Source organism: Sturnus vulgaris, chromosome 20, assembly GCF_052056855.1.
Source record: "Sturnus vulgaris isolate bStuVul1 chromosome 20, bStuVul1.hap1, whole genome shotgun sequence".
In the NCBI taxonomy this organism is placed as follows: Eukaryota; Metazoa; Chordata; class Aves; order Passeriformes; family Sturnidae; genus Sturnus; species Sturnus vulgaris.
The window spans coordinates 825,323-1,090,000 of record NC_142262.1 but is presented as its reverse complement, the minus strand read 5'-3'; the positions used below and the strand labels follow the sequence as shown (position 1 = coordinate 1,090,000).

Here is a 264,678-nt window from a genome sequence, read left to right as displayed (position 1 = left end):
GTCCATCCCTCCCTGTATCCATCTGTCCATCGCTCCCCGTGCCCATCCATCTGTCCAGCCACCCTTTGCCAACCTGTCCAGTGTCCCTCCAGCCATGTCCCTGTCTGTCTGTCCTTCCCAGCCCGCACCTCTCTGACCCTCCACGTTCCCATCCATCCTTCTGTTCTGCTGAGCATATGTCCATCTGTCCATCCCTTCCTGTCCTCCGAATACTCCCTCAGTGTCTCTCTGTCCCCTTGGTGTCCCTCTGTCCCCATGTCCCTCTGTCCCCCCGTGTTCCTGTGTCACCTCGGTGTCGGCCGCTCTATCGCGACGCGGCCGCCAGAGGGCAGCACGGTCCCGCGCGCGGACTCGGCCCCCGCCCACAGCGCCCCCTGGCGGCCGGGGGTGGGGTCTGACGGCGCGCGCCGGGGCCGAGAACAAAAGCGCGCCCCGACAGCCAATGGGAGCGCGGCTGCGGGCTCGGCCCCCGCTGATTGGCGGAGGCTCGGCCAATGGCGAGGGAGCGCTGCCCGTCCGTCTGAGCCCACGTGGGGAGGGGGGAACAGGCCCTGAGTGATCCAAGCCTGATCCACTGTGATAAATCCCTGATCCAACCCTGATCTACCCCCGATCCACCTCTGATAAATCCCTGATCCAACCCCGATCCATCCCGATCCACCCCAATCCATTCCTGATAAATCCCTGATCCAACCCCGATCCACCCCAATCCATCCCTGATCCACCCCAATCCACCCCTGTATCCCTGATCCATCCCGATCCACCCCTCTATTCCCTGATCCATTCCCCATCCATAACTGGCGGTTCCAGGGCACGAGGGAAACTGAGGCAGAGCCGAGAGCGGAGCCGGCGCCAGCAACGGTTCATATATTTATTCATAAGCCAAGTTATCCATAAAAAAGTTCCATAGTAAAAGGCCTTTACAGGAATGGCGGCTCATAAAACCTTTGTTTAACCCTTTGCTCCTTTTTTTTTTATTTTTTTTTTTTTTTGTCCTTTCGGGTTATTTTTTTTTTTAATCCTGTTTTGTGGGATTTTTTTTGTTTTTTGTTTTTTTTTTTTTTTTAGTGTTTACACTGGAAAAGCCCCTGTACATATTTTCCAGGCAGCGGCGGCGGGACGGGCCAGCGTCCGCCGGCCCCGCGGGGTCCCCGTGGTCCCCCCGGGGTGTCCCCCCCCGCGGTCACACCCCACTATTGCACTGGGGACGGCGGCGCTGGGCCCCCCGCCCGGGGCCGAGCCCCCCGCCCTGGCCCCCTCTGTACAGCGCTCCCCGCTGTCCCCGTCCCCCCAGGCTGGGGGACACAGTGCACTGAAACGACCCCCCCCCACCCCCTTCCCCGAGGATTATTATTATTTTTTTGTGATTTTTTTTTCCATCATTTTTTGTCTTTTTTTTGTTGTTGTTGTTATTTTTCTTTTTCTCGCTTTTCCATAAAACTTCCCGGAAGAAATACAATATTTACAGGCAAAATAAATAGAACAACACACCTGATTTCTGCTTCACCTGCTGGCAAACAGTCAGAGGTACTAGGGAAAGTTATGGCTTGTAGGGGAGCCCTCCCCCCACGTTCCCCCCCGATGTGCCCCCCCAATGTCCCCCCACGTCACGAGTGGGGTCAGCACAGGGGTGGGCACCCCGGGGGTCAGCAGGGGCCGGGCACCCCGGGGGTCAGCACAGGATGGGCACCCCGTCGGCGGTCACCAGGCGCCCCGTGGTGGGGTCGTAGGTGCCCGCCAGGTAATAGAGGTCCTGGCGGTCCTGGCAGCGGCGGCCGCGCGTCAGCTGCTCGTAGTGCTCCCGCCCCACCACCTGGCACTTGTGCGAGATGGTCTGCACGTCGTTCTCGTCCTCGTGGCACGACTGGTACAGCGCGTTCTGCGGGGACAAGGCGCCGTCACTGCCGCTGCCCGGGCTAGCATGTGGCTACCTGGCTGGGGACATGGCTGTCTGGTGTGGGATATGGCCACCTGGCTAGGGACATGGCTACCTGGTGTGGGATATGGCTACTTGCTCTGGGATATGGCTACTTGCTCTGGGACACGGGCACTTGGCCAGTGACAGGGCCACCAGGCCTGGGACACAGCCATGTGGCATGGTGCACAGCTACCTGATGTAGGTATGTGGCTGCTAGACACCGTACATGGCTACCTGATGTGCACAGCCATGCGTGGCTATGTGACGTGGGACATGGCTACCTGGCATGGTATGTGGCTACCTGACACCACAATTTGTACCAGACATGGTCTATGGCTACTTGCCCTGGTATGTGGCTACCTCATGGGGTACATGGCTCCTTGGCATGATACACGGCTTGACACGATGTGTGGCTACCTGACATGATGGATGACCACACGACACGGCACATGGCTACGTGAGCTGGCACATGGCTCCCTACCCCCAGAGCCAGCCTTGCCCTCACCTTGCCGTCGCTCTGGCGCTTGCCCAGCTTGGTCTCCTCGGGGTGGTAGAACCACTTGACCTTGACCACCATGTTGCTGGCCCAGGACTCCCACATGCTCTCGATGCGGCCGATGTAGGGCAGGTTGGGCCGCCCGGCCGACAGGAACACGGCGCAGTCGCCCACGCGCAGCGTCTCCTTGCCCCGCACGATGGCCTTGTAGAACAACTTCCGTGCCTTGCCCTTCATGCCGCGCCGCTGGGGGGGAGGGACACGGGCTCAGGGCTGGCACGGGGCCCCCCAAACCCGCCCTGCTGGCGTGGGGACACCGCGGCGGGATGTGGAGAGCGGTGCCAGGCTCACAGAACGAGGGGCACAGCTGCTGCCACCAGCACTGCCAGCTCAAGGGACACAGCTGGTGCCATCACCACCCTGTGCTGGCATTCACAGTTGGTGTCATCAGCTCCCTGCCCTGGCTGCCCATGTGCCACCAGCACCAGCTCCCACATGTCACAGCCAGTGTCCCCAGCACCCTGAGCATCCAGAGCTCTGCCTTGAGCACCTGGCACAGCCCTGGGCACCTGCACCTTGTCCCTTGCACACAAACACCCACCTGTGCCCCCTGCCCCGAGCTGTGCCTGCTCCTTCCCTCCCAATCCGTGCCAAGAGCTGTGTGCCAGCTGTGCCACGGCAGCTGCCCGTGGCGTTCCTTACCTGCGTGGGGTTCCCCGACCACCTCCAGAGCTGGCGTGCGGGCAGGAAGGCGGAGATCTTTGGCCGGTTTTCCACCGAGGGCAGGCGCTGCCGCCGGGAGAACTCTTTGGCTTTGGCGAAGCTGAGGGGATCCTTGCGCTTGAGCTTGGCCTTGGGGCCGGCGGCGGCCGCCTTGGACAGGAAGCAGCGCTGGGGCGCGGCGCCCTTGGGCCGCAGCGCGTCCGGCTGCGCCAGCAGCGCCGGCACCGGGTGCGACAGGCAGGTCTGCAGCAGCAGCGCCGAGTCCTCGTCCTCCGAGCTGTAGGAGGAATCCTCATTGTCCGAGGAGCACAGGCTGGACGTGGAGATGGAGCCGGAGCTGGACGAGGTGGAGGAGCCCGAGGAAGAGGAGGACACGGAGAGGCGCGTCATGAAGCGCGAGGGGACGTCGGCGCCGAGCCCGCCCGCGTCCTCGTCCTCGTCCATGTCCGAGTAGGAACTGTGGCAGTCGCTGTCGCAGTTCAGGGCGAAGTCCCCGTGCCCCGAGTACTTGCGCAGCGCCAGCCCCACGGGCAGCGGGTGTGTGGCCGTGCGGCCCCTGCGCTCCCGGCTGCCCAGGCCGCTGTGTCCGTAGCCGTGGCTGCCCAGCGGCCGCTCCAGCCTGGCCCCAAAGTCCTTCTCGGCCAACAGCAGCGCCTTGCACGTCTTGTTCTTGGGGGACGTCACCCCTTCGTGGTCCAGCTTGACCAGGAACTCGCTGCCCGCCGCCTTCCTGCGCCCGCTCCTGCCCACCTCGGCCTCCAGCCGCTCGGCTTTCTTGGAGCGCAGGAGCTTCTGGGCCGCCGGCAGCACCAGCCCGGTGCCGGCGCCGAAGGAGCCGTAGGAGCTGGCGATGCGGCCGAAGGAGTCGGCGCCGAAGGCGTTGCCGAAGACGGGGGCGGCGAGGTGGTGGTGGTGATGGTGCAGGGGGAACAGGGTCTCCTTGGCCCGCAGCTTCTTGGTGCTGCCGTTGACCTGGAAGAGGTTCTGGAGCACGGCCGAGCCTTTGTTCGCCGCCTTCCGCTTGGTCTGTGCCACGGCGGCCCAGCTGAGCAGGGACCCCCCGCGCCGCCCGGCCGTGGTGTCACCGAGCGCTGGCCCCCGGCCCCCCGACAGCCCCTCCACGGCTTTGCCTGCGGAACACAGGGGTCAGGGATGACGGGAGCAGGAAGAGAGGGATGCTCTGGGGCTGATATCCATCCCCATGGTACCACCCCTTTCTCCAACCTCGGCTCCTCACCTTTCTCTGCATTCCAATATTCCCCCCTTATCCCCATCTTTGCATCCCAGCACCCTTCCATACACTCCTGCATCCTTCCATGGATCTGTTCCCCTGCCTACATCCCAGCACATTTCCCTGCATCCAAACAGCCTTTCCCACACCCCAGCACACTTCTCTGCATTCCAGTATCCTCCCCCCATCCCAAAAAACTCTTTCTTGCATCCCAGTGCCTTTCCTCCATCCCAACTCCATCCCCCTTATCCCATCCCGGCAGGAGATCCTGCTCCTTCCCCTCCATACCACTTTTCTCCTTGCCGGCCGCCTTCCTGCCGGAATTCCGGGTGGGCTGGGGGCCGTGGTCGGGGCAGAGGGTGGGGGGCAGCGCCCCAGGGGTGCCCACGTCGCCACACGCCCGCTTTGCCCGGCGACAGGAGCTGGACACCAGCAGTGCCGGGGAGGGCTCGGTGCCTGCGGGGTGCGGGCAGTCAGGGTGGCCCCACACTCCCCCCACAACCCCGCAAATCCCGTGATCCCACCCTCAGCCCCTCACATTGGATCTTGAAGTCGGGGGGCAGCAGGCGGATGTTGGACACAGCGATGTGTCCCGTGTCCCCGTCGTCGAACTCCACCAGCACAGCATCGGCGTCCTCCTCCTCCTCATCGCTGGAGGAGCCTGCGGCACAGAGGGGCTGTTGGGATGGGCACGGGATCCCGGACACCGCCCACGCCACCGGCCGACCCCACCCAGCCTCACCTCGCACCACATTCCCCGGGTACAGGCACCGCGATTTCTGGCTCCAGTAGGCGCAGACGCGGGTGCCGGGTGGAAGGCTCCGGCGTGACTGCGGCCGAATGTCAAGGACCTGTGGGAAGCAGCGTGTCAGGGTTTGTGGGGTCCGGGCCCCCCTCCCTGACTCTTCACCCTGATCCCCACCCCACTCACCGCCTCCTGCAGCAGCTGCTCCTGCGAGTAGATGTGCTGCCGGTTCCCCCGCTCACCCTCGATGATGATGCTGTAGCTGAGGAGGGGGCACAGAAGGGGTTCAGCACCCACTTTGGTGCCCCCCTCCCCCCAAATATCTGGGGACCCCCCCAGAGCCTCCACTCACATGTCGGGGGGCTGGATGGTGCGCACGCTGCCGGCGTAGAGCAGGCTGTCCTCCTTGGGGATCAGGATGTGCAGCCCATCCCGCAGATCCTCCTTCTGGATGGCGCAGGCGTGGGGCACCCCCCCGCGTGTCCCCCCTGCCAGGCAGCCTCCCAGCTCCTCCTCCTCCTCCGAGAAGCTGCTGTTGTCGTCGAAGTCGAAGTCGTCCTCCACGGTGAAGCTCTCCAGGAGTTTGCTGACGGCCCGGCCCTTGCACTGCAGGAGGAGGCTTGGGGTGGGTGGGGGGCAAAGGGGGCCGTGCCAAGGTGAGGGGCACCCCCACGGGTCTCACCTGTTTGGTGGCCACTTTGCTCTTGACCTTGGCCAGTTTCTTGCCCTTGCTCAGGATGGTCTTGGCGCTCCGGGGGGAGAGGGCCAGCGAGAGTGCCCCGTTCTTGCGCTGTATGGGGAGGTCAGGGCTGGCCAATGACCCCTCTGTGTCCCCCCAGGGCTCACCAGTCCCTGCACTGGTGCCCCCTCAGCTCCACCAGCATCCACACCCTACGCAAAACCTGTCCCCATCCCTCTACACCCCATGGTTCCATCAGTGCCCCACAACCACCCCCAAAAACCTGCACCCACATCTCACTGGAACCCCCCCAAAACCCCAGCACCTTCATGCCCTGCTCCCATCGGTGGCCCCAGCCCACGCAGATGCCACATCTCCCTGTCCCCGAGCCCAGGGGTGCCCCCACCCCAGCCCCACTCACCCTGAGGGCTGCCTGCAGCCCTTTGCTCTTGCGGGTGCCCTTTTTGCCCCTCTCTCCCAGCCGAGCCCCCTCGTCCCGTGGCCCCAACAGCCGGGGGTCGGTGCCCCCAAAGAGGCTGCTGGGGGGTCCTGGGGGGCTGGGGCCACCGGGGGCTGGGGTCCTCAGGCTCTCCTTGGCCTTGGCCTTCAGCTTCTTCTTGCTGCCCTCGGGGCAGCCCCCCGCCTTCCGCCGGCCCGGAACCTTCTCCAGCTTCCCGGCTCCCCCCGGCTTCACCGGCCGCCGCTTGATCTTCACCTCCCCCTCGGGGCTGCCCAGGCGGCAGGGACCTGGGGGAGAGAGGGGTCAGGGCTCCCCATGGGGTGACAGGGCTCTGGGGACCCCATGGAGGTCCAGGCTTGGAGCATCTCAGAGTTGCCCACCCAGTCCCAGCACATGCCCCCCAGGGTCCATTCCCTGCCCTGTGCCCGTTGGCATTCCCTGGGTGAATCCCATTACCTAGGAGCCCCTGCCTTTCCTTTTTCTTCTTGGCCTTCTCGTTGGCCTCCATCTTCACCACGGAGGATGGGGACGGCCCCAGAACAGCCACTGGCCCTGTGGGCAGTGACAGCCCCGGCTCCTCGTCCCCCTCCTCGCTGTCCGTGTCACCCTCAGGCTCGTCTGCAAGGGGACAGGACAGCAGTGAGGGACTCCTGCACACAGAGGTGGCCCCTGCACCCCCAGTGAAGAATGGGGTGAGTTCAGGCCATGTGTGACCCCCTGGCAGGAGCCCCCCCAGACCCATGGCTGGGCCCTGCACCCCAGCTTGGACCCTGAACCCCCAGTCCCGTGGCCAGACCCCAGAACCCCAACCCGACCTCACATCCCTGTCCCCACGCCACATCTCACATCCCCATCCCCTGTATCCCCATCCCACCCCACCTCACAACCAGATCCCCATCCCACCCCTGTATCCCGTTCTGAATCTCACCCCATCCCAATCCCACACCCCGTCCCTGTGCCCGCCTTGCCTCTGAAGTGGGGAGGCTGTCGGGGTCCGGGGTCCTGCCCCTGGTACTTGGAGCCCTTGGAACCCTTGGGCCGGTTCAGCTTCTTCTGGATGCGGGCACTGGGGTTGGGGTCCCTCCGGCGGAAGGGGCTGAGCCCAGGGGGCAGCCCCTTGCCCTTCACCTTCTGCTTCAGCTGTGACACCCCATGAGTCACCACACAGGGCAGAGGACCCCACACTGGGGGGACTCAGGGGGTCTTGGGGGTAGCACACACCCCCCCCAGACCCTATGGGACTCACCGGGGAGCCCTGGAGGCTGCTGAAGGTGCCCCCTGCCAGTTTGCTCCTCTTCTTCTGGGGCTCGGGGTCCCCCCGCAGCTCGGCACACAGCAGGGACAGACTGGTCTTCACTGCCCTGGGGGGGTACGGTGTCCGTGGGGCACCCAGGGGGACCCTGCACCCCTTGGGGGGATCCTGCATCCCCCAGGAGGATCCAGACCAGACCCTGGCTGGCTCCTGCACGCCCCAGCTGCCGTCTCCCTCCACCCCCTCCCTCTCTCACTAACGTTTTGTGACATAAAACCTGCAGATTAATTTTTTCCCCTGGGCCGAGGGGGGACACGAGGCACCAGTCACTCACTTGACCTTGCGGCTCTCAGCCCTGCCCAGGGCACTGGAGTGTTTCCTCTTTCTCGGCCGCCCCGGCCCGCGCCGTGCGGGGCTGCGGGAGCTCTCGTCACGCCTGCAGAACGGGGAGCAGCGTCAGCAGAGCCCCCGGGGCCACCGGGCCAGGGCCAGCACCGGCCTCATCGCACAGATGACTGTCATTGCTGCCCCTATTCCCGGGGACAGGGATGGGGACAGGGACAGGGACGTACTCGTGGTCGTGGCGCCGCTGCAGCCTCACCAGCTCCCGCTGCTTCTCCTTGTAGCGGCGCTGGAGCTCGGCCAGGCGCATCCGCACCTCCACCTCCTGCGTGTTCAGCTGCTCCATGGCCGCCTTCAGCGGGCACACCTGGGGGGGCCGGCGGGGCGGTTTGGGCACAGCTGGCAGCGCCAGCAGCCTCAAAGCCAGGGTTGAGACTGGGCACAGCTCATCTCCCTTCCCACCCCCTCCAGGAGACACTCACGGCCTTGGTTTTGGGGGTCCAGGTGTACTTGCGCCGGGGGACGCGGGCACGGGGCGGGGGGGACACGGGCAGGGGGCTCAGTGCGGGGGGGCTGCCCTCCCGCCCTGCTGCCTCCACCAGTGACCAGGCGGCCGCCACCGTGGCCAGGTTCTGCAGGTTGAAGGCCAGCAGCTCCTCATCCTCACCTGTGGGGGCGGCAGGGGGTCAGCTAAGATGGACATCCCGGAGCCCTGCACTGTTTCCTGGGGGGCTGGGGGGGCACAGGAGCAGATCCCCGGCTGCGAGGGCCATGCTGATGTGCCCCATCTAACCCTGTGCCCATCCCACCACCCCATCCGTGGAGAGTGGGAACCCACAGCCACCCCCTCGTCCCACGGTGTCCCCACCTGAACCCAGTATGGGTGTCCCCCCCGCCACGCTCCCTCCCTCCCTCTCGCAGGGCTGGGGATGTGCCAGGATGTGTGGCCATTCCCGCTGGGGCCTCAGGGATTCCCTGGGGAAGCCCAGCTGGGAGGGAATCCCAGAGCCTGCCTGGAGCCAGCGCTGGAGCTGAGCCCTGGCTGCGAGCGAGGCACGGCATGGCACGGCATGCAGCCCCCCAGCCTCACAGGACAAAGGGCACTGGAGGGTACTGGAATCACCAGGGGTGCTGGGAGCCATCAGAGCACGCTGGGGACGCTTGGGGACACTGGGTGTCACCCACCTTCCCTGGCCAGGTCACAGCGCCGCCGGCGCAGCTCCAGGTCGGCGAGTTCGCTGAGCAGGGCGATGCCGGGGATCCCTGAGGGGTGGGGGGCAGGCGAAGGGGGGGCCGGGGGGGGCTCCTCGGGTTCCTCCAGCGCCGGCAGCTCTCCCAGGTCGATGCCAGCAGCGATCAGCGCCTCCAGCCCACCCGAGCAGCCCTGGTGCCCAACGGGGACGTCACCATCATCCTCCTCCTCGTCCTCCTCATCGCAGCTGCCCTCTGGCTCCGAGCCATCGCTGTCGCCTTCCTCCTCCTCCTCTTCCTCTTCCTCCTCTGCAGCGGGGGGCAGCGGGGAGCCCCCTTCTTCGGGCACGGGGTGCTGCTGCTCCGGCTGCTCCGGCGCTCCCTGAGCCACCTCCCGGCGCCCCCCGAAGGGCTCCTCGGTGCCGCCCGCGGCCGGCGCTGTCCCCCTCTCCCCGCAGAGCGGCCCCGGGGGCAGCAGCAGATGGTGGCGGTGCAGCAGCGCCCCGGGACCCTCGGCCGGGGGGTCCCGCGGGGGGCCCGGCTCCCGCAGCGCCTCGGCCGTGGGGCTGAAGGTCCGGGACTGCTCGGGCTCTGCGGGCGGGGAGCCGGCGTGAACGGGGTCGGGGTCCGCCGGCTCGGCCGAGTGCGCCGCGGGGTAGCCCATGGCGGCGGCGGGGTAGCCATACCCGGGGGGCAGGTCTGTGGGGAGCGGGAGATGATCAGCGGGGCTGCCCCAGTTTTTCCCGGTCGCTCTCCTCCTGTTTCCCGTCCCCGCGGTCCTACCTGGCTCCAGGGGTTTGGGGTAGCGGCGTGGGGGCTGCCCCTCGCCCCGCGCGTCCTCGCCGTCGCCGCCCTTGCTGGGGGCGGGCAGGGGGCTGGCGGCCGGCGAGCGGGGAGCCACGGCGGGGCTGGCGGCCGGGCAGGCGGGTAAAGTGCAGGGGGCCGTGGGCAGCGTCACCGGGCACTTGGCCGGGTGCCGCAGGGCCGGCGAGTGGCAGCACGGGGACAGCTTGGGGGGCGCGGGGGCCGCCGAGGTCAGGCCCTTGGCCGGGGGGTTTAAGGCAACTGCTTTGTGGGAGGGTTTGAGGGGCTTCTCGGGACCCCTCTCCTCCAGCTCCAGGGGCTGCTCCTCCGGCTTCCGCTGCGGAGTACAAGGAGGCGACACGTGTCAGATCCTGCTCCACATCTCAGCCTTGCATCCCACATCCCCATCCAGCCCCATGGTCCAGTCCCTGCCCCAATGGCTATCCCCACATCTCCCATCCCATCCCCTGGCACCTGGCCGTGCACCTGGCGCTGGATCTCGAGGGCCTGGGCCGCCCGTTGCTGCTGCTGCTGTTGTTGTTGTTGTTGCTGTTGCTGCTGCAGGGCATAGAGCTCCTGCTGCCGCAGGAATTGTGACCGTGGGTACACGGGGAGCTGCCCTGTGTGCTGCAGGTGGGCACCAGGACCCCGGCCCGGGTACATGGGGGGCCACAGCGACGCCTGGTCCATCACGTCAGCTGTCAGCAGAGAGGGGGGCAATTGGAGACCCTTGTCAGGGTCACCCCACAGACCACAGCAGTGCCCAACCCCAGTCATGCGACCCTGGCAGCAACCCCATCTCCCACCCCCGAACCCCAAAAGCACCCCATACCCCTCCCCTGCACCCCCAGAAGTACTCACAATGACTCCCCCATCTCCGACCCTGCACCCCCAAGGACCCCCTCTCCTCTCTCTCAATCCCCCCTAGCCTCCAGGACGCCCCTCCCCAGTACAAGGCGGGGGTCTCAGGCTCACCCAGCGTGTGGGGGGTGCCGTGGGTGGGGGGCTCCGTGGGGAGGATGACGAGCTGGGCAGGGGGGTCCTGGGCGAGAGGGAACACGGGCTGCATGGCGCTGGGCATGGAGGCAGGGAAGGCAGGGGGCAGGTTCTGGTGCAGGGCGGGGTGCCCGATGCCTGTGGGGACGGGAGGGGTCTGTCAGCACCCCACTGCTGGGGTTCAGCACCCACCCAACTTCCCCCAAACCCGGCACCGACCGTAGGAGTGTCCCCCCATCCAGATGGAGGGGCTGCGGGTGCGGGGCAGCCAGTGCGTGTGCGCAGGGTGGGCGTGGGCGGCCGGGTCCCCCCCGAGCTGCCCTGCCGGCAGTGACGAGCCCCCCGTCATCATCAGGTGGGGGGTGAGCTCCCCGGGACACCCCCCCCGATGGGTGCATCCGGGCAAACTCCACCAGGTCCTTGTTGTCCCTGCGGGAAAAGGGGATACACAGAGTGTGGGGGCAGCACTGGCACCACCCTCCCCATACCTCCAGCAGCACCTCCAGGGATCCCCATCTTCCACCCCTGCGCCCCAAAAAGCACACACAGCACATTTTCCAGCCTTCACACGCAGGGTTCCCCATGTCCCCCAGCAGCACCCCTGGTTCCCCATCACTCACTGGAGCAGGATGTCCCTCCCGGGCAGCCCCAGGCGCTCCTCGCACAGCCGGCCCCGCTCCTCCTCGGCCTCCAGCTCCATCAGGTGCACGGGGCGCGCCGTGCCTGCTGCTACGGGGACACCACGGTGGCATCAGCGTGGCACTGTCAGCCCCCCGCCGCCCCGGCCCACTCCCCAGCCCTTACCTTTAACTCCAGCAGCCGCCCGCTGCCTCCCGGTGCCGCCGGCACCGCCGGTGCCGTAGGGCTCGTGGCGACTCAGCGTGTCCTTCTGTCGTGCCACGGCCACCGCGATGCCCACGGGCGGCTGCCGCACCTCGCCCTCGGTGCCGCCGGGACCCAACGCCTCGTGCTCCCGGCCGCGGGCACAGTCCGGCCGCTCCAGCTCTGGCTGACCCTTTCCCGATGGGAATTTGGCATCCTGGTGGGCGCAGCTGCCCTTGGCGCTGCCCAGCCCCACGAAGGGGGGGCCCTTCTGCCCCCCCAGCAGTGCCCCGTTGCTGTACTTGAGCAGGTTCTTCATGGCCGACACCTCGTCGGGGGCATTGGGCACCTCCTGAGCCCGCACCAGCCCCGTGCCGAAGGGGTCCAGGTAGGGCCCCCCCTTCCTCTCCTCCGCCACAGCCAGGGGGGGCCCCTGGCCCTGCACCCCCCAAGGGGGCAAGGGGTGCCCGCCGTACCCCAGGCCACCCAACTCCAGGGGCTTGCGCTTGCCCTCGGCCGCCTCCGCCTCGGGGTGCTGCTGGTGCCGGATCCGAGCAACCTTCTGGGCCGGGGGGTCCTTGGGGGGGGCCCTTCTCTAAAGTGCAGCAGGAGGGGCCGACACGGACGCCCAGAGGGTCGGGCCGGGGGGCGCGGGAGCAGTCAGGGGCTGGTGGCACCTCGAAGTAGCCCTTCTCCAAACTCGCCTTGGGCGCCGGGCACCGGCCGGAGAACGGGGGTCCTTCGGCTGCGCCCCCCCCCAGGTACTCCAGCCCCTTCAGCCGGGTGCCCGGAGCCCCCCACTCCAGCCGCCGCTCCGCCGGACCCTCGGCCTTCAGCGGGTGGTGGAAGGGGGCACCGTAGGGCTCAGTGCCCGCCTCGGCGTGCCGCTCCTTGCCGTCCCCGCGCTCCATCCCGCCGGATTCCGCCTGGAAGGAGCGGCTCTTGTCCGTCGGGGGCCCCACCGAGGGCACCAAGGTAGCCCCGCTGAGCTTCAGCTCACGGGCGGAGGGCTCGGGCAGCGGGCACAGCACCTCGGGGCCGGCGTGCAGCGGGAGGCAGGGGAAGGAGCCGGCGGCGGGCACGGCGTAGGACACGGCGTGGTGCAGCATCTGCCGCCGCTCCACCGCCTCGCCGTAGGGCTGGGGGGGCCTCGGGGACCCCCGGCTCCCGCTCCTTGGGGGCGCAGCGGGCGGCGCGGGGCAGGGCGCTCCCGGCACAGCTGGGCAGCGCGGCGCGGGCACCGTCCCCGTCCAGCCCCTTGGCCCCCAGCAGGCACGAGGCCAGGGGTTTGGGGCGTCCGTCGCCGGACCCTCGCGGCGGCACCCCCTCCTTGCAGTGCCCCTCGGGCGGCACCGGCAGCACCGCCTTGTGCCGCTCCTTGGGGTCCTCCTCGGGCAGCCGCTCCTTGGGGTCCCCCTTGCCACCTTTCTCCTTGCCCGTCAGGAAGCGCTCGTAGTCCTTGGGGGTTTTGGGGAGGGGGCCGGCGTCCCGCTCCCGGCTGCAGGAGCCGGCGGGGGGCCCGGGGGCGGCGCGGGCGATGCCGGGGAAGCTGTGGCTGGCGGGGAGCAAGGGGGGCTGCGCCGGAAGGTTCCGCAGGTAGAAGTTATCTGGAGGGGAGGGCGATGGGTGAGACCCCAGCACACCCCCCTCAACAGGCGGACGTGCTAATGAGGGGAGGAGAGGGATGAAGGGTCGGGCTCCAACCAAACAACGCCCCCACCGTTATTAGCACCCGCCACAACCCCGTGAAAAGCAGGAGCAGGGCTGGAACTGGCACCCAACACACCACCCGCTGCCCCAGCACCACCTGCTCCGGCACCGAGCCCCCCACCCCTGCCCGGCTGGGGACACGCACCCCCGTGGGGGTCCCTGCTGGCCCCGGTACCTGCCTTTCTGGCTCTCGTAGAAACGGTGCTGGCCATAGAGCACGTTGCCATTGCCGTGGTGGTCAAGGTGGCCCATGGGCAGGAAAGTGGAGGCCAAGCTCCCGGAGAAGCGGGGGTACCCTGGGGCTGGGGACATCGTGTCAGCGAGGCTGGGGTGGCACCTGTCCCCAGCATCCCCACCTGCACCGCTCCAGCTGGGAACTTTCCGCAGAGCCCACGATCCCCTCCAAGCTGGGACCCCCTCCCACCCTCTGGGAGCCGCGGGGGGAGCTCAGATCCCCCAGCCTCGTGTCAGCAGTGGCCGTACTTGGCTCGGCTCGGCACGGCTCGGGCGGGCTGTCCGTCAGCCGCGTGCGCTGCCCGTCCCCGTCCCCCCGTGCCCCCCCGGAACGCCGGGAGCCAGCTGGCAGCCGGTCAAACTACCAGCCGGGCCGGCTGCCAGGGCCCCGCGCCAGCACCGCCGCCCCGCTCCCGCTCCTCCGGCGGGACGGAGACGCCAGCGCACGGCGGGGGGGCACAGGGACTCGGTTTAACCAAGGCTGGCCCAGGGGACCCCACACTGTCACCTGCACGGGTGTCCCTGTCCGGGTTCATCATCACCAGTGACACGAGGTGGCCCAGCCTCAGCTGGAGCTCTGCAGCCCAGCATGAGCCTCTCTTGAGCCACCTTGAACCCCAACTGTGGGGTCTAAGCCTGGTCCCTGTGGATTCCCTGGGGGGCGTTTTGGGGCACGATGGTTGCCAAACCCACCCTCATCACGCAGAAGCTGCTGACCCAGGGGGTCTGGATCCCATACACGTGGGCACTTGCTACGACGTGACCACTGGCAGTGGGCAGAGCCATGAATGTCTCCGGCCACCCCGGACCCACAGCCCAGCCCCGCCCCGGTGCCCGCTCACCTTCGTGGGAGTGGGAGAACCAGATCTGGGAGGTGCCGGAGTGGGGCCCGCAGAAGGCCGGTTCTGGGGGAGAGGCGGTGGGGCCGGCGGGGTGGCTGGGCCCCCCTGAGCCCAGACTGCCACTCAGGAAGCCCCCCATGAAGGAGGAGGGGGGGCCACTCCCCATCAGGCTGCTGCCGGCTGCAGGGAGAGGGCACAGTCAGGGGTGCTGAGAACAGTGTGGAGGGGCTGAGGACAGTCGGGGGGAGCTGTGCAGACCCCACTCGTATGACCCAACACACCACAACACACGTGTGTGTGTGTGCATGGCTGCCACACACTGCACTGGTGCATCCCCTGGGCACACACAGCCCTTGGGCACACGCTGCCCTCGTGCCACTTGTGTCCTCCGTGTGACTGTGTCCCTTGTGCACACACGTTACCATGTCACTCACATCACCCTGTCCCTCGTGCACACGCTGCCTGTGCACATCCCCCGTGTCACACCCCTCATGCACTCACGCCCCTCACACCCCCAGCCCCACGGGGCTCACATGTGCCCCAAAGCCGTGCAAGGGCCACCAGAGCCCTGCCCTGTGCGTGCCCTAAGCACACACACAGATGTGCCAGCACACGGGAGGCTCTGCACATGCATGTGCTGCTGCTCCCAGTGCCAGGACAATCCCAAGATCCAGGGACATGGGCTGTGCCGGCCCGTGTGGGTGCACGTGTGTGGTGTGTGTGTGTGTGTGTGCGCACATGTGTGTGAGTGCAAGGAGGGGGGACAGCCCTGGCCCTGACCCTGCTGCCTCCCCCGCAGCCCGGGGGGGCCCCCAGCACCCTTGGGGAGGCCCATGGCCGGCGCTCCCCATCCCGCCCCCATCCTGCTCCCATCCCGGCCAAGCCGTGAGATCATGGTGGAAACTTCGGAGCTGGTGGCCAGCGGCCGGGCGGGGGGGAGCCGGGATGGGGGGAGCCAGGATGGGGGGAGCCCGGATGGGGGAGCAGCTGCCCCTCACAGTGTGGCCCCGCTCCCCATGTCCGTGTGTGCCGGAGTGGCCGTGGCACGGCTCGGCACGGCTCAGCACGGCTCGGCACGCGTGGCGTGGCGCGGAGCGCGGGCTGGCTGCCCGCCCAGCCGGGGCAGGAAGCGATGCTTTGCTCTCTAAGCCGGCCCACGCTCCCCGGCTAATCCCACCGGGATGCCTCTGGGATGAGTGTCGGGATGTGGTTTCAGGCAGCTTCGCTCCTTCCTCCGTGGCGAGGCCGAGCCGGGCAGGGCCGCGTGGGCCGGGGGCACGGCCGCATCCCACCCGCGGCCCTGGGAACCGGACACGCACCGGGATGGGTGGACACATCCCGCTGTGCCAAGGCGTCCCGGGGGATCCCTGCCCGGTGCTGCCCACACCAAACCCACCCCGTGCACCACAGCCCCAGCTGTGCAGGGGGACCCCGAGCGGGCGGGGAGCCGGCAGCGTGCCGGGCGGGAAGCCGAGGTTTCCAGAATGAGACTTTTCTGGAAGCTGTGAAAAGGGCTGGAAAAAAAATAACCCCTCACCCCACCCCGATGGCGGCGGGGCTGGGGTGTCCCAGGGGGGCTGTGGGGCCGCCGCTCCCCACCGCCCACCCGCTGACTCACGGGTCCCCCGGCGCACGCTGGCCCCGTGGCCAGCACTGCCGATCCCACATTCCCACTCGCCATGGCCCCTTGCACACTCGTGCTTTGCCACGCTCAGCACTGAGCAGGGGCAGGGAGCAGCCCCCTGTTTCTGCCCCTCCAGCCACGGTGATGGCGAGGACAGCACAGGGATGGGCCACTGAGGACGTGCACAACTCGTGTCACTGATAAGCCACCGGTGTTGGAGCAGCCTCTGCTGCCAGTCCCCGAGACCGGGCACAACTCGTGTCACCGATGAGCCAGCAGTGCTGGTGGCTCCCCTCGCCAGGACAGGCACAGCACCGTGGGGCTGGCTGCCAGCAGGGGACAGATGGGCTGCGGGGTCCCAGCCTGGCCCCCCCTGCCACCCCCTGTCAGCGTCACCCTGGGAACTCCCTGGCTGGGCTCCCCGAGGCCGGTGCCGTGACTCAGCCCCGCCGGCATCGCTCCCAGCTCCGGCATGAAATTTCCCTTGGCCCTGAATCCGCAGAGAGTCACACGTGTGGCAAGTGTGCCAGGTCTCAGCACAGCCACACTGACAGCGCTGAGAGGGGCAGGGGGGCAATGGGGAGACTCAGGAGGGGGCAACAAGAGGTGCTCCCTTCCCTCCAGCTGTTCCTCGCCCCCACTCCAAGTGCAGCACAGATGGGAATGTGTTGGGAAGACTGAAAGTTTCAGGGCCAGCGTGTGGAGGGGGGGCCGTGGTCCCTGGGGGGGGTTCAGCCCACGGCTGCTCTGGGATCCCCAAGGCGGTGACAGACCCAGGACTGTGGTGGTGGCGGGGGGGACGTGCGCAGGGTTGGGTTTCTCCCTCGGCTATTTTGGGGCTGGAACATTCCTAATGGAATGGCTGGGGCCGCGGGTGGAAGGCTGGGAGCTGGCAGGGACCCTGGCAGGGGCAACCCGGGCCCCCCCAACCGGGCAGGGGGTGGTGGGCAGCCCCCCATGTGCTTCACAACCCACACGGCCCCTTTAAAAATTTGGCACACAGGGAATAAACAGGCTCCGGTTCCCTCGGTGCTGTAATTCCAACTGAATCCATATTGTTACGGCACTAAATGAACGCTGCAATGGTGAAATGCTGCCGGAACGTGCCCGACAGGGCCAGGAGGGTGATCCTAGAGCTGTGCCATGGGTTATCCCCTCTAGAATGCTGTGCTGGCCACAGCCACTGCGCACTCAGCACTTGTGCACTCACTGGGGCCGCGTGTGCACAGGGCTCACAAGGGTGGGGGACACTCCTGGCACAGCTGGAAAAAGCTGCTGGCATGGCTGGCACACACCTCTGGCACAGCTGGCACACGTGTGTGCTCAGTGCATGCTCCCTGCACGCATGACTTTCACACCCAGAGCACGACTTGCACTCCCAGAGCATAACTCGACACACACATGCCTTGGAAGATCATTTCTGGAGCACAGGGAAGCCAAGGAGTATCCAGTCCCGGGAGTCCTGATGTCCCACCCCACTTTTCATGTCACATGGATGCCATGCACATGGACCCTTCCCAGGAACCCAAAATGTTGGCCCATGGGCACCCCGTGCAGTTCCAGTGAATGTCACACACATGGGTCCTGGTGGGGGGAGGATTCCTCTACCCCCGTTCCCCTCTGGGGTCCCCCCTGGGACCCCAGCATGAGGCAAGGCAGGGTCAGAGCCTGCCCTGGGGTGATGCTGTGGGGCAGTCAGGGCCCAGGCAGGGCTGGGGGTCCCGAGGATCCGGGGGTGCTCAGATTGGCCCCAAAATTCTCCATAGAGCCCATCCACCCGCATTGTTCCCTGGGCAGTGCCAGGAGCTGGTGGCAGCTGCCCGTCCCCCAGGGCCTGGCACGCGGCAACATCTCTGCCTGGATCCAGCTCATGACTAAGGAACAGTGGAACCACTCGGGGATGACTCTGTGAGAGCCGGGTAATTCCGTGGGATCTGGGGTTCTGCACATCCCACGGCTCCCACCGGCCCCGGCGCCTCGTGGCTACCAAGGAGCAACCCAGTTAATCTCCAGATCTGTTTTAACTTTGACACTTACTTTGACAATGCGCCGCACAGGGGCTGGGGGGAGCGGGGAGCCCCCTGTGCTGGAGCTGCACCGTGGCCTCCAGCCCCTCGTCAGATCCCGGCTCCAGGGAGGCAGCGATGCAGAACGGCTGCAGCGCTGGCACCTGGCCCTGTGTCACCACCCAGCCAGGGGCACCGTCCCCACCTGCCTCCCACCATCACCACCCACATCCCCCCTCAAAGCCACGCCAGGAACTGCACAGTACCCAGCCCGCGGCGCAGTCCAGGGAGGGGACAGGTGTGGGAGCACATCCAGCACTCACTGTCGCTGGGATGCACCCCGGGATGCACCGGGACCTGCACTGTCATGGCCAGGCTGCGTGCCAGCAGCAGGACGCACACCAGCACTGCTACTGCCAGGCTGCGGGTCAGCACTGGGATGCACGCCGGGATCCACACCGGGATGCACGCCGGGATCCACACCGGGATCCACACCGGGATGCACGCCGGGATCCACACCGGGATGCACGCCGGGATCCACACCGGGATGCACACCGGGATCCACACCGGGACTCACACCGGGATGCACACCGGGATTCACACCGGGATCCACACTGGGATGCACACTGGCACTGGGATGCACACCAGGATCCACAGTGGCACTGGGATGCACACCAGGATCCACAGTGGCACTGGGATGCACACCCACACCCCCAGGGTCAAGCCACACACCGGCACCTGGCTGAGGGCTCGGCCACGGTGACACAGTCCGGCACAGTCACAGCTCTCCACTAGTCCACAAAAACATCCGAAGGACAAAAATTGCAGCCAGGCCTCAGCGTGGGCCTCTGTCAGAGTTTCCCAGCCCTGCTTGTGGCGGAGTCACTGGGACCCCCGGCCCTGCTCAGCACGGGGTGCGCTGTGCCAGTGGGCCCCACTACAATTGGGGTGCAGCCCGCCTGGGTGGGTTCTGGCAGCTCCGGGGGTCTCCATCCCCCCATTCCCGGGCAGCACCGGCACCCCAGCCCCGGTGCCATCACCTCCCCCCGGTGCCGGTGCCAAACCCGACGCCAACCGGAGCGTTCGGTTCCAAGAACGCGCGGCCCTGAGTTACGGCTTTAATAAAACCAAGGAAAACAGTTTTATCTCCCGTTCCCAGGGCGGCCGCCGGGCCCGGCAAAGGCTCCTGGGAGGTGTAGTTCGGCCCCAGGCCGGGAGCCATTTGGGGGAGCGCGGCCGGAGCCCCCCCAGCCCCGCCGTGCCCCCCGGGTTCCGTACCGGCATCGCCCCGCCACGGCCAACCGCGGGCTGGCTCCGTGCGCTGGGTGGGGTAATTATCAATCATCGGCGTTAATTACCGCGCCACGCTACCACGGCTGCCGGCACCGCGGCCGGGCCGTGCCGGGGGTACGCAGGGTGCTGGGGATGGGGACCCCCCTCCCGCCGGCACCGTGCCGGCCACTAAATTATCCGGTTTGTCCGCCCCGGCAGCGTTCCGGCCGCGCGGAGCCTCAGAGCGCAGCTCGCTGGGAAGCGCTCCGGCTGCGCCGGCCCTGCCAAAGCCGGAATATTTTTAGCTCGTTCTGTTGTTGGGTTTGGCTTCTCTGTTTTTTTGTTGGTTTTTTTTTTTTTTTTTTTTCTTCTGGTGGTGTTTTTTTTTTTTAATTTTTTTTTTTCGGCGCGTTTCTGCCGGGGTATTTTTAGCCGGATCCATGTTATTTTAACAACCTCCGGTGCGTTCGGGCTCCCATGTGTCGCCCAGGCCCCGGCGGGTGTGAGGGTCCTGCACGGGGACGCCGCCGCGGCGGGAAGCCGGAGGGAAGCCAGCAGCACCCCGGTGCTGGCATCCCTCCGGGATCCCCCGAGCCGGAGAGCAGCCGAACCCCCACCCCTATCCCCCCCATCCCGGGGCCAGGCTCCAAGCCCTCATCCGCACTCCTCACCCAACAAAGCTGGGGGAAGCCAGGGTGGCCCCCCGAGCCCGGCGGTGGTCCCGGCAGCGGGGCCGCCGGCACAAAGCGAAACCGCCCCGGCCGCGGGCCCGATCCGGCGCCGCCTCCCCGGCACCCCCCGGTGCCCCCCGCTTTCCACCTCCTTCCAAGAACCCCCCACGGCTGCCACCCCCCCGCGCCGGCCCGGCCGTGCCCCCCGCCCTAATCCACGCACTAATTGTAATCCCATTAAAGCAGATATAATTTTATTAGTATTCACAGCTCATCAAGGCGGCGACAATAACCGGCGCTGCCGCCGTGCCGCGGCCAGACAACCGCCCGCGCCGGCGGGAAGCGGGGGGCCCCGGCGCTGCTCCGCGCCGAGCCAGCACACGGCTCCCGCTCCGGCCCTGCTCCCGCTCCGGCTCCATCCCGGAGCTCGGCAGCGAACCCCGGTTTAGGTGCTGTGCACTCCGGTTCAGCCCTGCCCGGCCGCAGCCGAGCACATGCCGCAGACAAAGCCGCGCGGGCAGCTCGCCGCGGCCGGCGGATCCGGTGACCCCGCGGCGGGGCTGCCCGGCCGTGCCGAGCTCGGCCGTGTGCCGCGCTTTGTCCGGCTCCGGCAGCTGCCGCGGCGAACACGCGCCGCGAACCCCTTCGCACCCTGACACTTCGGCGCCGAATATCGAGCCCGGGCTCGGTGACCTTCCAGCACCGCCGCCCTACGGCCCCGCGCATAACGGCCTCCTTGTTCGCCCCGAACGCGCCTCCTCGTCCCGGCACCGGGATGTGGCCGGCGCAGCCCGGGGGTCACGCTCCTCCCGAGCCGGCGGAGCGGCTGGGTGCGGGGGATGTCCCCAGTGTGTGAGAGTGATCACTCCAAAAGCACCGGGCGCGGTGACAGCGAGGTCGGCACAAAGGGAGGCCGAGCTCCCGGGGCCGTGCCGAACTCCCGGGGGCCGTGCCGAGCCTCCCAACCCTTCCCGGCCCCCCACACCGCGGGCGCCCCGACCCCTCTGACCTGTGTGCGTGGCCATGGAGATGGGCGCCGGGAAATACTTGGTGGGCTGGAAGTGTCCGGGGGGCTGCACGGCCCCGTGTGCCGACCCCGCCACGCGCCCCGTGCCGTGCCGGTGGCCCAGGCTGCCCCGCTCCGACAGCAGCCGCGGCGGGGGCGCGAAGTCACGGCCGTCCATGCCGGGGGCACCCACCCGCGGGGGGCTCGGCGGGACCCCGACACGGCTCGTGGGCGATGCTCAGCGCCGCGCCGGGCCGCCTCGGCGGGCGTCGTGCCGCGCTCCGCGCCGGGGCTGTCGGCTCATCCTCCGCTCCTGGCACGGGGAGAGAAAGGAGAGAGTGAGAGCACAGCCCGGGGTGGGGGTACGGCCATCACTGCACCCCAGAGCCCCCGCGCCCCAGCACCCCGCTCCCCGTTTTCCCGGTACGTAGCCCCGCGTTCTCTGCGGCTCGCAGGGCCCCGCGTTCCCTGGTACCACCGGCGCACGGTCCCCGCTCTCTGCCATCTCCGGAGCACGGCCCCCCCTTTCCCCAGTGCTCCCAGTTCATGAGCCCCAGTTTCCTCAGCGCACAGCCCCCCGACTCCATGTTCCCGGTGCTCCCGGAGCGAAGCTCCCCCTCTCTCCAGTGCTCTCGGTCCCCAACCCCGGTTGCCCGGAGCCCGGGCCCGGCTCCTGGTGCTCCGACCCTTTCTAGCCGCTGCTCGGGTTCCGGTTTCCCGGCGCTCGGTTCTTTTATCTCTCCCGGTTCACCGACCGAATCTCCCTGGGGCTCGGCCCCGCTCGCCCTCGGCTTCCCCGCTTCCCGTTGTCTCCCGGGTGCTCGGCGCCTCCCTCGCCGCGGTTCCCCGGTTTCCTCCCTTCCCCAGCCCCAGTTCCTCGGTGTTTCCCTCCAGCCCGGTTCCTCCGGCCCCTCTTCCCCGATATTACCCCGCTGTCCTGACCCTCCTCTCCCCGGTTCCCCGCTCCGTCCCCGGCGCCCTGCCCCGCTTTCCCGGTAATTCCCCGGTCTCCCGGCCGCGGTTCGCGGTCTCTGCCGGTGCCCGGCCGCGGCTCCCGCCCGCCGGGTCATTGTTCTGGCAGCGCCGGGGCCGGGGGGCCCGATCCGGCGGGGGGAGCCGGGCACGGGCCGGGCGGCGGCGAACAAAGGGGAGCGGGGCGGCGAGCGCGGCCGGGGGGCGCGGGGGGCCCGGCCGGGGCCGCGGGGAACGGGGGGAGCGCCGGGGCCAGCCCCGGGGGGAGAAACACGGGCCGGGAACAAAACATGTGTATTTCCTTAAATACAACCGAGGAAAATACGTGGAAAAAAAAGATTGTTTTGCTTGCCTTTTTTTTTTTTTTTTTTTTTTTTTAATTGAGGTTAAAAACAAAAACAAATGTAAAGCGAAAAAATTAATGGGAAATAATTGAAAGGGAAAAATATTTAAAGCAAAAAATTGAAGGCAAAAAGGGCTCGATGCAAAAATGTTTGAAGGCGCAAACGGTTTAGTGAAGCAGCGTTTGATGAGCAAATGATTTAATGAACAAATGTTTTCACGCACAAAATTTTAATGAACAAAATTTTAAGACGAAGCATTTTGAAGCGACGTGTTTTAAGGGGAAAATGTTTTAATATAAAGAGATGAAAGGGAAAATATGTTTTAATGGGAAAAGATTAAGGGGAAAATATTTTGGTGGAAAGAGATAGAGGGAAAAATATTTTAGGGGAAAAAAGATGAAGAGAAAAAATATTTTGTAGGAAAAAGATGAACGTAGAAAATATTTTGATGCCGGAAAGATGCAAATAAATATTTAGGTGCAAACAAATAAAGCGAAAAAATAAATAATAACGCAAAAAATGGAAAAATAATAAAAAAGGAAATTTGCAAAAAATAAATTGAAAAAAAATTGCAAAATGATTAGCGCCCAAAAATTTAAAACGTAATAAATCCAAGTAGGCAAAGAAAAAAAAAAACATAATGCCCAAAACACAAATAAAAATAAATGCCCGAAACGCAATTAAAAAAAAAAAATTAACGCCCAAATACCCAAAATAAATAACGCCAAAAAAAAATTGTTAAGGCGTAAAAAAAAAAAAAAAACAAAACCAAAAAACAACAAAACAACAAAAAAAAAACAACAATAACCCCGGAGCGCCCGAAATTAAAATAACCCCCAAACAACAACAACAACAACAACAGCAACAAAAAAAAAAAAACCCACCCGCGGATCGCAGTTACTTACCGGAGGGGCGTTCCGCGCGCGGGGCGAGTGCGGTCCCGTGGCGGGGGTGCGCAGCGTGCTCCTGCCGGTGCCCGTGCACTGCCCATGCACCGGCTGCTCCTGCAGCAAAGGGAACCGGGGGTGTGTGGTTGGGGGGGGGGGGTGAGGGGGGGGGAGGGAAAGGGGGGGGGTGGGAAAAGGCGGGGGGGGGGGGGTGGGGGGGACCCCGCCGCGCCTCCCGCTCACGCCGCGCGTTCTCCGCCGGGGCGGGCGCGCCCCGCATGCTAATGAGCGCGTGCCCCGCGCGCGCGCGCGCCCCCTCGCTGATTGGCCGCCGCGCGGCGCTCGCGCCCCGCCGGCCATTGATCCTCCCCGCCGCGCGCCCCCCGCCCCCCCCGCCTCCCCCCCCCCGGCTCCATTCTTCCTCCGGCGCGCGCGCCGCGCGTCAAGCGAGCGCCGCTCCCCATTGGCCGCCGGTCTCCTGCCAATCAGCGCGTCGGCGAGCGGCGCGGGACGGCGGCGCCTAATTCAAGCCCGGCGGATGAATGGGGAGGAGGGAGCAGCGCGCAGGCGCGGTGCGCGCTCGGGGCGGAGGGGTGTGCGGTGGTGGGGGGGGAGGCTGGAATTGCATTGCTGCGCACCCCCCGCCGCAGCGCGCGGGCCCCCCCCCCGCGCTGCTATTGGCTGGCGCTGCGCCAGCGCGCTGTCAATCACGCAGTGTAAACAAGGCGCTGATTGGCCGGAGCCGCGGGCGGTTTCAAGGCGCCCCCCCCGGGGAGGGGAAGGGGGGTGGGGGGGGGACACACGCGCGGCGGGGGCGGTTTCGAGGCCCCCCCGCGCACAGCCCGGAGCGCCCCGGGCCGGAGCGAGCGCGATCAAAGAGCGGCGAGAGGGGAACGGGCCGCGGGCAGCGCCCGCCGCAGGTCCGGGACGGGCCGCGGGGGCGGCCGGGGAGGGGCGGCCGCAGTGCCTGGGGGCCCTGCGAGGCGGGGAGTGAAGTGTTGGGGGGCGTACGGTAGACGGGAGTATGCAGTAAAGGGGTTGATTGGGGGTGTGCAGTGGGAAGGGGTTTAATAATGGGGGGCCACGCGGAGCTAGGTGGTTTGTACAGTGTTGGAGGAGTTGTGATGTTGGGGGGCTGTGCAATGTGAGAGGGTGCAATAATGGGGGGTCATGCAGAGCTAGAGGTGCTGTGCAATGTTGGGGGGCTGTGCAGTGTGAAGGGAGTGCAATAATGGGGGGCCATGCAGAGCAGAAGGGGGGCTGTGCAGTGTTGGGGTGCTGTGCAATATTGGGGAGCTGTGCAATGTCGGGGGATCATGCAGAGCAGGGTGCGGAGTGTGCAGTGGTGGGGGGCTACAATGGAGAGGTTTTGGAATGGTTGGGGGGCTCTGCGAAGTGGGAGTGTCAGTGTTGGGGGATGTGCTGTGAAATGTTGGTGTCTGTTCGTGGTCGGGGGGCTGTGCAATGTTGGGGGGGCCATGCAGAGCAATGTGCGGGGCTGTGTGTTGTTGGGGGGCTGTGTGCAATGCGGGGAGGGTACAGAGCCAGCTGAGGGGCTGTGTGATGTGTGGGGGCTGCACAGGGCGAGCGAAGCCTGCACGGTACCAGGGACCACACAGTGGGAACAGCAGCGGGAGCAGCACCGGGGGGTACCGGGAGCCGAGGCCTGGCAGCGGCTGCCACCGGGGTTCCTGTCAGGGCGCCGCGGGGTTTTGGATTTTCTTTTTTTTTTTTTTCCCTTTTTTGCAATAAAAGGATGTAATTGATTGAAAACGCTGAAATAAATCCCAATCGCTCGTAACCACGATTAGATTACGGCGGGCGATTCATTACGCGGGACGGCAATCGAGTTAAGAGGGAGCGGCCCCGGGGCCGCGGGGACCCTGCGGCACCGCATGGACAGAGCACGGACGCACGGACACGGCACGGGGACAGACGGACAAGGACAGCCGGGAACAGGCGGCCGCACCGCGGGGCACAGCCCGGCACAGGCGCTGCTGCAGCGGGACGTGCGGCTGCGGCACGGAGCCATGCTTGGGGACACGCCGAGGGGACACAGGGAAGGACACGGGATGGCACCGCACACCTCCAGCCTCCGCATCCTCCTCCACGGCTGCCGTGCGAGGGCCTGTGGGATCCCTGTCCACGTGGGAAAGGCCGGGAAAGGGCCGTTATGGATTATCCCAGCGTGTGGAATTGGTGCCGAACGGGAGCGCGGGGCAGATCCCCGTGTGCGGGTACACGGTGTGCGGCCACCGGTGGTCTGGGAGTGCTGGGAAAGAGTTTCCTGACTGAAAAAAAAGAACCAAAAAAACCTCACAAAAAGCGGCTCTTGGGCTCTTCCTTCCTGCCGTGACGCCAGGAGTGGGAAGGGGCCGGGGGAAGCCCTGATGCAGGTGGGAAGGGATTGAGTCCAGGGGTTGTGGAGCACCAGGACTGTGTCCCCTGGGCACAGTGGGCAGATCCCCAGTGGGTAAACATCAAACCTGGGCAAGCCTCTGCTGTGGGCAACGCCCCTCCCTGGGCAGACTGCCCCTCATGAGTTGGCATCCCCGTGGGTAGAACCCCCTCCCCATGGGCAGACCCCCTCCCTGGGTACATTCCCTCTAGGCAGCCCCTCGTGGGTAGACAGACCCCCGCTGTGGGTGTCTAAACCCTGTGGGCAGCCCCCCTGCCCCGTGGGGATAACTCTGCTGTGTGAGGTTGGTCAATGAAGTGAGGCTAAATGAGCACAATTAAAGTCAATTTAATGAGGATCCCCCCGCATCCACCCCCTAGCCCTGCAGCTGCCTTTGTCCACTGCTGCTGCAGCTCTCACGGTGCCTGTCCCCCCCTCAGCTGGGGCTGGGCCACCACAGAGCCCCTGAGCAAGAGCGGACCCCGAGGATGGGGTGTGGTGGCAGAGGGCACGGCCTGTCCCTGCACAGGGGACATGTTTGGGGCTGCAGTGAAGGGGCTGCAGGCCCGGCAGTTTCCCCCTTGGAAGGGAAATAAGGCTGGAGAGTCCCTGCCACTCCTGGGGCAGGAGCTGGGAGCAACCCCTGGCTCTCCCTGGATCCCCAGCACCGCTGTGGTGAGGACCCTCAGGTTGGTGTGTCCCCTCTGCTGTCCTTCACGGCTCATCCCAGGGCTCCCCACGGCTCAGAACGGCACGGAACGGAACAGCAGAGCACGGCTCCGGGGACAGGCGGGTTTCCAGCTGGCCACGGCGTTCCCGGCGCGTCTCAAGGCCGTCTGTGTCCTGTCCAAGGGTCGTGTTTGCCGGCGCGGAGGGACAGGGTGGCTCCGCAGCGCTGTCCCCTCCGCTCCCAGCTCAGGGACCTCGCCCCCTGCCCCGCGCCCCCCGCGGGTGGGGACAGTGGGGGGCACGAAGCCGCAGCCGCTCGGGGGTCCGAGGAAAAAGGCAGGAACTTAACTCCCATTAGCCATCCCATTGTACCGGCCGTGGGAATAATCGGGTTTGCTAATGCAATTGCTGCCGCGATGCGAAAATCCGACTGGAAAATGTATTAGAGCAATTATCCGCCTCCCTCCGCAGCCGGCGGAGCATTAATATTCAATTTTGATGTGGAAGCCCTATTATGTTAATGACTTTGGTGACAAAAGTCGTTAATGTAAGTCGGTTCCTTTATGGCGCGGCATTAGCCGGGGCGAGCGCGGCCGCGGCCGCGGGGCGGGATGGAACGGGGGCCACGGTGCGAGGATCCGGGTTGGGGCTGCTTGGGGAGCCGGGATGAGCCCCCTCCCCACCCCGCACAGCCTTCACGCCTCGGGCCGAGCGGCCGCTCCCCGCAGCCCGAGCTGCCGGTGCTCCGGAGGCTGTGCCGGGGCGGATTATCCGCGCTGCAGCGCATCCGGCAGTGCCGCTCCCTGCGCTGCAGCTGCCCTCCTTTGTTCTCTCCTCGGGCCCCGGGAGATGCTCCGGTGTTTCCCTCCCTGCCTGCCGGAGAGCGCGGCGGGGCCGGCCCGGGCTGGCCGCTGTCCCGGCCATCAGGTGACACCGGGGCTGTGCCCCTGCGCCGGTGCTCGGTGCTGCTGCCGTGGTTTGGCAGCGCCGTAGGCAGGCCTGGCTGGATGGGGGGATGGAGCCAGAGCTGGTGATGGGAGATACGGGGAGGGGGATGAGGGCCAAACCAGCAGCGGAGTCAGCACTCCCTGGCCTGGCCATCAGCAGCCACCACCACGGCTCGCAGTCGGGAATGTCAATGCCATGGCTAGTGTGACATTGAGCTGTGCTGTGCTGGTGTCCTGGAGCACCATGGAGCTGGGAGCTGCCTGTGACAGAGAAAGCAACCGTGACCTTCACCTTTCCAGCAAAGAGCTCGTCCTCCTGCCGCTGGGCTGGGAGTGCCATGGGTTTGCCACGAGAGTGGGCATGAGGCTGGACTGGCACTGGGGCTGGTTGGGAACCAGGATATTTCCCACAGCCAAGGAGGGGACAGCAGATCCTAAACACAACCCTGGCACAGGATGGGATTTCCCGCTGGTCCTTTCCGGGATCCCTTGGGAAGCTCCAGTCCCCTCCATGTAGTCAGTGCTGGGCACAGCCCTGTCCCAGTGCACAGATCTGCCCGTGGCTCTGTCCCAGCCCTGGGGTTCCCTGTGTGGAAATGGGGGCTGCAGCAGTCGAGATTTGCTGCCCAGAGCCCCCAGCACGATGCCCCCCATCCCAGTCCCGGCAATAACGGGCGAGTGGGGCCACAGGCAGCCGAGTACAAAATAACCCTGCTGCCACCTCTGGCTGTCAGGGCCAGCCCCGACCCACAACACACCCCGGACAGCGCCCGAGGTTTGCAGAGGGGCTGGGGCCGCTCCGCCGTGGTCCCTTCGGGGTCTACGGGAGCAGGAAGGGGCCGAGCCGTCGGTGACACCGGGACCCGGCAGTGACAGCGTATGGACAGGCACGTGTCCTTGGCACTGCTGGGGACACATGCCGGTGGCACGGAGCCCAGCACGGCCGCGCCGGGGTCCCCCGGACTCCTCGCTGTCCCCGGTCCCCGCGGAGGCGGCTCCGCGCGCACGTGGCCGGGCCGGGCCGTGCCCCGCACTCCGCCCCGCGCCTCCATTGGCCCAGCGTCCCCGATCCCGCGTTCCCATTGGCCCAGAGCCCCCGATCCCGCGTTCCCATTGGCCTAGCGCTCCCCATCCCGCGCTCCCATTGGCCCCGGAGCCCTCCACAAACAAAGGCCGGAGCCCGGCGGGGGGCCAGGCGCGCTGTTCTGATTGGCGGAGCCAGGGGGCGGGGCGGCCCCATCAGACCCCGCCCCCAAGCAGCGCCGGGTGCCCTAATATGGAGTTGGGCGGGGCGCGCTCATTCATGCGCGCGGGGAGGGGCGGGGCCAGCGCGGGGCTGCGCTTCCCGCCCGCGGCGCGCGCGGGTGAATGAACGGGCGCGCGCGGGGCCAGCGCTGCGGACCCGTGCGGCTCGGTAAGGTCCGGTAAGGCACCGTGGGGCTCGGAACGGCTCGGTACAGCTCGGTGCCTGTGCTAGGCGTGGGGACGTGCGGGTGGGGAGCGTGTCGGTGTGTGACGGTGCCGGCGTGGGGCGGGCGCGATCGTGTCCTGAGTGCCCGTGGCCGCGCGTGGATCCCCCGTGGTTGTATCCCCGGTGCTGTGTCCACCTGCAGGCCCCTCTGTGCCCTGCACACCCACGCGTGCTTTGTTCTGGGGGGAGAAGGGGTCTTCCCCCACGGCCTTGGCTCTGCATCGCTCCTGCCCAGCCCCTTGGGCAGCATCAGCCTCCCGAACGTTTGGGGTCCCCCATCCCAAAATCCATCCCATGGTGAGTACCCACTGTGGGGCCCCACTCCTGACACCGCGGAGGGGACAGCACGGCCTCACACCTCCCTCCAGCACAGGCTGTGCTCTTTGTCCCATTCTGCTTTAACCCTCCCCCCAGATGAGTTTGGCCCCTTGCCTCCATCCTCCTCATCTCGCCCATAAATTCATTCTCAATCCCATTCCCAACCTGCCAGGCCCTCGCGGGACATGCGGCGGCTCCCAGCTCGTGCTGGAGATACGAACTGAACTTTGGTCCCTGAGCAATTAAGGTGCCTGAAACTGCACTTCATTAATGGTTGTTCCGCAATAAAACCCATCAAACTGCCCTTATTTGCAATATAAAACTGCAATTTGTTTTAATTTATGTTTTTCAATCCCTGCCGGGTGGTTCCCAGAATCTGCCAGGCATCTGTTACTGGGACCAGCTGTCGGGAGCAGGGTGGCCCTGGGTGCTGGTCCCTGGGTGAAGGGGGGACATGGGGTAGGGTGTGGGTGGGCTTGGCCCAGGTCTGGAGAGGGGGTTCCCTTTCCTTCACATTCCCTGTGGACCCTGCGCTGTGTCGCCCAAGAAAGAAGGGCAGGGATGCTCTGATGGTTCCAGGGAGGAGCATCCCCGTGCCATGGGAGGTTCATGGGAGCCCCCGGCATGGAGCTGCCCTGAGGTGAACTCCCGAACAAGAGTGGGATGAGTGGGAGCAGAGATGGACCCAGCTGTTTTCCTGGGACAGCATCACCCGTGGGAGCTGGGAATCTGGCTCAGCTCAGCTCAACGTGTGCCAGCACACGTGTGCACATCCCTGCGGAGCAGCATCGGACACAGCAGCGGCCCCTGGACATCCCGAGCGATTTGTGCTTCCATAAAGCAGCGCAGGATCCCTGTGGGATCAGCCAGCCCTGAGCCCCCATTTCTAATTACAGTAATTGTGGCTCTGGCATCCTCTGGGGCTGCTTGTTCTCCGTGGCTCCAAATCCGGCAGGAGGAATCTGGGCCATGGGGCAAGACTGGGAAGGGCTCTGAGCCACCTGGGATTCCCAGTGGATCCTGTGGTGGGATCCTGCTGCTGGCTCCCGAACCCAGCAGGGCCCTTTGCCGGCTCCAGTGTCCCCTGCCGGCAGAACAGGGTCGGGGTCCCTCGTGCTGCTGCCCGGCCCTTCGGAGTGCTTGGGGCTTTCGAGAGAATTCTCCTTGCTCTCAGCAGGTTTGTGATGGGAAGCTGCCCTGGCTCTGCTGGGACAGAGCCCGGCTCCTGCTGGAGGCAGAATTTGGGATGTTCTGACGGTACCTGAGGGGCTGCAGCAAACCCCAGTCCCTGGGGATGGTCACGGACGAGCCCCGCAGCTGCGGCACAGGAGGGTGGCAGAGCGGGGGCGGCTTCCCTGGTGTCCCTGTCCCGTGTCACGGGGACTCCTGGCTGGCTCTGCACATTTCCCAAGCCCCCAGCTCCCACTCGGACATGGAAAAGCCACCGGAGCCCTTTTGCTGACCATGGACGACATTCCCGAGGGGATCCCTCGTCCCACCCCGAGGACACACACGGACACAGGAGCCACCGTTCCAGCACAGGAGCCAGGAAAACACAGCCGGAGCTACCGATCCCGCGCCGCACCTGGAGGGAATTAGGCCGCCTGTTCACCTCCCTGCAAACCTTTTGTAGAGCGAATTCCTGCGGTTTCCCATCGCAATTGCTGCAAATTATACGAGCGCCGCGTTTCGTTCCCGTCCCGACGGGAACGTGCCCTTGGCGTGTGCCACTCCGAGCTGCCGCCACGCTTGGCCTCGGGGGACCCTTCCAGAGCCCTCCCCACATTTTTCCTTGTTTTTCCCTTATCCTGCGGGATGGGGGGGGGGTACGTCTGGGGGTGGCTCCGGTTGGGATGGGGAGCAGATGTGTGTGCACAGCTGGATGCGTGCCCAGATGTGCAGGCGGAAGAGGATGCCGGGGGTGATGGGCTGTCCTCGAGGGGCTTTTCTGAGGCCGCCATCACACCGGGGACCCCCGCTGGGGTGCCAGCGCTACCGCAAGATGTGTGGTCATGTATGTGTGTGCACACACGCATGTAAAGGCACGGGCACGCCCATCTCCGTGCCTTTCCACGCATGGATCTGCATGGATGTGTGTTCTCGTGCATTCCCGCACCGCCCTGGCCGTGCGCAGCTCTCCGGGGGTGCCCTCAACCATGGGGATCCCCCCTTTATTCTCCACCACCAGCGAGTCCAGACCTCCAAGGAGGCAGGAGCGTCCCCGCTCCGCCGCGCGGACACTTCCTGCGGGGCAGCGGAAGTCGGAAGTGCCGCTGTGGCCGGTGCCGGGTCGGGGCGGGCCCGGTGGGGCCATGGCGGGCACGGCCGGCTGAGTGGGACCGGCGGCACCGGGCGCTCCGAGCCGGCGGTGGGGCTCGGGGAGCGGCCACAAACCGGGTCCCCCGCCGCGGGGATCCTCCGCCGCGGGCCATGGCGGCGGCGGCGGGTTCCAACTGGGGCCTGATCATGAACGTGGTGAACAGCATCGTGGGGGTGAGCGTGCTCACCGTGCCCTTCTGCTTCCGACAGGTGAGGGACCGCCCGCCAGGGCGCTGTGTCCGAGCGGGGTCCTGCCGGTGTTCCCCGGGCTGGGGCGGGGATGTCGGTCCGTGCCCTTGGCAGCCTAATGCCCCTGCGAGCTCCTCCACGCCCGGGGGAGGCGGGCAGAGGCCACCTGTGCCTTTCTGCTCCGAATCTGGGGGGTGGTTCTCTGGTTGGAAAGGAAAGTCAACAAAGGAAACGCTTCAGACCCAGATCGGACGTCTCTTGTTCCGAACACTGGAAGTTTTGGAATTGGTTTTTCTTAGTCATGAAGTATCCAACTCAAAACTTCTGCACCAAACTGAGTGTTTCCCTGTCCTGTGGTCCCCAACTGTTCCTTTCTGTCTGTCTTTTAAAGAGAAGGGAAGAATTAAATCAAAGGATTTACCCATATGATAAACGGGACTTAACTTGGAGGCTTTTCCAAACTCTCGCTGTGCCCCCACAGCCCTCCCTGGGATCTGGGTCGGTTCCAAAGCACCTGCCTGGTGCCCTGTGGTTCCCAGCCTTGGGAACAGGGAGGGCAGTGAGGCAGTGAGCTGGGTGAGGAGTTTGTGAAGCCAGATGGCTGTTGATAAATAAGTTTGCAGCAGAGATGGCACCTCGGGGTCTATCTGTGCTCCCTGAACCTTTGGGGAGCTGTGGAGGGATGAGCCAGGGTGGGAATTCTACTCCACAAACTGCTCCCAGTTCACTCCTGGGTGCTTGGACTGGTGCAGCTGTGGTGTGTTCCACATGTCCTTGTGCCATGGAGAGAGCGATATGGAGCTGTTAGGAAGGGGACGGAACTTCCCGAAAGAGGGAAAAATGTGTCTGGAGCACGTGGGGGGAGCTGGGGATGCTGAGGGAGGGTGGCTGGGCTGTGGGGGGGGCCTGACCCCCCATCTCCTGCTGGTCTCTTGCCATTGCAGTGTGGGATCCTCCTGGGAGCCGTGCTGCTGATCTTCTGCTCATGGATGACTCACCAGTCCTGCATGTTCCTGGTGAAGTCAGCCAACCTCAGCAAGCGCAGGACCTACCCCGGCCTCGGTGAGATCCCAGCTCTGGGGCTGCTTCCCAGCCCTCCTGCTCTTCTGACAGCACTGTGACCTTGGCCTCCCAACTTGCATTTCCTCAGTGGTGCTGTTGGAACAACAAATGTTTTCTTGCTGCAGTTCCCAGTTCCCCGTGTTCTGCCTCAGCCTCTCCCCCGGGGCAGTGCTGGGGTTGGATCCTGCTCCCCACAGCCCTGTTAGTGGGTGTTGAGTTGTTTTGACTCTGCGGGGCAGGGGAGGAGATGATCCAAACCCCAGCTCCTGGGAGCCATCTGGGATGAATTGTGGGTCTGGGATGAATTAATTATGGGTCTGGGCACGAGTTCCCCACCCAGCGCTGCCGGGACAGCGGGTCCTGCCAGCCTGGCACAGAGCTGGGCTGCCTGGATCCGAGCTGGGAGCTCCTTTATGGCTCAGCAGAGAGGAAACAGAGCGAGGTTCCAAAGGGCTGAGAAAATAAAAACATCTGGAAGATTCCTGGGTGGGTTTTGGCAGAGCTTGGCCGCCCTCAGAGCTCAGTGCTGGCGCCGGGATTGGTCTCTGCTCGTGGCTTCTCATGGGATTCTGAATGACTTGGGGAGCAGGAGGAGGTGTTTGGGTTCCAGTCCTTGTCCTTGGCATATGAAGCAGCAGGAAAAGTTGCCTTTACCTTGTTCTGCCTTACTTCTCTGAGGGAGGAGGAGCTGGTTGTCACTGCCCTGGCACAAGGGCTCGCACCAGCTGCTGACAGATGGGTTTGCTCCTCCCTCAGAGTGCCCGAGGTGCTGCTCCCAGGAAGCACATCCCAGCTTCTGCCGACTTGTATCTGCTAGAAACGGAAAAGATGGAGAAGCTCCTTGGTCTGGGAGGTTGTTTTGGTGCCAGAGGGAAGGGGGAGCCTCCGGAGCGCCCGGCCCAGCTGCCGGTGCCGCCGCTCCCTGCCCCTCACAAGACGCCTTTGTGTGCCGCTTCCCAGAGGACACAGAGTCCCCCGCACCTTGGAGCGTGTCCCAGGAAGAAGGGATCCTCTGCACACCCCAGAGCCAAGGGGCTGCAATACAGAGAGGGCCAGTAATGCTTCCCAGCTTCCTCCTGGCAGCAGCGGCTGTGCCCGCTCCCGGTGCCCTGGGAGAGGTGCCACGGGCCGGGAGCGCTCCCACGCCGCATCCCAATGCTCCGAGGTCGGGCAGCTCCACACAGACCCCCTTTGTCCCCACAGGCTGGGCACGGGGACATCTGGGGGTACTCCTGGGAGGCTTTGGCAGCGCTGAGCCGTGCAGGAAAGTTGTGCACATTCCCTGCAGGCAGGCAGTGCCTTCCGGAGGAACACCGGCAGCCACGGCCCCGGCACAAAGGGTGTCCCAGGCTGGGGCTGGCGCTGGCTCGTCACCGCTGTGGGAAGGGGAAGGGGCTGCAGGGAGATGTGTGGGTGAGGAGGGAAGCGGGAGGCAGTTCCCAGATGGGTTTTAACCAGGAGATGAGTGAATCCCACTCCTTCCAGCAGCACTGGGGATGTGCTGGGGCTGTTCTGGGCAGCTCAGCCCTGCAGGGTAAGGGGCTGAAGCTCTGTCCCAGGAACCACGCTGGGTTTAAAAGTTTCTCTAGGTACTGAGCAAGCTCTGCCCAGTTTGGGGGCATTTTAAGATCCCATTCCAAGGATTTGACTGTACCATTTATTTTACAATCGTTACCTCCTGGAGAAGATAAAGAATCCCATTTTTCCATTGTCCCCAGGTGGGGACACCTGCCCACAGTGTTTGGAGGCTTGTTCTCATTGAACATCAATTCCAAACAGCCGGGGAGATGGGCAAGTTCCAGCACCAACCAGGGCTGTGTCCCTGTCCAGGCTGGAATGTACTCTGCAAGGATCAGCAGCTCAGCCTGCTACTGACCCATCCCCAGGAGGGATATTTTCCTCTTGCTGGCTCCTCTTTCTCCTCCCAGACCCTTCGTCTGTGGGCCTGACCCCCCCCAGGGCCGTTGCCTTTTCCCTCATGGTTGTGAATTCCCAGAGGAGGCCGGAGCAGAGTGGCCACTCCCCGTGCCCGGGCACGGTGCCCGGTGGCGGCTGTCCCGCTGCCCTGTCACTGATCCAGCAGCTATTTTGGGTGCTCCTCCACATCCCTGCTCCAGGCTGTGGGTCCCTGCCGTGCCTTTTGCTCATTCTGTGGGAGAACATCTCGTTTCCTGAATTTTTTGCTCGAGTAGAGTCCAAGGAAATCAAGAGTTGAAGCTAATATTTAAAATAGCAGAAGAAGGTTCCAGAAGGGATTTGGGTTTGTTTTCTGGCGGGCACTGGGAATGTTGGGCTGTGCCTTGAGGGAAGGCAGAGGGGACTCCAGGGTGGTGGGTTCATGCTGGACCTCACTGGCAGATTTGGGCACTGTGGTCTGGGTTTGGCACCAGAGCTCCCCATTCCCGTTCTGCCCAGTAAGAGCTAAAAATAGAAGTAAAGTTTTCTTGGCATTGTCTTTTTGAGAGAAAACCCAGTGATTTGAGGACTACTGAGCGTTTTCTGCTCCAACCCAAGGATGGGAGGGGGGGGAAAGCAAAGCCTTGGCAGCCGCCCTTTGGTGTGGGTTGGGAGCACTGGGTATTCTGGGAATGGGATTGAACGTTCTGGGCACCAGCTCAGCTCTCCCAGCCAGTGATGTCGGGCCCAGTTCGAGGGGGAAGATAAAAATAAAAAGGGGACTTGGACTGGAATTCTGCACCACTTTAACTTTCGCCACACACAATCTTGTACAGGAATATTTTCTCTCCCATTGCCTTTAATGGCTGCCATGTGTGGCTGCTGCTTCACACCACTTCTGGTTTTAAATAGAAAAAAAAAGAACCTGCTTGTTGGCTTTCCCTCATCCCTGTTCCTGTCTTATGTGGTTTTCAGTTTCCAAAGAGAAAGGCTGAAAAAGAAAGTGGGAGGGTGGGGGAAACAGCCCCAAAATACCAGTGGTGGGTTCCTGCTGCACTGCCCTGTGTCACTTTCAGTGTCTAATTGTGAACTGACATCTTGCCCTGTTCTGGACCTTTCTTTGACTAACTTCCACTCTTTTTTCCCTTTTATGCCAGCATTTCATGCCTATGGAAAAGCAGGAAAGATGTTGGTGGAAACAAGGTAAATCTGCTGCTGATTCAAAGTGTGAACAGTTTGGGTGTCTTTGGTGAAAACTCTTCTGAGCCTTGCTGTGCTCTGCTTCCTTCCTTCCTTCCTTCCCCTGCTGCCTCCTGGAATTCCTTGGGAGGCTGAGTGAGGTGCCCTGAGCACAGCTCACAGGTGGCACCTCCATCCTGCTGCCCAGGCTCTGGGAGCACAGAAGGTGCTCAGGGATGAGCTCCTCTCCAGCTCTGCTGTGAAATCACAGCCCTGTCACTCGTGGCAGCTTTCCAGAGGTGACATCCCTGCTGCTGAGTTAGTGGGAGGGAGTGTTTGGATCCCGGGATCTGCTCTGCTCCTGCTCTCTCTGCTCCCTTCCCTGCGAGATGCCTTGAGGGGGAATCCTGCCTCCATCTCTGCTTCCTCCCATGACCCAGTGCAGATGTCAGGTGATGGCACAATCCTCAGAGCCCTGCTTTTTCCTGCAGGGGTTCTTTTCCAGGCATGCTGAGCCCGGGGCTGGCAGTGGTGCCGGGTCCTTCACTCTTCCCAGCTACAAACTTCTGCACAGCACTAAAAATACACAGAATATTCCTCAGATGTTTCTTGTCCATGCAAGCAGAGGCTGTAATTGCCACAGGGATGTTCTATAATTAGAATTGGGAAGGAAAGTGGTCCAGGAGTGGGAGGAGAAGCAGTTCATGGACAATCTTTTCATTAAAGTGTGGTCCATTGTGTGGGGAGACATTGGAGAGCCCACTGAATATTGAGACTTTCATGGCAGGGTCCTGCTGTGGGTGTGGGGCTCTGAGAGCCTCGTGCTGATTCTTTTGAATTTTTCCAGGAGTTCAAGGAGATCTTTTCATCTCCATGATTAATTTTCCTTGTTTTTTTTTTTCCCATGGCTCCCAACAGGAGTTACACCCTTGCATGGGTTGTGGGCAGTGCTGCCTGTCCGAGTGTTTGGTGTGGAGGGAGGTTCCCTGGTGGCTGTTTTATGGGGTTGGAGTGCAGAAGGGTTGTCCTGCTCTTCCCAGCTCTGAGGATGGAAGCCTGGCCCTCCTAACCCATCCCTGTTTGTGTTTGCAGCATGATTGGGCTGATGCTGGGCACTTGCATCGCTTTCTACGTCGTCATCGGCGATTTGGGCTCCAACTTCTTTGCCCAGATGCTCGGATTCCAGGTGAATAAATCATTCCTGCAGTGCTCCCAGACCTTGCACTGAGCCCTGTGATCCCTGGGTGCAGCAGAGCTCCTGCCTTGGAGTGTGCTCCAAGGGGGCTTTGTGGGGTCCCCTCCCGGGGGGATCCTCATGCACAGAGCCTGAAGCTCTGGGAAGTCTGGGAAGCTCAGACATATGGCAAACAATCAGCTGTGTAAAACTCCAATAAGGCATTTCCATCAAAGGAATTCTTTTTAACTTGGTCCCTTATTAATTCTGGAGCAGATTCCTGGGGGAGATAATGCTTCCTGCCTTAATTCCTGCCCCAGTGGGTAGTGACAGGCAGTTCCTCTGCCTGAGCTCTCCTCCCTGTAGCTCAGGAGGGATTTTTGTCCTGTCCTTGGCTGTTTTTGTGGCCAAAGTCTCTGTGTTCCTGCCTCCTCAGCCGTGTGATGAGCCTGCTGCTGGCTCAGGATGCTCAGAGGCAAGAGGTGTTCCTCAGAGCCGGCACGAGGGCCGTGCAGGGAAGCAAAAGGATTTTTGGTAGAGTGTTATCTGTGCTGCCTGATGCTCCTAAGCTCAGATTAAGGGACTGTGAAGTTAAAAAAGATGCGTCGAGGCTGCAGCCAAATTAGGTATTAAATATTTCCAAGCATTCCAGAGTGTTCTGCTATAATAAATACCAGTGTGAGGCTTTGATTAATTTTCTGGATTGGAGTTTTCAACACTTTCAATTTCTCGTCTCCCCAAGTAAATTTAAGTTTTATTTAATTGCATGAAAATACCTAAATAGCTTGTGCTGGATTAACATTTAACCCCCCCAGCCACCCCTCAAATTCTTCCATCTCGGACCTGTCACACACTGCAGAGCAACAGTGGCACCCAGTGACTGGCTCGGCTCAGCACAGACAGAGCACCGAGCTTGCAGCATCTTCAAACACCTCCGGACACAGAACTTCACTGTTTTAAAGTTGCTTTTCACTCTGGGAAGATGACCCGTGGTGGGGTTTGCTGGTTGGGAGGGTGTGTTGAGTGTCCTCCGTGCTGCAGGTGTTGATGCAGGTGTGTTGTGCAGGTGTCGGGCGCCTTCCGCATCGTGCTGCTCATCGCTGTGTCCCTGTGCATTGTCCTTCCCCTGAGCCTCCAGAGGAACATGATGGCCTCCATCCAGTCCTTCAGTGCCATGGCTCTCATCTTCTACAGCGTGTTCATGTTCGTGGTGGGTACGGACACCAGGGATCCCATTTTCCTGCTTTCTGTTCATTTGTGGTGACCGGTTTTACCCCCCAGATGCTCCTGTGATTCTCTCATGGAGTCCCAGCTCTGTCTCACCCAAATTTCAGGGCTGGAAGGAAAGGGAGGTGTGGGAATTCTTTCCGTGTAACTTTTCTAGTAGGCTGTGCAGGGTCACACCTCAGAGCTGGTGTGGAGCCTCCCAGGAGCTGCGCCTTTAAGAAACCACAACACTCACAAGAGCTGGCTGCACTGAAACGTCTCTGGGGATTAGAAACCCCATCCAAGGATATTATAAACAGACATTCAGACATATTTACCTTCTGCTTCCTGTGCAACCCAACTCCTGCCAGTTCTTGTGTCCGTGGCAGGGGAGCTCCCCGGCCTCAGCTCCACCCCCTTTCCATAAAGTTTTTCCTGTGTTGTTAAATGGCCCTGGAGCAGCAGGTGGGATCCTGGTTTAGGACCCTTTGTCTCTCTCTGCTGAACAGGATTCTGTAAGGCCAACGGTGCTTCCTGTTTGGATTTAAAAACACATTTTAAAAAACACATTTAAAAAGTGCGAAAAAGGTTGCTTTGAGCAATAATTTTCACAGTTAATGTGTCAGTTGAAATTGTCCCACGCTGGTGTGTGCTGTGATGTCTGATGGCATCAAACAAGGTAGGGGGGAATGTCAGAGATCCCTTGAAATACTCCCTGGGGTCCTGTGTGTTTGGGAATGGAGCTGGGGGATTGGGATGGGGCTGTGGTGGCAGCTCAGGCTGCTCCCAGCAGAGCTGTCACACGCTGCCTCTTATCCCAGCCTGGCACTGCTGCTGCTGTGGAGCTGTTTGGGGCTGGCTCCTCACCCCTGCTCTGTGTCCTGGCTGCAGGTTGTGGTGTCCTCCTTCAATCACGGGCTCTTCAGCGGGCAGTGGCTGCAGCGAGTGAGTTACATGCGCTGGGAGGGCATTTTCCGATGCATCCCCATCTTTGGAATGTCTTTTGCCTGCCAGTCGTAAGTACCTGCCATTCCCAGCCCTGAGTTTGTGTGAGGGCACGGGGTCAGGAGGATCTGCAAGGGATAGATACCATCTGCTTTGGTGGTTTGTTTTCATCAGAGTATTTTACAGCTCACTGAAGTTCAGCCTCTCATTCAGTCGTGACCCTTTTGTTACTCAGACCCTTTTGTTATTCCATTTCACCTGGGAATTCTTGTAATGGAGCAATGTGAGATCACTGGAGCCAAATAGCTCCTCAGGAGCTTCTGGTGCAGCTGCAGGAGGGATGAAATTCCCCTGGTTCTTGAAGGGAGTGCTGGAGCACCAGGAAAGGCTTTGTCACCCCACTGTGTGACCTCCACATGGCCTCCCCTGATAAGTGAATTCTAGGGGCTGCTCTGCTCCCCCACATTTCTTGGAGAACACTCCGAAGATCACACAGTTGGCTTTGGAGGGTTGTTCCTGCATTTCCAGTTCCCTGAGTTTAGTGGCACATGGGAGGAGGTGAGAGCAGACCAGGCTGTTTCCACCTCTCCAGTTCCCTGTTTTCGTGAGGGTTTCTGCTGCCAAGTGGAAGGAGGTGAGGGCAGGCCAGGCTGTTCCAGGTTTCCACCTTTCCAGTTCCGTGTTTTTGTGAGGGTTTCTGCTGCCAAGTGGAAGGAGGTGAGGGCAGGCCAGGCTGTTCCAGGTTTCCAGCAGCATTCCCTGCTGCACCAGGACAGCACATGAGTGCTACGTGCCTGGCCAGGGCTGTGACAGCTCTAATCAGTGTAAATCCAGCCCTGGACAGGGAAGGACCATCCTCCTCTGGAAGCCTGGCAGAGCTGGGCTTCCCCCCGTGTAGCTCCAGCAAACAGGTCTCGTGCCAGCAGTAAATGAATGTGACAGATAAAATTTGCTCAGACTGCTGTGTTTACACCCACTCCAAGATCCAAATCATCATTTCCCACTTACTGGCTCTCTTGGCAGCTCAGATCCTACCCCGGCACACTCCAGGCTTGCTGTTTAATGTCTCCATTACAACTGGCAAAGAGAATTGTGTTCTCTTGCAGCTTTACCTTGTTAACAAATCCCTTTTATTTTTTTTTTTCCTTATGGAAGCCACACAGTACCCAGCACAGTTTTCCTGGGAGTTGGAAATGCAGGGAAATGGTTTGGTCTGGACCTGTGTGTGTGCCTAAACATGGCAGCACTTTTGTGGCAAACCCAATCTAAAGCTAAACATCAGGAAAATACACTGTTCCCAGCCCAGGCAGTATTTATATATATATTTTATTTCTTTCCATCTGTGTGTTCTCTCTCTCTCTTTACCTGCCCTCTATATATTCTGTTCCTCTCTGTATATGTAATTTATCTGTATAGTTTCACCGGGGTAGATTCAATTTTGCTAACTTCTGAATCACCTTTTTCACCATCCCACACACTGCAGAGCCTCCCTGTTTCCCTCTTTTTTCCTTCCCAAGCCTGAATGTTTGGCTGGACCCTTCTCTTGGAGGCTGAAGGCCAGAGTGTAGCTGGAGGTGACTCTGGAGAGGACAGGGAAGAATCCCAAATGGAGAGACTTTGGGAAGCCAGTCTCCTCATTCCCAGGGAGGAATCCTAAATGGAAGGACTTTATGAAACCAGTTTCCTTTCTCTCAGGGAGGAATCCTAAATGCAGAGATTCCCAGTGAAGCCAGTCCTTTCTCTCAGGGAGGAATCCTAAATGGAGAGACTTTGGGAACCCAGTTTCCATTCTCCCAAGGGGAAATCCCAAATGGAGACTCCCAGGGAAGCCTGGTACTTCCAGCCCCAGCACGTGTCCCGACATGCTCAGCTTCCTGATGTCCAGGGATGAAGGGTTAAGGATCTCTGTGCTTGGCCTCAGCCTGACACACTTCCTGGGAATGGCTTGGTGCCCACTGGAGCTGGGGATACCCCTTCCCATCTCGCTGCCTTCTCCCGAGAGTTCCAGGATGTAACCGCTAGAATTAACGTAACAAGAGGTTAATGAGTTGCTAAAATATGCACCTGCTGTCAAAAAGAACATTCCCCACGCTTTCCAAGGCTGTAAATACCCCAAATCCCAGGGAATTGGCTCTCCCGGCTTTCTCTGAAGCGAGCTGAAGTAGGACAGGCGCTGTGCTGGGGTTTGTTTGTTTAACTTTTCCTTCAGACAGTGGGATGCTCCAACCTTCTTCCCGCTTTTCCTCTGTAAACACTGTGTTGCTTTAATTATCAGCACGGAGAGCTCCAAGAACAATAATCTCTGGCGCTGGGGCTGGCCCAGAGCCACCCACGGCCCCGGGAACAAGCGGTCATTCATTTTGCAACCCTTTCTGAACCCAAATGTTTACATCACACGTTTCGCTCCACGTGGTGGGGTGGGGAGAGCAGGAATATTTTTGCAACACTTAAAAGTTATGAGTGTTCTGAAATCTCTTGGCATTAGCAGTATAAATTGTGGAATAGCAGCAGGTGTTTATGCTCCAGAGGGGGAAGGCGTCAGGGATTCGTTGCTGCTGGGCTGAGGCAGAGAACGGGTTGGGATTGGGGGTTTTCTCCCATTTTCTGCAGGTTTCCTTAAATCCTTTACCCTTTTTACAGGCAGGTCTTGCCTACTTACGACAGTTTGGATGAGCCTTCTGTCAAAATCATGAGCTCCATATTTGCTTCTTCCCTAAACGTGGTCACCACCTTTTACATCATGGTAAGAACTTCCCCTTCTCTTCCCTTGCCAGAAATCTGGAGGGGCCACAGGGATGAGGATTTATCTACAGCTGGGAGTGGTTTCTGCTTATCTGTATTTATTCTAACAGATAAGTTGTCATGCTGAAAGCAGAGTGAGGTGGGAGGTGATGAACCCAAGAGCACGGGGGGCACTGGGAGAATCCAGGTTTTCAGAGTAGCACGTTTCCTTGGATGGAGGCAGAGTGGAGGCCCAGCTCTTCCAGGGCCCAGCCTGGAGCAGGGGCTGCCCAGAGTTTGGGAGAGCTTTTTCCAGCCTGTTGTGAAGGAAGTTATGCCTCATAAGGCAGCAGTTAATAAAACTGGGTTAATAATTCCTGAGGAGAGCCGTGGCCCATGAGCCAGGCTGCTGCAGGGAGCTGTGACATCCCCTCTGTTAGAGAGGGACAATCCATGGGCCTGGCAGTAAGCAAAGGAAAACCCTTGGATTTGATGAGAAACTTGCTTTCAGGCAGTTCCCACTCTTGATTAACAACCTGTCCCAGGTTTTGGGGTGCTGGGGCTGCTGGCAGGTTGCCCGTGGAAGTGACCTCACCCTCCCCCTTGGCTGCTCCAACTGGAGGTCACTGTCCTGCCCCCTCTGTGAGGAGCAGGTGTGAAGTGTTGGGAGTCCAACCCCACTCCCCTTTCCAGGTGGGCTTCTTTGGCTACGTGAGTTACACTGAGGCCATTGCTGGGAACGTCCTGATGAACTTCCCTTCCAATGTGGTGACGGAGATGATCCGAGTGGGATTCATGATGTCGGTGGCAGTGGGGTTTCCCATGATGATCCTGCCGTGCAGACAGGCACTGAACACCCTGCTCTTTGAGCAGCAGGTAAGATTCCAGGGCTGCCTCGGTGTGAAACTTGATTTTTTGAAGGGTTTTTGCGTCTCTTTGGTCTCTGACTGGGCCCTAAACCTGCCTTGGCTCTGTGAGACTCTGGTGATAATGGCATGTGGCAGGCAATCACTGTCCAGACGGACAAAGCTTCAACTCCCATAAAATCCTCAGTGCAGCAGGGCCCTGTGGCCATCTCTAAATCCTGCTCTGCTCAATGGTTAATCCCTGGCATTTGGATGTTGGTGTCCTCTCTGCAGAGGAATTCCATGGGCTGAAGGGCTGCAGTTCCCAGTGTAAAGCCCATGTCCCGTGGCTGCTGCTCCCTGCTCTGCTGGGGATTCCAGCTCTGGCACAGACACGTTACACAGCTCAGAGCCAAGGTGGTTCTTCCTCTCAGAAAGAGGGAGAAATGGGCTTTGGAAGCAGCGGAGCCTCCTCATTTCCTGCTGCTCCAGCTGCTCTCCTTTTGCTGGCCAACTCATTGAGCTCCTGTTCCCGGCCTCAGAGCCCAGCCCAGCTCCATTTCTTCTTGCTTCCGTGTATGCCTGCTCATTCCTGCTCCATTATTCTCACCCAGCACCTTTGTCAGCAGCCCTGGAGCAGCCCTTTCCCCTCTGGGTTCTGATGTCCCCTTCCTCCAGCTCCTCCCGGGCAGTGGGATATGGGATCCAGCCCCCTCCCACACGTTCCACCTTTCCCAGGGCCAGCTCCTCAGCCAGCCTTTGTGACTGAAGCTGGTCTGTGTGCTGCAGACTGTGAGTCCCTTGTGGCAGTGGCGTGTTCTCCTCTGTGCATTGTGCGCACGGAGCGCGCCGATGGGATTCAGCAAATAACAGTGAGAGATTGTGGGAATGTTCTGAGGCCTTTGTGTATCTGCATAAATAGAAACCTCTTAGGCAGGAAATAAAACTTGAGCAATTTATAGCTTTAAATCCTGCCACTTCTGCCTGTGAGAAGCCCCTGGCTCTTTTCTCACGTTGGGAAGGCCTGAGGATGGGGGCAGACGGTCGGTGAGAGCCAGCGGGTGCAGAGGAGGAAGCTCTGGAAACACTCGGGAGCACTTTGGATCTCGCTCAGCCCATGCCTGCTTGGGCTCTGAAGGGCTCGCTTTGCCTTCCTCTCCCATCTGTGCAGCAGCAGAGCAGGGACCTGCTGGGTCTGCAGGGCACACTGGGGCCTCTGCCTTCCACACCTCCCACCCAGGATGGGATGGGATGGGAAGCAGAGGGCCTCTGGAATTCCTCCAGCAGCTGCCCAGCAGCACCCATCCTCCCCTGGGCTGTCTCCCGGTTGGAGGAGCTGCTCCTGTGGTGTTGCACAGTGGGAATGGCTCTGCTGCAGAGCTGTTGGGGAACACCTCTCACTAGCACAGCCAGAGCTCTTCCCTTGTGACTTCTCCCTCCTGCTGCACCCCTGAGCTCCTTCCTGCTGCCCTTGGCCTTGTGCTGCTCTCTGAGTCCCTGCACAGGGACTGGGGCACAGCTGGGATGGGCTGGAACTGCGGGGAGCATTGCTGAGGGAGTTGCTGGGGGGCTGAGGGGATTGCTGAGGGTCTGGGGACTGCGCTAGCAGAGCTAAACTCTCCCCTCCACCCTTGCCCTCCCAGCAGAAGGACGGCACCTTCGCTGCCGGGGGCTACATGCCCCCGCTCCGGTTCAAAGCCCTGACGTTGGCTGTTGTGTTTGGAACCATGGTCGGAGGCATCATGATCCCAAATGGTGAGTGAGGAGCTGGGAACAAGGGCTGGCTGCTTTCTCTGGTCTCTGTTATTTGTTTTCCTGGCTGGGGTAACCAGACTCACACCCCATCCTGCCCGGGGGCTCTGGCAGCCATCCCGTGCTGCTGCTCTGGCACTCCTGGAAAAAAAACCTTTGCTGACTTTTCCTCTTCTTCCCCAGTGGAAACAGTCCTGGGCCTGACAGGTGCGACCATGGGAAGCCTCATTTGTTTCATCTGCCCAGCTCTTATTTACAAGAAGATCCACAAGAATGCGCTTTGTTCACAGGTCAGTGCTGATGCTGTTTGACATCCCCCTAAGCCCTCTGCAGAGCCTGGGAACGTGCTTCATTTGGCTGCAGCACAGAAACTGCTCAGCACCTCCTCCAGCCTCCCCCTCCAGTCTGCCCAGTACAGGTGGGGGCTGTTCTGGGTGGGTGTCCACCACTTAGGGATGCACAGGCAGTGGCAGAGGTGCTGGCCCAAGCTGGAACACCAGCTCTTTTTGTCCCTCCAGCAGCAAGTGAAACAGTCATTCTGTGCATAAAATGCTGGTTCCAGTCCTCCTCCTGGTGGGATTCAGGTTTTGGATCCTCAGAACAGGAAATCCAGGCAGCCTGTAAAACCTTAAAGCCTCACATCCCGACCTGCCCGGGCTGGGTAAAACAAACAGGGCTCCACGATGTGGTTTGTGCTGCCGACCCTCAGCTTTCTGCTTTCAACCAAAATAATAGTAAAAAGGAACACACACATAGAGGTGTTGCTTCAGGAATTGATTTTCTGAGGGATTGGGGTCGTTCAGAGGCTGTTAGAAGTTTAACTTTTCCTTTTGCTCCAGTTTGAATTGGCCTCCTCAGGGACTGAAACAAAGTGGCTCTTTGCTGGGCTTGATCTCTCTGCTCCTGCAAATACCGTGGGCTGAAATTAACAGGTTCTGGGTTTTTTTCCTAACAATAATTTAATCCACTGCCTTTTTCACAGGCCTCTGTCCCAACATTCCCATTCAGGACAGTCAGTGGGCTGGGAATAAGGTTTTGGGCACAGTGTGGAGTCAGCAGGGGAAACTAGAACGTTTTTGTGGGGCCCACAGAACTGATGGCTTGTTCTGTGCTTAATGACTTGTGGCTTTGCAAACCTACGTGAATTTTTTAAGCAGGGTGTGTTTTTTTTCTTCCCTGTGCTTTCCCTGACACAAGGAAATAGTCCAACTTTCCAGCTTTCACTCTGCATTCTGACACTTAGCTCCGAACTTCTTTGAGTGAAACCCCGAGCAGGAGTCTGAATGCCAGCCTGGGTTTTTCAGGGAAACAAAGAGCACTTTCAAGAATTGCTTTCTATTCCGGCTGAGCCAGAGTGTTTCCCTGCAGTGCCTCGAGGCTGCACTCAGGACAGGCTGAGCTCTCAGCCTGGCTGCTCGGGGTGGGACACTGGGGCCCTCACAATGCCTGACCCCAAACCCGGTCACGAGGCTGAGGGAGATGTTTGTCCTGCAGAAATCCCCACAAAGGAGGAAGGGCTTATCTAAAGCATCAGGCCCCGGGTTACCTCTTGAGGGGCTGGCAGCAAGCTGTCCAGCCTTTCCCTGAGTGATCCATTGCCTGTCAGGTTTGCATTCCTGCTTGCAGCGAGGACACACCTGCCTGCCCTGCTCAGCACCTCCCCACCTCCATCTCGGAGCCCATCCTCTCCTCCTCCCTCCAGGTCTTTGCAAAGGCTCATTTATTCTTTCCCTGGAGCTCTGTCTTTGGTCTCCTCCTTCATTCCTGCTCTCCTTTGATCAGGTGCTCCACTCCATCAAAGTCAGCTCCTGAGGAAGGTGGCGGGCGGGGGGAGAGGAGCCAGCTCTGGGCTCAGCTGTCCTTCCCTTCCTGTCCCTGTCCATGAACGTTCTCCCTCCTTCCCTGCGTCAGCTTTAGCCTCCTTCAGAGCAGCAAACCTCAGTGCCAGCTTTTACACTTCTCTGGGTTATCTTGGCTCTTGTGCTGCTGAGAACTGGCTGCTTTTATCAGGCCACTTCTAGCACCAGGTTTTACAGGAGATGGTGCAAACTGAGGCTAAGAAACGGGGGTTTTGCACTAAAAGTAGTGAAGAGGATTTCAGGTGGTGGAGGAGGGAAATGGGCAGATGTTTGCTGGCCAGCAAAGAGCTTCTGCTGAGGAACTGGGAAGGATTTGAACTGGAAGGGTTAGGTTGGAAAGGCAGGTCCCAGAGCAGTTAAAAAGCCCGGAGTCAGGCACACAGTGCTGTGAGTGCAGCAGGGAGAGTGTTCCCTTTCTTGTGGTTAAGCATCTGTTCCTGTCAAGGTCCGCGTCCCGCTGCTCCCCAGGAGCCCCGGGTTTGGCAGAGCTGCTGCAGGGCGTGTGGGGGTCTGTGAACAGAGCGTGCAGCTGCCAACAGGAAGGTGTTGCCTTCCCAGTGTTGACACAAGCTTGTCCGAGAGGCCCCTCCTAGGGAGGCCGGAGTTGCTGTTGTCCCAGTTGGGGAAGAGGAGCTGCCGGAGGTCAGGAAGTGACCCCTGGGCTCGCTCCTGTGCGGGTGGAAAAGAGATTCCCTGTGCCCTTCCCTGGCAGCACAGGGGCCAGCACACCTTCCCCCCAGCACATCCAGGGGTACAGCCCCCCAACCAAACACAGCATCTCTGAGGAGGGGCCCAGCAGTGACCCGGGCTGTGCATTCCTTCTCCATGACTCCGTCCCTCGGAACGCGCGGTGTCCAGGAGGACGGGGATGGCGTCACGCCACACCAATGCAGCGTGTTTGCTTCCCGTGGCTGCAGGAGGAGGGCTGAGCTAATGGCTCTGCTCTGCAGGGTTGGAGTCATCATCTTCTGGGAGGAAGGAGGGCAGAGAGAGCACGACCGACTGAGGAAACAGCCCCGTAAACTTCCTCTCCTGAATTCCTGTCCGTGCTCGGAGCGTGGCTCCCAGGAGACCATGGCTCCTGGCCATGCTGACCTGCCCCAGGGCTTTCCAAGCCTCTCACCGTGTCCATGCTGAGAGGGGCTTCTGCAGAAAGGTCTCTGCTCTCAGTGAGATCACTGGGTCTGGAGGAGATCATTCCCATGGGAATGACCTTGGGTCAGAAGTGCCTTGCAGTGCTGAGCCTCCCCTTGTTCCAGGATTTCTGGATGCTGTGGAGATTGGTGGCTCCTCTGCCTGGATTGGCACCCGAGTCCTTGCAGCCCTCACTCCCGTTCCTTCGATCACCTTGGTGGTCCCCTGAGCACAAACTGCCTGCTTTTCCATCTCCACGGAATTAAGCCAAATCATGGCCTTCTTATTCTGGCCTTGAGTTGGGGCAGGGGTAGGTGAGGAGGGGGGAGCTGGGCGAGGGCAGCTCAGGGACAGCCCAGCCTGTCTCCAACTGCCACGTGTGCCCGTACCCGCTGCTCCGGGAGCTCGCAGCTGAACTCCAAATGTGCAACAATCAAAGGGGTTTCAATCCGAAGCATTTGAGCCCCTGGTTCCCCACTAAGATAAGAAACAACAAAAATCCTTTTAAAGCATTTAATGTTTTCAGCCGTTTCCTACAGTTCCCTCCTCTCCCACGTTGCTCCTGGTTCCTGTGGCACCAGAATAGATCCTCTTTGTGGAAACGCTCTTCCTCTGCGCTGTTGTTTCTGGAAGGTGCCAGAACAGCCTCCCAGGCACAAAATGCATTTGTGCCGGGGCTGTGGATTGTGGGAGGGGAGGAAGTGGAGCAACTCGAGCCCAGGGCAGCAGTGCAGGACCTGCTGACTCGGCGTTTGCCCCGGGGGGATGCATGGCAGGATATCTGCTCTTTGTGCACCCCGGCAAGGCGGGCAGCACATTCTGCTCCTGTTTCCTCTGCAGCAGCTCTAAGCTCTGCCCTCTGCTCCCTGGCCACGCTGCCCCTGATCCAGAGCTGCTCCATGTCCCGCCAGCCTTTTCCTTCCGAAGGCGTCGGGCTGTCTGGGGGTGTGCTGGGAACGGGCCCTCGGGCTCTCCTGGGCCCGGCTCTGACCACACTGCTCCGTCTTTCTGGGTGACCTCCCTCAGCACGAGGCTGGTGTGGAAAGCATCAACCCCTCCTCCCCCTCTGGAAGTGCCAATGTTTTAATTCCTCCTTCCAATTTCACCTCTCCCCTTGATTTGAAGTTTTCTGGCAGCTTCCAGTGATAGAAGTGCTCCCTGTGGCCGTTCCTGGTTTTCCCCACACTGAGAAGCATCTTTTTTGTTGTGCTTTTTGTGAACTGGGATGTAAATCTGCACAGTGAGGATTGGGAGTCGTGGAATCATGGGATGGTTTGGGCTGGGAGGGACCTTCAAGCCCATCCAGTTCCACCTCGTGCCATGGGCAGGGACACCTTCCACTGTCCAAGTGCCATCCAACACTTCCTATGACTCACGTGGAATCAGATCCTTTTAGATCAATTTGTCATCACATAACAAGCTGTAAAAATTCTTTTGCTGCTCATCACTTTCTCCTTTTTGAGGTTGAGGAATTCCAAGAGCCCTTCCCTCCACAGGATCCAGATTCCATCCTTCTATTTTTATCGTGTTTGATCCTAGCTTTCTGGGAAACAGGGAGTCATTTCTCAGCAGCTTCTTGAGCCCTGGGACCAGGCCCTGTGTGTGGACATGTTACCCTTGCTTTCAAAACCAAGGATTTTTAAGCAGCTCCCTGGAATGGTTGGGAGCTGTAACCAGGCCAAGCTCCTCTGTGCTCAGCCAGACCCAATTTCATGGAGTTCTCATGCTGGGAATACCAGGGAATGAGTCTTTGCAGCAGGACTTGTGTCTGCCACACGCATTTTCCTATCTCTGTGTCCTTTCCACTCACTCTGCTCATTTTGAGCCCTTCCAAAGCCTTTCCAACAGCTTCCAGCCTCTGAAATTCCCATTCCCATGGCTCTGCGTCCAAATACAAACTTCAGCCAGGAGCAACTGGTTTTCCTGTTTCTCTCTGACATTTCTCTTCCTAACACTGTGCTGAGCTTGAAATTATGTGGGAATGCCATGGGGAGCAGTCCCCGTGGATTTCCTGTGCTCACTGTGCCTCTGGCACTCTGTGCAGATTATCCTGTGGATTGGGCTGGGAATGCTGGTGATCAGCACCTACACCACCCTGTCTGCCACCGAGGACACCCCTGTGAGGACAGAAGCAGTGGGCTTGGAGCACCTGGACAGAGAGGAGAACAGAATTGACCAGGATTCAGTTAAACTTCCAGGTATGTGCTTGCTGGAGTTGGGTTTCCCAGCCTTGTTCCCAGCTTCACCTCTTAAAAAGAAGGGGATTTTTTGGTTTTTTTTTTTTAGTGTGGCTGAAACAGGGTAATTTCCAGGCAGCTCTGTGCATCTTCCCAGCTTCCTGGGGACTTTTCCCAAGAAAAGCTTCACTTTTGTCTGCTGGAAAAGCTGCTATGATCTCCCTTGGTACTTTGTGGGAGTTGTTCTTTTGAGGAGGGAAAGGTGTGGTGCAGGCCTGGGATCCCCTGGAGGGACAGAGCAGGGATCCCTATTTGAGATGAGCACAGTGTCCACCTGGCCCAGCAGGACTGTTCTCCCCTCTGCCATCCCAAGCCATCCATCACCCTCAAAGGTAGAGAAATTTATGGGAGCCGCCTCTTTTTTTTTTTTTTTTTTTTTTTTTTTTTTTTTTTTTTTTTTGGTGCCGAGGGTATAAATTTGGAGACTCGGCTTTCTCTGTGACAAAGCCTGTGATTATGCCTCGGCTTTGTTTACTGGTTCTTGTTATTTATTATTTGTTTGCTGGGGCTGCTGATGGAATTACGGCCGCTCCTCCCTTTCCCAGCTGCTCCGGAGCGAGGCCGTGGCGCGCAGGTGCCGCCTGACCCCGCGCTGCCCCTCGGCCTGTTCCTTCACTTCGGTTTTGTTTCCTTCTGCTCCTGCGGGGTTTTTTTTTTTTTTTTCCTCTTTTTTTTTTTTTTTTTTTTTTTTTTAATTTTGTTCTTTGGAGGCCTTGAAATATCCTCGCAGAGATTGAGAGCGGAAGGGAGAAAGGGGCTGGCTCTTGTGGAGATTATCCTCCCTCCTGGTTCTTGGCTGGGTTCCTGCCCGGCAGCTTGGAGCGTCTCCCACACCGGTGCTGCTGCCGATAACATTCACTCTGGGCTTGCTCTGTGGTGGAGTTTACTTGTGCTTTACTCGTGGTTTACTCAAGGCTGTGTGTGACTTCCTGGGCATGCAGATGCCGGTGAACTCCGAGCAAAAAATGCTCCCAATCCTTTAATGGAGCCCTCAGCAGGGCCTGGAGGAGGGATGCGATTGAATTCTTCCGTCTTGGTTAATTTTGGAGCAGTAATGGCCAAAGAACAGCTGCTCCTTTCAGGAGGAATCGCTAATGACACGTGTTCTGACTGGGAAAATAAAAAAATCCCATAAAACACGGTGTGTCCGCCAGAGTTTGCTGAATCTTCTCCCCCTTCTCGGCGTGAGCCCGGGCGCTGGAGCGGGATGCCAGGCTCTGATCATCCGAGCGATCCCAGAGCCCGCCGGCAGCAGCTCTGAGTGCTGCTGGATTAAATAATCCCACCCGGGAAGCAGGAAGGCGGGTTTAGTGCTCCCGGGTCATAAACTTCCCAGGGAGGAGCCGTGCATTTCCAAGGGAAAGCTCAGCTGTCCCCTGAGGTCCCTTTGCCGGCGGGGGCTCCGTCCCCGGAGAGGAGGAAGAGGAGGAGGGAGATGGAGCCGAGCAGAGAAGGGGGACAAGGACCTGCAGGGTGGATGTGGGGACTGCCCCGGGAGAGCTGCAATTCCTTGGATCTGTGCCTCCCTGTGCCTCCGCAGGATGTCGGCTTGACTAGCAATGAGAGGCGTTAAATGGTGCCCTTCATCCCCCGCCGCGGCTCCCCCTCGTCCTCACCCGCCTTGTTTTGCAGAGCAGGAGCTGCCGCCTGGAACGCGCTGCAGCAGCTGCATCCTGTCCTTGCAGGGGCTCAGGATGCGGGCTGGGCCACCCCCGGCACCTGGGTGCCCTCCGGATGGGCCGAATTCCGCCCTCGGGGCTGCAGCCGGATCCCACGGCTTCTCCCTGGGCTTCTCCCTGGGCTTCTCCCTGGCCGGGTGCTCAGCCCCTTCCCCAGGGCACAGAGTGCCTTGTGCCCCTTCCCTGGCTGCAGGGTGCTGCTCCAGGCTCCTTTCCTGGCTGGAGGATGCTGCTCCCAGCCCTTTTCCTGCATGGAGGGTTCTTCCAGACCCCTTCTTCCAGGCACAAGGTGCCTCTGGGTCAGAGGGTGCTCAGCCCCTTCCCTGGGCACAGCTTTGCTCCGTGCCCTTTCCCATCCAAGGCAAACCACGGGGCCTTTCCCCAGCGCTGCCTTCCCCGCCTGCCTCCCGCCTGTCAGCGTGTGAGAGGAGTTTTATTGGCCTCTTTGATGTTGTGGAGCCCAGAACTGGAGAGACTTTCATTAAAGCCCTGCCCCGTGGGCCCGGGGATTATGAATATTAGAACATTGGCCTTTTATGTGAACACGTATTGACCAGCGGCCTCGCAATCGCGTTTTTCCTAACGACACCCAAGTGCCCATTACAGCCCCAGCCTGTGGTGCTGGAGGTTTTACTGTCAGCAGCTCTTCGGGAAAGGGATAAAACCCCTTCCAGCCCCGTCCTGCCGCGGCTGCGCCTCTGTTAAAAGGTTGCTAAGCTGCCTCTGAAAGCTCAGGAAGGCAATTATCCATTTAAAAAAAAAAAAAAAAAAGAAGGCAAAAAAAAAGCTAATTAGGCAATTTCTCTCCGTATTTAAAGCACCCTCGAGGGTCTCAGGGGGGATTAAGATTTTGTAATATTTTTCAGCTCCTTACTTGATCGTTGCTGCTTCATCTTCTCCCTGGCATTGTGCAATGTTGGGTAACAAAGCCCTGATTCAGGCTCCTTGTGCAAGAGCCCTTTTCCCGGTGTGCCAGGCACTGTGCTCCGGCCATCCCGGTGTCCTGGGGGATGGGGTGGGCTGTGTTACGTGGACCGGGACAAAATTTGGGGTTGTTTTTGGTGCGTGGCATCCCTGCATCCTCCATCCCTGCATCCATGTGCTTTGCCCCCCGAAAGCAACCTGGCCGAGGCAGGCTGGGTCCCTGCCGGCATTCCCAGCCGGAGCAGCCCCGGAGATGTGTGGAACGTGGCTCCTGCATCCTGCTTAGCTGCAGGAACAGCTTGGCTCCGCCGCGGCTCTCCCTGGTGCTTTGTGCGAGCGAGCTTTTAATAGTGCCTGTGACACAGAAAAGGAACCAGCAGCCTCTGGTAATTTGGGTTGGTTTTTACTGCTGGTGCGTCAGGAGACAACTGTGAACTAATTTCAGGGATGCCATTCCATAACCTTGTGAAATCTGGACCCGTTTCTGGGGGAGGGAGGGCTCCTGGAGGCGCAGCTGGGCTGGGGGCTCCCCGGGGAGGGCCTGGCCCTGCCCTGCTCCGGGCATGTCCGAGGGCAGCGTTTGCCCCCAGCCCTCTGCCCTGCTTGTTCAGCTCCGTTTTCCTTGGCACCAGCTCCTGGATCTCGCTCTGTATCATGCGATGAAGGAATTTCAGCCGATCTGGAGCTGCACTGGCACAAGCAGGTCCTGAGCCCCGTGTCCCTGGTCAGCCCTGGGGTGATGCCCTGGAGGGGTTGGATTGTCCCAGAGCTCCCTGTGCTGTCCCTAAGGCTCCCCCTGGATTGGGGGTGAGCACAGCAGGGTCCATCCTGCTGCCTCTGCCCAGGGCAGGGGCTGTGGAGGCACATTTCAGCACATTTCAGCTCCGAGAGGCTGCAAAAGCGTGTGAGGAGGGATTTAGTGCCTGCCTGGGACCATTGCAACGATCCGAACCAGGAGCGGGGGGAGAAGGGAAGCTTTTAGGTTGCTAATCATGAAATTTTATGGCAGCCTGGAGAGGCTGTTGCCAAACCACAACACACCCAGGCACGCACACACACAAATCAGCTGCAGGACGCCCCGGCTTCCCCTCGTGTGAGCAGGGCTGCCGGGGAGCCGGGGGGTCAGAGCGAACCCTCCCGGTGCTGCCTCACACCCCGGCCTCTCCTTGGGAGCCAAAAAGCTTTTACAGCCTCTCAGGCCTTGCCTGTAAAGTCCAAGGCCGCTCATAAAACATGACGAGGAGCAGCGTTACTGGAAGATGCTCCAAAGGGACCTGGAGGGCAAGAAGACAGGCAGAGCCCCGGCAAAACTCTTCCCTGCGAAGCACCCGGAGCCCCGGATGGATTTCCAGGCAGCCTGAGAGGTTGTTAATTCACGCCCTGATGATGAACTTAATTTTGTCTCCCGCTGAGCAAATGATGGCTTAGAGGCAGCTTGGCCTTATTGCGGCGTGGAGACTTTTGGGTTTGTGTTTTGTTTGTGTTTTGGGCTTTTCCTGCATTGTTTGCAGAGCTGGGGAACGTGCCTCTGCCTGATTTATGATGGAAGCTGCCAGGGACACTCCCGGAGCAGAGTGGGGCCTCCCCGAGCCCCTCGGGCTGCCCTGAGCCCTCGGGGGGTTCACCTGCTGCTCTGGGCAGGGGAACTGCTGGGTTTAACTCCTCCAGTTCCAGCTGGCAAAGGAAAGCTTCCCCCCATCTTCCTTCTTATTTCCTCCTCCCTTCCTTTTTATTTCCCCCTCCCTCCTTTTTATTTCCCCTTGAACATCATCTCGCTGCCTCAGCTCATCGTTCCCATCTGCTGTGGGAACAGCCCTGCCTGTGCTGGGGTTCTCTGGATCCTCTGGTCCTCTCTGACCAGAGCCATCTCCCGCCTCCACGAACCAATTAACGAGAAACTTTCCTCCAATAGAGTAAATAATTTCTTGCATGGAGGCCAGGATTGAGCTGGGAACATCCGCAGCCTCCCCGGCCTCGGCCTCCTGCTTCCCAGGGCCCCTGGCCAGGGCTGGGCACTGGTTCCTGCAGCCCAGCTTTTCCTGAAAAGGAGGAGTGTCCTGCCCTGACTTGCTGAACTCTGGGAAGTCCCTCAATGGAGAGGGGGGACCCTTGGGTACTAGACTCGAATTTCTCAGAAAATCCGAGTCCTTTTCCCCTCCCACCATCATTCCCAAAGCGAAGGAACGTGGAATGCCGGCCAGCCCCACGCACGTCCCTCCTCTGGGTGTGGAGCTCCGGGCTCGAGTCCGGGTTTCTGGAGAAGCTCAAGGTCCTGCTGGCACAGATCCCTCTGGGCCAGGAGTTTGTACTTATTTTTTTGTGAATTTTTGTTGTTTCCCCCCCCCCTCCCCAGCTCAGGCAAGGCCCACGCTGAAGTTGTGGCAATCCCTTCTTTCCCATGAGTTCATCTCGTAATAAATCGCACCAGCCCTGCAGAGGGGGAGGAGAAAATGGAAAGATGTTTATAGAATTAATTCCCCAAAGGAAATCACACGGGGGAGGGCGAAGGGGGGAAGAGTTGGGAATTTTTTTTTTGTTACAGAAGATAGATTTTTTTTTTTAAGAGTTTGTTGGATGGAAAAAAATCTGCAGAACAACTTCACTGCTGGGAAACAATTCGATTTCCTCCTCTACTGCTCTCCAAAGGAAGAGTTCACTCCCTGTGTGGGTTTTCTGCCACACTGGGGGTGGAAGGGACCCTTCCCATCCCATGGAATGTGCAAAAGATTCCATGTGGAACACTCTGGTCGTACCAGTGCTGAACACAGTGACTGGTTTGACTGGGATGTGTCTTCCAAAAACATTCCATCTCTTTGAGATCAAGGTAGGGAGAAACTCCCCCGTCTCCCTCAGGAGTTTTTCCCTAATTAATGCCTGTTTAATCCCTCTCCTCAAAACTTCTGCGGGAAAAGGAAACCTCCCCACTCCTCCTCCGAGAGGCATCTGAAGAGCTGTGGGAACACTCGGGCATTGAAAGGGGGGAAAAATCAAAATAAAGGAGGTTTTAAAACGTTTCACAGCAAACAGCAGCGGGGGGACGAGAGCTGGACTGGAGCCCAGCTCAGGTTCTGGTGCTGAGGGGGTTCGGGGCTGGATCCCAGCTCTGTCTCTTCCAGTGCCGAGGAATCCGGGTCTGGATTCGGGTCTGGATTCCAGCTCGGTCTCTCCCGGAGCCGGGGGTCTGGGACAGGGAGCCGGGGGGATGCTACCATCTGGTGGCACTGGCTCGCAGCAGCAGCTCCCTGCTCCATCTCTGCTCCATCCCTGCTCCATCCCTGCTCCATCCCGGCTCCATCCCTGCTCCCTTCTGGCTTCATCCCTGCTCCATCCCTGATCCATCCCTGCTCCATCCCTGCACACTTCCCCGCCAGCAGCTCCATAAAAACCCATGACAGGGAAAACACCCAGGTGACCCTGGAACAAAAGCTCCCCCAGCCCCACTGTGCTAAGGCTGGAGGGAAATCAGTGGCTGGGCTGGGTGCAATTCCCAGATCCCACACCTCATCCCTGTCCCCATCCTGTGTCTGCAGAGCAGAACCCAGTGGTGGAGGAGCCCGAGGATGACCGTGATAAACCCAAAGTGCCCGAGGAGAAGGAGGAGATGGAGCAGCCACAGATCAAGGTGCCCGTGCAGGTGCCCAAGAGAGAGGAGGAGAGAGGAAAGGTGGAAGAGAAAGTGCAGCTGGACCGTCCTGATCAAGGTAAAGGTGATCCTGGGAAAAGGAGCTGGACTGGGAGCTGGGGGTGGGTGTTGTGGGACTCTGAGATAAAGATCCTGAACTCTGCTCACTACCCTCCCCTCAGTCCACCTCCTGGTGGTATTGGTGGTTGAAGGTGATTTAGTGTTTGATGCTCTGGAGGCTTGTTGGGAACGTGGCCTCCAGATGAGGAAGAGAAGGCAGGGCCGGGCAAGGGCAGCATGGAGCTGGGTGTAGTGGGTGAACTGGGTGTACTGGGTGAACTGGGTGAACTGGGAACCTGCTGCCTCTGACCCTGCCTGTCCCCCCAGGGATTGCCGTGCCCGTGGGGGAAGCTCATCGCCACGAGCCCCCGGTCCCACACGATGAGGTGGTCGTGGACATGGGGCGGGAGCAGGAGGAATCTGAGGAGAACAAAGTGGCTCCTGGAGGAGCCAACGACCGTCTGCTGGAGGAGCCAGCCAGGCTGAAGCCCCAGAAGGAGGCACTGGACCCAAAACAAGGGCAGGAAGTGGTTGCTGAGAACCAGCAGCGGGAAGAGACTGTCCCAAATCTGGAGAAGGCCCCGGAGGCAGCGGTGCAGCAGGGTGGAAGGCCACCCTACAAGGAGCTGGAGCCAGGGGAAGCCAAGCTGGAAGCCAAGGCACAGGTGGCCGTGCTGGATGGTGACACTGCTGAGGCTGCTGAGCGGGACAAGCCACAGCTCCAGCTCCCTGGGAAAGCAGAGGAGGCTGTAAAGCCCATGGAGAAGGAAGCAGAGCCTGGTAAGCTCCTTTCACAGCAGCTCATCTGAGCAAGCTCTTCTGGGCCTGTAATGCCTCTGGGAATGGGGCAATTTGGTCATTCCCATCTCCATCCTGGTGCTTCCTTTTAACTCCACGAGTGGAGCACGTGAGTGTGCACAGCCCCTCCGGCAGCTGCTGCGGGAAGGGAGGAATCTGGTGGCTTTGACAGCTACTGCAAGAACTGTCAAACAGTTGTTCCCTACCCGCCAAAATGTCAGGTGCCATGCTGTTCCTGCACGGCTCCCAAATCACCGGGGACACGGAGCCGGGAGATCTTGACAGGGAACACATTGCCAAGTGCCCGTCTAAAAGCCAGTTAGAGCTGTTCTTGCATGTTAATTGGCCGAGGTACTTAGTGCTGGCTCGCTGCCACCAGGCATGGGATTGTTAAATATTGGGTTTATTACTTCCCTTGCAGCCGTCGGGTTGGCTACAAACAGTGCTGGGATGGCATTGGAGGCGTTTTAGGGAACATCTGCACTGACAGCAGAGCTCTGTGGTCCTTTGCAGGTGAAAAGCAGGAGCTGCCCCTCCCGGAGAGAGCAGAACTGCTGGAGAACCAGAACACTGAGGACAAACAGGAGAAGGCAGGGGGTGAGTGTGTCCCCGGGGTGTGCGGGGCTGGGGCCAGAGCTCCCCGGATCCCTCTCTGTGGGAGGATGGTGTCTTGAGGCCACTGCCCCTGCATAGCATCAGATGTGCCTGTCCCATCTCTGGCACACCTGGCAGGGCCACTCGGGGACCTGAGTCAAGCTGGCACCTGGGCCCAGCTGCTCCCCTGTGTCAGAGCCCTGGGAAGAGGGAGACAGGAGTGAAACTGCTCTGGCAGCATGGGCAGGGGCACACGGGGACACCTGAACACATCACAGGGAAAGCTCCTTCCCCTCAAGGCCCTGGCTGCTCTGTCCCTGGGGCATCAGAGCCGGAGCTGCAAAGCCCTTCCTCAGGCTGAGCTCTTCCCTCCAACTTCTGCCTGGCAAGGAGGAGTTGGAGTCTGAGCTTGGACTTGTGTGCAGGTCCCTCACTCTCATCCCATCCTCTTCCAGCTTCCTTCTCTTTCTCTTGGCAGGGTTTGTGGAGTTGGATCTTCCTGCCAAGGAGAGCCCTTGCAGCCCATCCAGAGCTGATGAGGGCTTTGATTTCTCAGGGCTTTGGGTCACAGGGGTTTTATTTCCTCTTTTTCCCCTTTTCCAGAAGCAGGACCAGCAAAACTTCTGGACCACAACATGCTGCTGCAGGTGATCAAGGAGCAGCAGGTGCAGCACAAGCAGCTCCTGGACCAGCAGGCTAAGCTGCTGGCAGTGATCGAGGAGCAGCACAAGGAGATCCACCAGCAGCGGCAGGAGGAGGGGGCAGAGGAGAAGCCAAAGCCAGGTAAGGACATGGCCAGGGAGCAGGACCTCTCCACAGGCTGCTCACGGCTCAGAACAGCTCTAAAATCAAGCTGGGAGAGATGTGAGTTCCTCTGGCACATGGCAAAGTGCCCACAGCCATTTCTGTAGGGATAAGCCACAGCTCTGCTCATCCTCCTGTGTGGCCTCATCTGGTGTCTCACAGAATGTGGTGGCAGGAGAAGGGAATGTTCTGAGAAAAGCCTTTTCCGTGTGGTTTTGTCCTGCAGCAGAAGCACAGCCGGAGCCTGCCGTGCCCCTCTCCAGGAGCAGGGAGGACGAGGGCCTGGGAGCCAAGGGGGACATGGCTGGGAAGCCACTGAGCAAGGAGCAGCTGGAGCAGCGCCCGGGCCAGCAGCCCCCCGATTCCAAAGAGCAGCACAGGGACATCGTGGGGAAGCTGGAAGAGGCTGAGCACAGGCGCGACATTCCTGTGGCTCCTCCCAAGGAGCGGAAGGTGCCGCTGCAAGAGAATGACAGAGCTGTTAAGAATCCTGTGGAGAACCGGGATCCCCTCCATGGGGATGCCCAGCGTGTTCCAGCAGCCAGAAACCACCTGGAGAAAAAGCCCTTGGCGGAGGATTTGGGAGGAGAACGTGAAGCCAAAGCTGGAAGAGATGTCCACCAGAAGAAGAATTTCCTGAAAGCCGTGGAAGCAGCTACAGCTCCCATCCAAAGAGAACAGCCGGGGGCTGCCAAAGTTCAGGGAGTAGCAGGAAGGAGTTTGGAAAGAGACTCAGGAACAGACCTTAAAGCCAAAACTCTGAGTCAGGTGGAGCCCAAGGACCTGGCAGTGCTGCCGGACTCTTCCAGTAACAGGAATGTGGCAGTGAGGGAGCAGCACCCCCGGGAGGGGGCGGGTGGGCGGCAGCGCGACCCGGCTGGCCACGGGCACAGGAAGGAGGAGGATCCCCGGGAGGAGCCGCGGGGCCGGCAGGGCCATGGGGGTGGGGGTGGAGGTGGAGGTCCCTCCAATGGCGCCGAGAGGAAACCCAGCCCTCAGGATGCTCCAGCACCGAAGTCCGAGAACGGAGCGGCCGCCCCCAGGGATCCGCAGCAGCAGCCGGACCTCAAACCCAACCGGGACCTGAAGCTGCAGGGGGGCCTGGACCTGCGGCGCAGGAGACGGGACCTGCTGCCTCCCGACCAGGAGGAGGATGGGGACGAGGATGGGGAGGAGGAGGCGGCTGCAGCAGGAGCTGGGGGGGTCCTGATCGGCCTGAACCCCCTTCCCGACGTGAAGCTGAACGACCTGCGGAGCGCGCTGGAGACGCGGCTGAGCCAGGTGGCCGAGGGCGCGCAGCACCTGGGGCACAGCCGCCACATCCAGCAGGTGACACAGGACAGGAGCCCGTGACCTGGCTGTGGCTGTGCTCCATTGGGCTCACCCGTGCTGCTCAGGTATGGAGAGATCTAAGCCAGCAGCTCTTTGCTGGATGCAGCGCTCGGATCCACGGGATCTCCTTGGATCCCTGAGCACCGCCCCGAGGGCTTCCACAGCAGCATCCCCAGTGTGTGCCTGCGGGCAGCCGAGGAGATGGTGGCATTGGAAGTGACATTCCTGCTGTCCCCTGCCTTCCAGAGCTGCCATCCACCTCGGCTCCCTGCCAGGCCGCTGCTCCAAGGACCTTTTCCAGCATCTCATTCATATCAAATTGCCTTCTCCAACCATCTCCCAAATCCTCTCAGAAGCAGGAAGGGGCTCCGCTGTCCCAGCTGTGCCGAGGGGACCTGGGATGCACACCTTGGGAAGGGCTTTACCCCAGAGAAGCTGTGAGCTGAGGACCAGGAGATGCTCCAGTGCTGGATAGGGAGCAGAGCCTCATTTGTTTGGGACACAGTGGTGGTTTAGGAGCCTCATTTAGTAGAAACGCTGCCTTAACCGGGCACAACAACTGTTGTGCTGCCTCTCTCCCAGGGATGGGATTCCTTGGCCACACACTGGGGTCACACAGAGCTCTGCCCCCGCTACCCTCCCTGGGTGCTCCTCTCTACGTTCCCCAGCTCTACTTCCCCTCTCAAAAGTGCATTAAGAAACTGAACTTCCATCCAGCCCTTCCCAACCGAGCTTGATTTTTCTGCCAGAGGTGAGTAGTTTGGGAAAAAACATGGCAGAGCCAGGTGGATCCAAGGGCTCCACCTGCCTCTTCCTGTGTTCCGGGTGCTCTTCCCAGCCTCCCCCCGCCCTGTTCTGCATCCAGACAGGTCTTTGCTCCACCTCTGGAAATTTGTTTGTTGAGTGAGGAAGGGAAGAGCTTCCCCAAGAACTCTGTGTTGTTTCAGGCTTCATCCCTTGGGGGTTTTTTGGGTTTTGTGTTTTTACTTCCTGACCTGCGAATGTACGGAATTCAATCCCAAAGCTCTCCCTAGACTGGCTGAGAATTCCCAGCCTGGAGCCCTCAGACCTCATCACTGTGGTGGGTTTTATATCCCCAAATGTCTTTGGTGACCTCGAGTCTGTGTCCAGTGGGACCCTGCAGAGCTGGGACGGGGTGGGACTGTCCCTGCCTGGTGCTCCCAGGGTGTCACAACCCCGAGTGACAGGGAAACGACCTCGGGAGTCCTTTGGGAAGATCACCCGGAACACTGTGGCCTTAAACCCCCTGAACCTAACGAGCTTCTCCATTAATTAACGCTGTCGTCAAGCACAAGCACCACGGCCGAGAGCCCCGGAGCCGCTCCGAGAGGCAGGGATGGGCTCTGGAGCACGGCTCCAGCCCTGCTGGATCCTGGGGAGATGGATCCGGGCTGTGGCACCAACCAGCCTTGCTGAAGTGAGAGGGAGCCGGATCGGCTCCTTCATTCCCTGTGCTGCGGGCTCAGACCCGCCTGTCTGTTGTTCTCTGTGTGAACAGAAGGGACCAAAGACGCTCCTGACATTCCTGCTCCTGGGAATGGCGTGGGCACCCCGAGCTGGGCTGGAAGCTGGCGGGAGCTGCCTTGTCCCGCCGGGAACGGCTCCCCCGGGGTGGGTGGAACGCTGAGAGGGAGAGCCCGGAGCGCGGGCTGAACCCATCAATAAAATAAGCTGAAGCATTCTGATCTGAATTCTTTTATTTTTTTAATAAATAAAAATAGGTCTGTGACCCTCACCCAGCCCGAGGCTGCACCTACTCCGGACCGGGGAGCGGGTGGGCAGCTCCGGGACCGGGGAGGTTCCGTCATTTGAGGACAAACCGGTGGATTTGAGGGTTTTATTACCCCCGAGCGTCTCCAGACGGGGACGGCTCCGGGGTCACTTCGGTGTCGCCTTTGCCTGCAAAGAGCGGCGGTCAGGACGGGCCGAGGCCGCCTCCCTCCGCCAGCACCGGGATCGGTTCTGGGACGGGGACTGGGACAGAGACGTACCGCCCGGGCGAAGCATTCCCGCAGCGCCTGGAACTCCTCCAGACACGCGTCCCGCCGCAGCTCCGCCGGTCCCGCCGCCGCCGCCGCCACGCACCGCCCGTAGGCCGCGGCCTGCGGGAATCACACGGGACGGGAGCGGGGGCTACCGGGACCCGCCCACCCCGGAGCCGTCCCCCTGTGCCCCCCGGCCCCACCTGGTCCCCGCAGGCCGCCAGCGCCGCCGGGAAGCGCCGCAGCCGCGCCCGCGCCCGCAGCCACACTCCGCGCCCCGACATCGCCTCAGCGCACGGGCGCCGCCATTCCCGGGCGGCCGCCATTGGCTGCCCGCCCCGCTCGTCACACACCGCGCTCTGCTATTGGGTGCTAACACCCCGAACCGCGCCCCTTCTGATTGGTTATTCGGCGCGGGCGGCTGTGATTGGCGGGAGTGCCGGTTGTTTACTTCCCGCCTCCTTCAGGCGTCAACTTCATGGGGCTCTTCCGCCTGGAGCCCCTCCCTCTCTCACCGCTGACTGGTTTAGCGGCAGAGCTTCGGATCCTCATTGGTGTAAATCAACTTCCGGGGGGCGGTTCCCTGACGCCGCCGGGGGACCGGGCAGGGCCGGTGCCGGCAGTGTCATGGCGGTGCCGCTGCGGGATCGGCTGAGTTTCCTGAGCCGGGTACGGACGGGGGCTTTAGGGGGGTGCGGGGGGGGTCCGCCGGGGCGTGACGTCGCTGCTCACTCTCGACGTCATCGCTGCACCCCCCCTCTCGCTGTGGCCGGCCTCACACAGCCCTGACCGGGCCGGGCCTGTCCCGGGGCCTCGGTCCAGTCCCCGCCACCGGGGTCCGGGGTGGGTTCGCCCCCTCTCACGCCGCCCTCTGCTCCTCCAGCTGCCGGTATTGCTGCGGGGCACGGCCGACGACGACACCCCCTGCCCTGGGTACCTGTTCGAGGAGATCGCCAGTATCCTTCAGGAAGGGAGGGAACAGGGCAGGGGGTTGCCCGGGACAGGGAGGGGATCCCGGGACAAGGGGAGCCCCCCCGGGCTGCTCCAGGCCGTGGTGGGCTCTGGAGGCCTGTGGGGCTGGTTGGGGGCAGCCATGGGACTGTGGGTCCTGGCTGGGACCCTGTGGAGAGGCTGAATTCCTGGCACTTGGGAGGCTGCTGGTGCCCTCTGATCCCGGCTGGATCCCTAACTCGTCCCTAGAGATCTCCCACGAGTCCCCCGGGAGCAGCCAGTGCCTGCTGGAGCATCTCCTCACACGGCTGCAGAGCAGCTCCTGCCACGTCAAGTTGAAGGTGAGTCTGTGCTGGAAGCACTGGGAGGGCGATGGGATGGAACCGCCCCGCTCCAGGGAGGGCAGCTGTGACCTGACCTTCTCCCCCGAGCCAGGTGCTGAAGATCTTGCTGCACACCTGCTCCCAGGGCTCCCCTCAGTTCGTCCTGCAGCTGAAGAGGAACGCTAACTTCATCCGGGAGGCTGCAGGTAACGAGCTGGGGGCACTTGGCAGAGCAGCAACAGCCCTGTGGGGGGGCTGGAGACCTCAGAAGGGCTCCTGCTTCAGGGGTGCTACCCCACCTGGGAGCATCCCCCACCCTCCTCTCTCTGTGTCTGCAGTGTTCTCCGGGCCCCCAGACCCCCTCCACGGCAACAGCTTGAACCAGAAGGTGCGGGCGGCTGCACAGGTGGGTGCTGGTGGGAGCCCCCTCCTCTGAGGACTCTGGGGTTCCCAGCGCTGCCCACGCTCCTCTCTCTCCCTCTCTCAATGCCACAGGACCTGGCCAGCATTCTGTTCTCGGATGCGCCGCTGCCGCAGCCCCTGGCGCTGCCCGCCCGGCCCGCGGCCCCCGCCGGTGAGTGCAGCCCCCCCGGGACAGGCCCTCGGTCACAGGGGTGGGGAAACATCAGGAAAAGGGAACCCTGAGTGCCTGTGCTCCCTCTGACATTCCCTGTGCCTCCCCAGGGATGGGCTCCAGCCCCAGCCCCTGTGGCTCCCTGCAGGGATTCGGCTTCAGCAGCGACAAAAGCGGCTCTGGTGAGTCCTGGCTGGGCCCTCACTGGGACCTTTCCCGCTGGGAGCTGGGGCAGGGCCATGGGGGTCACTTTGTGCCTCGTCTTCTGAGCTCCCAGAGTTCCCTCACCCCCTTTTCCCAGGCTGGAACTCAGTGTTGGGGTGATCCCATGGGGCTGGGCTCCCAGGATTCTCCCAACATCCCAGCCTCTCGCAGCTTCCACAGGAGAGGCTCTGCTGAGCAGCCTCCAGCGAGCGGCCGAGGCTGTGGCCCAGGCTGTGCTCCCGGCACCGGGGGAGCCCCGGCGGCTCCGTGGGGACCTCCCTGAGGACACCTACGAGCCTGTCCGAGCTCCATCCCCCGCCAGCAGCCCGGCCGTGCCACCCCCGACCCCTCCCGCGCCGCGTGGGTCCCGAGGTGGGTCCTGCCAGAGCAGCCGGGGGAGTTTGGGGGGTCCCCACCCCAATGCTGGGGGGTTTGGGGACCCCAGCTCAGCAGCACTGTCCCTGCAGTGAGCCACCAGCCCGGGCTGGCCGGGGGCGGCTGGGAGGAGGCGGACAGCGGGCACAGCTCCCGGGAATCCTCGCAGGGCAACGAGCGGAGCCGCACCTCGGACTCGGGCAGCAAATCCGGCAGCGACAGCCGCTCCGGGGCCAGCCGGGAGCTGAGCCACGGGGCTGAGAGGTGAGAGGGGCCCGGGGGGCTCCCCTGGCCTGGGACTGTCCCAGGTGCATTCCCGGGAGCCCTGCCCTCGTTTTCCACACCGTTGATCCAGAGTGCCCCCAGCGCTGCTGGCTGTGTTCTGCCTGGGATGTTTGTTCTGCCAGCCATGGCAGAGCTGCTCAGGGGTGGGGGTCCCTGTCTGTCAGGGGGTGTGCAGGGACCCCAGGAGGAATAAGCAGGTGGCCCCTGTCCCCACGAGGTGTGTCCACAGCAGGGTAGATGCTGACAGCCCGGGTGACTGCCGGAGGGAGCTGAGCCTGGTGTCGGGACTGACACGTGGGGCCAGGGTCTTCCTCACCAGGGAGGAAGCTCAGCACTTCCTCAAGGAGTAAGTGTTAGAGGGCAGTGCTCCCTGGGGCTGTGGGGCTTCTGGGGTAACCTGACCCCATCCCTGGCTGCCCAGACCTGGACTCTGGGGATGGGAAAGCACTGCAGGTGACTGTGACCCCCCACCCCTGTGCAGGTGTGGGCTCCTGAACTGTGAGGTGGTGCTGGAGCTGCTGGGCCGGGCACTGGAGGATCCCAGTGACAGCGTCCGCATGGTGAGCACAGGGGGCTCCCCTGGGAGGGCTGGGGGGCGTGTGGGGACCTGCGTGGCTCAGCCATGCTGCCCTTTTCCACAGAGGTCCATGTGTGCCATCTCTGCCCTCGGCTGCTCTGACCTGCTCTCCCCAGAGCAGATCTTTGCTGTGACCCAGCAGCGCCTGCAGCACCTCAGCCAAGGCAGCCCTGGGCCTGTGGCCAACCGAGCAACAAAGGTGACTCTGGGGACATCCCTGTGCCAAATCCCCAGGGTGGGGGCTCCTGGCACAGGTCTGACTGCCTTTGGGGACACACAGTTCTTGGGAATGGCTCCCAGAGGGGTGGCTTTGGCTGCCTTTTCCAGGAGCAGGGAACCTGGGTGGAGTGATGCTCCCTCTGAACTCTGGGAGGGGACGCTGGGGACAGTCCCTCTGCCTGGGAAAAGGTGCCAGGGCCAAGCCCCTTTGCTGATGCTGCTCTCACTCTGCCCATCCTGTCCCAGATGCTGCGGCAGTTCGAGGCACTGTGCCGGGCCCAGCCCTCCCCGAGGGCTCCACGCCCACCCTCAGCCCCCTCGGTGGGCTCGGCTGGGGACCTGCTCATGGACATCCCAGCCCTGGCCAGCGAGAGCTTCCTGACCCCTCTGAGCCCGGCCCCGACCCCTGCAGCCCCCACGGCCCCCAGTGAGGAGCCAGGGGTGGCATCAGAGCCCCCTGGGCAACCCGGGGCCGCAGTGCCAGCCTGTCCCTGCGAGCAGGACGGGGGCAGCAGGCTGGCAGGGGACACGGCAGCCCCCAGCCTGTCCCTGTTTGCTGGCATGGAGCTGGTGGCCCCTCCTGGCACAGTGCTCCGGCCACACTCGCCGACAGTGGAGCCACAGACGCCATCCCAGCCCCAAGATGGGGGCACGGACACGGAGGGCACCCTGCAGCCATCGGCCTTCGCCTTCCTCAACATGTAGCTGCTGTGAGGCCCCGGGGGCTGCGGGGGCTCTGCCCCCATCCCTGCGGGGCCTGCACTGTCCTGGTGCCTCAGGGGGGACACGGTCTGAAATGGCCACAAGGGCCAGGGCTTCCGTCAGGTGACAATGTCCCTCTCACTGTCTGCGGTGTTCCAGGGCAGGCAGAGAAGCACGACCCCTTGCTTCTCTGTGCTGGACAGGGGTGTGGGACTTGCTGGGACTGAACTGGGGGTGCTTTAGGAACCCCAGCACGGCCATGGGTGTTCTTGGGTGGCCTCTAGCTGCTGCCTGGGCTCTGTGAGGGTGGGGTGGGTGAAGGCGCCATCCCCATGGGGCTGGGACCCACCAAATAAACCCCCACTCGGGTCTGGGAACGTGTGACTTCTTCCTGCGCCTTTGACAGAGCCTGGCCCATGGCTCCTCCTCCTACATTTTCCTATAGCCCCATGGCCCCTCAACAGGCTCACAGCTTCCCACTGTTCTCCCTCACGCTACAACCCCCCTTGTAGCCTCATGGTTCCCCCCTCTTCCTCACAGCTCACTTCCTACCCCAGAACCCCCTAATAGCTCCACTTTTTTTTATGGCCCCCAAGAATACCATGAGCCCCCCTGCCCCATAGTTCCGTCTCGCCAACCTGCCTCGTCCAATAGCCCTATGACTCCCTCATCTTCCTGACAGCTCCCCCCACTCATAGCTCCCCAGTAGCCCCAGTCCCCAAAATCTCATTTTCCCCCGAAAATACCCCATGGCGCCCCGCCCACGTGGGCTGAGCCCCGCCCCTTTCTCGCCCCGCAGAGCCACGCCCATCCCATACTCTCCTCTCATTGGTTTGCTTCCGATAAGCACCGCCCCCACAGCAGTCCACGCCTCCCTCTCCATCCCTCCTTACTCCCGCCCCCTCCCTCCGCCTCAGCCAATCGCGTCTCTCCCCCCGCCCTTTCCTCCCTTCCCATTGGCCGCTCGCCGCCAGCCCCGCCCAATGGCTGTGGCCGGAGCGCGGCCGTAGGTGAGGGGATGGGGGCGTTTAATGGCGGCTGAGGGGGGTCCAGGGGAGCCAAGGGAGTTCCAGGGGCAGCGGGGACAGGGTCAGGGCCTCGCTTTCGGCATCTCACCCGCGTGTGGGTGCGTGGGGCTCATTACCGTGGGCGTGAGAGGTTGGGGTCTGAAGGCTTGAGGAGGCTTGGAGGGTTTGGGGTCTGGGCTGGAGGTCTGCGGGGATTGGGAGTTGGGGGGTCCTGGAAGTGTCTGGGTCATGAGGGGCTCTGGGCCTGGGGATATGGGCTGGAGTCATGGGAGGCTTGGGGCTGGGTTTTCTGGGGGTCCTGGGGAGGGGTCTGGGCCATGGGAGCTTGGAGTTGGGTACCTTGTGGCTCTTGGTGGGGGTCTGGGACTTGAGGGGCTTGAGACCCGGGGATGGAGGTCCTGGGGCCAGCTGGGAACTGGGAGCTTGGGCTTGGACCTGTGGCTGGGGTCCTGAGCCTTGGGAGTGGGGGAATTTGGGGGGATCTGGATTTTGGGGGCTTAGAGGCATAGGTGTGGCAGCTGGATCATCCTGAGGGGCTCCGGGATTTGGGAGCTTCAGGCCGGGGCTTATCTCTGTGTCATAAGGGGGCTTGGGGCCATGAGGGGCCTGGGGCTTCAAAGCTAGGGAGTCTGAGCTTCAGGGATTTGGGAGGCTGGGGCTCAAGGTGCCGTGCTGGGCCTGGGCTCCTGAGCCTGTGTTCCTGCCGGGCGGTTTCCATGAGAGCCGTTTGTTTCCCCAGGCTGTGGAGCCAGAGGCATTGCCAAGGGCTGTGGTGGAGCCCTGAGAGGGGAAGCCAGGTCTGCTAGGGGAGGGAGTTTAGGGACAGTGTGGGTAATAAAGAAATAAAGTGATCTGGTGTTTTCGTGGATCAGCACTGGGGCTGGCAGAATGCAGAGGGGAAGAGGTGGGAATGTGCTGCCCCAAGCTGGGAGGGGTCCCAGCTTTTCCTGTGCCTCCCGAGAGGGCATGGACACTTCTGAACAAACTCTTGGCAGGGACTGGGAGCTTGGCAGGAGAGGATCCTTTGGGAGCTGCTCAGGTGGTTCTTCGGCATCTCAGCCTTATGTGGGTTGTGGAGTGAGCTGAACCTCCAGCCTGTACAGATGGGGCCGTTCTGGGCCCGTGTGATCCTCTGGCAGCCATGGGCTGTGTGGAGTGAAGGAACCTGGGATGGGGAGCAGGGCTTTTCCCTCCCTTTAGTCTTCTGCTGGAATCCCATAAATGTGACAGCAGCTCATGGGGGAGTTCACCTGGGCTGTGTGTGGGTTATTTGCCACGTGGCAATTTGGAGGAAGGTGTTTTGTCCATTTGGGCAGCAGTTCCAGCTCTGTGTGCCGGTGCTCACCTGGTTCTGAGGCTCGATGCTCCATGCCTTCCCCTCTCTGTGCTGTGCTTCCAGGGCTCCTTCCTCCTGCTCCATCATGAAGAGCACCCGGAGCTGCTGCTCCGTCCAGAGCTCTGATGTCGCAGACCTGATCCTGACGGGGCTCCCGGCGCCGGTGTCGCGGCGCCCCGGCAGTGCCTCTCCTGCCAAGCTCATGGCACGCTCCGTGTCCGTGGCTGCCGACAGCAAAGCCAAGAGGAACGCCCCGGTGAGCCCTGTCCTTCCCTTTCCTGTGCCAGGGCAGGGAGCTCATGCCTGGCATATGGGATGGCTCCAGGCACGCCCATGTCCCTCTCGATGTGGTTCCCCCAGCACCAGCTCGGCTTTGTTCTAGCACTGCTGGTGACTCTCTGCTCGGTGCAGAAGTAGGGAGCATCAGGATTCCATCTTTTCCCATCTTGCCCTTCACCTCCCTGCACTAATTTCCACCTGGCAAGTCCCGATTTCCCTGCTGGGATGTCAGGCCCAGCCTGCTCCTGTTCCTGCTGCACTGGGGGCTCCTGAGTGGGGGTTCCACAGAGGGAATGAGCCCCAGGTGCTTGCTGGGTTCTGTCAGGATCCAGCAGACAGTCTGTGCTCCATGCTGAGTAATCCTTTGGCAGCATTCCCACGCCCTTGTTCCCTGGAGCTTGTGCTAAGGAACGTGTTCCTGCTGGCTCAGCAGTGCCCGACTGAGGTGTCATTGCTTGCTGCCTCAAGGAGAGCTTGGCAGCCCTGGGGTGGTGGAAACTCCGTGTCCCACTGGGTGAGAGGGTGGGGGGAGCCTGCCTGTGCTCTTCCTGAACGTGGCTGCTGAATTTATCCCTGCTCTCCACAGGAAGATGCGGGATCCCGGGCCATGAACAACCTGCGCAGGTCCAACAGCACCACCCAGGTGAACCAGCGGGTGAACAGCTCACACAGGTACAGCTCCAGCCACAGACTGTGTCCATCTGTCCTGTGGGTGGCACTGGGGGACACCCCACCCATGTGTCCAACCTCTCTGTGTGGGAACAGGAGCCTTTCCAAAATACCCTGAGCTCTGTCATGCACATCAGGAGTTAAAACCTGGCCACGGAAAACCAAGGTCTGGCGCTTTGGTTATTTTTTTGAGGAGGAAATGTTTAGGGTTTCATAGGATCACAGAACAGCCTGACTTCTCTGTCAGGGTAGTGCCCAGCTTCTGTGAGCAACTTGTGCCAAGGCCTCACTACCATCACAGGGAAGAATTTCTATTTGGGGAAAGGGAGTGTATTTCTGTGGCTGTGACAAAAAACATTCCATTTGATTCCAACAGCCCTCATGGACCCTCCAGGCCATAACTGGGCTGTGTGAGGAGACAAAAGTTCTCTGTTCCCAGTGCCTTCTGAGTTGGGATTTTCCATTCTCCTGTTGGTCTGTGCCCATCCCTATCACTACACACCACCACAGTTTTACCATCTGTGTAAAAACGAGTCATTTGTGGATTTTGTGGCCATGTAACGATTCTCCAGCCCCTTTCTCCTCTGTGTCACACTGGAGTATCTAAATGCCCTGCATAGCCAGAGTGTGTCCGTGGCTGGAGTTATCCCAGAACCCCTGTTCTCTCCTCTCTGCCTTCCCTGGGTCTGGATAAAGCTCGGAGCAGACAGCAGACTTCCTGGCCTTCTTTGAGGGCGATCCAGGAGGAAGGAAGAAACTGGCAACTCTGAGCAAAACCTCCCCGGAAAAGAAAACCACATGGAATATCTTGGTGAGGACAGCAGGCTCTGGGAGTGGGTGGGCCAGGTCGGCTCTGTGCTTCTGCTGGTGTTTGCCCAGGTGGGTTTAGTACCCTTATCCCTGCTGTCTCCATGGCAGGATGACCAGCCCCGGGCATTCCCAGGCCTCTCTGGCTCCCACAGCCTCGAGCTGCCTGCGGGCATGAGGAGGAAGGAAGCCACCGTGCTCCTGGCTGCCAACTTCACTGCCAACAACAGGTGGGACAAAGGGTCCTGAGGAGGGGAGTGGGCAGAACTGCAGGGAGAAAACACCCAGAGGGGGGATGGTGCTGTTCCTGACGCTCCTGTTCTCTCCACACAAGGAGCAACAAGGGCGCAATGGGCAACTGTGTCACCACCATGGTGCACAACAACTACTCCACTGCTGAGAAGGGCCCTGCTCCCAAGAGCTCCAACCAGGCTCCCAGTTCCCTCAAGTGAGTGTGGGGGATGTCCTGGCTCTGCAGCTGGGCTGGCCCCAGGGTTGTGTGTGGCACAGAACAGGGCTGAGTGGCTTCGTCTTGTGTCCCAGCAATGTCGTCAAAGCGACCTCGAACGAGGACGGGGAAGGCAGCAGCAGCTTCGTGAAGTCTCAGAAGAATTTCTCCAGCAACAACATCATGACCCGCAACAACAACAGCAGCAGTAGCAGCAGCAGCAGCAGCAGCGTTCCCCGGAGGAGGGAGGTGACCGAGGAGGAGGCCGAGAGGTGAGGGAAGGGGCAGGAGGGCAGTGCCAGGAGGTGTGAGGAGCTCCAGGGCAGATCGTTCTTGTCCTGTGGGATTTCACGCTGGGGAAAGGCCACTCTTAGTGCACTCTCCTGGTGCTGTGGGGAAGCCACAGTGTGAGCTGTGCTGACCCTCCCTCGCTGTGCCCACAGGTTCATCCAGCAGGTGAACCTGGCTGCTGTCACCATCCAGCGCTGGTACCGGCGCCACTCACAGCGGCACAGGACGGCGGCTGCGGCTCTGGGGCGCCTGATGGCTGCCAAGAGGGAGGTTGGTCCTGTCCCCTGCTCTGTAGCCCAGGCCACCCAACACCCGTGTCCCACTGGCCACGCAATTGGAGTCCCTTTAGTCCCCAGACCTGGGCTGTGAGAGTTGAGGGGGCTCTGACTTTGCGTTCAGCAGCCTCCCATGGTCCAGAGAGCTGGGGAGGGTCCTGTTCCCTCAGAGCTGTGCTGGCTGTGTCCAGGGATTAGCCTGGGTTGAGTTCCAGCAGCAGCTGAGACCCAAAGGTTCAGCACCACACAGCTCCAGTTCCCCCAGCCCCCTGACTGGGAGCAATCAGACACTGGCAGTAGCAGCACAGGTCTCCCTGAATTGCCATTGTCAGGGCCACACTGGTGGCCAGAGAAGGGATGCCCCATCTCAGCTTATCTAACGAATCCCTAATGAGGTGGCTTGTTAGAGTGACGAGGTTTCGCAGCTATTTGTGTTTCTTTGTGTTCAATTATTTATCCCAGTAATGAAAAGCTCCGTTGCTCTTGCGTGTGAGTCTATTTTTAAGCCTTGTCTCCTCGATGGTTGCAGACCCAGATGATGATATAATAATAATAATAATTGCATTGAGGATCTGAAGAAAATGAGCTGCTCCAAGGTGGAGCTGTGCCAAGGGCTCTTCACCTGCACAGAGGGGAGGATGGAAAGCCTGCATTTGGGGTGACCCAGGTGTGGGTGCCCCTCACACTTCTCAGTGCTGGGTGCTGGAGAACTCTCAGTAACATTTTTGACCCTCCTCTCTGAAAGGAAAGGCAGCAGCGGATGGAGGAGGGGAATATCCTGGATTTGCAGGAGAGGAAGGACGAGGAACGCCGGAAGATCCGAGAGGAGAAGGCACGGCTGGCCCGGCACGCTGCCATCCAGGTAGGGCCAGGGCCAGGCCTGTGTGACACCATTTGTTGGCATCATCCAGCGAGGCAGCAGAGGCCTCTCTGCATCTCCAGAGCCTTGGCACAGGGCAGGATCAGAGCCAGCCTTGGAAATGGAGTGCTCCCTCCGGAGATGGAGGTGCCACGGAGCAGTTTCCTGCTGTGCTCCTGCCAAGCCTTGGCAGCTCCTTCTGAGCTTGTGAAGACACTGCTGGTTTCTGTGTAGTTCTCAGGAAAATGGTGACCATGTTGAGACAGGGAGACTCCAAGCTCTGTGGAATGGCCAAAGATGTGTATGGGAATGGGATCCTTCTCAGGAGCAGGGCCCTCCAGAGAGGGCCGAGTACTGCTCCATGTCCCTTGGCAGGAAGCAGCACGTCCATTGTCACCCTGCTCTTGCAGCTGGTGGTGCAGATGGGGTTGGCACAGGCTGCAGGAGTTGGCAGTAAAGCTGGGAATGTTTTAAACCCCAAATTTTCTTTGCCCTAATTGGAATCATGTTCCATCTGGGAGGGGTTGGGGGAGACACATCAGTGAGCAGCTGGAGGATGCAAAAACGCTGCCACAGCCTTGCAAACACAGGCTTGTGCCATCCCAAAACTTCAGGACATCGATGGCTCCTCTGTCCCCACAGGAGTTGCAGCAGAAAAGGGCCCAAAAGGCCTCGGAGACAAAACACTCACCAGAAGAGCTGGTGCTGGTGAAGGAGAGCAGGAGGGTGCCCAAGAAGAAGCCTGGTGCCAAACCTGCCTCAGCCAGGAATGTCAGCCCGGCTGGCAGCCTCACCAAAGCCAACAACGCCGGTGAGTCCCTCTGGCGTGTCCCCAAAGCTTTGGGAGTGAGAGGAAGGAGGGCTCAAGGAGCTGTTTGCTCTGAGGAGCTGCTTCCCAGGGGCTGGCTGTGGTGAGTGCCTGAGAACAGTCTGGTTCCTGCAGAGGCCAATTCCCCCCTGGCAGCCGGGGAGCCTGAAGGAAACAGCCTGGGAGCTCTTGGCTCTGTGCCCTCACAGGACCTCGGCTCAGAGGACAAACTGCAGGTGGGTCTGGCTGTGCCTCCTGGGGGCCCTGCTCTGCCAGCACAACATCAGAGCCTTTGCTGGCTTCTGGGGAGACCCAGAAAACTCATTCTCTCATTTTCTCCCTTAGGATGTGAGCACCAGGGAGACAGGTAATGAGGACCTGGAGACAGCAGTGACTGCTGGCAGCAGGGCTCCATCCAAGGTCACGCTCAACGAGCTGCTGGACACACTCCGGCTGCTGGAAGAGGAGCCAGAGCTGCTGCCCCCACCCAAGCTCCTCAAGAAAGACAAATATGCCTGGATGGACAGGGTGAGCTGGGGATGAGACTGCTGTGTCCATCCTTGGACAGTGATGGCTGCCTGGTGAGAAACAGCTGGGCACTGCTAGGGAAGGTGGTGGAGGAGCTTGGAGTGGGTGATGGAGGAATTTGGAGGAGGAGGTGGAGGAGTTTGGAGGTGGTAGAGGAATTGTTTGGTGCACTGAGGGCTTGGACATTTGCAAGGAACAGTAACCCGTGCAACAGCTGGTGGTGGGAGAGGGTTTATCCCGAGGATCAGGCTGGTTACTGGGGTGCAGTGATGGAGAAAAGCCAGCACCTCTCCTCCCGAGCCTTCCTCCCCTCATTCACCACGGTGATTTCCCAGCAGGAGCCCAGCTCCAACTCCCTGACTGCTGATAACTTGGAGAAGTTTGGGAAGCTGAACCACCCACCAGGGGTCCCTGAGGATGGGGCTCTGCTCTCAGAGGCCAAGCTCCAAAGCATCATCAGTTTCCTGGATGAGATGGAGAAGTCAGAGCAGGAGAGGCCCAGGTCTGCTGCCTCAGCCACGCAGCGCGAGGTGAGTCCCTCTGGCGTGTGGGAATCCATTCCTGGTGGGAATCATCCCCTGTCTCCCTGTCCTCATTCCAGGTGGTTCCACCACCTTTTCATCACGTTTTTTCTGCTGTGGCAGGGCTTCCTTTTGGAAGAGGAGCTGGCTCACGTGGAGCAGGTGTCAGCTGTTGCCACGGAGGTGACAAACTCCATGATGAAGCTGAAGCTGGAAGTGGAGGAGAAGAAGAGAGCCATCAGCCTGCTGCAGACTGCTCTGGTGTGTCAGCTTCACATGTGGTTCTTGGGGCTATGAAGCTCATGATCAGGACTATCTCTTGGTTTTACAGAATCATGGAATTGTTTGGGTTGGAGGGGACCTTAAAGATCATCATTTGACCCCTGCTCCCCACAGACTCAGCAGCGGGAACTGACTGACCGACACATCAAACAGACCGAGAAGGAGCTCGGCCACCAGCTCAGGCTGCAGAGGGAGCAGTATGAGGCAGCTATCCAGAGGCACCTGGCCTTCATTGACCAGGTAATCCCTCATCCCAACTCCTGAAGGCAGAGGCTGAGCTGGCTGCTCCTGCCTGATGCTGGCTCCTCGCCTTGCCCAGCTCCTCGATGACAAGAAGGTGCTGAGTGAGAAGTGCGAGGCCGTGGTGGCAGAGCTGAAACAAGTGGACCAGAAGTATGGCCAGAAGATCGCCCAGATGCAGGAGCAGCATGAGCTGGTGAGGGGACAGGGAACATAGGGGGACACGTGTGCTGGTTTTGCTCAAATGGGGCCTCTGCCCGGGGCAGTACAGTCTCTGTCACCTCGGTGGGACCTGGTCACTCCAAGGAGATCTTCCCTGTGCACGTAAAATCTCTGTCACCACAGAGCTTTATCCTGGCTCCCCAGAAGGCTCTTGTCTTCTGCTGCCCAGGGCCAGGAGCATGGCACTGACCAAGGGACAGTGTAAGCTCCCAGGCTCTTCTTGGAGAGACCCTTCACACATACCTGGCACAGGTTCCCCAGAGAAGTTGTGGCTACCCCATCCCTGGAAGTGTCCAAGGCCAGGTTGGACAGGACTTGGAGCAGCCTGGGGTAGTGGAAGCTGTCCCTGTCCATGGCAGGATTTGGAACTGAGTGAGCTTTAAGGTCCCTTTCAACCCAAACCATTCTGTGATTCCATGATCTCCCTGAAGGCAGAGCTCACCCTGGTCTCTGGGGGTGACCAGGGTGTGGTGCTGGCACAAACCCAATGCCATGGAGGAATTTTGCTTCTCCTGCCCTGTTCCAGGCCTGGCAGGAAGGCAGCACCACTGGGCTCATCCCAGCTCTGCCATCCCAGTCCCTGCTTGTCCTTGACCTTGGAGCTGAGCTCATGCCTGGCCTGACCATGGGAGTCCCTTGGTTCTGGAGCAGGCTCCAATCACACAGGCTCCCGGCCAGTCCTTCAGCTTGTCCCTGTCCTTGTCCCTTGTACTATCTCCCCTCTTCCCCATGGACTCTGCCCAGCTCTGTCCTGCCCGTGGCTCCCACAGACACGGCTCTGTGGATTTGCCTCTCTCCCACCATCCCCCTTCTCTCTCCATCCCCTCCTTTCTTTCTCCCCAGGTCTGGCGCACTTTGGGCCCCTTTTGTGAGGTAAATGTGGTCTTTGCTCTCTTTTGTGCCTTGCCCTCTGCTCTCGTGCCCTGACGTGCTCTAGCCCTGCTCCAGCCCCTGCCAGAGGGTTTTCCATGGCAGGGAGAGGGAAGGCTGGAGAGGAAAGCACCATCACACAGGGACAGATGGGCTGCCCTGCATGCAGGGACCTTCCCAGTTCCCCTTCCCTGTCCATCGGTGCTCTGGTGTCTTGGCAGTGAGCACTTTCCCAAGGGGATAGAGGAGAAGGCACTGGGAGAGTGTGTGGCCACTTCTCTGGGCTGGAGGAACACACCTGGCCAGGGCTGTGCATGTATCCATGTGCAGCTCCACAGCTTCCTTCTCAACAGCCCGGCTCCCAGGCCTTTTCTCTCCCTGCTTCTCTGAGGTTTTCCCGTTTGCTTCCAAACAGGAGATTAAGAAACTGAAGGAACTCATGAGTGCAACAGAGAAAATCCGGCGGGAGAAGTGGATTGAGGAGAAAACCAAAAAGATCAAAGAAATCACGGTAAAAGGTACGAGCAGGTTCCCTCAGCCAGGGACAGTGCCAGGGTGGTCCAGGAGAGATTGGGAAGAGCTCCTTGGTGTGGGCAGCGCTTGCTCTGTGTTTCTGGTGGAGCAGATGCCAGAGGACAAGAAAACCCTTCTGTGCTCATCCCCCCTCCTTACGAGCCCCTTTGAGCCGGGTGAGGGCATTGGGGTGGGATCCAAGCTGAGCCATTCCCGTCCTTCCCGCTGTCCCAGGGCTGGAGCCGGAGATCCAGAAGCTCTTGGCCAAGCACCGTGAGGACATCAGGCAGCTGAAGCTGCTGCACGAGGCCGAGCTGCTGCAGTCGGACGAGCGGGCGGCGCAGCGCTACGGGCGGCAGGCGCAGGAGCTGCGGGGGCTGCTGGAGAGGGAGAAGGAGGAGCAGAGCCAGCGAGAGCGGGAGCGGGCCCGGCAGAGGTGTGTCACTGCAGGCTCAGTGCCAGTCTGGGGCTCACAGGTCTGGGGTGCTGCCCAGCACTGCTGGCGGGATCTTAATATTTGCAGCTCCACGGGGAGGAGCCCCTTTTCTCTCCACCGGCCTCAGGTGGGCGATGCTGTTGAGCTGGGAACATTGTCTGGCATCGTGAAGGGCAAGGTGGAAGAGGCTGAGTGCTCAAAGGCACATCCCTGGAGTGTCTGTGTCCCACAGGTGTGAGCAGCAGCTGGAGCAGGAGGAGCAGGCACTGGAGCTGCAGCGGCGCCGGCTCTATGCTGAGGTGGCCGAGGAGAAGGAGAGGCTGAGCCAGCAAGCAGCCAGGTGAGCAGGCTGGGGGCCTGGGGCTGGGGGCAGCCATGGGGCTGTGGGGCCAGACTCCTGTGGGAAAAGGGGCTGGCATGGATGCTGGGAGCTGTGTCTGTGCAGGCAGCAAGCAGAGGCAGAGGAGCTGCGGCGGCAGCTGGAGGCCAACAGCTCAGCCCTCACCCGGGCACTGCGGGACAAGCACGCCAAGGAGAAGGAGGAGCAGGAGAGGCAGCACCAGGTCTGGTTTCCCCTCAACTCCAGCCCTTTGGGTGCTGGTACCACCACGCCTCAGACCCCTTCCAGCCAGCACAGGGGCTCAGGGCTGAGCTGATGATTTCCCTTCTCACAGGCAGAACTGAAGGTGCTGAAGGACCAGCTGGAGCTGGAGAAGCAGGCCTGGGAGGCCAACTATGTGAAGAAGGAGGTAATGGCCAGAGCTGTCCTCCAAAGGTGCCACCCATAGGCTCTGAGAGGAATTTGAGGCCTCGTTTGCTGTCTCCATTCCAGGAAGCCTGGCTGCTGTCTCGGGAGCGGGAGCTGCGGGAGGAGATGAGGAAGGAGAGGGACAAAGAGATTGAGCTGGTGATCCAGCGCCTGGAGGCTGACACATCCTTGGCCAAGGAGGAGTGCGAGAGGGCAGCAGAGAACAGGTGAGGGGGAAAGGGAGGAGGCAGTCCCAGGTCCTCCAGGGGCTGGTCCCCTTTCCTGTCCCCTGGGCATCTCTCCAGTGAGCTCTGGAGCAGTGTTAGTGCAGGCAGGAGTAGTTCACAGGGACAAAGTTTACATCTCACCTGAGGAAACAGCCCTGGATCTCTTGTGGGGCCGTGCTGCTGTGCCCTGATCCCTCCTGATCCCTGATCCTGGGGCTGGGATGAGCCAAGCTGCCTGTCCTTCCTGCCCTTAGGATCAAGAGGATCCGAGACAAGTACGAGGTGGAGCTGCAGGAGCTGGAGCGGTCGGAGCGGAAGCTGCAGGAGCGCTGCAATGAGCTCAAGGGGCGGCTGGCCGAGCTGGAGGGGGAGAGCATCCGGCTGCAGGGCCTGCTGAAGCACAAGGAGCAGGAGGTGGAGGAGATCCGGAAGGTGAGCGAGGAGCAGAGCCAGGGCCCTGCCTGGCCCGTGCCCAGCTGTGCCAGGGGCACAGAGGCCTGACCGAGGTGATCTGGCAGGAATTTGCAGACAGGCTGGTGGGCACGGAGGAGGAGAACGCGCGGCTGAAGGCAGAGATGGCAGAGCTGAGGGCACGGCAGCACCTGGAGCTGGACAGGCTGGTGCAGGAGAAGGACCGGGAGCTGGAGGAGGTGCACAGGAGGTGAGGGAGCCCAGGTGTGGTACAGGAGCTCAGTGCTGCATCCTTGGGAATGGCTTCCAGCCCTGTCCAGGTAAACCAGGCAGAGGAGTCTTGCCCAAGCTGGCTGCTGCTCAGCCACCCTGAATCCTGTTTCTTGTCACTGCTGGCCTGCTCTGTGCCATCCTCTCCCCTGACTCAGGGCTGACCTGAGTGGCAGTGGAGCACAGCTCTGTGTGCTTTCCTCCCTGGCTGTACTCTGGCCATGATCACTGTCACCTCCTGGGGGCTCTCTGTGGCTCACACATGATACCTGTGACTGCAGCCACATGATCTTCTCCAGAGGGTCAGGCCCCAGGGTCAGGGCACAGAGGCTGAGAGCAGCTGGGACAAAATGATAATTAAGCCTTAGGAAGCTAATGTCCCTTTGTTCCTGTAGATGAGTCAGTCCACACTACACAGCACCCACCCATAGAATAAAGGTGCTGCCAGTGTATGATGCCACCTGGAACCCAACTTTGGCTGGGGGAGAGGGGCTGAGCTCCTGGGGCTGAACCTGCCCGGGGGCAAGGCCCAGCCCCGTGTTTGGCACAGCCCCCATGTCCTTGTCAGGGTGAAGGCAGCAGTGCTGAGGAAGGAGGAGAGCATGAGCAGCCTGCGGAAGCAGTACGAGGTGAGTGAGGGCTCCCTGCCCTGGCTGTGGCTGTGGCTGTGGCTGGGCACTGTGAGCTCTCTCTCCCCTGTGCTCCGTGGCAGGCAGCTGTGCAGAGAGCCAACCTCCTGGAATCCCTGCTGGAGCAGCAGCGGCAGCTGGCCATGGAGTGACCGTCCTGCTGGGGCTGGCCTCAGGCTCTCCCCTCCCTCTTGTCTTGTTCTCCACAGCCTGGTCCCAATGCCATGGCCGTGTTGTGACACTTGGTGGCCTTCAGATGTTTGGCAGTTTTGTTCTGATAATAAATCTCTGCTGGTTTCTAACAGCTGTTTCTATACTTGTGCACATCAGTGCCAGGGCACGAGTGGCTCCTTCTCGAGGTCTGTGCCCCACTCCCACCTTCCCAACCCCATTCTTGTGTCCCAAAGACCCTTTCTTTGCTCTTAGGGTGCCCAGCACCCCAATCTAGGCCTTGCTTCCTGTTCTAAACTGAAATATCCAGTAGGATCCAGGGCAGGATGTGATCCCACAGCCTCTGCTACCTGCACATTCCTCAACCCCCCCCCCGACAGGGCCGGGAAATGCCTGGGCTGGGCCGGTGGCATCTGTTTCCTCTCTGTTTGCACTCTCCGGGAGTGTGCAGCCGCTCTGGTCCCTCCCCCGGGCCGGCAGATGTTTTCTCAGCAGAGTCCCTGGTCTTTCCCATCCGTCCTGCTCGTCCCTGTGCTCGGCTGGAGCCTCCCCCTGCCCCATGGCAGCACTGCCAGAGCCCCCGCGGTCACATGGAGCCGCAGAGGGACCCTTTGTCACCGCAGGAAGCTGCGCAAGGGCTCGACCACTTCCCGACGCTGGCGTTTGTCCCAGCGTGGGCTCCTGGCTGCAGCTCCCGGGGGCGGTGTGAGCCCGTGGATGGCCCAGATCCCTGCCCGTGCTTTGGCACTGCATTTGGGTGTTGTGGGGCACGACCCGCTCCTGCAGCTCCAGAGTGGCTGGGTCCTGCACAGCGGAGCAGTGGCCGTGCCGGTCTCTGTTCCCTTCTCCCCTCTGTGCCAGGCTGGGGAGCTCATCCTGGTGAGCTGGGAAAGGTCGGGCATTGCGCTTGTTCGGCTCTTGCTGTTTTTCCAAGGAATTTCCTGAGCGCCGCTTCCGACCCTGCACAGCCTCCACGTGGGCCACCCCAGCGGCTCCTGCCCCCGGCTCTGGAAGATCTGGCGTGGGAGAAAGGGGCTCAGTCCCCGGCCAGGGGATCAACTGTAGGACCCCGAGCCCCGTGCGGCATCGCCACTGTGGGGTGAACACCCACCCGCGGTCCCCGGGGTGTGCCCGGCCCGGTTCCCGCCGCTCCCCGAGGCTCCGGCATCTTCCCGGCCCCTCCCCGGCATCGCCCGGGCTAATTTCTAGGCCAGTGCCCGGTTCAGGCATGAATACATCAGCGCCGTTGCATAACGGGGATGCGGATTTTCACCGGCTGGCTGCCCGTGCCTGCGCCCCCCGCCCGCATCCCGGGGGTCCCACGGGACTGCGTGGCAGGAGCATGTCCGTGTCCTGTCCCTGTCCTGTCCCTGAGCACCGCGGGAGCTCAGCCGGGCTGGCGGCTTCTGTGCGGCCGCTGCGGGCTCTGCCAAAGATCCCCAATGAAGGAGCGAGCCCCTCTCCCCCCGGCTGCCCCGGGATTAGGGGGATGAGCGGAGCCCGCTGCCTGCCGCGGTGCCGGGAAGGAGGTCAGGAGGAGCACCGGGGGCTTTTGGCAGCCGCCGCACGGGAATCGCGGCTCAATCTGGTGTCTGCCCGGGAGGGGATTAGCTACAGCCCCAGACAAATCAGCCGAGAAGCCGGAGCGAGTGGCAGGATCCGAGCAGGGTAATCTCCCCTTGGGAAGGATCTGTAATCTCCCCTGCTAATTGGGGCGGCGGCAGCGGCACTGCCCCGGCCGGGAGGGGATGTCAGGGGACCGGTGCCACCCTGTGCCGGGGTTGGACCAGCGCTTCCACAGCCCCGACCTCAGGGCTGCACCTGAGAGGCTCCCTGGGGCCTTGGGCTTCGATTCTCCTTTGGGATTTTTCCTTTTTACAGCTGCGTTGGAAATGTGGTGGGAAGCAGGACAAGTGGCAGGGTGCACAGGGCAGGTGCTGGGTTTGGGTGACCGTGACAGATCCTCCTCCTGGATGCTCTGAGGCCCATGGAGGAGCTCAGTGTGTCCCATATGTCGATCATGGCCATTTGCACATCCAGAAAGGACCAGGGACCAAGTGGAGCAGAGCACAATGGGAGCAATGGGGTGCCCATAAGCTGCATCCCAGCTGGGGGTCTCCAAAATGAGTGATGGGGCACCAGCAGTCACCTGCTCCTCCTGGCAGAGGGACTGGGGGGTCCTGTGGGACAGAGCTGCTCCAGAGAGAAACGCGGAGGCAAGGGAGAAGGGAGAAACTGGCTCCAACGTGTTTATTCTCCCAGCAGCCGGTAATTTTTCCAGGCCTGTATCTATTTGTGGCGACGTGACATGTGCAGCGTGGTGCTGTTCTGTGCAGGCTTGAAGGCTTGTAAAAAATTAATCGTGTACGCAAAATTTGGCTTTAAATATTCAAACTGGCAGTGGGGATGTGCGAGCCCCGTGCTCAGAGCTGGGGTGGGACAAAGGGGTTCCCTGGAATGGGATGGGACAGGACGGGACAGGATGGGACAGGACGGTCCTGCCGTGACCCTGAAGGAAAGTCCAGCCTGGTTCCCAGGTGGGCTCGGTGACAATGGCACCCACAGCTTTGCCAGGGTCTGGCTGGGAGCTGCTGGGGGGGTGTGGGATGTTCCCTGCCAAGGAATTTGGACTGTTGGGTTTTGGAGCATCCCGTGTTTGGAGGGCACACTCCCATGTGCCAGGGCTGTGGCATCGAGCAGGCAAGGCCAAGCCATGGCCCCACATGGGGCAGCCCCCCAGCCCAAGGGGGACCCCACAACTTGGGCCTGGCTGGGGCTGCTGGGGGCTCTGCTCCCCCTCAGGATGGGACTGGGGGGCTGCAGGGTGAGGCTGTGCTGGGCCACAGGGGCAGAGATGGGGTGCAGGGTGTGTGTGTGAGGGGGGGCTGGTGGCAGGTTGAGGCTGTGGGCAGAGCTGCCCATCCTGTCTCTGTTTCCCATCCCCGGCCCCATCCCTGCTCGCGGTGCCCGGGATGGGTCAAAGCCGGAGCAGTTCCTTACTTAGGAGATCCCAGCCCTGCTCCCGGGGGATCCCGTCCCCACTCTCGGGGGTGGCTGCCCCTCGGGGGTCCCGTCCCGGTCCGGGGGGCCCCTATGGACCCCATCCATCCCGGCGGGACCGCGCGGGGGCGGCGGCGGCGCATCCCGGCGGGGAGGACGCGGGTCCCGGTGCGGTCCCGGGGCTGCGGCTCCGCCACCTGCCGCCCCCGCCCGCCCGGTCCCGCTGCTCGGCGGCGGCGCGGCCCCTCCCCGGGGCACGGGGCGCGGGGCCGCGGGGCCGCCATGGAGGAGGAGCCGCCGCCGCCGCCGCCGCCGCCGCCGTGCCCAGCGCGGGGCCAGCGGCAGCCGGCGGCCGTGGGGCTCCCGCCGCCGCCGCGCCATGGGCCGCTTCCCCGCCGCCGCCGCTGCCATGGCGGCCGCCTTCCTCAGCCCCAGCCTCGCCTTCAGCTCCCACTTCGACCCCGGTAAGTGCCGCAGCCCCGGGGCTGGCGGACCCGCACCCCCCCAGCGCGCACCGAGCCTCCCCCGGTGCTCCGCCGTGTGCTCGGCTCAGCCCCGCACCGGCTGCCCGCGCTCCCCTCCCGGTGCACCGGGAACGAGCATCCCCGCATCGCGCTGCACCGCGAACAGAGCATCCATCCCCTCGCCCTCATCGCCGGGAATGTCACTGAGCGGGCTCCCGGCTCTGACAGCCGGACGCGAGCCGGTGTGGCGGTGTGACACCCCTGTGTGGTGCTGGGACACACCGATGTGGCCGTGGGACATCCCGGGGTGGCCGTGGGACATCCCGGGGTGGCGGCGCGGTGGGATCGCTGCCGCAGCCGGGCGGCATTTTGTTCCGCGGGCTGGAGCGCGGAGGAATCCCGGGGCTGCGCTGCCTCTGAAGGCATCTCCGCGACTGAAACGGAATAATAACAACAAGGGAGGATGGTGATGGTGAGAGGGAGGAAGACGGAGCCGGGGCTGAGCCCCCACCGCCTGAGACACGCGGCGGCCGCGGAGCCGGGGGGCTGAGGGTGCCCCGTGGGGCTGGGGGAGCCGGCGGGGCTCGCTGGGGTGCGGGGGCACGGCAGCGGCGTTTTGGGGCGCAGGCGTTATGTAAGCGCCGTGTTCCGGCCGCGGCGCAGCTGCAGGAAGATGCTGCAGCCGCGGAGCAGCGCGGGGCTGGCGACTGCGCTGCGTTTTTGGGGCTGCGGCCACCGCAGCCGCCCCTCACCGCCGCCCCTCGTGTCCCTCCCGGTGCGGGGCTGGCACCGCGCGGGCACCGGGACCCCTCGTGGGAGCGTCCGGCGGGCGCTCGGCTCCGGCCCTTTGTTTACCAGCCCGGGATAACGCGTGTCGGCTCCCGCCGCTCCCGGCGCCTCCTCCGGCACCGCGAAGGCGGCGGAACGGTGCCCGTGCCCGGCACGGTGGTGCCGAAGGCTCCGGCTCTCGGTACCGGGTTCCCGCATCCCTCCCCGCCTCCTTTCCCCGGTCTCTCCTTCCCTCGCTGCTCCCGCTCCCCCGGCTGCGCACGGTCGGAATCCGTGGGGGGATTTGGAAATGAGCCGCACCAGGACTCACCGAACGGGGACTTTGTCCCCAGCTGCTCGTAATTTGCTTCTAAAATCTCGTTATTTACATCCAAAATGCGGCAGTGCCGGGACGGAGCCGTTTGCCCGGCTCAGCCCTTGAGGAGATTTTGCTTTGGTTTTTGGTGTGGCCCCGCTCCAGGCGAATCCTGCCAGCCTGGGGGCTCTCAAGGCAGGTTTGGTTTCAGAACCCTTCAGCCCTGTTCCCATCCCTGCCTGTCGCTGTGCTGCCAGGCCCAGGGCTCGGCGCTGCCGTGCAGCTGCCACCCACCAGCACCGGGAGAGGAATTCAGGGGGGGAACAAACCAGATTCTGGATTTCACGGCTTTGTGGATTCGGTCCATGTGGCAGCAGCTCCTGCCTGTGTGGCATCGTGGCTGCCTGTGCCAGCCTGGCTCCCTGGGGTTGGCTTGTGCCAGTGAGGAACTGGGGAAGCAGTTTGTAGGGCACGATGGCACCACAGCTGGGACAGCACAGAAGAGGCTCAGGCGCCCTGGTGCTGCTGAGGGAGCATCTCCTCCTGGCCCTGCATTCCCTGGAAATGCACAGTTGGAAGCAGCTGCTGTTGAAGCTGGGCCATAGGTGGCCTGGTGGCATGGAACAGTGACAGCAGTGTCACCTGGGGCGGAGGTGCCACAGGGATGTGCCAGTGCAGCTGCCCGTGTTCCGGCCTCGCCTGCTGGTTTTGGCTTGTCCCAACATCTGCCTCAGGCTGTGCCAGCTCTGCCAGGGATTCATTCCCTCCCAGGTGCTGGGGGCTCGGGGGGAGGGTCCCAGCTCTGCAGCCTCCTGGTTCCCATCTCGCTTCACCCATTCCCGTTGCCAGGCCTGGAGAGGCTCCTGCACAGAGGACTGGACCCAACGTGCACCCCACATCTCCTGAGCTTCCTGTGGGAATCGGGTGCCCACTCCCACCCTGGGGAGTCAAGGAAAAGGGAGGGCAGGGGGTCCCCCCAGCCCGGTGTTTTTGGGTCCACCTGGCACCTGCTGCCATCCCTTTCCCCAGGCTCTCGGTGACAGCAGCGTGGCGAGTGCTGGTGCTCCCTGTCTGGCGCCTCTGGCTGCTCCTGGCACAAGGATGGGAAAGGACTTGGGGGACCGTGGTGACAAAGGGACCATGGCAGGCAGAAGGGGGAAGGTGACGGTGGGACTGGACACACAGAGGGGATTTGGGACAGGGCAGCAGGAGCTCCTCTGCTGGGAGGTGACAGTGGTGGCAGCACTGTGCCCGATGTCCTGTCTTGCCACATGTTTCCCGCTGGGGGATGGCACTCTGGGCTGGAGGACAGAGCAGCTGAGCACAGAGGCAGGAGGTGACTCCTGGTGCCCTCAAGGATGTCAGGGGCAGGCAGCGTGGGGTGACATCTGGCAAGCCCCCCTGTCCTGGCACAGGGGATGACATTGGCACAGCACATCAGGGCAGCCAGGCTCCACCTGGCTCAGTGAGGGGACAGAGCCAGGATCCTATTCCCTGAGGGTGTCACTTTGCTCCCTCCCTCCTGCCCCAAGCACACGGGTGGGTGTGTTCTGGAACGTTGACACCGATCCCTGTCAAAGCCAATTAGGAGAAATTAATATGCCGGGGTTGAAAGGGCCCCGCGCTGCCGGGGGGAGCGGGACTGTGACTCACGGGCTCCCTGCCCGGCACTCCCGGCCCTGCCTGGCACACCCTGTGCCAGGGCAGCCCGTGGCTCTGCCCTCCCAGCCAGAGCAGGGCTCCAGTGCCCCCCTTGCTGTGCAGCCCGAGCCAAACCTTGGCACCCTGGTGACAGCAGGGCGTGTGGGGCAGCACTGGCACTGCCAGCACGGTGCCAGGTGTGGGTTAAGCCAAGGGGTGCACATCCAGCAGGGCTCTGTGTTTATTGTTCAGTGCCTGTAGTCAGGCAGCATCCCAGGTTTTTCCTTGGTGTGACGTCACCTCCTCACCATCCCACTGCTGGGCTGGAAAATCCCAGGATTTGGGTCAAATGGGCAGTTGGGCTGCTCTGGTGCCATGGCTGAGCCTGTTCCCACCCTGTGCTGCACTGATCTGGCAAGTGAAGGGGCGCTGGGGCCACTGCCTGGGAGGGTGGGAGGGTGGGAGGGTGGGATGCAGGGATAATGGTCCTGGCCGTGCACTGCTGCCACTCCAGGGCTGGGCTTGGCTCCAGACACTCTCCTCCTGCCCCAGCAAGTGCCCCTCACATCCCCAGTGGGAATTTGCTCCCGGAGTGGGCTGAGCCAGAGGGACCCCACGGGGCCGTGTCTCGGGGCTGGAGGATGACAGGGCTGGCCCGGAGAGGAGCTGCTGTGTGCTGACTCAGCGTGCCCACTGACAGGAAAATGAATCTCCTGTGGGCATTAATCCCCCTGACAGCCCGGGAAACACCATCAGAGCATGGCACAGCCGTCTCAGGGCTGCCACTGCCATCACTGCCATCGGCCAAGCTCCGAGAGCCACCCCAGGCCCTGATGATCGGGGATGCTGGGGGCGACAGGGAACATCCTGGGGGGACATGGAACATCCTGGGGGGACATGGAACATCCTGGGATGCTCCAGAGCTGGTGCTGGGCTCGTGGTGGAGCTCAGAACCGGCCAAGGGACAGTGAGCGTTTGGTGATTGTGGGTTTGGGGAGGCACTGGAGGAATGGGAACAGGATTTCCCACAGAGCCACTGTCCCGCAGCCCAGACTGTTGAGGGGATCCCAATTCCCACCCCTTCCCCTCTGCCAGCCACGTCCACGTCCTCCCTGCAGCCTGGTGCCAGCAGCGGGGTTAACGCCGTTTGTTTAATTACTGGAGCGAAGGAAAATTCCAGTGTGGGCAAACGCAGGAAGAGGAGCAGCAGTGCCCGCCTGGCTGGGCAGGGCATCCACGAGCGCCCAGGCTCCCGTCCCAGCTGTGCCAGGGTGTCCTGCTGCCAGGCCAGCGTGGCCCTTCACCTTTCCAAAATACCTCAGCGGTTTTGTGCTGCTCACGGGTGCCCTGTGCCCACCCTCAGCCGCCGCCATGGCAAAGGAGCGATTTTCCATTCGCCCTGGTCTGTGTGCTCCTGTGACAGGTGATTTGGGCACCACGGACTGACCCAAGGGTGGACGTGTGGCAGGGAGGTGCCAACCACATGCCCAGAGCATCCTTGATACCAAGCCCTGCTCCCTGCGGTGCCAGGGCAGTGGGGTCTGGGCTGTGCTGGGGGGCAGAGCCAGACCCCAAACCCGGGTTCTTTCCTGTGCCAGGGCACCCCGTGCCCGCTCACCCCTCGGCCCCCTCCTGCTCGGGCCCCGCTCTGGAGCCGGAGCTCCAGGTTTCATAACGCCGAGGAGCATTTTGGATATAAATAGGCCGCCCCGCTCGCGCCGCCGCTCCCGCTGTTACGTAAACGCTGCTGGGCACTGCCAGAGCCTCGGCGGGGCCGGTGCCACGTGCTGGCCACTGTCCCCGGTGTGGCACTGTCCCCGGTGTGGCACTGCCCCCGGTGTGGCACTGCCCCCGGTGTGGCACTGTCCCCGGTGTGGCACTGTCCCCGGCACTGCCCTGGCATGGCACGGCCCCACTCAACGCTCACTTAAAACACCAAGCACGAGAGTTCTGTTTAAATCATCAATTTGGTCTTGCTCTGCGTGCCTTTTATAATATTCTTTTATTTATTATTACAATATATTATTATAATCCTAATAATTCTATAATCCAGATAGACTATATAATTATATATAAAAATACAATATATGTAATTCAATGTATAATTCTATATATAATTCTGTACACAGTTCCAATATGCTATATATAATAATAGTATATTATTACTATATATTACTACAGTATAGAATATTATTAGAATTACATTATAATAATTATATTATCATAATAATATTAGTATTATTTTCCGTGGAAACAGAGGGAATTATTGGCTCTTGGCTCTGCATCAGGGCGGGCTTTGATGGAGGAACTTGATTTTTTTGTCCCTAATCAGGCTGACACGCGTGGTGTGTGCTCAGCCCGGCCTGTCCCTAGCACAGTCCTTGTTTTTATTTCGTTGCTTCAGAAAATGATGGATGATTTTCTGTTATTTTCCACCTATTTATTTTTTTTTTGCTGCTATTTCAGCCCTAGATGGTAAAACCAGAATTAAAGGGCAGAATCAATCCTGTTGGTGAAATACGCCACGTTAAAAGATACAGAAGGAGAAGGGATTAGCCAGGCGTGCCTGGAATTCACAATTAACTGATCTATTAATCACCAGAGAGGCTGCCCGAACGGCTCTGGCTCTTCCTGGTGGGAAAAGGTCTCCAGCAAAGGGGACAAAGGGTGCTGCTCCCTGCTCCCGGATCCTACAGCAGCCCGGTGGAGGAGGCTCTGGGTACCACTGCGAGGGATGCAGGATCCTGAGGCACCCCAGGGCAGGATGCTGTGGGTACCAGCTCCGTGCCAGGCTCCTGGCTGGCACCGTGGCTACCACCAGCCCCGTCCCTGCTGCACGGCTGCTTCCATGGCTTCCAGGCTCAGGGACACAGCTCAGAGGGGCCGTCCCTGTTCCTGGTGGTGCCTCAGTTTCCAGCAGAGCTGCACAGTCCCCGGGCTGTGCTCACACCCCAAATGGCAGCGGGGGTTTTGTGCCGCCTGGGTGCGTGTGGGCGAGCAGAGCGCGCGTCCTGCGGGCTGTGAAATTGCTTCCCTGGAAGCTGCCCATGGCCTCAGGGATTAACGAGATGCCAGGGCTGTGCCTGCCTCGGGAGAGTGGATGGGGCTGAGGGACATGAGTGTTTGATCCTGCCCAAATCCCATCCCAATCCTGCCCTAGTCCTGCCCCAATCCTGCCCCATTTTCTGCCCCAATCCTGCCCTGCTCCCTGCCCAAATCCTACCTTGCTTCTGTCCAAATCTCTCCCGAATCCTGCCCCAATATTGCGTTGTTCCCTGCCCATATCCTGCCCTTCTCCCTGCCCAAATCCAACCTTTCCCAGCAGGATCTGGCATGTTTCCAGGCTGGAATCCGCGGTGTGCGGCGAGAGGGCAGGGGGGATGTACGGACCACGCTCCCAAGGCGCCAGAGCATCCATCCGCTCCTGGATGACCCCAGCTGGGAATCACCACTGGGGAAACTGAGGCACGGGCTGTGCAGGGAGGGGCGCGGTGGGAGCGGGGCTCGGGGTGCGCCGTGCCCCGGTGCCTGTGCCCGTGGCCTCGCCCGGTTCGGGAGCCCCGGGCTGCCTCCAGCTCTGCGGGAGCCCCGGCTCGGCCCTTCCGCACACGTCAGCCGCTGCTGGCCGGGCGGGCTCCGCCGGCACCGCCGGGATCGCCGGGATCGCCGGGATCGCCGGGCGGCCGCAGCATCGCCCCGCCGGCGGCCGGAGGCAGCGGGGCCATGGCCGGCCCGGCGGCCGCGGCAGCCCCGGCGCCGTGAGTCAGCACGGGAGAGGGACGGCCACGCTCCGGGTGAGCGGCACCGGCACCGGGACACTCCGGCCTCTGCCCGACCCCGCTCGGAGCCCGCGCTGCGGCCGCGACCTGCGCTGGGTGGGCGACGCAACAGGCGGGGGGGGCAACACGGGCGGGGCTGTGCCGGCTGCGGGTGCGCGGTGGCTTGTGTGGGGTGGGAGGGAGGCTGCTGCACCCCACTGCACCCCACTGCATCCCATTGCACCCCACTGCATCCCGCTGCATCCCGCTGCATCCCATTGCATCCCGTTACACCCCACAGCATCGGGCATCCCCTCTCGTCCTCCGTTGCCCTTCTGCTCCCGTGTGCCAGGGCTGGGTGTGAGGCTGGGGCGAGTGTCCCTGGCGCTGTGGCCACCATCCCATCGCCACCAGCCCCCCAGCAGTCTCCTCCCGCCGGGTGAGAGTGGGACACGCTGGGTGCTGGGCGCTGGGTGGTGCTGGGTAGAGGGGCTGCAGGTGATGCCGCAGTTTTGGGGGATGCACCGAGCTGGCCGTTCTTAGCCTGACTCCCGTGGTGAGGAGGGCACGGCTTCGGTGCCAGGGGACCTCGCTCCTGCTGGGAGAGTGGGAGGCAGAGCCTGGGAATGGAGAGCAGGATGTGCTGGGGACCCCGGTTTTTCTTGAGAGTCCTGGGGTACTTCAGGCTGCACTCAGCCAGCCCTGTGCCTCGGTGTCCCTTGTGTTCTGTCCCTCTTGTGTCCTGGTGTTCCCTGCACTCCAGTGCTCCAGCAGCTGCTGCTGCAGGTGCATCTGACCTGGTTTGGGGATAATTTGGCATCTGAGATGAAGCCACACTTCCCATCACCGTTGCTGTGGGTACAGGGAGGGAAGATGCCACTGAGTCATGGCACTGGTGGTGCCCCTGCCCAGTCTGGGCTGGTCACGCCTCCCAGGTTGTGCAGGTGGGGAAACCGAGGCAGGAGCAGCCGGATCGCACTGGTCTGTTCTTCCTTGGGAACCTCCAGTTCCGAGCTGAGGGGCAGCTCAGCTGACGGTCCCCTCGGACGGGCTCCCGTCCCCGTGCTCTGCTCCCCGTTCCGTTCAAAGGCTCCTTTCAGTGAGTCATTTTCTCTTTTGCTGTCCCACTATCCAGGGAAAATGGTGACGTTGGCGGTACAAAGTGTGTTCACCATGGAAACCAGCTGGAAGGGGGGGCACGCCGCCCCCCGCTCCTCCCAGGTTCGGCTTTGCATCCCGAGCCTCAGAAGATGGCTCTGGAGCTCCTTCCCTGCTCCCTGGCATGGCTGGGCTGTGCCAAGGCCCGTGGGGCCACTCACTGCCATGCTGGGAGCCAGGGTGCCCTGTGCCCACCCCGCGTGGTGCCGGGCAGTGCCGGTGCCCACCAGGGCAGCAGAACCTTCCCCAGCCCCCGGTGCCCTTCAGGTGCTGGTCTCAAGGACACGCAGGAGCCCGTGGTGGAGCTCTGGAGCAGGGCAGCGTGGCCAGGGCACAGGGACAGGGATGCTCCGTGCTCCACGTGCTGCAGCCGCGTGTGTGCCATGAGCATCCCCGAGGGGCTCGGCACCGGCTTGGTGACCCAGGCAGGGACCACGGCACCGCTGGGGGTCTGTGCCAGGCTCATGGTTGAGCACAGGGCACCTGTCCCGGCCGGGCACCGCGGGGCTCTGGGGGGTCTCTGGTGACCGGCTCCGCTGGCAGTGCCACGACTTTCCGGCTGCTGCCACCACAACGGCGCCGGTTGTTTGGGCAGGCTCTGGGTAGAATAGTAATGTGGCAGCTGCAGCTGGCAGCGGGGCCTGCTGGGGATGGGCAGCTGTGACGTGGCCACCTCCGCTGCCACCGTGGCCACCGTGTGCCCTGCCACCCCACGGGACACTGCACAGCTGGAGTGGGGTGGCAGGTGCCGGGATTTGGGGTGTGCTGGTGCCCAGTGGATGCAGTGCCCAGCCAGTCCAGCCATGTCCCTTCCCCATCACCAGTGGCCTGGCAGCTCATGGGACCAAATTCCTGTCCTTGCAGCTCCCACAGCCTTGGGATGCCACCATGCTGTGGCCAAACCCACCGGGGGACAAATCCAAGGGCTGGGGCTCAGCTGGGTGGGGGTGCCTGGGACCCTTGAGCTGGTTCAGCCCCTGTCCACGGGGTGTCATTGTCCCCCTGCATCCACGGGGACAAGGCACTCCCCATGCAGGTCCTGCCTGGGCTTTAGGGAGTCCCTCCTGGGCTCCCCACTGAAGGGGGCACACAGACACTGGGACCCTGCTCCCGCTGACTGCCCCCCTGTGCCCCCACATCCCATGACCCCATTGGCACAGCCTGACCCCTCCCTGGTGCCCCCAGCCTGACCACCTCGTGTCCCCACAGACGGCACCCCCCTTAGTGAGCTCTCCTGGTCCTCCTCGCTGGCTGTGGTGGCCGTTTCCTTCTCGGGGCTCTTCACCTTCATCTTCCTCATGTTGGCCTGTCTGTGCTGCAAGAAGGGGGACATTGGCTTCAAGGTGAGCTGAGGGCCCGGGTGGGGGTGTTCCCCAGGCCAGGGTGGGGGGTTCCCAGGGACCCAGAGAGGCACGGAGGTGTCTGGAGGTTCCTGGTGCAGAATTCTCAGCCCCAGCGCCAGGGCTGGATGTGTGCTGGCTCAGGATAGCCGTGGGTCCAGCCCCTCACTGCCTGCCGGGGCTGCGGGGCTCACTGGGGGTTGTATCCTGGATCCCAGCTCCACAGAGCCTGGATCTGTGGGATTCAGGATCCTTGGGGTCGTATCCTGACCCATCCGTGCTCCCGGCTCCATGGCGAAGGGCCCGGTCCCACCCGCACGCCCCCGAGGGTGGGAGGCACCCTGACCTCACAGGCACAGAATGTGCCGAGAAAACGCTTTTTCCCTAATTGCTGAGATTTTTGTGGAGGCTTTTGGCGCCCGCGGCGGGAGGGGGTCAGGCTGGGGGGGACACGCCGGGTGTTGTGAAACGTCCCACACCGCCGGAGCACCTCGCCGTGCCCGGGGGGGGGGGACAGTGACCCCCCGGTGCCCCCGCACTGCGTATTTAGGGGTGCGCAGCCGGGCCGGTGTCCGGCAGGACGCGGCGCATGGCCCGCGGTGGCACATGGCACACGGTGTGGTGCTGGCAGCGCCATGAGGCACAGCCTGGCACGGAGAGATGTTCACCGTCGCCTACCTGCTCGCCCGGGCGGCTTTTGGGAGCCGGGGGCTGCCGGGGTGGCACAGACAGGTAATGGCATGGACGGTGGGGAAGGTGTGCTCTCCCCGTGTGCGGGCAGGGTGGGATTTCTGGGCCCCCTTGAGCCTGGCGGGGCTGAGGGGTGTGCAGAGCACTGCCAGCAGTGGGGAACTCACGGGGTCAGTTGTCTCTGCTCCATGTGTCACCCTCCTGCACCCTGCACCAGGAGTTTGAGAACGCCGAGGGGGACGACTACGTGACCGAGCTGTCGGCCCAGGGCTCGCCTGCCCCCCAGCATGGCCCCGAGGTTTATGTCCTGCCCCTCACCAAGGTGTCCCTGCCCATGGCCAAGCAGCCGGGACGTTCAGGTAAGCCAGGGCGGGGCCAGGACTCCCGAATGCCACGTTTGGGGGTCTCTGATCACTGGGCACGGGGTGATGTGGGGATGTTGAGTCTTCCCTGCTGTGGAGGGACAGCCCTGGCAGGGGACAGGCAGCTGGGGGGTGCTGCAGGGTCCCCCTGTGCGAGGGTCCCTTGTCCCTGTCTCCAGGCACTCGCGTGTCCCAGCCCAGGGGAGCAGCACCGGGGTGGGACAGGACACGGCCACCCTGAACGGTGACATCCACGAGTCCTGGTCCCATGTAAACAAGCCCATGAGTGGGAGAGGAATGTGGGGGGCGCCTGGTTGTGCCCCCTCCTGCCCTGTGTCACTCCCTGCCCAAAGAATGGCCACAGTGGGGGGGGCAGAGAGGACCAACAATGGCCCCATTGCTGCCTGCCCTTGGCACGGGCTCCCGAGGGGCTGGACTGTGCCGGGGGGGCCGGGCAGGGGCTAAATGCCAGCGCTGTGCTGGGCTCAGCTCTGCACACCCTGCGGAGGAGAAGGGGCAGGGAGCCAGCTCTGCTGCCATCCCGTTTGGGGACACTGATACCCCACGTCCCCTGATCGTGGGAGGATGCCTGGAGAAGAGGATGCCTGGGATGCAGGATTCCTGGGCATGGATGCTCCGGAGCATCCTGGGGGGGCAGAGAGCCTGGCAGCGGGTGGCACGGTGAGGACAGCAGGGACTGGCTGGGACTGGTGGGGAGCACAGGCAGGTGGGCAGGGGGATGTGTGGGCAGGGGGACAGGGGGACACACGGGCAGCTGGATGGGCTCTGTTACAGTGCAGCTCCTCAAGTCGGCGGACCTGGGGCGGCAGAGCCTGCTGTACCTGAAGGAGATCGGGCATGGCTGGTTCGGCAAGGTGAGCCCAGGGGCCAGGGACCCCCGGACACCCCACCCCGGTGGGACACGGGGCCCTGGCTGTGCCAGGGGTGTTTGGGGTGTGGATGGAGGGACAAGCCTGTCCCTTGCCCCAGGTGTTCCTGGGCGAGGTGAACTCGGGCATCAGCAGCACCCAGGTGGTGGTGAAGGAGCTGAAGGCGAGTGCCAGCGTGCAGGACCAGATGCAGTTCCTGGAAGAAGCGCAGCCCTACAGGTACCTCTGGGGTCACTCCACAGTGCTGGGAGCGGGGAGGCTGTGGCATGGGGGCAGATCCACTCCGTGCCACCGAACCATGGCTGCCCCTTGCAGGTGCCGGCCGAGCTCTGGGGCAGTTCTGTCCCTACATCGTGGCAGGACCAGGGCTTTGCGGAGCCACTGGCCGTGGCATGGGGCAGCTCTGAGGTCATGGGCAGAGCTGGGCCAGGGGGGGTCATGAGGCTGCTCCTACTCCAGCACAGCTGAACAAATGTCCCTTTGTGACACATCCCGGGCGCTGGGACGTGCTGGTACCCGCTCCCGTCAGCCCCTGTGGCAGCCCCAGTGCAGGCAGGACGATGGCTCCTGGGAGACTGGTGACATCCCCATGGCACAGGAAGGGCAATGGTGCCCGGGGGGCTGCCACCAACCCTCCCACCCCAGTGCCAGCACAGGCAGGGCGGTGATGCACAAACCCCCATTGCTGTGCCCCACGCAGAGCCCTCCAGCACACCAACCTGCTGCAGTGCCTGGCCCAGTGCGCCGAGGTCACCCCGTACCTGCTGGTGATGGAGTTCTGCCCGCTGGTGAGTCCCTGTGCCCTCTCCCCGCGGTGCCCCCGTGGGTGCTGGGCACGGGGGGTGACAGTGGCACTGCCCGCAGGGTGACCTGAAGGGGTACCTGCGGAGCTGCCGGGGGGCCGAGGCCATGACCCCGGACCTGCTGACCCTGCAGAGGATGGCGTGCGAGGTGGCCTGCGGCGTCCTGCACCTGCACAGGAACAACTACATCCACAGGTAGGCTGGCCTGGCATCCCGGGGGGGGCAATGCAGGGTCTGGATGGGGGGGTTCCCAACGTGCCAGGGCTCCTGCCCCACCACTGCTCCTCCTGCCCAACAATATCCTGGTGCTGAGTGAGTTGCAGACGGAGACTCCAGCATCAGTGATTTTGTTGAGGAGGGGGCGCGCTGCCATCGGGGGCCGCCGGAGTGTCCCCACCTCAGCCTGGCTCTGCAGGTGGGTCCCCACGAGGGTGCTCAAGCTGTGGGAGGGGGAAATGGGACCCCGAGCTGTGCTGGAGAGGGACTCCCTTAGGGCAGCCTGTGCTCCGGGCTGCATGACCCGCCCAGTGCCCGAGCAGCCGCCCGGCAGCCCGGCCGCATGCCAGGGCTCACGTTGCCCGGGAACACACCCGCCTTCTGCTTGGCTCGGCGTGTGACGGATGGACGGACGGACAGCGGCGCAGCTGGGGCCGCTCAGGCATTCCTGCTGTGCACTGAGAGCCGCGTTATCGGCACGCCCGGAGCCGGGAGGGGAACGGCCCCGGAGCCGGGCGGGGAACGGCCCCGGAGCCGAGTGGGGAACAGCCCCGGAGCCGGGAGGGGAACGGTCCCTCCGCTGCCCCAGCCGGGTCTCCGGTGGGTGCTCGCCGAGCTCTCGGTGCCGGTGACAGCTCCGGGTTTGCTTGGCAGCGACCTGGCCCTGCGGAACTGCCTCCTCACCGCCGACCTCACCGTGAAGATCGGGGACTACGGGCTCTCGCACTGCAAGTACAAAGTAAGGCTGGTTTGGAGGGAGGAGGGGGCTGTGGGCGGCGCTGGGGTCCCGCGGTACCCCCACGTACACCCACCCTGGCACAGACCCGGCTGAGCCTTCCCCCATTCTCAGGCACACATCTCCCTCCCCAGCGGTGTCGGGGCACCCCTGCGTTTGCTGGTGTGCCGGGGGGTTCACACCACCCTGTGAGGGACCCTTAGTGCCACCCGCTGTGCCCCCCTGAGCATGAAAGAGGGTCCCCCCGCCCCTCCGAGCGCCCTGGCACCCACCCAGTGGGGTGACTCTGCCTGGGCTGGTCCAGACGTGCCCCTCTGCCAAGCACAGGTCCCTGCAGGCAGCTGCCAGCACAGCCTGGGGTTGCCCACGCATCCATTTGTCTCTGTGTCCTGCTCCAGTTTGCCCAGGGCTCCTGCAGAGCTGGGATTGCCGAACTGGGGGTCTGGAGGGGCTCGGGTGGGGGAGCAGAGGAGGGAAGGAGGGGAGGCAACAAGGGACAGCAGGTGCCAGGAGCAGAGCAGGACAGGCTGGGGGCAGATCTGGGGGCAGTGCTGGAGGGTGGGGAGGCGGGGGGTGGCGGTGCCGCGGTGTGGCCGGTCCCTGACGCCATGGATTGACGTTCTCTTCTCGTACTGACCCTGCACACTTGGCAGGACGACTACTTCGTGACGGCCGACCAGCTGTGGGTGCCGCTGCGCTGGATCGCGCCCGAGCTCATCGATGAGGTGCACGGCAACCTGCTCGTGGTGGACCAGACCAAGGCCAGCAACGTCTGGTGAGCGGCTCGGGGGGGCACGGGGGGCTGCAGCCTTACGGGACGCATCGGGGTGGTTTTGGGGCCGGTGGTCGGGGGTGGGACGGGGGTCTCCCTGCACCCCCAGCATGGCACCGTGCCCGCAGGTCGCTGGGCGTCACCATCTGGGAGCTGTTTGAGCTGGGCAGCCAGCCCTACGACCACTACTCTGACCGCCAAGTGCTGGCCTACGCAATCAAGGAGCAGCAGCTGAAGCTGCCTAAGCCCCAGCTGAAGCTGTCGCTGTCGGAGCGCTGGTGAGGAGCCCGAGCCGCCCCCTCCCCTGCCCCGCGGCACGGGCGGGGGCCGGGCTGACGCCGCCTGCTCCCCACGGCAGGTACGAGGTGATGCAGTTCTGCTGGCTGCAGCCCGAGCAGCGCCCCACGGCCGAGGAGGTGCACCTGCTGCTGTCCTACCTGTGCGCCAAGGGGGCCACGGAGGCGGAGGAGGACTTCGAGAAGCGCTGGAATTCCATGAAACCTAACGGCAGCGCCAGTGGCAGCCACCACGGCCCCGAGCTCTCGTCCTTCCCGCTGCTGGAGCAGTTCTCTGCCGACGGGTTCCCCTCCGACGGAGACGACATCCTCACCGTCATGGAGACCAGCCACGGCCTCAACTTCGAGTACAAGTGGGAGCACACCAAGACCGAGCACTTCCAGGCTCCCCTGGGGTCCCTGAGCCCCAGCAGCGCCGCCCGCTACCACGACCTCTATTACCCGGCCACGACAGCGGGGCTCAGCCTGGGGGTGTCCCCGTCCTGCTACGAGTGCAAGGCGTCCGGCTGTCCCGGCGTGCCAGCGCCCGGCGTGGTGCCCATCCTGGGCGCCCACAGCCCCTCGCTGGGCAGCGAGTACTACATCCGCATCGAGGGTCCCGGCGAGGGCAGCGCCGAGCTGGACTACGCCATGTGCACCTACAGCCCGGCGGGCGAGCAGGGGGCTCTGAGACCCCCGGGCTGCTGGAGAGCGCAGGGCGGCCACAGCGGGGGCACCTACGATTCGGATGGCAGCCCCACCGTGTCCCTGAGCATGGAGCCGCTGCTGGGCCACGCACCCGCGGCCGAGGGCTCCTGGGAGTGCGCCGAGTACTACCCCTACCCCTGCCCCGGGCAGGAGCCGAGGGGCTACGAGCCGTCCCCCAGCCACGGGGCCGAGGGGTACCTGCTGGAGGAGGAGCCCCCCCAGCCGGGCAGCCAGGACTGGCCCGTCCCCGCCTTCCAGCCCGGTGTCTTTGCCGACCCTCTGGGCGTGTCGCCGTCGGGGAACTGCGCCTACAGCCCCGCGGGGTACGGGGGCACAGCGGGGCCGGGCGGGGGGGCCCCGCCGGACTGCGTGGCGGTGGAGCTGGGTGAGGACAGCCCCCCCTTGGACCCCCAGCCTGCCGGTGCCAGCCCCCAGGCTCAGCGCCACCCCTGGGCCTCCAACAGCTCCTCCAACAACAACATCGGCGGCGGCAGCCCCCGCGAGCCCGCGGCCGGCGACAGCTGGTGCTACCGCCGCATGATCACCTTCCGCGGGCTCATGGCCAAGCCGCTGGGCACGGTGCCTCGCGGGCAGCCCCAGCTCGGGGGGTCCCCACCGGGACACGACTTCCTCCGCCCGCGGCAGGATCAGCCCCTCGCCATGGCCGGCGGCTCCTCCTCCCCGTGCCGCTCGCCCTCCCCGCGGCGGCAGGCCTGGCACGGCCGTGACTCATCACCCTGCGGCCCCGCGCAGCCCGGCACGCTGGCGGAGAGCCCCGCCGCTCCCCGGGGCCCCGCCGCGGCCCCGCCACCTGCGCCGGGGGCCCCGCGCGATGCCCAGCCCGAGGAGAGTGCGGCCGCCGCAGGGGGAAGCCCTGCCCGCAGCCCGCTGGCCCCCGCGGGGCCGGGGGAGGCCGCTCCCCCCATGGCTGGCACGGCCGCTCCGAGCCCCGGCCCCCCCGGCGAGCCCGGCGCAGACGGAGCCCAGCCCGCACCGGAGCCCGCCGAGACACCCGCGGAGGCCGTGCCCGAGAGCGGCTCCGGTGCCGCCGGTGACGCCGAGCGGACACCGGACAAGACCTTCTCCAGCAGCAGCTTCCCCAGCGTGGATGAGGGCAGCGACGAGGACACGGCCGAGCTGACCTCCGGCGTCTTCACCGACTTCTCCGGGGAGTACACGGAGCGGGCGGAGGCGGCGCCGGCGCTCAGGTCCCTGCAGAAGCAGGTGGGCACGCCGGACTCGCTGGAGTCGCTGGACATCCCCTCCACCGCCAGCTCCTGCGAGGTGCTCAGCCCCGGAGCCTTCGCGCCCGCCGGCCAAGCCCGGGCCCTGGACAGCGGCTACGACACCGAGAACAACGAGTCCCCCGAGTTCGTCCTTAAGGAGCCCCACGAGCCCCGAGAGCCCGAGGCCTTCAGCCAGCTGGGAAAGCCGCCCCCGGGGCTGCCGGGGGGCGAGGGCGAGGCTGCGGCCCCTGAAACGCGGCTGCCCAGTGCAGAACTGCCCGGCCTGGCCGAGAAGAGCCCCTATCGCGACTCTGCCTATTTCTCCGACTGCGACGCCGAGGCCGAGCGCGGGCACAAGGACGAGGGGGACAGCGATGGGTCCCGCACCCCGGAGGCGGAGGAGGGTCCCCGCTCCCCTGCGCAGGACATGGGGCGAGGAGAGGACCCGCTGCACCCGCCGGGGGCACCCGGCAGCCCCCCGGCAGCGCCTGGCGTGGCGGTGGCGGTGCCCGCGCCAGCGGCGGTGGCTTTGGAGGGGGACTGGGTGGGGACAGAGGCCGAGAGCTCACCGGAGCAGGCACCTGGCACCGAGCAGAGCCCCGCTGGCACGGGGCTGGTGCCGGGCAGCCCCCCGCGCCCTGACACAGACACCTGTCCCCCGGGCTCTGTGACCCCCAAGACTTTCCTCTTGACCCCGGTGCCAGTGAGCCCTGGGGAGCCATCAGCTGCTGGAGGGACCTGCGTGCCCGAGGGCGTCCCTGGACACGGGGGAGCCACAGGGGGGGACAAACAGACTGTGACCCCCGCGCTCGGGGAGCTGGGGCTGCCCCTGGAGGGGACTGGGGCGGGCGATGCGCCGGGGGGTCCCAGCACGCTGCTCCCTGGGGGAGAGTCACCCCCGGGGCTCTCCCCACCCCCGGCTGCCCCCGAGCGCCGCGAGGAGCCGGAGGAGGAGGAGGAGGACACGGAAGACAGCGACGAGTCGGATGAGGAGCTGCGCTGCTACAACATCCAGGAGCAGAGCGAGGAGAGCGAGGAGGAGCCGGCGGCCGTGCCCATCGTGGTGGCCGAGAGCCAGAGCGGCCGGAACCTGCGCAGCCTCCTCAAGATGCCCAGCCTGCTGTCCGAGTCCTTCTGCGAGGACCTGGAGCGCAAGAAAAAGGCCGTGTCCTTCTACGACGACGTGACCATCTACCTCTTCGACCAGGTGGGTGCCCTGGGGGACACCAGAGCTGGGTGCTGGGCACGGTTTCACTGCCTTTTGGTGGTGGGAGCCATCTCCAGCCGTGCCCCCAGTGAGGTTCCTTCCTGCTGTTTTCTCATCCCCAGGAAAGCCCCACGCGGGAGCTGGCTGAGCAGAGCTTCCCGGAGCCCACCCTGCCTTCGGGGCAGCCCCCCTCGCCTTCGGGGCAGCCCCCCGCCAGTGGCAGCCCCCCCAGCCCCACCGACAGGCTCGGAGCCTCTGACGACTCCTCGGACGGCAACGCCTCGGAGGAGAGTAAGAGAGCAGGAGTTTAATGGGACCCGTCACTGTGGGGTGGTGGGAGGGCAGCGCTTATGGGGAGGCAGTTATGGGGTGATGGGGTCAGAGGTTATGGGGTCATGGGTCAGAGGTTATGGGGTGATGGGGTCAGAGGTTATGGTGGAACCCTCACCGAGGGCTCAGCCCCCTCACTTTGTATCCCAGGCGGTGGCTTCGAGTGGGACGATGACTTCCCACTGATGCCAGTGAAGCCGTCCCTGGTGGCCTCGCTGCCAGGGACACCAGCAGAGCCCCCCGCGGCCGTGCCCGCCCTGGTGCCAGCGCAGAAACAGGTGCTGCCCATCCAGTTCTCCCGGTTCACGGTGTCACCTGCCCCGGTGTCCCGGTTCTCCATCACCCACGTCTCCGACTCGGACATGGACTCCATAGGAGGTGAGTCCCCCCCGGGGCCTGCTCTGTGGGTGCCCCTGCCGTGTCCCGGTGCCACCCGCACTGTGAGCCATGGGGACGGTCGCTGGTGTCCCATGAGGGACCAGGACCCTCTGATGTCTCTCTGGGCTCCTTGCAGGCAGCAGCGAGGACGGTGACCGGGAGTGAGCCCGCCGGGACACAGCCGGCATTGCCCCGGCACCGGGGCGGCGCAGGACGGCGCGGGGGCCGCCCGTGGGCTCCCACACCCCGCTGGGCAGATTTTTTTTAGGCAGATTTTTATCGGAAGGAACTCGTTTGCTGCTTGGAGTGGGAGCGGGGCCGGCGCGGCCCCCGCGGGGCCAGGCGGTGGGTGACGGTGACACCGTGTGCGTGTGGCTGTGAGCGTGCGTGTAAAATAGACACTTATATATATATATATATACATATATATATATAAATTATAGCGTTTCGAGGGTAGTGCCCTGACCTTGCTAACATTTGCCGAGTGTCCTCCCCAGTGAAGTTCCCCCTTGGCTTCTTGCCCACGTGTGCTCCCCGAGGCGGTTTTTCCCCACACCCCTTCTCCCCCTCCCGGGCTGTCCCCTCCCCTGTGCTGTGTGCTCAGTCTTGCACCTTGTGGCAGCTTGGCTGTCCCACAGCGGCCCCACGGCTGCCCCAGAGGCACTCCACGACATTCCTGACCGAGGGGCCACTGGCTGCTGCCACTCTGGATGTCACTCCCCGTGCCAGGGGTGTCACCGGCTGCCCAGAGTGGTCCCCATGGCTTTGGAGCTCCCCTCCCTTGGTTTGCAGGGATCAGTCCCAGCTGGGGACCCTGAGGACTGCTGGCACCCTTGCCCATTGTAGCGGGGAGCAGCACGTGGGGGGCTGGTTGTGGGGGGCATATCCCTCACCGGGACCTGCCAACCTATTTTTGTATTTAAACAAAATTATTAAAAACCCCAACCCCAAACCCACCCCAAAACCAAAACTTGCTGTTGACTGAACCCACATTGATGCGATTTTAAGTTATTGCTGCCAAAGAGACGTATTGGGGAGGGGGGGGAGGGGGGCGCGCTCGTGGTTCTTTGTTCTGTTTTTTTTTCTTTTTTTTTTCTTTTTTTTTTGTCTGTTTCTTTGTTCTTTTGGTTTTTTTTTTAAATTCATTCGAGGCTTAGGATAATTGTGCAATTCCAGCTTCCGGAAGGAAATAGAAGTAAGCGGAGCTGAGCGAAACCTTGAATTCAGGGCTGGTTCCTTTTGGGGTCTATAGACCAAACCCTGAGGTGAGAAATGTCCCCCCTGAGCCCCCCCGCCCCTGTCCTGGCTCCTGTGCAGGGGGATGAGGGCACACGGGTGTCCCCGTGCAGGGACACTGCACAGACAGCAGGGATGGGGCTGCTGCCAGGGGTTCTGCTCCATGCCACAGGGTGATCCCACCTGGGCTGGACACAGCTCTGGCACCAGGACCCATGGGATGTGCCCGTCCCCAGCCCAGCCTGGCACTGCCATGGGTCCCAGCCTGGCAGAGGTGTCCCCATACTCACCACCCTTCTCCTAGCTCTCCCAGCCCAGCCTGGAGCTGTGTCCCAGTGCTCAGGAGGCTCTTGTGGGGACCAGGGACTGTTCTCCAGTCCAGGTCACAGCCAGGGCCTTGGGGGATCCCAACTTCAGCCCCCCCATACCCCCACTGCTGGTTCCTCCCCCTACTGAGCAATTAGTGCTTATTTAAGTGTTTTATTTAAGCCCTCACCTGGCCTGTAACCCCCCCACCCCAATTTTCCCGAGCTTTTTCCTTTTCCTTCACAACAGAGGAGCCACCCCCTGCACTGACCGGGGGTGCAGCACCCAGGGGTGCTGCCCATGCAGGACTGGGATGCTCCTGGGATTCCTTTCCCGCAGCACCCACCCTCCTACCCCCTGATCCCCCCTTCCCTGCAGCCCCCAACACCACGGGGGGTTTTCTCAGCCCTCACACCCAGGGGTGCTGGCTCAGCCCCCACCCCACACCCCAGGTTTGGTCTATGGCGCCGCAGGTCCCGGCTCCGGAGGGTGGATGAGGACAGAGCTGTGGCTTGGGTAACTTTTTTTAATAGAAAGGCTCTTCTTACATGGTCTATTTTCTCAATACGGGTCATAATTGCTGTATTTTTTATCAGTGCTGATTTCCATACAGCTCCCAGCATGTGTGTCAAATCTCATCGGGCCAATAATAAAGTTTTTAAAATATCTTAAGCCGTTTCCTGCCCCGATCATTGCCCAGCACCCAGGATGGAGCCAGCTCGGGAGGGCAAACCCCTCTCCAGGGCCAGGCAGGAGCCTCTGGCCAGGGACAGCCCTGCAGGAGGGAGGGCTGGGGGAGGTTGAATTGCTCATAAATTACGTTTTCTCACACAAAATTATTTCAGGTTACGTCTTCCAGGTGCCACCGAGCCAGGAGGTGCAGCGAAGCCCCCGGGGGCTGGCTGGAGCCAGGGTGGCAGCCTGGGGGGCCCAGGGGACAGCCCCTGGCACGGGGGTGGAAGAGGACACCGCAGTGGCCGAGGGGACCCCAGGCCTGTCCCCACCCCGGGCTGTGGCCACCAGCCCTGTCCCACCCAGTGCCCCAGCACAGCCCTTTCCCTCCCCCCTGCCCTGTCTGGCCCCCCACCCATCTGCTGCAGCCCTGGGAGAGGAAGAGGAGGCACATCATGGAGCTGGGAGCCCTGGTGCAGAGCTGGAGCCTGGGTGGTCACAGGAGAAGCTGTTTTCCTGCAGTGGAGCTGGAAAACCCATCCGAGGGGACACAGGAGAGATGAGCCACCACATCTGACTGGGACTGAGCCCCCTGGGCTGGGGACACTCTGTGCCCAGCCAAGCACCCACTGCCCGGGCTGTGGGAACCAGGACATGCTGCACCAGTGATCAGAAAGTGCAAAAAAGGAGAAATACAACGGAAAAAGCAAAAACTCTGCTCGGGTTCAACCCCTCAGCCGTGGGAGACACAGTTCCTGCCTGGAAACTTTCTTCTCCCTGTTTTTGGAGCAAGGATGTGACCCTGGTCACTCAGAAGCTGCGGGAAGGGCTGTGGGAGCCACCTGGCTCGTGGGCACCCCCAGCAATAAGCTTAGCAAGTGTGTGTATATATATTTATATATATTTTATCTCTATCTATCTCTCTCTCTCATGCAGCCCTAGGAATAGAGGAAGAGCAAACAGCCAAGCAAGAGGTCCGGATGGGAGCTCCTGTCTGCAGGGAGCAGGGGCACCCCAAGGCTCACTCACACACTGCCCTGGCCTCCACAAGTGTTTTTTTTTCCTAGCTTATATTTTACAGCAGTACCGTAATTCCCTGCAATATCCTGGTGCAGCAGGAGCTCTGGGACTGGAGCTGACCCCGTCCCAGTGGGGGCTGCACCCACTGCCCTGTCCCAGCCCGGAGCACGGGGTGGCCACCCGGGCTCTGGTGGGAGCTGCCTGTGGCTGCCACCATCCCTTGGGATGTCCCAGTGTCCTGCCTGGCCTGGTCTGGGCAGGGAGAGCAGGGGGACAGTGACCTCTCTGCCACTGCTGGAGCACTGTGAGCCCATGGAGAGTTGTTCTCCAGCTGAGCCCGTTTCTCCACCCACAGCAGCTGCTGCTGGGCCTGGGAGCCACCCCAGCTCTGGGACATGCTGCCCTGACTTTGGGAAGTGCCACCACGCTCGTTAGCACAGGCCAAGGACAGGTGACATTGGCAGCACCGTGACCCTCTGCCACCGAGGGAGTCTAGAGAAGAGAGAACTAGGGCACTAGCTTGAGCCTTTGGCTTTCAAAGCAGCAGGATTAATAAATTCCGCCTAAAAATGGAGTCCTGGGAAGCTGGACATGCAGCGGCGAGGATGAGGAGGAGGAGGAGGTGGCGAGTGCCAGGCGGGCGCCAGCGCTCCCGGATCAGCTGATGAGCGGGGCCGAGCGGTCGTTTGTCACCGTTGGCTTCAGCTGGACGTTGGCAAAGGGGTTCCTGTGGAGGAAGAGGAAGAGGAAGAGGAAGGAAGAGTTAACAGGGGGTGGAGGCCCGGAGAGGACGGGCACCGGCACAGCGAGCGGCGACGGGCGACACCACGGGACCAGCAGCGTTTGGGAAGGGGTTAAACTGGAAAAGCTCAGCTTTGTGAGCCCCAGGCCGAGCTGCCCCCGCTGCCTGAGCTGCCCCCGGTTCTCATCTCCTGTCCCAGCTAAGCCATGGTGGGTCAGGGATGAGCTGAGTGCAGGGGGATGTTCTGTTCTCCTCCCTGGCTCTCCTTCAGCCTAAAGCTGGGGATGCCACCGGGGACCAGTGAAGCTGCTCCAGCCTCCTCCAAGGCTGGACTCAAACAGCTCCCACAGCCAGGAGCACTGCAGGATCAGCCAGCCCTGGAGCACGGGGTTATGGCTTCACCTCCTGGCCAAGGGCAGAGCTGGCAGCTCCTGCAGAGCCCTTGTGCTGCCTCTGCAGAAGTTCATATCCAAGAGGAAGAGTGTGGGAGACTGAGGACACCTGCGTGAGCTTGTCACAGTCCAGAGCCCAGACAGACTGACCTTGGGGTTCCACCTACCTGGGGTGTCCCCAGCACCCTCCTGCTGCCCTTGTCACTTGGCCAGGACAGGGGACAAGGACTGCCTTGGCACAGGGAGCATCCTTACCCCTTCTCCAGGAGGTGCCCTCTGTCCTCTCCCAGCAGGAGTTAATTCCTGGGGGGTGTGGGCAGCTCTGGGGGTCCCTCTGCCTGCCTGGAGAGCCACCAAGCACTCCCTGTCCTCCCTGCAGCCCCTCTGTCTCATCTGCCCACTGCCCCAGCCCTCCCCAGGGGTCCACACAAAATCCTGTCCCCAGTGGAAGCAGGTCAGGTCCCACAGGCTGGTCGCCCACCGTGGGGGCACAGCCCTGCTCCCCTGACGTGGGTTCAGGTAAAGTGCTGTGATTACCGTGTGCACCTGGACCGAGCAGCTTTGAGGCGTCCTCAGAAGCTTTGGGATGTCCCCAAAAGTTTAGGGGTGTCCCCAGAAGCTTTGGGATGTCCCCAGCCATCTCCCAGAGCAGAAAGGAAGATGCTGGGACATCCACCCCCCTGGGACAGGCACTCATTGTCAGCCCCAGGCCCCCTCTCTGCCATCCCTCACCTCTCCACGTTCGCCTTTTCTTTCCTTAAAAGATAAATTACTTTTGCTTAAAAATAGGGTAATTAATTTCACACCCAATTAATGCAGATGCTTAGATCATTTTCCCTCCCAGGATGCCAAAATAGATTCTCAGGACTGGAGGGAGAGGAAAAGTTGCTTTGATGAGTCACCCGGGGCTCATTTAACTATTTCTGTACTGGCAGAGAAGAGGAGCCACTGGGCTGGAGCCTGCAGCTCCAGGGAAAGCAGCTCATGGATCAAAGAGAAACGGGGAAGGGGCTCTCCAGGCTCTGCAGTGCCAGCGAGGAGGGTCTCGACTCCTGGGGAGGCTCCTGCATCCCGTCCCTGGGGCCAGGACCAGGAGGCTCCTGGGACGAGTCTACAACAAAAAAAAAAGCTGCTCAAAAAACTTGCGGTTAGTGCGGACGTGCCCGGCCCCGCTGGAGAGGGCCGGGGACAGCGGCGACACCGGACAGGACACCTGCGACCAAAAAGGGCGGCGGGGGAAGCGCAGGAGCAGCTCAGCATCCCGGCAAGCGCGGCCGCGGCAGCGGGGCGAGCAGCAGAGGCAGCCGGCGAGCCCCGGGGCTGCCGGCACAGGGTCGGGGACAAGCGGTGACGGAGGGAGGGGACACGCTGGGGTTGGTGCAGCGGGAAGCAGAGCGGTGGCACCGTCCCCGCGCAGCCCCGCGGCGTCACCCGCTGCCCAGCGCACCCGCGACAATGTCACTTACTAACTACGGGCAGGGGGCACCTCAAAACCTGGCCACTTCAACATCGGGGCTGCAAGGGAAACAGAAGGCAGGTTGGAGGACACCGGGACGCTTGATGGGAACAGAAGGTCGTGGTTAAGGAGAGACTTAAGGCCACGAGCCGGTGGCCACCCGGCCCCAGAGCCCCGCTGGCCACCCCGCACGCAGCGCCGGCGGGGGGCAGAGGAAACAGGAGGAAGAAAAGAAGAAAAAGGAGGAAAAGTGATGTTTATTGAGTCGCTGGTGCTGTGAGGACGGGAAGGAAGGGCACGGCCAGCCGGGAGCTGTGGGACGGCAGCGGCCGGGCACGGCGGGGGCTGCGGAAGGGAGGGGGCGGCTTCCTTCCCCCCCGTGCCGCTTTCCCAGCGCCGGGAAAGCGCAGCCGGAGCCTTGGCATGCGGGAGCAGGAGCGGCATCAGCCCCTCGGATGCTCGGGGTGACGGGACCCGGCCCTAAAGCAGCTGTCGCTGCTCCCGCTCAGCGAAGCTGTTTAGTGCCGGCGGGACGAGCACGTCCCCAGGGATGGAGCAGGGAACAAAAACACGGCCTGGGAATGCGCGGGGGGCGATGCAGGCGGTGAGGGCAGCACGCAGGCACGGCAGCCGAAAAAGACACCGAGGCCCAGCTCAATGCAATAAATAAAACTTTTATTCAAACAATAACTCAGTACAGGGCACAATTCTCTCTGGCTTTTAAAAAAAGGTTTCTCAGCACTTTACAATCTCCACACAGGCTTTGCTAGGCTGGGTTTGTGGTTCGGTTTTTGTTTTTTTTTTTTTGTTTTGTTTTTCCCTCTACATTCAGTCATTCATCATGAAATATCCTGGGTTAAAAATCCTTAGCAAAATTCGGACATCGATGCAGGAGGGGCTCAGAACAGTGTGCCCGTAGGCGAGGAGATAACCCAAAAACTGGTCAGGGTGGGGAGGTGGGGGGGTCTATTGCCAGCAATGTCCCAGTAAACAGGCAACGTCAGAGGTCTTAAAAATCACATCAGAAAAAAGCGTGAACAGCTTTGCAGTGGAGACGGCCACGGGCACTGGGAGGGCTGCGGCCGGGCTAGTGCGGGAGGGGGACCCCCAGAGAGGGGTGGGGACCCCCCGGGCACTGCCGAGCCCCCCACGGGGGCTGCCTCGCCCAAGCCTGGTTTGGGGATGCGAGCAATCCTCGGAACCCCAGCCCTAACGTGAGGTAACAATACCTTGCTACAAAAAATATATATATATATATATTTATAAAACAACCAGGAGTAACCCTTCCGGGGGGGTTCCCGCGGGTGCCGGGACCCCAGCCCAGAAGCAGCCCTTTCCCCGGGGCGGGAGCTCTGTGCCATCCGCTTCTCCCAAAGCCACCACAGTGGGATGGAAGCGGATCGGGCCGAGGGGGAGGCGCGGGGACGCTGCCCCTCCCTCCGGGAATGGCATCCCGGGCGCGGGCATCCCGGATGCTCAGTAACAGTACGGACACCAGAGGCCATGCATATGTGATCCAGTCTGGGAGTTTGGTCCAGGCTCGTGCGGGGCGGCCGGCGCGGCCCCTGGGGGGGGGACAGGGCATCGCTAACATCACACGGGAGGACAAACACCGGGTCCCACTAAGTGACAACTGCACACCTGGGCTGCGAGCACAGACCTGGCAGCAGTTTCTGCTCCAAAAAGGCTTCAGAAACAAGGGCACTGTGAACACCAGGGAGGGGTGAGAAGCACCATGGTTTCCTTGAAGATCACAAGAGTTTCAAATCCAAAAAGAAGTAGAGAAAGAGAAACGAAAGGGAAGGAGAAAAAAAAAAAGGGAGGGGAAAGAAGCAGAAAGCTCTTCCAAGCAGCAAGGGGCCGCTGCGAGCCCAGGTGTCCTCACACCGTGGATACCAAACTGCCACTGCCGCTGCGGAACAAAGCACAGAGATGCCAGAGTGGCCGCGGGGCAGCACCGAGCCGAGCCCACACCCCTCCCGGACCCAGCACGGACGGACGGCGAGCTCTACCCAGCCACACTTAGCCAAGGAGCGAGACGGGGCAGCTCCGAGGCAGAGGGGATGGAGAAGGCGCCGGGGAAAGACCCCGGAGCTCTCCGTGGCTTCCCCGTGCAGGTGTGAGCCCGGGAGACGCGACTCTCTGGAGGAGCACGAGGGTGGGGACACCAGGCTGGCCCTGGGACCTGCCCTCCCGGGTCCCCCCACTGTCACAGGTGAGACCTGGCCCCACCCCAGGCACTGCCAGTCCCATGCAGGGACCCCTGTGGGGACACAGCCCCACGGCTTCGCCCACAGCCAACGCCAACAGCTCGCAGGGAACGAATGTGACAGGAAGGTGACATCTTACCTGCTGACAGACCTCGTCCCGTAGTCATCCAGGCCCTGTGGAGAGGAGGGGAGGAAGCACAGTGAGGGATGTGTGGGCTGTGCCTGCTCAGGTGCCACCAGAGGGTCACATGAACGAACCAAAGTGCATCAGGACCCAGGGCCAAGAGCTGATGCATTTGGAGAGGAAAGGGAGAGATGGAGGTGATTGGAGTGGGATTCACGCAGCAGGGAGTGAAGTCGCACCACTCTCTGTAGAATTTATCTGGCCAGACATGGAAAAGCAACTGCTGGAAGAGCCCTGCTCTGCTCTGCTCTGCTCTGCCCAGCCCCTCCAAGGAACAGAGCTCTGGCTGCTGCTGAGATGCTGAGACTGTTGCAAAGGGGCTGCACGACTGAGAGACACCAGTGAAATGCTCTGTGGAAAGAGGGGTTGCCTGTATTCACTCCCACCAGAAACCCACAGGGTTTTGGACCATTTTCTCCTTTAGCCGGTGCTGAGCAGGCTCTGCAGGGAGGGACCGAGGGGCAGACGGGGACCAGGCCTGGAGAACATCCCTCAAGGACCTCCCTCCTTGAGCAAGGGCCTGCCCTGGGATACGGCTGGAGCAGCTCTGCTCCCCATGGCAGCGCTCCAGGAAAGAGGGGGAGCCTCTGGCCTTTGAGCTGGAGCCCCACAGCCACCAGAGACACAATTCCCACCTTCCCAGGAATGCTCCCAGTCACAAAATACCAACCCCAGCAGCAAATCCTGCTGGAACACCCCAGCAAAACAGCAAGAAGTGGGACTGTGCTTCCACCCCAGTCCCTGCAGAGAGGACCAGATCCCAACTGAGGTGCCCTGTCGAAGGTCAGTGCTGTCTCCCTCCTCATCCTCTCCCCATCTGCCAGCCCGTGATGCCAGCGTGGCTCATCCCACTGTGCTTGTCCTGGTGGGAGAGCTCCACTGCACCTGTAGCTCCTGGGTTAGGCTGATCCCATCTGCTCGTGCATCCTCCCTGGCTTGGTATCCAAGAAGCCCTGGGCTTGCTTTGGACACTCTGGAATCCTGTCCAGGATCTGCCCCAGTGTCCCCACGGGATTGTCACCGGCTTCAATTGGCACATGCCAGAGAAAACACTTCCAGCTGCCTGTGAGCTGCCTGTTTCTGGTGGGAGACTCCCATGGAGTCAGCAAGTGTTGTCCTTTGGGGGTTTACGGGGCCGTTTTGTGCCACTGCCCCCCGTGCCTTGCCCGTTCCTCCCCATCCATGGGCTCCCTGCACCCCTTCACCCCAGGAGAGGTGCTCAGCAGGAGCAGGGGCCAGGCAAGGCACGTGGATCACCAGGCACACAAAACAGCCAAATTTCCATAAATCCCAAGGGAAACATTGCAAGCGTCGGACTTACAGCTGTCGACCTAGTGTAAGGCTTGTAGTGAGCGGAGGGTGCTTGGCAGAGGCCACTGGAATAGTCTTTAATTGCACACCCATAGGGCATTAGGTAGTCCTAAAACAACAACAGAGGTTGGAGAGCCACCCTCGGCACCCCCACACATCCACAGCACGCCGGGATCGGGAACGCTCCCACTCATCCCATCCCAGGACAGGGGCTGCTCCAGCATCCCCCACTCCTCAAACATCCCCCCAGAGTGGGAGAAGCCACGGGAGAAGCTCACCTGGGAGAAGGCAGGCACGGCCACGCTGTAGGGCCGCTGCTTGAAGGTGTTGGTGCCCTGTGCTGGGAAGGCCTGGGAGGCCATGCCATAGTCTGGTGGCGGGATGGAGATGTCATCCTTGTCCAGGAGGTTGCCAGTGCTGCTGCTCTTCCCTTGCTGCAGGCTGGGGGGCCCAGAGCAGAGGTGTTAGCTCCATGTATGCTGGGAGCTGCTCATCCCAGCAGTGACAGCCCAGCCAAGGACAACTTGCCGAGGACAGCGGTGACACCGGCCTGGGCTCGTCCCTCCGGCTTTGCTCAGAAGGGCAGGAGAGCTTCCAGCACAGAGATACTTACTCCTACAAAAGGTGCCAGCTCCGGGGGGACAGGGAGAGGTTTGGCACCCAGGGATGGGGTCAGAGACTCCCAGGCCACCCATCCACTCATGGCAAAAGCCACCCAGAACCAGCACCTCCCCCCTGTGCTGTTATTCCTAACAAGGAATTCCTAATTCCTGTCCCAAGGACACAGACTCGCTGTCACCCCACCCATGCTCCTACCTGGTGTGGACGCGCTCGCTGCCATCATTGTCAAGGACCCGTGTGTAGGAGAAAGGAAACCAGCCCCTCCTGAAAGGCAAAGGCAGGGATGAAGTTCGGTGTTGAGGTTTGATGACAAACCAAACCCAGGCTTGTGCACGGAGGATCCAGATGAGCACACCCAGCACACTCACATTTTGGTTTTCTCGCTCTCTCCGTAGTGCCAGCCGTCCCTGGCCTCGGGCACCAGCAGTGTGATGAGATCTCCCTCCTTGAAGCTCAGGAGGGTGCTGTTATCCCCGGCAGCGTGTGAGAAAATCGCCTGCACCCTCGTCCGGCCGTTCCTCTCGAGCCCGGCTGCCATGGAGCTGGAGCGTGGCAGTGTCTTGTTTTCAGCTGGGGGAACAGAGACTGCTGGGTGCCCCGAATCCTTCACCCCAAGGCCATCCCCAGGCACAGGACAGGCCCCCCACCTCCCCTTCTTTCAGCCCAGGTTGCACTAAAACCTTCAGTGTGACTCACACCTTCCCCCTCAAACAGCAGGACCAGACTCTCGGCATCACCCACCAGCCACGGCAAAGGGAGCAGCTCCCTGTGCCAGACTCCACAAGGTTTTCCTCCTGGAAATCCTGTGAAACCCCAGGGCAGAGCCCAGCTCCAGCATTTCCTGACACCAAGAGGCACGAGCAGCACTGGACACCGAGGGGATGCTGTTGGTCACTGTCCCCCCACAGCAGCACCCCAATCACCATCCCCACCCTGTCCCCCAGACCCCTCCTGTGTCAGACCCAGCTCCAGGCTCCCCAGAGCGGGGCTGGGGCCTCACCTGAGGCGTAGCTGTTTTTCGGTGTCACGTTTTTGCGAACTGGGAGTGTATTGGAGTAAGAGTCACTCAGCTGCTTCTGAGGCTGGGGAGGAGATAAAGATTTGGGCTGTGCTGGCTTCATCTCAGACCAGTGGTTGTACCCGTCGCTGTCAGAGCCTGACACTCCGTTCATCACTGGCATGGCCTCCTGTGCTGACATGCGCTGCGAGAGAGGAGGGGAGGGGGACAGGGGGTGGCTTCATTAGGGCTTCATCCCCCTGCAGCTCCAGGGACACCCCCTGCAGCTCCCCAGTGGGACACAGCTCCAGGGAGAGGCAAATCAGAGCTTTGTCCTTTAAGGTTTAGCTCCCACCCACACCAAACCGCTCTGGGGGGAGCAGTGGGGTCACCTCTGTGGTGTTTTACTGCTCTGAGCTGTCAATTCCCTGCTGAGCTCCACTGCTCAGCTCGTGCCCCCACATCAGGGGGACACCCTCTTCTGAAGGGTCCTTCATCCCACGGGTCACTCCAGGCCTTTCTCCCGCAGTTACTGGGGTACCTGGGCTCAGTCCCACAGCTCAGGGACCAGCCTGGACAGGTTGGTCCAGTTTGTGGGTTCCCCAAAGAGCCCCTGGGAGCCCCAGGGCTCAGTGACTCCAGCAGGCTGAGTTGGGACAGATGCCCGTCCCCACATGCCAGGATGGCACAGCACGGAGCTGCCATCCCTGCCAGCAGTGACAGCCCAGCCAAGGACAACTTGCCGAGGACAGCGGTGACACCGGCCTGGGCTCGTCCCTCCGGCTTTGCTCAGAAGGGCAGGAGAGCTTCCAGCACAGAGATACTTACTCCTACAAAAGGTGCCAGCTCCGGGGGGACAGGGAGAGGTTTGGCACCAGGGATGGGGTCAGAGATGATGAGGTTGGACTTGGATGTGGACAGAGGGCTGGGCATTATGGTGCCATTGCTGCTGGCAGCCATCTGCTGCATCAGCTGGATGGCGCGCTCCGGGATCTTGTTGGGATCCGAGCAGGATTGCTGCCACAGCGGCAGCTTCTGTGTCAGCATCTCCTTCCCCTGCAGGAGGAAAATGAGGTGTGAGGGCACAGGGGTGCAGGTGGTCTGCCCCCCCCAGCCCGGGCAGCACCACACGGATCCAGGGCTGAGCTGGCCTGGGGTTGATCGGTGGCATGGCACAGATAACACACAGGGACATCCTGCTTCCCACAGAGCCAGGGAGGTGTCATGAAAAATGGGAATGAGGGAAGGAAAAGGTAATCCATCTCCTCAGTTTATTCCAAGATATCCCGTGTGCAGCATCTCCAGGGAGCTGGGCCCCACGTGGAGAAGAGAAATAAAACCAGCCCGAAAGCTTGGGCTTGCTCCAGGCTGTCCCCACATCCCAAGGGATGAGCTGCTTCCTTTGGGTGCTCCGGGCCCTAGAGCTGCATCCAAGCCCCCCCTGCTCCCTGCCTGCAGGACTGGCAGCCACCTGCTACCATGCTCCAAGGGGGAAACATGGATGGAGCCAAACTTGTCCTTATTCACCCAGAATGCACGAGCATCCCGTTGTGTGACTCAGGGGGGAAGATGTCCCAGTCCCCTTGAGGTCACTCCCCAGTACAGCCAAGGGTGACCTGATGTCTCTGCTCTGCCTCATCTGGACACAAAATGTGGTTCTGTACATCAAAATCCCTCTAAATCCAATTTCAAACCCCCTTGCATATTTTCCCCAACAGCAGCCAGTGGCTCCAGCCTCATGATCCTGTGGGGCATCCTGCAGGAGCCACGGGGTGCAGCAGGATGGAGTTTTTAGCAGGACACCCACCTGCAAAGTTCCTCCTGCAAAATCACCCTCTGGGTGCTGCAGCAGCGAGGTTTTGCTTTGTTCCTGCTGACCCCCAGCCCTGCAGGGTATTTTTCCCCCTCCTGCACTACGCTCACCAAGCCAAGCGTGGATCCATCCTGAGGATGTGCCAGGACAGAGCTGACTAATCCCCACTCCCTCTCCTGCTCCAGTGCCAAGCGTGGCGGTGACAGATGGCTGCTGTGAGCCACGGAGGGCGGTGGTGGGGAACAACCAGAGCGGGAGCACGAGGCTGTGGAGCAGCACCAGCACTGCCAGCCCTGTCTGCATGGATCCTGCTCCAGCCCCAGGCAGGTGCTGCTGCTTCCCAGGCGGGCAGGGGGCAGCTCCAGCCCTGCTGCAGGAGATGGGGGCAGCCACGGGCAGGGGCAATGTGGAGTTGCCATGGGCAAGAGGGAATTGGAGTTGCCATGGGCAAGAGGGATTTGGAGCAGCTGCTCCTGCTGGGGCATCTTCCCTGGAGTCACCTGCTGGTCCATCACCCCCTCAGTCCCCTGAGCTGCAGGGGCTGCACCAGCTGTGCCTTTTGGGATATCAGCTGTCCTATGGGATGCAGCTTGAGCTGGGAGCATCCACCCAGCGATGGGGCAGCCAGGAGCAGCTCTGGTGAGCCCAACTCACCTTGGCATGGTAGGTGATGGCACTCTTGGCCACTGCACACTGCTTCTCTACCAGGAAGCAGAACCGTCTCCTCTCTTCCGTCAGAGCTGTCTTGTACCCATCGGAGACGTAATTCTCCAGCTCCCCTTGCTTGTTGCTGATGGCTTCGATGTACTGGAACAGGGAGAGGAGCAGGGAGGGGGCTGCAGGCGGGGACCCCGGCACGGGACACACACGTGTGCCTGCACAGCCCCCCCAGCCCGCCCTTACTCACGGGAGCCCCCACGCAGAGGCTCTGACTCAGCCCATCACCCGTGGGCTGCACGGGACGAGCTGTACCCAGCGCCCGCCCGCTCACCACCCGGGTTTGGGGGTGCTGTGGGGGGCTGGGGGCTGCCCCGATGCCCTGGGACTGCCAGCAGCCCCCCCAGCCCCCGGCTCACAAACCAGCAGCTCCCAGTGCACTCCAGCATCTCCCCCGCCGCCCCTGGTGTGCTGGATCCTGCTCAGGGACCCTGCCACACACTGCGCCTCTAAAACTCCCCTTCAGTCCCTATTTCCCACGGGGGACACAGAGATGGTGCCGGGGCAGTGCCACACACTGGCACAGGATGTCCCGGCTGTTCCCTGGTGCCACACCCTGTCAGTGCCAGCAGCCAAATGCTCCTCTGCTGGCTCCTGCTCTCCCAGTCTGACGGGTGCCAGCATGGCTGTGCCATTCTGGGCTCTGCCAGCAGCACACACTGGCACAGGATGCCCTGGCTGTTCCCTGGTGCCACACCCTGGCTCCTTCTCTCCCAGTCTGACGGGTGCCAGCACGGCTGTGCCACTCTGGGCTCTGCCAGCAGCACACCTGGCACAGCAGCAGCACACGGGCTGGGCTGGGGGATCCCGGCACAGGGCAGCACCAGCCTCCCCGAGCACACCCGGTGCCCCCAGCTCCCTGACCCTGGCACCTTCTCCTCCCTTCATCCCCTTGGATGCTCCCAGCTTCCACCTGTGATGTGGCACCAGGGGCTCTGAGAGCAGCACCCCTCGCCCATCGCTGTCCCACACTGTGACACCTCCTTGCCACCATCTCTTCCCTAGGACAGGGGCACCACCACACTGGAAAGCCACAACACCCCCAGCCCAGGCAGGGCTGGACCTGCTTCAGGCAGCCCAGGCTTCTCTGAGACGGGAATTAAACTGGAAATTCAGCGCCCAAAGCAGCTTTGCTGCTTCTTCACGGTTATCAGTTATTTTTAGCATGCTACAATATTTATTAGCAGACACATAAAATGGAGCAAACCAACAAAAGCAGCAAGATTCAGTGACATCCCAGACTTCAAAGGGGGATTATTTTGGGGCTGCTCCTGGCTCCCACCCTGCTCCAAGCACCCCCTGAGAGCACAACCCTGTGCAGGGCTCATGCCAGAGCCAGCAGGTTTTGGGTCTCCCCACATTGCACCAACCTGGGTGAGGGAAAGAGGGTCAGTGAGAAACGGATTAAAAACCCTGTTTGCAAGCAACAACCCTATTTCAAAGAGAATTTTTTCCTCCAACATGAGAAGATCTAGTGCAAACGCCCGTGGCCATGAGGAGAAATAAGCGAAGGGAACTGAACTGATGCCACTGGGCACACAAGTGGAAGTGATGGAGGTTTTGGCATCACCCCGAAGCAAAGATACAGGGCATGGCACTGGGACAGCCCGGGTGTGCCGGCACAGAGAGGTGGCAGCAGCTCCGGGCACACAAAGCCCCCGAGGGAGGAGAAGGAGGAGGAAGATGAGGAGGAGGAGGATGAGCAGGAGGAGGATGTGCTCGGGAAGGCTCGGGACAGCAGCACTCCGCCTCCTCCCGGGTATTATTAGCCTGGGAACAGCGCAGGGACAGAGCCCAGAGGCAGCAGCCTGGCAGTGGTGATGGGAGCTGGGGAATGGGTGCCCCAGTGCCAGCCTGGAGAGCTCCCGGCCCCTCCAGCACAGCCCTGGCACACCCAGGATGGGCCGAGCCCTGCTGCCCACAGCCGTCCCAGGGAAAGGGGCAGGACAGTTCTGGAAGGAAAGCACAACCCTGACTGCACCTGAAATAGCAGAGCACGCACGGACCCCGATCCCCAAAACTCATCCTGATCATTTCCTAACTGGGCCACCAACAACGAGAAGGTGAGGAGTGAGAAGAGCTCGGCTCCAGCTGATTTGACCCAGTGATTCCCTGCAGGATGCCCATGCCGGGGTCAGGCAGTGCCAGGGCGGGCGGGCACGGCTCCAGCCCAGACACACCACAACACAGGGAGAAAAACCCGGGCTTAGCAGCGTGAGAGCTGCAGCTCTCAGCACGATTGAAATCCGCAGGTACAAGCCTTGTTCACAGCCCTGCTCTCAGGCTGGTTTTGCAAGGCTCCTGCTAATTCCTGTGCTGAGGAAAGGCTTGTCTCAGCCAGTCGGAACACGCCGCTCCGCGAGCGCTGAGCCCACGCTCTAAACTTAGTACTCAGAGCTTTATATACTTTATGTAAATATGCTCCGTGTGCCATTGATTTACCCAGAGCCTTGATTTTACACGTTATTCCATCACAAAATGGCGAGCGACACTCCTTGTTCACGAGGTGGTTTTCAGTTTGGGTTTGCTCAGAATGACAGTGGGCTTTCAGATAACGCCCAGAAAGGCAAATTTAAATAAAAAAGCCTGTTAAATATGCCAGATGCACGGAGGGGTGGGAAAGTAACACACAAAGCACAGTGTAAGATCTGGGGACTGCACTCCAAGGAGAAGCTCTGCCTTACCCAGGAGTGAGGCTTCACCTGCAGCCTGGTGCCCACCAGGACCTCGGGGCTGCTGCTCTCGTCTCCATTCCCTAGAACTGGGGGAAGGTCCCACCCTCTGAACCTCAGCCAGACTCCTTTCTCAGCCTGGCATGACCCCATCCCCTGTAAGGGCTGGGGCAAGGTGCTTCCCCAAGACCCCACTGACAAGCAGGAACCACTCAAGCACTGCTTTGTAAACTGAGACCTTGGATTGATTGAGGTTGTCAGCTTCAAATTCACACGTTAAGAATCGTCTAAATAAAATTCCCAGTTGGAAGGAGGTAAAAAACCCCATTTGTGATCCGAGCAGGCAGGGCGGTGGTCACACCCAAAGCCAGAGCACACACCAGAGCCACCCAACAGCTCCAGAAAATCTTTTCTGGGTTTCTAGGTTGGAGAGGCCTCAAATAACTCCCCCGTGCCGCCCCCCCTGCTTCCCACATCCACTTCCAATTCACTGGGAGCCGCTGACCTAATTAGCAGTGTCAGCACGTGGCGGCGCCGGGCAGAGGCTGTGGCACAGGATGCTGTGCCAGGGCTGGCACTGCCAGGGCTGGCACTGCCAGGGCTCCTGCCCTCTCCTGGGGCACCCCAGGCCGTGGGGACCCCCCACACGAGTGGTGCTGGAGCCCCGGCGGGCAGTGCCTGCTCCAGAGCCAACCCCAGTGACCCCCCGGGTCAGGCAGGATTAGGAACACGAGCAGATGAAAAGGGAAGGAGCTGCTGCCAAGTCCCAGCTGGAGCAGCCGCTGTTGTCCTGCACAGACAGCCAGGGCACACAGCCCTGCCACCTCCCCAAGGCCACGGCTCGGGGAGGGATGGAGATCACAGAGCAGCTGAGAAATGTCAAGCCCCGAGCTGTGCGGAGCTGTCAGCGCAGGTGGAGCAGCACTGAGCTCCCTTTGATAAGCACAGCCTCGCTGGGAAATGAGTTCAGACCTCCCAGCCCCACCAGGAACACAAACACAGAGAACAGGAGCCAAGGGCAGCGCTGAGCACAGAAATCATCACCCAGATCCTTCTGAGCGTGTTTGTGTGACCAGGCTGAGCCAGGGACAAGAGGGGACCCCCAGCAGGAGCTGCCTTGGGGTCACCAGCACAGCCTGGAGTTTTGGGAGCAGAAAGCCAAGGGGCAGGAATGCTTCTATCCAGCACCGGGAGGGATGCAGGGCAGGGAGGGGCTGTGCCAACCCCAGCTCTGAGCCCAAGGAGGGATCGGTCAGAACAGCAGCACAGAGCAGTGGGAAAAGAGAAAGGAAAGGTCAGGGAAGAGATAGGACTGTGCTGGATCGATGCAGCAGCTGAAATATCTGGAAGGAGTAAACATGGAGAGAAGGGAGGATTTGTTTAGGCAACCACGAGGGAGAATGGCTGGAAATGGGATAAGATAAAAAAGAAGTGAGGTTGATTAGCAGGAGAAGAGCATCTGAGGCAGGGAACAGACTGGAGGCAAACCTGCTGAAACCCCAGCACAGCACTGAGGCAAAGGGAGCAGAACAAGAGCCAGGGATCCTCAGCCCCGACAGCTTTTCCTCATTCCCAGGAACTGCTCCTTGTGAGGCAGCCCCGGGGGAGGCACTGTCCCCTCCTGCAGCCCCCACACACCCAGTGACCCCAGGGTGTCCCTGTCACCGAGGGTGGCTGCTGTGTCCAGCCAGGCACAGAAACGCTGGATCCAAGCCCAGGGATATCCCAGCTCTTCCATAGCCAGGAAAAGAGAGAAGAGCTCGGGATGAGCCCTGGCCCACCCTCTCCTGTAATATGGCAAATAAAACAGCAAGGAATGGCCACCACTGGTCACCATGGGAGCCCAAACACATTTCCCAGCCTTTTGTGGGGACACTGCCCCTGCCAAGCCACACAGGCACAGCAGAGCCCAGGGAGGGGACAACCAACCTCCCCCTGCCCTGCACAGCACCAGCACCCCCAGCCAGGAGAAGGGCAAGCCCTGGCCCCTGCTGTGCTGCCCACCAGCCCCCCCAGCTCTGGCTGCAGCCAAAGCTCCGTGGGGACGCTGGGACACGGCTGCTGATGTTATCCAAGGTGATGGGAAAGGCAGAGCAGAACCTGGGGAGCTCCAGGGATGCCAGGCTGGCTCCCTCCCCTGGGAAGGGCTGTCTCCCCTCGTTATGGTCACATCTGCCTGGCCCCAGCCCTGTCCTGCTGCTGCCCAGCCCCAGCCACGCACACGTGTGGTGTTACATAAAATTCAGAGACAAAGCAGCAGGGAAATTCTGGCTCCAGTGCTGGCTTCACCTTCTCCTGCCCAAAACGTTCCCTCAACACAGGAGCACCCCAGAGCAGCAGCTCCGTGTGACATTTGGTACCCAAATGTTCACAGCACAGCCCTGAGATGCACAGGCACCTCCAGGAACATTTCCAGGGATGGAGCAGCCACAGCTTCTCTCATTTCCCTCAAAGGAAAGAATCTCTCCCCAATATCCCATCTAACCCTGCCCTCTGGCAGTGGGAAGCCATTCCCCCTGTCCTGTCACTCCAGGCTTTGTCCAGAGTCCCTCTCCAGCTCTCTTGGAGCCTCTTTAGATACTGGAAGGGGCTCCTCCTCTCTTGCTGGGTTTGGGCACGTCCTCCCTCAGCCTAAATCCCAGTCAAACCTGGAGGGAGTCACCCGGAGCTTTGAGTCCTTCCCTGTTTGACTTTCACATAAACCTCGTAACCCGGTTTGTGCAAGCTCTGTGTCATTTGGAGCTTCCTGACCTACACCTAAAATTATTTCTCCTGATGGGAATATCCAAAATGAGGTTTCAATGACAAAAGTTTAAAAAACCCCACAGGTTATTTGGCAGAGTGGTATTAAAACATTTCCATGGGAGCAGGGGTGGGTGAAGGCAGAGGCTGAGCTCGGCCCTCACTGCCCACCCAGGGTCAGCCACTGTCACCTGGGTCAGGCACAGCCTTCCAGGACAAACACCCAGCCCCAGCACTGCTATTTAGGCTGAATTACATCCAGTTTTGTCTCAGCTCAATGCAGAAATCCAATTGCTCCCAGTGCTAATATGATTTGATAAATACTTTGAACCAACATAACTTCATTGCTGAGCTGCTGATTCAATCCAGGTCCCAAACCCATCGTGACCTTGATTTCATGGCCTGATCACAACCAGCCTTTAATGAAATTACAGCACTTGAGCTTCCTTGGTGATTGTTTAATCTTAATATTGTTTTCATTCCTCTTCATCAGAGATGTGAAGTGAATGGAATTGGTTTGCTCTCCTGGTTTTCAACACAGGTCAAGCCCCATCTCAGCCACTCCAGGAGGAAGAGGAGCCATGTGAGGCTCTCAGCCCTCACTCCTTGTGTGGAGCAGCAGCTCAGGACTGATTCCTGAGGGATAAAAGCCTGGCTTAACGTGACACTCAGCAGCAACAACCCCCAAGCACAGCATTGCTCCTGACCATGGCAGACAGGGCTTGGGAGCAGGGACATCACCCCTGCAGCCCCTGGGAGCAGGGACATCACCCCTGCAGCCTCTGGGAGCTGGGACATCACCCCTGCAGCCCCTGAGAGCTGGGACATCACCCCTGCATCCTCTGGGAGCTGGGACATCACCCCTGCATCCTCTGGCACCTGGAGCTGGTTCAGAGCTGTGTGAGCTGCCCAGGCTGCAAACCTGAGGTGCTTTAACTCCTCAGCCACTTAATGCTGCAAGACTCATCCTCGTCTGGAAAACTCCACAAAACCAGCACGAGCCAGTGGCCAGTGACTGCAGACAGGCCCGGACCAGCTCTGTCCATGCAATGAAGGGCTGATGCAGCTCGGGAGAAGCCTCCTGCAGGAGTCTGTGAGCATCACAGCCCCTCAGCCCCCTGCTCCAAAGCCACTGCTGGGTGCAGTCCCTGCTGAACTCCAGCATTTATTTCTGCTTTATAAAGGAGAACAGCTGAATTGAGCAGCTGAGGTGTTTGGGCTGTTGCTGAGCTCTGGGATTGATTTAGCAGTGTGGGACACAGCCACGCTGCTGCCCCTGCCCAGACCAGGGCTGTCCTGTGCCAAAACCAGGGCCTGGGTGGCCCCGAACCCGCTCTCACTCTGGGAAATGTTACATAAACCCAGAGGTCCCTGCAGGACAGTCCTGCTGCTGCCACCACATGTCTCCGTGGCAGGTGATGACAAGATGTGGTCACTCCACAAGTGGTGCAGAGGCAGAAAGGAGCAGTTCTGCTTCCCAGAACATTAAATATGAAGGAAGATGATGACAGAGCATCAGACTCCTGGCTGGCAGCTGCCCCAGCAGCTTCACAGGGATGAGCCTCCAGAAGAGCAAGATGTTATTGCTGCCTCCAAGGAGGTGACACTTCAGCAGCAGCAGCAGCTTCTCCCACGAGGAGACAAGGGAGCAGCCACAGCCCAGCAGGGGACTCCAGGCAGCCCTGGCTGATGGGTCTGTGGTCCCCAGGCACCAGCCTGGTGCAGTTGTCAGCATCCCAAAACCATCCCCAGGTACTTGAGCAGACCACCACAGGTTTGGCAAGTGGCCACAGGGGTGGCTTTGGGCCAGTTCCACAAACCAGGCTGAGGAAAGCAAAGCCCCACAGAGCTCTGTGCGTGCTCCTGATCCACTCAAACCTGGTTTCACCTCCTCAAAGCCCAGTTTCAGCTCCCCAAAACCCAGTTTCACCTCCTCAAAGCCCAGTTCCCGCTCATCAAAGCCCAAAACAAGGCTTTGTCCTCAGCACCAACACTCACACAGTTCCAGGCTGGACTCCCTCTCTCTCCAATGCCCAGACAGAAGTAAAACAGTGCCCAGGGTGGCCCCAAACACTTTTTTTTTCTGCTGAGGAAACACCAGCCTGCAGTCAGCAGAGAAGAGAGGGGAAGTGCCCTCTTGGCTGCATTCAGCAATTTTAACTTTGTGTTCAGATCTAAGGCAAAGCAAACCCCTGCCGAGCACAGCAGAATCACAGAATATTCTGAGCTGCAAGGGTCTCATAGCTCTGTAAGCTCAAAAGCCATCAGAAGGCTTTTTTGGAGATAAGCACTTCCTAAACACTTAGTGCTGGAAGATTAAAGGGAATGAGTGTCTGATCCTGTTTCCCTGCCCGGGGAGCTGTGCTAGCAGGGCTGTCCCATCCCTGCCACATCCCAGCAGGAGCCTCAGCCCTCCCTCCATCCCTCCATCCCTCCGAGATGGGGATCCCTGCCCCAGCCTTGGCAGGACAGGGCTGTCCCTGGCAGCAGCTCTCGTGGGGGTCACAGAGGTTTGATCCCCGTGTCCCCCCATGCTGGGCTCGGGGCTTTTCTGGCTCAGCAGGAATTTTAAAGCTGGGACTTGTGGAAATGCCAGGCTCAGAAGTGGTTTCAGCTGCTCAGCTCTGGAGAGCACGGCAGAGCCCCCAGCACAGCAGGATGGGCACGGAGGAGCATGCTGGCAGCTCCCAGTCCTGCTCCAGCACCCCCAGTCCTGCTCCAGCACCTCCCAGTCCTGCTCCAGCACCCCCAGTCCTGCTCCATCAGTGCCCTGAGTGGGATCCGTGGCTGCCCCGAGTGCCACAGCCCCGTGGCACTGCCAGGACACGCCCTGGGTGCTCCTCAGTGGGACCCAAGGCTGCCTCCAGCTTTGTGGGGAGCTCCGAGTCCCCCCGTGCCCACCCCTGAGCGCAGCCCCCGGGAGGGACCACACACAGCATCACACATCACACCCATCACACCGCTCTGATTCACTGCAGCCACCCCCAGCACCGCCCCCACGGCTGGGGGAAGGGGCACAGGCACAGAAATCACACACCAGAACACCTCCCAGAACACCCTCCTGGGGACAGAACACCCTCCTGAGAGGGAGAAAACCCTCCTGGGAAGGCTGGATCAGGAATTCAGGATCCCTTGGAGCCATTCCTGAAGGCAAAGGGTAAAAGCAGCTCCAGCCCCTCTCTGCCCATGGGAACAGCCCGTTCCCAGCGCTGGCTGCCACCCCCTCCCACCCACAGCTCCCCATCCCACCGGCACCCCCAGAACTGCTGAGCCCCTTCCTCTAAGGAGAGCAGCAAATCCTTGCCCAGGGGTTTGCCAAGCACCCCCTCGTGTCCCCAGTCCTACCTGCAGCTCCTTGTCCGAGTATTTCTGTGGGTTCTTGCTGCCCTGGCTCTTCTTGCGAAGTTTCTTCAGCTCTGCCTGGCACTTGTCCAGGGAGTCCCCCTTGCTCCTCTGCTCTGTCTGGTATTTCTTCAGCGCAGCCTGGATGAGACAGGAGAAAGTTCTGAGCCTTGGCTGCAGCTCCTGCTGCCACGGGGTGACAGGAACCAGCAGAGCCCCTGGCAAAGGGGGATTCCCCGAGAGCAAACAGGGGACAAGGCTGTCCTGTGCGTGGTGACACCAGGGACCTGTCTGTAACTGGGGCAGGAGCTGTGACATGGCATGGCATCCCCCAGGAGGGAGCAGGGGACACCCAGGGACACCCAGGAGGGAGCAGGGGACACCCAGGGACCCCCGGGGCCAGGGCTGTGCCAGACTCACACACACAGAACTCACACTCAGGTACCGGGAGTCCAGCTCCACCTTCTGCTCCAGCTGCGTCAGGAGCTCGTTGTGGAAGGACTTGAGCTGCAGGGAGAAATAAAACACACAGTGCTTGGGGAGGAAGGGCAGAGCCTGCCTGGGGAGCTGCAGATGGCACAGGGAGGGCACCAGGGCAGGGCTGAGAGCAGAGAGGGACGGGCTCAGAGAGGGCCCAGCAGGGCTGAAGAGGAGCCCAAGCTCCTTTGGAGCTTAGCAAATCCACGGCAGAGGGGCTGGTGTCATCTGGACAAGGCACAGAAAAGCATTTTCCACCACCAGGGACCCTGGCACGCCAGGCTGGGCACTCACCATCTCCTCCAGCTGGTTCTGGATCTGCCTGTGCACCTCTGCCATCTGGAAGAGCACATCCCCTGCAGAGACAGGACAGGGAGGGTTTGAGGGGACACCAGGGGACACCCCAGGGCTGGGGCAGGCAGCACCCTGCTGGCAAGGAGGGGTCCCCAGCCAGAGCCAGGGGGATCCTGTGGTATCCCCCGTGCCCACCCCGGGGAGCTGCAGTGAGCCAGCGCTCACCTGAGCACACAGGTAAACCTTGTGAGGCAGGAAGCAGCAGCAGGACCCCAGCACCAAGGCAGCCCCTGCTCCCCAGGGCCAGCACAGGGACAGACACAGCCCTGGCACTCAGAGCAGGACACAGGACAAGCCCTGGGGTCCCCACTGCAGCCAGGGAATCCCAGCCCTGCTCTGCCTCTTCCTTTCATTTTTCTTTTCCAATGCAGGACTGCAGCCCCAGCGCTGCTCCTGGAGGAAGGGCTGTGTCCTGGCTCAGCAGGAGCCCCAGACACACACAGGAGCATCTTTAGGAACAGAGCCAGCACTAAGAGCCCCGTGTCTGGATCAGAGCGAGCCCTGGGGACAGCCCAGCTCTGTCAGCTCTTTGCAGGGCTGAGTTTGGAAGCTTTTCCTTCCAGCATGGCAGATTTTAGCTTCCCAAGAGGCTCCCAACCTCTCTGGAGCTGTTTGCAAATGAAAGCCAGCATCTCGCTGGGCAAGGGAACGAGTGGGAGCCTCTGCCAGCACAGCTGGTGCATCTGGGTCAGCCCCAGCCTGTCCCCCCACATCCCTGGGCACATGTACCATGTCCCAGCCGAGTGTCAACACCCCCAGCTGACCAGGAACCACCTGCCTCAGCACTGCTTTGCCCTCCTGGCTGGAGCAATCCGTACTTTGCACCATACAAACCTTTCTGCAAACATTAAAATCCGAGCCCTTGGCAGGACCAGCCCCTGTGCTGGGGTGCCAGACCCGGCTGTGGCACGGGCTGGTGGCAGGGCCAGTGTCCCTCTGTGCCCCCCGAGAGAGCAGCAGTGCCCAGGGTGTCCCACCAAGCGAGAGGTGAGCAGAGCTCTGCCGTGCCCCAGGAGGACACAGCGTGCCCAAATCCCCACCGAGCCGGCCACGGCTTTTCCAGGCTGTTGTGCAGGTGCTGAGCCCTCACCCCCAGGCCAGCACACGCGTCCTGCGGTGTCACACGTGAGCAGGGACATCAAGGCAAGGGGTCACCAGCACAGCAGAGCCAGGAAATCGCTCCTGCTTGGGCTGCCACAGCTCAATGGTGGGAAGTGCCTGAATTCCCAGTGCAAGGAGGCCCCGGGTGGGTCACAGCGAGGTGCCTTTGTCAGGGTATCAATGCAAGGGTGGATCTCTCTTTATTCCCAAAGCTCACACCACCCCCTGTCCCTCTCCTTCCCGTTTGGCTGGAGTGGAAATCCTGGGAATGCTGGCTGGAGACTCTGGCCACTGTCACAGAGCAGGAACTGGGACACCCAGAAATGACAGCCCCGTCCCCAAATGCAGCCCTGGGTACCCGTGTGTGGGACAAGAGGGCTCTGCCTGTTCCTCTCCCAGGGACTTGGCCCGTTCCCAGCACCAGGGTGGCTCGTGGTGCACTCTCAGCACTGATATCCATCTTTTGGGTTCAGCTTTCTCCTGCTGCCACCCCCTCGGCTCCTCCAGCCCCACATCAAAGCCAGCAGGGCACGGAGCCTTTCCCACAGCACAGCCTGGCCGTGTCCCAGCCCGGCCAGGGGACTCTGCTGTCCCCCCCAGCCCAGCACCACGGGGTGGCAGGAAGGCAGCTGGATGTCTGCCCAGAGCCTCCCCAGCTTCCTGCAGAGCCTCTCCCCAGCTCCAGGCTCCCCACCACCACTGGAAGCCTCACTGGGCAGCAGGATTTGAGTTAAATCCCCTAAAAGCAGCGGCAGCAGCAGCAGGGTGTGAATTCCCACAGGGCACCCTGCACACAAAACCCTACAGCCCATGTGGGACTAACAGACATCACCCCAAACCCAGCCCAGGGATGAAATTCAACTCTAAGGGATACCAAGGTAGCTGGAAAGCCTAAATAATCCAAAATTCGACTTGGATGGCACAGTGCCAGGGGTTCCACCGTGAAATTCCTGGGTGGCAGGGCTGGGAGCGGGCACAGGGCACACGCCCTGGCAGCAGCACAGCCACCCACGCCAGGGGCGTTGTGCATCAGCTGCCAGAGGAATTTGTAAATAAAACACCTGAACTCGCAGTGTGCAGCAGGACAGCAGCTCAGGGCACCGCGTGAGCCAAAACACACATCCTGCAGGTGAAGGAGCCCCGGGTGCAGCATCTCAGCTACACCCAGAGGTACAAACAGAGCAGGGGCAGGAGGCTGAGCTGGGATTTGTCCCCTCCCCGCAGGCTGCCGAGCACTGGAGGAGCTGGGCTGACTCACAGTATCGCTCTGGGAGAAGAACTCCAGCAGCTATTGCGGGCCCTTCCCTTCCACACCCAGCCCACAACGGGCAAACAGGTTGTTCCACATCCCTCCCCTCCCTGCTGGAGCCAGCTGCCCCTCCAGAAGGTGAAGCAGTGGGAACCCAGCTCTCAAGGGTTGGCTTTGGAGTTGTCAGAGACTCAAGGTTATTTTTTTTTTTTTTTACTCCCTCTCTCTAAAACAGGATGTGGGCCATTTCTAATAAAAATACCAACTATGCACAAAGCAGGATTGCTCAGAGGCTGTGCAGGGCTGCAGCAGCCCAGGCCGGCCTGAAGGGCAGCAGGAGGTGGTGGCCAGTGGCCAGGGGACCATCTCCCTGCCCCAGCTCCTGGGGTCAGGACTTGGGCACATCCCCTAAAAACCAGCCCCAGCAATAATTCTGCTCACACAACACCTCAGTGCTGAGGCAGCCAAATTTAAGGCAAAACCAAGCGAAAGGAGAGGTGGCACTTGGGGGGCACAGTTTAATGGGGGGCTCTGTGGGCTCATTGATCCTGAGTGATCCCGACCTGCCCCAAGGCTCACAGAGCAGCTCCCCAGTGCCAGGGAGCCCTCCCAGCCCAGCCACCATTGCCTGTGACAGCTGGCAAGATCCGTGTGCAGTGGGAAGGAGACGAGTGTGGGGAAACAATCATCTCCTCCACGCTGACTCATCCCTTTCCTCTCTCTCTCTCTCTCTCCACAAGGGTTTCACTTCTGCCAGCCCCAGAGGACTGGGCGATGTGCTGATAATTCATCAGCCCCGCCTGGCACAGCTCGAGGCGTTTCTCATTTGCTTTTTAAGAGACTGGGTAAAGGGAAAAGCAGAAGCTTCACAAGGCGCCCCAGCTTGGGTTCCCATTTCCCGGCTCCCTCAGTCCTTTCACCGGGGAAACCTCAGAGCCTGGGATGTTCTGTGCCCCCCGAGCCCCCCCGGATGGGGCCGGTCCTGGATCTGTCCCAGGATGCACAGCCCGGTGAGTCCCCAGTGCTGTGGCAGGAGCTGTACTGGTGGCACTGGTTAATTAAACACCCTCACACTGCCCAGCCTGGCCCCACATGATCCCATCCCTGCAGCAGCTCCAGAGGGGAAGCAAACACCTCCAGGACCTGGAGCTGGGCACACACCCAGCCAAAACCCCTCCTCAACCCTGCCAAACTCCTTAAAACCCCTCCTCAAATCTGCCAAACTCCTTAAAACCCCTCCTCAACCCTGCCAAACTCCCCAAAACTCCTCCTCAACCCTGCCAAACCCCCCAAAACCCCTCCTCAACCCTGCCAAACTCCCCAAACCTCTCCTCAGCCCTGCCAAGCTGCCCCCAGTGCTGCTGGCTGGCAGAAAGCAGCCCATGGACACTCACATCCCCCTCCATCCCCCCCAAAAAAAGGAGGGAACATCCCTGCAGGATCCTTGCCAGGCTCAGGTGGGGATCCTGGAAGTTGTCACCATCACCAGGGAAGGTGAAACCCAGACGTGTCACACATCTGCCACACGTTGGGAGCCCCAGCCAGGCCACATGGTCCTCACAGATGCTCATTTCCAACCCTCCAGCACCCACAGGTTGGTGGGAATGAGCCTTGGCAGGGGGGAGGCAGCAGAAAGGCCCCGTCCTAGAGGGGCTCGTCTTGTGTTCCTGCACCCTCAGCAAACCCATTCCTGCAGCACAAAGCTGTCACCCACAAGGTGTTAAGTGCATCGTTAAGCCCAAATTTAAAGGATCACCAAAAAGATCTCGGCTCCCAGCCAGGAGCTCACCTCCACAGCAGGGACACTGCCACAAATCACAGGGAAATATTTTTTTCCTGGAGTTCTGTGCCAGCCTGGGCACTGCTCTGCCTGGTTCCCAGTGGGCACCAGCAGCTCTGCTGGTCCCAAATCACTCAGAGCCAGCAGAGCTCCAGCAGTCCCCGATCCCCCAGGGGCTCCAGGGTGACCTCTGGCACTGTGGGATCTATATCTGCACCTCCAGGAAGCATCTACCCAAAACAACCACAAATCCAATTAACAGATTAATCCCAGAGGATGTGCTGCAGCACAAAACCTCTGAAGCAGCAGGACAGATCCTGGAGGTGCAGGGGAGATCCTGGATCCCTGGAAATGTCCCAGACCAGGGCTTGGAGCAAGCTGGGATAGTGGAAAGTGTCCCTGCCCATGGCAGGGGTGGAGCTGGATGAGCTGTAAAATCTCATCCGAGCCATGAAGGTGCCATTTCCCGATTTCATTGTGGAAATAAAAAGCCATTATGTGCCAGGGGCTCCTTTCAGCTCAACAATGGCTGAGTAATGACTGCTGTGTCACCCGGAGCAGGGTGACACTCAGCCAAGGGACCTGCCAGGAACAAAATCCACCTGCAGCCCTGGAGGTGCTTCCTGCAGGTGCTGCTCAGCCCCAGCATCCCGGGGGGGAAATCTCCTCCATCTCTGCTCAGCAGGAGCAGAAAACCCCTTTCCATGACTTTGCCATGGCCTAGTTTTCCAGAAGGACAAAAGAATTCGACATCTTGAGCAGCATCCAAGGGACCCAGGCAGGAGCTGGGCTGGGGCCAAAGTCACCTGAGGACTCTTGCAGGAGGCTGGAGCTGCTTGGGAGGGGCTGCAAAACCTTCCCTGGTCACACACAGGCTCCTCACGGCAGCTGATCCTCCCCAAAAACACCACAACCACCGAGGGGGTGAAGAACAGCCCGGGGAGCCTCTCAGGGGCACCCACCTTTGGGTGGGCACAGCCCTGATCCCAAATACCAGGGAATTGCACAGAACCAACCCTGCTGCTGCTCAGAGCACCCCTGGGTGGGGAACACCCCAAACTCCAGCTCTGGGGTCCAGACAGGACCTCCCAGACACCTGGAGCTGAAAACTCAGCCCCCAGAGCCGATTAGAGCTCGAGTGCATTATTGTTGTTATTATGGCCACTTCTCCATTCCCACACGGGATTATCCTGTCTGCACACAGTTCCCAAAATCTGATGGGGAATTCAGAAAAAATGCACAGTGCTAAGCAGCCCCAGGGGCTGAGGGCAGAGCAGGGCTGCTCTGTGTGCCAGCACACAAACCTGCAGCACTGCTGGCACCAGGGGCTGGGGTCAGGACACGTCGTGTGCCACACGGGACACCAGGAAAGCTCCCAGCTCAGGGGAGGGGGTCTGCAGGGACAACAATTCTCTCAGATTTTCGTCCATGGAGGCTGGGAGTGGGAGCTGCAATCCTGACCAAAGCACCCCCTGGTCTTGGCTGACATCTTGCAGCAGTTTTTCCCCATAAACTCATGGAAGAAAATCCATGGGGGGCACAGCATTAATGGAAGCAGCATTAAAAGAATTCCTGTTTACTGTTCTAGAATGAATTGCCCATGCCTGGGAGTGTTGGATGGGGCTTGCAGCACCCTGGGATGGTGGGAGGGGTCCCTGCCCTGGCAGGGGGGCACTGGATGGGCTTTAAGGTCCCTTCCAGCCCAAACCAGGCTGGGATGCTCGGAAATAAAATAACCCAGAGCTCCTTTCTGGCACGATCAGCATTCCCAGCGATAAGGCAAAGGTGTTCCCAGGAAAAGCTGCAGCTCTGGCGAGCACAGCCCCGACCCAGAGCACTCCCAGCCCCTGTTTACACATCTGTGGGAGGGGGCTGTGTCCCAGCTGTTATCAGCTCCACTGAGCTGCAGCCAGAAATTTTATCTCAACTTTCTCCTGCCCGGAGCAGCTGCCACAGCAAATATCAGCAGAGCACGAGGCTGAGCTGCCAGGAGCCTCCCTGGGATGTGTCCACACCAGGAGCAGTGATTTGGAAACATTTGGAACCCCAGAACACTCGAGCCACACACGGGGGAGACAGCACCAGGGACATCAAACCCTTTGCCTTCAGTGAGGAACCAGGGCCAGAAGTCCCCAAATCCAGGTTGAAAGTGTGAACAACTGAAGATCCAGCAGGGTGAGGAGGGTCCCCAAGCTCCTGCCCCCGAAATTCCCTTGCAGGAGGGCAGAGCTGGGTGTCCCTCAGCCCCAGAGAGGCTGAGGCAGCTCCTCGCAGGCTCTGCAGCACACAGGGCTCTTTGTTTTATTTATTAAACAGAAGCAGATTGCTCCAGGCAGCTTTAATCCACGACTCGGTTTCCATAGACACTTTACTGCTTTCCCAGCACAATTCTGAGCAGCAGCAGGGCTGGGGGGGAGCGGGGTCTGACACCAAATCCAGAGCCCAGGGGCTGCTCCCCGGCTCCTTCAGCCTTTGGAGTCGTTTCAGCTCAAGCTCTCTGTTAATTGCCTGCCCCGGAGAGACGCTTTAATGAGCACTTTGCCATCGCTGCTGAGCCAGAGCTGCGGGAGGGATGGAGGAGGAGGAGGAGGAGGAAGGGTTCACCTGGGACTGCACAGACACGAGACCAAGCCCCATCTCACTCCATGAGAGCCTTAACAGGGTGCAGCATCCCAGGGGGAGAACTGGGAGAGACCCCTGGAACCGTGGGGGGAGCTCAGGGGGAGGGCACAGGAGGGTGTTTGGGCAATAGGAACACTGGAAAAGCAGCTCCCAGAGGATTTAGTGGGGAAATAAGTGTGAGAAAGGGGAAGGAGGCAGCGTCACAGCTCGTGATGTTTGCCATGGATTGGGCAAACACCAGTCCCTGGCTGTGGGCACAGGGAGGCTCCAGCAGGGCACAGGGTGACCCTCACCAGCACAGCCCCTGCCCCTTCCCACACCCCTCCCTCTCCAGCTCAGCCCCAGCTCACAGCCAAAATCTGCTCCTCTGAGCAGAATCCAGCACGAAGCTGCTCTCCAAAAACACACTGAGAGCACCCGGGGCTTTTCCAAACTGCATTAACAGCAAATACAGAGACCCTGGGACAAGGCAGGAACAGCTCCACACTGAGCTCGTCCTCCCCAGCAGCACCAAAGCTCTGCCCCATTCCTGGGCTGGGAATCTGCAATTCCCCCGAGCAGCAAACCGGGGACTTACCCAATTCCTTCGACCCTTGGCTTTCACTGGCCAACTCTCCCATCTTCACCAGAGCATCAAAGTACCCTTTGGCTGCGTATGTCATGCCTAAAAAGCACCAAAAAACGGAGGTGATGTTCTCCTCTGAGGCTGTTAGAAGTTCTGGGGCACTGAGGAGATGCTGGGCACTGAAAGAGGCATCACCTCAAAGGGCTAAACCCCACGGGGAGGGAGCACACAACAAACAGAGGAAAGGCGAGCACAGAAGGCTGGAGCAGGGAGATTACAGGGTAATTTAGGATTAAAAAAGGTACGTGCAGGACTGTGGTGATTTTCATTGCAGTGCAAGCATCAGGCTGCTAATGCTGCTCAGAGAAATCACTGTGGAATAATTGAATATCACAGACTTTCATTATAGTTCAGCCCTGTTTGTTGACATTCCAGCTACACACTTGACTCTAATCAGATAAGCAGGGGGTTTCCTCTAATCACAGAACACGCTGTACAGCCCCAGCTCCAGCCTTCCAACTCTCTGCTCTGCCTCCTGGGCTCTGCCCTTCCTCCAGCTGCCCCCCAGCTCGGGGATCCCAGGGGAAGGACGAGCCAAGTTCAAAATTACAGGAAGATCCTTGGCTCTGCAGCGTTTTCACAGCAGGGATGTGGGAAAAGCACAAGCCCAGGGATCACACTGCCTGTCCCCAGTGCACACATCCAGCTCCCAGGTAATCACAGCTGAGCTAGCAGGACAATAGCTCAGAAGAATAAACGAAAAACGCAGTCCCAAGGGTAAAAGCACCCCCAAACCGTGACCCCCACTGTGCTGGCACCCTCAGGAATTTCTGGGCTTGTTGAGGCTGCCCTGTGCCCCTTCCCTGGGGATCAGAGTCCACAGTCCTGAGCACTGGACCGGGCTGGGGTCACAGCTGGGTGAGCCATTAAATCCCAGTTCAAACCAGCACTGTGTCCAGGGCACCTGGGAACAGGGGGTGGGATTAAAAATCCTCATGGAAACAACCCCTGGCTTGTGGGAAAGAAAATGTGCTGCAGGCAGGGAGCAGGAGCAGAGATCCTTCCCAAAGGTCGGGTCCCAAACCCCAGCACTGCAGGGCAGGAGACACCAAAAGGGTTTTCCCTGCTGGCTGAAGATGATGACAGACTCTCCCCCACGGGCATTTGCACTGGGATTATTCCAAAATAAAATCCAGGAGACACGTGCAGCTCTGGAGGGAGCAGAGCCCTCCCTGGGAAAACACAGCTCGGGGTTGAGCAAAGCTTAAACCTCCTTAAAACGCAGCTGAGGAGGGCCCAGGCAGTGCACAAAGCCAGTTTAAGTCAAAAGAGTCAATTTTGGGGTTTAATCAATTCCGAGCTTCCTTTTGATCACTTAAACCTACACCTCCCTAATGGCTCCCAATAGGATCCTGCATTCCCAATCAAGAGCTGCCATCAACACTCTCAGGCTTTTCCCTTCTCTTCATTCTTCTGGGCAATTTAAACATTTCATAAACACCTCTTTAAACAAAGCTTCAAACCTCAATTCTCAATATTTTAAACAAACATTTAAAGATGAACTGTTTGGAGATGTGTTTTGTTATCCCGCTGCCTCCCAACGTTTTCTCCCTGGAATCCCTCCCCCATCCATGGCCTTGCACATCCTCCCATGGGCACAAGGAACTTTTCAGCAAAACCCCAACGATTTTCCACAAAAAACAAAAGTTTTCCAGCTTTCCCCCCCGTCCCTGGCAGCCCCAGGGTCACTTACTTGCTAAGGCTTTTTCATAGGTCTTCCCCATAGAAATGAAATTCCTGAGGCTGGGGTTGAACTGCTCCATGATTGTCTAAAGGGAAGAGAACATTGCTGGGATTAGCAGGGGTGGTGGGAAGTGAACAGCTCCATGCTCAACTCTGTCCTGACAAACACAAAAAAAAAAAAAAAGCCAAAAAATCGTCCCAGCTCCCTGGAAGATGCCCCAGGATCCTCCCTCATCCATCCCTGAGGAAAACCAAGCTGGGTTTGAGGGGCTCTGCAGTGCCCCAGCAGAGGAAAGTGAATGCCCCAACCAGAAAATCACCAGATCTGGCAAAAATCCCCATAATAACAACTGTGAGTGTCTGTGTGGGGCAGCAGCAGCCCTCGGAGCAGGCAGGGAGGTGACTCAGGAGCTGGGGGATGGTGGCAGTGATGTCCCACCCCTGGCACGGCCACGGAGAGCAGCACCAGCCCAGCCCATCACGGACAGACAGGAAGGGCTGGAGAGCAGAATTCCAGATGTGCAGCCAGCTGTGAGCCCGAGCAGAGCCCCCAGCACCCCCTGAGCCGTGCCAGGAACCACACCTGGGTGCCCCAGCCCCTGGGGGCACTGCCCACCTGCCCAAAGGGCACCCACAGGAGGGGCTGAGCACGGGCAGCAACGCCTGAGCTGCTCCCAGCCCTCGGCGGAGGTGGGGGAAGCAATAATCGGATCAGGGGCAAGGAGAAGGGCTCTTTGTGCGCTGGCCCTGCAGCCACAGCCCTCCCTGGCAGTGCCCGCAGCGATCCCAGCCTCCATTCCCTCCTGGGGATCCTCGGGATGCTCCAGCCCCCGCGCTGATCCCAAACCCTGCTGCCCCACCTTGGGGACACCTCCCTGCCAAGGTGCCACCAGAAAATGGAGCTCAGAGCCTGGATGTCCCCGAGGAGGGACGCACAGAGGGGATTCCTGCTGGGAACGGGGGCTCCGCACTCCCAGGCTGCTGGCAGAGCCCCACCCCGGGCAGGGAGGGAAGACAGGCAGACACTTACAGGGAATAAGCTGATTAAGCATCTGTCACCTCATCGGAGGCTGCCCCTACACTATAAAGCTCATTTTCTGCCTGAGGCATTTTTATCCCAGTTCCTGCTGCCCAGCCCCTCGAGTCTGACAGCTGAATTTTCTCCACACGAGCGCAGGGCTCAGGCAGAGCCCTCCCGGTTCCACACAGCTCCTTTTGGGTTCCTCTGGGTGGGGCACCCAGCAGAGGGGTGGCATCAGCCCAGTGCTGGCATTTCAGCAGGAATCCTGGTAATCCTTCCAGGCTGGGGGGTGGCTGCAGGGTCCCCAGCAGCCCCCCAGGTCCTCACAGCACCAGCCACAACTGCAAAGGGCAGGAGATGATGATTGACGAGGCTAATGAGGAGCTGCCCCGCTAATTAAGGCTGCAGGCCAGCACGGCAGGGCTCCTGGAAGCAGTTTTGGGGCAGCTCCGAGCAGTTTGGTGGATGTGAAAGGAGAAAAATGAACCTGTAGCAACAAGCCAGGTGTTCTCCAGCGTGTAGGAGACAATTGCACAGGAGTTAATTAGCAGTGGTGGGGATTGCTCCATCCTGCCCACATCACATCGAACTCCAGTCCAAAATCTGCCCAGAGAGCAGCTGGAGGTTGGGATCAGTGCCCACAGCAGGGACAGGGGCACGGACACGACCCCAACAACAGCCTCCAGCTCAGCCTGAGCACTCCGAGGCTGAACAGCATTTCAGCAGCAGAAATGTTGGCAGAATTTCTGCAGGGAGGAGATTTTTCGGCGGTTTGCAGGTTCAGAGCAGTGTTTGTGTACGTGGATGTGCACAGGGATATGTAAATAGTGTGATTTTCTCAGCAGTGCCCGTGTAAACACATCGTCCTGAGCATGAAACCGAGGGAATTAATGATGGAACAGGATCCCCAGACAAAGCATCATCCAAAATTCTGCACATCTTGCCCAAACCACAGGGAACCAAAGCACAGCCCAGCCCTGGCACTGCTCAGGGCAGGTCCTGCTCCCCACTGATCCACAAGAGATGTTTTAAAGCAACAAATAAAGAGATAAAAGCCCCCAAAGGGTCTCACGGAGCAGCTGAAGGAGTGGGAAGGTGACTCTGTGCTGGCCAAATAAAATTCACCAACCCCCAGGAGGAAGTTTGCTGAAAGTGAATGTTTTTAAAACATTGTCTGGAGCCTCCAACAAAAACAGCCTGGCAGGATGAGAGCAGTGAAAAGGGCTCCTCACCCCAGAGATAAAAATAGCCTTTTCCAAGCCTTCCTCTCACTGCCAGGGTGGGAAGGGAAGGTGACTCCAGAGCCTTCACACCCCCCTCCAGGTGAGAGCCAAGGAGAAACTGTGGGAAATGAACAGATCTGAGCCATGGAATGGCTCAACAGCATCACCCCCCAAACCAGGGATGTGCTGGAGCTGCTCCCCTGGCAGCACAGGGCTCAGGGATGAGGGGCTCTGGCAGGGCTGTGCCCCACAGGAGAGGTGAATCCAGCTTTGCAGGACACCAACAGCAAAGCAAATGTTCAGTAGCACCGTGGCAGTGAAAGCAAATCTCATTCTCCCCAGATTTTGCCCCCTCAGCAGCACCCACAAGTTGTTTGCCTTCCATGGGCTGCCTGGGCAGAGTTCAGAAAAACACAGACACAAAACCTGGCAGCCAAGGGTTGAAAGAGCTTTGCTTTGTTCCACTGTGCTGAATTCCCTGGGTAATACCACTCAGCTCCCCGGGATTGGCACGGCTTTATTCAGCTGCCAAAAATGAACCTAATGCAAAGCACAAGGTCTCCAGGACTCGGCCCTGCTCCCTTTGCTGGGGGAAGAGGCAGCAGGAACAAGGTCCCTGTTCTCTGTCCCCTCTGGGCACACTCCAGCCACAGCCAGGATGCCCCAGCCCATAAGGAAAAGTTTAGAATGATGGAAAAGAATAAAATATCCCAAGCTGGAAGGAACCTGCAAGGATCATGGAAGTCCAGCTCCTAAATCCTAAATTTAAGTCCTGCTCAAGCTGGAAGTGGATGCAGCTCAGGCAAGTCCTGCTCAACACCTGAAGGGCAACATTCCCAACACATCCCTGGAAGGGCTCAGAAACCACACGGATGTGACACCTGGGGACGTGGTTTAGTGGCCTTGCTTGGTCTCTGAGGGCTTTCCCAACCTTCTCAAGGATTCTGTGGCTCCCTGCAGGACTGACACTGCACAGGGACCTGGGCCCTGCCACGCTGCAGAAGCTGCTCAGCTCCGAGGAAGTTTTGTGTCTAAATGGGTCAGCCCTGCTCCAGGAGCACCTTCATCATTTTGCTATCAATATTTAATGCCCAGCAAAGCCCAGAGCTGCCTCCTCCATCACAGCTTGTCCTGCCCAGCACCATCAGGGGTTTCAAGAGCCAAGAAAGAGCCCAGCTGGTAAAATCAGGGGGAAAAACCAGTTTCCACCTGAAGGCATTTGGCTTCTCCTGGCTGTCATGGCAGAGGATGAGGGGACCCAAGTGCCAGGACAAGAGCTCTGAACATCTTTGAATGGGGGTTTGGGTTTGAGGAGAACTGGATGAGGATGCACAGAGCACCCCAGCACTCTGTCAGTGGCCACCAGTGGCCACCCCTGCAAGGCAGGGCCATCCTCAAGTGCCCAGGGCTGGGATCTCCACTGAGGAGCCAGAAGGGTCCCCCAGCCCCCTCCCCACAGCCAGGGGACACCGAGGGGCTCAGCCCAGAGGAGCTGGGAGCTCTGCCTGCCCCGTGCCCTGCCCTGCCACCCGAGCAGCAGCCCTGAAACCAGGAGCAGGCTCAGCACTGAGGGCAGAGCTCTGGGGAGCAGCACCCAACCCAGGCAGGAGCTGCTTCCTAACACCTCAGGAGCCACGTGCCTGCAGGTTCCCATCTCCTGGGAGGCCAGGAATGCTCTCCCAGCAGCATTCCCAGCTCTGAGCCCACCATGGAGCCCTGGTGGCACAGATGGGAGCAGTGGCACCCATCCCTGGCAGGCTCAGAGCCCCCGGGGTGCAGCTGGCAGGGCTGGGCTGCAGGAAGCCTCAAGGCAGGGAGCACACAGGGCGTGGAATTTGGGGTGCCACGGGCTGGCTCCTTCCTCCTCTGCCACACACGTCACCCCTCCACTGCCAGACACAGCAAAGCAGCCTCAGTTTCCCTCCTGAACCACATGAGGAAGAATTGCTCCCATCCCTCTGGACCTGGATGGAAGGAGGAGAGGCTGTGGTGTCACAGTAACGTGGATTACAGCTGATGGGGAGCAGAGGATCCTCGGGAATTCTGTCCAGATTTCTGCACCACAATTCAGCTTCGAGCTCGGGGTGTTGTTAGGCAAACAGCTCTTGAAACACAGAGCTACTCACACACCACTGCAAACCCATCTTCCGCATGAAAAAACGGCTTTAAAATGAAATGGAGGTTGGGCTGCAAACGGCAATAATCTCATCTGGCAGGAGGAGACAGAGCTGTCTTCGGGGGAAGGAAGAATTGCCAGTCCCTGCTTTCTGCAAAAAGACAATCCTGAGCAAGGGATGAGCGGGGAGGGGGCAGAGGGAGCTGCCCCTGCTCAGAGCCGGGTCCGGGGCTCCGGGCAGAGCCCAGCCCGGCAGCGGTGCCGGGTCCTGGAGTGAATCAGCACCGGCAAAGGTGGGATCACGTTGGCGGAAGGTGCCAGCAGCCTCCGTCTCCTCTGTAATTACTCCCCGTGTGTAGGCAGCTGCCTGTAGTGGCAGCATCGGCTCGGGGGCGGCTGACAGCTCCTCCAGCAGCTCATTAGCACAGTCACTCCGAGGGTGAGCGCTGCTTCTGCAAAACCATGACAATGGGCTCCCCGGGCAGAGCCCTCGGGAGAAGCCGCAGCCGGGGGGAGCCGCTGCCAAAGCGGCTGAGACGGGCACGGGAGGAGCGGAGCGAGGCTCGGTGACCCGCCCTGGGCACCCACGGGTCAGCGGCATCGTCCCCTCCTGCCCACGGCAGCGTTCGGGTTCCTGCACAGGTCAAAAAAACACCTGGGTAATGGGGATTGAAGCGCTGGGACTGGTTTTGGATTCAGAGCCTCCAAAGATTAAGGAGATGCAGAAGAGCCCCCAGATGTCCCGCTGGGCTCAGGGGTGGCCAAAGTCCCCAAGGGAACAGGGACACGCCAGGTTCTGGAGGGACCACACATCTCCAGAGGCCAAGAAAAGCAGTGTTGGCTTCCAGGAGCCTCTGCTCACCACAGGGAACACCACCAGAGCCACGAGCATCCTCCTCCAGCACCCAGACTCTGATTTTGGGTGGACCCATCAGATTTTCACCAGTTCCATCTTCTCATTCGCTGCATCTGGCAGTTCCCAAGGAACTGAGGTGTTCAGTGACTGATGGACACCTGTGGGCTCCTCCCAGCCCATGTGCGGCTCTTGGGGCCACCCTCAGCCCTTGGGTGCTGATGGAGCTCCGGGCCGAGGGCTCTGCCCAGGGAAGAGCCGGGCCAGCACTCGCCCCTCAGCTCTCGTTTTTTGGGGGGATTTGCTCCACTCCAGCTGGGACGGCACCGACTGCCCCGAGCCCTCCCTAAGGGCCGTGCCCGGGGAGGTGTGACCTGCTCCCCAAACCCGTCATTAGCCCCGCGCTTCCAGGACTACACACCTCAAACAACAACTGAGTCACCGCCGGGGCTGCTCCCAGCCCCTGTCCCAGCAGGGCCAATGCACAAACACTGCGAACACCCTCGGTGCCAGCTCTGCCCCAGTCCAAGGACAGCCTGCACGGTGGCATGAGCTGCCTGCCAGGGTGGGAGGGAGCCCCAGAGACCACAGCAAAATGTCACCAAGATTCAGAGCAGCCAAGATTTTGGGTGCCACAGCTCTGCCTGAACAGCTGTTACACCCCAGAATCTCCAAAACCAAGACTTCAGAACTTCACAGCCTCGGTACTTTTTGTACTACATTCCTTTTCTTTTTTTTTTTTTTTCCTGCTCTGTGCTCCCAGGTAACTCAATCCAAGCCCTTAAATCACAGGAAATCGTGCAAGCTTCCCAGTTTAACAAACGACATCCTGCGTTACACGTTAGACTAGAGCAGTTTCATTAGTCTTGGTCTCAAGACCCAGCAGAGCAGAAACCGCTTCCTTCGGGGGGGGGGGAATTAAACCACATAAATTGTTGCATTTTCTCTGGACAGAGGGACCAAAGCAGAAGGGAAAAAGGGTGAGATTCCCAAACTCCAGGGGATGGGGAAAGCTCTGCTGGCCCTGGTTTGGGGCAGAGCAGCGAGGGACGGCGGCAGCTCCGCTCCGGGGTGATGCGGGGACAGCGCTGCCCACGCCGGGACCGGGCATCCCCACGGGGCTCCCGGTGCCCGGGGAAGGCTCGGGGGTGCCCGGGGGTGCCCCTCGCCCCGTGCTGGTCCCAGCCGGCTCCGGGCACATCCCAGGAGCGGCCCCGACGGCGCCTCCGCCCGCGCCCCGCGCCCGCTCTGCCCCCGCGCGTCCCGGGGAGGGAGAAATTCAACAACGAAAATAACTCAAGGAACAGGAAAAGGGCGAGACGCGGCGCCGGGCACCTGTTGCGGACTCACTCACCTTGTAGACATTCTCGGTGAGGCGGTGCACCTCCTCGGAGCGGGCCATGCCGGGCGGGCCGGGCAGCACCATGGGCGGCGGTGCGGGGAGCGGAGCGGGCGGAGCCGGGCGCGGGTGCGGGGACAGCGCGGAGCGGCGGCCGCGGTGCCTTTTATCAGCTCCCGGGGGCCGTGCCCGCCCCGATCCGCCCCGCACCGCCCCGCGGGGAGGAGCCGGCCCGGAGCGGGGCTGGCAGTGACGGGAGGGATGCTCCGCGCTGTGCCCCCAGTGCCACATCCCATGCCAGTTCCCCATTCCACGGCCCTTCACATTCCATGTCCCTCCTCCACCCCATAACCCACCCCACACTCCTGCCGTACCTCACCCCACAGCCCACGACACAAAACTGTCCCCCAACTTTATCCCACACCTCTCACCGTGCCCCACAGCCCAGCCCCTGCTGGACCCCCAGTCTGGGGCTGTGCAGTGGGGATGGGTGAGGTGTGCCTGATGTTTCTGGGGTTGGGAAAGGGGGTGCACATTGCCCAGGGGGGCCAGGAGAGCAGAGGTGGGATGAGCCATCACCAGGATGTACAACTTGGGATGCTCAGCCCTGCCAGCCCTGCTGGCCACCTCGCTGTCCCCTGGCTGTCCCTGGCCAGCCGGGAGAACCAGGATTCCCATGGGGGCTCCTGCCAGAGCTCCCGGCTGCCAGGTCCCTGTGGGACATCCCAGCCGTGCATCCATCCCTCGGGCCAACAGCAGTGACTGCCACCCTGTCCTGAGGGACACGAGGAGCTGGCCCCTGCCCTGGAGCCAGTGGCCCATCCCTGTCCTCCAGAGCCGTGCTTAAATGGCCAGGCTGAGCCTTCCTCCCCCTGCTCTCTGCTGTGAGAAGCAGTGAAACAGTTAAACAGCTGAGTGTGTTATTTTCCATCACATCCATCAATTCCGAGAACGAGGAGCCCGGGTCGATGCCTTGGTCCCAAACCTCCCGTGTCTGTTCCCCTTCCCGCTCTCCCTCCCAGCCCTGGCAAGGACCAGGAGGGCACCACCACCAGCTGCTCCTTCTGGCTGCTCTTGGGTCCCATTTTGGCTTCTGCCTCAGAGCTTCCACACCCCAGAGCACAGCAAAGAATTTACAACCCCTGAGAAGGATTTTTCTCATGTGCCTGGTGTAACCAGTTAACCCTTTCCCCACTGGGGCTGAGGAAAGGGAGCAGCTGTGGGACCAGGGTGACAGGACTGCCCTGGAGATGTTCCCAGGGAAGTGCTGAGACACCACGGTGCCACTTTTCCCTCTCCATCCCACGTGGCCAGACCACACAAGGATGCCCCTCCTTCAGCCAGACACCAGCACCTGGCTGCCTTTCCAGCATTGGTGAAGGATTCAGGATCGAGCATCCAGGAGTAGAGTGCCTCTCTCTGCATCTCCATCACCTTATTTTTAGTTACGTTATGTAAGTTCTTCACTACGTCATGGATGTGGGGGGTTCTTGCATCTAATTCCAGTGTGACAGCCCAGCAATTCAAACAAGCTGTTCCTCTGGTGAGGAAGATAAAAGGATTTGTAATTTCTGATAATAAAAGAGGCCTTTTGGGACGGCCCTCAGAGAATCTCTTCCATCTAGGCCTGCTCGCAGACAGCCGCTCCACTTTCTTCCCGTGCTCTCCTTCTCCTTATCCCCTGGATTCTGAGTGCTGAAAAACCTTTCTCCCTCACGTCTCCCTGCTCCCAGAGCAGCTCCACGCCTGGAAGCAGCCAGGAGAGTTCATTTCCCCACAGCCGGAGCCACGTGGAGCAAATTATCCTTGTCCCTGGCCATGTCCCCACCTCTGGGCTGGCAGTGGCCGCCGGGGCTGCCCGTGGTGCCCGAGCCCGAGGCAGCGCTGCCTCCCCGCAGCACCCTGGGAATTCTCAGCAGGAAAAACCTGCCGCTGCCTCGTGCCGTAGCGTTTGCTTCGATTGCCTTTTATTTTATTTTATCTTTTTTTTTTTTTTTTTCCTCCCTGGTTGCTGCTCGCTGCCTTTTTGTCAGGGTGATTCACTCCCCGGGGCTCGGCGGCAGCTGGAGCGTGCCCAGGGTAACCATGGTGCCAGCGCTGCCGTGGGCTACCTGAGCCCCTTCTCCGGGTGCCCTTCGGAAGGCGGGACCCTCCGGCGCGGGGGTGCGGCAGCAGCGTGGGGAAAGCACCACGCCAGACCGGGAACAGCGGTGGGATGAGCAGGCGGCAGCCCCGGCGCTGGCACGGCCCCATCCCCGAGCGATGCCACCCCGGGGTGACGGCACAGCGGCACACGCGGCACCGGCCACCTCCAGCCCCGGGTGGAGCGAAGTTGCTGTGGCAACAATAACTTATGTAATCCACCCCGCTCGGCTGCAGGTGTGGGGAGGAAATTGTGCTATTTTCGAAGTTTCATTAGGTTCCTTCTTAATTAGCAGCGTGGCATGGAGCCAGCGCTCCCGGCCGGGTCACGCGCCCGGCACAGGGACGGAGGAGGGGACAGGGCAGGGATGGCCGGGACAGGGACAAGGGAGGGCAGGGACAACCGAGAGAGGGACAACCGAGGCCAGCGGTGGCCGGGACAGTGACAACCGGGGGCAGGGACAACCCAGGACGGGGACAAGGGAGGGCAGCAGCGGCCGGAGCGGTGATGTCCGAGGGCAGTGACAGCAGCTGCGCCGAGGGACAGTTCGGGCTCCCAGCCTGGGGACACTCTCCTTGGGGACACTCTCCTTGGGGACACTCTCCCTGCTCCAGAAATGCCGCCCTGGTGGCTGCCAGGGAGGGACAGGGAGGGAGGCGCTGCCCAGGGAGGGGAACGTGGCACTGCGGCGTCACCGAGAGCTGCCACATGCTCAGCGACCCGGGAAGCCTCCGGTGACGCGGAGAGAGGAGAAATCAAGGTGGGTTGGAATTCCTGGTGCACTGGAGTGGGATGTGTCACTGGCCAGCACAGAGAGGAGGAAGCAGAGGGACCATCATGGCACCAGAGCTGGTTTTTGTCACAGACCCTGAGAAAATGCTCGGTTTCCCAAGGAAGGTCCAACCCCAGCTGCTCCAGGTGGTCACTGGGTTCTCCTGGCACTGCCAGAGCAGGAGAGACCAGGCAGGGAACTGGACCAGGCTGAAGAAGCCGCCTCCATCTCCATCATCTCCATCATCTCCATCATCTCCATCTCCATCTCCCACTCAGCCCCACTGGCTCCCTGGCAGCCCTTGGCTCTCTGTTCCTCCTTTCCAGGGTGTGCTGAAGGGTCCGGCTGAGCCCACCCAGCAGGGCAGGGCAGGGCAGGGCAGGTGTGTGCCCGAGTGTCACCGTGTTAATGACATTCCCAGGAATTGCCTGTCCTGTGGTCCCGGGCAGATGGCTTCTCCATCGGAGCCCTGACATCACTGCAAGCCCTCCCTGTGCTCTGTCAGGAAGTTTTTATTTCTAAAACAATCTAAACGTGATTTTTCTGACATCTGGGGGTCACTGGGGAATTGGCCGGGTGTGTTTGAGCCAAACCAACCCCCCGTGAGCACAGGACGTGTTTTCCCTGAACACCTCACTCAGTTCTGTCCCCTGCCCTCCTCAGGGGTCCCTCCTCAACCCCAGGCTGTCCCCACACTTCCATTTGAGCACCTCATTAAGGAGCTGGGCCAGCAAACCCCACACCAGTAGAGGTCTTGGAGCATCCTCCCAAACTCAGCCTCCCCTTTGCAGTGCAGTCACTCACCAGGATTCCAGCAGGTGCCTCGAACTGACAGCGAGTAGGTTTAGGTTAAATATTGGGAATAAATCCCTCCCTGGCACAGGTTTCCCAGAGCAGCTGTGGCTGCCCCATCCCTGGAAGTGTTCCAGGCCAGGTTGGACAGGGCTGGGAGCAGCCTGGTCTAGCAGAATGTCCCATGAGCTTTGAGGTCCCTTCCAACCCAGCCCATTCCACGATTCTGTCACTGCTGGTGCTGGTGGGAGCTGTTCCCTGAATCATCAGGGGGTCAGGACTTAGAGGCTGTCCCTGGGTTGGAGATGTCCTCTGTGTGTGCCAGCAGCTCCCAGCAGTTAAATCCCACCAGCAAAGCCTTTTATTGGGGATTAGCCAAGGATGAACAATCCAGGCCCTCACTGTGCAGGGTGGGAGCTGCAGGGCTGGATCCAACCATTCCCAGCTCCCACCTCACACTTGGGAGAGGGGGACTCACAAAGTGGGGAGGGGTGATTCCACCAGGGGGAAACTGAGGCACGACAAAGAACCTGGCCTCTCATCATCCCAGGCTTTCCCTAATCCCATTGGAAGCAGCTTCTGGGCAAGGCTCCAGCAGTGCAAGCAGCTGTGCCCAGGACTGGGGGACAGTTCTGCCCCCTGATGTGACACACGTGTCACTCTCGGCCTCGGAGCACCTGGCCCTGCCCATGGCGAGGGCAGCAGAGCCTGGGGACAGGGTGCCATGGCTGGGGACACTGCTGGCAGTGCCCAGAGGGACCCTAGGACCCCTGTGCTGGCAGTCCCGCATCCTTGGCCGCGGGATTCAGGGCGGGGCTGCTGGTCCGGGACACTGCTGGTCCCCCTGTCCCCCTGGAGCTCTGACTGGGGGCACAGCCCTGCCCCGTGTCCCCTGCGTGTCCCCCGTGCCCTGCCATGGGCCAGGCTCGCTGCAGAGGCCGCAGGAGCCCCGGCTGTCCCGGGAGAATCCCGGGGAGCGCAGGCACAGGGAGGAGCCGGAATGACGGAGGAAACGAGGAGTGGGTGGGAGAACAAAGCGCTGCGGATGCAGAGCTGCGCTGGGGCCTGGGAGGGTGCAGGCACCGAGTGGCGATGGGGGATGCAGGGGGGCTCTGCCCTTGGGACAGCCGGGCACATCCGTGCTGCCATCCCTGGGGACTGGGCAGGACTGGGAGAGCTCCACAGCGAAGCCAGGCTGTGCTGGGGGCTGGGGGAGCAGAGCTCTGTGCTCTGGGGGGGCCCCAAAACGCGCCGGGTGCCCCTCGCTGCCAGGCTGGGGCACAGCCCGAGCCCCTGTCCCTCCCCAGCTGCCTCGGTGCCTGTTTCACGAGTGAGTAATGCTGAATTACAGCGCTAAGGAGCTCTCTGGGGATCCTTCGGAATAACAGGAATAGTTTATGCGATTTGCATAATTGGTATGATGGGATTTTGCATCACGTTGCTGAGCTCGGGGAAAGCGTCCGGGGCAGAGCCGAGGTGGTGCTGGGGGCTCTGGGCACCCTGGGGGGCTCTGGGCACCTTGGGGGGCTCTGGACCAGCCAGTCACAGAGAGGTGGCAGAAGAGACAGGCTCAGGTCCTGCTGTCACCCCCTGCCCTTAAGCTGGCACTGGGCTGGTGACAGCCCCAGAGTCCCTCGGGCACGTTTGCCCATCCCACGGCCACTTCTGATGGCCCAGCCCAGCTCCTGGGAAGCAGCACAACGCTGGATCTCGGGCCTGAAGGACACGGTGCCAAATTGCCCCTGTCCTGTCCCAGCCCCAAGGCCACCCAGCCTTGCTGGACACGGCAGCTCCGGGCTCACAGCACAGCTCAGCCCTGGCCCTGCACTCCACTCGTTTCCTCTCTCGCTAATTAATCCCAGAGCCTTGGGCTGTGGCTCCCCCAGCCCCGGAGCAGCCTGGCATGGCTCTGCTGTGCTGCCTGGCAGGGGACAGGCTGGGGACACCCATCACGGGGCAGTGCTGGCCCTCGGGGACACCCACGACTTGAGAAGCCACATTCCAGGGCAGGGCAGGGCAGGCAGTTTGGGGCAGTTAAAGCGATGACACGGGGACAAATGCCACCTCCCAGTGCCCCTTCCACTCATCTCCATGGGTGCTGTGTCCCCCAGGAGGAGGAATTGTGGCTCCCAGGTCAGAACAGGCCCTGCTGAGGAATCCCAGCCCTGCCAAGCACCAGCAGCTCCCGTCTGGCACCAGGAGCCAGCAAAGGTCACATTCCCGGCCGTGCTGGGACAGACCTGCTTTGTTCCCAGCCCTGCTCTAATTAGGAAACTGATTTTTTTTTTTTTTCCCACAGTTGAACTATCAAAACTTGGGCTTGTTCCCTGCCAAAGCCTCTTCTGTGGCTCTGCTGGTGACTCAGCGTGACACCAGGGCACTGAGAATATGGAAGAGGGAAAGGGAAGGAGCCAGGGGTTGGTTCCCAGTGGGCAGTTGGGATGGGGGGGTTGGCACTGCGAGGTCGAGCACCCCAATGGTGGCCCCAAATGTGGGAAGCACCCCTGGGACTCCCACACAGGGCAGGACAAGCTCAGGGTGTGGATAATGAAGGGGAGGAGGAGGAGGAAGATGAAAGATCCTCACCAAACTCTGCCTGGTCCTGAGGGTTTGCCAGGGAGGGTGGGGGACAAGGGACACTGTGAGTTCATTCCCCTGGGGACAGGGAGAGCCCCCAGGGCCTCTGAGCCCCTCGTGCCAAAAAGCAGCAGGACCCAGATGAGAGGCCCAGGGACCTGACACCTCTGGGGCTCCCAGCTCTGTTTTGTTTTTCCATGGGTGTTCCAGGAGACATCGGAGGGAGCAGAGCATGACGGCGTGTCAGGGGTGCAGCCGTGTTGGGGTGCAGCTGTGTCAGAATGTGCAGCTGTTTTGGGGGCTGTGCAGCTGTTTTGGGGTGGGCTGGCAGCCCCCCCTCCCTGGCGGCGCTGCCATCCAGCTGTGTTGGCATAGAAACTGCCGGGGCTCTGCCGCCGCCTCCCATTACACAATTCCCTCCCAGCCCGGGGAAGAGGCTGCTGAGGAGGGGAGGCAGCTCCAGGCCTGTGCCCCAAACCAGCCTCGTGCCAGCTGTGGGCACACAGAGGGGTGGGGGTGGCTGGGCAGGGAACGGGGCTGGTGCCCAGCTGCCTCCTGGACAGCAGGAGTGAGAGTCTATTCAAAGGCGCTGCTGCTCTGGCTGGAATTCCTGCTCCCCCCAGCCTCATCCCTCCCTCACGGGGTGTTGGATGAAGGCTCTGGCCAGGCAGATCCCATGGGATGGGGCAGTGTCCCCATGGAACAGGGACTGTCCCTATGCAGGGGAGTAGGGAATAGGCAGCACCAGCTCCCAGCAGAGCTCCTCATTTCCCCCTTCCCCTGCATGGGGCTGGGATCCCTCACTGCCACACAAACTCTTGGGAAGAGCACAGAGATCCAGGAGGAGTGACTGAATTCCCTGTCACTGTCACACGTGCTGTGCCTGCCCCAGCAGGTTTGTCCTGGGCATTGTCCGGTGGCCAAAACCTCTGCAGAGCCTCAGGAGAGGGGCCAGGGCTGTGCCAGGGCTGGGCTGGGGGCTCCAGGAGGGAGCAGGGGCAGCAGCTGAGGCAGGAGCCTGAGGTTTGTTCCTGTTCTCCAGGGTTTCATTAACAGCGAGCAGCGCTGCCTCCACACTCCTCTCACTCAACATCTGGCCAACCCAAACACAGCTGGAAGAGCTCTGTGTGCAGCCCTCCCGGCGGGAGCTGGCTCCCACCCCGCTGCCACAGCTGAGGGGCACGGCGAGTGTTTAATTAAACACTGCAAACTCGGCTCTGCTGCTTTCCCAGGGCTGGGGGGGATCCGGGGCCATCCCGCTGCTCCCAGCAGCAGCAGAGACGTAAACCCAGAGTAACAAGGGAGCAGCTGCTGTCCAAGCACAGCCAGAGGCTCAGGAATGTCCCGGGTGGGGCCTCACCCCGAGTGTGGGGTGTCCCCAGTCCCTGTGCCCATCCCAAACCGGGACAGTCACACTCAGGGGCTTGGCTGGGGCTTGGACAATTCCATGGGGATGGAAGCACCAAGTCCTACAGAGGGAGGCAGAATGGGATGGGACAGTGAGGTCACTGAGGAGGGACCCTGAGTCAGTGCCTGGTTCAGGCACTGTCCCAGCCCTGTCACCTCCCAGGGTCATGCAGGACCAAACAGGATTGTTCGTGTCACACACGGAGCCTGCTCTGAAGTTTCCTGCCCACATCTCTCCCAGGAGCAGGGAGGACAGGGAGGAGGAGGAAGGCAACTCCTGCTGCTCCAGAACACTCCCAGGGCACACACGAGGCTGGGGAGGAGTCGCTGGAGCCACCGGAGCCAGTTTATTGTCCCAGGGCAGCACAGAGGTCACAGCCCACCCCAGGCCCTTCCTCCCGAGGAGAGCCGGCACAAGCTGCTGGGGCAGGGATTAGCAGAGGAAGCTGCGGCCAATCTGCTCCCAACTTTCCTGTTGGATCACTGAGTGGCCCCTCCACTGTGGCAAGGAATGGAAGGAGCTGCATTAACCCCTTCAGCACCAGCCCAGCTCCCTCCCCACACCCAGCAGGAGCCGGCACAGCGTTCCTGGGGAGGGCTGGCTCGTGTCTCCTGCGGCCAGGACGTTCATCAGAAAGCAAAGCAGAGCACAGGGACTGCAGCACGCCCTCCTCACCCCTCTCCCGTGGCGGTGCCAATCCCAGCGAACAGGGTTTTCCCAAAGCACCGGCAATGGAAGCTGTGCTCCCAGTTCAGATCCCCTCCAGACGTTCCTGGCAGCGCTCTGGGCTCCTTCTGTGAATGCAGATGGATCAGGGGCTCGTTCAACAGCCCAGCACCGGCTGGCACCGGGCTGAAGGAGCAGCACTGCCCGGGAATGCTCCTGCCAGCACGGCACTGCTGAATCCAAGGCTCTCTCTGGTGGGAATGGGCTGCGTTGCAGCACAGCCGGGACTGAGCACAGAGAATAAAGCACGGGGAGCAGAGCAGGACCCTGCTGTCCCTACAGCGCTGGGGTGACCACAGACACAGCCCTGGCATCATCCAATGGCCCGGGCAGCTCCAGGGGCAGCAGCTGCTTTGCCAGCACCGCGCTGGTGTCAAACACAGGGCCGGGGACAGTGGGGTTGGTATGGAGCATTAGTGAGGAGTGGGAGTGGAAATGGGGCAGCTCCAAGGCACTCCCTGCCTTGGGGACACACGAGGATGCCCTGGTCAGCCTTCGGAACACAACAGAGAGGACACGGAGAGCACGACTCCACCCAGAGCTGCTGCTGGCCCAGCACCACGAGGGAGCACCCCAGTCCCTGGGATCACTTTTTGTCCAGCACCACATCCCACAACCCCCACAAAGTCTCCAAGGACCCTCTGGTCCTTCTGCTGTCACAGAAATGCAGATTAGGGGTTGTGGCTTCCAGAAGGTAATAAATAAAATCTGCAGTGTCCTGAAGAGCATCTGCAAGCTGACAGGTGAGCTCGTTCCAAGAGCAGCCAAATCTGCCACCCCCCGGGTGCCCAGGCAGCGTTCCAGACCCTTCAGTGTCCAAGTGAGTCCTCACAGGGGATGGGGGCTCCCTCGAGCTGCTCCCAGAGCACTTGGCAGTGGTGATTTCTGCAGTTTCAGGCCCCAGGTCCGGCAGCACAAGCCTGAGGAACGTGTCTGAGTCCTGAGGAAACATCCAGCAGGAGCAGCTGAGCAGAGTCCGTGGGATCCATCAGTCCTTCCCAAAGGCCAAAGGGAGCTCTGCAGCAGAGCCACGAGGAGGAATCCTGGCTCCTAACCCGGGCAGGAGCTCCTTGCTGGCACTGCAGGGCTCCAGGGCTGGCTCCTCAGCACAGCTCACAGCACATCAGGCTTTGCCCAGGCACAGCCACTGCAGCAGGAGCAGGGCTGAGCACCCAGGCTGAGCCTGGCCCAAATCAAACCCCTTGGGGCTGGTTCTGCATGAGCCAGGGCAGAGTCCAGCCCAGAGCTCAGCACTCCAGCAGTGCCCAACATGCAGCAGGACAGGGACAAATGGAGCCAGGACAGGGAAGGGACAGAGGGACAGGGACACCAGAGCACTGCACAGGGCTCCTGCTCACCCAGCCCATGGCCAGCCAAACACCTCACTCTGAGCCTGGGATGTCCTGGGATTTGGCCAGAGCAAAGGCAGACTGACCACCAGAATCAAACCTACAGAGAAAAGTTTGGCTTTGGATGATTTAGAGTTGCTGTTTAATCCCGAGACAGCGCAGCTGAGTGAGTTTGGAATTTAAGTTACAAAAAAAGAAAGCACTAGAAAATAATCTTGATACAAGAGCGATAATCAGCTGAGGTTCCCCACCCTGTGCAGGGAATCCTGCTCCACAATCCACCCAGCACAGCTGGGATGCTGCCAAGGCATTGCCTGTCCCCAGCACACACTGGGAGGGCAAACTGTCCAGGGTGAAAGTTTCGTGGGGGAATCCCCAGCACTGGGAGTTAAGATGCTGCCACCGGCTCTGGCTTTGGCCTGTTCTTGATGGGTGACACTTCTGTGGAAGGAAAAGAAATTTGTTACAGAATCAGGGAATGCAAATATCCTGCAGCCATCTCCTGAGGAGGATCCAGGGCTCAGAGTCCACTCTGCAGGGCAGAAAGTGCTTGCACAGCTCCTGAACTAAGAGAAATTGGTTATAAATAATCCCCCATTCCCACGTGGAAATGCCCCTTTTTCAGTGAAGAATTACAGAACGTGCAAAGGCACCAGCCCAGGGACAAATCCTGGGCAGGAGCAGTTCCAGCTCTGCCCTCACCCCTGGGACCTGACACCCCTGGGCCGTGTTTTGTTTGGCCTCAGTGCTGACACCTGAGCCCTGTTTAGGAGTAAACAAGCTCCAAGGAAACCAGCCCCATTTCCCACATCCCAGATTGCTCCTGGGCAGATTCCACACAGGGAAATGGCTTCTCCCAGCTCCTGTGAGAGACAGCTCAGGGCTCTGCTGTCCCACAAGAAGAGTCTTCACCAGTCTGAGTTTTCAGCTCCTCAGCACAGACACCTGATGAATCCCAGTGGGCTCCTTCCCTGCCAGCCAGGGCCACCAGGGCCTGTTTGGTCACCTTCTTATTGAGCTCTCCCACTTCCCAGCTTCATTCCCACACAAATCCATCCACTGAGGCTTTGGGTTGCTCAGGAACACTCAGGGACCATCAGCTGTGTGGAGCTCGTGCTCTGACAATCCTGGAACTGTGGGACTCCAGTGATCCTCATCCAGCTGGTTCCAAATCACTGGGAAGTGAGGTGGGAAGAGTTCCAAGTCATCCCAAGCCTCAGAGAAATCCAGAGTTGTGCAGGGTGAATCCAACATCCACAAAAATCCCATCCCTGAGCTGTGAGGACGGGACCAGCCCGGGGCTGTGGGAGGAAGCCTTGCCTGGCTCAGGCAAGGAAGGAATTCCTCATGGAGCCTCCTGCTGGAATGAGGTGTCTCAGGGCAGGAGTTTGCCTCAGAGCAGGTACAGGATGGGACAGGAACAGCAGGGGTCACACAGGGAGCTCCCCAAGGGAATGAGCAGATGCTGATGGAACAGCGAGCAGAGCCTCAGGTGCTCCTGGAGCCAGGGCTCAGCTGGGCCTGTCCCCACTCCAGGAGCTGCTGCTCCTGCCCATTTCCCACGACACTTACACTGGGAGAGGGTCTCAGACCACTGCACAGCACAGGAGCACGAGAAGCCAAAGCTGTGCAAGCACAACATACCTGGGATCTTCTCCGGGAGTGGCTCTGAAGGAACTTCTGGAAGCTCCAACTGTTCCTGCAAGGACGTTACAGACAATGTGTCACAATGTGTCACATGTGCCACAGACCCCAGCTGTGGGCAAAGACCAGGCTTGGCAGTGTCCCAGATACCCCCCCAGACTGAGCTCTGAGAGTAGGAAAAAGGTACCTGAACTGCTGTTAAAAACAGCTTCCTAAAAATGTGGATTTCAATCCCAAAAACATCAACCCCACCTGAGTAATAGCATTTAATTCTTCTAGAATGGCATCTTCATCCTCCTCAGTCAGGCTGCCAGCCAGGAGCTCGTCTATTTGCTGTGGGAGAGAGGGAAGGACATCACATTCCCTGGTGGACACAGTGCCCATCCCAGCAGCTCTGTGCTCCCAGCTCCTCATTGTACACACCCTCTGGTACTCCACAGCATCCTGGGTTTCTCCTATTATCCTTTCCACTTCTTCTATGGACATCACCTGAAGGGCAGAGCCAAAATCCAGGTGTGGGAGGGGCCTGCCTGGAACTGCAGGCCCCTCTCAAGTGCCCCAGCCACAAGTACCTGGTGCATTTTGTTCAGACACTCGTTGCCTATTTTCAGGCCCTCAATGACCTTCATTTCAATCTGGGTGAATTCAATGTCCTGGACCTGGAGTGGGAAGCAGAAAGGGAAGAGCCTTGGTCACATTTGGCCAGGCATTGGCACAGTGAATCCTGGAGGGATTTTACAGATATGGGGATGGGGCAGCTGGGGAGCGACTGGGCTCAGAGGGCTCTTCCCACCTAAAGAATTCCATGGTTGGCATCATTAGGCAGACACAGGCTGCCAGGACCACCAGAGAAGCTGCAAGGAGCAATCAGTGGAGCCCTTTGTGTCCTGTCAGTGGCACCAGCAGCAGGAAACATCCACACAAAAAGCTCAGCACAGGCAGCTGCACCAGCAGGTCCAACAGCCCGGGAAGTGATTTCACCGGATTTTCCAGCTGCCAGTCCCAGCTGAGACCTCCCCAAACCCAAACACATCCAGTTCTGAAATGACAGGCCTGAGACAAGCCCAGGAAGGCCCCAGTGCAGCCATCCCCCCTGTGAGTAACGTTTCAGCAATTTCCAAAGCACACATTTAACAGGGAGCCTGCAGATTCCAAACACACCACTCTGTGTCTCCAGGGAAGTGGTGGCACATGTACAATTTTGGAAACATGTGCCCTTGGACAGAGGGCTGAACACCTGCCAGTTGGGATGGGATTCCAGGGAATCCAGGGGAGCCCCACCCCAGAACACCCCAAGGCCTCGCTCACCATCCGCTCCAGGTTGCTGATCTGGTTCTCTGTTTTATCCAGAAGCTGCTCCTGGTACCGTTTCTTCTTCAGCAGGAGCATGGCTTTCCTGAGGGACACACAGGGAGGGAAACACGGCGGGGATGAAGCCCAAAGGAGCCCCATCAAAGCCAGGCTTCTTCTGTGCTTCTGCTAAAAGGGGACAACTCGTGTGCAGCCGAACTGGCAGCCCAACTCCTGCAAGGATGAGCAAACTGGGTATTGGGAATAAATCCTTCCCTGTGAGGGTGGGCAGGGCTGGCACAGGGTGCCCAGAAGAGCTCTGGCTGGCCCTGGATCCCTGGCAGTGCCCAAGGCCAGGCTGGACAGGGCTGGGAGCAGCCTGGGACAGTGAAGGTGTCCCTGCCATGGCAGGGGTGGGATGGGATGAGCTTTAAGGTCCCTCCCACCCAAACCATTCCGGGACTCTATTCCTGGGATCCAGCGGTGTTTCCTCACCGGTGACACCCAGGAGGTGACCCTGCCGCCCCCGCCCCGGCCCGGCGATCCCCTCCCCTCTCCTCCCCTCCCCTCTCCTCACTCTTTCTTGCCATCCCGGAGCAGCTGCCGGGCCAGCGCCCGCTCCCGCTCCAGCCCCAGGCTCAGCCGCTTCTGGTACTGCCGGAGCTTGTCCCGCTGCTGCTTCAGTTGCTGCGGGACAGAGGGACGGACAGAGGGACGGGCAGACAGAGGGACGGACAGCGGGATGGACAGCGGTCACAGCACAGCCCTGACAGCTCCAGCGCCCCCTCAAGCAGCGCCGCTGCCCCGCCCGCTCTGTCCCCGCCGTGTCACCGACAGCACCGGGAACGGCTCAGCCCCAGCCCCGCTCCTCCATCGCCGCAGGGAGCCCGGAGCCGGGCCAGGCCGGGCCGGTCCATCCCGGTACCGCTCACAGGCACTGCCCGGTCCGTCCCGGCACCGCTCACCGACACGGGCCGGTCCATCCCGGTACCCCCCGCTCACCAGCACGGCCCGGTCCTGCTCCGTGACGCGGCTCCGCCGTTTCCGCCCGAACAGGTTCCCCATGGCCGCTCCTGCCCGGCCCGGCCCGGCCCGGCCCCGACGGCGGCCGAGAGGGGCCCGGCCCCGCACAACGCGCAGCGAGCGCCGCAGCGGCGGGAGAGCGCCGCTAGAGGGCGCGCTGGGGACGGGAATACCGGGAACGGGAATAGAAAATAGGGAATGGGAATTAAAATACTGGGAATGGGGATAAAAATACAGGGAATGGGGATTAAAATAGGGAATGGGGATATAAAATACAGGGAATGGGGATTAAAATAGGGAATGGGGATAATAATATCGGGAATGGGGATAAAACAGGGAATAGGAATAAAATAGGGAATGGGGATAATTATATCGGGAATAGGGATAATAATATAGGGAATGGGAGGTACGGGAGGGAGGCTGTAGGGGCTGGGGGCTCAGGGACAACACAGATTCATTCCTAGAGTCATGGAATTGTTCAGGGTGGAAAAGCGCCCTGACCCATCGTGTCCAGCCATTCCCCGGCACTGCCAGGATCCATTTCTGCATTTCTCCATTTATTCAATTCTGCATTTCTCCATTTATTCATTTCTCCATTTCTCCAGGCAGCTCACCCCTCGGAGCGAGCCGGGCTGCAGCCAGGCTCCAAAGCTGCATTTGGGATCGGCGTTCCTGCTGCTCCAGCGGGGCTGGGACACGCATCTGTCACCAACACCTCCCCTGGGACCCCTCCCATCCCCAAATCCCACCCAGCTCCTTCCTGGGCCACAGCTGCCCCCGGCCCCACACAAGGATCCTCACACCACCAAGTGTTTCTGCATTTATTTTTTATTAACCATTTATTTGTCTGTAATCGTTTTACTCTCACATTACAATCGTGTGGGGGTTTTTATATATTTTTTTTAAACTTTATTTTTGTAAAATAAATAGAGATAAGTGAACTTTTAAGGTAGGACGCTCTCCAGATCCTTGGTTAAACTCTGTGATCCCATGATTGAATCTCTGCATCAGACCCGTGGAAGTACAGCCCACACACGCTCGGGTAAAAATCCCAACAGCCCCAATTCCTTAAAATCCCCCGTCCTGGACGTGGGGCTGCACCGGAGCAGGAGCAGCGGCTCCCAGCACGCCAGGAATGTCCTGTTGCTTTCACAAATACACTGATACGAGTTAAAAACCTATTGTTTTTGAAGCTGTGAATGTTAAAGGATTAGGTGAGATCCCAAACTCTGGCTCCACCCCCGCGGACAGCCCGGGAGCGGGTGGGGAAGAGGCACAGCTGTTAGACCATAATTCACTTTGGGGAACTTAGAAGTGGGTTTTTTAGGTAGTTTTGAAGTTTAAAGCCTTTGATTCATCATCCTGGGATGTGGCCCTCGGCCTCCCTGACAGGGGACGGGGCTTTGGGCATACCTGACATGGTTTGGGGACCTCTCCCAAGCCACAGTCCCTGACACAGCCTGGGGCACCTGGGGGTGGCCAGGGGGCCCTTCACAGCACAGGGACAGAGGGTCCTGAGCCCTTCCCTCGCTGCATTCCTGCAGCACAGCTGGACTTTGCTGGGAGCCTGCAGATCCCCTGGCCCTGGCTGGGATCCCAGCTGGGAATTCCAGGCCTGCAGTGAGTTCTGCAGCTCTGGAAGGAAACCTGACCTTTGGCTGTGCTCTCCCTTCCACACCCAGCTCCAGCCCCAGAACGGATCCCAAGGGACAAAACATTCATTATTCACACGTGCAAGGTGGGGAGGTGGAGCAGCTGGGACGAGGGTGCCTGGCTCAGAGCAGTGACTGGCTGCCTTCCTCCTCCTCCTCCTCCTCCTCAGTGATTCTCAGTGCCCAGGTGCTTCCATGCCTGGTTCCAGAGGGGCAGGTGAGCCATGGCAGCTCCAGGTGCCCAAATCCTGACCTCACCTCGGTGCACAGCAGCCATGGGGAGCACACAGAGCCCAGGACGGGCCCTGGTCACACCCGTGACTTGCTCCAGGCTCGCTGGGATGTTGGAGATCTTTGTTCCCTTTCTTCCCTCGTTGTCCTGACGTGTAGTTTTGTGGTGTGGGACATCCTGCCCTGCTCTTGTCATCTCCCTGAGCCCCTTCCTGCAGGATCCCTGCCTGCCCAGGCCACCAGGTCCCCACCAGGGCTGTCCTTGCTTCCAGTGGAGAGGCTGCTGCAGGGAGGGAGGGGGAGGTTCATGCAGAGGAGATGCTGCCCTGCCTCCCTGGCAGGTACATCCCGTGCTGCCCTGTCCCAGGAATTGGGTTTGGCACAGGGTTGGCAGCAGCTGGAGGGTCCCATGGAGCTGTAGGTGAGTCCTCACAGTCCTTGAAGAACCCACACTCCAGCAAAACAAGGAACAAAGACTAAAACAAGACCCTTCTCAAGGGCTTTGCCTCATCCAAGTCCTTCCAAGCTCAGGAGCCGTGTTTCTGACAGAGAAGCCAACCACCGGAAACAAAAATAAATGTTCCTTTTCTTTTAGAGGATATAGCTGGAAAACAAAACAAAACAAAAACCAGGAGATTGTCTCTTCCCCTCGTCAAACCCATCAGTAGCTAAGTCAGAAGAACAAATGTTCAAGTTATGGGGTGCAGCAGCAGCCAACACGAAACATTCAAGTCGATGATTTCTCTATGTACAGGGAGGCCCTGCCTGGAGCCGCTCCGGCCGCGCCGTCATCTGATCCTCTTCTCCACCGAGTACACCGAGATGTAAAAGTCATTGCTGCCGACGGCCAGGTGGGGCTGCGGGAGAGCACAGCGACAACAGCACGGTCAGAGCGACAACAGCACGGCCAGAGAGACAACAGCACGGCCAGAGAGACAACAGCAGGGTCAGAGGGACAACAACACTGTCAGAGTGACAACAGCAGGGTCAGAGTGACAACAGCACGGTCAGAGGGACAACAGCAGGGTCAGAGGGACAACAGCACGGCCAGAGGGACAACAGCACGGTCAGCGGGACAACAGCACGGTCAGAGGGACAACAACACTGTCAGAGTGACAACAGCACGGCCAGAGTGACAACAGCACGGTCAGAGGGACAACAACACTGTCAGAGTGACAACAGCCACGGTCACACCTCACCCAGGCTGGAAAACCCCTCTGACATCGACCTGGGACCGATGCCCACCTTGGCAGTCCAGGTGTTCCTTGGGCACCCTCAGGGATGGGCACCAAACCCCCCTGGGCAGTTCCAACCCCTGCCCTCCCTTTCCATGGGGAAACTCCTGCTGCTGTCCCCCCTGAGCTCCCCTTGTCCTGTCCCCATTCCCTGGGAGCAGATCCTGACTCCCCCCTCCTGTCAGGGAGCTGTGCAGAGCCAGGGGGTCCCTCCTGAGCCTCCTTTTCTCCAGGTTGAGCCCCTTCCCAGCTCCCTGAGCCTCCCCTGGTGTCCCAGTCCCAATCCCAGCTCTCCCAGTCTCCCCTGGAGTCCCAATCCCATTCCCAGCTCCCTGAGCTGCTGCTCCTGTGACCAACTCCACGGTCCAGGTGTGGAGCAGTGACAGGCACAGGTGACAGTGACATTCAGCAGGGACACCCAGCTGCTCCACAGCTCTGCAGGAGTTATAGGCCCGTTTCAGCCACAGGGAAAAATTATGGGCACTATTAGTTGCCAACTGCCAACATCATTTCTCTAAATGACTGCAAATCTGCTCGTTAGGAGCCAGTGCCTGGGCTGAAAATGAGAATTTCCTGCAGTGAGGGGACCTGGCCTGGCCGGGCAGGGCTTTGTTTCGCTTGTTTAAAGAGCAAACTGCTCTTCCCATTACATATTAAATACTTGTGAGCTGATCTACAGCTTTCAAAAGTAACTCTTGTAACTCCCTCCAGCTCTCCCATCCATTCACTGTTTTCTCAGCTTTTCCAGCTCCTCCATTTATTCTCCTTCCCGGGTGAGCAAAGTCCACTACATGGATGGGACCTCTCTCCTCCCTGAGCAGATTCTCTCTGTAACTACTGAGAGCCCCTCAGCTGTGACAGACCCCAAAATCTCTTTTTGTTCTGCCTCATTCCAGCCTTTACCAGCCCATGCTTTAATTTTTGCAGCTCTCTCGTTTTCCTGAGGTGCAGCTTTTCCTGCACGGCAGCAGAGCCCAGGCAGGGAGTGAATAAAGACTTTGGGAATTTGGGAGTGTGACCAAGGAGTGTGAGCTGAGCCAGGCTGCAGAGCTGGGATGGGGAGTGGAGCTGCAGGAGGCTGGGACAGCTCCCTTCACTCTGGGGGGGTCTCTGTGCCAAGCCCCGATGGCAGCAGGGACACAGACCCAGTGAGGATGGAAGGCCAGGCAGCTGATGGCTCCCACTCTCTGTCCCATGAAGCCATCGTAGTATTTGATGTTGTTGATCAGCTCTCCATTGCCGTTGTAGATGGCAGTGAACTGGTTCATGGAGCCACTGGAAAGGAAGGGACACAACACACAATCACTGGGAATGCTGGCAGGGGACAAAACTGCTTCTGCAGCCCCTGGCTGAGCTGTGTGCCAGGCCAGAGAGCAGCCACTTCTCCACGGGAGAGCATTTAAGTGGTGGCCAGAACCACGGTGACCTGTGGTCACCTGGGACAGGAAAGCACAGAGGGCTGATGCCCAAACACACCCAGTGCATCCCAAACAGGCTCCAGGCCACGGGGCTGTGGAGCAGCTGCTGGTCCCTGCTCAGAGCCCAGAAATACAGACACAGAACAGGGACCCACGGCTTCACTAATGGATAAAAAAAGGGATAAAGCTCCTGAGCAGCAAACACAGGGAAGGAGCTGCACTGCTGTGCTGGGGTTAAAAACAGGAAAGGGAACAGCACCCCATGAATGATGTCTGTGCAGAGAAATCATCCTCTCCAGGGATCATGGATTCATGGGATGCTCGGAGCTGGGAGAGACCTTAAAGCCCACCTTGCTCCACCTCTGCCAAGGCAGGGATAACTTCCACTGTCCCAGGCTGCTCCAAGGACCCAGGGGCAGCCTGGATCTTCCTGGAACACTTCCAGGGACCCAGGGGCAGCCACAGCTTCTCTGGGCACCCTCTGCCAGGGCCTCCCCACCCATGCAGGGAAGAATTTCCCCCCACTATCCTATGGATAATTCCCACTTTGTGGCAGTGGGAATTGTGTGCCTGTGTCCAGGCCCTGCTCCATCCCTCTGATCACCCTGGGCTCACTGCAGAGCTGCCTGGGCAGGGATGGCAGCAGGGATGATCTCAGCACTCACCATGCAAACAGGTTGGCCTGGGGATGGATGTCCAGGGCTGTGAGCCCCTTGACAATCTGCAGCACCTTCATGGACTCGGGCATGCGGGGGTCGAAGAAACGAACGTCACCATTGACACTGAAAACACAGAGCCAGGCTCAGCCTGTGCCCAGTCCCAGCCCAGAGCCCAGGAAATGCAGCTGTAGGGCTGCCCATGAGCCAAACACCTCCATGGGGCACTGGGACAGGGACACACACAGCAGAGTTCCCGCCCAGAGCACATTCTGTGCTGAGGGAACAGCTCGGGAGAGATCCCAAACTGATCCTGAATTGCTGATCCCAAATTTCTGATCCCTCACTGCCTCTCTCACTCCCAGCCCATTTCTAAGTGTGCCCTCCCTGTTCTGGCACACCCAACACACCCAGCTCCATGGCAGCCCCAAATTCCTGCAGGAAATTGCCTTGGAAAGCTGCAAGAGGGGATGTGCTGGTGCCATCCTTTACTCCAAGAGCCTGGACACCAGGATCTCCCTGTGTCCTGTCATTTGTTTTCCTTGGATTTGGCTGTCAGAGGGAACTGGGAGGAACTGGAAGGGAGGTGGCTCAGCTCCACAAGCTGAGCTCCTCTGGGAAGAGCCCAGACCTGCCTTTGGAAGCCCAACATTCCCTCAGAGCTCTGCAGCCCCAGGAGCAGCTCCCAGGCTGGAAGGGCTCTGAGGAGAGGGGACTACCAGCCCTCAGGCCTGGGCACAGGGACCTGACCCCTGGAGCTGCTGGAGGAGCTTATGGAGAGGAAGATTAAAAACTCCAATATGGGAGCTCGACAAATCTGGCAGCTGCATCACATAATCCCCTGTCTGAAAATCTTAATACATTTTTGCTGGCCCATCCCCCGCCTCAGGAATGTTCTGAATCCCAGAAAATTATGTTTTGTTTCCATTTTCTAATCAAGAAAAAGAGGCTCTTTGTGTGCAAACGGTGGCTTTGTGACAATAAATTCTGTTCTGCTGTTCCTTAATGGCCAAATCAGTACCTGCTGCTCTGGCCACGGTGTTTGCCAGGCAGCAAGAATGGATTTAGGGAATTGCACAGGAATCCTGCCCAGGAACTGACAGATGCACCATCCACATCCTCCTCTTGTTCTCCCCCACATGACCCCACGGAGATGTTGGCAGTAAATCCCCCCAGAGAAGATATTCCACACCCAGCTCCTGCTCCCCTCCCCTCCTCCCCACACACCTTGTTGTGCCAGCCCCCTGTTCACCCCCAGACCACACCAAGAACCTTCCAAGGAAAGCTCCACATCCCTCTTTGCCTCCTCTCCAGCGAGTTTGGAGCAGGAGTTAATTACTGAAGCAAATGTCAAACTCAGGAGCTTTACCCTCCCAAGCTGCTGGAATAGCAGGGACAGAATTTAAAGTGAAAACCAAATTGTGAGTGAGGGCAAACAGCTGCAGGGCTGCCAGCCCCGGGTACCTGACGCTCATGATGTTGCCCTCGGGGTGTTTCTGCAGGTAAGCCTTCACCACCCAGGCCGTGTGCTCCCGGTAGGTCATGACCCGGCTGGGGACAAAGGGACACCAAAGGGACACGTGTGAGGTGAGCAGGGCACGGGGGAGGCCCCCCGAGGCCGGCGAGGACACAAGGACAGAGTTACCATTCACTGAGGGCCATCCTCCTGTCGAACACTCGGATGGAGCCGTCCCCCAGCCCCGCCACGATCAGGGAGCGGTGAGAGTCACACGACAGGCTGGTGACACAGCTGTCAGCTCCCGTGGGAATGTCCTGCAAGAGGGCAGAACACACAGCATGGCCTGGGCCACCACAGACACACAGCATGGCCTGAGCCATCACAGACACAGCATGGCCTGAGCCACCACAGACACAGCATGGCCTGAGCCATCACAGACACACACACAGCATGGCCTGGGCCACCACACACACAGCATGGCCTGGGCCATCACACACACAGCATGGCCTGAGCCACCACAGACACACACAGCATGGCCTGAGCCATCACACACACACAGCATGGCCTGGGCCATCACAGACACACACACAGCATGGCCTGGGCCATCACACACACACAGCATGGCCTGAGCCACCACAGACACACACAGCATGGCCTGGGCCATCACACACACACAGCATGGCCTGGGCCATCACACACACAGCATGGCCTGAGCCACCACAGACACAGCATGGCCTGGGCCACCACAGACACAGCATGGCCTGAGCCACCACAGACACACACACAGCATGGCCTGGGCCACCACAGACACACACACAGCATGGCCTGGGCCACCACACACACAGCATGGCCTGAGCCACCACAGACACAGCATGGCCTGAGCCATCACACACACAGCATGGCCTGAGCCACCACAGACACAGCATGGCCTGAGCCATCACAGACACAGCATGGCCTGAGCCACCACAGACACAGCATGGCCTGGGCCACCACAGACACAGCATGGCCTGAGCCACCACAGACACACAGCATGGCCTGGGCCACCACACACACACAGCATGGCCTGAGCCACCACAGACACACACACAGCATGGCCTGGGCCACCACAGACACACACACAGCATGGCCTGAGCCACCACACACACACAGCACGGCCTGAGCCATCACAGACACAGCATGGCCTGGGCCACCACAGACACACAGCATGGCCTGGGCCATCACAGACACACACAGCATGGCCTGGGCCACCACACACACACAGCATGGCCTGGGCCACCACAGACACACAGCATGGCCTGGGCCATCACAGACACACACAGCATGGCCTGGGCCACCACACACACACAGCATGGCCTGGGCCACCACACACACACAGCATGGCCTGGGCCACCACAGACACACAGCATGGCCTGGGCCATCACACACACACAGCATGGCCTGGGCCACCACACACACAGCATGGCCTGGGCCATCACACACACACAGCATGGCCTGGGCCATCACACACACACAGCATGGCCTGGGTCATCACACACACACACAGCATGGCCTGGGCCATCACACACACACAGCATGGCCTGGGCCATCACACACACACAGCATGGCCTGGGTCATCACACACACACACAGCATGGCCTGGGTCATCACACACACACACAGCATGGCCTGGGCCATCTCACACACACACCATGGCCTGCCCTCAGGGACTTCATCAGGGCTCTGAACCAAGGTCCTGATCCATCCCCATCCTCCTCCTCATCCTCACACTGAGCAGGGTGAGGCAGCCCTGGCACCCTGAGCCCCACCAGTGACACTTCAGCTCCTGGCACAGCCCCAGAGCAAGCCAGGCACTGCTGTGCCTTCTGTCCCATCCCTGCCATGGCACATGTGACAGGGGCACCCAGCAGAGTCCCTCAGAGGTGTGCTGGGAAAGGGACATGGAAAAAGGCAGCTGGAGCTGCAGGGAACACACAGCTGGGAACAGCTGGGCACCCACGCTGCCACCTCCCCCCTTTCACTTCTGGAGGCAGAAGAATTGCTCAGAATAATCCCTGGGCCTGTTGGGAGGAAAAACACTTGCAGTTCAAACCAGGGAAAAATGCTGAGCAGCACTGCAGAAGCAGGAGTGGTAATCCTGGAATGGTTTGGGTGGGGAAGGACCCTACAGCCCATCTCAGGCATGGGGACACCGTGGGGACACCGTGGGGACACCGTGGGCACTCCCATCTCATCCCTCCTGCCATGGGCACACCTTTCACAGCCCAGGCTGCTGCAGGAGCTCATTCCACACCTCAGCCCTGCTCCTGCCTCTGTGCATTTCCCCCCCTGGAGCTGCTGCTGCAGCCTGGGCTGAGCAGGGAGAGGCACCAGGCCTGGGGCTGCTGCAGGCTCTGGCCACCCCCAGCTCCTCCTTTGAAGCAGCAACACTCAGCAGAAGTGCAAATGAAGCACTTGCTCCTCAGCTCCAGCCCTGTGCTTCCAGAGCTGTGGGTTTCTGGAGTTCAAAGAGGGAAGCACCTTTATCCTCCTCCTTTATTGCTGCTCTTTGTGCTGATTCTCACTTTCCCAGTTACTGAGTCAGGAAGTTCCAAACACTTGAATTTCAACACCCAATCTTTGCAATTAAAAAAAGAAACAACATGTTTTTAGATACTTTCGGTGCAATCATTAATCATCATCATTTAAAAGATTTTCGCCTCCTGAATTTTGCCGCTCCCTAATTTGCATAGAAAAAAATAATATGTGAAAGTAATTAAGATGAACAGAGGCTTAATTATCCTGCATCGCAGGGTCAAAGTGTCGCAATTAATGTTCATCCAAGGGTAATTAATTTCGAGAAGCTTTGAAAGCTCCACTTCCTTTTTATTCCAGCATGGTGCCTCCATTCTCAGCGACCACCTGCTTCTCCTTGGAATTTCTGAGAAAATTCCACGTGATTGGGGCTCAGTGAACTCTGGCAGGGCCTTTCCCATGACACAGCCCAGGAGCTGTGTGTGCTTTCACAGACCTGTAAACTATTGCAGTTACTATGGAATCCAACTGGGATGGCATCCCAGTGCTCTCCTCTGCATCCCAGTGCTCATCTCTGCATCCCAGTGCCCATCTCTGCATCCCAGTGCCCAACTCTGCATCCCAGTGCTCATCTCTGCATCCCAGTGCCCATCTCTGCATCCCAGTGCCCAACTCTGCATCCCAGTGCCCAACTCTGCATCCCAGTGCTCATCTCTGCATCCCAGTACCCAGCTCTGGATTCCACAGCCCCGTCTTCTCCAAACATTGGTGCCTACCCAGAACAGCACAGCAGCTTCCAGGAGAGCCCTGACCCACTCCCTGAGTATCCGTGTGGCCTTGGAACATGACCCTGGGGCAGGGAAGCAGGGAATGGGAAGCAGGGAAGCTCCAGGAGCTGGCAGCTCCTCCCAGAGCAGTCCCAGGAGCTCTGGGGCGCTGTGCCCACGGGATGGCTCTGGCACTGTTACCTGTACTTTCATTTCCCGATCCGTGTCCCAGATCCGGATTATCCTCACGTCCCCCGAGGTCATCAGGAGCCCGGTTTCTTGTTCCCAGTCCACCACCATCCCTGCTCCTGAGACACAACAAGGCAAGGCTGCACTCCCTGGAGCATCAGCTCTGCTGACCTCGCGCTGCAGACGCTGTCACAGCCAGGGGAAATGCAAAATGACACACGCAGACACCCCAGACATCCTCCAGATGGGGCTGAATCAGCTGCTCCTGCATCTGAGTGCAAACCCTGCCTGCTCTGAGCCTGCTCGGTCCCTGGGGAGGGAAGCACAACTTCCAGGAACTGCCGGGGGCAGCAGTGCCCAGCACTGCACACAGCACTGACACTGAACGCCGATGGGAGAGACTCAGCTGGTGCCACCTCCCAGCCACAGCTCCTGGACCGAGCCCTGGTTCTGTCACCAGGATGTGGGAGATGCTCCTGGACAAGGAACAGCCAAGCCAGGGCAGCCACGGAGAGAATTTAACAACTGGAGGGAGCTCAAACCAGTTCGCTGCACTGACTGTGAGGAGGGGAACACCCTGCAGTGACAGCAGCTCCAGCACCCTCACAGTGCTCTCATCCCTGAGGGCACAGATCACATCTCCAGGGCAACTTCAGCACAACCCATCCACGCTGTGTTAAAAACACAAACAAAACCCCCGGCAGCACCACGGGAGGGAACCAGGGGAGAAATCCAGGCTTGGTGTCTGCTCCAGCCCCTCGGGAGGGCAGGGACAGCAGCAGAATTCCTGTCTGAGTAGAATTCCTGTCTCAGAGCAGAATTCCTGTATCAGAGCAGAATTCCTGTCTCAGAGCAGAATTCCTGTCTCAGAGTAGAATTCCTGCCTCAGAGTAGAATTCCTGGCTCAGAGCAGAATTCCTGTCTCAGAGTAGAATTCCTGCCTCATATAGCGGCATCCCTGTTTCTCAGAACACCATTCCTGCCCAAGAGCATCATCCTTGTCTCAGAGCAGAATTCCTGTCCCTCAAAGCACCATCCCAGCCTCTCAGAGCCGTTGTCCAGCCTCTCCTCCGTGCCAGGCCGAGTCCCTGGTGCTGAGCAGTGTTTCATAACCACCCAGACCTGGAGTCAGAACCCTCTGCAATGCATCAGGACTGCAGCTCCTGCCCCCAGCACTCAGTGCCTCCAGCACCATCCCTGTGGCTCCACTCCACAACGTGCTTGTCCACAAGGTAAAAACGTGCATTTGTCCGGATTTACTGCCAGGAATCATCCCCAGCAGGAAATCTAAGCCTGCCCAATGTGCTCTTTTGTCACCAAAGGCCCACAAGTACCTTGTACCAGAACATTCACAGTTACAGAGCACAAAGGAAGCAGCAGCCACGTCCAATGAACACGGAGTTCTCCTCCAGCATGATGGGATGACCTTGTTCTGCACAGCTTCAGAGAAAACATTCTGCCATTCTGCCCCTCTCCCCTTCCTGAGCATCACATCCGAGCCCATTCCTGATCCTGCCACATCCATGGAGGAGGTCACTGATGTTTACTGCCGGTCCCTCACCTCCCTGCAGGAAATTCGGGACTCTGGGCTGACCTGGGAGCCTGGACCTTTATCTTCAGTCAAATGGATTGTTCCTTCAGACTGCCTGGCAGCTCGAGGGGCTGGAGAGCTGAGGCAAACAAGCAGGCAGTGATGGAGATGATAAACACCACTGAAGTGTTTGCATTTGTCATCTGTTTACAGCCCATGTGACAGGATTAACCTGGCAGCTGAGCTGGATCTGCTGCTACCATCCCTGATGGAGCTCAGCAGGCAAACAGCTCTGAGGCAGCTCCAAAGCTCCCAATTCCCCAGGAACACCCCCCAGTTTGGGGGAGCTCCCAATTCCCCAGGAACACCCCCCAGTTTGGGGGAGCTCCCAATTCCCCAGGAACACCCCCCAGTTTGGGGAAAGTTTCTTTCTGATCAGCACCAAGTCCCATCCAGCTGTGGTTCCAGGGACAGGCTGTTCTGAGTTTGGGGGCAGAGCTGGCATTTTTGGTGGCTCTCCTGGTGTGCCTGTCAGGAGTTTGTCACTGAGGATATTCAGCAATGACATCTAGAAGGGCAGGGAAAGTCTCACTGAGGGAAGAGGCTCCAGAGGGATTGCACAAAGATTCCCAGGAGAGACAAGCAGATGGAAAGGGCAAGGGTTCATTGCCAACCAGGCTGGAAAAAAAGGAGGGAATGAACACAGAATCCTGGAATGGTTTGGGTTGGAAGGGACCTCAACAACCACCCCTGCCATGGGCAGGGACATTTTCCACTGTCCCAGGCTGCTCCAAGCCCTGTCCAGCCTGGCCTTGGGCACATCCAGGGATGATGCTGGGTCTGGTGTGGCTCGAGACCTTGCAGCTTCTGCCTTTCTTATTAAAACTTCAATAGTTCAGCTCAGGGATAACTGCTGCTCCCTGGAAGAGGGAAGGGCAGGGTTTGGATCATCCCAAAGCCTGGAGGTGCTGGGTCCTGGCTGCAAGGATCCTGGGCTGGGCTCTGGGCTGGGGGCTCTGCTCCTGCTGCACCCCAAAAAGGTGCCCTGGCCAAAAAGGGGATGCACCTGGGAATGCTGAACCAGAATTCCAACCTGTCTGGAGAGCAGAAAAGCCCTTGGACATAAATGTCAATGTACAACTCAGTCACTTGGAAGTGTGTGAGGGGAAGGAAAGCTTCCTCTGACTGTGAAATGTTCCACCCAGAGCTGGCACTCACAGTATGGAATGAGACAGAAATAGCTGAACTATTTCTATGTACAAGCACAGGTTTGCATGGCAGAGATGATCCAGGATTGGCTCATGTCTCCATGCTCAATTCACGGTGTTTTGGGATGGGGAGGGAACGTGGGATGAATACTAATGATCATTTCCTTTTTAATTAACAGAGGTCCTGCTCCAGGATGTTACAACTGAGCCTCAGCCCACCCACAGGGCTTTGGCTCCTGGGCCTGGCACCTGAGCTGCTCCCCAGCCCCTCCTGCCACAGGTACTGAACACACCTGAGCTGCTCTGGATCCTCTCCTGCCCACAGGTGCTGCTCTGAGCCCCAGAGCTGGCTCTGCCTGACCTGTCACCCTCCAAGGGACAGAGCTGTCCCAGCCCCATGCACAGCCCACTGGTGAATCCTGGTGCTCCCAGAGCTGCAGGAACCAGCCCTGCACTGCTGCAATGCATCAGGAGCTGAGAGCACCATTTTCCCCTAAGGGATATTATGTTCTTAGATAATGAGCAACAAATCTTCCACAGCTCAGGGAAAGGAATTTTTAAATGTCTGTGCTGGAGGTGTCGTTGTTTTTGGTTTGGGTTTTTTGTTTGTTTTTTTTTGTTTGTTTGTTTTTTAAAGCCAGCACTGGCAGCTCTGTATGGTTGAGTTTATCCACACCAACAGCTGCTCCTGGAGGTAAAACTTCCCAAGGCTGTTCCCTCAGGACTGCCCCTGAGCCAGAGACATTTGCCTGGAATGGACAATTCCATGGAAAGATTCCAGTGCTAATGTGGTGAAAGCAGCTGCATTCCCAACATCTGTAACATCACAGGAGCACGGCCAGGCTGTCCTTGGCATTTCAGTGGAATCAGGAATACCTCCATGGAACACAGCACAAACCACCCTGAAATCTGCCTGATCATTTTTTAATCACGGGCCCTCCTGGCTGAGCAGTGAAGCTCATCCCTGTTTTAATTTCCAGGAAGCAGTGGGAGGGTTGGATGACCTCACTCATCATTAATTTCTACAACATCCTCTCAAAAAGTGTCACCCTCCTCCTGCCAAGGACTCTGCAGTGAGGGACAGCAGGAGCTGGGATGCTGGGAATTCAATTAAAAGAACACAAACCCCTGGAGCTGCCATTTCTCCAGTGAGTTTATTGCCACCAAACAATCTGAGAACTGTGCTGCTTCTCCTGCAGCCCTCCTGGTGTGAGTTCCTGGGAATTTGGGAAGCCTTCCTGCCTTCCCTGTGCCCCCTGGTCCCCAGGCTGAGCCTGAGTCTGATCCCCTGAGCAGCTCCAGCCTGGCCTGGGACACTTCCAGGGCTGGGGCAGTGTCCCAACACTGCTGCTGTACAGGAGAGCACTAATGCCATGCATTTTTTACAGCTCTCCAGAGGGAAGGGGGATGCCTGTGCTGTTTTGTCAGCAGCAGGGCAGAGGCAGCTGGAGAAGGATTTCCTGGAGCTGCCCTGCCCCTGAGCCCTGGGCTGGCAGCACAGCATCGATCCAGCTCTGGAATTCCCTGCAACTGCTCCGTGCTCAGCTCCCTGAGCAGGGATTCCCTGAGCAGGGATTCCCTGCAGCCAAGCCCTGCTAATTTTAGCCTTGGCTGGGGGATTTTGCAGCCAGGCAGCAGCAGCAGCCACACATCAGCTCTGCTCGCTCCTGCCCCAGCTCCCACACCACAGAGATTTGCTCAGCTCCACTAACGAGCTCTGAATCAGCCCTGCCAGCAGCCTGGCTGATTAATCAGGGCAGACACAGCCAGCTCTGATCACTCAGCAAATATCAATAATTGATGAACATCCTGGGTGACGTCACCACGAGCAGCCCCCGGCACATCAGCCACCTGCTCCCCCTCCTGCTGGGGACCCAGAGCCACACAGACCCTGCCCAGGGACCCTGCGACACGCTGGGCACGTCCTGCACCTCCCCTCCCCGTGGCACAGTGCAATTTGTGACATTTATCAGAGACCCAGAAGGATTTGGGTTGGGCACAGCCCCTCCAGTGCCACCCCTGCCATGGCAGGGACACCTTCCCGCTGTCCCAGGCTGCTCCCAGCCCCATCCAACCTGGGCTGGGACAATTCCAGGGATCCAGGGGCAGCCACAGTTGTGCCAGGGCCTCCCCACCCTCACAGGCAAGAACTATTCCCATGGATCCAAATTAAATTTCCCCTTTTTTCTCTTTGGTTTATCTCTGCCACGATTCTGAGGCTGCTGGGAAAGACTCCCCAGCTTCTCCTTTCCACAGGATCTTTACAGCCCAGGGCTGTTACAAATAAAGCCCAGCCAAACCCACATCAGCTTTCTGCTCCATTTGGGACCTCCCACTCCAACCCTTCAGTCCAGGGATGCTTTGAAATCTCCCTGGAAAAGAGAGATTCCCAAATCCCCCCACATCTGTGGCTGGGGGAGCTCAGAGAGGCTGGCAGGAAGGTTCCCTTCTCCCAGCAGGGTCTGTGCCTGCCCAGGGAGCACAGATCCCTCCCTGCATGGGCAGGGGATGGCAGGGCTGGAAGCAAAGCTTCCAGGAGCCACAGGGACCCAAAATCCCTCAAAACACAGCAAAACCCCAACCAAGCACCCTGAGGAGCTCCTGCCACCCCCTGAGCACAGGTAAGAGGAGCAGCACTCACCTCCCTGCTTGCTCCTGTCCAGGTAGATGGACACCCTTCGGGCCAGACCTGTGAGGAGACAGGGATCAGCAGGGTCAGGGTCAGCCAGAGCAAAACCCAGCTTAAAGCAGGGATTAGAAACAGCAACTCAACCTGGAGAACACGAAAGAGAAGCAGCAGCACCCAGAGCAGCACAGCAGTTTTGGGAGGGCAGCAGCCTGTGGGGAGCAGGACCTGGCTGGGTGGGAGCCCTGCAGGAGCCCCCCAGCCTCAGCTGGGCCCTGCTCTCCTCCAGCACAGGCAGACACCCAAGAGCTCCTGGGTTGGGCACAGATGTGCCAAGGATCAGGGCCTGTGTGCCCACAGCCCACAGGGAACAGCCCCCCAGCCCAGCCCTGCCCTCCCAGGGGAAATGTGGGAGCTCTGTGCCTGCCCTGGGCTGCCCCTGAGTGTCCATCTGTCCATCTGTCCATCCCCCACAACCCAGGGCTGCTTCTCAAACATCCAAACATTCAGGTGTGACACATTCCTCTCTCCTTTTGTAAGTAGGAAAATGGCCCTGAAAGTCAAGTCCTGGCCGTGTCCTGGCCGCTCTCAAGAGCAGTTCAGGGCTGAGGGTGACATCATGACACAGGGGAAAAGCTGGGACAGCAGGGAAGGGAATCAAGAGTGGCAGCAAACAAACTCCAGGAAAACTCCTGAGCTCTGCAGCTTCCAAGATGCATCCTCAGATTTGTGAGGCAGTGCTGGACCACAGCTGTGGCCTTGGCAGCAGATGACTCTGAAGACTCTCCTCTCCACAGGGACCTGCTCCACTTAGCTCTTTTCAAGTGGCTACACTCATTTCTCTGTCCACAAACAGATCTGTCCTTCTCTTCTGCCCAATCTGCTGGGAAGGTGGAAGGCAAAGAAAACTGGCCCCAGACTGCTTCAGTCCACAAGGGAAAGAAAAAGCAAAGGGGAGAAAAAAACCCCAAACCAATGCTAAAGAGAATGGATTTAAAAGTTTCCCCAGTCCTGTTTTGGCAAATGGAACCACCCAGCTCTGAGAGCTGAGCCTGTTCTGCAGTGTCAGACACTGACAGTCCTTTCTGGGTGTTAAATCCTGTCCTGTGACACTGACAGTCCTTTCTGGGTGTTAATCCTGTCCTGTGACACTGACAGTCCTTTCTGGGTGTTAATCCTGTCCAGAGTGAGGCACAACCAGCACAGTGCAGGTGGAAGGGAAGGCAGGACAGGTGGACTCCCTGCCCAGGAGCAGAGCCATGGCCAGGGCAGCCCAGGGACATTCCCAGCTCCCAGAAACCAGATCCTGAATCCAGGGATGGGAAACATCAAGCAGCAAAGCTGGTCTTTGTTGGCACAGAACTACAGAGTGACACCACAAAGGACAATTTGTCACAACTCCTGGGCCCTGCCTGCTCACAGCAGCCCCTCTGCTCCTGCTGCCACCTTGGGAAGGGCAGCCTGTGCCACTGGCACAGCAGGCTCTGAGCTTCCAGCAGCTCCTCATCAGCTCTGGGCACTGCCCTCACACAAAACACAGCTCCTGCTCCCTGAGAGGTGCCAGGGGAAAAACACACCAGGCAGCCCCAGGAAAATCCAATGAATAGCTGAAAGAGCTGTGTCAGGCTCCTGGGATGAAGCACAGCAGCTCAGAAATGAGAACTGTCAGCCTTTAAGGTCAGGATGAAGGATGATGGTCATCTCATGTGACCTCGTGCACAGCAGGGGCCAGGCAGCCTCCCCCATCAATCCACCAAGGATGGAAGCACAGCACACACAGAACAACCTGCAGCCCTGAGCAGAAACATCCAGGGACAGAGAACTGCCATCAGAGCATCAGCACCTGATGGGCTCTGGGAATGAGGGAACATCCACCTCCTGCAATGCTGTAAAACCTCCTTTAATATCCCAGAACCTCCTTTAGTGTCCTAAAACCTCCTTTAATATCCCAAAACCTCTTTTAATATCCCAAAACCTCTTTTAAATATCCCAAAACCTCCTTTAAATATCCCAAAACCTCCTTTAGTGTCCCAAAACTTGTAATGTCCTAAAACAGATTTCAGGGTTACACACACTGGTTTTCTGGCTTCATCCCATGTGTGGCTGGATGCCAAGGCTCCTTTTTTACACCCTTTTCTGCCCAGCTTTCCAAACATTCCAAGCAGGCCAATGTCTCACTGTGCTGCCCTTCTGCACGGGCCAGATTTAGAGCACACGTCCCTCTGCCACCTCCTGACCCACAATGAACAGGGAGGAACAGGAGCCAAAATTGGAGCTGGGGCTAAAGGAGGTCACAGGCTCCTCCTGCAAAGTTGATTTTCACCCTCTCAACAGAAACCCCAGTGGGACCCACCTCGAGTGCTTGGCAGCATGTCTGACAGCCCCTGCCAGGCTGTCACCATCTCGGGGTTCTTCTCCAGGTCTGCAAAGTTCTTCCACACTCTGATGGCACCATCGTCTTGGGGGGCACAGAGAAAGAACACAAAGCAAAGTCACTGCTGGGGCAGCTCCTGCAGCTGCTTGTGCACGAGGAAGAGGAGGAGGAGCAGAGCTGAAGTCACACAGACCCCACATCTCAGAGTGTCACTCGAATGCTTTTTGTTGGAGTTGTTTTCCCTCTCTAATTTACATCCAAGAAACCTAAAGCTTTGTTCTACTGGAGCTGTTCTGGAAGAGTTTTTTTCTCCTCCCCTGAACAACACCTGACATTCAATGTCTCTCCATTTCCTTGACATTCATTTTCTGCAGGATTTATCTCTGGATTGGTGCCGAGGGCCACACAAGTACCCACTCAACACAAAGCAGCCCCACGGAAGCAGCAGCATCAAAGCCCAACCCATCAGCAGCAAATCTTTCAAGAACATCGTGTGTTTTTTTCAATTTGCTCCCCATCTGTGAAACTTTTGTGCTAAGAATCAATAAATTGAAAGAAATATGTCCTAAAGGCTCTCTCAGCTCCCCTTCCTCCTGCCTTCATTACAGCCAACCTGAGCAGGAATCTGGAGGAGCTGTTGAAAACACTCGGAGTGCAGGGTTGGAATGGTTCCCTGGGAGAGGAGCAGGTCTGGCTCAGCTTCCCAGAGCACAGAATGGGCAGGAGCTCCTCATGCAAACCCCTGGGGGCAGCTGGAGCTGCTCAGGTGAGGTGTGACCTGGAGAGGAACTCAGACCCACCTGAGAGCTTTGGGGCCGAGGCTGAGCCCTGCCTGCACACGAGCCCAGCACAGAACACAACTGCAGCTCCTGCACTTTGGCTGCTGCACAATTCCAGCTCTGGACAGCAGCTGTGACCAGCTCAAATCACCTTTCCCCAGGTGGGCCATAGGAGGGGGTGACCACAACAAGCAAAGACTCAGGTGGGAGTGACTTCAGCAAGTGCTGGCCTGGTCAGTCCTTGGAAAATCCATCTGAGAGGTTTCAGTACAAGGAAGTGGAAATGGCTCTGAGCTGAGAGCAGGGAGGGCAGAGCCAGCCTGGGACCAAGCCATGGAGGGGACAGGTGCAGAGCAGCTCACCTGGACTGGAGCTGTGCCAAGGCCCTGCTGGAGGGACAGAGTCCCTTACCTGTGGCCGTGAGCAGCAGGGAGCAGTCCTGCCCGTTCAGGTACTCCATGGCCGTGATCCGCGTGTACCGAGGGTTCCCGTTGTGGAAATAATCCAACTTCTCCCCCTTCTCCCAGTCCCAGAAACTGGGCAGGAACAAACATGTGAGTGTTCAGTTCTCTGTGCAAGCTGTAGAGATGCACTCCTTTCCCTGTTTGGGATTTCTCCTTTGGAGTTTGGCATCGTTTGATTAATAACACATGGAATAATAATTGATTAATAATTCCGTGGAATCATGGAATGGTTTGGATTGGAACGACCTCAAATCCCATCCAGTGCCACCCCTGCCATGGCAGGGACACCTCCCACTGTCCCAGGTTATTCCAGCCTGGCCTGGGACACTGCCAGGGATCCAGGGGCAGCCACAGCAAATCTGTGCCACCCTCCCAGGGCAGGATTTCAACACCTGCACCTCTGAGAGAGAGCCAGGACAAAGGTCCAGCTGTGCCCCCCGTGTCCCCAGCCCTCGGGAGATGCTGTCCCTGCTGTCCCCCCGTGTCCCCAGCCCTCGGGAGATGCTGTCCCTGCTGTCCCCCCCGTGTCCCCAGCCCTCACCAGATGCTGTCCTTGTCAGCCACAGCGATGCAGGGGGTGAAGGGGTGGAATTTCACCACGGAGGGCACGCCCGGGTTCCTGTTGAGGAAGATCTGATCGTCCAGCCTGGAGATGCCTGCGGGGACAGCACCAGCTCAGCATCCCCAGGGATGTCCCCAGGGATGGCCTGGACAGCCCCAGCTCCCCAGTGCCACAGCCCTGCCCAGCCCTTCCCTCCTGGCAGCAGCCTCAGGGCTTGAGGTGCACACCGAGGTGGTGACAAACCTTTCATCCTTCACACTGGCAAGCAGAGAGAACGAGCCCAGCCAAACCCAGGGAAATGCCAGGTTGTGTTGGGGGAAAAACCAACAGTATTCTTTCAAAATATAAAATATGAAAATGCCTTTTTTATTTTTTTGGGGGGTCAATTTAAAATACAGCATTTCACTGTAGCTTGTGGATTATTTATTTAACTTTCCATTTCAGTTCCCTTAAATTTGAGGTTAATTTGCAAATGAAAAATGTATTTTCCACAGAGACCTTAAAATGATGGGTAAAGACTTTTCCCATCTTGTTTTCAGAGCAGTTTGCTATTCACAAACAGTGCTGGGACCCCTGACACTGCTGGGTTTTGGCACTCTCTGAATTCATCACACAAACCCCCAAACCCAGGGGACATTCATTCAGCCTCAGTTTGTTTTAGAATGCATCAAATGCATTGAATCTAATTTTCATTAAAAGCTTGTAAGTCTATTTTAATTCTTTTTAATATTTCACGTTTTCATTATTTTTTTAATGAATAGTGGCACTTCAGTCACTCAGGTCAAGCAACCAAATATGAACACTGTCTAGAAAGAGATTTAACTTCTCCAGGCAAGCATGAAAAATCCCCTTCTTTGTATTCCATCAGATCTCCCAGGCCATCTCCTGGGCTCCAGGATCATTTCTGTATTTCCCTGCTCAATGATATTCTGCAGTTTCCCAGCATGAAGCTCCAAATGCACTCCCAGGAGCAGCCTCCCAGCGACAGGGCTGAGCCCCGGGCACTTTCCCCCAGCACACTGGGATTTCCAGCCCTGTGTGGCCCAAAAAGCCTCCTGGGGAGGAGCAGCTCCTGGAATGCCATGGGGAGGGCACCAGGAGCTCCTGGAATTGTGGCTCCCCAGCCTCTGCTGCTCAGGGAAAAACTGAGGAATGCAAATTCCTCAGGAAGCTTCATTAGGTTCCACTTGATTCGAAGAAATTCCTGTGCTGAGAGAATCCCAGCCCAAAGCTGCCTCAGAGAGCCCTAAAAGGTTCAGCCCCAGGGTCTTGGGGAGCTGAGGCTCGTTGGGAACAGCACACACCAACCACACACACAAATATTCCAAATAAAATGGGATACAAGGACTAAACAACCCCTTCCAGAGCTCAGCGGAGCAGGGGACATCAGAGACATCCCTGAGGTGTCCCCTGAGCTGGGGGGGACAGGTCCAGCAGCTCCTTGGTCTGCCCTGAGCTCGTCTGGCCCACAGCAAACCCTGAGCTTGCAGCTCTGGAGTTACCCTGCAGCTCTGCACCTTCCATCCCCTCCAGAGCCGAGCAGGGACCAAGCCCAGCAGTTGAGAACAGAGAGCTGGGAGAGCAGGGAAACACCTGGAGCAGGGAAACACCTGGAACAACAGGGGAACACCTGGAACAGGGGAACACCTGGAATAGGGGAACACCTGGAACAACAGGGAAACACCTGGAACAGGGGAACACCTGGAGCAGTGACACACCTGCAGCAGCAGCTGCCCTGCACCAGGAGGGAACAGGCACCAGTGTGAGGGGCTGCAGGGGCCATCACTAATTAGGAGTGTGGCTAATTGGGCTCTGCAGCACGCTGGCAGCACTCACCCTTCTGGATGATTTTCTGCGCCTGTTTCCGGACGCGGGCGTTGCGCAGGAAGCGCCACTCGCGCTCCTTGCGGATCTGGCTCTCCAGGTCGTGCTCCTCGGGGATCTGCCAGGACAGGACACACACAAACACACACACAAACACTCAGCAGTGACCCCAGCCCTGCAGCAATCAGCTCAGCGATGCCACAGTGCCCCTGTCCCCTGTGACACTGCAGCCTGATCTCCGAGCGCGGATTTCTCTCTCTTAACTCTCCTCGGCTGAGCAGCATCACGTAGCAACCCCCAGCTGAAAGAGGGAGCTCAGCCCTGCTACAGCCAGCTCTGAGCACACTGAAATCTTTCTTTTCCTGCTAATCAGGGGCTGCTGGCCCAGCAGGGCATGGCTGCATTCCCAAATCCCCGGCATGTTCAGGTTTCCTCCACCACTGACAGGAGCAGCCCTGTTTTGGTTCCCTGCTCTCCAAAGCCTGCCCCTGTGTCACCCTGGCTTTCCTGATACACAAAATTCCCCCTGGAACGGGAGAGTGGCCCTGCAGTCACAGTCACTCTGAGCCATTTGCTGATATTTATTCCCACCCCACAGCTCCAGGTTTCAGCACTCCATGGCTCCCCTACAAAACCTGTGCTCCAGGCACCAGGCCAGGCTGGGACTCACAGCCCCCGGGTATTCCCACCCTCATTCAGAACACAGGATCAAAAGGAATAAACTCTTAAGATCTCACCCCAAACCATGGCAGGAGCTACATTTGAGGTGTTTTTCATGCTTAAAAAATTATCCAAGACTCCCCTGCTCCAGAACCATCCTTGGATCAACTACAGGGTTCTGATCCAGCTTCCTTTGATGCTGGTTGTTCCAAAGGAGTAACTCTTGGAGAAGGAAGACAAATTCCCCACAAACAAACGCTGTTTTCCCTGTATAAGAAAGTCCTTAAATCATCTGTCACTATTACAAACCCTGCTTTCAAACCATGCTATCCTTTGGAAAACAGCTGTTACTGAGCTGGACTTCTGTAAAATAAATTTAAAAAAAAAGAAGCCCACCCTCCACCTTTCCTCTTGGCAAAGAAAAAAGCAGTTTATTTCAGCACAGCACCTATTAGACAGGCAATGACAAACGACCCCTAATGAAAAGCAATAAACAAACCTGAGCTAAAATACATCAAAGCGATCTGAAAGGGGAGAGATGACACCTACACCTTAATGAAAACCCAGCTTCTCAGGGAATAAATTAAATCAAGCCCAGGGAAGAGCCCTTGGACCACCAGTGCAGAGTCAGAGCACGCAGGTAAAGCTGCCCTGGCCCCCTCTGGGAATCATCCTGCCAGAAAAACACAAAACCCAGCTCTGCTCCCTGCCCTGGACATGCTCCAGCTGCAGGATGGGCATCACGACCCAGAGCTCCAGCCTGTCCCAGACAGGGAGCAGGAGCTCCTGAACCCCCCAGCAGAGTTTTCCTTGCTGAGCCAGGTCTGTCCCTGTCCCTGGGGGTGCCAGGAGGGGAGCAGGGAGCATTGGCACAAGGCTCCAGAGGTAAATCCAGCTCTCCCTGCTCACCATCTCTGCAGCTCTTGCAGGATCTCTCTCCTCTCCCAGGACTTGGACCCAGGGCCAAGGCTCAGTGCAGCAGCTCCTGATTTATCAGGGATTTATCAGCAAGGGCTGCTTATGTAATTCTCACCTTCCAGGATCCTTCCCAGCTCCTGCCTGCATGTTCTGCCAGCCCTGGAAATAACAGATGCTGGCTCCTCTCTCCTTGACTCAGGACTTCCTGACAGCTGGCACCGAGGCTTTCCTGCTCCCCGTGGCTCCCAGAAGAGCCCTGAGCCACCAGGGACTGCAGGAGGAGGAAAAGCTTCTGCAGACACCAGAGCTGGCCTAGGGACCTGCTTTTCCTGGCACATGAAGAATTTACAGTGCAGAGTTTTCCTTCTCTGTTTATTTGATTAGATAATCAATAAATCAAACCTGGAATGATGGCTTGAAACGCAGCTCCTGATTTACACTGGAAATTAATCCCTCAGTCTTTCCAGTGAAAGCATTCTCAGGGCAAGGTCCATGAAGCAAAACTAAATTCATAAATTAAATATGACTAAGATGCACTCACAGTAATTTTATGTTTATTCATTACAGGAACAGTTGTCTTGTCTTTCCCTGTTTATGAAGGCAGGCAGCAGCTCCAAAAGAACGGCTGGAATTAAGCACCAATGTCACTTTTCCATCAGCACTTGGTACACTTCACTCTTTGCCTTTTTCATGAGGCTGAAGCTCCCAAAAGGCAGCAGGCACCAGGCAGGACTGTTCCCTGAACAGGGGCTCCATGGAAACTCAGGCAGCACCCGAGCTGCCAGCCCTGACTTCCAGCCAAGAAAGCTCAGGGAAAGTTGTCACAGAGGGAATTCTCCCTGTCCCTTGCACACACAGCCAGCCCAATCCCACAGGTACCTGTAACTCCCTGCTAGGACAGAATAACCCCTGCAGAAACTCCCTCTCCTTGGCCTTTCCAAGCTGCTTTGCAGAAGTACCAGGGAAATCGATTGTGTGATTGGAAAACACAGATTTGGTTCTGTTCAAGCTTCACCCTGGCTGGTGAGGAGAGCTCCTGCTCAGGCAGGGGGAACTGGCAGCCCCAGAGGCTCAGGGAGCCAGGGCTGTGCCCTGTTCCTGCTCCCTGGGACACACAGAACACCCTGGGACTGCAGGACAGCCCCTCCCCATGGCTCCCCTCGGGAATTATCACAGGAATGCTCCACCTCTTCCACTGCCTCCCCCAAAGCCTTTTCGTCTATTTTATGTGCAGGAAGTTGTGGTAAAGGCACTCCCACACAGAGCTCCCCATGTCCCCACTGCCCCTGCCCGTGCCTGGCTGCCTACTCTGATTAATTTTATTAATAAAGACCCCCCCTCCTTCCTGGGAAGAGGTTTTCTTAGGGAGCAGACAAATGATTTTAATAAGAACGAAGAGCCCAAACATCATCTTCCTCCTCTTGTGCTCTGGGCTTGAATCAAGACCCTGAAGCTCATGTGGAGGAGAAAGAGCCCTGGTGGGAGCCTGGCCAGGCAGCCCAACCCCACATCCCAGATGTGCCCTAAGGAATCACTGGCTGGTTCCAGCACAAAGGGAATTTCACAGCAGCTGAGGAAGTGTCAGGAAATCACTTCATTGGTGATTCCCTCTGGAAATCAAGAGCCTGTCCAGCTCTCATTTCCTTAAATTTGGGCAATTCCCTCCCCCCCGGCTCCTGAACATTCCAGGAGTGTGGTGGTGATGGCTCAGCCCCAGCTCCCCGAGAGGCAGCACTAAAACCACATCATTTCCTCACCATTTCCTCATTCTCACCACCTCACATCCACTGTGGAGAGGCATCAGTGCAGCCTGGCCATTGTCCCTGGCAGGCACAGCAATCCCTCCAAGAGATGGAGCTCCAAGCCCTGGCACCTCCGGGCTCCCGGAGCCTCCCAGGGCACCTGCGAGTTCCCTTTAATGAGGGAGATTTACTGCTCCTCCTGGTTCATACTTCAACCTGAAACCTGAGCTTTGCCTGAAACATTCTGGGAATTTAACAGCTAAAACATTCTGGGAATTTAACAGCTAAAATATTCTGGGAATTTAACAGCTTCTCTTTCCAGTCATTGATGTCTTTGCCCATCTCTTAACAGCTCTGGCTTGAGTTTCACCTGGAAGAAGGTTTCAGTTTCTCTTTCATTTCACACAGAGACAACTTAGCTCCCCAAACAAGTCACTTCTGAAGAGACCTAGATGCAAATTTGTCATCACCACCCTCATTCTTCACTATAACACAACTTCTTATTTTTTTTAAACTTTAAAACCCAACAGTAACGCTGCCCAAGCTTCCCCCAGGCACACGTGGGCATCCAGCCACTCTGACTTTGTCCCCTGTAAGTTCAGGGAGTGTGTGCTGGAAGCAGCTCCCAGACCCCACCTGAGCACAGCAGGGTCTGTCCTGCTGCCACCACGGCCTCTCCCAGGGCAGCCTCAGAATCCCCTCAGCTGGAATGTCACAAAGAAAACAGCATCTCTCTTTCTCCAGCCCCCCACTACCCTTTCTGGGGAAAAGGGCCGTCCTTATTCCACGTGTTTATTTTAAAAACCAGTTCATTTTAGCTACAATGCAATTTTCTATATGCAGAGCAGCACAACTTTTCAGATGGAACAACTCTGCAGTGCAACCAGGCAGAACTGGGGGATCTGGATCCAGAACCTCTCCTCATTCCTACATTTTTTGTGGATTGTGCTCCACGGGAAGCTGAGTTTTTTCCCTGGGCTCTCTGTCCCCCCCTCACTGACCCTTCTGCTCCCTCTGGTCCTGACAGCAGCCCCACAGCTCCCCAGAGCAGCAGCATGGAAGCAAACCCATTCATTGCCGAGGGCAGGGAGGAGAAGGGAGAAGGGCAGGGCTGGCAGGGCCGTGCCCAGGGGCCAGCACAGCCCCAGGGTTACCTTCATGACGGGCTGGGCAAAGTACTTGGCACTCCAGTCACAGAAACCCGTCTGCACCGCGGCCGAGATGAAGCTCTTGTGTCCCACGGCATCATCAGCATCATCAGCTGTCTGTGGGGAGGGGACAGGGCTCAGCCACTGCAGGGCCAGGGACAGCCAGGGACAGCCCGGGGACATCCCCAGGGACAGCCCCACTGCCCCAGCCAGGCACCAAAACCCTCAAACACAGTGCCCAGGGCAGGAAACGCTGCACACCCAGCCCTGGGGTCAGGTGTGACAGTCACAGCTCTGGGGTCAGGTGTGACAGTCACACCCAGCCCTGGGGTCACTCCCTGGGAAGGGACACATTCCCTCATCCCCTCATCTGCAGGGATGTGGGTGGAGCAGCCCCACGGAACCTCACGGGGAGCTTTGTCCCAGGGATGTGGCTGGGGAGCAGCGAGGGTGACTCAGGATCCAGACACAGCCCGTGCCAAGGTGGGTGTGGGTGAGTGTCTGTCACACAGGACACCCCGAGGGAAAAGGGAAAAGCTGCTCCCTTCCCTTTCAGAAACAAAGCCCAGAGAAGGGAAGGGAAGGTGTTCACTTTCTCCTTGTGATCACAGCTGTCCCTTGTCCCTGCTGTGCCCGGAGAGCAGAGCAGCCCCCAGGGTCGGGGACCTGACTCTGGGTTGTCACTCTGGGTTGTCACACGAATGTTCACAGAGGAGTAAGCCACGGACTCTGATTAGACACATTGCTTAGTGGCAGAAGTGAATAATGCCCTATCAAAAGCTATAAACCACAATTTATCCTGAAGAAAATAAATTAATCAATTTTTATTTGGCCGCTTAGAGGCAGCCAATCTGGATTAGCAGCAGCTGGAAGCAGACGAGGGGACGCACAGAAATAAACCACGACCGAAAGAAAGTGGGACAAAGCCCAGCGGGGAGGAGCTGCCAGAGAAGTTCTCCTCACCTGCTCTGGGCCTTTGTCGAACATTTTCCTGGTCCTGGGGAACTGGTGCGAGTGGGGGGTGTACTGGACGGCCACGCTGGTGGCGCTGGGGCGCACGGCCCCCAGCTCACGGCTCACGGGCTGCTTGGGCACCTCGCTGGTCAGGCTGGAGCTGCTCGTGCTGGTGGTGGGAGGCGACCCCCTGAGGGACAGAGCAGAACACAGGGACAGGCTCTGGGTATCACTGGACACGAGGTTTGTGTGTGCACTGCCGGCTTTTCACGTGGTTCCCTTCTGACAGGGTTTGTTTTCTCACTGTGGTGCCTCCTCTGCAGGAATGTCACGATTCCCACGTCCCCTCCAAAGGCCAAACCCACCCCAAAGCAAGAGGGAACTCTGACTGCGCCCACCCCAGACTGAGGGGATGAACCCTAATGTTCTGGGAACCTGTGATGCCTGACCTAACTCACCCTGACTGGGGACTGCATTTCCATGGGGGGACTGAAGCCTCAAACCATGGGAATTTAAACGGGGCCCTCTGTTCCAGCTTGGAATCTTACAGGTCTAATGTGTGGTGTTCTCTCTTGGAGAGGAGTTTTGGGAAATAATCCCATTTTCAGCCCCCAGCACTCTCAGTTTCCCTGCAGCTCAGGCAGGGTGTGCTGTCCATCACTTAACCCCGGCTTTTATCAGCTCCAAGTGCAGCAGGCACAGCTCAGACGTCAGAGGGAATTTGGGCAGCACAGCTCAGGGAAGGTAAAAGCAGCCAAAGTCAGCTCCTCAGCTCACCCTTACATACCCAGTGGGGCTTGTTACTCTTTGCCCTAAAGGAAAACAGGAAGGAACTCCCCACCTTTTCCCAGAGCTTTCCACCCACTCCACTTCTCCAACCTCCCCACTGCTGACTGCAGGAGCCACATTCCTGTCCCTGGGGCAGCTCCCGGGGATGGGGCTGGGCAGGGAGCACCCAGCCCAGCCACAGAAGGTGCTGGAAGGCCAGGCTGGACTTACCCCACTTGGTGGATGTGCATGCCCTTGTTGGTGGGGCTGGCAGGGGCAGACTGGGTCAGCGAGGAGGTGTCCAGGATGCGCTGGGGGCGAGCATTGACCGTGGCCTGGGGAAAACACAGGAGCCTGAGCAGTGGCCACGGCCCCAGCACGGCCAGCCCGGGGCAGGGAGGGCTCTCTGGGGGCTCTGGGCTCACACAAAGCCCCTGGGCTGCTCCCAGCACCAATGGTTCCACTGCTGGCTTTGGCACCAACACTTACCCGAGAGTTCTGAGCTCTGAGCAGAGGCAGCTGCAGGCAGGACCTGCCCCTGCACCCCAAACACAGGGCAGGGGGACAGCCTGGGGTCCCCTCAGCTGCCCAGTGTCCCCCAAAGCCACCAGCCCTGCCCTCACACCTCCTGCAGCTCCCATAACCCGCAGGATTTGTGACCAGAAATCATAAAGCACGTTCTGGGCCTGCAGAAAAGGAGGCTCAGGGGGAACTTCTGGCTCTGCACAGCTCCCTGACAGGAGGGGACAGCTGGAGGGGTCAGGCTCTGCTCCCTGGGGACAACAGGACAAGAGGAAATGGCCTCAAGTTGTGCCAGGGGAGGTTTAGGTTGGGTGTTGGGAAAATTCCTTCCCTGAAAGGGCTGTGCAGCCCTGGCACAGCCGGGGCGAGTCCCCTGGGGGGATTTAATTTAACAGCTCCGTGGATGTGGCACTGGGGGACATGGTCAGTGGTGGCCCTGGCAGTGCTGGGCTCAGAGGGCTTTTCCAGCCTCAGTGATTCTGTGATTCAGCCTCAAACCTTCCATTAAAAACACCTGGGCAAAGCAGCCTGGGCTGAAGCAAACTTCCCTCTTAAAGCTTTTTGATTTACACAAAGTCTCTCGAGGCCAACACTGAACCCTGGGTCCTTGCTGTTTGTTTTGGTGCTCACAAAAAAGCAGCTCTGGGCGATTTCCAAGGCTCAGGCCAGGAAGGAGAACTGCACCATTGCCATCTGCATCACCCACATAAATCCCAAGGCAGCCTGAGCCTGGGGGAGGCCCAGCAGTGCCTAATGAGCCCAGGGACAGAGCAGCAGCAGATTCCCTGCAGGAAGGAGCCCAGGGACAGAGCAGCAGCAGATTCCCTGCCCTCCCTGCAGCCCACACACCGGCTGCTCACAGCCAGCACAGCCCAGAGCCACGAGCCCTTCTGCAGAAACACATCCACAGCCCTGGCTCCAGGAAAAACCTGAGCAGGACACTCTGCTCTGGTTTGGTAACACCAATCCCAGAATCCCAGAGCAGTGGGGTTGGAAGGGACCTCTGGGGATCAGCCAGGTCACCCCCCTGGCAAGGCAGGGCCACCTGGAGCAGTGGCACAGGAATGTGTCCAGAGGGGCTGGGCTGGGTGGGACATTGAGAAGAAATTGTCCCCTGTGAGGGTGGGCAGGCCCTGGCACAGCTGTGGCTGCCCCTGGATCTGTCCCAGGCCAGGCTGGACAGGGCTTGGATCATCCTGGGACAGTGGCAGATGTCCCAGCCATGGCAGGGGCTGGGATGGGTCCCTTCCCACCCAACCCACTCCATGGTTCTGCAATATTGAGTGCCCCAGCCCTCTCCAGATGTTTGGACAGCTTGCCCAGATGTTCCCACTGAAGCCCCCAGCCAGGTCCCCCAGACTGCAGAGTTCTGCTCAGCTGTGCCAGTGGAAGAAAACCTCAGCTGGCCCAGCTCCAAAATGAAGCCTCTCCTTCCCTGAATTTTGCAGTAATTAAACCAAAATATTAAACCCCTGGAAGATTCAAGTGCTCTGCATCACCTGAGGCAGTATTTTTGTTTAAGCAAGAAAAACAATTTTTTGTTTGCTGGTTCACTGGCAAAATCCAACCCCCGAGTCTGCACACACTGGGGAGGAGCAGTGCCCACGTCCAGCACTCCCTTCTACATCCAAGAAGCTCCATCAGCACCAAGGAAAGGTCCCAGGCCACAGTCAGCAAAGACTGGATTGTCACGGGTTTGCATCAGCCCCTGCCTGGTGCTGCAGCAGGAGCAGGCAGGGCCAGCCAGGCTCAGTGTGCTGGGCAGTTCCCAGCCTGGCTGTTCGTGTTTTATGGCGTTGTTTGAATTAAAAAGCCTCGTCAGGAGCCACCCAGGGCAGGTGGTGCTGGCCAAAGCAGAGCCCCCACATGCACAGCAGGAAGCCAGGACTGAGCACTGTCCCTGTGGCTCCTGGGCTAAGGCACACAGCACATCAGTTCTGTTCACTGAAGCATCCCCAGATAAACCCCCTGGAAATGGGAATGCTTCCTGTTCTCCCAGGCTGCTGGAAGAGCTGTGCCTTAGGAAGCAGGGGCAGAGCAGCTGGCCCAGCTGGGCAGGGGGAGATGCAGAGACCCAGCACCTGAGCTTGGGACTTGGCTCAGCACAGCCAGGCCCAAACTGGGCAGAGCCAACACAAATTCCCCCCAGCATTCCCTAGGGATGTGACAACAGAATGACCACAATTCCTGCTGGCACAGCAGCATCAATATCAATATTGATACTGATCCACCTCCCCACTGGCCAGGGAGAACTCCTGAGAACACATTTCAGTCAGGAAAAGCAGATCTGGTTCCTCTTTGTATCCCTTCGAATAGCAGGAGCAACATTTCATTTTGCAAAGGGCCTTCCAAACACAGAACTGAAACAGTTTCATGCATCTAGAGCAGAGAGAGGGAAATCTTCCACCTTCTCCTTTCCTTCTTCCCCTCATCTGGCATCTCCAGCTGTCATTTGTGGCACCCCTGTCTCAGCAGGGAGGGGCTGAGCCCGCTGCCCCCACTGCCAGGAGAATTCCCTGTGCCAAGCCCAGCCCTTGGCACTCACTGGCACGTGCACTTCAAACACATCAGAGCTCAAGTCAGTAACTATTGTCTCAAGAGAAAACGTGATTTCAAAGCAGGGGTCTCTGAGGCGTTGGGATGGCAGTGCACAATGCTGGCATCTCTTACTGCAGCCCCAGGCTGAGGCTCTGGGGTCATTCCCTGGAAAGGCCCAGTAAGAGAATTCCCGTTGCAATGGCTCATGGGCTGGATGCTTGAGTGGCCAGAAAGGTTCACACAGAACTTTCTGTGCCCAGCCAGGGGTGAGAAGATGCCCTGGGGTGGCCTGGCCCGGGCAGGGGGAAGGTGCTGCCCCGGGGTGGCACCTCCAGGGCCATCTTGTCACCCCCAGGATGAGATGGGATGAGGATGGAGGTTTAGGCACCCAGCCTGGGCTGGGGTGAGCAGTGGCAGGGTCTGCATGCTGACTCACATGTACTAGTTCACCTGGGTTGGAGAGCCGTTGTGGCTTCAGTCTGCAGGCCAGTCCCACTTGCATTATCTAAATCGGTTTGCAAACGGATAATTTAATGAAGGATACTTCAGGTTTATCCCAGGGACTGATCTAGACAAGTAGACTTCTAAACCAGACCTCCTGTCCGAGGTCTGCACCTAATTCATACCCTGAAACAACCCCAGGCCCTCCCCCATTTGTTGATTTTACCTGGTCAGAGTTCAGAGCAGAGTTTATCGTGGGGAAGCATTAAAAGCTCCTTGTGCAAAAGGCAGAGCCCTCCACCAGACCCATCCAGGTCAGCCTGCCTAAGCCTTGCCTAAGCATGAACAAATCCACATCCAAAGGCCTGGCAGGCACAGGTGAGCAGGGACAGGCACATACCTTGTAGGCAATGCTGTTGAGAACCTTCATGGCCAGGTCAGACACGTCGGGATAGGGGTCAGCAGCCAGGTGAAGGAGCACTCTCCAAATTTGGGTATAAACACTGTTGAAACTCACACCTAGAATAACAAAAAAACACAACAAACCCCAAAGCCCTGCAGCACATGACAATCCATCAACTCCAATTCTTTGATCTGACGTGAGAAAATTCATTAGAACTCCAAACAACCTGATGACATCTCAGGGAACATCAAGAGAGGAGCTCAAAAACATCCCACGTGGGCATTTTGTCTCCCTTTTGCCTGTCTGTGAACTCTGCAAGAGCTTGTGAAATCGAAGTGGGAGGAAGCAAAATAAATTAAAGACTCCCTAAATCATCTCCAGTCCAACTCCTGCTTTTCCTGAAGCAAATCACCTGGAAAGGCCAAGTGGATAATGTCTGGCTTTCCTGAGTTGAAATACTTCATGGTATAAACCCACAGCTGCTGCCCTACACTGTGCTGGTTATTTTTATTGAATTTTTCAGGGGTTTGCACACTCTACAAGTTCACTGAATGTTTAAGGCAGAGCTTTAGGAGCTGAGCCCTCAGGAACTCAGCCTCTCCTATTGACATTTGTATCAATTCCTCCAATTTGTTATTTAATGAGCAGATCAGCTGTTCGGTATCTCAGCAGAAGGGGCTGACAGATTCAAAGTACAAATCAAATTAATAAGCATTTGCAACAACTGACAGACTCCTGTGAACATTTTATTTTGCTGCTTTTGGGTGAGAATTTGTTATTGTGCCTGCGAGCCCTGCCCGTGTCTGATCGTGCAACGCCCCGGCTGGGAGTGCAGCCATTTGGACAATGCTAAAGTGGCTGCACCAACAACAAAAAAAGAGCTAAAATAGAGATTTCACATGAGTCACAATCAGTGCTAAATGACAGATCAAGCTGTTACTGCTTTTCCTCCCGTGTTTCTGGAGGAATCTAAATAGAAAGTTGGGAGGAAAGGGTCCCTTGGTCACCAAGCAGCTCCTGACCTGGCAGAGCTGAAGCTCGACTCTAAAGCAGCAGAGCAGGCTGGGACACAGCTCTGAGCATGCAGGCTGCCCCTGGGGGGCTGCTCTGACGGGGGAGCCTTCCTCTGCCCCAGGTGCCCAGACTGTGGCCAGACAAACCCCTCTGCAAAGGGCCAGGGCAGCCCCCAGCAGCCAGCCCCTCCCTGTCCCCTCCTGCACAGGTCTCTGGCACCTGGCAGCCAAAGGATGCTCCAAGTGACTCCTGCTTACACTGGCACCTGGAAATCTCACAAGTGTTTATGAAGGGAGCACCTGCACCGTGCTGTTCCTGGGCTGACCCACACAGACCCTGCAGCTGATCCCGACCCTCCCAAAGCCAGGGACAGGGCCTGACAAACCAGAGAACCCCACGTGCCTTGGGGGGACCTTAAAGCCCATCCTGTGCCACCCCCTGCCATGGGCAGGGACACCTCCCACTGTCCCAGGTTATTCCAGCCTGGCCTGGGACACTGCCAGGGATCCAGGGGCAGCCACAGCTGCTCTGGGCACCCTCCCAGGGAAGAATTCCTCCCCAGTATCCCATGGAACCCTGCCCTCTGCAGTGGGAAGCCACTCCCTGTGTCCTTGTGTAAATCCCCTCTCCAGTTCTCTCGGAGCCCCTTTAGGCACTGGCAAGGCTGTAAAACCTCTAACGATGCAAATCGTTCTAAGGCTGTAAATTGTAAAGGCTGTAAACATATATTTATGTAATATTGTCTAATATTTATATAATACAGTAAAATTGCAAAGGCTGTAAACATATAACAATGTTAAATCCTGGAAGCTTCTATTACCAAGGAAAGAAAAACTGGAGGGGGAAGGATAAAGAACAAGAAGGGAGAGAGGCAAAGTGCTACAAGGTGTGGGAGGAAAAAAGGCTCAGCTCGTGAAGCAGCAGCCAGGTAATGTCTGAGGTGTGCCCAGAGCTCTGCCTCCCACACTCCAGCCTCTTACATAAGGGCCAGTGGGAAATCTGGATGCCTTCAATTCTTTAAAGCCCTTGAAAGAGAGTAAAAGCAAAGGGAGAGGAGAAGAGTGAGGGGGGCACCCAGCTGATTTCCCAGAGGCTCTGGTAACCACCTCCATCACGGAGGAAGAAACCCAAAGACATTTTTTATACATCTAAGTGTCAGGGAAAAACCAAATTTTAAGCAGAACTGTGGCAATGCAATTCCCCCTTCACCTGGCAGCCTTTGAGCAGAACCCAGGGAATTTCTACAAAGGCACCTGTAGGAAAGGGCAGCTTTTCAGGGCTGCTCTTTCCTGCTGCCCCACTGTCAGTGCAGGAGTGGCACATGTGACACAGCTCCCTGTCAGCTCCTGTGCCTGCATAAGGAGCAGCAGAGGCAGCAGGAGGAACAGCAGCTCCATTTCTCCTTTAGGATCCAATGCCCTGGGCTGGGCATTCATGGAAGCAGACAGCTCTGGAATTAGTCACACGCACTCCCAGCCAGTCCAGTGCACCTTGCAGTGTGCACTCACGTTTACCAAGGGATCCCTCTCTGCTAAGAATGTCAAAAATAAATCGCCTGCCTTTCCCCCAGTTGGGTTTTCCCTGCACACCTGGGGTTCAGTTGGTGGGCCAGGCTCCTGCAGCTCCAGGGAGAGCCACAGTGGATGCAAACCTGAGTGCTGATGCCTTTATTTATTCCCTTTGATTTGCCAGCCTGGGACAGGGTTTCTTTCCAACCCCCTGTAAAAATCGCTGCAGTGATTTCAAGGCCTGACCTCCAGAGATGGAGCAGTTCCACTTCCCACAGCAAAACCAGAGCTGTGGCTGCTCCCTGCTCACCTGGGAACTGGGACCTCAGACAGGGACACAGGGACAGGGAATGGGACATTCAGACAGGGACACAGGGAATGGGACATTCAGACAGGGACACAGGGACAGGGAATGGGACATCCTGGGAAATGGCAAACAGTTCTCCACCCCCAGCCTCTCCTGCTGGAAAAGACAACAATTCCCCAGCATTTCATGGCTCCAAGATTTATTTTCCTCCTTCTTTGATCACTCCTGAAGATAATCTTCCCAGTGCAGCTCTCTGTAGGACAAAGGCTTTCATCGTGCACTTTGGATATGAATAATCAGCCTCGAGGTATGCAAACCCCCATCTTCACTCCATCCCTTTTCCTATCTTCAAACTGAACATTTCCAGGACACCAAGATTAATGAGTGGCTGTATGGAAAAGCAGCAAGGCTCAGCTTCCCTTCCAAAATGATGTCTTTGTTGACTAACCACAAAGTGCCTCTTGCCAGCTGGAAAACTGGGCCAGCAATAAATGCCTCTCCTGGTACTGGCCTGTCTGGCCAAGGAGCAGCTGCCAGGGAACAGAGCTGGGCTGAGAGCGAGTCTTGGTGCATTTGGGGAGCCACAATGGGGACATGTGGCCCACAGCTAGCTAAGGAACTGTTTGGAAAATGGGCCAAGGAGGAGTGGAGAGGTTCTCACCAAGTTTTTGGGAAGAAGGATGCTGGATGATGCCCCAGTGCAGAGACTGATCCAGAACAACCCCTCACATGCCAAGTTCCCAAAACTGCCAGAGAGGAACAAAGACCTGAGCACCAGCAGGCTGTGGCTGCTCCTGGATCCCTGGCAGTGTCCCAGGCCAGCCTGGACAGGGCTTGGAGCAGCCTGGAATCCTGGAAAGTGTCCCTGCCCATGGCAGGGGTGGCACTGGATGGGATTTAGGGTCCCTCCCAACCCAAACCATTCTGGAATTCTGTGACCAGTGAATCAGCTCAGGGAATGCAGAGCACACAACACAAACTGTGGCTGAAAATGTCTCCTTTCACTCTTGGAGATTTCTGCTTCACTTGGAGTCTCCTCACATACCCCAAAGATCTTTTTCACTGCTCTGGCTGTCTCAGATGCTTGGCAGAGGCGTTGCTGCAGAGCCAGAGCCCCATTTCCTCCTTAGCAGACAGAGCAGAGCCCAGCACTCCTTCAAGGTCAGGTCTGTGCCCCACTGGGCTCCCCCAGCTCCCTGCAGCAGCAGCTTGGGGCACATGGGGACATCCAGGAGCGGGGTCAGAGCTCTGGGGGTGGCTGGGGCTGGTGGCACCTCTCCTGGGCAGCAGGAGACAGGCCTGGAGGATGGAGATGCTCCAGCAGGAATGAGAAAAGCCTGGCTTGCAGCAGGCAAATGGGGAGCTAATGGGATTCTGTGCGAGTCATGAATTTTAAACACTTCTCTGAGCTCAGTGTTTCCAGCTGGGTCTGAGCTCTTTGATGGAACAGGAGCGAGGGAGGCCTTGGAGAGCTGCTCTCCCTTTCCAAGGTTCCCCTCAGCACCTCCAGCTCCTCTCCAGAGCCTTTTCCAGCCGTGCTGCACAGCTCTTGTGAGACACACACACAGCAGCCACCAGCCACACACCGGGGGAAAGGGAAAACTCAGCTCCTAGCTCAAGATGGAGAGAAATTTCCTAACGTCCCTGCCATGCTTCAGAAGATCCAGTGTCATTACTGATAATCAAAAGCAAATTAACTGATCAAGTTCCTAATGAACTCATGATTTTAAACTGCCACGGGGGCTCAGTAATTACAATATCTGAATCTTTCAACTCGGGAGAGCCAAATCACCATTAATTCTCCTAGAAAACAGAGAGAGAAAATGTTTCTTTGGTCAAGGCAGTTTATCACCCAGGTGATTTCTCCCCGAGTTACTCTCTCAGCACTGATTTGTGAAAATATGGGCCCATTTACTGATTAGAGAGGAAATACAGAGACTTCCCCAGCATTTCCCTGAGCATGCTGCTTTCCCTGGAAGGAGGCCATTCCAAAAGCCAGGTCCTTCTGCATGGTGCCTGTGATGTCGTGCCAAAATGGCTCAGATTGTTTGAAAAGCTACAGGTTAAAGCTTAAAGCAACAGCTTAAAGCAACAGCTTAAAGCAAAGCTGTTGTGGCCCCCACATTCTCGTGCCTGAATTCCTCCCGGGACTGCAGTGAAGCTGAGAGCTGGAGCCAGGAGCTCCCACTGGAGTGACCCAGCCACACACAGCAGGGAATTCTGCTGGGGCCAGGACCCCAACATTGCACACAGGTAAAGGGGGGGCCCGGGGGCTGTGCTCACTCACCTATGAGGGAGTTGAGGGAGGAGTAGGAGCTGACTCTCCTCATCTTGTCGATGGTCTCGAAGGACAGGATGTACTCCTCGTTCTCGGGGCTGCCCAGGGTGCTGCTGGCACTGCTGCTCGTGCTCAGGTTCCCAGGGGAGAACGCCACAGAGCTGCCAGCTGCCAGGACAGAACAGCACAAGCTGAAAGGGGCTGGGCAGAGAACAATCCTCAGCCACACACACAGCAGCCCTCTCCTAAATCCTGCCCCTCACCCAGGGGGCAAAGCCGCAATTCCCCTTTTTAATACCGAGTGATTAAACACAGAACAGGCAAAAGATTGACTTAAAAACCCACTTATGCTTGGAAGCTCGAAGGCACATTTCCAGTCCCCCAAACACTCGGAGAAAAAAAATCAACGCTAACGACCAGAAAATTGCTCCTAATTACGGAGTGAGCTCCATCATCCAAACCCTGGGCGCCGAACGCTTTGAGCTGCGGCGTGGAGGGTTTTTTTTTGGGGGTGGGTGGGGGTTGCCTTACACTCCTCGTTGAGGCTGAGGTTCTGCAGGGATTTGTTGAGGCTGCGGGCAGAGGTGACGGCGCGGATGTTGCCGTAGGAGCTGACGGAGCGCAGGCGGGGCGTGCACGGCGCCTCCCGCACCGGGGTCAGGCTGCCCTCGGCCGGGCAGCACGGCCCGCTCAGAGCTGCAAGAGGGGGAACGGCAAAAAAAAACCAAAACACACACACAAAAAAAAAAAAAAAAGAGCCGGAGAACAGAGCTCGGTTAGAAGCCGGCTGGTGAGATCACTGAGAAAAGGTTGGTGCTTGTGATAATTGATGGAAGATTCGTGTTAGTCACAAAAGCGTTGGGGTTTGTATAAACCAGAATACTAAGGTCTGAAGTGAAGCATGGACACTAGATAAAGGAAATTATATGATACAATAAATCTGTTTAAAATCACCTTGTATGTTGTATTATGTTACATTATAATATGTTATGTTATGTTTTTCAAATAAGTTGTATCGACTATCAGCTTGCAAAATCAGACTTCCCAAAAAGCCCTTCCTGCCTTTGTCTGATCAATACTGATCAATGATTTTCCAATAGCCCTTCCTGCCTTTGTCTGATCAATGCTGCCCATCCCAAAAACCAGACTCCCAGAACTTCTCTGGTGGTTATCTACAAGGCCCAGATGGCTGTGACTGATTATCACCCAAAGGCTTTGTGAATTTGTGTAAGGATTTTTATCCAACCACCACTGCTTATGACAACAAAAATCCAAAAATTATAGATTCCAATGAGAACCCACAGTGTAAGAAGAGGCTGCAAACCAAGGTTCAGTGGAGCATGGTGTGGGCAGTGACCCCTCACATTCCCCAGCACTGCCTGATCCCTCTATATCAAATAAAGCAATCTAAATTTTGTTGAATATCGAGACTTTTCTCATTTATAACAGAAACATCACTGATGTGAACAGAATCTGAAATTCTCTGCCAGGATCAAAGGGAATGAGGTGAGGCAGAGGATCCAGCACAGAGCCCGTGGCTCTGCTGGGACTTTGGGACATCCTGGCCCTGCTGACCCTGCCCTGTGCCAGGACACTCTGAGGCAGCCCTGGCCAGCTGCTCTCTCTGCTGCTGCTCATCAAACCCGCCTGGATTTTCTCATCACCAGGAGCTATGAAAATTCTGATTTCCTGACCAAATTTCAGGCCTGATTTCAAGTCATATTTCAGCCTGAGCACACACAGTCCCACAGCCTCAGAAGAGCTGCTCTGTGCTGGGGGGGTCAATGCTTCCAGAGCATCCTACTTCAGGATTCTTTTGGATCAGGAAAAGCACTTTTTAAACTGCATGCAGTGTTTATTTCCTGCAGCAAATGGGGAGGAGCTCATGTTCCAATTTGATTCAGTTACTCAGAGGACAGGCAGAGACAGCACACCAAGACTCTCCTGTTATCTTTCAAGAATTCCACTGCAGTTTACATCTGAAGAAAAGGTGAGGTTAGAGACAACTTCACCAGGACATTTCATTCCTCACATACAGCCACAGACACAACAGAAGGGATGGGGCCACAGGCTCAGAGCACAAAGTTCTTGTTCTTCCCTCCTTGTGTGGCCCTCACAGCAGCAGGGCTGGCTCATGGTGTGCTGGAGCTGCCACCAGGTCAGTGTGACACTGAACCTTCAGGTGTGATTCCAGAGGGGAAAAAGAAAATAAATCTGTGTGCTGCCTTGGCCAGTGTCCTTCAGCCTTGAAGGGAATCTCTCTGAATGGGGCAGGAGGTTCCTGCTGAGCCAAGGCTTAGGATGGATTTCCCCAGTGTAACATCTCACAGGGCTGAACAGACACTCACTTGGGCTCTGCAATAAATCCCCACCAGCAAGACTGTGCTGGGAAAAGTCTTTAAATAATTCCCAAGTACTTTCAGGCCCTACATCCCTGCCCAGCCCAAGCCAAGCCCCCACCTGGAGCAGCTGGAGAAGGGAGGGGATAATTCTTCTCCTCTTCTATGAACTGCAAGGCCACGGTGCAGAAATTGCTCTCGTACTGAACCACCAGGTGACTCAGGGCCACCACCAGCTCCTGGGAAAGAGAAACATCTCATGGTGACACGAGTGACACAAGGCACTGAGGGCAAACCCTGACCAGGACTGCTGCTGTCTCTGGGTGCCCATCTGCTGGACCCCAGAATTCTGGAGGTTTTGAGCCTTCTGTGCTTTCAGACACGTTCAGAATTCTGGGATCCAACACCCATCCAGGGTGGGAATTGTCCCTTAATTCAAGGGAGGAACTGCAGAAGCCAGAGGACTCTGTCCCACACTAAATCCTCCTTTTCTCCTTCCCCCCTTCTGAGCAGCCTGCCCCAGTGCGAGGTGTCCCTGCCCAGGCCTTGGAACCAGCTGAGCTTTGGTCCCTTCCAGCCCAGCCCATGGGGTGTGTGTGGCTCCCCCAGAGCCAGGGCTGGGGGTTCTGAGCCCCCCGTGGCACAGCTGGACCCTGCTGGCCCTGCCCAGAGCAGCAGCCAGGGACAGAGCTGCCTTTGGCTGCTGCCTGTGCCCAGGGAATGATGTCCCAAGGAGAGATTTATGAATCTCACAGAGCATCCAGTGTGACACGCAGCTCCCTCTTGAATTAAACTGATTAAATGCTGGAACAAGACAACAGAAATGAATCTTTGCCACGCTGGTGACAACTGCCAGGGTGTTGATGTTCCAGTAAAGTAAACACAAACATTAGGACACTTCAGAACAGCCCTCAGAAACAATCCAGGATGTCAAAAACCATTTCATGCACTATTGATGTACGATGGTGCATCAGAAACTGGAACAATCCCAAAGCTGGAGCAGCCTGTGACCCATCCCGGGGGCTCAGCCTTTCACTGAACACAGCTCACATTACACAAACTGCAGAGGAGGAACAGCCAGAGGCTCAGCCCAGCCCAGCCCAGCCCAGCCCCACCTTCCGGACCATGGGGCTGCCGTCGTTGATGAGCTGGGCCAGCATCATGGCCACGTTGTGGTCGATGGTGGTCGAGTGGTCCGTGCGCTCTGCCGAGTTGCCCACGAAGGTGCCCAGAGCAAAAACTGCAGCACAACGAACCTGGGGACACAAAGAGCCCTGCCTGTCCCCTCTGCTGCGTGGGGCTTTCATTTATCCCCATGTTATAAATTGGAATTTTACATTTTTTATAATATTTAATATTCTAAAATCCGCTTTTCGCAAATATTAAGACGAATGCTATGTGTAGAATGTAAAAATAACTTTGCTGTAAAGATATAATTTTTATTTCTGCTATTAACAGAACTTAAACATGGTAGTGGGATAGGTGATATATATTTATACTGCCTGTTTAGTTAAAATAACATCCAATAAACATTTAATGAAGACCCTGCTACTAATATGGTAACCATCAGCACCTGCCATCTGAAGAAAGTATGAAGCAAGGCCCAAACTAAAGGTAATAATAAAAACAGACTAAAACCACAGCCAAAAACCACACATACTCTAAAAGGGCAGGCCCAAAAAGTAGCCATGCTAAACAGTTCCTGGAATATGTGAAATAGTTTGTAGAAAAGTTTAAATATGCAGAATAGTTTATGAATACACAACAGGCTGATGTAATAGAAAAGGTATTTTAAAAATAACTAAAAAAACCCGTAGGTGTGCTCTTGGCTGAATGCCAAGCACTCAGCCCTTAACCTTTGCTTTATTATCTTTATTTCCTACTGTCTTTTATTAAACTTTTTAAACGTTATAGAAACGTTAAAGAAAATAAACCATAAACCTCGTTTTTCACACCCACAAAAGGGAGAGCTGGAAACCTGAGCTGCTGTGAGAGGTGAGCAGGGAACCCTGGGGAGCAACAAGCCAGCAGCAAAGTGAGCCAGGAGCATTCAGAGAATGCAGGAGAGGTTTCATTCCCCAGAACACCCAGTGACCTCCCCCCTTCCAGCTGGGGTTACTTTGAGTGTGAATCCCCAGGGGTGAGGAGCACACAGCTCCCGTTGGGATGTGGGGTTTTTATAGCAGTGCTGACTGCAGCTCTGGGCTCGTGGGAAAGGAGATATGGGGAAAAAAAGGAGAAAAATCAGGGAGAACTTTGGAAAGCCACCCCACATCTGCAGAAACACTGCTGGAAAAGTGAGGAGAATGGGGCCAGGGACAAGAGGAGGAGGATGCAGGGCTGGCACTGGATGTTGGGGGGAATTCTTCTCTGATCTGTGCACGTTAGCAGAGCTGCCCAGCCGAGCTCCCTCCTCCAGCCTGTGCTGGGCTCTGTCAGTCACTGCTCAGCCCCTCCTCTCCTGCGAGTGTCACCGAGCTAAAACTGCCAATTCAAGAGGCATTTGCACAACGAGCAGGGGAGAAGAGTTTTCATACTGGGACAAAAAGACTGGAGGGTTTTTTTTTTGCAAAACACGGTGAGTTTTGGGACCACGTTTTTAACAGCTTCTGATATTCAAGGAAGCAAAACCGGTGGCATTTCCTAACTGCAGTGCCCAGCTCCCAGGGCTCTGGGGCTCTGTGAACTGCCCCTGCATTCCTCTGGAAGCTCCTCTTGTAGGGCTCGTTCGATTTGCATCACCTTTGAAGAAACAGCAGCAAGATCTTTCTCCGAGGCAGACACAAACACAGAGCTCTAGAAGCCCCAGCTCAGCAGGAATTTTGTTTTTTACCTCCGGGATGGGATCTGAGAGGAGGCTGTAGAGCTTCTCATGGGCGCTGTCTCTCACTCCACACCACCTGGCTGAGTCGAAGTTCTGCCAGATCCTGCCCAGACAAATGGCCACCCACTGCCTGAGGAGCGGGTGGGGATCGTTCAGCTGCTCCAGGCAGATCGCGATCAGGTTCCCTTGCAGGCAGGCTTCCTGCAACACAAAGCCAGCCTTTTGTTTGGGATGACAGCTTCCCACCTCATCCCCACACAGCCACACTATTTCTGAAGGAGTCAGGAAGCCAAGAGAAAAATCATCGTTCTGTGATTCCAGACTGCTTTTGTTACAGAATACCAGCAGAAGGGAAAGGCAGCTAGGGCTGATTAAATAGCCGAGCATTAAAATGCTCTCTGTAATGCATAAAGCTTGGTTTTTCCTCTTTGGAAACATTCCTTGCACCTGTCAGAGCCCCAAGGTTTATGGCTCGATCCACAGACCATTCCCAGCCATCAGTTCCCACTGGACAGGACCAGGAGCTCTCTGTGAGGGGACTCCTGTCCTTGTCCCCCACTCTGTGCTGGGTACAGAATCTCTGTCACATCTCCAGACCAATTCTTCTCTCAATCCACATGGAAATAACAAAAACCAACGTCCTAGTTCTGCTTCCAAGTTGAGCTTTGAGCTTTAATGCAAGGCAGGACACTTTTATCAGAGCAAAGGATGAGGCACACGGGGGTGGGAGAGGATGAAGGAACAGGCTGGGACTCACCTGCCCGGTGTTGTAGTTGTTGACAATCACAGCCAGGATGAAGGCTGTCATGGTCCTGTGCTCAGCCTGAAAACAGCACAGACACACACAGGGTTACCTGGGGAACAGCTCCAGCCCACCCTGAAACATGGCACGGTCCCAAGAGCAGCTTGTGCCATGCTGAAAGAATCAGAAAATTCCAGCCTTGTTTCCCCTCTCCTGGCACCAGCCCTGGCACACCCTCAGCACCCTCCCAGCCAGCCTGGCCCTGCTCTGGGGGACCCCAGGCACCCCTTGTGGGAACCCAGCAGCTGCAGAGGGAACTGCCAAAGCCATGGGGCAAATCCTGCTCCTGCAGCCACCCTGGAGCCCCAGCTCCCACCCTCACTGACTCCACACGAGTTTGTAAAGCCTTGCTTGGTGTGGCTGCCACTGGTGGGGGGAGGAAGCCCCACGTAGCACCAGAACAGCAGCAGATCTAAAACAGGGCAAGCAAATGCTCAAGAGTGTGAATAAACGTGATTTGTCCTTACTGGCATGTAAGGATCTGCCAGGACTGAGAGGAAATACTTGTGTCCATTGTCCTTCACCAGGTCAGCCTGGCATGACTGAAAGAGAGACCAAGAACAGCACAATGAGAACCACAACACACCCATCTGTTCCTGCAGTCATGTACAAACCTTTCATTTCTTAACCATTTTTCTCCAACCTTGCTTTCATTTGAGAAGCCAAGTAAAGCTCAAGCCCTTCCTGGGGGCTGCAACCAGAGCAGGGAAGGCTCTGGCACTGCCAGGGTGCCACAAACAGCAGGAAATGTGCTGGGGAGGAGCCAAGGGAGCCATCTCTGTGCACACCGAACCTCCCCAGCACATTTCCACCTCCTGCTAGAGCCAGCCCAGACTGCAGAGCAGCCCTGGGAGCACAGGGCAGGTCCTGGGCTGGGCTCATGGGGAGCTCTGGGCTTTGCTCTCACACCAGCTCAGGCTCCAGGCTGATGTTCTGGGGTCACTCTGACGGGATCCACGTGGACAAAGTGAAAATGGAAGGGAGGAAACCCTGACTTGGCATCAGCTCCCCGTGGCACAGCTCTGCCAGAGACAGGATCATGCATTTTTCATGGCCAGGGGAAGGTGAAGGAGGGAATTAATTGCTGAAAGGGGAGGGGATGGCAAGGCAGAGATGCAAGAGAATATTTTAGTGCTGAAGAGAGTGAAGCTGCTGGTTCTGGCAGAGGCAGGAGCAGAGGGCCTGGATTGCTGCCAGGCTGAGAGGCTTCCCCGACCCCTGCACGGCCCAGGCTGCCTCTCCCCTTTCTGTTCTGTTCTGTTTATAAAATGATTTATAAACGTCATGTCCTGGCTGTTCTGCAGGCACGGGGACAGCAGCAGAGGGGAGGATGCCCAGGCCACTCTCCTGGGCTCACAGGGGGGAGGTGATGGCCACAAAGGCAGACCTGAACCCTCCCTGCTGGGCTCCTGGGGATGGCAGCAGCCCTGACACCTCCTGCTCCTCCCAAACAAACCGAGAACAATAACACAGCAGAGCCAAGCAGGCTCAGAATTAACAGAATATTCTGTTTGCAGGGAGCTGCTGCTGCCCCCTCCTCCCTTGCCACTCCATGTGCTGGTGGAACGGGAGAGTGAAACAGCCCAAAGAAACCAAACCCCAGCAATTTAGAGTATTTCCTGTGTTTTCTGTAAAGCTCGGCCTGCAAACAAGTGAGGCAATGCCAGAGCATGGGAGGGAAGGTGTGAGGGGCAGGGAATCACCAGGGAACCACACCTGAGCCCCTGGCACACACCTGGGGCTGAGGCCACACCTCTGGTGCACACAACTGAGCTTCTCCAGAACTGCTCCAAGAGGAATGGTTTTCATTTTCTTTGCTTTCCCAAATCCTCTTAGGATGTTAATGAAAATATTGTTATGAACTGAACTAAACCTGACAATGCTGGCTCAACAGCAGGGAAATCTTCACAAATGCAGTGCTATGCTCCACACTGAATTGGAGGAGAAATACAAAAATAAATCCCAAAGAGGAAAGATCCAACATCCACAGCAGTTCAGACATTCCACATGGACTTGCAACTGTGCCAGAATTAATGTGTGAACCTCTCCTAATAATTTTATAGTGCTCAACTGATGGCACCCACAAACCACTGAGTCAGAGATACGACTCTACAAATTAATCTGCAATTACTTACCAGCCTCATGATTTATTGGAAAGGCCATCAAGCAGAGCTCTGGCTGAGGCAGTGCTCTGCTGGGAAGCACAAGCAGGCAGGGGCAGCAATACTCACACTGTCCACTGCCAGGATCTTGGCCCAGATGAACACCAGGAGAGGTCTCAGCTCACGGGCTGAGCTCTGCAGGAGCTTCAGCACATAGGGGAAAATGCCAACAGAGAGGGCCTGGCAGGGAGACAACAAACCCCTGTCACAAAAAGCCTGGGAGAAAACCCCCCCGGGCAGCTCAGCCCCCCAGCAGGGCCCAGCATCTTTACAGACACAGCTGAGAAATCTGGGAGAAAAGGATTTCCCACATTTCCAGTTGTTCTGTGTGTTTGTCTATTGCTCATTTTAATCTGGAATGTCACCAGGTATTTCCAGGCCCATGGAGACTCTGAGTTAACCCAGCACCAGCTCTCTCTCCTCACAGCCTGGGCAGTTTCATCCTCACTCCTGGGATAAATATCCTGGGCTCCATATCCTCCCTTCCCTCAGCTCTCCCAAATAAACACGTCACAAAGTTCAGGAATTCCAGCCTTCCCTCTGGAAATCACCAGCTCTCCAGGAGGAGTCAAGCACTGAGTGTTCCACATGCAGCTGCTGCTTCATCTTCATCACTTTTATCATCAAACAGCTCCATTTACAGGAGTGCCTTAAACTGCTCCTCTGTTTAATTCTTATTTATGCTCCACATTGTGCTGCCACTTTCCAAACTGCAGAATGCAGCTGCAGCCTGCTCAGAGGAGCTTGTAAAATCCAGACACCAAACAGATAAAGGAGGAGAAGAAAATGATGCAGCCAGTAATAAATGCACATGCTTTTTTTGGCTATTTATTTTATATGACAAACCTTCTTACGTGCCCCAGATATTTCCTCCTGGTTTGTCCCTTACATTATTTTACACTGAACTATTCCCAAGGAGCTCCCATTGGACTGGAAGTGAACACAGGAGTGGATGTGATGAACACAAAGCCCTGTGCTCCATTTCCCACAGCCAGACCTGCTCATCTGTCACATCTGGGCCTTCTCCTCCCCACCTCCCTCCCCTAAAGCACCACAGCTGCATTTAGCACCCATGCAGGGCTGCAGCTCACGTGCAGCTGCCACGTACCAGGCTCACAGCCCAGGGCCCCAGGTCCAGGAACCTCCCCAGCAGATCCAGAGCTCTCAGTCGGTGCACCTGGCTCAGCAGCACCTGCAGGGCACAGGGGTGGGGTTAGGGTCCAGAGAAAACATTCCTTGGGGTTATTCCAGGGAAAAAACACACCCTGGGCCTGCAGGGCACAGCAAAGAGGATCCCAGAGGATCCCAAAGGATCCCAAAGGATCCCAAAGATCCCAGAGGATCCCAAAGGATCCCAGCTGCCTGGCCCAGCCCAGCCCGTGGTCTTTCCTGCAGCAGACCCAGAGGGCAGTGCCAGCCCAGCTCCAGCAGCTCAGGAGCACAGGAGGAGCCTTTGCTTTCCTTGGCAAATCAATATCAGAGACTTTACTTAAGAGGGAGCAAAAGGTCATGTTGGTCGTTAATAAAAATCTCATTAAAATGGAGTCTGACAACGCTAATGAGGTGGTGCTTTACTGGCTTTTACCTACCCTGGTGTGAAATATTAACAGATAGACTTGCAGTTCTTAATCTCCTTAACAGATGTAAGATATTGGAATGCAACGTTTAATCCTCAGTTTAAATTGAGGAACATCCTTCAGCATGGAGCTCAGAGAGACTCCTTGATTTACCTCCCCAATTCCATCCCCTTCTCAGCATGTTTGCATGCTGCATATTGAAATTAGATTATTTTTCATGTTTAATATTGAAGAATAACTAAATTACTTGGCTGACATCTCCCACCCTGGATGAGTGGTGCTGGATACTGAGGTGGTGCAGGAAAGGTCCAGAAGAAAGCAGGGGCATGTGATAACTGCTATGGTTTCACTCTGAATATCAGAGCTCAGATCTCAGGACAGGTCACAAGAGGAAGGATTTTGGTCATCCTGCCCTAGTTGGCACCAGCCTATTCCAGGAATTACAGGGGCAGCAGTTTGGGATTAAAGCAGGAACAGGACAGGGGCACAGCTGGGACCCTCCAGCCTGCAGAGAAACCAGGCAACTCCAAACTCTGTCAGGAAAAGGAACTGATTGAAACTGGAAAGGAACTGGGTGAAAAGAAACCCCCAGCCCCACAGTGTCAGTGGGAGTTAGTGTCAGTGTCTGATGGAAAAGCTCCATCCTCCATTGCCCAGCCCAAACCAGCCTTGGGCTCAGGATTTCCCAGCCCAGCTCCCTGGAGGATCTGCACAATAACCTGAGCCTGGGGTGAGCCCGGGGGTCAGGACACAATCCTCTCCTCCTGCTGGAATCGTGGCAGTGCTGGGTCACAGCCCTGGGTCACACAGCCCTGGGTCACAGCCCTGGGTCACAGCCCTGGGTCACACAGCCCTGGGTCACACAGCCTTGGGTCACAGCCCTGGGTCACACAGCCCTGGGTCACACAGCCCTGGGTCACACAGCCCTGGGTCACACAGCCCTGGGTCACAGCTCTGGGTCACACAGCCCTGGGTCACAGCTCTGGGTCACACAGCTCTGGGTCACAGAGCCCTGGGTCACACAGCTCTGGGTCACAGAGCCCTGGGTCACACAGCTCTGGGTCACACAGCCCTGGGTCACACAGCCCTGGGTCACACAGCCCTGGGTCACAGCCCTGGGTCACAGCCCTGGGTCACACAGCCCTGGGTCACACAGCCCTGGGTCACAGCCCTCACCCAGCACCAGTCCCAGATGGAAAACAGGGAGTGGTGACATCCACACACACAAACTGGGGATGAACACAGGGGGACACTCACATGTCACAGGCTGTGTTTCAGCAGGCAGCTCCTCACTAAGGCAGGGCCTGCAGTGATCTCCAGGAGCCCTCTGTGCCCAGAGACCCCACAGAGTGAATCCCCACAGGGGCCAGGGCTGCCCAGGCCGTGTGTGCTGCCTGCTCTCCCTGGGCTCCAAAAAGAGGCCAAAATTGGGCTGCAATTCCCTCCCTCCTGCCCTGGATCAGCTGGCCTTGGATTCTCAGGATGCTCAGACCTGCCACCAGCCAATCTCATTGCACTGTACAATTAATATGCTATAATTATAACAACAATCACACTGTCCCAGCTTGGTTTTGCTCCAGGCAGGAGCACAGGCTCCTGTGCCAGGTGACCTCTCAGCTCCACTGCAGTCACCCTCCTGCAGAGCCTGCTGCTGCCAAACAATCCATTGGAAAGCAGAAAAGCTGGAGCTGGAGCAAAACCCTGCCTGCTCCCATTGCTGTGACAGAGACAAACCACATATCTGCTCATCCACCTCATCTCTCAAGGCTTGGGAGACTCAGGAAATTAAAATCTGGTCTTGCAGAGATGGATGGTGCTGTCAGACACAGAGTGACAGGGGAGGGGAGTGTCCTCACAGAGCCCTGCTCATTCCTTTGGAGGAAAGCTTTGAAATGGTGCTGCTGGTAGAGCAGAGCCCACCGGGGCAGGGCTGGGATTTGTGTCAGCACAAACTGGCAGCGAGGGGAGCCAGGCCAGGGACAGGGAGAGCTGCAGCCCTGGCCCTGCCACACAAACCCCCCACTCTGCTGCCCTCATCTCCTCTCCTGCAAACACCAGAGCTGCCTGCTCTGAGCACAACCCCCAGCCCTGCAGACCCATCTGTGTGTGCTCCTGCCCCACACGGCAGGGAACACTTCCCAGGCTGTACCAGCTCCATAAAAGACATTTCCAAACGATTTATGCTGCAGTAATTTCTACTTTCTGAGAAGAGGAAAGATAAAAGTCTCTGCCTGGCAGAGCTGGGACATGGAGGAGATGCCAGAGGAGGGACAGTGAAGATTTGCTGCTCTGAGAGAGGCAGCAGAGCTGGACATGGCCCAGAGCAGGAGCTTGGCTCAACCAGAGCCACGGGATGGGGCAGGAAAAGCACTTTGGGTTCATCCATGTGAGTCTGGTGAACACAGAACCAGCTCTCATCTGCCCTGGAGAACCCCCTGGTACGGGCAGGGAGAGACTGGGACACCCCTGGCACAGACAGGGACAGACAGGGACACCCCTGGCACAGACAGGGACACCCCTGGCACGGACAGGGACACCCCAACCCCAGCCCAGCCCCAGCACTGACCTGCAGGACAATGGGCAGCTGCTCCGGGGGGTTCCTGTTCTCCACACCCATGGTGAGCCACACCTGGAAGGCCGTGAGCTGCTCGGCAAAGAAGGGGCTGTGCTGGGGGAGCAAAGGGGGCAGGCAGGCAAGGGTTAAACAGCAGGCAGGGACACCTGAGGATTTGTGTGCCTGCTGAAGCTGTGGTTTGTAACTCATACATCCTGCTTGGGGTTTTCTCAGTGCACAAAAACTTCCCAAAGACTGAGCAGACACACATCCCTTTAAATGTGCTGGGGAAAAAAAGAGGGAAAGAGTGGAGAAACAGGAGAAGTGACCCCAGAAGGTCTCAGGGAAGCGTGGATCTCTCTCCCCAGGAGACAGAGCTCACCCCCAGTGGGGGCTGGATCGTGCAGCAGGGAAGAGCTTAAACCTGATTTTTGTCTGTTCCTCTGAGGGAGAATCCCAGAATCCCACAATGGTTTGGCTTGGAAGGGACCTTGAAGCCCATCCAGGCACCTCCCACTGTCCCAGGGATCCAGGGGCAGCCACAGCTTCTCTGGGCACCCTGTGCCAGACATTTCCAACTTTTACCCAACATAAACCTTTAAAGTGCCCCAGCAGCAGAGATGAGCTGAACTGAGGAGTCAGAGAAAGGGTGAAACTGTGCCAGGACAGTCCCCAACTTACCCTGAAGGCAGTTCCTTCCTCAATAATGGTGGGGAGCTGGGAAAGGCAAATGTCAACAGCAAGGTCCCAGGCTTGCCTGGAGGGAGGGGACAGAGGGAAGAGAAGGCATTACAAGTTATCTGCAAGGAGTAACAAGGGAAACTGAAATTCTGACCACCCAAGAATGTGCAAAGTGTTGTCTGACTGCCTTAGAATATTCCCTGTTTCCAGGGAGAAATGGGAAAAACTCCTAAAGACATTTTCTGCAGCACTGGAGAATGTCAGCCCAGGGCCTTTGAGGTGTGTTTTACCATGCAGGAGAATCTGAGCTCAGACACAACTGCTCTGGTTTTGGCTGCCCACAAAAGGAGCAGCACATGAGAAGATGCTGAGCTCCTCACAGTAATTTTAGGTAAGCAGCATTAATGCTGCTACAAAAATGCCCAAAGCAGCCCTGTGAGGTCAGGCCTCAAAGGGTTTAAGTGTTATCAGAAAGAACAAACAAAAAAATTTCAAAAGAGATTTGAGTAGATTAAAATGAAATCTCTTTTTGACGCTTCTAAAAACAGGCTGCTGGAAACCACTGGAGCCAACATCACCCAAACCCTTCCAAAACAAAATCCACCAAGGTGGAGCCTTCACCTCCCTGCTCTCCACAGCCAGGGGCTGAGCAGTGGCAGCTGGGGGAGAGGCTCTGCTCGACTCAAATCCTTCAAACGATTCTCCAGCCATTCCAAAGCTCCCCAAACGCTGCTCCTGCTCTGTGCACAACACAAATCCTCCCAGCCAGCACCAGCAAACAGCTCTGCCCAAAGCCAAACTTCCCTGCTTCCAACCACTGCAACTGCTGCTCAGAGCCTCGGGGTTACACACGGGGGTTACACAGGGGTTACACACGGGTTACACACGGGGGTTACACAGGGGTTACACAGGGGTTACACAGGGGTTACACACGGGTTACACAGGAGTTACACAGGGGTTACACAGGGGTTACACAGGGGTTACACACGGGGGTTACACACGGGGGTTACACAGGGGTTACACACGAGTTACACAGGAGTTACACAGGGGTTACACAGGGGTTACACAGGGGTTACACACTCACAGTGCTGGCTGAACAGACAATGGCATTAAACATGGGTTACAATAATGACAAGATTCAAACCAAGCCACAAACGAATAGGAAAGGCCTAAACCCTGGAGGGTGGGGAGAGGAGGAGAAGGAAAACATTGTCCCCGTGCTGGTGGCAGGGCTGGGAGGAGCAGGGAGTGACAGCTTTAATATCCCAAAGGGAATGGGAAAGGTGGGCATGCCTGGACTCCCATCACACAAACACCAGATAAATTGGGGAGCAGCAGGGAAGCAGGGTGGGAGGTGCTGCATGCCAGCAGTGATTGATGGAGAGCAGAGCACCCCTGGCAGAGATTGCAAAGGGCTCTGCAGGGTTGGCTTGCCCTGCATTTGGGACACAAAGGCATCAGCATCGTTCTGTGCTCCCTCCTGACTGCTCTGTTCCAGTAACTCCAGGCCCTCCACCCTGCCGGGGTGACACAGGGATTACCCAGGGGTGACAACCCCCTGAAACACCCCAGGGCTTCGGCTGAGCTATGCTGTGAAAGGAGGTGTTCGAGAGGAATTTTTTGGATGCTAACTTGAATTAATTGCACAAAGTTAAAAGCTCTAAGCAGGAAGATTGACTCAGTTAAAAAAAGTGATTTTGCTTATCAGGAACGGTCTGTGGAGGGAAGCCCACCTCAGCCCAGTACCCTTTCACTACACTGGGACTGTTTAAATGTTTAATAATTTAATGTCAACTCATCAGCTGCCTCTGTTGCCCAGAGGTGCTGCAAAGTTTGGACTTCAAGCAAAGAAGAGGAGGCAGAGTGCCAGCCCTGCTCAGGGACTGGGTTATTGCCCAACCCCACCAAGAGGCAGGCAATGGAAAGCCCCAGAAACACAGAGACACAAACCCAGCCCGGTGTGAGGCTGTGTGTGCCTGCACCCACGGGCACCCACAGCCTGCCAGCTCTGATTCTTCTTACACTCACGCTTTCGGGGCTGACTCGATGTCTAATGCTTTTTAACTCCGTCCTTTTTTTAAAAATAATGTATTCTTGACGTCTTTTAACGTTCTCTTTCCCCCTGGGAACGGTGGGGATCACCCAGAGTGTTCCAGCCTGGAGGAGCAGGAGCCCCGGGCAGTCCTGGGGCAGCTCCTGCTCCTCCAGCCTCTTTCTGGAGCCATGAAATGTCCCTGAGCTCAGGGAGTCTGTGGGACGGGACAATCCAGATTTGTTGTGCCTTTGCAGTGCCAGCCGTGTCCTGTGTGAGCCCAGCTCACCTGTGTGGCAGTGACCCTGTCACCTCCCTAAGCTGCTTTAGGGCACAGCTAGAAGCTGCTCAGACACAGCTATTTTTAGAAACCAGTTATTGCTGTGACTACTTGGCACAAGTCTGAAATCCTTTTCTTCTCCCAGCACATCCCCCTGCTCCAGCCACAACTTAGGGCACAGGCTTTGCTATTTCTGTCCCACATCAAAGTCTCTGTAGTCTGATAATGGGACTTGGAGATGTTAAGACTAACACATAGACACAAAAAAATCTGGTTGCAGTGTAATCTGAACTAATCTAATCCTTCAAACGTCAAACAGCTCCAAATACTCTTCAAACAATCCCTTTCTTCGTGCAGAGGCACCGAGTGTTTGGGTGCAGCTGCAGGATTCTCATTTCCCCGAGGGATGGCTGAGCATCCTGCTCCATCCTGCACCCGAATTGCTTTGCTGTGTTATGGTTTTGTTTCCAGCCCCAATCTCCAGCTCCCTGCATTTGCAGTGCATTATGAGTCCTTTCAACCCCGATTTCATGGCCTGCAAACACACCACGGTGTTTCTATTAGGGATGGGTTGTAGCTCTTCCAAAGCATAATTAAGGCACTTGGGGTTTAATATATGACCTGTGTTAGGAAATATTTCCAAAGACATTATTAGGTCTTTTCAAAGGCTGTGAATAAAAGCAGCTGGCACCAGCAGAAATGCACAAACCCTCATCCATCACAGCACAGATCCACGTGCTGACAGAGCTCTGTGCTCCTGCACAATAGACAGAGCCTCTCACAGCACAGCCAATCAATGCATATTAATATTAATGTTCATATTAATCCTGCATTACAGCACTGCCTGCAGCAGCCAGGACCCTGCAGGGAGAGGCAGCACAAACACAGGCAGCCCCTGCCCCAGGGGAGGGGGCTGAGCAATAAAATGAAAGCCAATAAAAGTAGGAAAACCAGAAGTAAAGTGTCAGACTCTGTCCAAGGAGGCAGAGCCACAGAGATCAGCTCTCCTGACTCCAAAGCACATTGCTCTTCTTGCTCAAGGGAGGAGACTGACAGCTCCTGGGTCAGATATCCCCTCAAAAAATGGAAATTCTCACTTCTCCTCAAGCTCCAGCTGAAAAGGATACAGTGATCTCGCAGATGAATTGCCCAGAACACCAACTCGAAAAGTCAACTGTGCAAAAAGGCAGAGCAGCTCCTGCCTCCAGCAGCCCCAGCACTGGTGTGAGAGCTCAGAGTGAGCTGGGCACTGTCCCCAGGCACAGATGGGCTGAGCAAAGGACACAGAGGGCACAGGTTGATTCTGTGCCCCACAAGGGCCACTGGGAATCACTCAGGAGGCAAAAATGGACACTCAGGTGAAAGGGGCTGTTTGCACACCTTGTGTCACAGCAGCCAGTGCTCCCCAAAACACTGCCAGGGGACCAAAAATCCTGGGAAAACTGGGATAAAACAGCCATCAGAAAACTCAGGTTCCACGGGAGCCCCACAGCCCCCTGGCTGGAGTTTCATCCTCTCCAATTCCCCTGCCCTCATCTCATCCAAACTGGGAAATGGGGCTGCAGGTTTCACATCAGGGATCCATTAGAAACTCCTGAGTGAAAGGTGATAGACAAGTAATTATTTTTAGAAAACATTTAAACGAGCCCTAAATTAGTTTCTAAATCTGTCCTCACTAAAAGTTCCCAATAAAGCACTGAGGCACCTCGGACAAAAGTGGAATTTTCCCCTTTGCTGGATTTGCTGCACACTGCACGTTTTTTGGAGGGCATTGAATAAAATGTGTCACTCCCCTGCTCCCTACCCCACCAGTGTTTAGGATTCATGTGAAGAGCTCTTTGTGTGCCTGCTCTTAGGGAATTTCTTCTGGAAAATCCTAAAAAGCAGCAGCAATGGTGCCGTGCTCTGAGGGCTTCACAAAGTCTCCAGCACCATCCTGCAGCTTCCCAAAGGAATTTCCAGCACCACCGTGCTCCAGAACCACCACATGAGCCCAGGAAATGTGTTCCTAGACCCCACAGTGCTGCCGTGTGAGCCTGAGAGAGATAAAAAATGGGATCCAGGAGTTCTCAGTTTCATTCCTGTGGCTCAACCCACGGATGGCAACACCAGCTCCAAGTCAAGTCACATTCCCACAGGAAACCAGAAACACAGGCTTTTAATAGGCTGGCAATAAGAATGAATGATGTCCCTATAAGGAACAGAAAATATAGATTTTTAATAGGCTGGCAAAAAAGCAAGCTATAAATAAGTGCAGAAATTTACTGGTTTAATTTTGAAACTCCTGCAACACCGTGTCCTCCCCTCCTGCACTTGCAAAGTGCAGCTGGTGGCTGGAGCTGCTGGGGCTCAGAGTCAGCTCTGGGTGGCTTTTCCTGCTCTGTCCTTCTGTCCCAGCCCCAGGTGACACTGACACAACAGCTCACCCCATTCACAAGTGCCTAAAGCATTGAGTGCTGGCCCAAAGCACTCAGGGTTCTTGTTTGCCACATCCCAGAACTCAGAGGGTTCAGCTGCCCAGCTCAGCCAAAGGCTCCCCGAGCTCCTCCAGGATTTTCAGTAATTAAAGCAGCTTTGTGGTACCAGCAAGTGGCTCCTCAGTGTTTGCCTGCACCTGCACAGGCTCCTGGGGCTCCATTCCCTGCAGCCTGGCACAGTCCTGCCCTGGAACCATGCAATGTTGGGCTGGGAAGGGACCTTAAAGCTCAGCCCAGCCCAGCTCCCACTGTCCCAGGCTGCTCTGAGAGCTCTCAGTGCTGCTCTCACTCACCAGCACCCTCCACCTTCACCTTCCTCCACGTTTTTATGGAGAAAACCCATGAAAAAGCTGCTGGAAGTGCAGGCAGGTTGGGTCCCCTCAGCTGCTGTCACTCCCTCAGCCTTTAGCAAAGCTCTGCTCTGTCCCCTCAGTGTCACTGCCCCACTCTGTACTTGGCCCAATTTGGTGCTGCTCTCTTAAGCACAGTGAATAAGAAAATAAAAGCCAGAATTGTTGTTATTACTGTTGTTATTATTATTATTTTCACTCTAATTGTTCGTGGGACATTGGTTTGATAGGCAGAACTTTTTTTTAAGAGCTTTTTGGTAACTGTGCCACCTCCATTTCCATTAATCACCTTCAAAGCAACAGTAAAAGTAGAGGAACTCTGCAGCAGGAGTTTCTCCTGCTTCAGCAACCCAAGCTCAGGATCTTTCCCTCAGGCCTTGGGCTCTCCCCACCCCCCAGCACCCCCGGGACCATTTTTACCCTGGGAAAACAAAGGCAGCAGATGACCCGTTTATTTCTGTGCTGTTTGGAGTGAAAAAGGGCAGGGCTGGAGGAATCCTGCACCACAGGATAGTGATGAATGGCCGGAGCAGAAGCAGCTGCCCACGGAAGCAGGGAAGCACTGCAGGGATTTAGTTGGACCATGGAACGGTTTGGGTTGGAGGAGAGCCCTGCCACCATCCCAGGGTGCTCCAAACCCCACCCAGCCCGGCCTGGGGCATTTCCAGGGCTGCAGGGAAGAAGCTGTGCCAGGGGGAATCCCTTCCCTGCACTCACCACATGGCGTGCATGTAGGTGGGGGGCAGCCTGGGGCTGCTCACGGGGGTGCAGTTGTAGGACCTCATGATCCTCTCTGCCAGCAGGAAATTCCGGAACAAACTGGCCACCAGCAGGTCCTGCCTGAAGAGCTTCTGGAAAAGATCTGCCAAGAGATTGCAGGAGTGAGCACACACATCCCAGCAGCTCAGGAGTGAGCACACACACAGTGGAGCAGCTCAGGAGTGAGCACACACACAGTGGAGCAGCTCAGGAGTGAGCACACACACAGTGGAGCAGCTCAGGAGTGAGCACACACACAATGGAGCAGCTCAGGAGTCACCACACACACAGTGGAGCAGCTCAGGTAAAGGGTTCAAGGCACAAAACCATGGCAACGTTTTGTTTTCTAAGGAGGAATCTCCAGCAGCTCTGAGGGATGTGATGACAACCAGGAAAGGGAAATTCTGCCTTCAGAGCTCCCTCAGAGCACCGTGGATACTCCATTCTACATTAACACAATTCAACACTTTCTTTTTTTGCCTTTTCTGGATCAAATCCCCCTTTTGGTGTCTCATTTCAGCTCATCCTGACTAAGTTTTTGGAAAATTACTGGGGGAGAACAGGACCTCTGTGTATTGTTTAATCAAGAACTATCCATCTGTTAATTGGCAGTTTGATGTGCTTCTGAAAAGCCAAAATGAATCCTAAAAGATAGCAAATGTGCTCTCTTCTACAGGACAGAGAAGAATTGATGCCATGTGAGCATTAGGAAGAGCAGGGTTGGAGAAGTGTTTACAAATTTGGCTGCTTGTGCTCCAGAAGTACCAATTCAGAGCACAACAGGGGTAGAGAAATGAGGGATGAAGTTACTCATGGGAAACAAAACTGCCTTACCAGCAAAGAGGGGGAAAAAAGCCTTTATTCATGCTACTAAGCATGGCTGGAAGAAAACAGATTGCTCTGCACAAATTCAGTAAGAAAGAGAATTATTCAAGCCATGACAATTGTGTTAGCACAGAAAAACCCTTTCTGAGTTCTAATGATCAGGTCTCTGCAATGCTCTGGTGAAAAGAACAAATAAAAAACAAACTAGCTTTCAGCTCCATCCTGATCTGTTCCTCCAGTTTCAGGGTTTAATTTTCTCCTCATTTCAGTGTCTCGTGGATCTGACTCCTCATCCCTGCCCTGCCCCAGGCTCACCTCTGGGCAGGACATTCCAGGCAATGGTGTCTGTGATGGCTGTGAAGATCCAGTTCAGCTCTCCCAGGGGAGTTCTCCTGTCATTCAGCCTCCCAGGAATCCTGGAAGTGGGGGAAAGGAAACCCTGAATAAGAGCTCTGTTATTTTGCCTTTCTCCTCATGAGAAACTATCAGCAATAGGATGAGGAAGTTTCAGAAACCTGCTAAGACATCCCGTGGATTTAATCCTAATTTAACCCCATTTCCTTTCTGTGACAAGTTTTAAATATCAGGAGCATCAGGACCAAGGCAGGAAGCCTCTCTGTGGCCACTCACAAGCAGCAGCACCACTGCCATGAATAAACACAGCTCTGAACCAGAAATTACCATCCTATGAAAGATTCCTGTCTGCTGTCAGAGGGAAAGCAGACATCTCTGAAGCAGCGTTTGCTAATGGATCCCCTGCAGCAGGCACAGGGAACACGAGGCCACAGAGGCTCTGTGAGGATTCCCCATCGATATTTGCACTGCAGAGCCCCCAGTGCAGCAGGCACAGCTCCCCAGGCCACAGGAGAGCATCCCTGGGAGCTCCCCCAGCAAGGCACACGTGGCTCACAGTGGGATGGCAGCTCCCACTGCAGGTTTCAGTCGGCAGCAGGGATTTCCACATGGAAAGGGTGGGCAGGGGTTGGAGGGGCTGCCCAGGGAGGTTTGGAGCTGGGCACAGGGTGGGATCAGGCACGGCTTGGACTCGACCTTGGAGGTCTCTTCCAACCTCCAGGGTTCTGTGTGAAACCTCCTGGCGTGGCAAGAGCTGCTCAGACAGGACCCAAAGGGCAGGGCTGGGCCAGGGGTGCCACGGGAGGCTCTGGAACCTTGGCAAGGTGAGAGCACAAAGGGGGGAGGCCGTGCTGGAGCCCAGGATGGGAGCACAGAGTTCCCATGAAAACCATCCCGGGCAGCAGGAGCCCCACCCTGCACTGCCAGCAGTGCCCTGCCTGCCACACAGGGGACACAGGGGACACAGGGGACAGCACTGCAGAGCTGAGGGGAAACTCCTGCAGCTCACATCCCACAGCCCCAGCAGGGCTGGGGAGGGCTCAGGGCTCTGAGGAACAGCAGCTCCCTCTGAGACACACAAATCACCTCTGCCATCTCCTGCTGAGCTTTCTACAACCAAACCAAGGGGCTGAAAGCTGCCAAAGCCAGGTGGCAAAGGCACACCATGAATTATCATCTCCCACTATAAATAATAAACAGACATTAAAACATGAGCAATTTCCAGCCCCTGACATTTGATCATGCTTCAAGTGGAAACAAACATTAATTTTAGTCTCACATCTGTTATTTCTGGTGACTTTTATGGATGTGGTGCTGGTGCAGAACAGCCTGGAGCAGGCTCTGCTCTGGACCAGGACCTTCCCCCACGTGGTGACATCCAGAGGAGCCCTTTGTCACCTTTGTCACCAGCCCTGGCAGGAGGGACAGGGGGACCAGGCTCCTCTCCGGGCCAGGGGCTGAGCTGGGGGCTCAGACACAGCCATTTCCTCACACTGCCACCTTTTTTTTGTTTTCCCCTTCTCAGGGGATTTTTGTTTAGGATTCCCTCCTTTTGCACAATGGACCCAAGGTGAAAATCCCAGGAATGCCACACAGCATTCCTGGTCCCCTGAGAGTGGCATTTTGGGAGAGGGATCCCAATGCAGCAGCAGAGATTAAAGCACCCTTGTACATCCCCAATCCCTGGCACCCAGTTTTGGATCCCCATTACCCTGGATTTATTCCCATAAACCATTCCTTAGATTTTTTCCCAAACTTTTTGAAAAGCAGAACAAAGCCCAGTTCATGTCACTCAGCAGCCACACCTCCAGCACAGATGATCTGAAGTCTTGGGATCAAACAGAAAAGTCCCCCCAGGGCAGGAAGAACTGGACAGAAATGCTGCCAGCAAAAGATCTCATGAGGTGGCAGCCAAAAGTTCCCAAATTCCCAACACTCCACCAAAATTCCTTTATCTTTTGCTGTCTGGCTCCAGCAAAGATCTTTATTTCTAAGCTAAGGGATTGCTTTGGCTTCATCTCAGAAGAAATGTGATGTAAATGCACATCAGGAGCCACCACACGTTCCCTTGTCAGGACATGGGCTGAGCCTGGATAATTGGAAACTGGAGCCCTTCAGAGAAGGTGCAGCTTCATTTAGCCTCAGAGCCTGCAGCTTAATTGCAATAGAAACTCCTTCCCCAATTTTACAGACAACTGAATTATAGATTACAATATACACACAGGCAATCCAGGAATTATTCCAGGTCTCGAGACTGTAATAAAACCCTGTGTTTTCTAGAGCTGATAGAAGGAGCAGATGAAGATGATGAATTTAAATTTTGATGTGCACACACACACACACACACACACACACACGTGTGCTGTGGCACAGCAAGAACAAGAGCCTGAACAAAACCCCATTTCTGGCAGGAAATCTCCATTCAAAGAGGATTTAACATCCAAGCGCTCTGCGAGGCTGAGTCAGAGCTGCCTGGCTCCCACCTCCAGCGACCTCAGCATGTCTTTGATTAGAGACACTCTTGTAGCAATTGTTAATTAATTAACATACCACAGCCATTGTTTATGCAGTGGCCTGAGGTGGCCTCAGTCTCCTCCTCATCCCCAAACCTGTGCACACCTCTGGCACTCAGCTGCAGCCCCAGGAGTTTCCTTCTTGCTCCCCATCTCCTCGAGACCACAAAACCCCAAACCCCAGCACATTTTGCCCAGAGCTTTCAGAGGAAGCTGCACCCAGTGGTGAATCCTTTCCCTGAACACCACTCTGACACACGGGGTTTGTCTCTGCTCTGTCAGTTGGAAACTGTATTTTTCTTTTGGTCCAACGAGTATCTCTGAAATTCAGCTTTATACAAATTATCACTCACTCCCCCCCCAGCTGAGAGGAGATAATCGATTTTTCCCCTATCAAATTAGCACAATTAAAAACCTTAACAGTGCTGCTGAACCTGGCTAGCCCTGTGTGGAAGGGCTGGCAGCACTGAGAGGCTTTTTGAAAACAGGCAGAAGTGGCCCAGGACATGGGAGCTGATGTGATCTCACCCCATTTGTGACGAGGTGCCCACACCGTGCACACCCAACCCTTCCCTGGTGAGACCTGACACTTCCTACACCCAGCCTTGTGCTCTCCTGACCCCTTCCAGGACACACCAACCCGGATAAAATTTGACTTACTTCTCTATTAAATCCAGCGTGACTCCTGGCACCAGCCTGACACTCTTCTGCATGCAGAACCTGGGGAGAGGCAGGAAAACAGAACACACTAATTGAGTGTTTAATGACAGAGCTCTGTGAGAGCACGCACAACGAGGGCTCTTCATTGCACTGCTGCTGCTTTTACCGTGGTGTTTGGGTAGGAAACCTCAGCACAGCACAAAGGAGCCTCTCAGCATTTGTCACCCTGGCGATTCGGGGACATTTCCATTGCCAGGTGTCAGAGCCGGGCCATTGTAGCTGTCGGGGTGACAAGTGTTCCAGCACACCTCGGGGAGGGGGAAAAGGGCTCCCAGCACCCAGCACAGCCTCCGGGGAGCAGCACAGGAGCAGGGAGGGTTGTGCTGCTGGAATAATGATCAGCCTGGGCTTCCCTGCGAGATCCGGCACTGCAGGCAGGCACGGCAGAAGGGAGGAATGCGTCAGGTTCAGACACCTCCGTTATTTCATTAAAAAAACTGCTGACTCCATTTCCTCAGCCTTACAAATCCCACTACTCCAGGAACAGCAGCCCTGGAGTCCTGTCAGAGCGCCTGGAAAATCCCCAAAGCTGCTAAAGCAGGAGTGTGTGGGAAGGGGGAACGCTGCCTCCCTGAGCACAGGGCAGCACTGGGAACAGCTCTGGGATGGAAACCCAGCAATTCCAGCCTGGAATGAGCTCCTCTGCCAGCAGCACATGCCCAGCCTGCTGCCCCAGCCCTCGGGAACCCACTCTGCTGTTGGAGGAGGAATTCACCCCTCGGAGCCATCTCAGACACCTGCCCTGACACTGCAGGGCTCTGCGGGCTCCAAGGGCCCAGCAACCCCATCCATGTCCAGAAGGGTTGTCCCCAGATAAAGGGGACAACAATTATTCATTAAAGACAGGACGTGCAGGGCTCATTCCTGACACCTTGAGCAGCACTGCAGTTTTCCTGTGGGCATCCCCTGGAGCCCAGGGCTGGGACAGGCTCTGGACACTCACGGTCCCCAGGCTGCTGTCCTGATGTCTGCATCATCCAGCACAAGGAGAGGCCATAAAGAGCCCAGGAGCTGCAGTGGGATCCCTGTGCAATCTGCTGAAACATAAAATCCTCTAACGCAGTGCACTACAGAACCATGCAGGGAAATTCCCCCCTCAGCAGCTCCAGGCAGAGTGAGCCTGGCAGAGGCAGGACCCTGGGATGAGGATGGACAGTTTAACCCTTGTTAACAGTTTAACCCTTGTTAACAGTTTAACCCTTGTTAACAGTTTAACCCTTGTTAACAGTTTAATTGTTGGACAGTTGAACCCTTGTTAACAGTTGAACCCTTCTGATGGTGCCTGCAAGGAGCAGGAGAGCAGCACAGCTCTGCAAGGTGACATCTGCTGCCTCTAAAGAAGGGTCCCAGGCCAGCTTGGAGCCACCTGGGATTGTGGAAGGTGCTAATACTCCCAGATTAGAGAAGATAAAAGGAAGAGCTCAGAGACCAGGTTGGACAGGACTTGGAGCAGCCTGGGACAGTGGAGGGTGTCCCTGCCCATGGCACTGGATGGGCTTTCAGGTCCCTCCCCACCCAAAGCCAGAAATGCAGGAAATGCTGCTCAGTGTCAGGGGAATATTTTGAAACTCAGTGTTGTTTGTCTAAACCAACGTGGGACAGAGGATTGGTTGAGTTAACCCCAAAATGTCAAGCAGAAATGCAAAATAAATACTTTAGGGAAACCCCCACAAAGCACTTTGAACAGAATGCAGCAGAGGGTTTGGTTTTGCATTTGTTGTGTTTAACATCAGTAAAAACCAATGACCCACAGCAGCACTCATTATTTACAGGATTGCAGGGATAAAACCACACCTGCAATAATGGGAACACAAAAGGATCATAACCTTCAGCAGAGAATGGAACTCCTGAGAGTGCAGTGAACACCACACAGCCACTGAAGTGGGAGGGAATTCTCCACTATCCAGGAGTTCCCATGGCACCTTCCACGTGCTTCCAGCTGAGGCTGAGGTGTTTAAAGCCTCCCCCTGAGCAGTTCCACAAACACCTTTCCTGTCAAACACCCTGAGACACAACTCACAGCATCTCTCCTGCTCGTGCAGGTGTAGCCTGTGCACAACCTGCCCTGCTCACCCCCTCAGCCACGTTCCCATGGAGATGAGGAACAGAAAATTCCTGAACAGATCACAGCATCCAAAAAAAAAAAAAACAACAACCCTTTCTTAGCATATCTAACAAACAAAAGCCACCAAAAAAACTCTCCTAGAGAACTGCACACACCCAAACCAGAGCCTGGCCACAGGAACTCGCTGTTTGCTGCTAATGGGAAACAGAAGGAGTTTAAAGAATTGGAATCAATCACAAATATCTCCAAAGGGCAGGGAGCAACTCTTGGAGCTGTGGTGACAATTTCTCACCACCACCTGCAGTGTCCCTGGGCCTCTGCCTGTTCAAAGCCTGTCCAGAAAGTTCCCTGAAGCTTCTCCATCCTGGACCAGGCACAAACTGCACCGACTTGAGAGGAGCAGCTGGAAGAGCCTCTGGGAATGGAGCTCTGGGGGCTCCAGACTCGGGTCCCTGCTGTTGGGTAAAACTCTGCTCCTGCTGCCTGGAGCAGCCTTTTTCAACCTTCTGCCTAATTAACTTGGGCTGTCATTCCAGAACATCTTTCCCTGGTTTATCACTCCCTTCCTCTCACTCCAGCACTGTTTAAAGCTACTGCATTATTTACAGCAAGCACAGTATTTGGAATGTGATTTGTGCAAAGGACAGTTTACAGAAAGTTGTATTGCACTCTGTACCAGTGCTGCTCTCTGAGGAAGCAGATATCTAATTCCCAGAACAGCAAATCCCTTAATCTGAGCAAACCTAGATATTGAGCTGGAAACTAAAATGCAATAAGTAGAAGATAACAATATTTTCACCTTTCTAGTTCTCATTAATAAGCTGCTGTCCCCAGTGCCCAGTTCAAACCCTGCTGTTCAATAGTGCAGGGCAGCTCTGGGTCAGGGGCAGGTTAACAAAGCCTCCTGTGCCCATGCAGGGGTTCAGGGGGTACAGAGGTGCAGAGGGTGCAGGGATTCAGGGTGCAGTGGGTTCAGTGGTTCTGGGGTGCAGGGATTCAGTGACTCAGGGGTGCAGGAATTCAGGAATGCAGTGGGTTCAGGGATTCAGTGACTCAGGAGGTTCAGGGATTCAGGGGTTCAGTGATTCAGGGATTCAGGAGTGCAGAGGGTTCAGGGGTTCAGTGATTCAGGGGTTTCAGGGGTTCAGGGGGGTCTCACTCACCAGCGCAGGGCGATCTTGATGGGGGTGGTGAGGCAGGAGGTGAACAGGTCTGCAGGCAGGTCTGGGATCATGGGCAGCAGCTCGTTGGCCTCACAGGCTGCCAGCTGGATGCAGTTCTTCATGGAGGGGGGCAGGGGCATCTGGGCAAGGGGGTGGTTGGGGTTGATGGCAGCCACCTGCAGAGAACAAGGGAATTCCAGAGGGGAGTCAGGAATAACCCAGGGAGAGCTGCCAGGGCTCCTGCAGCTCTGGTCTGGAGCTCCTGGTGACCATGGCAGCACAGCTTTAACTCCCCTTTAATGAACAGCACTCAACTGCTACATCCAGAGTGAGTCTAGAAATACCCTGTAGAGCAAACCTCAGTCTATACAGTAAAAATGCCCTACAGACCAACATTCCCATTCTCCAAAAGCACAGGGATTCTCCTGTTTAAGACTTTGATTAAGAATATGATCTCTGAGACTAATAATTCAGGGAGTGAAAACATAAATAATCTTCCCAGCACCTTTCTGAACCAGGTAAACAAAGTAAACTTCAGCCACCAAAGTTTCTTTCCAACATCTTGCATTTTTTTCATTAGGGCAAGATATGGAATCAAAAGGTGAGAATCCCTCTGGCAGATTAAGGGAAGAGCAAATTCCTCTGATCCCCTTGCAGGGAAATGGGGAACAATTATCCTGATCACTCTGGCAGCCCCTCTGGAGCACCAGTTGCAGCTTTGCTTCACTTTTCATGAATTTGAACAATTGGATAATTTGTAATTTTCCAAATGAATTCCCCTCCACGCTCTCATGACTGTGAGCACTCTGCTGTCTCTGGCAGCAAGGCTCTGCTTCCCTTTCCCCACGAGCAGGAACCTCAGTCAGGCACCAGGAGTTCCTGAAAGCCAAGGACAGAATGAAAAGCTGACACATAACCCTGGAAGTTTTCCTAACCAAATTAAGTGGCAGTGTTAACCTGTGCTGTGCCATGTAAACCCCACACACGCCACAAGATGAAGAATCCCAGGGGAGATGGGATGGAATGTTTGTTGAAATAAAGATCTGATCCCTTGTGCTCATCCTTCCCTGCAGAGGTTTTCCTGAGCAGAGCTGCCCTGGGGCTGCTCCCTCCCACTGCAGCCTCCAAATCCTGGAGCTCAGCACGAACAAGGGGAAAAGGGAATGGGTGAAAAAGGGGGGACAGGGAAGGGGAAGCCTGACCTGCCCAACCTGCTTGGGAACACAATGAGAAACCAAAACGCTGGAGAGAGCACTGTGTGAACTATTAGCACTTCGTGTAAACAAAGGAGAAAGGGCCCAGAAATGTCCCAGTGGAAATCCCAGGCTGACAGAAAGGATATTCAGACCCCTTTCCTCTGACATCCAAAGGCATCTGCCACCAATTCTATTCATCCCTGTCTGGCAGTGTCATGTTCTTCCCAAGCCACAGACTATGGGAAGTTTCTTCTTGTTACAAAATATGGAATCATTTTATGGAAGAGAAGGAATAATGAAATTATCTGCATATCCCAGGTTATCAGGCTGTCTGCTTCAGCACAATGGAATTTCCACCTGCCAAAGAGCCCCCACTAAAGCACCTCCAAAAACTGGAATTCCAGAGGAAAGGACTGACAGGCAGGGACACTGAACATCTGTTTGGAGGCTGTATTTGTGACACTCAGTTCCCTGATTAATTAATATTCCTTCCTTGGAGTTTGGGGGTTTCTAATCCAGTGTCCTACAAGTGTAAGAAGTGAACCTTCAGCAATGTCCTTTCCCTGTGAGCAGCAGGGGGAGGCTGCACAGAACATTCCAGCTCCTTCCCTTCCACTTTGCATTTCAGATTTGCTTCAATGCATTTATTACTAATTCCATTTGCAACCAAGGACAGCTTTTCATTGGGAACACATTCCACACTCTGCAGAGCTGGAACCACCAAGACAATCCCTGTGTGGATCAGGTTTTTGTTGCTTCACATTTTTGCATTCACTTCAGCAGCACAAAACCACAACTGCATGGAAATCCAGCCCCAGATACCAGAGTTTTGCAACCCAAATAATGATGTCTTGCTCACCTCAGCATTCATCTCAGCAGAAAAGACCATTAGGGCCCAAATTGATTCTATTAACATTAACATTTAATTAGTGCTTGTATTAAAAATCATTCCCAGTTTAATGGGATAGCAAACTGAACCAGAAAGATCAGAACGGCGAAGTTATTTGCAAATTAATTTGCCTTCCAACACAGTTTTAAACACATTTTTCTGTGTACACAGCAAAGCAAAGCAAGCTTCAACTTCCTTTGTGTGGAGCCAAGGCCAGCAGAGCCTCTCACCTCCAGCTCCTGCTCTCTCTGTAGTGCAAATTGCTTGAAGGACTTGACAATGAGGCCGGCGTTGGAGCAGTCGTAGACGAAGATGGAAGGGCTCCCCATCCACGTCTGCAGGTCGTAGATGGACAGGGGGATGTACTGGGTGTAGTTCTGAGGACAAAAACACCACTCCAGTCACCAGCAGCACAAGTGGGGCAGCTCCTGAAGTACACCCACAAACACAACTCTGACAGCCCCAAATAAAACCTATTAATGAATGCAAATCTCAGTCAGCATCCACCAATAAGGAGGATGTGAAGCCAAGCACAAGCAGATTTTATTGTGGTGCTATTTGAAACACCCAACTCTTAAAAAACAACAACAAAAAAAAAAGCCCAAAACTTTGCCAAGAGTTTTCAGTATCAGATATTTGGAGCTCTGATATGTGCTAACAACTCCAAACAGCATTTAATAGTCCAATTTTATCCCAAATTTCTGCAACACTGATAAAGGATGCAAACCAGCTGTCTTTAATTTAACATCAAACATCTTAAACTGAAAACCCCATCAATAAATCAGGATGGATAATTAAGCCCCTGCAGCCCATCAGCACTACCCTGCCTGAGCCTAACGAGATGCTTCATAATTTTATTACAGCTTTAGCTTCTGTGCAACTTTTCAAATTATCCATTAAAATTAAAACCAACAAAGCTGCCTTCAACAGAGTGAAGTGCCCACAGTTCCCTTTCTGTAAATAAGGAGGATCTTGTTCCTTGTCTTCCATCTTAATGAACGCCCCCCAATAACTGGAGGCAAGAGGAGAAAAATCAGCCATTTAAAACCAGCTCTGAGGAGCCAATCCTGAACCAAGTGAGCTGAAAATACAAAGCACAGATCCCTGCCTGCAAAGAGCCACCACCAAAGAGCCAGTGGCTGCCAGCAGGATCCTTCTCAGCTGCAGGCAGAGGGCAACCTGGTGTTCCTCCAACCCTGAGCTCAGCCCAAAATCCTCAGGAAAAGCTGTGATGTTCCTATTAACATCAGCAGGATGATGGATGGGATCATAATTCTCATTTAAATTCAAGAGACTTAAAATAGCTGTAATAAAACCAGTAAACTTTTTACAAAAATCCAATTCTCAAGGACACATATCAGCGTTGATAAAGACAGGAGGGATCATAAACCATGTGTTACATAAGGCAGGGAGGGGCAAGGCTTCCCCAAACCCACCTTTGCCCATGTCTAACAGTTTGGGATGTTTCATTAAAATTAACAGGGAGAACTGTTGATAAAAGCCGAAGTTTTAGGGAGCTGGAGCTCTGCAAATCCCTGCAGGGTGGAATGAGCATGAAGAGCCCATCCTTTCTTAAGGTCACCACTCAGGGGAGGCACATCCCAACCCCAGCAAGTTCCACATAAAAATCCTGCTCTGACACATCTCATCAAGGACATTTTATGGGCAGGCATTGTTTTACCTTTCTGTTTCCAGTGCACCTTGCTGCAGCTCAGATGGGATTATGGCTCTGATTAACACTGTGGTATTTCCAACCTGAAGAATTTTATGTTCCAACTCCACCGTGGGGGTCACATAAAACATCCAATTTGCTAATGATATGTAAATGAGGTGGTGTGAAGCAAGAAGGGGTGTTAGAGCAGAGCTCTGCAGAGCAGCTGCTCAGGGTGATGCTTTGATGCCACACTGGGTTTGTTCCCTGGCCTGGGCACGAGGAGAAGTCAGTCCCTGCTCCAGCTCTGCTCCCACCACCCCTCTGTGCCTCTTCCTGGGAATGGCACAGCAACAGCTCAGCTGGAAACTGCTCCTGAACAGATTTCATCCCCAATTGTCTGGTGAACATCTCAGACATATTTATAATTTGCAGAGAAGCTTCTCAAAATGTCAGAATAAACATGGCTGAGGTTGGGGCGTGTTGATTTTTCTCCTTTTGAAGCCACGTTGAGATTTGCTCAGGAAACAGCAGCTCAACTGGAACATTACCCCTTACTCACACAACAGAATAAAGACATGAAAAATGTTATTGCAGCCTCAACGTGTGGCCAAAGGCCAGAAAATGCCAAATTAACCAGTTCCAGGGACTGCCTTGATGCTCTCTTGGTATGTGCACACTGAGAGTGAGTCAGAGCAGGAACAATTCTGAGTTTCCACGCTCCCCTTCCATCTCGATGCCAATCATTTATTATTTCAGTGCACGGGAGAGAAGCCCCTGGTGCCCCACAGGGCAGGGACAGCCTGTGCCACACAGCCTCAAAAACACAAAGAGAGCAAACAGGCAACTAAATACCTGGGAGTATATCCTAAACCTGGATGGGACAATGGGCTCAAACTGAGAGAGGGGAAACTCAGGGTACAAAGTGGAAGAAATTCCTCCCAGTGAGTGTTGCATACAGGCAGAGATTTATAATAGAAATGCATTATAAAATATGGGTTAGGCCCTGCTAGCTAAGCTAACAACTGACTTGTAAGTTCCCATGTGAAAGAATCAGAAGAATGAAAGTCAGCACAATAATCTATTCTGGTAACACCTGCAAAAACAAGAAATCTGTCCCATAAGAATCAGTGAAAAAAATATGTAAACATATATAGCAAATTTGACAGAGATATCCAATAGCCCTTACCAGCCAATAAACTGAGTTTCACTGCATTGTTAACCAGTTAAGTTTAACAGGGTACCTTCTAAAATTTCCTATAAATATGAACTATATAAATGAAGAATGGGCTTTTCATGAAGAAATTGAGTCCCACCTGCTCATTACTACAAGTGAGGGTGGGGAGGGGCCTGGCACAGTGGAGCTGTCAGGGCTTGGGGTGGGACCCCAAAGTGCCCCCAGACAGGGAGTCCCACAGGGAAGAGCCTTTCCTGGTGTCCCAGGCACATCTCAGCCAGGCACCAGGATGCAAGCAAAGCCTGGAGGGCAGCTGGCAGCTCCTGTTGGCATTTCAGCCTCGTCTGCAAAGGACCTTTGGCCAGCAGAGGAAGGAGACTGGGATAGGAGATTCTGCAGACATTTTATTTCTTCCATGAAGGGCTCCAAGGCAGCAATCAGCTGGACAGGGGGTTTTGTAGGGTTGTGGTGACTTGGAAAAAGGACCAAGAGCTAAAGAGTTTGGGGAACTGTCCAAAAATTTCATGGGGCGATAAAGCAGGGTGTTTGCAGGGGGAAATATTTCCAATATTAGTCGTTCTAAGTAAGCAATTTCTGATGTAAGCTACAGCTTAGATCTCTGCTCCTTCCACAGCACAGGTGCCCAGAGCAGCTGTGGGTGTCCCTGGCAGTGCCCAAAGCCAGGCTGGGCACTGGGATTAGGGTTGGACACTGGGTGTCAGTGCCCTGGCAGTGCCCAAGGCCAGGCTGGACACTGGGATTAGGGTTGGACACTGGGTGTCAGTGCCCAAAGCCAGGCTGGACACTGGGATTAGGGTTGGATATTGGGTATCCCTGGCATGGCTGGGGGGCACTGGCCGTGTGTGAGTGCAGGACTGAGCAGTCAGCAGGGCAGGGCAAGGCCGGGCAGGGCAGGGCCGAGCCACTCCCACCTTGTTGAAGACCCAGATCTCGCCGTTGACCGTGGGCCGGGGCACGCCGTGCCCGTTGTAGTGGAACAGCACACGCTCCTCCTTGGCGTTGCGGCGCAGGGACGTGCACAGCTTCTTCACCTCGTCCACCGTGGGGTCCAGGCTCTGCTTGTACCTGGCCTGGGACACGGCAGTGTGACAATTGAGAAAAGATTCGTGTTAGTCACAAAAGCGTTGGGGTTTGTATAAACCAGAATACTCAGCTCTGAAGTGAAGCATGGATACTAGATAAAGGAAATTATATGATTAAAAAATTCTGTTTAAAATCACCTTGTTATGTTACATCATGTTACATTATGTTACATTATGTTATGTTATGTTTTTCAAATAAGTTGTATCAGCTCCCAGCTTGCAAAATCAGACTTCCCAAAAAGCCCTTCCTGCCTTTGTCTGATCAATGCTGCCCATCCCAAAAACCAGACTCCCAGAACTTCTCTGGTGGTTAGATCTACAAGGCCCAGATGGCAATCTGTGACTGATTATCACCCAAAGGCTTTGTGAATTTGTGTACAACGAGAAACCACAGTATAAGAAGAGGCTGCAAACCAAGGTTGGGTGGAGTGGGCAGTGACCCCTCACGTTCCCCAGGGCGCTGTTTGCTCTTTCTATATCAAATAAAACAATCTAAATTTTGCTGAATATCGAGACTTTTGTCTCTCATTTATAACAGCAGGGACACAGTCACTCACTGCTCTGCTAACCATGCCTTCAGTTTTAGCTTTTCTATTTCCCAGCCTGTGCCCTGCTCTAGGATGTCACTCTGAACTCCACACAAAGTGTTCCCAGCTCTCCTCCCAGCTCAGGCACACAGAACAATCCTTTGCCAGCCCCACAACCAAGGACACGCTGCAGCTCCAGCCCCAAAAAGTGCAAAGAGCAGCGAGTGGAGGAGAGAATGTGGGAGGATGGGACTGCAGAGCCTGGAGCTGGGATTGGACAATGAAGGCCAAGGTGGGAATGGACCCAAAGTGATCCAAGTGTGAAACTCGGGACTCTGAGCCCACCTTGGGCTCTGCACTGCCCAAGGTGAATCCTTGGAAGGCTTTTCATCAATCCCTGCTTTATTCCTTTCACTCTGCCCAGCCTCTGCTCCAGCTCAGCCTCTCAAGGCATCAATCCAGCGTGGATATGGATTTTGGGAAGAGGAAACACAAAATGCTGGCAGTGGGGCTGGATAAGCCAAGTGTGTCTGTGGTGCTGTGTGGGATTCTCACACACACCAACAGCACGGGTTGGAGGGAGCTTAGCACAGCTCACTCACTTTTGAATTTTTAATATTCAAAACGCCTTAGGAAGGTGAAATCTGTTTCAACATTAGCCAGCCTCAAAAGTAACCCCGCACTTAATCCTCCAGTTCAGACCCTCTACACCTCCAGCTGAACAAATTCCCTCTTTTGAAGAGAGAAAATTGTCCAGGTCTCCACCATTCTCGAGACCAAAGGACACAAAGGGCGCAGGAATTTGACATTCACACAGCTGGGTAAAGAGGGGGAAGTGATGGAGAGCCCTTGGAGCTGCCCTTTGCCTTGGGCAAAGCTGATGCATTCCCTGGCTGGGCACACCCCGTTCCTGTTCCTATGAGCACATTTGGAGGATGGAGGAAAAAAAAAATCAAACTGGCAAAAACCCCAAGGCTTCAAACCCCTTTAAACTTGGCTGAGTTCAAGACACCCAGGTAGGAGCTGGTTTGTCACGCTCAAAAGTGCATTTTTTTTGAAGTAAGGCCAAATAATAACAGAAAGTCTTTCAGTTGTCCTTTGGAAGACAAAAGCCTGTCTCTTTCTCTCTTCTCCAGAGCTGCAGAGGTTGAAATCCCAGAATCACAATAAAAACCTTCAGCGTGATGTAGTGAAATAAAGACCCCAGTTTAAGAGCAGGACAAACACACCTCTTCAAAAGCTGCCTTTGGGAACCTGTTTATAAACCAAACCAAGGTGGAAGTTTGGGCTGTTTAGGTTTTTTCTCTGTGACAGCCAAATATGAGAAAGTCTTAAAATGTCACAGTAAAAGAGGATGAAGGATTTAAATTGTTTATCTGAGAAGCCTGAAGAGCAGATACAGTGCTGCTCAATTAACAGCCAGCAGGGGAGAGGGAACAATGAATGGAAGCATTTAATGATGGCAACACCCAAGAAAAGCAAGCAAAAGGAGGAAAAATATGAAGCAAATAGCAGTGATGTGACACCCTCATCCTTTCTGGGAGCCTCAGCACTCAGGAAAGCCAAGAGGCTGCATTAATCTTCCCACGGAGCCCCCACCTCCTCCTCTCTCCACTCAGAGCAGTGATGGAGACACTGATTTGCAAAAATGTGCCCCTTAAATCCCAGCCTGGCTGCTGGCAGCTCCAGCAGCCACCCAAACCACAGTGCTGGGGAATTTCAGCTTTTTTTTTTTTTTTTTTTTTTTTTTTTTTCCTCCCCAGGAGAACCAGGCTCATTCCATCCCTCCTCACGTCCCTGGAGCATCAATATTAAACACAGCTTGCAGTTAATGGAGGTGGATTCAGACTCCAACACTCAAGTCTGTAGATCTCAATTTCCAAACTGCAAACAGATCATTTGGGCCTGGAGAAACACGAGGATGAGGGAATGGGAGGGAGGGGAATGGAAAGGAGGGAGTCTAAATAAGCACAGTCTGAGTCCTACTGCCAGCTCAGGACTCAGGTGGGAGTTCAGATATGACAAGGACCAGGCAGGTGAGTAACACACCAGCCCAGGTGGTGCCTTTTTGGTCTTTTTTCTTCCCTCCATCGTTATTCCTTCCCCTCCAGCTCCCAGCAGGAGCTTTCCAGCACTAATGAGTGCAAAAGGGAACAGAGCCCAACCTGTGGGGCTTAACCTCAGCAGCTCCCCTTGGTGCCACAGACACAGCCCTGACTTTGGGCTGTTTTCTCCTGTTTTTATGAGCCATGGGCCAGCTCCCGGCCCTGAACACCACAGTGCCCTCCTGCCTTCCATCAGGGGCTGCTCACAGGCATTTCCTGGTGCTTGGCAAGGAGCCTGTGCTCCCTGCTGCAGTCACACACACGACGCTCCAGCCTGGAGCAGCAGAGCTGGCACAGCCCTGGTGGGGAGGGCAGCTGCTCCCCCCTGGCACTGGGAGCTCCTGGTCACCTCCTGCCTCACTCAAAAGCTCCTGTCAGGAGTAATAACGTGGTGGCCTCAGCCAGGAGGTTCTCATTATTCTGCTCACACAGGCAAAGTTAAAAGTTGTGCTTGTTTATTGGCACAGTTCTGTGAAACGCTCACTGGTTTATCCAACCTTGGCCCTGGTAATTTGTGACACTTAGAATATCAATTTTTAAGACATTTCACCTTCCAGGACTGATAAAACACTGTATTGACAAATCTACAGCAAACAGGAGGAGTTTCAATAGAAAGGAGTTCTGGCACCCAAACCAGGAAGAGAAACCAGTTTGGGGGCAGCAGCAAGTGGTTTGACTGAGGACATTACCCGTGGTTAATGCTGAAATGGTGCCAACCATCCCCTGACATCCCCACAGAATCACACCCCCAATTATTATATGGGGTTTTCTTCTTTCAAAGGAAAAACAAACCAGCCAGGTGTTCACTGCCAGGCAGGGCACAGCAGTGACCTCTCCAACCCCAGTGTGTCCAGAGGGGAAAATCCCCTTCAGTGGATTCACCAACTCCTACCCCACTGCAATGGCAGGATGTACTGGCTGCACAAATTCCCACAGTCCTCTGCATTTTGAGCTTAAATTTATGGTTCTGCTTTGCAAACTCCACCTAATTACAGGTTTTCCTTGAATTCTGAATGGGGCCAGGACACAGGTGAGGCCCTGGAGGAGCCCCAGGCACAGAGGCCTCTCCTGAGCAGCTCCGTGGCTGTGCTGTCACCTGAGACAGCAGAGCTGGCTCAGCATCACCTCCCAAACCCAGCCCTGCTGAGTGCAGGGATCTCAGCTCAGGAGCTGCTCCTGTGAAGAGGAAGGAATGCACAGTGCCAGAGGTGACAGAACAAGGGACTGAAGCTGCTGATGCTGCTCAGCTCCCAGGGGCAATGGAAATTTCTGGAAGCCAGGCCAGGTTCCCATCACCACTGGCACTGCCAGCACAGCAGGCACAGCTCCTTCAGCAGGGAGATGGATTTTTTCCCTTGAAGAAAATATGAGGACAAACCTATTTTCTCATCAAAGCCATAAAATTCAAGTCTTCCTCTTTGATTCTCCTGCAGCCCAAGACCTCAGTCTTTGCTGCAGAAAAACTCCACAAGACTCAGGCCACGGTGTGTGTGTGATTCCAAGCCAAAACCACAACCCCCAGCACAGAGGACACAAAACCTATGAAAAATGTATGACAAATGTCTCTGCTGGCACCCAGAGCTCTGCTCTTCACAAGGTACAGCATCATCCTCTTCCCATTCAGCAGAACAAATCCTGAAGTCACTCCCCTTTTATCCCTAAGATACCTTACTGAATGTGTTCCAAATTTATCCACAGAAGAAACTACTCCAACATTCAGTATTTTATACTGCAACTGCCTTTTACACCTCCTTGCAGAAGAAGGATGCTCCTACCCAGAATCTATAATGAGATATAAAAGCTTTATTTGGCTGGAGATTGGGTTTTTTTAAACAGCTTCTGGGTGACAAAGAATCCCAAATGCAAATGGCACACACAAGGCACTGCATGTGGTGAGTAAAATAAATAAAATAGAGGCAATAGAGCTGCAGTGTTTGAGGTTTCAATGTTGGGTAAAATAAATAAAATAGAGGCAATAGAGCTGCGGTGTTTGGGGTTTCAATGTTGGGTAAAATAAATAAAATAGAGGCAATAGAGCTGCGGTGTTTGGGGTTTCAATGTTGGGTAAAATAAATAAAATAGAGGCAATAGGGCTGCAGTGTTTGAGGTTTCAGTGTTCCCTCTGAGCTGCCCAATCCCTGCAAGTGCCCAAGGCCAGGCTGCAGCACCCTGGTCCAGTGGAAGGGATGGGACTGGAGGGTCTGTCAGGTCCCCCCCAGCCCAATTCCATGATTCCCCATGTGCAGGATGGACAAGGCCCAGCACTGAAGGTTTCTGCCCTGTGGGACCTCAGAGAGCAGGGCTGGGTGGGATTTCCTGGAGAAACCAGTCCCAGCCCAGTTATCCCAGTGCAGAATCCATCACCTCCCCATCCTGGGCTGTCCAGCCCATGGCAAAGCCTCCCCGTGGTGGATCCCAAACTCTGATTTGCAGCTTTCCCTTATCCTCAGCAATGATTTTTTTTCCCCAATCCAAATGCCAAGGAGCAGCCCAGGGTGGTGCAGCTGCCACTTGGAGCAGATCTGCATCCCAGTTTCCAAAAGCAGAGACAGGAAACCTGTGACTCTGCCATGCACACAGCCAGCCTACTTCACATGATTTAATTAACAGGAATCAAAGCAAGCTAATTATTCCAAGAGAGGGGTTTTTGGAATGGTGCCCAAATTGGAAAAACTCAACTAAAAGAAGCCTTACAAAGAAGTGAGTGAAAGCCAAAAGCAGTGACACCAGCAGACCCAGGGCAAGGGTGGGCAGGTTCCACACCAGGTCAGGATTCATCCTGCATCAACATCCAGCCTGGCCACACTAAGGCAAATATCTCACAGGCAAAGGATAAAACCAGCCCAGACAGGGATGCTTGAACACCTACTAATGATGAACACTAAAAATCCTGGATTAAGTTTTAAGTGAAGAGCATAAAATTGAATTAATTCATATTCTACTTTCTATGAGGCAGCTGCCAGTTGGATGCAACGTGTTCCTGAGAGTGTCTGGAACAAAGTGGGGCTCAGACACATAAAACAGGCACATGTATGTCAAAAATTCCCAGCCTGGATGAACATGTGGTGCACACAGCAAAGCAACACCATTATATTTTGGTTTTTAAATCTCCTGAATACATTGCAACGAACAGACACATGGCCAAAAAAAAAAAAAAAAAAAAAAAAAAAAGAAAAAGGAAAATCCAAGATAGGATCAGACAATTTCAGCTGGTGCAGCCTCCCCAGGCACTGTGGGGGACACAGTGAGACCCCCCAGCTCCCACACCCCCATCCCATCTCCAGCAACCAGAAGGTATAAACTGAATTATCTCAAGTATTGAATCACTGAGCATCACCTGTGGATGGTAGAATCCCTCTGAAAGCAGCTGGGTACAGGGCAGGGGAAAGCAGCAAGAATGACATCAGCCTCTAAAGGAATCCAGAGGAAATCCAGGCTGAGCTCTGTGCTGGGCACGTTGGTGAAATAATAAAAAACAAACAGAAGGATGAACAAACTTTGGGGAAGAGCCCGTTCAGCATCTCTAATGAGGATCCAGACTGTTCAAATCAAACCCTCATCTTGTAGAGTTTTCTAAAGAAATCAAAGAGCACAGAGATGACAGGAAGGATCTCTTTGATATAAAACCCATTTGGATTCCCAGAGGCTCTTCAGCAAGATCTCAACACAGCTTTGGAGGAAAGTCCATTTATAAAAACTTGCTGATACAACAGGCAGGTGGGGCAGAACCCCTCACTTCAGCCCCGGAGGGAAGAGTGTGGGGGATGTGTTGTGTGTCCAGCACATTGGGCAGCACTGCTGGCAGGCAGGGAGGGCCAGGGCTGAGCCAGAGGCGCTGCAGGGCTCAGCACAGCCCGGGGACAGGATCTGCCACTTGTTCTCTACTCACCGAGCTCTTCCCTCTGCCATCACTACAGGATCGTGTCTCCATGTGATGCCAGGCTGGCCTGGCTCCAGGCCTGCTGAGGGGGAAGCTGCTCTAGTGAAAAACTACAGACTTCACTCACAAACAAAAATACTTTGTTCTTTGGTTCATCCAAAACAGTGATTAATAACGCAAGCCTGCAATTCACTGTGATTTCACTTTAATACTGACTAAACCACGGCTCTTTTCTTGCATCAAAGGAAGATTTAGGATCCTGCATTTACACTGGCTTTGGAGACACATCAAAGGACAGACACATTTAGAGCTGCACACTTTTGGGTTTGCACAATTCCACAACAAATATCCCAGCCCAGGACACGGCAGTGCCAGGGCAGGGTCAGCCCAGCCCAGGTAAGCTGCAGAGCTCACCTGTGGGGAGCAGGCACAGGGAGCCTGGTGTGTGATAAGCTCAGAGATAAGTCAGCACTGGAGGAAGTGGCTGCAGCTCATCCCCATCAATCACAAACCCAATCACCTCAAGCCCACGCTGATATGGCCACAATAACTCTGGGGTTGGACACATCATGCAAATACAAATTATTCTGAACCATATCCACAGACTCCAGGCTTCTTAACTTTATATTAAAAAAGCCCCACCACCACCTTTTAGGTGTTTTAATTTTAGGCTGTAGGCACATGAAATTACCCTGATGCAAATTCATGAGGATTAGGCCAAGATAATAAAAACTGCATATTTAAGTACAAGGGAGTGTGCTGGAAATCCCAAATTGACGTTACAGGCAGCAGCTTAACCTGGTTAACACAGGCCAGGAGAAAACATTACTGATAAAATTATTAGTCATTGCTAACTTGAAAAAATATTAATTACAGTGAAGACAAACTATAACTGAGAGATGCTTTAATTTAAATACCAAACTAAGCCAAAGGGACACTCTGAGGCAAGTCCTCTGCAGGTATTTGGGTGCATTTCCAGCCCCTCTCCATCTCCCCCTGTTAATTCCCTCTGGAGCAGCCCCAGGAGCTGCTGCCAGGGCAGGATGGTGCCAGGAGCCAGCTCAGAGGGTGGCACATCCCCTCCTGTACCTGCAGGCAGCAGAGTGGGGACTTCACCTTCCCTCTGCAGAGTCTCTGACCTTGCTTTCAAGTCCAATGTGAAATGAATTCCAAAGTACCCAATCCTCACTGTGCAGGATCCAATAACACCTCCAAAAAAAACTCCTCTGAGCAGTTTGTTCATGAGAACTGATGTTGACAGGGAAGACAAAAATCAGGACAGCCAAGCTTGAGTTGCTGCTACAATACATCCACGAGCCAGGTGTGCTCCTCAGCAGTCACAAGCTGCTCCACACTGCAGGATTGTGCCAAAGTTGACACAAATTCCACCCACCAGCCTCCCGTGTTTGGTACAAATCCTTCCCTCCCTGCTCAAATAACCCTTCTGACAGGGCTGCAGAAATAACTGCTTACTTTTACACAAAGGGAATGGCAAAAGGACTCAAATCTGCTTCTCCTGTGCCAGATGTGCCCCTCAGCCTGGTGACAGCTCGATGGGTCACATCACAAGGGGCTCTAACAGGATTTTAAAACACCCCAGGTCACATCTTTCAACCCTGCTTGGTCAAACAACATAACTCCCAAGCATCAGTGTCAGCTCAGCTCCACTCCTTCCCTAGAACCTCACTTTAAGAGCTCTTTAAAGTCTCAGGCTATGGATTTCCTGTTTCTTCAACAGAAACTTGGATCTTACTGGAGCCCAGTTGAGGCTGCAGGAGCACAAACTGGGAAATTCTCCAGCTCGGTGTCTTCACAACCTGGCCCGAGTGCATGGTGCTCCAGGGAGGAGCTGCAAGGCTGGGGCCCTGCAGGGCCACAGCTTCATCTTCTCAACACTGAATAATTGTTTAGTAATTTCACTTCCCCTCTGATTGCAAAGTAATTGCTTAATGAAGCAATTTTCTGATTAAAAACACTTTAAGGAGTTAGGAGAAGGAAAGCCAGTCATCCCAAGGTTTATGCTTTGCTAATCTCCACAGTAAAGGAGTTTAAACTAAAGCATCTCAGGATTTTCTCATTCTGCCTTAGAGAGGAGCAGGAATATAAATAAAAACGTCAAAAATTTTCCTCTGTTAATCTCTAAGTTCTGCACAAAACTGGTGGTGCCTGTTAGCAAGGAGCTCCTCGTGCAGCATCCTTGGCATGTCCCAGGCTCCAAGCACTGCAATCCCTCCCCAGTGGGCCCAGGGCTGCTCACTGGGCACAGGATGGACCTGCAGGAGCCTCCTCCCTGTCCCCCAGCCCAGGGATTCACCACTCCAAGGTGGTTTTAAATAGGTCAGAGCTGGCTGGTAATTACAGAAATGTGTTAATCAGCTTTGCCAGGCAGAGCTGCTTTTCTCTCCCAGAGCCTTTTCCTTTCAGCTCTTCCTTCCCATCTCTGACAAGCCAACATCAATGGATGGATGGAAAAGACCCTCAAAAACACAAATCTTGCTCCCTGCCAATTCTGGCCCCATTCTGATGGCAGAGCACGAACCAAAGAGAGACCTGAAGAATAAAACCTGTGAAATGAAGTTCCTGTCAGCAGTGTGGAAGGGAAGGCAAGGGCTCTGAACAGGAGCTCAGCTGCTGGCTGATCCTTCCTTCCAGCACACCCTGCCACTGAACTCCAGCCCTGCAGCAGTGCCAGGACCCACAGCATCTCAGGATTTTCCCACTAAACTGACTTTGCAAGTTTGTTGACTCAGCTCCAGAATGGCAGCCCCTGCTCCGTGCCCCTGCCTGCTCCCTGCAGCTTCTCACCACACTTCCCCACAGCACTTCATGCCTGCAGCCATTCTTTGCCTTTTTGTGACTCATTTTTCCAGGAGAATCTCAGAGAAACCAGTATTGAGTGCAGTGCTGCTGCAATTTCACAGTTCCCACTTGCAGTGGTGTGTTAAAGATTTATCAGGGTTTTTTTTCCTCTCTGTCCAAAGCATTAAAACCTGAGTTGTGCCCAGAGCTCCCCCCTTGCACACCCAATTCCCAAATCCCCAGTTATCCTGCTCCAGGAGCCTTTCCAGGTGCAGCAGCTCCCAGGAGGTGCCCAGTGAAGGTTTCCAGCTGCCCTGCTCTGTCCTGGTGTCTTTGGGGCTGCTCTGAGCCAGCCCTGGGCTCTGCTCTCCCCAGCCAGGCCATGGCTGAGGCAGGCTTGGGATCCTGGAGAACCTCCAAAGAGAAAACCACAACCACTGACTCATTTCTCCTCATTTTCTCCATATTCCCAAGGCATTGCAGAGTGGGTTTATCCTTTACCACGTTGAATTCTGTGCTTTTCAATGGCCAGGGCTTCCAGAGCTGTGTTCAGCAGTGACACTCTGACCACCACAGCTTTTCACACAGGAGGACAACAGCAAGAACTGGCTTTCACAATTAGACTTGTTGACTCCACTTCTATGGCAGACTTTTTTTTCCCCCCCCGCCCTTGGAAAAAAAAACCCAAAACCTGCTGGTTTATGCTGAAGACAGTTGATCTTTAACAAGACAGCAAAGGATTGATACAGCAGAATTTTGCAGAGCCTGAAATAGCTGCCAAATTCAAGAGGCTGTTGGGAAATGAAAACCAACAAACATAGTCCTCCAAGGAAAACCTGGTTTTGTTAAACAAGGTCACACTGTCTTTTTGTTGTTCGTTTTTTTTTTTTTTTCCTTATTAATTTTATTCTTACATGCTCCTAAATCTGCAGGTATCTCCTACTGGAGACCAAGCACCAGTTTTTCCATGTCCCCCTTTGGAATTCCACAGTATTTCTTCTGCAGGAGCAATTAGTATTTGCTGTTGTTTTAAAAGAAAAACCCTACAGAAATAAAGGAAAAGTATGACTCACTGAGAGACCAATAATTAGGTCATGTGTTCAATTAGTTTTCATGCTTAAGTAGTTACTCTTTAGGAAATGCTCCCCCTTTGATGTGCAGCAGCAACTTCCCAATTAATTAGGCAGAAAAAAGCAATGAAGGAATGAAACCTCAGACAAGGAATCAAAGCCCAGAGATCTCTAATGAGGGGAACAACAGCATCAACAACAGACAACACGCACTGAAAGGCAGAGCCTTTCAATGATCCATTTCAAGTACCTTGGCTGTACTTCCTTTGAAATCAGGAGCAAACTGTTGGGAAGCAGACTAGGAGAGAGGGAGAAGCAGCCTGTTTGATCAGAAAAAAATCACTGTTTCCTTGAAGGCCTGCCACAAAAGAGATAATTTATCCATCTTGTGGGAGATGTGTCCTCAGAGCACACAACAGGTGAGATTGGATCAGAGGGAAATGGGGAAACCCTTCCCTTCCACCCTGCCCAGGGAACAGCACAACAGCTCCAGGGCCCATGGCATTCCCACACACCACCACTTGCTTTCAAGCCTTCCCAAAGGCTTCCTAAAAGTTTATTTAATCTTGTCTTCTGGATTTCCTCATCCAGGATTTTCAACCCTCCTCCTTCATGGCTCACAGTTCTGCTTCACCCCAGGGATGCCTGTTCAGGTATAATCCATTCAGCTCTAATGAAATCAACTCATTCCAGGAGAGAATTAAAACAGCCCAAATGACTCTCTTAGCAAAAAAAAAAAAAAAAAAAAAAGGAGGAAATTGAGAGGAGAAAAAGGGAAGCAAAATTGTAGCACTTGAATTAAAAAATCAATACTGTAATTGACTCCGTTTTATGTAGGCAAGTGGGTGTGAGGGGAGGATTCTCTGGGCTCAGCCCCTTGGCCTGGCTGGTGCAGGAGCCCCGGAAGGGCAGGAGGGGAGTGGTGCTGACAAATCACTGCCAGGATGTAAAAGGCCACATCCCACAGAACTGCCCCTCAGCTGGAAAATCTCTGCAAAAGATCCCAGGGCAGCAGCTCAGCAGGGGCTGGGGCTGCATCCTCCTCTCCTCTCCTAGGAGTGGTTATATGAGCTGTGGGTTTTGGCTTTCCTGGCAGGGCTGGGGAGGCTCATCAGGGAATAAAGGACAGGATTGCAAAAAGCAGCTGCTGCAGGAGTGTCACTGAGACCTGTGCAGCAGGACAATCCCAACAGAAGCTTCAAAATGATTGAGTGAAGGAAGGAAAAACTCCTGTGAGTGTTCTGGTCAGCTTGGACTTACAGGGAGAACCTGGGCAAAAGCCAGACCTAACAAAGAGGGGAAAAGAAAAATCTCTAATTTCATGCAGATTTAATAGGCATATGCTCCAGACCACTTCATACCAGGCCCTGAATGATGCAAACCCTGCCTCAGGCAAGGCCAGCCCCTCCTGCACTGCACAGGGCACAGGGCTGGCAGCCAGGGAAGGACACAGGAGAACCAGGGCAGGCAAGCCTGGCACCCCCCGAGGGCAGGCAGCAGTTCCACTGGGAGCTCATGGCACAGGCTCTGCTCAGGGGCTCCCAGAGCCCAGCCAGCAGAACCCCCATCCTCCCCAGGCAGGCTGGGGCTGGCACAGCAGGAACTCGTGCTCATCAAAGTCCCCAGAGCTCCTGCACCTCCACAAGGCATCCCCTGCAGCAGCACTCGCAGCTCACAGTCCATCAGCCCTGTTCCCAAAGGCCAGTCCCTGCCTTTGCAGTGGCACGACTTGCACCGCTGCCAAAAACCTGAATTTACACCCCAACCACAGGGAAATGTTGCACAGCCACGCTCTGGCTGCACCTCACACAGGCAGGGGGTGCAGAATGGGGTCAGCAGCACAGAAATCCCAGTCCAACACCATCCATTCCTTACCTAAAGGCTTCAAATACCGAGCAACCTCCCACAGAAACTCCAAGGATTTGATTCGGGGCAATTCTGTATCAGCCAAAGGCTCCCTTTGGGATCCTGGGGATCCCAACTCTGCCACCAGTGAGCCCCAGTTCCACCCAGCTCCTCCAGCCATTCCCACCCCACAGCTGCACATTCCCAGGGAAGGTTTTCCCCTCCAGTCAGGCATTACCAGGTCCTGTGCTCTCCACTTTCCCTCCCTTTTCTCCTGCCATTCTCAGCTGCTTAAGCAGCCCCTCTGATTAATTAATTAAACCTCCTTCCAGATTACCCTCACCTTTAACCCCTTCCCTGCCCAGCAAAACTGAAGCCCCAGACCCAAGGGACTGTTGGTGTAGAGCTGTCTTGGTTCTCCTTCCTCTTTTCCCCCAGCACCTCAATTTTATCTGCACTGAATTGCAAGAACTCTTTATCAAGACAGATCGAGCCCACAGCTCTGTCATCTCCTACCCTCTCTCCCAGTACAATCTTCATCTGAGAACTGCATGAAATGACTGAATATTGCTTAACTGCAGGATTTTGCAGAGGAAACAACAGCTGAAGTGGTTTTTACTCCCGCAGCACACAAATTTATGTAGCTACACAACAATAAAGCAAAGTCTTAAATTTAATCAGAACAAATACTTCAAGCAATGGCAAGCTGATAAATTATTTAGAAAGGGGCTCAATAAGACCTGGAAGGAAATATCCATCAGCTGTGCAGCCTGGGAGCTTCCAGAAACAAGGAATTTTCATGCTTTACCCCTTGGATGGTTTCCTTTCAGAAAAGCTGTTTGTATTGAGCAAAAAGGGGATGTTTGAACAGAAGCAGCCAAGGATTGGCTGGCAGTGGTGGCACAGGACTGGTCACACCGTGGTCACCACTGCCACCAGCAATTAGCACCAATTCATTGCCAACAAGGTGCTGGTGACAGCAGCTCCTGCAGGAAGGCACTGACAGCCCGGGAATATTGGCTATTTCACAAGATTGTCATGATTTGTTCTTTTTTCCAGACTGGTTTTCCCCAAATTGCTTTCCTTCCATCCACTCCTCAACCATTCCAAGCCCCCAAGAAACAGACAAAACGGGATGTATTAGTATTTATATGAAAGCTGTAGGAAATTCAATAATGTTCCTATTGTTTTATTGCAGATGGCACACCAACTTCTCTTTATTACTGCAGAAAGCTCCAGAGCCCTGTGGAGTGCAATAAACCAGGACGTGTTTGGCTTTGCAATGTGTCAGGGGCTGTGATTTCCTGCAGGAACCAGCCCAGCTCTGGGATTGCCTCCACCAGGCCCAGGCAGGGACCCTGCTGCTCCTGTCCTGTCCCTCCTCTCCAAACCAGCACTGACACAGAGCACAGGAAACGCTTTGTTTTCACCTCTGCTCCAAGATGCTTTTTGTCCTGTTTGATTTCAGGCACTTTCTGAATTTTCTGCTAAATTCTTGGGCTGTTGAGATATAAAAATTGTCAGTGTGCCACGGGGGGAAAAAAAACACAGGGGGAAATTCTCTACACGAATCTCTGCCACCAACACTGCAAGACATAAACCCCCCCCCAGGAAAAGCCGAGCAGGAGGCTCGGGGGGAGCCCCAGGAACCCCCAGACTCACCCTGGGCTGCCAGTTCTCATACTGCTTCTGCAGGTTGGCCCCGATGGTCTCCAGAGCCTTCTGAGGCCCCATGGACAGAGGATCTGGGGACAGAACACACACAAAGATTCCTCAGCTCCTCATTAACGTGGCTCCATTCATTACTTCATTATCTCATTAACACCTTGTGGAATTGACCTGGGGGCAGCACCCAAAGATTATCCCCAAATTCTTCAGTCCAGCAAGGATCCAGTTCCATCCCAGCCTGACAAATGGGGAAGATTTCTCTCACTGAGGTGCTGAACACAATTTTCTTTCCAAAGACAAGAGAGGCATTACATTTGTTTCTTTTAATAATGAAATAAGGTTTCTATTGTAAATAATGACAAGAACTCAAATTGGTTAAATATTTGATGACAAACATTTTCTGTTGATGAATGCAAAATCCTGCTTCATTTACTTTCTTTGCTTCCTGCAGCAGAGATTGTGTGCTATTTGTAATATTTAAGAAGTTAATTTTATTGCTAGATAATTACCACAATCCATACATAGCAATACAATTCCAGGCCATGTGCTTTATTCAAACACCATGGACATATAATTAAACAATTAACAAGTTTTCTTAAAAAAAAAAACCCTACAAGCTAATATTTTCCTATTTAATATCAATTATTTTAAAAGCACTAAACTAGATCAATGAAGGTTGGGGTTTTTTTTTCCAGTTTTTTTGCAAACACACTTTTGTTAGAAACGAAATGCAATAAAGCAGGATGCAAGCAGGATTTGGAAAGTTATTTTTCTTTCATGAATAAAAGCACGTGGAAGGTGCAGCAGGGCCTGCACGTGGCTCTGCTCAGTGGCCATTTGTCACCAGGGGTGGCCAGCTGTGACCCCGGCTCAGGTGACAACAGCAGCACCCCAGAGGTGCCCAGAGCCTGCACATGTGGCACGGACACCACTGCTCCCCCTCCCTGCTCCTGAAAAACATCAACTATTTCCCCAATTACCCCGGTCAGAAATTTCAAGTTGGCTGGGAGTGGAAGGAGCACTCGTGCACATAAACAGACTGAAAATCGAATTAGAGAACTGCATTCAGCATTCCCTTTGCTAATGCCAGGCACTAATGACTCGATGGAAATGACTGCAGAGCTCCTGTGCCCGTGTGTCAGTGACCCCAGGGCTGCTCCCGGGGCTCTCCTCGGCCCCTCCACGTGAAAATCCCGAGATGCTGTGACTCACAAAGCAGGCCGGGCAAGGTTAGAAAGTCTGCTCAAAGTTTGTCGAGAAACTCTGTTTGTGTAGTGATTAATTTGCTCCTGGGGCCTGTGGAAGCCCTGAGCTGAGGATTGCAGTGCCCAGTGTGGGATGTGCTGGAGGCTGAGCATTCCCAATTCCTAGATAAAAAATCAGATCTCTCTGAGAAAGCCTCTGTCCACAAGGTATTTCCTTCTAATATTATTGCAGATTTGTCTCATCTTGATAATTAGACTTTTTTTCTCCAAAACCAAGGGAACTTTGAATTTCTTCACAAAAATAAATAAGAATTTAGTGCAATGCTGCACGAAAGTAGCAAACCCAGGTGTTGGAATTGCTGGCAAGACATCCTTGGGAATAATTCCAGATCTTCTGACTGATTCCAATTAAAACAGCCCTGGAGCAGCCACCTCCAAACACAGCAAGGTGTTTGACAAACCTCCCTGCTCTGCTGGCTGAGGCAGACAAGGGGCACTGAAAGCTTCTGAAGGTGGCTCTGCTCAGAGACTTCCTTTAGACATTTCCAAATCTAAAATAATTACAAGAAAGCAATTAGCAGCTGGTTTTTTTTCTCCATGGGATCTCATTTCAGAGCCCAGCAGCAGCAGGAGCTGGACTCTCCATTAACCCAGGAAAAATCAGATGCCAGCTTTCCTGCTCAGGTCCAAGCCCTGGCATGAATTTTGGGCTGTGGCACCAGGGACTCACCAATCCAGCACTCCAGGCGGGCACAGGGAGTTGTTTTCACCACATCAGGAGGGTCCACGCCGACGTTGAGGCACAAAACTAAGGCAACACTCACAGTCTTCATCTGCAAAGACAGGCAAGGGCACAGCTGAGGCCACGAGCAGCACTGGCCTCCAAAATTCACAGCCCCAGACTTGGGCAGGGTTTAACCAACCTCTCCCACGTGGACTATTTTAAGCAAGGCCTGAGTGATGAAATTTTTCATATTTTTTATTAGAACAGTACTTAGGCTCCATGTTACTATTTTTGTTGTTATTTCCAGAGCCCATTCTTCTCTTTCTGAGCAGGGAAATGGGTGCCAGTGAACTTCTGCTACTCATCTTAAATTAGCCATTGTCCAACTGAAACACATTATAAAAACATGAGGCAATGCTATTCAGGGGCCCTGATCAAAATTATAATGCAGTGTGTGATCTCTAACACTGAAACTAAAAGAATTACAATGGAAAAACCCCCAAGTGACAAACAGAGCCATGAAAAAATTAAACAAACAAACATATGCCAAAACAAATCTATTTAGTGCATTTTTTATTTTGTTTTCTTCACGTGTTGGGTTTTCTTGGAGAGCCCTGCAAGGAGAAATCCTGGCACTGCCCAGGCAGCAGAAATGTACCCAACCCAAACCTCACCAAAACTGCCTTAAACCAATGACAAACCACCTTGGCCAGCTAAAAATACTGCTTGAAAATTAACATTTCACATCTTTATGGGTTTTTTTTCCAGACTCCGTGATGCCAGAGGAAGAAAACAGAAGCAGTGAGAGGCTCTCAGTGATTCCACTGCCTGCAGCAAGGCCACCCACATCCCCACCTCCCCAGGGTGCTCCCTGCAATCCACAACAGCAGGGGGGAAAAAAAAGCCCAAATTTCACACTTAGGGAAAACCCTAGAGCCACATAAATGTGTAATTTATCCAGAAACTGGAGCAGCCAGACACCATTCACAGGCTGTACAGCAGGACACAAATCCTGCAGCGTTTCCTCACTCCCGTGGCCATGATGGGGAACGTGGAATAAAAATCAGCAAGAACCCTGGTTTGTGGCTTCATCCCAACTCATGGTCCTGCAGACAAACCCTGCAATCCTGGGGGATTCCTCATGGCACGAATTACCAGGACTAAGCAGCACAGAGAGGAGAACAGGAGCCAGAACAGGAATTCCCTGGCCAGGATTTGCCAGGTGTGAAATTGCCCGGAGTGCTCAGGGATGGGTGCAGAGCCCAGAACTGCAGGTCAGCACTCAGAGCATTTGTCACAGTCAGGGACACAACCAGGGCCAGCTGCAAGGGGCAGCCAGTCCTGAGCAGCTCTGAGTGTTCTGGACCACCCAAACCCACCCAAAATCACCCAAAATAAACCAAACCCACCCAAACCCAGCAGCCCAAGACACTGCACAAGCCCTGCCCTGCCCACGGGGACACCTCCGAGGTGCCCCAGGCACTGCCAGCTCCTCAGGGAGCTGCAGGGTGTGCAAGGACACAGACACTGCCAGAGCCATCCCACGCTGCCACACACACTGAGCACCCCAGGGAAACACAGAAAACTACACACAAAATGACTTATTAGACATGGAAACACATTAATCATTCTTCCAAGAGAAAGTATCCTGCCAAGCAATCTTCTCCACCTCATTTATTTATTGTTTCCCATTTGCAGTCTAATACTGACTTATTTTTCAGTATTTTGCTGGTAACAACTGATCGGTGGCTCATGCTGAACAGGCTGATATTTATTTTCCATTCCCAGGTCTGGGGTTTTAAATAAGTGTTTCTGCTGGAAAACTGACAGCAAACCCTCGAGAGGAGCAGGAGCTGATCCCAGAGACAAATGGGGTGATTTCCCCTCTGCCACCTCCCCCAAAGGATGGAAGGCCTGGCACTGCACACATTTGTTCTGCTAACAGGGAGCACATCTGAGAGCTGCAGCTCATCCCTCTCCCCTCTGACCACTCCTCACAGGGAGGATTTTTTCCTCAATATCCCATCCATCCTCATTCCCTGTGTGCTGTCCCCCCATCCCTTGGGAATTGTCTCTCTCCACGTTTCTTGTCAGCTCTTCCAGGCCCTGCAAGGCCCTGGTCCTGAGCTCCCCCCAGAGCTCCTCCAGTGCAGGTGAGCAATGCCAGCTGTGCCAGCCTTTCCTCCCAGCAGAGCTGCTCCATGCCCTGCCCATCCTGGAGCCTCCTCTGGCCTCTGTGCAGCAGCTCCAGGTCCCTGCTGTGCTGGGGCAGCTCTGCAGGTGGGGCTCACCTGGGGGGCACAGGGGCACGATCCCCCCTGCCCTGCTGCCCACAGTGGGGCTCAGCCCAGCCCGGGGGGGTTTGGGGGACAATGCATGTGACTGATTAAAAAAAAAAACAAACAAAAAAACAAACCCTGAGCCCAAAACCCCCAATAATTTCTCATTTCTAAACTCTTCTGGAGTACACCAGAAACTTCACTGCATATTTAAAGGTCCTTAATGCAAGCAGCACGAGGACATTCTCATCTGTCATTAGGACAGTGGAAATTTTCTTTTCCCCATTTCAGGAGGATATCCATCAGAATACATTTCCACGGATTTTTGTTAGAATTAAAGAATGAAGCAGAAGAACATTTGGCAAGTTTATAAGAAAACCCAATATCCAAAATGCTCTGTCAGCAAAGGCTGCTGGAGATCAAAGCACAGCAGCTCTTAGTGTGGGCTCTGCACTTTGGAGTGTCATTTGTATGTTAAAAAATGGGATACAACTCCCAGGCTTGTACTGCACCCGATTTAAAGTGATTTAATAACTCTGGGTCAGAACCTGCAATACTTAAATGGCAAAACCCACTTGGTGAAAATGCTCTTCCTGAGAAGTGATGGCAGAGAACTCATCCCAAAGCCACTGGAAATGGGGCTCAGGGAGCAGGGGGAGCTCAGTGTCTGCTTGGAAGAGAAGCTGCTTATTAAAGCATTTGACACTAAAATTTACATCTTATGCTAAAGACCTTTTAAAATATTCCTAATCCACCTCTTATTTCATTTAGAGGCCAAACAGATCTGCAGGTGAGTACAGTGCAATATCTGCAGGTATTTTCAGCTAGGAAAAAAAACCCATTATGTTCTGGGTTTGATTGAAAATGTGAAGTTTTATCATCCCAGGGAGCTCACCTGATCCCACTGAGCATCCCTGAAAGTGACTCCAGGCCAGGCAGAAACCAAGACTCTCATTTATTCCAGCCTGAGTGAGAGCAGGTTTGTAACTCAGAGCCATAGAGCTGCTTTATATTCTACTTCAAGTAATACCAAGAACAAGTCAGTGCATTTATGGGAAATTTTGCATTTTGTGGTACAGCTCAGACTGGACGTTTTAAACCCCATTAATATTTGATTTTTACACTGCAATTTGCAAGCTGAAAACTTTTGCTTCAACATTACCCAGATGAACACTCAAGTGTTAGAAACCTGCCTGGGTTTATGCCAGTGAGTTCAAATTGCTTCTGGGAGTTAATACAAACACAAGATTAAGTCAGCATTAAACATGAAATATATGCAGCTACATTATTTTACAGAGTTGAGGATGAAGTTATCAGCATTAAACACAGATACTGGGACAAATTTCCAAATTCCAAATCCTCAAATGAGTCTCATTTGAGAACCCTCCCTGACCAGGAGGCTCAATTTCCTCCTTGTGCAGGAAATTCATTCCCATCTCCAAGGCTTTTTTCCACCTTTTTCTCTAGACACATTTCCAGACTGAACACAGATCTCGTCCCCAGCAGCGAGGTGCTCCTCCCTGGGGAACAGCACAGGAGGAAACATTGTTCTTGACTTCAGTTCACTCTGCAACACCACGAGTTCCTGTTTGCTCCTTCCCTTTGGGCTCGCAGCCCAGACAGGTGACAAGTGGTGACATCTGTCCTGCAGCATCCCCGGGGCTCTGGCACCACCTTCCACTGGGGAATGCAGGTCTGAGAGCAGCCAGGGAAAAGGCTGAAGGTACTGAACAGGCAAACAAAGCAAACAAAGCCCTGACCTTCCCCTGCACACCAAACCAACACAAGGAGTGATTCCCAAATATCCCAGCCAGGGGAACAGAGCTCCCTTCAGCTCCTGCACCATTGCAAGGTAAAGCTTCTGAAAAAATGAGCTTTCAGTTTCAAGGGTTTTGGGTTTTTTTTTAATGTAAAGTTTAAGATAAATAAATTGTTACGGGGGAAAAAAAAAAATCTCTGTGTGCTTCTCCACAGCAAGAAAAGCAGTAGAATGCAAAGAACTCCTTCAAGTCAAAATTAATAATTCAACAGCTCTGCAGGTTGTCTCCAGCCATCTGCAGCCCAGAGTCAGGTCCTGGTGTGCCAGCCTGCTCTAGATTCCTCGATCACCTCCTCCTGAGGGCTTGGCTTCCTTCTCTGGCCTCTGAATTCAGCACTAATACTCTGAATTTCCTTCAGAGCTTTCCTACACACGGCTCCAGGTCCTCACACAGCCCAGCCCGAGCTGAGCTGCTGCCCTCAAACACTTCCAACACTTCCAACACCTCCTGAGCTCCTGGGGCCACCCCGTGCCCTGCCCTGGAAGTGACAGCAGTGACATCACTGCTGTGGCCACCAGAGATCCAGGGTGACCCACGGCGTCACCCCCTGTGCTCCAGGTTCAGACTGGAGCAGGCTGATGCTGTCTGCCATTGCTTCCCAACCACTCTGGGATGCTTAGAGCCAAAATGGGGTTTCCTTCCCTGTCAATCACCCCTTCAAAATAGTGAAAATAATAGAAAGCAAACATTTTACTCCTATGATCTTTGCTTTCTTTATACAACCTGCAAAAGAACCAACAAGAGGCGTGTTCCAGATGTCATTCCTCATTTCTCTTGACAAGGCTTTTCCTCCTGGCCTCTGCTTTGCATTCCTGCAGGCTCCTCGTGGCTCCAAGGCATTCCCACTCCTGCCTGGCACTGCCTTTAAAAGGTCTCCATCTTCCCAGGCACTGACAGCTTCCCATCTTCCTCACAAACTGTTCCTTCAAAGCATTCCCGGACAGCCCCCTCAGATGTTCCACGAGTCAGAATTTCGGGATGCACTCGGATTGAGCAGGAGCTGCAGGAATCCCTGAGCCACAGCCAAGTGCTGCTCATGGAAATGAGCCCCTGCTCCAGGAGCCTTCCCCAGCTCCAGCAGGGCAGGAGAGACCAGCAGGACAAGCCATGGACTCACCTGGAGAGCCAGGCTGTGCTGAAGGCTGAGCCCCCCATCCCTGCCAGGGCTTCCAGCAGGGCACAAAGCTCCTGAGCTCTGCCAGCCCCCAGCAAACCCTGCAGAACACCCACACAGGGCTCCATGCACAGCCTCCTCCTCTGGGCACGGCACTAATTACACACTCACACTAATGACCCTCTGCTCCACCCCTACCCAACAAGAGCTGGAGGTCACCGTGTCCCAGCTCAGCAGGGACTGATCGATAAATACAAACACAGAAATAAAAATGCTGCCGAGGGTGCTGCTGGCAGAGCCTGTGGGACAAGGAGAGGCAAAGGAACCCCTGAGCCCCTGAGCCTGGCACCCAGCACAGCCCTGGCACCGAGGGTGTCACTGACACAAACCCGGGCTCCAGGAGTTCACTGATAATCCACTGCAAGATCTACAGAGCTCTCCAGACAAGAACAGAGGTGCAAGACAAACATCCATGGGTTTATCAGAGCTGGCAGTGCCACTGAAAGTTCCACAGGGATCAATAACCCCTCAGTCACCTCTGGACAGGCCAGGGGAGAAGGTGAGCACAGCACAGAGCCAGTGAACAGCAGATGTGAGAGAAATCCACAGCAGCTCTGAGACAAACCCACAGCTCAGCTCTGAGACAAACCCACAGCCCAGCTCTGAGACAAACCCACAGCCCAGCTCTGAGACAAACCCACAGTTCAACTCTGAGACAAACCCACAGCCCAGCTCTGAGACAAACCACAGCCCAGCTCCCCAAAATATCCACCCAGCCCACGGGCCTTGCACACTTCCATGGGTTCCTGTGCAGGCAGGTAAACTCTGCTCATCTGAATTAAACACATTTGTATGCAGTCCTGCTCTAATCTGCATTTCCAGAGAAACCTAATTGTGGATTCTTCTTCTCATAAAAACAGGATTTAATTCTCACTCAGCAAGTTATGAGGCAGCAGGAAAAAAAAATGTTGAGGTAAAACTATTACCATCAGCTTTGTTGCTCTCTGCTTATCTTAGAAATCAATATAAATACAGCAAATCTTAATTTAAATATTCTGAATTTAATAGCAACTTGTCAGTAAAACCTGGTGTACTTGGAGTCTTTTTCTTTAAATCAAGTTATATGCTTTGGTTGCTACTGAGGCTGGGAGATTTAATTCAATACACAAAGCATAATTCCAACCCTCTCGTGTTAAAAATATTCTTTAAATAAATAATAGATCAAAGCAGTGTCACTTTGATGGCATATGCAGTCCATGGAAGGGGGAGAGGAAGGATTAAATGTTTTCAGAGCAGCCCTGGTGGAGGAAGGGGCGGGGGACACCAGTGAATTCTCACTTCTTTTCTCTACATTTACTGCTCATTACTCTGATTTGATTCTCCCCTTTATCAGAGCTCTGCCTTCTAAAGAACCTTCAACTTCACATAAACTCTGGGGTTTTTAGAGCAACAAAGCAAGATGAAAAGAAGAGTCATTGCACTCCCAAATCTGTGAATCACTTCCTCTCGCTGTAGTAGAGCTGGGATCACTCCCCATGACTCCTCGATGAATAAGGCAGAATGTGCCACTGCTTGGGGCTGCCGTGATTCACGGGGGAAATGCCAGAGCTTCACCTGCACTGGGACTGCCAGAGCCTCGTCTGGGCTGACCTTTGAGCACTTCTTCACTTAGAGACAGGCTGCGGTGTTTAGTGACAGCGAATGGTCCCCAAGCTGGGCTGTGACAAGTTCATTTATCAAACTGCAGGTACTGGAATGTTCTCCACGCTCAGCTCACGGCCAGAGGCACATCCCCTGCAGCAGCAGCCCAAACACAAGGGCACACCTCCAACCATCAGCCCTGGCTGTGGGAAAGGCAGCCACGAGACAAAGGAAGCCGCAGAGAAGTGGGGAGGGGGCAGAGCCTCACACGGGGCCGGGCTGGAGGAGCAGAGGGAGCCCGGGGGCTCTGGGCACTGACAGGGCTGCAGCAGCACTGGGGGACAGTGCTGGAAGGCAAGGAAAGAGGGAAAGAAGAAACTTCCTGAAGACACCTAAAACAAGAAGTCATTAATTTATTACGCCAGGAACAAAAAGGGGGAAAAAACAACAGCCCCTCAGCTTTCACCCTGATGGCACAGGCTGCCAGGTCACTGCCCTCACGGCACCACTGCTCCACAGAAAACCCCACAAAACTCAAATTCCTGGGCTGTTCTCCAGGTGCTCCATTCCCTGGACAAAGCTGCCACACCCCAGCAGGGCCATGGGAAAACAAACAGCAGCACGAGCGAGCTGCTCACACACACGAGGTCAAACCAGATTAGACTCCATGAACCGTTTTGCAGGATTAGCTGAACTCGAGCTCACTGGGTGGAAATATTTACCATCCATCACCCCTGCAGCATTTCAAACCCCATCTCATCCCCTTCCCTCCCCAGCTGAGCTTCTGCCTTTGCCACCTCACATTAAGCACTCAGGAGACAGCCAGTGACAGCTAAAAAAGAGAATAAAATACAAGACACGAGAAATAGCTGTTGAGATTTAAAAGTAATGAGGTTGAACATTCTCGAATCAGCTGCTCTTCCTCCCTCAGGTGTCTTTACGTGCTTTTGGTATCTTCCTATGCACCTGTTCTTAAACAAAAGGTAATTTATACACAGCAGCAAGTTTGTCCAAACGAGCCCTGGTGCAGCTGCCCAGACACAAACGACACCTGAGCTGCACCACTGGCCCTGCTATGACGTTATCTGCCTCCAGCTGGCAGAGGAAGCAGAAGGACTAAACCAAAAATTCGAGATTTGCTTCTGTTTTCTTCTTTCTGAAGAGTCAGGTTCAGTATGTTGGAGAGTGAGCCAGGGCCCAGCCCCACCGAGCTCGTCCCCAGAGAGCAGCAGCAGCAACAGCCACGACATTTCTGGCACGGGAGAGTCCCAGAGGAGGAGGCTGCAGCTCCATGGGACTCAGGCAATGGGAGCTGGGCTGGGATGTTCCCTGATGGTGTGAAACATTTCACACCAAGCACAGAGAACCCCTGATCACCCACCTGAACCTGTGCTGCTGCTGCACAGCCTATTGATCTGCCCAACCAAGGCAAAGTCATTCCCAAATTAGAAACAGGCAACTCTGCAGATCAGGAATGAGGGAGCAGGAAGCATCCCAGAGAGGCAGAGGCACCTAAAATAGAGCAGCAAGCTCATCACACCTCCACAGCCTCCTGGAGAAAGTCTCCTCTGTGCCAGAAGCCTTTGGAGCAGAGCACCCAGCGTGGTGTCTGTGCTGCCTTTAAATCACACCCAAAACGTTCCCTTCAACCCAGCCATGATCTGCCAAGTCCCATTTCCAGTACGTGGCTCTCCTCATGGTTCAGAACTTCTGAGAAGTAAAATCACCAGTCTGGCAACACTGAGGCTCAGGGACAGCCTGGGCATATGGCCCCTGCAAAGAAACGACAGCCTGGAGTTTCCATAAGTTATTCCATCCTATTACAAGAGAATCATAAACATAACGGAAATCTGGCCACCAGAAAAACCTAAAAATATCTATAAACACCAAGTCATGAGTACAAGAACTGTGAGAGCCAGGGAAGGCTGGAACCCAAAGCAGGTTCCAAGGACAGAAGGAATGGAGGTGATGGTCCAGGACATTTCTCAGGTGCTTTGTTTGCTGTTTACCGAGACATTTAAGGTGGCACACAGATGCAGCAGAGGATCCCAGACTCCCAGCTGGGACGTTCCTCTGTCACCCTCAGTTTAACACCCAACACGTCCCCAAACACACCAGGAGCTCCTGCTGTAACACAACGAGTTTCATCTGAAATCCATTTCCTGCCTCCAAAATCCACACTCTGCTTCTCCAGGTGCAGGGACACCCTCACTCTATATTCCACACACACCACGCTGCTGCCACGCTCCAAAGCCACCCAGCTCCTGTGCAGCTGCACCTGCAGACTGCTGCAATTCCTGCACCCACTGTCCATGCACCTGCTGGGCTCCAGGGCTCCTCCTGAGCTCTTCACTGTCTTGCCTAGAACACACCAAGCACCCAAGTTGCGTCTAAAGAGCCGAAATGAGGGAGCTGCTCCCAGGGCCCAGTGCCGTGAGCATCCAATCTGTGCTTCTGACCCATCTGCAGCTTTGCTTCCCTAATTCCACACTCCTGGGACACAAACTATCAGATCCACATCCAGCGCTTCATGTGACAACAGCTCGGCACCCTCTGAGCTCTGACTCCTTTTGCACCTGTCCCCCGACTGCTCCTCGTCCAAACCCCATCCTGCCCTGGAGCATTACCCGGTCCTTCATCCTCCAGCTCTGAGCCAAAGACTTGGAGCCTTCGATCTTCTCGCAGTGCCTTTTCTTCATAAAGGCCAGGGGCAAGTTCCAGTCCGTCAGGTCGGACTCATCCTCCTCCCCGAGCCCCAGCAGAGGCGACTGGAGAATCTCAGACTCCATGGGCGGGGAAGCGCCGGGCAACACGTGGGCAGCGATGTCCAGCCCGGCACCCAGCGGGGCCGGGGGTCCCTCCGGCCGGAGGGCGGAGGAGGGGGCAAGGGCAGCGAGGGCAGCGCTCCCCGGAGCGCGGGGAAGGACGGACCCCGGGGCACGCAGCGCCTTCACCTGGCACAGGCAGCGGCCCCCGCCGGGCTCGGTGGCGCGGCCCGGGGAGGACCGAGGGGCCGGCGCGGACCGGGCCCGGGGCCTCCCTCGCACCTCTACCCCCGCGAGCCCCGCGCTCCCTGCGGCGGGCACCGCGCCCGGCCCATCGCGGCTCCCTCGCACACGGTCGGACCGAGGGCGGCTCGGCGAGCTGCGCTCCGGGGGCGGGCGGCGGCGGACGGGACGCGCGTCCCGGGGCGCCCGGCGAGCGCGGCTGGGCTCAGCACCGCGGCACGGGGGCGGCCATCTTGCCCGGCCCACAATGCCCCGCGGTACGGGCCGCCGCGCGGGACACGCCGCGCCGCGCGCTCCGCCGCGCTGCCCTGGTGACGGTGCGTTGCCATGGGGACAGCGCGTTGCCATGGGGACAGCGCGGGCTGGCGCGGGAATCCCAGAATCCCAAAATCCCTGAGGCTGGAAAAGCCCTCCCAGAACATGGAGTCCCAGCTGTGCCCCATTCCCCACCCTGGGCCCAGCCCAGAGCACCGAGTGCCACCTCCAGGGATGGGCGCCCCAACCTCCCTGGGCAGCCCCTGCCGGAGCCTGACCGCCCTTTCCATGTGCAAATTCCTGCTGATGTCCTCGTGTGCCTCAGCTCCAGGCCACTCTGTCCCTGTCCCCTGGAGCAGCCCCACAAACTGCCCAGACCTGCTGAGATTCACCTGAAATAAATGAGGCTAAAAACCAATCCCTGATGCCGAGCTGGTGTGTCCTGGTGTTCCAAACACTCCCAGGCACACGAACCAGTCCGGCCATGCCCGTTCTAGGACTTCGCTTTGTGTTGTGTGGTCATTTATTTATTCTGGGGCAAAAGAGCAGGGAATGGTGAAAGTGGGCACAGCCCCCAGCAGATGTGTCTGATGTTCACCCCATGGATGAGGAAAAGCAGGTGAAGAATTTCAGGCACAGATCCTCCTTGCTGTTAAACTGAAGGTTAATGAATATCAAGTATTGCTTCTAAGGAAGTTCCTCAGTGTTTGCTCCTGGCAGTAATCGAGCCCCAGCACATTCATAGTTGTAATACCTGAACGTGTAAAAATGATTTCAAAGTAGAAATGAAAGAGTACACCTGTGATTTGATTTACAGAAGCATTAATTTTCATAAATACTCTCCGTGTGTTTACACTCACGGAATATTCCAAATGCAAAGACCTTTCTTTACAATGGATTGGAAGATTGCTGGGTGATGTTTCTTGGGGTGGCCAAGGTTTGTTTTTGCTCCTTCCCTGTGCTGAGGAGCTGATTCGTTGCCTCACGGTGCTCGGTGCTGATGGCTGATGATAAATGCATGATTGTTAGCAGAATGAACTGCCAGGCTGCAGGAAATGCTCATGGCTGTGATTCTGCTAACCTTTAATGAATTCCTCAACAGCAGAGAATTACAGAATTCTGGAATGCTTTGGGTGAGAAGGGGCTTTAAAGATGTTTTATTTCCAACCTCCTGCCACGGGGAGAGTCAGAAGAAACAATCCCAACGCTCCACCTGAACAAATCCCAGTCCCTGGAGCGTGCAGGGCTGCACAGATGGGCTCTAATCCGGCTGCTGAAGCTTTGGGCAGCGTGTGCCAGGCCTGGCACCAGCCCTGCCCAAACGTGCCACCAGAAATCCCCTTGAAGGGCACAGCTGGCAGCGGGCACAGCACATCTGGGACAGCCCCTGCCTGTCCCCAGCCAGCCCTGCAGAGCTGTGTGTTCCCCCAGTGACGCCTTAAGGTTTTGGCTTTTCTATTTCCCAGACTGTGCCCTGCTCCAGGATAGAACTCTGAACTCCACACAAAGTGTTCCCAGCTCTCCTCCCAGCTCAGGCACACAGAACAATCCTTTGCCAGCCCCACAACCAAGGACACGCTGCAGCTCCAGCCCCAAAAAGTGCAAAGAGCAGCGAGTGGAGGAGAGAATGTGGGAGGATGGGAGTGCAGAGCCTGGAGCTGGGATTGGACAATGAAGGCCAAGGTGGGAATGGACCCAAAGTGATCCAAGTGTGAAACTCGGGACTCTGAGCCCACCTTGGGCTCTGCACTGCCCAAGGTGAATCCTTGGAAGGCTTTTCATCAATCCCTGCTTTATTCCTTTCACTCTGCCCAGCCTCTGCTCCAGCTCAGCCTCTCAAGGCATCACCATCCCCTCAGCACATCCTGCCCATCCCTCCAGGGGTGTCTCAGACACTGCCCTGATTCTCTGGGCTGCTCCTGGTGCCTCCAGCCCAGCCAAGCCCACTGCTGGGCTCACCAGGGCACGGGGATGGGCACGGGGATGGGCACGGGAATGGGCACGGGGATGGGCACGGGGGGCTCGGCTCAGCAGTGTGGGATGGGAGCCATCAGCTCTGCCCTGCTCCCAGGGCACAGGCAGCACTTCCCCAGCATCTCAGCCTGGCTCTCCACCCCACAGTTCCCGTGGGATTCAGCCTCTCCTATTTCCCAGCACTGCTGGCCACGATTCCCTGCTGCCAAGGCTCTGTGCCAGGGCAGATGTGGTGCCAGTGCTGCCCTCAGGAGCCTCCCTTTCCCTGCAAAACCAACCCTGCAGCCCCAGGTTCTGGGCAGAATCACAGACTAAATTACCCCCTCGTTCCCAGGGAATCCGAGGAGTGGGAACATCATGTCAGGTAGGGCACAGGGAGCGTTGCCCTCAACCCAAAATGCAGGATTATCTTCCAGAAACACACTTGGACACATTCTCCCACCTGTCACTCTTTTTAATGAAAAACCCTCCTATCTCAGCTTCTGTCAATGTCCTTTGTTTTGCCTTATTCAGCCATCTAATTCTAATTCCACTTTTGGGCAGGAAGAAATAAAGATATGGGAAGAAGAATGTCGCTCATAAATATCATGAGAGATTTTATCTTCCGATTTCATTAGTCAAACTCACAGGTCACCAAATGAGTCAGTTGGATGCAAAGCTCTGCTCTCAGAGCCCACAGGCCACCAGGCCACCTTTCCTGAGGTTTGAGGGGCAGGTTTGTGTGCAGGTGACCACGTTCCTTCCCCAGGGCAGCGCTGTTCGCACCCGGGGCTGGTTCAGACATTTAGGGACCAACCACAAGGTTTGCTCCGACACCTCAGTCGGGGGAGCTTTACAGCCTAAAGACAGTAGGTGAAATATTTATTAGGAAGAATATCTATTTTTAACTAAGCCTGATTTCAGCTGTATTATTTATGCATGTGCAGCACACCGACTTCCTTCCTTCCTCCTTCCTTCCCTGCTTCCCAGCAAATGTGAGCCGGGGATTGGGGCTGGGGAGGAGGGATCGGGAGAGGTGAGAAGGGGGCGGGTGCTGCTCTGTGCCAAACCCAGCCCGCATCAAAACAGAGCCACGGCACTGAGCCCGGCCTGCTGGAGCCGGGCAGCGACCGCCCCTGCGAGACACGGCAGACCCTGCTGCTCCCGGCTGCTCCCGCCTGGTCCCGGCTATTCATTCCCGATTTATTCCCGGCTATTCCCGACTATTCCCAGCTATTCATTCCGGATTTATTCCCGGTTGTTCCTGGTTATTCATTCCCGGCTATTCCCGGCTATTCTCGGCTATTCCCAGCTATTCATTCCCAGCTATTCATTCCGGGTTCATTCCCGGCTATTCCTGACTAATCCCGGCTATTCTCGGCTATTCCCAGCTATTCATTCCCAGCTATTCATTCCAGGCTATTCATTCCGGGCTATTCCCAGCTATTCCTGGCTATTTCCGACTGTTTCCAACTATTCATTCCCAGCTATTCATTCCCGACTATTCCCAGCTGTTCCCGACTATTCATTCCCGGCTATTCATGGCTATTCCCAGCTACTCATTCCCAGCTATTCCCGGCTATTCATTCCCAGTTATTCATTCCCGGCTATTCATTCCCGGATATTCCGGACTATTCCCGGCTATTCCGGACTATTCCCGACTATTCCGGACTATTCGCGACTATTCCGGACTATTCCCGGCTATTCCGGACTATTCCCGGCTATTCCCGACTATTCCCGGCTATTCCCGGCTATTCCGGGCTATTCCCGGCTATTCCCGGCTATTCCCGGCTATTCCCGGCTATTCCCGGCTATTCATTCCCAGTTATTCATTCCCAGTTATTCATTCCCGGCTATTGACTCCAGGCTATTCCCAGCTATTCCCGATGTGATGGGATGTGCTCTTTTGAGCACAAACTGCCTTAAAAACATGGGAGACATAAAAAAAGGTGTAAAGTGGCACCTTAGTCAGCAGCACCCATTGGGAATATGACAGGGATTCACGTCCTCTTCTCATGTTGGAAAGGCCAGAATAAATACCAGGTCAAAAATCTCTCCTTGCTCTTTTAATGGAAGAAACTCTTTGGCATCAGGGGAAATTTTTCACCGAGGAAGAAAAGACAGAGAGAAAGGAAAGGTGATGCAGCTTTTGGAAGCAGAAAATTTGGGAGTTTTATCTGTTCGCTTTGGCTCTAGTGAACTATAAAAGGGCGAGTTTCCGGATGAATCAGAAGCTGCAGAGTTTAGTTAATGAGTGCATTTGACACCCTCGCATTCCAGGTAGTACACAAGTTCGAAGTCATTTAGACCGTGAAGCAGCCGCCGCGTTTGACCCCAAAGGCGACTTGAGTTCAGTTCTTTCCACAGAAATGTAAAGATTTCTGCGTTCCCTGCGGCGCAGGGGAGACTCGATTGACCCCTGTGCGCACTGACAAAAATCGGCTGCTTAATGGAGCTGTTTTCCTGCTAAAGCCTGAGCGAGCTGCGCTCAATACGTTGGGGATGCGATAGATTGGAGGGTTCGGAGGAGCTGTTAATAGAGTTCTGGGAGCTCCCGGCCATCCATCCCCGCCGCCCATCCCTTATCGTTATCTGCCTTTGTCTGCTCGCAGGCCGGGCAATTTGCGAGGTGATCGGGCTCCGTGTGTTTAACAACACGTGATGGATGTCACCTCGGCTGATACGCTCTGCTTTTCTCATTATTAAGTGCAGAAATGTTTCCTTTAACACCAGGTCTCTGTTGTAGATCGGTATCAGCCCTGGCTCGGCGACAAAAGCGCCCCAAAGCACCAGGAACAGGAGCCAGGGAGCTCTGCTGGCTCCTCCGGCCATGGAAAAAGCCTCAGCCCAAAAATCCTGGCTCCTTTTTGCAGCCCCGAGCCCACATTGCCTCGTGACAGGCAGGACCCGACACTTCCTTTTGGCTGATTAGAAATAATTCAGCATTTTACAGGGATTTCTCATCCTGTCTTCACCTGGGGCTTGGGAATTTAGAAGTTGTTCCATGGAGCTGCCTTTGGAAATGTCAGCCCAATGATGCAGGGATTGATTTGGAATCAGAACTGGTTTGGTTTGATGATCTGTGATAAACCAGAGATTGGGGTGCCACCCAAAGAATCCCAGAATGGAGAAATCCAGCCTGGCTCACCTATGGATTGTTAACCAGTAACGTCTTTGAGAGAGGAACCCAAAAATCTCCTCCCACATTTGGGAAATGCAATTACCCATGGAATCAGCATGAACAGACCATTCCCATGAAATACATCAGTCCTCAATACATCTTCCTCAAACCTGGGATATTCCAAACCCAGATTCCTGGTGCAGAGTGACACCCTGAGCAAAGTCTCTTTCCTGAGTGCTGGGGGGTCTCGTGGCTCATGTGTTTGCTGCTGAAATCCCGTGGGTTTGTAGGGTACAGTGGGACCAGTTGCTGGCAGTGGGATGAACTTCCACACAAACTTCTGTCACTTGTGTCACCTGCCCCGGGGAGGATCCACCCAGCAGGGAACTAAAGGTTTTACACGGCCAAATGTGCTCTGTATAAATCTGAAATGTGAATTTCCAGCAGAGTGAGGACGTGAGGCTGAGGGAGCAGTGGGGCTGTGGCACAGACACCAGGAGTGCTGCACTGCCCCAGCCCATGCCAGGAGCTTCTGTCCCTGGAAACTCTGCAGCACAGCCAGCAGCTTCTGCATTCACCACTCCTTTATTTTGCATTTCCCAAGCAGAGGAGCCCTAAGAAGGCACAGCACGAGGCAAATCCCCCCCAGAACAGCCCTGACAACATCCTCACTGCCCAGCTGGGATGCAGGAGCAGGGATGGAGCTGCAATTCCAAAGAACCACGAACCAAATGTGCTCGTGCCAGGTGTGCAGAGCCCAGAGCTCTGCCAGCCCAGGTCTGAGCCCGGGAGAGCCGTACTGAGGCTCCCACTACCATCCCAGGGGGGCAGAGCTGGCTGGGCCCCTGCCATCCCCTGCATCTCCAGCTCTGCCAGCTGCACACAGCAGCCAGAGCGTCTCCAGCTCCACTCAGTGCCTGGAAGCAGCTCCCGAGCCTTTCCAGTCACCCTCAGCCTCTCTGCAGCTCCTGCAGCCTCAGCCTTGTGTGGGAATCGATGCCCCCCAGCCTTAATGCAGCCTCTGCAGAGAATCTCAGCATCCTGAGAGCCCTTTACCACTAAAAGCTGCCCTCGAGCTCGGGGTCAGCCCTCACAGAAGCAAGCCCAGGGAATCCCTGTTGCCTTGGAGTGGTTTTCTCCATCCTGGCTTTAAAACCTTCTGAGTTTTAACCCCAAACTCTCAGACACCAATTGACTCTGGCACATCAGATCCCCCACCCAGCACCCGAGCTCTGTGCAGCCCTGCCCCTCCAAACCTCACTGTCCCTGCTCCAGCTCCTCCCTGATCCCTGTCCCTGGTCCCTGTCCCTGGTCCCTGTCCCTGGTCCCTGATCCCTGGTCCCTGTCCTTGATCCCTGTCCCTGTGCTTGCACACCCTCCTGTCCAACCCTGGCTGGGATCCGTGTGCCCCTGGAACTCCTCCACACATCCATCCCTCCATCCAGAGAAGCATTCCCGGTCTCCAGAGATGTGTCTGGGGTTTGTGTGACAAGGCTCATGCCACACGGGGGTGGCTGCTGTGCCCCGTGGGGGAGCCCAGGCTGCAGCAGAGGGGGAAGGAGCAGCAGAGCCCCCACGGCATGAAATGAGCACAGCCCCTGCTCCTCACCCCTCTGTGCCACTGCAGGGGAAGATTCAGGAGTGAAGATGATCCTGGGAGAAAGGAGGGGTGAGGGGAAGCTGTTCTAATATTTCGTTTTTATTTCTCGTTATCCCACCAATCTGGTTTGATTGGTAACAAACTAATTTCCCCAAGTCCAGTCTGCTTGCCGTGATTGCTGAGGGATTTCTCCCTGCCCTTATCGTGCCCCACGAGCCTTTTGCTCCATTTTCTCTCCCCCTCAGGTGAGGATGGAGCCCTGGGCACACCCGGTGTGCAGGCTGGGTCACCCCAGCACAGCACATTAACATAACACAACCGAGGGCGTGGGAGAAACGGAGCAAGAGACTGCAAAATAATAAATAATCATGGAAAAAACTAGGGCACAGCAGTGTCACTGGCTTTTGATGTTTCCTTCTCATCCTGCCCTGCCTCTTCCCCCACGGAAAGGGAACACTGCAAGGTGGGAAGAAGCTCCAGAGCAACAGGGACACAGAGCTGTGTCTGTTCAGAAGCACCAGAAGGATTACAGATAAATATTGAAGCTATCAAAGAAGCTTAAGGGATTTAGGAACCCACTCCCCATTATTATCCTCACTGGGGGAGGGGAAGTGATCTCTGCAGCCCAAGAGCAAACACCAGAACCGTGCTGACCTCTGAACCCCCACCCTGGCTGCAAAACCCCCCTCAGTGCCGGACAGGGGGAAAATGCCAAGTGTGGGGTTTGGAAGAGCCGGAGTCCCCGACTGTCACTGGTGTCACTGCAGAGGGGCCGAGCTCTGTGAGACCCCGCGGGCAACGAGCCCAGAGCATCCCCGAGCCAGGGCAGGGCCAGTCCCAGCACCTGGGCACGACTGGGAGCACTGGGAGCACCGGGCTGGGATCCATCCCACAGCTTTCTCTTACTGCAGGAAAATCCCGACAGCGCCGGAAAACGACTCGAGGGATGGGCTGGGAGGGAAAGCTGGAGGCTGCTGTGACGTGCGAGTGTGCAGGGGGGAATTCCTGCACTCATCAATTCCGAGCTGCCGGGGGGATGGGGATAGGAATGTGGGATGGGGATGTGGGATGGGGAATGGGGATGTGGGATGTAAATGCGGGATGTGGGATGTGAATGTGGGATGGGGAATGGGGAATGGGGATGTGGGATGGGGAATGGAGAATGTGGGATGTGAATGTGGGATGCGGGATGGGGATGTGGGATGGGGAATGGAGAATGTAGGATATGAATGTGGGATGTGGGATGTGAATGTGGGATGTGGGATGGGGAATGGAGAATGTGGGATGTGGGATGGGGATGTGGGATGTGAATGCGGGATGTGGGATGTGAATGTGGGATGTGGGATGGGGAATGGAGAATGTGGGATGTGGGATGGGGATGTGGGATGTGGGATGTGAATGTGGGATGTGGGATGTGAATGTGGGATGCGGGATGGGGATGTGGGATGTGGGATGGGGAATGGAGAATGTAGGATATGAATGCGGGATGTGGGATGTGAATGCGGGATGTGGGATGTGGGATGGGGATGTGGGATGTGGGATGGGGAATGGAGAATGTAGGATATGAATGCGGGATGTGGGATGTGAATGCGGGATGTGAATGCGGGATGTGGGATGGGGATGCGGGAATGGATCTGCCTCCATTCAGCTTGGCTCGGGCGTCACAGCAAAGCCTCATTAGCTGGGGATCATTAACCGGGGATCATTAATGGAGGATCATTAATGGAGGATCATTAACGGGGGATCATTAACGGGGGATGCCCCGGGTCCTGCTGCCGCTGCCGGGAAGGAGAAGCTCGGCTCTCACCGGGAGGATGGGAGCGGTGTCTGCCATGGACAGGGCAGCTCCTCCTCCTCCTCCTCCTCCTCCTCCGCCGCCTCCTCCTCCTCGGGCTCTGCTGGCCCCGCACAGCCCCGGGCGCTCATCCCGCTGCTTCCCCAAAGCCCCAAATCCAGCCCAGACGGGCACAGCGAGGCTGGGCTCGGGCTCAGGCTCGGCTCAAGGCTTCACCCCCTTGTCCAAGGGGAGAAGGAGCCCAGCGGGGCCGGCACAGCCCTGCCGAGCCCCAGCCCCCTGCTCCAGCCCAGCCCTGCATTCCTGCGCTGGGAATTTCACATCCAGCCCGGGCCCCTTCTGCAGCTCTCCCTGCAATTTTGGCTGATGCCAGCTCAGTCCTCCAGCAGCCCGAACGGTTTCTCTGCTACACTTAGAAGGGGATACTGCAGTTTTAAACCACAAATTAAATTTTTAATGAAACTTCATAACTGTTGTACCCAAATGTAATGCAATATTGATAGGAACTGTGCATCCAGCTAGCATGAGACTGCCCTAGAAAGCTTTTTAGGATGTTATGCAATATAGAGCTAAATTAATTATTTGTAATGAAAGGATCTGTGTCCCTATAGCATCACAGAGACCTACTGGTACAGAGACCACACTCCCCAGTCTCACTGAGTGTAAATGTCAGGCAATTTAGGCGGAAACTGGCTTGTGAGATGGGAGCAATGAGAGCAAGGGAAGGGAAAAAGGGAAGAGAGTGAATGTGCGAGACAGGGAGAGAGAGAGGGAGAGAAACAGAGAGGGAGAGATCTGCAAAGAAAGACTGCAGCAAAATGCAGCAAAATTCCCAACTCCTGTCCAGAGTGTGTCTGTCACAGAAGGGAATTCTCCATCTCACACTCGGTGTGTGCCCTGCCTGCACCCCCTGCCTGAGCTGCTCTAGTGACAGCTCTACCCTTCAGAAGGCACCAAAAAATACATTTTGTATATCCAGCATTCTGAACAGAGCCATGGAGCAGCTGGGGCTGCTTCCCTGTGCCTGGCCCAGCTGCAGGAGGAAAAGGCTTTGGAAAAGCCTTTTGGAAAAGGCTTTTGCCTCCTCACATCTGGGCTCTGAACAGCCAGTGGTGCAAACCCCATAGACCCCACAGATCCCACAGACCCCATAGATCCCACAGACTCCACAGACCCACAGACCCCACAGAGCCCGTCCTTGCTGCAGTTTCCCTAAGGACAGGCACTCAGATTAAAGAAAAGACAAAACAACCTGCCAGGCTCTGCCCTGTCCTGCTCTGAGCCTGCTGGGGATGGGGGGTGTGGCTGGAGGGGACAATCCCTCCGGACCCTGGGTGACAGCAGGGGCACAGCCAGCAGCTCCATGCACACACAAAGGGAGCTGAGCTTCTGGAAGTGTAGCCGCTGCTGTTCCCCATTTAAAGCTGCCTCCATCCCATAATGGATCTCATGGTTCCCACTCCGCAGAGGAGACTTAAATGTGGAATCAGCATCACCCCACAGGAGATGGTTTATGTACAGCAGGCTGCACAGGCACAGAAAGCTTCCACTGCCTCTCCCTGGGGCTCCAGCTCCTGGGATTAGAGAGATTTGTCCACTTTACAAAGCCGTCCTCTCTGCATTGGTGATGCTGCTGCTCCCACACAGAGGCGTGTGCAGATTTCCACCCCTCACCTCTGCACGGGAGCACCTGGGCTGCCCAAACCCATCCTCGTCCATCACCAACACAAATGTGCCTGCTGGCTGCTGTTCAGAGCTAAATCATCTGCCAGGGTCCTTGAGAGCTGTGCTCAGCTCTTTGCAGCTGCACAGCCATAAATCAGCTGCCAGCGAGCGCTTGGGAAGAGGCAAGAGAAGAGTTAAAAATAGGGGCTCCATTACTCCATTACAGCCACACAGCTCCTAAATCTACAGAAGCAATAACAGATCCTACTGCATGATTCAGTGATTCTGGGAAAGCTGAAATCCTGATCATGTTTTCCGCTCCTTTCTTTGCATTAGGAGCCACAGGGGTTATTTTGCTTATCTCTTGTAGCTCAGCTTTGTTGTTTTTTCCCATCCAGGCATTTCCTGCTCTCCATCACCATAGTATCCGAGTGTTTATTTTATTGCATTTGTCACCTTGGTCTCATCTCCGCATAATGTGCTATGGATGACAAAAGATTGTGAGGGAAATTGGTTCAGTGACACGCTCAGCTCTGTCAATACCGTGCAGATGTGAGCAGGAGTGGGACCCGGCTCCGCTGCCTCTCACACTGCTCTGCCCTGGTGTCATTCTATTGCCTGCAGGAACATTATTTTTGGGTTGTGCTCCTGCCTGTGGCTGAAGGATTAGACCTGCAGTCTTGTCAGCTTTTCCTTTCGCCAAAAAAACCCAAACCCAGCCAGCACAGAAGGGACACTGCTCTGCCCAGTTAACCCCATGGGGTCTGTCCCCTCCTTATCCCCCTCCTGCCCTGCTCCTGCTGCACTGAAACTGCTCAGCACAGAGAGCCAGCAGCAGGGACAGTAACCAGGGCGATAAAGCCTGAAGGAAGAGCCTGCTGGAAATGCAGATTTTGCCCCAAAATTTCCTGCAGCAAAGCACAACACCCCAGAGGGGAGCAGTGCCAGAAGTGCAGGCAGCCCCTCGGGAGGCTCTGAACTGCACAGAGGATCAGCAGTGAGACCCACGAGCCTCAGGAAGGCTCCAAAGCACACCCAAGCCTCTTCAGCCCCCCTGAGCACCAGGACAGGTTGGATGGAAGCACTCCAGGGTGCCCATGAAGGTGTCCCAGAGGTGCTGAGCACCCTGACACAGCTCCTGACCTCTCAGCCCCTTCTGTCTGCCCTGCCCTGTGCTCCCCGGGCTGGCATAAATGCACAGCAGAACGTCAGAGGGTTTGCCAGCCTACCATGCTCCTGCTGCTGACAGCCCCAGGCCCTGGGTTTGGCCATGAAATTCTGCTTTCAGTGCACCACAGGATGGCAAAGAGGCTCCCAAGGCAGCTGAGCTGCCTTTGAGGAGGAAACACTCCCAGCCACGTCAGTGTCACAAACCCCCAGGGCCGGATAATGACCTGCTCCAGGAAAGGCATCAAACCAGCCCCAGGTACCACTGACAGCAGCCAGGGAGCTCCAGCCCCGGCCAGGGCTCCTCAGAACTGCTCCAGCCACATCAAAGGGGAAAGGACCATGCAATGGTTGTGTTTCATCATTTGCAGATCCACGGACTGAAAGCCTTTGTATTTTATTGACCCACTTCACTAATCAAAATTAATTGCTCCATATTTCACAGGATAACTCGGCATTATGTAAATACTGCAGCCATATGTGCTGCTGCAGTGCTGAGGGGGCCGCGCTCCCCCATGGCCCCAGCAGGCTGCTCTGCAGGCCAGCAGGTTCCTGCAACACCCAGGGACAGGACAGGGACAGAGAGAGCTGGGACAGCTCCGTTTGTGCTCAGGTGTCCTGGCCCAGGGCAGGACGTGGTGGGCAGGGACAGGAACACTGCCGGCTTGCTGCTCCGGGGCTGAAGGAGAATCGGCCGCGGCTGAAGTGCTGGAGGTGAGAAAAGTGACAGCTCCAACAGCCGCGGGCTATTCCCACCAAGGACAGACCCAGGCGTTACCTGCAACCTTCCTTCACTGATTAATGTGTCCATGAACACTGCACACACCTGTACATACACACTGCACACACCTGTACATACAGCCTGCACACACCTGTACATACACCCACTGCACACACCTGTACATACACACTGCACACACCTGTACATGAACACTGCACACACCTGTACATACACACTGCACACACCTGTACATACAGCCTGCACACACCTGTACATACACCCACTGCACACACCTGTACATACACACTGCACACACCTGTACATGAACACTGCACACACCTGTACATACACACTGCACACACCTGTACATACAGCCTGCACACACCTGTACATACAGCCTGCACACACCTGTACATGAACACTGCACACACCTGTACGTGCACACTGCACACACCTGTACATACAGCCTGCACACACCTGTAGATGCACACTGCACACACCTGTACATGAACACTGTACACACCTGTACATACATACTGCACACTACACACACCTGTACATGAACACTGCAGACACCTGTACATGAACACTGCACACACCTGTACATACACACACTGCACACACCTGTACATACACACTGCACACACCTGTACATACAGCCTGCACACACCTGTACATACAGCCTGCACACACCTGTACATGCACACACTGCACACACCTGTACATACAGCCTGCACACACCTGTACATACACACACTGCACACACCTGTACATACAGCCTGCACACACCTGTACATGCACACACTGCACACACCTGTACATACAGCCTGCACACACCTGTACATGCACACACTGCACACACCTGTACATACAGCCTGCACACACCTGTACATGCACACACTGCACACACCTGTACATACAGCCTGCACACACCTGTACATACACACTGCACACACCTGTACGTGCACACTGCAGACACCCACCCCGCACACACACCCGCACACCTCCACACATCCCCGCAGCCCTTCCCTGCACAGTCTCCGCTGCCCACGCGCGCTCCCGCCCACGGGCACACGAGAGCCCCGCACACACGGACAGACACACGGACACACACACGGACACACGGACAGGCACACATACACATGGATACACACACGCACATGGACACACGGACACTCTCACGCTCACAGCATCACCCCCGCACGCTCCCTCTCTCTCTCTCTCTCTCTCGCTGTCGCTCACGCCGCGCTCCCACGCGGGGCCCCCCCTCCCGGGCCGGGATTCCGCGCTCCGTGACGCCCCGCTCGGCCCCGCCCTGTCGCGATAAAAGCGGCGGCGCCGCAGCGGAGCCGGAGCCGGCCCGGAGCGAGCGGAGCCGAGCGGAGCCATGGCCGCGGGGCCGCCCGGCAGCCGCCGCCTCCTGCCCCCGCTGCTGCTGCTGCTGCTGGGGCCGGCGCTCGCCCCGGCGCTCGCCCAGGGCCTGGGGCAGACGCGCTTCGTCTGCACCTCGGTGCCGCTGGACGGGGACGTGTGCGCGGCCTCGGCGCTGGGCACCGGCTCGGCCGAGGAGCTGAAGGGCACCGTGCTGCAGCTGCGGGAGACGGTGCTGCAGCAGAAGGAAACCATCATGAACCAGAAGGAGACGATCCGCGAGCTCACGGCCAAGCTGGGCCGCTGCGAGAGCCAGAGCGTGCTGGAGCTGCCCGGAGAGGGAAAGGGCAGGAAGGGCTTTTCCAAAAACACCATGGGCGACCTGTCGCGGCCGGCCGCCGCCGAGACCCTCAGCCAGCTGGGGCAGACGCTGCAGTCCCTGAAAACCCGGCTGGAGAACCTGGAGGTACGCGAGGAGAGCCGGGGAGCCGCACAGCCGGGCAGCGGGAGCCGCGGGCAGCCGCGCATCCCGGCACGGGCAGCGCCGAGCCGGGCACCGGGGAAGCTCCGGGAGCCGCTGCCCGGTGCTGACAGCCCCGCTCCTCTGCTCGCCCCTTGCAGCAGTTCAGCAGGATGAACTCCTCCAGCCAGACCAACAACCTGAAGGACATCCTGCAGAACAAGATCGATGACCTGGAGAAGCAGGTGCTGTCGCGGGTGAACAGCCTGGAGGAGGGCAAGCTCAGCCCCCGCAACGAGTCCGAGGAGCGCGGCAAGATCGAGAGCACCCTCACCTCGCTGCACCAGCGCATCAGCGACCTGGAGAAAGGTACCGGGCGCTGCCCACCCCCCCCCACCCCCCCCCGCGGCACCCCCGGGATCCCCGGGCCGGCTCCTGGAGCTCCCCCGCCGCTGGGGACCGGGCGCTGCCGGAGCCGCTCCCGTTGCCCATCCCGGGAGCGATCCCTCTCCCCCAGGTCGGCTCTCCCCGTGGCAGGGGTTGGACCGGGCGGATCGTTACGGTCCCTCCCAACCCCAAACCCTTGCTCGGTGGCTCCTGGGGCACCCGGTGCCCGCGGGCTCCGCAGCCGGGGATGCTCCGGGCTCTGCCCGCCCCGGGGATTAGGGATCCGCGCGGCGCCGGAGGGATTTGCTCCTCGCTGCCATCTCAAGGCCCGTTACATAACGGGGTGGGGAGGGGGGAACCCCCAAAGGGACAGAAAGGGGGCCCGGCAGGAGCCCACCGCCCCTGCGCTCCCGCAGGCCAGAAGGACAACCGGCCCCCGGACAGGTTCCAGCTCACCTTCCCCCTGCGCACCAACTACATGTACGCCAAGGTGAAGAAGAGCCTGCCCGAGATGTACGCCTTCAGCATCTGCATGTGGATCAAATCCAGCGCCTCCCCCGGCATGGGCACCCCCTTCTCCTACGCCGTGCCCGGCCAGGCCAACGAGCTGGTGCTCATCGAGTGGGGCAACAACCCCATGGAGATCCTCATCAATGACAAGGTACAGCCCGGGCCGCGGGGACGGGGACGGGCTGGGGGGCAGCGTGGGGACGGCCCCCCGTGGTGTTCATCGCCCTGACCCGCTGCCCGCAGGTGGCCAAGCTGCCCTTCGCCATCAACGACGGCAAGTGGCACCACATCTGTGTCACCTGGACCACGCGGGACGGCGTGTGGGAAGCCTACCAGGACGGCACCCAGACGGGCAACGGCGAGAACCTGGCCCCCTACCACCCCATCAAACCGCAGGGCGTCCTGGTGCTGGGCCAGGAGCAGGTAAGGGCAGGGGGCACCTGGCGGCGGGGGGGGCCGTGCTCGGTCGGTGGCCCCGTGGCCACCCGGCCCCGCTGACGGCGGCTCCCCCGCAGGACACGCTGGGCGGAGGGTTCGATGCCACGCAGGCCTTCGTGGGGGAGCTGGCCCACTTCAACGTGTGGGACCGCAAGCTGAGCCCGGGGGAGGTGTACGGGCTGGCCACCTGCAGCTCCAAGGCACTCGCCGGCAACGTCATCGCCTGGGCTGAGACCAACATCGACATCTACGGCGGGGCCACCAAGTGGACTTTCGAGGCCTGTCGCCAGCTCAACTAGGGCCACGGACAAGCGAGAGAAACCTCCTCAGCGGGTTCTTTTATTTATTTAATTTTTTTTTTCCTCCTTTTTTTGCGCAAAAACAACCGAGAACGAAGCCACCCGACTTGTCCCGGGAGCAGGGGTGCCCCGGCAGCGGGGCGCCCGCCCCCGGAGCCCCACGACCCCTCCGGTTTCTGTCTTGCCAACGTCCTTCAACGCCTGCGTGCCTTGGCCTGGCGCGGCTGCGCCCCCCCCGCCGCCCCCCGGCCCGGCCCCCGCTTCGCCGCCGCTTTCCTTGGGCACCGGCGCCTGGAAAGGCTGCGGGACCCGGCCCAGAGCCCCCCTCGGGGGCTCCTCCTTGTCCAGCCTCACCCCCCTCCCCGGCAGGGTGGTGCCCCCAGAGCTGGGGGAAAGTTGCGACGTCCCCCTCCCAACCCGGGGGTCGCGACAGAGGAGGGGGCGACCCCTCCGTTACCAGCCCGAGGAGGAGCCGCCCCCCGCCCGGCCGGCGCTGCCCCCCCAGCACCACAGCCATAGCCCCGGGCTGCGGCGGGACCCCCGGCGGGACCCCCGGGCCCGCTCCCCGACCTGCCGCACTCAGGTACCCCCGGCCCCGCCGCCTGCAGCCCCCCGAGGCCTCCTACGCGCCGTAGCTGGTGACAAATAGCCTTTACCGTCCCCTCCAGTGCAGCTCCCACTGACAGGTCTGAAGCCTTTCTGCTTTTGATAATACACTCTCTTATTTCTCTTACTGTAAAGGGAAGTTTATTACCAATTAAAAAAAAAAAAGGGTATTTTTATGAAGATAAAAAAAAAATATATAGAATTATCAGCGCTCCCTGAGGAAAACAAAAAAAAAAAAGTGCTTTGAGATTCTGCAGGATAAAAAAGAGATAAAGAAGCGTATTTTGAGATAACAGATGCATTTTGTATGGTTTCCTTTTCTAAACTCCTGGTTTGTACTACAGATTGCAGAAATCACTCCCCAGCCCCCCTCCTGCCCCCCCGCCCCGGGCGGCAGTGGAGGATGAGGCAGAGAATTCACCCGGGGCTCCCGAGCCTCACGACCAACTCCAGAGATGCGGCAAAGAGACGGGCGGAGCGGAGGGGCCGGAGCGGAGCCGGGAGCTCCCTCCGGGCCGGGACCAGCTCTTCCCTCCCGGCCCCGGCGGCTCCGCGGGCCCGGCCCAGGCAGCAGCACCCCCAGAGCGAGACCCCGCGCACGGCTCAGGGCAGCGCATCCTCAGCCGTGCTCTTGGTGCGAGAAAAAAAAAAAAAAAAAAAAAAAAAAATCCCCGAACCATCGAGAGTTAATTTGAGTTCCTCCCAAGCCCCCCGATCACATCGGCGAGCACAGGCACAACCTGCTGAGAACAACGAGACCACGGCACAGGTTTAACCTCCAGCCCCAGGTGCGTTGGATTTGCCAAAAAAACACGAAAGGGTGTGATGTCAACACAGTGTACATAGTGTACAGTAGGGGAGAGAATCGATGTATCTTAATTTGTCATTATTTTGCTAACCAAAGCTGTACATTTTTCCTACTCCTGGCTCTGTCTCCTTTGGGATTTGAAGGGGTTCTGACACCCCGTGCATCCGGCAGTTCTGACAATGCACTGTTTCTACGGATTCTCATGCTTTTTCCATTTTATTGCTGGGATTACATGAATTGTTGACTTTATTTTTACACAATAAAGCGTGAAGAAAGACACCGGCTTCTCTCACATGTGTCTGTTCCCTAAGCAGCCAGTGCTCAGCAGCTTGTCTTTTTCCACAGGAAGGTTTTATGTGCCTGCATGAAGCAGAAATTTCTGCCCAGTTCCTCTTGGAGCTGGCTCAGGCACTCTCTGCCAGGCTGGCTCCTTCTCCTGTACCCTTAAACCACATCTTTCCCTGCTTTATGTAACACACCACACAAACTCACGTATTTTTTCCTCAAGCCACTGGCTAGAGGCTCCCTCTGGGCTCTGCCAGGCTGGTGCAGGGGACAGTGGCACCCCCGGGGCTCT

The 264,678-nt window shown here is 57.5% G+C and overlaps 10 protein-coding genes and 2 long non-coding RNA genes across 26 annotated transcripts; 7 read left to right on the top strand and 5 right to left on the bottom strand.

Annotated features, from left to right (window-relative positions):
• Positions 1-857: 857 nt before the first annotated feature.
• Positions 858-21,838, bottom strand: BAHCC1 (BAH domain and coiled-coil containing 1). The gene is given in 29 exon segments (XM_014887430.2): positions 858-1,879; positions 2,424-2,660; positions 3,117-4,267; positions 4,657-4,824; positions 4,907-5,029; positions 5,111-5,219; positions 5,300-5,375; positions 5,466-5,719; positions 5,796-5,903; positions 6,214-6,539; positions 6,709-6,870; positions 7,221-7,392; positions 7,499-7,613; positions 7,839-7,940; positions 8,077-8,213; positions 8,329-8,513; positions 9,032-9,736; positions 9,821-10,178; positions 10,316-10,539; positions 10,817-10,975; positions 11,057-11,222; positions 11,224-11,266; positions 11,458-11,566; positions 11,642-12,245; positions 12,247-12,804; positions 12,806-13,266; positions 13,549-13,671; positions 14,446-14,625; positions 21,028-21,838. Coding segments are annotated over 29 exon segments (7,497 nt in total). The 5' UTR covers positions 21,203-21,838; the 3' UTR covers positions 858-1,672.
• A 2,181-nt stretch (positions 21,839-24,019) lies between these two features.
• On the top strand, positions 24,020-25,552 carry LOC148221537 (uncharacterized). Its single transcript, XR_015807741.1, has 2 exons — positions 24,020-24,147; positions 25,039-25,552. It is a non-coding gene; the product is annotated as an uncharacterized LOC148221537 (long non-coding RNA).
• Positions 25,553-28,617: 3,065 nt separating this feature from the next.
• LOC148221536 (uncharacterized) lies at positions 28,618-29,352 on the top strand. Its single transcript, XR_015807745.1, has 2 exons — positions 28,618-29,009; positions 29,203-29,352. It is a non-coding gene; the product is annotated as an uncharacterized LOC148221536 (long non-coding RNA).
• Positions 29,353-31,326: 1,974 nt separating this feature from the next.
• SLC38A10 (solute carrier family 38 member 10) lies at positions 31,327-61,067 on the top strand. 2 transcript variants are annotated; one of them, XM_088176353.1, is made up of 16 exons: positions 31,327-31,559; positions 32,483-32,600; positions 35,654-35,699; positions 36,768-36,861; positions 37,916-38,059; positions 38,947-39,071; positions 41,641-41,743; positions 42,415-42,597; positions 44,213-44,321; positions 44,502-44,608; positions 49,356-49,509; positions 55,682-55,852; positions 56,161-56,613; positions 57,145-57,228; positions 57,829-58,008; positions 58,256-61,067. In XM_088176353.1, exons 1-16 carry the CDS (start codon positions 31,461-31,463, stop codon positions 59,380-59,382), a joined length of 3,297 nt encoding a protein of 1,098 aa, XP_088032479.1. In that variant the 5' UTR covers positions 31,327-31,460; the 3' UTR covers positions 59,383-61,067. The 2 variants fall into 2 exon arrangements, with proteins under 2 accessions (XP_088032479.1, XP_014742939.2); XM_014887453.2 differs by having other exon boundaries at positions 31,328-31,559; positions 44,210-44,321.
• NDUFAF8 (NADH:ubiquinone oxidoreductase complex assembly factor 8) lies at positions 61,062-61,698 on the bottom strand. Its single transcript, XM_014887479.2, has 3 exons — positions 61,568-61,698; positions 61,374-61,484; positions 61,062-61,281 (listed from the first exon to the last, which is right to left on the bottom strand). The coding sequence occupies exons 1-3, from the start codon at positions 61,688-61,690 to the stop codon at positions 61,261-61,263; spliced, it is 255 nt and encodes an 84-aa protein (XP_014742965.2). The 5' UTR covers positions 61,691-61,698; the 3' UTR covers positions 61,062-61,260.
• Positions 61,699-61,952: 254 nt separating this feature from the next.
• On the top strand, positions 61,953-65,951 carry TEPSIN (TEPSIN adaptor related protein complex 4 accessory protein). 2 transcript variants are annotated; one of them, XM_088176829.1, is made up of 13 exons: positions 61,953-62,033; positions 62,248-62,320; positions 62,565-62,656; positions 62,751-62,844; positions 62,977-63,044; positions 63,134-63,212; positions 63,323-63,394; positions 63,588-63,788; positions 63,884-64,055; positions 64,309-64,422; positions 64,558-64,636; positions 64,718-64,852; positions 65,119-65,951. In XM_088176829.1, the coding sequence occupies exons 1-13, from the start codon at positions 61,992-61,994 to the stop codon at positions 65,575-65,577; spliced, it is 1,680 nt and encodes a 559-aa protein (XP_088032955.1). In that variant the 5' UTR covers positions 61,953-61,991; the 3' UTR covers positions 65,578-65,951. The 2 variants fall into 2 exon arrangements, with proteins under 2 accessions (XP_088032955.1, XP_088032954.1); XM_088176828.1 differs by having other exon boundaries at positions 64,306-64,422.
• A 665-nt stretch (positions 65,952-66,616) lies between these two features.
• Positions 66,617-78,573, top strand: CEP131 (centrosomal protein 131). Of its 4 annotated transcripts, none has more exons than XM_088176824.1 (27): positions 66,617-66,700; positions 68,002-68,194; positions 68,804-68,889; positions 69,583-69,697; positions 69,805-69,923; positions 70,028-70,141; positions 70,237-70,413; positions 70,585-70,702; positions 71,453-71,569; positions 72,209-72,377; positions 72,510-72,610; positions 72,720-72,902; positions 73,238-73,432; positions 73,547-73,684; positions 73,820-73,945; positions 74,025-74,141; positions 75,011-75,040; positions 75,453-75,555; positions 75,785-75,986; positions 76,219-76,326; positions 76,432-76,549; positions 76,661-76,735; positions 76,819-76,961; positions 77,216-77,393; positions 77,480-77,622; positions 78,211-78,271; positions 78,355-78,573. In XM_088176824.1, exons 2-27 carry the CDS (start codon positions 68,024-68,026, stop codon positions 78,421-78,423), a joined length of 3,276 nt encoding a protein of 1,091 aa, XP_088032950.1. In that variant the 5' UTR covers positions 66,617-66,700; positions 68,002-68,023; the 3' UTR covers positions 78,424-78,573. The 4 variants fall into 4 exon arrangements, with proteins under 4 accessions (XP_088032950.1, XP_088032952.1, XP_088032951.1 ...); XM_088176825.1 differs by having other exon boundaries at positions 66,618-66,700; positions 73,241-73,432; XM_088176826.1 differs by lacking the exon at positions 75,011-75,040.
• A 3,241-nt stretch (positions 78,574-81,814) lies between these two features.
• Positions 81,815-101,694, top strand: LMTK1 (lemur tail kinase 1). 4 transcript variants are annotated; one of them, XM_088176715.1, is made up of 14 exons: positions 81,815-81,906; positions 90,757-90,890; positions 91,795-91,936; positions 92,735-92,814; positions 92,930-93,048; positions 93,530-93,617; positions 93,694-93,827; positions 94,503-94,587; positions 95,238-95,359; positions 95,485-95,634; positions 95,715-98,772; positions 98,895-99,063; positions 99,253-99,480; positions 99,617-101,694. In XM_088176715.1, the coding sequence occupies exons 1-14, from the start codon at positions 81,822-81,824 to the stop codon at positions 99,643-99,645; spliced, it is 4,623 nt and encodes a 1,540-aa protein (XP_088032841.1). In that variant the 5' UTR covers positions 81,815-81,821; the 3' UTR covers positions 99,646-101,694. The 4 variants fall into 4 exon arrangements, with proteins under 4 accessions (XP_088032841.1, XP_088032842.1, XP_088032843.1 ...); XM_088176716.1 differs by lacking the exon at positions 81,815-81,906 and adding an exon at positions 82,255-82,378; XM_088176717.1 differs by lacking the exons at positions 81,815-81,906; positions 90,757-90,890; positions 91,795-91,936 and adding an exon at positions 92,434-92,620 and having other exon boundaries at positions 92,740-92,814.
• BAIAP2 (BAR/IMD domain containing adaptor protein 2) lies at positions 101,531-138,494 on the bottom strand. Of its 6 annotated transcripts, none has more exons than XM_088176720.1 (15): positions 138,372-138,494; positions 131,815-131,890; positions 130,074-130,160; positions 122,685-122,746; positions 122,349-122,420; positions 121,917-122,054; positions 113,095-113,247; positions 111,456-111,683; positions 110,631-110,832; positions 109,999-110,200; positions 109,826-109,894; positions 109,288-109,450; positions 109,020-109,118; positions 107,654-107,688; positions 101,531-103,441 (listed from the first exon to the last, which is right to left on the bottom strand). In XM_088176720.1, exons 1-15 carry the CDS (start codon positions 138,441-138,443, stop codon positions 103,372-103,374), a joined length of 1,728 nt encoding a protein of 575 aa, XP_088032846.1. In that variant the 5' UTR covers positions 138,444-138,494; the 3' UTR covers positions 101,531-103,371. The 6 variants fall into 6 exon arrangements, with proteins under 6 accessions (XP_088032846.1, XP_014742948.2, XP_014742945.2 ...); XM_014887462.2 differs by lacking the exon at positions 109,020-109,118 and adding an exon at positions 105,315-105,363; XM_014887459.2 differs by lacking the exon at positions 109,020-109,118.
• Positions 138,495-148,248: 9,754 nt separating this feature from the next.
• Positions 148,249-152,178, bottom strand: CHMP6 (charged multivesicular body protein 6). The gene is made up of 8 exons (XM_014887475.2): positions 152,060-152,178; positions 151,635-151,744; positions 151,076-151,163; positions 150,340-150,426; positions 150,191-150,256; positions 150,020-150,100; positions 149,768-149,822; positions 148,249-148,564 (listed from the first exon to the last, which is right to left on the bottom strand). The coding sequence occupies exons 1-8, from the start codon at positions 152,120-152,122 to the stop codon at positions 148,512-148,514; spliced, it is 603 nt and encodes a 200-aa protein (XP_014742961.1). The 5' UTR covers positions 152,123-152,178; the 3' UTR covers positions 148,249-148,511.
• A 712-nt stretch (positions 152,179-152,890) lies between these two features.
• Positions 152,891-246,891, bottom strand: RPTOR (regulatory associated protein of MTOR complex 1). 2 transcript variants are annotated; one of them, XM_088176681.1, is made up of 36 exons: positions 246,565-246,891; positions 237,090-237,192; positions 235,149-235,231; positions 221,090-221,248; positions 217,560-217,706; positions 215,245-215,420; positions 211,957-212,016; positions 208,745-208,845; positions 207,563-207,707; positions 201,707-201,782; positions 201,038-201,139; positions 198,003-198,086; positions 196,964-197,074; positions 195,200-195,274; positions 194,688-194,753; positions 193,940-194,131; positions 192,222-192,362; positions 191,228-191,345; positions 189,299-189,463; positions 188,777-188,935; positions 183,658-183,776; positions 183,253-183,321; positions 179,988-180,091; positions 178,998-179,178; positions 178,041-178,151; positions 173,579-173,684; positions 171,722-171,836; positions 171,128-171,252; positions 169,917-170,021; positions 167,579-167,626; positions 162,211-162,317; positions 158,918-159,045; positions 158,737-158,823; positions 157,282-157,398; positions 156,344-156,473; positions 152,891-154,820 (listed from the first exon to the last, which is right to left on the bottom strand). In XM_088176681.1, the coding sequence occupies exons 1-36, from the start codon at positions 246,724-246,726 to the stop codon at positions 154,752-154,754; spliced, it is 4,146 nt and encodes a 1,381-aa protein (XP_088032807.1). In that variant the 5' UTR covers positions 246,727-246,891; the 3' UTR covers positions 152,891-154,751. The 2 variants fall into 2 exon arrangements, with proteins under 2 accessions (XP_088032807.1, XP_088032808.1); XM_088176682.1 differs by lacking the exon at positions 183,253-183,321 and having other exon boundaries at positions 246,565-246,874.
• Positions 246,892-260,609: 13,718 nt separating this feature from the next.
• On the top strand, positions 260,610-264,380 carry NPTX1 (neuronal pentraxin 1). The gene is made up of 5 exons (XM_014887434.2): positions 260,610-261,059; positions 261,215-261,422; positions 261,857-262,101; positions 262,194-262,373; positions 262,466-264,380. Exons 1-5 carry the CDS (start codon positions 260,610-260,612, stop codon positions 262,685-262,687), a joined length of 1,305 nt encoding a protein of 434 aa, XP_014742920.1. The 3' UTR covers positions 262,688-264,380.
• The last annotated feature ends 298 nt before the right edge of the window (positions 264,381-264,678 follow it).

Excerpts from the sequence above, each read along its gene's own strand:
- SLC38A10 (XM_014887453.2), top strand. The coding sequence starts at position 31,461 with ATGGCGGCGGCGGCGGGTTCCAACTGGGGCCTGATCATGAACGTGGTG. Across the intron at positions 36,862-37,915 it reads CCCAGATGCTCGGATTCCAG|GTGTCGGGCGCCTTCCGCAT; the intron begins GTGAATAAATCA and ends TGTGTTGTGCAG. Across the intron at positions 41,744-42,414 it reads TCACCACCTTTTACATCATG|GTGGGCTTCTTTGGCTACGT; the intron begins GTAAGAACTTCC and ends TCCCCTTTCCAG.
- NDUFAF8 (XM_014887479.2), bottom strand. The coding sequence starts at position 61,690 with ATGGCGGCCGCCCGGGAATGGCGGCGCCCGTGCGCTGAGGCGATGTCG. Across the intron at positions 61,485-61,567 it reads TGGCGGCCTGCGGGGACCAG|GCCGCGGCCTACGGGCGGTG; the intron begins GTGGGGCCGGGG and ends TGATTCCCGCAG. Across the intron at positions 61,282-61,373 it reads GGGAATGCTTCGCCCGGGCG|GCAAAGGCGACACCGAAGTG; the intron begins GTACGTCTCTGT and ends CGCTCTTTGCAG.
- TEPSIN (XM_088176828.1), top strand. The coding sequence starts at position 61,992 with ATGGCGGTGCCGCTGCGGGATCGGCTGAGTTTCCTGAGCCGG. Across the intron at positions 63,789-63,883 it reads CGCGCCGCGTGGGTCCCGAG|TGAGCCACCAGCCCGGGCTG; the intron begins GTGGGTCCTGCC and ends CTGTCCCTGCAG. Across the intron at positions 64,853-65,118 it reads TGGCCAACCGAGCAACAAAG|ATGCTGCGGCAGTTCGAGGC; the intron begins GTGACTCTGGGG and ends ATCCTGTCCCAG.
- CEP131 (XM_088176824.1), top strand. The coding sequence starts at position 68,024 with ATGAAGAGCACCCGGAGCTGCTGCTCCGTCCAGAGCTCTGATGTCGCA. Across the intron at positions 70,414-70,584 it reads ACCGAGGAGGAGGCCGAGAG|GTTCATCCAGCAGGTGAACC; the intron begins GTGAGGGAAGGG and ends CTGTGCCCACAG. Across the intron at positions 73,685-73,819 it reads GCCTGCTGCAGACTGCTCTG|ACTCAGCAGCGGGAACTGAC; the intron begins GTGTGTCAGCTT and ends TGCTCCCCACAG.
- LMTK1 (XM_088176715.1), top strand. The coding sequence starts at position 81,822 with ATGGGCCGCTTCCCCGCCGCCGCCGCTGCCATGGCGGCCGCCTTCCTC. Across the intron at positions 90,891-91,794 it reads AGGGGGACATTGGCTTCAAG|GAGTTTGAGAACGCCGAGGG; the intron begins GTGAGCTGAGGG and ends ACCCTGCACCAG. Across the intron at positions 93,618-93,693 it reads TGATGGAGTTCTGCCCGCTG|GGTGACCTGAAGGGGTACCT; the intron begins GTGAGTCCCTGT and ends CACTGCCCGCAG.
- BAIAP2 (XM_088176720.1), bottom strand. The coding sequence starts at position 138,443 with ATGGTGCTGCCCGGCCCGCCCGGCATGGCCCGCTCCGAGGAGGTGCAC. Across the intron at positions 111,684-113,094 it reads CCATCACCTACCATGCCAAG|GGGAAGGAGATGCTGACACA; the intron begins GTGAGTTGGGCT and ends TTCCTCCTGCAG. Across the intron at positions 109,119-109,287 it reads CCGTGCCTGCCTTCTCCCAG|GACTACCTAATGCCCTATGG; the intron begins GTGAGCTTCTCC and ends TTGTTGTTTTAG.
- CHMP6 (XM_014887475.2), bottom strand. The coding sequence starts at position 152,122 with ATGGGGAACCTGTTCGGGCGGAAACGGCGGAGCCGCGTCACGGAGCAG. Across the intron at positions 151,164-151,634 it reads CTCCGGGATGGCAAGAAAGA|GAAAGCCATGCTCCTGCTGA; the intron begins GTGAGGAGAGGG and ends TGTGTCCCTCAG. Across the intron at positions 150,101-150,190 it reads ATGCTGTGGAGTACCAGAGG|CAAATAGACGAGCTCCTGGC; the intron begins GTGTGTACAATG and ends TCTCTCCCACAG.
- RPTOR (XM_088176681.1), bottom strand. The coding sequence starts at position 246,726 with ATGGAGTCTGAGATTCTCCAGTCGCCTCTGCTGGGGCTCGGGGAGGAG. Across the intron at positions 208,846-211,956 it reads ACGCTGGATTTAATAGAGAA|GATTCCTGGGAGGCTGAATG; the intron begins GTAAGTCAAATT and ends CCCCACTTCCAG. Across the intron at positions 156,474-157,281 it reads CAGGCCAACCTGTTTGCATG|TGGCTCCATGAACCAGTTCA; the intron begins GTGAGTGCTGAG and ends CTTCCTTTCCAG.
- NPTX1 (XM_014887434.2), top strand. The coding sequence starts at position 260,610 with ATGGCCGCGGGGCCGCCCGGCAGCCGCCGCCTCCTGCCCCCGCTGCTG. Across the intron at positions 262,102-262,193 it reads AGATCCTCATCAATGACAAG|GTGGCCAAGCTGCCCTTCGC; the intron begins GTACAGCCCGGG and ends CGCTGCCCGCAG. Across the intron at positions 262,374-262,465 it reads TGGTGCTGGGCCAGGAGCAG|GACACGCTGGGCGGAGGGTT; the intron begins GTAAGGGCAGGG and ends GCTCCCCCGCAG.